General features: G+C 53.5%; 3 protein-coding genes across 12 annotated transcripts; 2 read left to right on the top strand and 1 right to left on the bottom strand.

Annotated features, from left to right (window-relative positions):
• The first annotated feature begins 1,756 nt into the window (after positions 1-1,756).
• Positions 1,757-10,212, top strand: MYL9 (myosin light chain 9). 2 transcript variants are annotated; one of them, XM_071572942.1, is made up of 5 exons: positions 1,757-1,898; positions 2,795-2,867; positions 7,854-8,057; positions 9,131-9,292; positions 9,485-10,212. In XM_071572942.1, exons 3-5 carry the CDS (start codon positions 7,874-7,876, stop codon positions 9,655-9,657), a joined length of 519 nt encoding a protein of 172 aa, XP_071429043.1. In that variant the 5' UTR covers positions 1,757-1,898; positions 2,795-2,867; positions 7,854-7,873; the 3' UTR covers positions 9,658-10,212. The 2 variants fall into 2 exon arrangements, with proteins under 2 accessions (XP_071429043.1, XP_071429044.1); XM_071572943.1 differs by lacking the exons at positions 1,757-1,898; positions 2,795-2,867 and adding an exon at positions 7,417-7,435.
• A 5,532-nt stretch (positions 10,213-15,744) lies between these two features.
• On the top strand, positions 15,745-21,722 carry TGIF2 (TGFB induced factor homeobox 2). Of its 2 annotated transcripts, none has more exons than XM_071572940.1 (3): positions 15,745-15,882; positions 16,637-16,872; positions 20,422-21,722. In XM_071572940.1, the coding sequence occupies exons 1-3, from the start codon at positions 15,849-15,851 to the stop codon at positions 20,971-20,973; spliced, it is 822 nt and encodes a 273-aa protein (XP_071429041.1). In that variant the 5' UTR covers positions 15,745-15,848; the 3' UTR covers positions 20,974-21,722. The 2 variants fall into 2 exon arrangements, with proteins under 2 accessions (XP_071429041.1, XP_071429042.1); XM_071572941.1 differs by lacking the exon at positions 15,745-15,882 and adding an exon at positions 16,450-16,536.
• A 5,108-nt stretch (positions 21,723-26,830) lies between these two features.
• DLGAP4 (DLG associated protein 4) lies at positions 26,831-179,362 on the bottom strand. 8 transcript variants are annotated; one of them, XM_071573096.1, is made up of 15 exons: positions 179,057-179,362; positions 155,189-155,347; positions 100,867-100,963; positions 92,413-93,454; positions 90,946-91,113; positions 85,469-85,686; positions 82,464-82,578; positions 79,731-79,781; positions 78,406-78,652; positions 36,106-36,467; positions 34,676-34,767; positions 33,836-34,242; positions 31,957-32,048; positions 29,682-29,834; positions 26,831-28,547 (listed from the first exon to the last, which is right to left on the bottom strand). In XM_071573096.1, the coding sequence occupies exons 4-15, from the start codon at positions 93,361-93,363 to the stop codon at positions 28,332-28,334; spliced, it is 3,072 nt and encodes a 1,023-aa protein (XP_071429197.1). In that variant the 5' UTR covers positions 93,364-93,454; positions 100,867-100,963; positions 155,189-155,347; positions 179,057-179,362; the 3' UTR covers positions 26,831-28,331. The 8 variants fall into 8 exon arrangements, with proteins under 8 accessions (XP_071429197.1, XP_071429196.1, XP_071429201.1 ...); XM_071573095.1 differs by having other exon boundaries at positions 100,867-100,960; XM_071573100.1 differs by lacking the exon at positions 90,946-91,113 and adding an exon at positions 91,756-91,809 and having other exon boundaries at positions 100,867-100,960; positions 179,057-179,361.
• Positions 179,363-226,771: the final 47,409 nt, after the last annotated feature.

Raw genomic sequence — 226,771 nt, 5'->3', positions numbered from 1 at the left:
TCCACATGGAACCAGCAGGAAGGGACATGCAGTGGGGGGTCATCTCTGTATCTCTGGCAGATCCTGTGCCTCTGACCCCAGACCATGCCTGTCACACATGTCCTGGCTCCGGCCTCGCTCCTGGGACACTCCTCGGCTGCCTGGGCCGTGCCGCCCGTGGTGCTCCGTGATGGACATTGAGAGCAGGGGGAGGTGGCAGCTGCTGCTCTTCCAGGCCTCAGGCTGTGTCCAGGCACGCAGGAGTGTCACTGTCCCCTCTGCACTCCTCCTCCAGGCCACTTCACAGAGGTAGACACTTTTGCACAATCATGAAACACCTGGATCAGGGAACTGATCTAAAATTCACAAGCTAAAAAAATGCCTTGTTTTACTCTATTTCCACTGCCTGATCCACTGTCCAGAGAAAAGCAAATTAAATGTGGGCTTGAAAGGGCAAGAAGGAAGCAGAAGAGGTGCCAAAGCGTCCCAAGGGTACAAACAGGCCCTAGTAAATGATGGGTGTTGACAGACACTTGGAGGTGGGGGAGGAGGATGACACTGAGAGCCCTGGACACAGGCAGGAGAAGGCAGGAAGAGCTGGATGGGGCTCAAGGGACAGCACGAGGTGGCCCAGCAGCAGCCCCTTATGTGCACACAGCTGCAGAGGCTGCAAAGCCTGTGAGGAGTTGACATATCCATGCTGCCTCTGGTCTCCGCAGGGGACTGTCCTGACACTCGCCCCTTGGTGAGGAACTGGGTCTCAGGGAGGGACAGTGGACACCCCGGAGTGGCTGGAGGTGGGTCCTGCTCCTGCCATGCTCCTAAGACAAGCTGGACCACACTGGGGCCGGGATTCTCCTCCGGCACAGAAAACCCTGGGATCAGCCACAGGGTGGCAGCTCAGGCTGGCTGACTCCTGGGGGTTTTTGTCATTTTTTTCCTCTTTCCTTACATTGTAACTCAAAAGACAAACCTTGTGGGGACCGCTTGCTCAGCTCACGGGCATGGCAAAGGTTCTGTGCTCTCCCTGGCTTGCCTCTGTCCCGGCACTGCACTCGGCAGCGTTTCCCGCCCCATTCCCGCATTTGGCCCACTGCCTGTCTTTTGGAGGGGCTACGGGCAGGTGCCTGCAGGACTGGGATGAAGTTTAGGGTTGCTGATGGGAAGGAAACGTGAGCAGAACCTGCTGCCTCAGAGAGGTGTCCCAGGGCTGGTGCCTGTCCTGCCTCGGGCGAAGGGTGTGAGCTCCCCATCCCTCCGGGCTCGGGACCCCTGCTTGCCAGTGGGGGAGGTCTCTGGCTGTTCTCTGCTCCAGGCCACTTTTTCGTGGCCCTTTGAGGGACTGTTTGACCGGGTCCTTCTGGGGTCTCGCAGCCTGGGGCAGCAGCAGAACTCAGCGCTGGTGGCCGGTCCTTCTGGCCACCGTTCCCTCTGCGTGGCCCCAGGGACCATTCGCAAAGGTTTTCGGCCTGTAAACAACCTCCGGCCTCTCCATGGAACCCCACGGCCTGCAGCAGCCCCACGCCTGCCCCATGGGTGCCCACGGCTTCTTCAGAGCGTGGCATCCCTGTGTCCCCTGGCTGGGATGCTCAGGGATGCCCACGGGGACGCACCAGTTCGCAGCCCTTCGGTGCCGCCCTCACGGCGCATTCCCCGTGGGACGGGGGGCACGCGTGGGCCGCTCCTTTCGTCTATATAAGGCTGTTCCACCGCCCCTGCCCCGTGGCCCCTGCCCCGCCGCATTCTTCTGCCTTGTATGGGCCGAGCCGGGCCGGGGCGGGCCGGGACACGCTGCCCGCCCGCCCCGCAGAGCCGCGTCCCGCAGAGCCGCGTCCCGCAGAGCCGCGTCCCGCAGAGTCGCGTCCCGCAGAGCCGCGCCGGCCGCTCCGCAGCTCCCGCAGCTCCCCGCTCCGGGACAGGTGAGGCGGCTCCGCTCCGGGACAGGAGCGAGCGGCCGCGGCGGGGAGGGCACCGTGCGGGATGGAGAGAGCGGGCGGGACGCAGTCAGGGGCAGCGCCGGGGGAGCGGGCGGGAGGGAACCGAGGAGAGCGGGGCGAGCAGAGGGAGGCAGCCCCGCCAACCCTTCCACCTCTGCGGTGCTGGAGCTGCTGCCGAGGGCAGCCCTTGGAACGGGATGACTGGCCACCAGGAGATCCCTGGGAAGCCCTGCCAGGCACCCTCTGCCCAGGCAGCCCGTTGCCAGCCCCGGCAGGGATGTCCCGCCGAGGGCAGATGAGGATCGTTCCTGAGCTGAGCTCTGGGAACTGTCCGCAATGCCTTGGGGCTAGGACATCCCAGCTTTCCCGGGATGGCACAGCTGCAGAAGCAGATCCTGCTGCCTGTGGGTTCACCCGTCTCCTGATCTGTGAGAACTGTTCCTGTCTGGAACATCTGCTTTTCCCTCAATTCCTTTTGCCGATGGCCGAAGCCAAGGTCTGGATGCATGTGTGATGCTCCAGAGATCTCCCCAGTGCCCTGAGAGCAACATCAGGCAATAGATTGCTGTAAGGCAGAAAAGCTTTATTTAGCTCATTTCCCTCAGCCTTAAATACAGAGGGATGTTGTGTTTTGTTTAGCCTTTCCCATGAAAAGTTGAGGGCCTCTTGGCTTGTCTCCTGGCATGCTCTTTTGGTACGAAGTGTTCCGACTGTGATAAAAGCCAGGGAAACTCCACAACATCGATGTGTAGGAGAGGGCAGCAGCCAGAGCAGCATTCTTTGGAGCGCAACATCCCTGAGTGTCAACAACTGCTGCTGCTGACCAAAGATGGTTGGGTTCCTTCAGCTGTGGGATTTTTTTCCTTTCTCCCTGGCAGGCTCTGTGCAGCTGTAGGAGGAGTTTGTGTTCACCTCCCCCCTGAGGCTCTGCGGACAGATTCCCCTGCTGAGGTGAGCCTTAATTCTCCTGGAAAAATATCAAGCCCTGGCCAGGGCATGTTATACTGCTAGCCCAAGGCCATGAAGACCTTCTGGCCCGTGGTCCTTTCCTCAGCCTCCTGAGCATCAGAAAGCGCTGAGTGCTGAGTCTTTGTACACTGGGGTTGGCTGTACAGGCTTCTTGTGGAGGCTGCAGAACTTGCTCTTTGGAAGGGTTTGCGTGTGCCACATGGGCATAGGGAGGTCCTTGTTCCCTAAAATTGACAGGAAGGAGCTAGTCCAGAAACCTTCTGCTGAACCCCACAGCTGAACCCCACAGCTGTGAATGGGCCTGGTCAGGTTCCCAGTGTCCAGTGGGAACAGAGAGGGCTGGGATGAACTTTGCCTCCTGAGGGTCACCGCACACTTTGCTCTGCCTCCTGGATCCTGCCCTGCTCCTTTCTCACTGTCAGTGCTGGTGGCTGTGGCTGGAATGGAGACACAGCCCAGGGCTCAGGTTCTGCTTTTCCTTCACCTCGTACCTCCCATTTCCACATCCATCTCTATCTAGTAAGGCCATAAAAGGAGCAGAACAGCAGCTGCCTCCATTCCTGCAGTGTTGAGCAGGCTGGGGACTCCTCATGCAGCTGCTGGTGCCTCTGGCTGGCAGTGTGGTTCCCTTGGCACCAGCACCCTTTATCAGTGGAGCTGAGCAATGCCACCTCTCAAGTGCATCCTGAGCAGGGCTGTCCTGGAGAAAATGGACAGTTTAACAACAAATTAGGCAGGGAGGATAAGCTGTTCCCTGCTCTTCCTCCAGTGTGATACTCCGGACTGTGTGTCCTGCTGTCTTCTCAGGGGCAGGGCATCTTCTCAGGGACAGTCCTGGTGCTCGGAGAGGTGCCTGCAGATGGCAAAGCTTTACAGGTGGAATGATGCCCTGGCTGCAGTGCTGCCCTGCAGTCTCCTGTGCCACAGTTGGATGCTGCAAGGCACCACCTCACCCCCGCTGCCCCTTGTGGGAGAGGGGGTAGCAACTGCTGCCTGTGCAGGGCTGTCAGGGGCTGAGGTGTGGCTGGCCATGTGTGGTGGAGGGCCAGTGCTTGCTCACCAGTGAACACGGCCCCAGCTGCTGGAATCACTCTGTGCCCCCCTGACTCAAAGCATCCAGCACAATATGCATCTCGTTTCCCAGTGAAGCTGACTGGAGTGGGTGGTGTCCCTGCCCGCCGTTTCAAGGATGGCAGGGCAGTCCTGCTGGGGCCACAGCCTTGTCAGCATTTTCAGAGGTGGCTCCTGCAGCTGGCAGCTTTGGAGAGGCCACTCTTGAAAAATCCTTAGCAGCATGTTGCAGGAGACCATAGCTTCTGAACACACCTGAACATGCCAGGGCCTAGGGACAGGCTGTTGCTGCAGCCCTGTCCCCTCCATGCCCAGGCACCCCTTCTTCATGCCACCCACCCTGTCACAGCCTGCTCAGCTCAGTAGTGCATTCCCCCTGGTTTATCTTCCAGCTGGGAAAGTGAGCTGGATCAGAACAGGAAGAGCTGCAGGGTATGGTAGAAGCAGGCAGAAGAGAGGAGGATGGGGATGGGATGGGACTGCCTGCCCTTGGCAGCACTGCCATGTCCCTTTGGCTTGTCCCACCTTCCCCAAGATGGCCAGGAAGTGGCACCAGGATGGAGTTGCTCATTTGGTTTTTAACAAGGAGGAACTGTGGGTATTTTCCTAATTTTTTAAAAAACTAAACTATTTACTTATTTCTGAACTCTAAGCCAGCCCTGTGGTCCCTTGGGTCTTGCTCTCAGGTAGGGAAGGCACAAGCCTGGTGGCACAGGAGTCTGGAAGATGGTCTTGCCAGGAACAGTGGCAGAAGAACAGGAAATAAGGGCAGCTGGTGATGGGGTGCGCTGGGGATCAGACCAGCACATTGGCTGTCATGGTGCCACCCCAGCACTGACCTCCTCAGCTCTGTGGCCCAAGATCTGCAACTCCTGGGCTGGAACAGCACTGGGATGGGGCTTTCAGGGGGGGTTGGCAGGAGCAGGACCAGTGTCTCTGGGTTTCCTTCTTGCTGAGGAGGAAGATGAAGGTTTGGTGGCGCATCATTTAACTGAGGTGGGTCCACCCCAGCATGCAGGGCATCAAGGCTGGGCATTCTCTGAAACACTCTGGGCACTGGGATTTGGGGAATCCCAGAAAACATGGCCTCGAGGACCAGGGCAGCATGTGTAGGGACTGCCTCAGTTGAATCAGGCCTTCTGTCTCATGCACAGGAACCTTTCCCCACACTGACCCCAAAAATTCTCTTCCCAAGTCCCAACCAGCCCAAGGAGACTGTCTAACAGTGCAGGTAGAATGACTGAGTAGGACCTGGGCACTGAGCATCTTTCCAGGGCATATTTTGGATCAAACAGCAGATCAGTGTGCTGTCAAAATTGTACTTAATCCCCTTAAGGAGCACCATTTCTCTGGAGAGGGTGCCAAGCTGATCGCAGCTGGGACAGGGTAAATATTTGGACAAGATTAATTAATGTGATGAGATCAGAACTTATGCTTTTTTCTTTAGTCTTCTGCTAATAATTCTGCTAATAATTTTGTGTGTTTTGAAAGCTGAGCCCAGTGCTGTGGGCCAGCAGCAGAGCTTTTATTGCTGGCTCTGTTGGCCTGGTGAAGTTGTGACACTGCACTGGGGTTCACCACACTGCTGCTGTGGTGTGTCACCCCGGGGCTGTCAGTGGCAGGGCACGCAGAGGGGAGACTGTCTGGCTGCAAAGAGCTGGAGGAAGCAGCAGGCAGAGATGGGCCAGGGAAGTGAGGTCTGCTGCCCGCCCTGCCGGGGGCACAGCTGGGCTCCCCAGTCCTGCTGCTCCTGGCTGGCTGGAGACAAGTGTCTCTTTCCTGATGGGCACTGGGAAAGGATGGAGGGTAAAGGAGGATGGTGAGGTGATTTGATGGCTGCTGTCAGGCTGTGGATGCAGTACAAGGGAGAGGGCTGAGGGCAGTGTGACTCCATCCCAGTGCTGTGGCCACTGGGGAATATGGGAATCAAGGGAAGAGGATTTCCTGGATGCATGAAGCATGGGGCCTGTCTCCTGCAGATCAGTGGCCCTGCTTGGGTTCAGTGGATGCTCCTGGAGTGGGATGGGAGCATTGTTGGGATGTGGGGAGAGTCCCCAGCCCTCTGGGAGCTTGGCCAGTTGCCATGGTGTGTATAACTGGAATTTGGCACTTCCTACTGCCCCTGGTATGTCCTTCCAGCACAGCCCAACTAGGGGAACCAGGAGATCACAGCAGGCTGGGAACCAGACCGGTGGCTGCACCAGCTTCTGCCTCTGCTCACCTTGAAAGAGTGAGAGCAGAGGAGAGGGAGAGAGCCGGAAAGTGGTGGTGTGGGGATGGCTGTGGGAACTGTGGGATGGCAGGGGAAGGCTATTTTTGTTCTGTCCTTATCTGCACCAGTGCTGGTTTCCTCCTGGAAGGAATGCTCCCCAAAGCTCCACAGTCCCCCCAGGTCAGCACTAAGGACCCAGCTGGGAAGCAGATCCCAGAGCAGCCCACCCAGACTTGCTCTGTCCCAGGGCAGGGCAGGCAGGAGCCCAGGTCCCTGCTGCCCACTAGGCAGAGGGCACACAGAGCACAGGACTGATACTCTGTTCTTCCCCCATGGAATTTATTCATAGTCCATTAATTTAGTATTGCCCCTGCAGCTGCTCCCCAAACCAGACACTGGCCAGAGGAGGAAACTGAGGCCCGGGGCTGATATGAGGAGAAATGGCTGCAGCAAACATGAGGGCTTGGAGCAGTGACCCTCCCTCCAGGCTGACCTCAGGGTGGCCTGGACTGCAGGACCATCCCAGCCTGTCCCACAGGATCATCCCTCTGCTAAGCTGTGTTTTGTTGGCATCCTGCTGAGTTATGCCTGGCAGAATTCCATTGTGAGAAGCCTGAGCATCCTCCTCTCAGGCAGCATTGGTGCTTGCTGGGCATGCTGAGCTCCCAAATACTGACTGCATCCCACAGCCTGGTAGTGTGGGGATATCACCAGCCCCCTGCTTGGAGACTGTGAGGACGCCTGGGTGCCATCCCGGAGTGGGAGTGGGCTCTGTGCTCCAGCCTTGTTCCTGCTGGGGGCAGGAATGCCCACCTTGGAAGGACCGGGTTTTCCTGCCTTGGTGGTGCTTTGCTCCATGGGGCACACATTGCCTCGGCCATGTTCCCAAAGGTCTGTCTGTCTCACTGCTGCCTCGCCCGGGCTCTCTCCTTCCCCTGTTAACAACAGCACCGGTGCTCAGAGTGCCGCGGTCCTGCTGCTGTGTGGCCACTCTCCCCTGCACTGCACGGGCTCTGCAGCCCCCCAGGGTGAATGGTTTCCTCTCCCCTCTGCTTCAGGGCTCTTCCCATGGGCTCCCCAGGCAGGGTGGGGGGCACCTGGGCAGGGAGGGCAGCGGCAAGTAGCCTTTGACCCGGCAGGAGATGGGATGGATGGATGGCCAGAGGGGGATGGGAAACAGCGGTATGTGAGGAATGTGCCCAGAGCCGATAACCCCTTCCTGCTTGGTGCTGGGGCTGCTTTGCTGCCACAACATGGAGAGCGTGAGGTAAACCCACCAATCTGTGAGTGGGGCTGGGGCCTGGGAGAACCCTGCCAGGGTAAGAGGAGGCTGGAGGGGCATGGCCACACTTGCCCAAAGTGCCCAGATACTCATCCCCATGGCCCCCAGAACTGGCACCCAGATGGGTGCTGGACTGGTCATCTCTCCCTGTGCCCATAAGCAGAGGGGACAGGCATCATGTGGATTTGGGGACTGCCTACAGCCCCTGGAGGACAGCCCTGAGGAAGGGGTGCCATGGGCACTGCCTGAGCTGGGACTGCCCAAGTCTTGCCTGTCCCTGCATCCAACCCTGTGACCACCTTATCTCCCTGTTGCCAGCCAGGGAAACTGGGCACAGGACTGGGGCTGCCAGGAGTCTTATGTTCTTGCCCCTGCTCCAGTCTCCTGATGCTCCTGCCCCCAGGTACCTGCCCAACTGCCAAGATGTCCAGCAAACGTGCCAAAGCCAAGACTACCAAGAAACGCCCCCAGCGTGCCACCTCCAATGTCTTCGCTATGTTTGACCAGTCACAGATCCAGGAGTTCAAGGAAGCTTTCAACATGATTGACCAGAACCGTGATGGCTTCATTGACAAGGAGGATCTGCACGACATGCTGGCATCCCTTGGTGAGGAGACCCTGCCCTCCACATGTCTCACAATCCCTCTGCCCCCAGAACCTCCCTGGGAGTAGGAACAGCTGCTGGGTGACCTAATGCTCACACCCAGCTCTGGTGAGATGCTCCAAAACCTTGAGAGGATTTCTATGCTGGCATCAGCTGAGCACAGAAAGTGCATTTGTGAGACACTCAAGGGCAGCACCTCAGTGTTCTGCTCTTACAGCCATGCTCACCAGAAGGGAAGAGACCCTTGGGGCTGGAGAAGCTCTGCCCTAGGAGCAACCACAACCTGCAGCCATGGAGTGTTTGAGTAGTCTCACCCCAGAATGTCACCTGCGGTTGTCCCCTGTGGGACAAAGTCCTCCCATTGCTCTCAGTTGGGGTGACAAAGGCTAATTCCTGTGCTGGTATCCTGTGCAAGTCTCAACCTCGACTGGTTGAGACTTGCAGATCTGTCCCCACACTCCACCTGGAGCTGGCTCACCTTTGCTGCAGACCATGGCTCCCTCCTCCTGCTCCCAGCTGCACCTCCACTGCACTTTGGGAGGTCTGTCAATAATTGACCTGGCAGCCAAACCTGTTCTGGAGGTCCTGCCTGGCCCTGGGAGGGATCTCCCTCCTCCTGGTGAGCCGGAGCTCTGGGAGCAGAGAGGGGCCGGTGCTGGGGGCACAGACTTCAACAGAGGAGGTTCCCCCATGATGGGAGTGGGGCTGGGCACATCAGCAGCACGAGTCTTGTGTGGGAACGTTGCTGCCTCTCTCCTTGGTGGGGCTGGGTGTCAGCTGCCAGGGAAGGCCAGAAAACTGTGGGTTTCATTCCTGGAAGCCCCTAAATTAAATACTGCATCTCCCCCAAGGCAGAGCTTGGTTACAGATGTGGTTAAAGCATGGAGAGAGATGCTGAGGGGGGAGCACTGGGTGCTGCAGGAACCCCCTCCCCATGTTCGTGGCGTGGGTGAACAAGAGCCAGCAAATTATTTGCAATAAAAAAGAGCCTCATCCAGCTGAGTGCATGGGCTGGCCCTGGGGGTGCGAGCTGGGGGAATGGGGCCCTGGACCCACCCCCTGCCTGTGTCCCACAGGGAAGAACCCCACTGATGAGTATTTGGAGGGCATGATGAGCGAAGCTCCGGGGCCCATCAACTTCACCATGTTCCTCACCATGTTCGGGGAGAAGCTGAATGGCACTGACCCAGAGGATGTGATCCGCAACGCCTTCGCCTGCTTCGACGAGGAGGCGTCAGGTACAGCAGGGCCCCGTGTGCACCCCTGGGCGTGCAGCCAGGGTGAGGGCTGGGGCCACAGCCTTGGGGACAGGCCCCAGGCAGCTCCAGAGCGGGACAGCTGGGCAGGGGTGTCTTTGGGAGATGAGGGCAAGATGCTACTTCTCAGCCCTCATGGTGTCCCCTGCTGACTCTCCCCTGTCCTCCCTGCAGGCTTCATCCACGAGGACCACCTGCGTGAGCTGCTGACCACCATGGGGGATCGGTTTACTGATGAGGAGGTGGATGAGATGTACCGGGAGGCACCCATTGACAAGAAGGGCAACTTCAACTATGTGGAGTTCACCCGCATCCTGAAGCACGGGGCCAAGGACAAGGACGATTAGAGCCCATGGCCACTCACCCCTTCTGCCTACTCCTGTGCACTTCCCCCACCCTTCAGCCCCTCTTGCTGCCCCACAGCAGACTCCCCCCATGGGAAACACCTCCCAGGACCAGCATTCCACGTCAGGACACACTTGGAGGGGACAGACTCCTGTCACTCTGCCACTGTGTGCCCACCCATCAGTCCTAGTGCTCTCCTCCCTCCACCTCTCCCACCCACGGGCTTGCCTGCTGAGATGCCCAGCCTGGTTGTGACACCTCCCCACCCAGCAGCCACTGACCCCCACAAAACCACCCTGCCACTGGTCCCTGAGGCCGGGGTGAGCATCCCCCACTGGCCTGTAGGGATTTGGGCTGGCTCGAGCCTGAGCGATCCCTGTTTCAGGGCCGTAGCACAGAGGGAAAGCATCTCTCCTCTCTTCTCCCACGCTCCCCTCCTTCAGGAAAGAAACCTCACTTCGCTCCTCCTCCCTGGCTGTTTTATTTCTTTAGAGCCTGATATCTGAGGGATTCAGGAAGCTGAAGTGGTGTATAAAGCCCGATGGGCGTGACAGAGATGTGCTGTGTGTGGCTTGCTCATGACCAGTGCCATGCCCTGCTGCTGCCCCTTGGGTGTCAGAGGTGGCTTTGGGCACTGCATCTCCCCACCTCACTGTCTTTGTCAGCCAGGGCCCCTTCCAGTGGGTTAGGCTGTTAGGCTGTTAGACTGTTTTCAGAGCTGAATTGCTCCCAATCTCTGTAAAATCAGCTTGAGCATCATTTTCTGCCTTTGCTGGTGGGATGAGAGTTGCTCTGCTCGGCGCCCCCAACAAGGTGGGCTGAGCGACACTTCATAAAGTGCTGGCCATGCTCCCCCCATCAGCTGATCCAGCGTTCTAGGGGCTTGGCCACTCTTCTGTGTCACCCTGAGGGGATGGGGAGGGGATGGGCAAGAGACAGAGAGGGTAAGAAACGGGGATGGGATTTGCCCCCTTGATTTGAATATTTATGACCACCCTGACAAGGGTGCTTCTACCTTCCAAAGTTGCTGTCTTAAAGTGCTGCTTGAAGTCAGCCCATCTCCCTGCCCTGGAGGGAGGGATGAGTTTCCTACAATTCTTTATTTGAAAAGGGGGGAAATATGATGAAAAACCCACAAAACCTGAAGAGGGCAAAGTGGAGGGGCTCCTGGTACTGAGAAAGTGTGGATGAAGTCTGTAGGAGCTCCATGGACAGATGCTGCTGGGATCAATGCTGGGATCAATGGGACAAATGCTGTCAGAGATCTGCCAGGCCCCAGGTGATGCTCTTACCTGTGAGACAACTCATGACTGAAAGGCTTCTGCCTGGTCTCAGTGCTTCTATTTTGCAGGCAACATTAACACCAGGAAAAAGGAACTAAACTGTCAGGAACACAGAGACACAAAGGACTGAACCTGCACTCTCCCAGGGAGCTCCCCAGGAACAGGGCTTGTGCTCTGCAGCAGCAACTCCAAACTAGCCCACCTCCAGCTTCATGGATGCCAAGCTCCTTTCCTAGTTCTGTGCTGTGCCAGGGAAAACATACCATTCTCCCACTTCTGGGGCAAATTCCCAGGCTTGAAGGCTTCTGGGCAGAAGGATGCTTTACAAAACCTCCTTCACTGAGACACCCAACAAAATGAATGTCTTACAGATGTCACTTTGGGGCAGGCAGGCTGATGATAGGGCTGTGAGCAGACTGTCTTCTGGGGGTAGCTGCATCCAGGAGGGATGTTCAGCCCCACTGATCCCAAGGGATCAATCACCTTGTGTGACCAGCCCAGGTTCTCACAGTGCTGGGAGTGGGATGGACTTGGCTGGTCGCAGCTGTGGGCACAGCTGGCCCCAGCTAGGAGCTGCCACAGGCTGCAGCGTGGGGCACTCAGAAGTTCTGTCTCAAGCAGCTGCCAAAACTGCTGAGTCTGAACAGCCCTGTCACTGGCATGGCCATGGTGACACTGTGGGACTCTTGGGACAGGGTGTCCTTTAACCCTGAGGCAGAAAAGCAAAGGAAATTTGTCAGTGGACTCTGGGGTACATATGGAAGAGTAAATAAAACTGTTCCACTGGCACAGAAGCTGTGGCTGCCCCATCCCTGGAAGTGTCCAAGGCCAGACTAGACAGGGCTTGCAGCAACCTGGGACTTGATGATTCTACAAAACCCCAAAATTATTTTGGCTCATGTGAACATGATGCAGTTCAACCAGGCCAGGTGCAAGGACCTGTACCTGGGTCAGGGCAACCTCCAGCACCAGCACTGGCCAGAGACTGGGTGGGTTTAGAGCAGCCCTGGGGAGAAGGACTTGGGGGTCCTGGTGAGCGACAAACTGGGGTGACTTGGCCAAGTGCACTGGCAGCCCAGAAAGTCAGCTGTACCCTGGGCTGCATGAGAAGTAGTGTGGGCAGCAGGTTGACCTGACCTGACTAATTTCAAAGGTATTAAATAGCACTAAACTAAAACAACATTTCACTTCAAAAGTGTTTGTTTAGGGCAGGGGTACATAAACTTAATCAAATAACCACCCTTTTTGGTCAATCTAGAAGAGCTGCCCACAGTGAAAAAGTATGTCCTGATGCTCAGAGGGCCCCTCCTGTGTGTCAGTTTGTGCCCATGGACCCTGGGCCTGCCCTTGGGCTCTGCTGAGCAGAGCCTGGCCCTGTCCTCTCCGCACCCTCCTCCAGGTATTTATCCACATGGATGAGATCCCCTGAGCCTGCTCTGCCCCAGGCTGGACAGTCCCAGCTCTGTCAGCCTCTCCCCATGGCAGAGGTGCTCCAGTCCCTCCATCACCTTCATGGCCCTGTGCTGGACTCTCTCCAGTCTGTCCCAGTGTCTTGTACTGGGCAGTCCAGCTCTGGGCCCAGTGCTCCAGGGATGGCCTCAGTTGTGCGGAGCAGAGGGGAAGGGTCCCTTCCCTCCCCTGGGTGTGACACTGTTCCCAGTGCAGCCCAGGACACCCTGACCCAGGAATGGTTTTTTTTCCAGTGCTGTGAACTCCATCTTGGTGTTCCCAGAGCACCACGACTCCTCTTCCCATGCCAAATGATGCAGGTTAGAGCAATATCAGAGAGGCAAAGGGTATGGCAGTACCTTCTGAGAGAGGGTGTGTCCCGCTCTACAGTCTCCAGGAAGGACAACAGAAATAGCAGAGCTTCCCTGTGGGAAGGGGCAGGAGGAGATGGGGGGCTGTGGTGTCCAAGCATGGGCCTCCAGTGCTGGAGCCCAGATTCCAGGGGAATCCCAGCCTGCAGGAGTCCAGTGGTCCTGAGCAGGGAGCAGGACCCACTGCTGGATGCAGTGGTCCCAAGGGCATGGCCTCAGCAAACAGCCAACACAGCCCACCACAAATAAAATTTTCCTTGCTAAAAATGAAGATTATGTATCACAGGGTGGGCAAAGGGTAGAGAGAATCCTGCCTGAGATGGAGCAGTATCCTGGGAGGCTGCCTGGGGACTCCAGCATCTCCCTGGGAGCTCCAGCTTCCCCTGGATTTCCAGCATCCCCCTGGGTTTCCCAGAATCCCCCTGGTTTTCCAGCAACCCCCTCAGGCTCCTGATGGCTGATTGTTGTTCAAATTGCTGAAGTTTAATAGTATTATCATGTCAATGGGCCTGGGCAGGGCTCAGCCTGGACAAGCCTGTAGTGGGAATGGGCAGGGAGGTGCCCCACAGCCCCTGCCCTGGCCCCTCATCCCTAGGGCTCCTAATTCCCCATCAGCTGGGATCCTCCTGGCTCCTGTGCCAGGCTGGGTTTGCCCAGGGATTTAGGTTGCCCCTAGGTTGCACTCAGGGAGGCATTTACAGCCGATCGATCTCAGAAGCTGAGCAGGGTCAGCCCTGATTAGTACTCGGATGGGAGACCTCCTGGGAATACCATACCAGGTGCTGTAGGTTCTAGTCCCGAGGACTTCACTGTCACTGTCCAGGCTCACTTGGCCGTGGCAGATGAACCTCAGGAGCGAAGGGTGGGACAGTTCTGTGCACTCTGTGCCTCACCTAAAAAATCCACTGCACAGGCTGGAAGGGCACACCCACGTGGGGAGAGCCCTTCCCAAATCTTTGTTCACGAGGCTTAGCCATACTATGCTGCACTCAGGCACCCAGTGGGATTTTTCCAAAGCTGCTTCCATATTACCATCCAGGGAGCATAGAGAGGTGAGAGGGCTGAGGATGCTCATGGCCATTTCCCAGTTAAATCAATTTGACAGAAGACTAACACAGCCTTTTCCAAAAGGTGAGAGCAAAAGCAGACTGCTTGGAAGGATAGTGCTGGTTGGACATGGTGACTGACACAGACCATTGGGGGTGTCCACGGGTGTCCAGTGGGTCTGCAGTGTCACCCAGCAGGAACTGGCTGCACAGGGAGCAGAACAGGCAGGAAGAATCCACCCTGCTAGGGGATGGCCGTGGTTCAAAGTGGGCAGGAGCCAGCCTGGTGTGAGAGGACTAGAGGGGCCAGGGGATGCTCCCTGGGGGGGGGTACTCCCAGGCCTGCCCACACCTCACCTGCGCTTCAGCAGCTCCTGCTGCATTGGTCTTAATGGAGCAAAAGCAGGTTGGGGCACAGTTTCCCTCAGGATATGAAAGATTTAGCAGCAACTAAACAAATGCTTTAAGGAATCGTCCTTTTGTTTTTCCCAATTTAATCCCTTTTTGCACCATGCAATCTGCTTTGCCTGGACTAAAAACTGTCAGTAAATGAATGTTTTTTGCAGCTTTTCTCAATACCTGAAGAGATTCCCACCTTTTACTGCACAAATATCAAAGAGGGGAGGGAAGGGAGCCAAAGCACAGCCTGCAGAGGTGTTGGAGCCTGGGAGGAGGGAGCTGTCCCAAGGCCAGTTCCTGCATCGGGGTGAGATGAAGCAGGATTGGAGACTCTTGGGGTGCTGTGCCCACCAGCACACAGGTCTCTGGGGGATACACATATGTGTGTGGGGCTTGGCTTGGCAAAGATGAGCATGGACATGCCCAAGAGGGGCAACGGACATCCCAAAAAGGGCACCTCCAAGAGGACATCCCCAAGACAGGGGTCTCTCTGTTGGCAGGCCTCTTGGCTTCCCATGGTGACAATTTCTCCATCACAGGAGCTGGGATGTGGCACTAGTACTCAGAAGATACCATTCCAGGGTGTCCACGATGTACACGTCCCCTCTGGGCTCAGCTGAGCACCTGGCAGAGGGTGATGGTGTGACCCAGCCCTGCATCACAGGAAGGCACAGAACTGTAGTGGGGAAATCCTGTGGGAGCCACATCCCAGACCAGCAGCAGGCTTGAATTTAAACAGAGTAATTTGGTCCCCCAAACTCAAAAGGTGACCTTGGGCTCTGCTGTAGTGATGGAGAGGCACAGGGAGAGCAGGAGCAGCCCAGAAGAGTTTCCAGAGATCTTGCCAAGCCCAATGGCCATGGCATGGTGAGGGTTCCACCTGGTGCTTTCTTGGTCATCATCTTTGCTTGGACACACCTTCCACTGTCATGGGAGCAGTGATGTGCTGAGCTTTTCCTCAGATTTTCCATCTGCTAAGACAGCAAACAAACCACTGGTGGTGCCTCATGGTGGTCTGAGGTCCCCAGGGCTGTCACCCACACCTGCCCCCACAGCTGTTGTCCCAAGGCCTGTCCCTGTCCCCTGCAGACACCAGTAACACCTGCTCAGTGACAGGATTCAGCCAAGGGGAAGGAGCTTGTGGGGTGTCCCAGCATGGGCAGCCCCGCGTGGGAGCCCCTGGATTGGAGTCCCCAGGTGGGTACCCCTGTGAGGGTATCCCTGTTTGGGTATCCCTGTTTGGGTGTCCCCGGGTGGGTGCAGCTCCGAGTGGGGGTTCGGCGGGGGCGGGCGGGAGCGTGGGCTGTGGGACTCCCTGTGTCCCTCTCCCCTCCCGCCGAGGGCCGTGTCCGGGAGCGGGGGCCGAGCCCCATCCCCGCCTCGGGGCCGCTCGGCCGGGGCTCGGCCGGCGCCAGGTACCGGCCGGGGCTCGGGGGCGGGGGGGCCCCGGTGCCCGGTGACAGCCGGGGGCGGGCGGGCCGGGGCCGGGGGCGGGGGGCCCGGCGAGTTCCTGCCTCCTCGGGAACAAAGGGAACTCTGTCTCGGCATCTGTCACCGCCGCCCACCCAAAACTTTCCGCCGCGCCCGCCGCCGCGGGACGGCCCCGCACCGGCCCCGGCCCCGGCCCCGAGACCCGGCGCGGCCCATGCGAGCGCCCAGGCGGCGGCGGCGGCCCGGGGGTGAGCGCGGGGAGGGATCCCGGGGGGCGCGGGGGGAGCGGGGCGGCCCCCGCCTTTGTGCGGGACGGGCCGGGCCGCGCCGCCGCCTCGCAAAGTTTTGCGGGAGCCGCGGGCGGGGGGTCCCGCCCGCCCCGCGCCGACGGGACTCGGCTGGGGGAGTTCGCCCGGCCGGGGGGACTCGGGGCCGGCGGCGGAGTGCGGGGCACGGACACTTTACGGCTCCTCCGCCCTCCCCGCTTTGTGTCGGCGGCCGCGGCCCCGCGCCGCGATACCTGTTGCGACTGGAGGGTCTGCGGAGCCCGCCCCGGCCCGCACCCCGCGCCGAGCCCCGCACCCCGCGCCGAGCCCCGCACCCCGAGCCGAGCCCCGCACCCCGAGCCGAGCCCCCGGCCCGGCCGGCCCCTGACAGCCGCCCCCGCCTCCATCCCCGCCACACAATGACCCCGCGTGGTTCCTCTCCCACTCTCCAGCTTCGGCCTCTTTCTCCTGCTGAGATTGTTTTTGTTTTTAACTTCCCCTCCTTACCGCGCCCCCCCTCTCCCACTTGATTTTTCTTTTCCCCTCTCCGGTGCCCCCCCAGTGTCCCCGAGCTGCCCCTCATCCCGGGGCTCTTCTCGGTGCCTCTGGATTACCCCCTGGCCGGGTCCAGAGCGGGTGAGAACCCTGCTAGAGGGCATGTGGGATCGGTGGGAGCCCCCTTCCCTCCCCCCCGGCCAGACACTGACTGGTACTCGCTTTGGTTCCCTCTTGCCAGGCTTCAGCCAGGAGGGACCCACGGGCAGCTCCACCATGTCGGACAGTGACCCGGGGGAGGAGGACGGGGCCAGATCCCCTGACCCCCTGCAGTCCAAGAGGAAGAGAAGAGGCAACCTGCCCAAGGAGTCCGTGAAGATACTGCGGGACTGGCTGTACGAGCACCGCTTCAACGCCTACCCCTCGGAGCAAGAGAAGCTCAGCCTCTCAGGGCAGACCAGCCTCTCTGTGCTGCAGGTAGGAACCAGCCCCCCACCTGCTGGGGACACTGCGTGGGATGGGAGAACCCCACCAAGAATCCCAAAGGATTTGGCATGCTGGGAACACTCGCCTCTGAAGGGTAGCAAGGAGGCGAGGAAAGCAAAGCCACCTGTGTGACGGGAGGCTCTTTTGGGGAGATGTCTGAGCCCTGGGGACCAGCTCGATGGCACTGCTAGAACAGAGAATTTTGGCTGGCAGGAAGACGAAGGGAGGACCGGAGTGGGGACAAGCTAAACAACACTCTGTTGTCAGTAACAGCTGCATAGGTAGGAGGGTTTTGGGGCATGCTATTTTATCCTCCCATGGACATACCCAGCAGAGGCCAGGGTGACAGTTCTCTGCACACAGAACTGGGCAGGGAACAGCCCTGAAGCTGGGCATGATCAGGAGCTGGACTTAAGGAACATCATGGGTCCCTTCCAGCTCAGTATATTCTGTGATTTTAACATCCCAGGAGGGAGGGACTGGGTTGGGCTTTGAGCCCAGGTGGGCTGTTAAGTACTGGCTGACTCACCTGGCCCCAGTTACACTGGTAACATGTGCATCCCCATTACCTTAAGGGGAGGCCAGGTGGGACTCCTGGGCAGGACTTTCTCTGTTGTGCTCCTGACTGGTGTTTTCCTTGGGGTGTCATGGTAGGTGCCCAGGCGGAAGCCCTGGACAGCCCTGGAGGTGAGCAGTGTTTGTCCTTCCTGCTCTGGTGTGTTCCCTGCTTATGGTTACAGTGTCTGGGAGGCTTGTGTTCAGCTGCCTCTTCTTGTGCTTCATGCACAGCCTTGTGTGCCCCATCCCTGTCCCTGTCCCCACTTTCTCAGCCTGGTAGGGCGAGAGATGAATGGGGGCTCGCTCAGTTCTCTGGTTCTGGGGATACAATGGGGTGTGGGGAACAGGCGAGGGCCCGTAGATTTGCAGCTGGGCTCCTCTGCTAGAGATTCCTCTGCACCTCTGGCTCCTGTCTCTGTGGCTCAGCTGCCCCACACACTGGAGTGCAGGCAGGGCTGTCTGTTTTCCCTCTGCTTGGCCAGCAAGGCAGACTTGCTTATTAATTCTAATGTATTTCTGTAAATGCTCACTGTGCCACAGATGTGTGTCCAGCAGCTGCTCCAGGGAGAGGCTGGAGCTCCTGGGAGGGTTTGAGGCAGAGTGGTGGGGGAGCAGTGATGGGTTTGCAGCTGTGGGAATCTGGGCTTGTCCTGTCCCACGTTGGCTTGGCAGTGCCTGGCACAGTGTTACCCCAGGGTTTGTGGTAGTGGAACTGGCACTGTCTGTGTCCTGAGCCTTGTGGGACCCAGGAGGGGGTTGGCACACACGTGGGCTTATGCTGAGGTGTGGCTTTGCCATGTGCTGGCTATTGTTTGCCCCCTTGGACCTCCCCAGCCAACATGTGCCCCTAAGGGGGCTGCTCTGTACCCCTGGGCAGGGGGGGGCAGCCTGGCGACATTCCCAGGGCCACCTGAGGGCTTACACTGGGATTTCTGTCCTGTCTGAAGGGATGCAGCAGGATGCCATGGAGATGCTCCATCTGCTGTTGGGTTTTGGAGGAGTGGGACACCTCACTGTGTGGCTGTGAGATCCAATTTGCTGGTGCTGATCTGACCCCTCCAAGTGCCTCTGGAGCACAGGGCTCTGCTGCAGCACTGGCCAACTCCCTGGGCTGTTTCTTTGTGCATCCCCCTTCCTGCTCCAGTGGCCTGGGGAGCTGAAGCCAGGGATTGGCAGACAGGGATCAGGGAGACTGGGAAGCCATGTGTCTCCCTTGCAGAAAATCGGGAGACAAGAAAGTGTCACCTGCTCCCACTGAGGCTTCCCAGACAGCAGCTTTCCAAGCCTGTGCCTGCTGTGGGGATGGATGGGCTTTTCCTCCCCATGGAGGGGGTGCTGCTTTCACAGTGGTGGGGGAACAGACACTGCTCTAAGGGACAGGACAGTGTTTGCTGGTGATGGGTAAAGGGATGGCCATGGTTAGAAAAACAATAAGCTGCTTCAAAGCTGGAGCATATCCCAGCTCCTGGGTGGGTGACACCACGTGGTGTCACCAGTGGTAGTGTGTGCATGTCTCTGTGCCATGTTCCCCAATGGGAATTGAATGCTGGAAGGAGCACAGTGTGTGACAGGCAGGATTTTTGGGAGTTCTCAGTGCTGTGGGCTTTGTCAGGCATTTTGTTGGCAATGCAGCCCTCCAGTTAGGTAAAAGAGTGCATGGCCACAGTATCATGTCAAGGGTACAGGGCTAAGGGTTGCATGGGTGATATTGGAAGGGAAAAGGAAGTGCAAGTGGTTTATTTTAGAGTTTTAATGCCATATATTGTCTTAAAGACAACTGAGATCTTGCTGTGATTGAAGTTGTGGCAAGTTCTCTCTCCTTGAGGGAAATATTTTCCATAGCTGTTGATTTAGGAAAGATCACACATTTTCCCCCCGATTTATTCTCTTCTGTTTTCTGGTAAGAATGCAGTTATTTAATGTAGCATTTTACAGAAAGATGCTGAAACAATTCATGGCCAAGGCTGACTCCATGGCAGCCAGGCTCCGAAGGGCTGCCAGAGGTGCAGCCTCTCCAGTGTACAGATGTTTGGAAGAACCTTTGCCGTGAGCTGTGACCCTGCTCATGGGCAGGAGGCATGGGAATGTGTCTGTGCAGTCACAGTCCCAGCCCCCTTAGGGGATGGGAGGCTGCAGCTCCATCAGATGATGGTTTCTAGGGTTGCCATCTGTGCTGCTCTCCTGCCATCCAGGGTTTCCATCTGTGCTGCTCTCCTGCCATCCATGGCTCTGGCAGCCTCAGCATTTCTGTCCAGGTTGGCGACACATTGGCACTGGCAGCAGTGTGGAAACATGGCCGGACATGCCAAGCCACAGGATGGGTCACCTGGAGAAGGGAAAACTGTACCCAGGCGGGGGGCCTGCAGGATGGGCTCTGAGCTGGCTCTGTGCAGTGCCGAGCTGTGCCTGCTTCACCTGCCTGAACCCCGGCACAGGCAGGGGTGGGACTCTGGGTCTGTGCTGTGGGGGTCAGCACTGAGCCCGTCCATCCCGGGGCAGGCAGCTCCGCTCAGGAGCCACGGCAGCTCCTGTGGCTCTGTGCAGTCATGCTGTGGCTGGCAGGGTGGCTGGGCCCCGAGGCTTCCCCGGCTGTGCTCACTCCACGTGCTGCAGTGGAGAGCTGGTGCCGTGGGGGCACAGTCCCTGCAGGGTGGGCTGGCAGGGCTGGGGGGGAGCGTTGCACTGTGGGCAGCTGGGACAGGGGTGCAGGGAGGAAGGGGCTGCCCGGGCAGGCGATGCCAGGCAGGAAGCAGCTGGTATTGGGGTTTCCGTGGGTGCCAGCAGTAGTTCTGCCTCTAGAGCCCCGCGGGAAGGAGGGGCAGAGCTGGGGGGCGGAACCTCTGGTAGCTGAAGTGTGTGGGAGCTGTTTGCTGGGTCTGGGGGAGCTGCTTCTGGCTTGACTTGGGGCTGCAGCCCCCTGGCTGGTACTGTGCCCATGTGGCAGCCCCAGGCTGACCGCACTGTGTTCCTCTTTCCTCCCAGATCTGCAACTGGTTCATCAATGCCCGGAGGCGGCTGCTCCCGGACATGCTGCGCAAGGACGGGAAGGACCCCAACCAGTTCACCATCTCCCGCCGAGGGGGCAAAGATGTGGCTGTGCCACGGGGGGCCGGCTCTGGGGTGCTGGTGGTCCCTCCCGTGGGGCCCACGGGCGCCTCCAAAGTGCTGTCAATGTCAGTGTGCCCACAGGTACTGTGCCACCCAGCCCAGGCGCTGGCTGTGGTGAGCACCCATAGCCCTGAGTGGGAGAAGCCCCCTGGCCCACGAGCGGAGCAGGACCCTGTCCCCAGAGCGCCAGTGGGTGCCACTGGCAGCACCCTGACCCTGCTGGCGCGGGCCGAGGCCGCCAGCCCCACCTCCGGACTCTTCAACACGCCACCGCCCACACCTCCCGAGCTCTTCGGGGGCGACTTCAGCAGCTTCCAGCTGCTGGTGGAGGTGGCCCTGCAGAAGGCAGCCGAGCTGGAGCGGCAGCAGCAGAGTGGGCAGCTGCCCCTGTCCCCCCACACTGAGCCCCCAGGAGCCTCCAAATAAACCCCCCTGGGCCACGTCACACAGGGCGCCCTTCCCTGGGGGTGCCTGACTCTCCCGGCCTTGTGCCCCCCTGACCAGCCCATCCCAGAAGGGGACTCCGCCCTCCTGGGGGGCTCTGGTGTCTCTCGTCAGCCAAGGTGGGGAGGAGGATTGTCCCATCCTGCCATCCTCCTGCTGGGAGATGTGCTGCCCGCCAAGGATGGTGCCCCAGGTGACAGTTGTGACCAGACCTTTGCAGCAGTGCCGACCTATCCCTGCCGCGTGCCAGAGCCATCACTGTGGAGCCCCCCTGGAAAACCTGCTGACTTCTTCCTCCCTCCTGCAAACAAGGCTCCAGCCAGCACAAGTTTTTTCAGGAAGAGAAAGAGAATACCTATTTTTTTAAATGTTGGTGTCTATTTTAAGGACTGTGGATGGAAAGCTTTTTCTCTGAAATCTCTGATCTCTTCCCCCTCACCTTTTATTCTTTTTGTTTTGGGGGGCCCTTTCTGGTTCCTGGTCCTGAGCATGAGCCCTGCCTTGCCCAGGGAGAAAGGACAAAGCAGAGATGAACTGGAAACCTGGTGTCTGTGACATTTTATCACATCGAAAAAATGGGACCCTCCTCTTCCATTTTAGGACATTCTGGATGCTGCCAGTAGAAATCTCTGTGGTGCTGTTTAGCAAGTTTTTTGTTGAAACATTTTCCCTTTATTTGTGATTTATTAATGATTATATTTTTTTTCATCTATAAGCATTTCCACAACTTCCCCGTGTTTCCCTTGAGTTCCTGCTGAATGTGTGCATGTTGTGTCCAGAGCAGCAAGTGTGTTGCTGAGCCTGCGAGGTGCTGACAGCAGGCTGGGCAAAGCTGGGACTGGGAATTTTGTACCAACCCTTTTTCTTTTCTCCCTTTTTTTTTTAACCTTTGAAAAGGGGCGTGTTGTGGGCACAGCCACTGTGTCCTGCAAGTGCAGCCCAGGGCTCCTGGGCAGCCGCAGTGCCTCATGAGCTGCACTGGGAAGGCTGAGGATGAAGTTCCTCCCTGTTCTCTCCCTCCTGTTCTCGCTCTCCGGGTGTGGCTGTGCTGGGGACATCTAGTGACAAGCTGGTGTCTGCTTGGAGCTGCTGGCACCCCCCAGCCTGGCCTGGGGTGGTTTTCAGGCTCTGGGGCAGTTCCTGGCTGGGCATGTCTTGCTGTCCCCGGATGCTGTGCTGGTCCTGGGCCCAGACATTGCTGGTTCCTTGTAAGATGGAAGTTCATAGTGCTACCTAAGCACTATTAGCAGTTATCTGTCCTGAGAAACACTAATCATCGGTAATTAGCCTGATGAGTTGCATGACGAGCTGATAAAGGCTACAGGACCTGGTGCTGGGGGAGCAGCACTGGGGGTGATGGGACTGGAAGAGAAAAGCACTGATTTGGGGGACTGGTGTTCCCACTGCCCCATTTCTTCAGAGAGAAGATGCCAGAGGAGAGGGGATCCCAAGTGCTGGTGGGGGGCTGTGGGAGGGCTTCCCAACGTGTGTTACCTTGGCCACGTGCAGTGCTGGGATGGCTCCATCCTTGGCACTGGGCAGAGGGCACCATGTCGAGTGGGTGCCCATTTTGTGCCCCTGACTGTCCCTTTTCTCACACCCAGCCTTTGCCCTCTGTCTCCTTTCTGGGACAAGCCCTGAATTTTGACTCCCTCCCTTGTTTGTGGGTCGCCCCTCTCACCCCCCTGCAGCTCTGTCCCTCCATCCAGGGAGGGGGAGGCTTTCTGGCCTCCTCCCCTCATCTTGCCCCTGTCAAACCAAAGTGGTTTCCTCTCCCCGGGGCTGTGCCTTTGCCAGGGGCTGGTGCTGCTGCTGTAGGATAGACCAGAAGGAGTGGGGAGGGCAGGGATTATTGGAATGAAATTTACAGAGGAAAAAACCAACAACCTACTGTAAATATCTTTTGTTGTTGCTGTTGTTGTCAAATAAAACGTTTTTTAGTTTTGGTTGTTGTTTTTTTTTTTTAATTATGAGCTGGTGGTGCTTTTTGCTTGTTGTGAGGGATGTGGATGGGGCATGTTCCTGGGGCGGCTGGAGCCAGGACTCAGCCAGGGCAGGGGCTGCCAGCCCAGCTGAGGGATCTGCAAAGTGGCAGAAGGTCATAGCTGGGTCAATCACAGCTGGTACCGCCCAGCCCCTCCCGTGGCCTCAAGCACCTCCTCAGGGCTCCTGAGCTGCACGGAGGTGCCTTTGCCACCCACCGGGCCCAGGGGACCCTCAGACAGGACAGACAGAGACTCTGTACCTACCACGAGCCGCAGCTGGGCTCAGGATAGGGTGCTGCAGCCGATGGGGCACAGTTGGCACAGAGCTGTGTTACTGGGGAGGGGGCACTGCTCTGACTCCCCTCACCCTCCCAACACCCCACCCCTTCCCAGGGCGGCAGCTGGGACTGGTGCTGCCAGCAGTGGCCCCGTCAGCTGGGCATCTCCTGCCCTGTCCCAGCTCTGCAGCCCCACATGCCCTGGGCTCTGCCCTGGGCACACTCAAGTGTCTCCTTTCACATTCAAACGGTTTCGGCTGGGAGGGACTTAAAAGCTCATCCAGTCCCACCCCCTGCCATGGGCAGGGACACCTTCCACTATCCCAGGTTGCTCCAAGCCCTGTCCAGCCTGGCCTTGGACACTTCCAGAGCTTGAGCAGCCACAGCTTCTCTGGGCAACCTGTGCCAGGGCCTGCCACCCCTCACAAGTGATGTTCCATCCATCCCTGCCCTCTGGCAGTGGGAAGCCATTCCCTGTGTCCTGTCCCTCCATGCCTTGTCCCAAGTCCCTCTCCAGCTCTCCTGGAGCCCCCTTCAGGCATGGGAAGCCTTCTCCCCTCCAGGTGCCCACCCCCAGCTCTCCCAGCCTTTCACGGGGCTCACAGCACTGCCAAGGCTACCCCAGAATCACCCCCCGAGTGTGGGTGGGCATTGGGCCCCTCCCTGGCAGCTGCTCCCCCATCGCGGGCCGTGCCCCGAAGCAGCAGGGACAGCGGAGCCCCCCCGGGGGTCCCTGAGCCCCCCGGGCACTGCCCATCCCGCGGCTCGGGCCGGGACCACCCAGGAGCTGTCCCGGAATGGCCCCGCGGTGCCCGAGCTCTGGTCTGTGGGGCACCGGTGGCAGCGGGGCTGGCACTGCGGGGACACCTGGATCGACAGGGAAACAGCCCCTCGGAACAGCTGCTGTGCCAGAGGCTCGTGGGCTGGGAGAGGCCAGGGAAGACCGGGCACAGACCGGGCACAAAGTGGGCACAGACCGGGCACACAGAGTGGGAGCGGGCACGGGCAGAGACACAGAGTGGGCACGGAGCGGGCACGGACGGAGCGGGCACGGACACGGAGCGGGCACGGACACGGAGCGGGCACGGACAGAGCGGGCACGGACACGGAGCGGGCACGGACATGGAGCGGGCACGGACAGAGCGGGCACGGACACAGCGGGCACAGACACGGAGCGGGCACAGACACGGATCGGGCACGGACAGAGCGGGCACGGACAGAGCGGGCACGGACATGGAGCGGGCACAGACACGGAGCGGGCACGGACACGGAGCGGGCACGGATACGGAGCGGGCACGGACACGGAGCGGGCACGGACACGGAGCGGGCACGGATACGGAGCGGGCACGGACACGGAGCGGGCACGGATACGGAGCGGGCACGGACAGAGCGGGCACGGACAGAGCGGGCACGGACATGGAGCGGGCACAGACACGGACACGGAGCGGGCACAGACACGGAGCGGGCACTGACCGGACCCCCCCACCCCCTCCCGCCCCGCCTGGCCCCGCCCCCACAGTCCCCGCCCCTTCCAGCGGCCTCACGGCGCGTGCCCGGTAACGTCTGTGCTCTGATTGGCTGGCAGGGCCACTCGCCCCGCCCACGAGCTTATCCCGGAAATGCCTCTGCCACAAGGGCACGCCCCCTACCCACTGGGGGCGGCCATTTTGTTTCACCCGCCATCTTATGACAGGGCGCAGCCATTTTGTGAAACGTCACGCCGCTCTGTGATTGGCTGGCAGCCACCTCGGCATCCACGTGACACCGGGCAGCGTCGTGATTGGCCGCGCGCGCCCCGTGGCTCAGACACGGCGTGAGGCCGCTCGGGCAGGTGTGTCTGTCACACATTTACATGTTATACACTTATATATGTATTGTGTTTATATGTGTTTTACTGTATTTATATAATTGTAATTAATACATGTCAGTGCATTTATGAAGCTGTAGAGATTAATTCTAATATATTTTGATAAAAATTACGTGACTTTAAAGTACATATCACAATATATGAACACAAAATTATGACTTATGTTTATTATTATGGAACAAATATAAATGATACTACAAGGCACAGGTGTCACAGGTGAGCAGGTGCAGCCCAGGGGTGGGGGCAGTGCCAGCCCTGCAGCCCCTGGACCCTCCCTGCCCTGCCCTGCCCTACCCCTGCCCTGCCTGCCCTGCCCTACCCCTGCCCTGCCCGCCCCTACCCCTGCCCTGCCTGCCCTGCCCTGCCCTACCCCTGCCCTGCCCGCCCCTACCCCTGCCCTGCCTGCCCTGCCCTGCCCTACCCCTGCCCTGCCCTACCCCTGCCCTGCCCACCCCTGCCCTGCCCACCCCTGCCCTGCCCTGCCCTGCCTGCCCTGCCCACCCCTACCCCTGCCCTGCCCTACCCCTGCCCTGCCTGCCCTGCCCCCACCCCTGCCCTGCCCCTGCCCTGCCTGCCCTGCCCACCCCTACCCCTGCCCTGCCCTACCCCTGCCCTGCCCTGCCCGCCTCTACCCCTGCCCTGCCCTCCCCTACCCCTGCCCTGCCTGCCCTGCCCACCCCTACCCCTGCCCTGCCCTGCCTGCCCTGCCCACCCCTACCCCTGCCCTGCCCTGCCCACCCCTACCCCTACCCCTGCCCTGCCCTGCCCACCCCTACCCTGCCCTGCCCGCCCCTCCCTGCCCTGCCCTTGTTCTGCCCTGCCCTGCGCTCCCCTCCCTGCCCTGCCTGCCCCTACCCCTGCCCTTCCCCTGCCCCTGCCCTTGTTCTGCCCTTCCCCTGCCCCTGTCCCTGCCCTCCCCTCCCCACCAGCCCCCGTGTGCCCTCCCAGCCCACAGGCCAGGGCAGCTCTGACCCCCCTGTGTTGGGAGGGTGGTTTGGGGATAAAGCCCCCACTGGAGCCCTGCTGGGAGCTGCCCTGGGAGCTGCCCTGGGAACTGCCCACCAGCCAGTCAGGTGGGCATGGAGCCCCCCGAGCCACTGCCCACCCAGCCCTGGCCGTGCCCAGCACTGAGCACCACGGGCAGCCAGGACAGGCCCTGCCAGGGGCACCTCCTGGGGCAGCTTCCACAGCAGCCTCAGACACTTTTGGAAGTGTAAATAAAACAAAAATTAAAAAAGTTAAAAGTTAAATTAAAAAAATCACAATTCGTTGCTATTCCCTAAACCTGCATTTTTACAGCCCTCACAAGGACCTGGCAGAGCCACCCAACAGTGTTTCCATTCCCACAGAAGCATTAAGGTTAGAAAAGGCCACATCACCCCATGCCCACCAGGCCCCAGTGCCACATCCAGCCCTTCTGAACAGCTGCAGGGATGGCAGGGAGGGCTGTGCCAACGCCTGACCACTTTCCCTGGAGCGATTTTCCCTAATGTCCAATCGAAACCTCCCCCGGCACAACCTGAGGCTGTTTCTCCTCGCCCTGTCCCTTGTGCTCTGCAAGAGGAGCCTGACCCCACCTCAACCCCACACTGAAGCTGAGTGCCATCATGGCCCAGCTTCAGTGGGATCCAGCCCCGCACTGCAGGTGGGGCTGTGGGCAGAAATGCCTCAGGGACAAGTGTGGACAGCACACAAGGGTCAGACATCAGTCAGGATTTCACTTTTATTTATTTTTTGCCTTCTGGATCACCAACACTCTCACTGAAACCTCTGGGATTCCACCTCCACCCCCATGACAGTAGCACACAATCTCCCAACTTGTCCAAACGTGTGAAGAAAAAAAAAATCCCCAGCAAGATCCCTCAGGATGGGACAAAAACGTTTAGTGTGAGGGGTGGCAAAGAACAGGGTAGTGGCTGCTCTGGCTCTGAGAAGCCAGAAAAGGAGACCTACAAAGGGAAAAATGGGCTAAAAAATATTTAGCAATCCTTCCTCTACCCAGAGAGCAGGGATATAAGGAAAAAATAGTCATCTGCTTACACACAGGGTATATATTTTTACACACACTTTTACACACGTCTAGATATAGTACATGTAAAAATATATGCTATACATCTGCCCACCCTCACCCAGGTGTGTCCCACCTGCATGGTGTGCATGGGCAGGTATATGTGTGTAGGAATTACTATACAGGTACTACTAAGTGTGTATGTGCATATGTACACATCATACAGGCCGGTGGCCACCCCTGCCCCTCTGTACACACACAGACCCCCGTGCCCTCCCCCGGCCCCAGCCCACTCAAACAGGTCCCCCAGTGCAGCAGCTCTTTCTCAACAAGCAATTCAAGGGAAGTAATTTGGGGAAAGGGAAGAGGAGAAAAATCAAAGTGATGTGGCTCGTGCTCTGTGGTCCTTCAGCTCCGCTCCTGTGCCTGGAGGAGGGTCCACCTCTCAGGATCAGCTCCTCACTGTCCCTTCCCCCTGTGCCAGGTTATTGCACGTTTGCTTCTGGGCTGCATTTCAACCCCTCTGTACATTCTACAGGCCCCGGCATCTTCTCTCTCCAATAAACAGAGGATACAAAGCCCTGGCCCCCTGCCCCCAGCCCTTGCCCACCCCAATATCCCATTCCAAGGAACACAAGCCCCGAGGAAGGCTGCTGGCTGGCAGAGTGCAGCAGGAGTGCACACCCACAGGTGTTCTCCACGGGGAGAGAGGTTTGGAACACGGGAACTGAAGCCATGCAAGGGGTGGGAGAAAGGGAGCAAGGGGGAGGGAAAAATAAAGGATGAAAGGGCAGAACGGATCTGAGGAGGAGGAAGAACACAGCATGGCAAGTGCTCAAGGCTTCATGTTTTCTTGTCCTCTTCTTGTAAACAAGCTAATAATTTTCAGGAGATAGAAGAAGTAAAAAGACTTAAGTTCCAGGTCGAGGGGCTGGAGTTCCCAGGAGTCTGTCCAGTCCATTCAGTGACACCACAGCCGGGGAGAAAACGAGGGGCATTTTTTTCTATTCTTTTTTTCTTTGTTTTTTTTTTTTTTTTTGTTAAAATCTTCATTACTTAAAGCTGAGAGAAAAAAGCCAACTCAGGAGCCCTTTTCAAGGATGGCTCATTGTCTCTAAACTGAATAAATCACACTAGTTTCAAGAGAAGCTTTTTTTTCCTCTTTAATGACTTATAAAACCCACCCGGCCGTGGCCGGGCGCTCAGAGGCGGGTCTGGGCCTCGGGGACGTAGATCTCGATGCTGTCGGCGCTCTCGGTGGCCGAGTTCTGCCGCACCGACGCCGCGCGCTTGGCCGCCATCAGCCGCTTCCGCGCCTCCTGCCGCTGCTTGTCCGAGTCGGAGCCTTTGTCCCGGTTCAGCTGCGCTTTGGACTTGGCCGGCTTCTTTGGCACTGGAGGGGGTGGTTTCTTTTCTTCCTTTAGGAACACAGTAAGGAAAAACCCAAATCTAAAATAAAACGTGCACAGACAGACTCCTGCCCTGACCCGGTGGGGACCTCACGGTGTGAGGGACAGAGCAGTAAGATTCAACGTCAGGGGAGAGAAGTAGGAGCAGCTTTTGAGCAAAGAACTCCTCAAAACCAGCTGCCCCTGTTTCTAAGATGTGCCATTTTGCATTTCATAGGCTCACAGAATGTCTTGAGTTAGAAGGGACCCACAAGAAACATGGGATCACAGAACAGTTTGGGTTGGAACATCATTCAGTTCTGCCCTCCTGCCATGGACAGGGACACCTTTCACTATACCAGGTTGATCCAAGCCCCGTCAAACCTGGCCTTGAACACTTTCAGGAATGGGGAGTCCAGAACCTGGAGGCTGATGACCCACAATCAGGATTGAGTCCAACCACTGCCCCTGCACAGACACCCCAACCATCCCACCCTGTCCCTCAGAGTGTTGCCCAAATGCTCCTGGAGCTCTGGCAGCCTTGGGGCCATGCCCACTGCCCTGGGGAGCCTGGTCAGTGCCCACCAGCCCCTGGGGGAAGAACCTGAGATCCAACCTAAACTTCCCCTGACACAGCTCTGTGCAGCTTCCATGGGACAGGGGCCTTCTGAAGTGGCCTGGAGTTCAGAGATTGTGTCTGATCCAGCTGTAGGTCAGAGCAGAGCACAGGCAGCATGAAGATATGATTTGATCTGGAACTGCAAAATTTTAATCTGCCACCCTGCCCTGAGCCACAGTCCTTCCTACCCTTACCTGCAGAACCAGGGACATCATCTCTTCTGCATTTTCAAAAAGTTCCAGTTGTTTTCTACACTATTCAGGCACTAACAATAGTTAAGCCCATTCACCCGCTGCTGGGAACACTAGAGGCCCCCACAGCAGCTGCTCAGCACTCCGAGCTCTTTCCATCCCAACACGTTTTCCCCTTGTACAGAACTGTTCCCACTATTAACTCAAGAGGAATGGCCTCAGTACCTTGCAAGGCTGCGAGACTGCACAAGTGCTGGATGGCAAAAGCCCTTGAGAGCATCTGTTTGCAGACAGAAATAGATGCCTGAAGTGTCTGCAAGGTGCTCTGGCCACCCTCCAGTGCCCCACACTCACCTTTCTCTCCGGTGTCTCTGCCAATTGCCAGCTATTGGCTTTCAGGTGGTACAGCTCATCAAACTTCATGCTGATGTCTTCAATGGACAACTGGAGGAGATCCCAAAATCCAGCCAAGTCCTGGGCTGTGGGTCTGGGATTGGCATTAGGGTTCTGGAAGAGAAAGCATTAAAAAAAGCCCTTTGAGAATGAATATACCCTCCTGCCAGCAGAGCAGCCTGCACACTTTACATATTCACCCCTTTTACATCTGCCTGCAACCAAAACCATCAAGGAACCAGGGAGATGCCAGTCATAGAACCACAGAATCGATTGGGTTGGAAAAGCCCTCCAAGATCATCAAGTCCAACCCTTGGTCCAACTCCAGTCCCTTTACCAGATCATGGCACTCAGTGCCACGGCCAAGCTCAGTTGAAAAACCTCCAGGGATGGGGAATCCACCCCCTCTCTGGGCAGCCCATTCCAATCCCTGAGCACTCTCTCTGCAAAGAATTCCTTTCTGATCTCCAACTTCAATTTCCCCTGGCAGAGCTTGAGCCCATCGTGCCCCCTTGTCCTATTGCTGAGTGCCTGGGAGAAGAGACCAACCCCCACCTGGCCACAACTTCCCTTCAGGCAGTTCCAGACAGTGCTGAGGTCACCTCTGAGCCTCCTCTTCTCCAGGCTAAACACCCCCAGCTCCCTCAGCCTCTCCCCACAGCACTTGTGCTCCAGTCCCTTCTCCAGCCTCGTTGCTCTTCTCAGTTGGGTTGGAAGAGACCTCCGAGATCACGAAGTCCAACCCTTGATCCAACCCCACTGTGATCACCACAGAGTGCCCTGGGCTGGTGATCACAGTAGGGTTGGATCAAAACATGTTGGATTCTCTGTCCCTGGAGGTGTCTAAGAGGACACTCAGAGCCACATCCAGTCCCTTCTCCAGCCTCGTTGCTCTTCTCTGGCCCCGCTCCAGCCCCTCAATCTTTTTCCTCAGCTGAGGGGCCCAGAACTGAACACAACACTCAAGGTGTGACCTCCCCAAGGCAGAGTCCAGGGGAAGGGTCACTGCCCCGGGCCTGCTGGCCACGCCAGCCTGGATCCAGGCCAGGATCCCACCGGCCCTCTTGGCCACCTGGGCACACTGTTGGCTCCTTTTGAGCCCCCCCCCGTCCCCCAGCCCCCCCAGGTCCCCCTGCCCTGAACAGTCCTGAACATGCAGACACACAAAGTCATCATTTACAGCCAAAACCATTTCTGCCAAGCTCAGGAAGCAGAGGTACTGACTGCACTTCTCCTGTAGCAGCCTGAAGAACAGCCCTGAAACAGACACTCTGCTGGCACCAATCCCACAGCAGGAACCTCCAAGTGAAGGTCCCCAGCATGGGAACCAGAACACTGGCTTCTTACAGAGAGATCATGATTTCTGGGTGGGAAGTAATGGAAATGGACACACCATGATAAAACACATGCCTGCAGTACTCACATGCAGATGCTCAGCACTCCAAGGAGTCACAAAGAACTTTCATGAGCCAAATTACTTTGCTCCATCCCCCCCTCAAGCACTGTGAAAGTATTGGTACTTCTCAGGCCAGGATGAAAAAATTTAAGTAGCTTAAGTTTGTTCCAGGAACAGGATTTTCCCAGTTCCCAGACAGCTGAACCACCATCATGGGCCCTGTAAGGCCTGGGATCAGACTGGAACAATTCAGCACCAAGCTCTGCTGACAGCCTGGCAGCTCCTGGGGCTGCTGCGATCAGCCAGAGATCAGCAGGCTCAACACTTCACACCCTCCTTTTAAAGTTTCTCTGGGATTATTTTACTTGTAAAGGGAAATTCACCTCCGAGGAAGCTGGTAAAGTCCATAAAGCCTGAGGGCAAAACAAACCCACAGATTCCATCGATTCCCATTAGCCCTGTTCAGCTCTCAACAAGGGCAAACCCCTGCACTCTCTGTGCAGAGATTGATTCCCACGCTGTGTGACCAGCGTGACACTCCTGCAGGGGCAGTTTTAGCAATCACATCATCTACACACAAAGGAAGCATGTTTGGTCGAGAGCAGTCTTTCCAAACAGTCCCTCCTCTTTGGTCAAACCGCAGTGGTTCACCTCAGAAAGCCCTTGAGAAGCAGCAGGTTAACCAAGCCCTCCCTCACCCTGGCACTGCCCTTAGGCTACGGCTGCATTGCCCTCGTTTTCAGTGACAGCAGCCTGTTAACACCTCATCACGCTCCTGGAGTGCTGTTGAAGCAGATACATCCCCCTCTCAGAAACCAGAAGATACAGATCCAGACTCACCAAGTTTTGTTCACAGAGACCGTGGAATTGCTGGAACTTCTGTGACATTAGTAACTGTGCACTGCCCACTGCACTCAGGACTTTTCCTAAGACTGTGGGTGAGGAAAAAAGAGAAAGTCCTCAGTTATTAATTTATTAACTGCAGCAATGAACTCTGATGTTTCTGGTGTAAAGAAATGCTCCAGTTATTAGAAAAGGAATTTCAGAAAACCTCAGGCACTAACTGCTCTCAGAGAAAGATGATGCTTTGAAACTACATTTGTCTTTATTTACCATCTATTTAACCATCTATTAGTGCTCCTTCTGGCAGGCAAAGGTAGACCAGACTGAGGACATTACAACACTTGAGATGGCAGAAAGTTCTTTAAACTGCCCTCAGCCTCTCAGGAACCATCAGCACCCACCTCAGTGAGCAGGTCTGCTGGCACCTGTTCAGGGATCACATCCTGCTCTTCCACCCCTGCACGAGGTGAAGGTGGCATAGGGCAGGAGACCTGTCTCCAAGCTCAGTGTACCAGCAGGGATTAGCACACTGAGGACAGAGCTTTTAACACACACACAGGACTTCATGCTGCTCTTAATGGGTTTTCCAAGCAGCCTCTGGGCATGGAAATGTTCCTCGGCTCATTAGTGGAAATACACTGTCTGGGCTTTTCCCTTCCAAAGGTAGGTTCAGAACCCCCACTCCCCAGGGCCTGCAGCTGCATCACCACCAGAGACCAACTGAGCCCTGCTCTCCCCTCCTGCTCTGCTGCTACACCTGAGGCAGCTCTGAGTGTTTGGAAATCTCAGTGGGACAAGTGTGTGCTGGGCTCTCTCACAGGCACCAAGGCTTTGGTTACAGGACCTACCAGCAGATTGCTCTTGTAAGTTACAGGTGTAAAGCCACACGGGTCTTGGTGTCCTTCCTTGCCAGAGCACTCCTGCCACAGGTCAAACCAGGTCACCCCAAGGCAGGGAGATCCCTGGCACGGCCTGTCCCCTTGGCAGCCAGGGCAGCACTACAGGGCAATCGGATTAGGCATTAGCTCCCCAAGCCCCAGCAGTGACAGTGAGCTAAAACTGAGCCTCACCTTTGTTTCACCTTTCTCAGGTATTAAAAACATAAAACCCAGGCTCCACACAAAGATCCTGCCCTCTGCAGCCCTGTCACCTGCTCCTGTCATTCCATATGCACCATAGGCATGAATCCCACTTCAAAAAGCCCAGCTTTTGCCAACTCACTGGAAAATAATGGAACAAGCCCAACTGGGGCCAAACCCAGTAATATCAAGTGGCCTTGTATTCTCTGTGCATGTGCTTTTGGTGTATTCAGCACAAATTCATTAAGGCTTTCTCATATGAAGAAACATCTCTGCTATGAAAACAAGTTCATCAACTGAACATCTCAAACAAGCTCAAAAGTTGTGTTCATTCTGTCCCACTGCCAGCTCATCCTTTTGCTGTTTGAATGTAATGTGTGAGGCAGGGAGAGATCCCAAAGTCCCTCTGAAAGCTTTTTCCATTTAACCTTTTTTAAGATTAAATCCATTTAAGCTTTTAGCACCTTTGAGTGGTCAGAAGCTGCATCAGCCCCTGTATGTCTTATATGCTGTATGACCTTATCCCTCCAAAGGAAAAAGCATTCCTTGTCTCATCTTCATCTCCATGTTCTGGCTCTGTGGCCTATCAGCAATTTCACAGAATCAAGGAATGGTTTGGGTTGGAAGGCACCTTGAAGACCATCTCCCTGCCATGACCAGGAACACCCTCCACTAGGCCAGGTTGCACCAACACCACCCATCCAACCTGGCCTTGATCAGTTCCAGGGAGGGGGCAGCCACAATTCAACTGCAGAAAGCTGACCCAACACTCAGTTCCAGGCGCTGCCAACACCCACCTTCCTCAGAGAGATTGTTCTCTTTGGTCTCCTGGTCCATCTGACGGCACCAGCCCTCCAAGCGCTCCGTCTCTGCCTGCAGCAGCTTCAGGAACCAGAACCCGTCCCGCCGGCAGGCCGCGGGCTGCGCCGGCTCCGACGGCGACGTGGAGGTCTCAAGCCAGGGGTCAGGAGGAGGAAGGGAAGAAGGCTCCAGGGCCGGGTCGTTGCTTTCTCCATAGGAGAGGTTTCTCTTAATCTGTGAGGGCTTGGCTGGTTGCCTGGTGGTGGCATCAACACCAACGGAGTTGTTGTGCTGGGGGCACTCAGCGAGGCTTCTCTCAGATGCTTTACAGTTGGAGTTACTGGGCTCCTGTGTGTCAGAGTCTGTGTCCTGTTTGGAGGACATGCTGCGAGAGTGGCTGTTTCTGGAGAGATTAAAAGCAAACCTTCAGTAGCAGGACTTGACCTGGCCAGCCTCCCGCACCGACAGGGAAATCCATTTGGTTTATGCCTGCAGTGGAGCCTCACCCTTCCCCTCCTCACACACAGACACACCACACACTCAGACAGACAGAATTATAAGGTTGCCTGCTTACTGCAATCGGCCGTTCAGACGAGAGGGCTGACGCACGTCTATAATTACAGCTTGTCATTTTTTATTTAATTTCAAGCTCCCATTGATTTGGCTGTTACAGAACAAGTGCTTTTTGCAGCGGGTGTGTGCTGTGGAGGAAGAGCTCTCCATGGGCCTCATTCAACACCACTTGCTGGCACAAAGCAGGGAAGAAGGTCTGAGCAGAAGTGGGGGGAAGCACAATTTAAAAGAAAGAAAACTACACAAGGCTGCGTCTCACTTACCGCCACTCGTCCTCTACCTGTACCCCGATGGACTGGAATTTGGTGGCTGGTGGAGGAGGCTCCTCTTTTGCCACTGGCTGAAGGCAGTCAACCTTATTAAACAAAAAAAATACAGACAAAAACAGACACAAGAACTTGCTGCTGGAATTCACATTAGTAGACCAGGGGTGCTGCACACACACAGAGCAATGCTGACACCACACACCAACGGGAAGGTTGTCTAAGGAGAGGCACAAGGCTACTGCTTAGCTCTGCTCCCACCTGAGGATCAGGGCCATGTCCTGCCAGGCTGTTGCCAGGTACCTGCTCTAAGGGCCCACCCACCTGTGTCTGCATGGCCAGGGCAGGGCCGTGTGTCCCTGTGCAGGTGCCACCCGACATGGGCAATGGCCAAGGGATTCAAGAGGGGACAGAGAGCTGATTGAGACTGAGAGCAAAGCCCTGCTTCCTCTCTCCCAGGAACTGACACTCTCCACAGCTCTGGGGATAAGATGGTTAGGTTTTAGGAAAGAAATCCAGGTGGCTTGGGAATCAGCTAAGAGAAGAGAAGGCAGCACTCGGCATCTCAATGTGTGGTTTCTCACCTTGCTGCCCTTTCAGCAGGTGTTCTGCCCCATCAACCCTGCAGAGAAGCCTTCACTGTCACCTGTACCTAACTGGCCAGGTAGTCTTGCTGTAAAGCTGATGGAGAACTTGTTCAGCACGTGCACACACACACAAACACACCCCACACACCGTGGCCCAAAGCTCAGATCCTGCATTTGAAGCTGCCCAAGTTCCCATCTGCAGGAAACAGGCCAGAACCTGCACCTGGGACAGAAAAAGAGCTGGCAGTCACCTGTAACTGAGAAACCTGTCCCCAGAGGAGGGTACAGCTCCAAAGGATGCAGTTTTACTGACTAAAGCACAGATTTACACTACTTGATGGGTTCTCATTTGACTACATAATCAACAGCTCATTTCCACTGATTTCCACAGAGTTAAATGCTTCCAGGAAGAGAAGCAGCAACCTGCTGGGCATGGTGGACAGGAAGGAACTGGTCCCTCTTGCCTACAGCTCTGGGATTATTTGACACTGCAGCAGCTCATCCCACATGGATATCAAGCAGAAGGACCCAATTCTCATGAAAAAACAGTCCCTAGAACCATAGTGGATGAGGAGCAGACTGATGGGAAGGAGTACAGAGTACAGGCAGACCAGTAGCAAAAGGCCTCTTCAGAGGTACTCAGTGAATATGGACCCACTGCTCTAGGAAACAATTTTTAGTAAAAGAACTTAGTCCTTTCTGGGCTGTTAGTCTGACAAGGCTGTGAGTGTCTCTTGCTGTTCTAAGTGAGCTCATATGCACACTTGGTCACAGAAAAGGCACACGCTAAATGGATAGGGTAAGGACATTCCCTGGGACAGGGGAGAACAAACAATTCCATACTTGTATTCCTATAGACGACAGCTTTCTTTTGGGGATATTCTCCACTTTAGGCTCTTCACTAGTCAGAGTCCCTTTGTCACTTTTCAAAGTTGCATTTTTCTGAGGTAACTCTGGAGTGTCTCTGGCTGGAGTCACGACGCTCCCCCTTGTCACGCTGGGTGTCCTGGTGCTGTCCAAGCTGTCTGAGGAATTGCTGAGCCCCGACTGGCTGGTCACCTCACTCTTGTGGTCCTGGCTGTCCAGGTAGGTGTCCTGGGCCGACTCAGTGCTGCTCTGCACAGTGACAGAGATGAACGGCTTTGATGTGGTCCGAGGTGGGACAGGAGGTGGAGTCTTTTTATATGCCACTAGGCATGATGAACCTGCAGTGATGGAGTTGGGAAGAATGGAGAATGCAAAAGACAGATTGGAGAGAAAGAGATACAGTGAAAGAAAAAGAAAAAGCAGGTCAGTCACAACATTCAAGAGGAGCCTCCAAGCAGCAGCTGGAGGCAGAGATGCAGAATCAGCCCACAGCCAGCAGCTCACACTGGGAACCCAAACCAAAGCATAGGGGAAGCAGAAGGCAGGGCCAGAGCTAGCTTGCAAAAGAAGTCAAAAGGAATACCATGATGTACGAAAATCTGGAAATGGAGAAGAGGGATAGAAAAGCCTCCCAGGAATGCTACAGGGTTTGGCAGGTGTAAGCCTCCACAGGGGGAAAATATTCTTTGTCTAAACTCTATGTTTTAGTGTCCTAGAACAGCCAGGGGTCTCAATTCTTTGTCCCATCAGTTGACAAGTTTCAGTGTCTGGATCAGGGTGATGGTTTTTCCTATAAAAATGGAAAGAAGTCGTAAGTTTGTTAGATGCTGATGGCAGGAACGCATTTGAAGTACCTGACAAACCTGGCTGTTATGTGCTAGAGAAAAAGACATCATCTGAATGCAACAGCCCAAGAATGGCTACTCCATGACCAGTAGAGATGTGTGCTGGAGGTGCTGGAGATGTGTGCCAGGGAGGCACAGAGCACATACATCCCTCGTGTATGGTTGGCCACATGAATCAGAGGAGCTCTTGCATGAACCTAGACACAATCACAGCCTCAGCTTGCTCCTGTCTCTGGCTCAACAGGATGGAAGTCCACTGATGAAAATACATGTAAAAGGTGGATCCTGCAGCAGGCATGTTTAGGCCCTCAGTCTGCCAGTGACGTCCAAGGCCACAGTCCCACTCCAGCTGATGTCCAGCCACGACAGGCTGCAACGGGCAGGGCATGATCAAACACACTGACCAGCCAGCTAATAACACACAACGGATCCCTTTTATCCCCTTGCCCCTGTACTCCCCACTCGTGGTCCTTCCCAAATCACTAAATGCTTTTTTTATACTACCTTTGGCATCTCCCATTAAGTCCTGTCCAATTCCAAACTGCTTTTCCCCTGCACCCCATAACACATCCCCAGCCCTTCACAGTAGCCTCCTTAGTCTGAAAGATCTGCAGTTTCTCCTCATGGCTCACAGTGACAGGCGTCACACTTGGACACTGAGGGACAACCCCAGGAGGAGCCTGGGCAGGGTGTTCAGTGCTCAGGGGTTCTTGCCTTGGGAACCCACCTGCCATCATCTGCCCCTGCTCTGGGGTTGTGCAGATAGGCCTGTGATGGCCTCTGGAATCAAACTGAGAGGAGTCCAGCAGGGCATGATTTGAGCTTCTGACATTGTCCGAGCCCTTCGTGGGTGTGCAGAGGAGCTCTGACCCATCTAACACTGTCCTGCTTCTGGGCATCACCTGAGAGGCTCCACCATGCTCTCTCCCTGTGCAGGGCAACTCAGCCAGAGCTGCACCTCCTGGGACAGCCACATTCCCAGAGTGGGAAGAGGTGCTGGTGCCAGGTTCCTCCCCAGGGGCCTGTAGGTCTTTGTGACTGTGGCATGCTGAGCCCTCTGGCCCCACTCCCCTCGCAGGGAGCTGAAGGATTCCATGGATGCAGCTTTTGGAGGAATCCCTGACTGGACAGCCCAGGGCTACCCTTCTCTTGCCTCAGTGTCTTGGTGGTGGGGCACAGCCTGGCTTTGTCCTGCAGGCTGGGCAGGAAGCTTTGCTGCTCTAGGTTGGGAACAGATCAGCTCCCATGACCACCCTGGGTCACAGAGAGCCAGGTCAGCCTGAGCTGTACCTTACACATGAAAAAGAAACGTATCCCTGCCCCTGGACATAGTGAGGCAGAACATCACTGAGGCACAGCTACAGGAAACCCTCTTTCCCACATCAGTGACAAACCACGTGTCTCTAAGTCACTGCAGAGCGATAATGTGCAAAGCAGGACTGTCACTCTCCTTGGTTCCTTGCCCCAGCCCACAGCCCTTGGTCTCCAGCAAAGGGGTTCTGTCCCTCAAATTGAACCACCACACACTATCTTGGTCCATGCAAGCCCTTTCCCAAGCCCTTGACATGCAGATGTTGTAAGGTACCAGCACAAACCCTGTCAGGTCACCCAGCACCACAGAAGGGCTGTACATACTTAAACCCAGTTTTTAAGTGCTTTCCTGGTACAGCTCTGATGGCTGCAGGGGCTGTCATTCCCTCAGATTCCCTACTTCAATCCATATTCCCTGATCTCAGTGAAGTTTTGCACCTCTAATTCCAAGCTCATACCTCCCAGTCCTATATACAGCCTCCCCAAAACATGCAGACAGTGATAATATATAGATATATATATACATACATACATATATATGCAAATACAGATAATTTTCAGTAATGAATACTCTTAATTTTACCATTTCCACCCCTGAAGTAACCACCAGCATATTAACAAATTTAGTACCACAGTAGACCAGTCCCTGGTCAGGAATCCTTTGACTATTGGGAGTGCAAGGCAGGCAGAGGTACCTGCTGCTCCCCAACAGTACCTTCCACCCCCAGACTGCTTCCTGCCCACCCTGGGAAGCTCCCAGCAGGGCCCCTGATAGATGTCTTGATGTTTCAGGACAATCAGACAATCTGTTCTGTGGATAGTTTTAGGACAGTTAACTGAGAAGAATCAAATGAACGTGATCCAAATGGATCACAGGTATGGAAAGGGATGTTTCAGGAGAAAGGAGCCGCCTGGCAGCTCCTGTTCCTGTCCAGACAGCTGCCCATGCTCACAGTGGAGCATGAACACACTTGAGGGGCATCCAGGAGGGGGATCTCAGCTGTTCCCAATGAGGCCAGAGCCAGGCTCGAGTAGCCCTGGGATCCACATTCCCTGTGTATTTTCACAACACAATATTTACCATATTAACAACTGAATAACAGTTGAAGTTCCACTTCAAAGGAGGAACCAAATGGGAGGGATTACAGGAGTGGTTCCAAAAGCAATTCTGTGCCCAAGGATGCTGAGCAGCCCTGACAGCATTGACACAGTGCTGCCTTGTGTGCTGTACCAGGGCTACAGCAGCTACTGGCCAGGGCAAGCCACAGACACTTAAATTGTTGAAAAGACACCCATGTGGCCCTTTAGTTAAGTACCTCCCCACTCCACATGGCCTCTGTCCTTCCCCAGGGACAGTACCCAGCCCACAAACTGCCCAGGGTCCCCTGCCACCCACGGCCTCTGTGACACCCTCGTGCTCAGGGCATGACTGCTGGCAGCACTGTGGTGGCTTGGGCTGGCACCTCCATTGGGAGCTCAGCTCAGGTTTCCCAGCTGCTGCTGACACCAACACCGCTGTAACTGGGGAAAGGAAATTGATGGCTATCTGACACCGAACAGCACAGTGAGGCAAAACAAAAGGGAAGGGCACACCAGCACAGAAAGGCAGGAGTGCCTGGGGAGATCAGTAATGTTCAGGGTTAGTAACTAGACCCAAATTCATTCTTCCATCCACCAACAGACAGTATGAACACTGCTGCTGTTTGCAGGGGGGGAACTGCAGCATCCCCCTCGGCGTGTTCCTGGGGATCTCCTCCTGCCATCCCGCTTGGCAGAAGGGCAGCACAGGCTCTGCTAGAAGGGAAAACCACAGTACCAACAAAACACACCCCTGCTCATATACATGTGGTCAAAGAGCTGACTGTGAGCTCCAAGTTTAAAGCTTTAAGAAACCTTGCAAATGAAAAATTCAAAAAAGATGAGGAGCTTTGAAGAACTAAGGATGCAATAATTAGTGCAATTGCAAATTAACTCCACTGAAGCCCTCTGCAATCATAAAATAGGACTTCTGAGTGACCAGCAAACCCAGAAAACAGCCCCTCCCTAAAATGCATTTCAAAAGCACAAACCAGAGCAAGAACAGTCTGCCCTTGGCCCTCACCACGACTCTGAACTAAGGTTCAGTGTTTTTTGCATGTAGGAAAAGACAAATATTGGGAAAGCCAACAGCATCCCAGTGTTTCCACAGGAGATGCAGGCAGCATGCCCTCCTGGCTTAGAGGCCAATCCCAGCAGTCAGGAGCATTCCAGTTGCTGACTTATTCCTCCAAAGGGCTCATCAGGGCATGGATCTGCTCTGGAGTTGCTGCAGGTGACAGTCTGTTATATTTTAAAATCAGCTCGTGCTGTAATGTGGAACTACAACCCCATGGGCACTGGAGCAGGCACAGACCTCTGCAGGACCATCAGATCAGCTTCCTTGGCAACATCACACCCCAAAAAGTGCAAACAACAAGAAAGGGTGGAAGTTGTGCTTAAGCTTCCAGCTTTGCAGCAATAGGCTCTTTCTGCTCGCAGGATCTTCTGAGCCTTATTACAGCAAGTTGTTAGAATTGACAACGTGCTGTGGATGATTGATTGGGGGGAGGGATGTTTTTTTGGAGTCCTCCTTCTGTAATTATTTTTAGAAAGCAGCATGTTTCCAAATTAGCACCTTCCACCTGTCCTCAGGGCCTTGGGCAATCCCCAGGCAGAGGAGCTGTGTTTACAGAGCCTTACACTGGACAGCCCTCCAGACCCTCAGGAAACAGCTGAGCATGCCAGGATCCTCTCCCTGTCCTTCCAGAGAGCCAGGTATTTGCTTCTTGGAAGATTAAATGTAGAGTCATAAAAAATATTAAATCCAGCCCTGACTTAAGAGGCCCCTGTTCACACCCCACCAGACTGTTACCTGCTCAGTACCTGGCAGCATCACCAGGATCACAAACAAGGTATTTGGGTTGAGATTTAAGTATCACAATGGCCCTCAAGTAGTGTGTCTGCATGAAGTGCTCAGTTGTTCCACTGATATTGCTGAGTCAATACAACCTGGTGACGCTTCTAATCATTCCAGGAACTTCAAGGACCTATTCAAACCATCCTCATTTTTGTTAAATCACCTCAAGGACACCCAGCCACAGTCAGCTATGCGGGCGAGTTCCACTGCCCGCAAACATCAGCAGGGTTGACTGCTATTACTGTCCTGCTCTGTGCATCTCCCTTTCTCCATGGGAAGAGCTGAAGAAATGACCTCCTTTCCTCACATATAAAGCAGAACACCCTGAAATAATCCCTCCTACAAGATAAGCTCATTTGCCTTTAAAATAAAAAACCCACAGAACCATCTTGCAGCAAATGGCACCAGTGGCGTTATCCCCTGGCAGAGTCCAGTCGCACGGCGTTGGGCTGGCCTTTGCCACAGGGTCTCCCAGCTGGAAGGAGCTGTGCTTGGAGCCAGTTTTCAATAGCAAAGAGAACTGGAACAGCTGCATTCCAAGCAGCCTGACCTCCAGTTTTCATCAGCTCCAGAAACACTTCAAGGTTGGAGCTTTAATGAACTGCAGCATGTTTTACTTGTAGAGTCCAAGCGAAAATGGGCCCCAGTCACAACTACTGCTGAAGACAATATAGACATTTATTGATTATGTGGTTCACAACAATCACTTCAGACCTGTTTTCTCTAAACAACGACATGCTTCTAGCCTTTACAGCCATGGCCACAGCACACAGGCCTTCTCAAGCCTGTACTTGGCCGGTAGAGAAGCTATTTTGAGTACTCTGCAGATTGAAGGTCAAGATACCTGCACCAGTCAGAAGCACAGATATACCCAAATTTTGTTAGTCAACACGAAAATCACAGAAGTCAGAAATCATAAGGCTTGGGTTTGAAGGGACCTAAAAGCTCATCTCATTCCACCCCCCTGCCATGGGCAGGGACATCTTTCACTGTCCCAGGTTGCTCCAAGCCCTGTCCAGTCTGGCCTTGAACACTTGCAGGGATGGGGCAGCCACAGCTGCTTCAGAAAACCTGTGCCAGGGCCTCACCACTCTTACAAGAAAGAATTTCTTTCCTAATATCTAATTTAAATCTCTCCTATTTCAATACCATTTCTCTCTGCCTTATCACTATCCATCCATGTAAAAAGTCACTCTCCCACATATCTCCATGTGAACACAATGGGAAATTCCCATGAAGATGTCATCTCTTGCTCTGACAGAATGACTGTCTTCAGAGTGCTAGAGAAGTTTTAAAAGAAGTCTTTCGGTGGTTAAACAAAACTGTTCATGGAAAGCAAAGTCAAGAAGCTGCATTTGTTCAGAGAGGCAGCTTATGGAAATGCTATAAATGCCTTCTGCCTCAGTGTTATCCCTTCATGAGTCTTAGTAGCACTGCTCTTTGAAAAAAGAAAAATCTCACCTAGATACTACAGAGGCAACAGGCACCTGATGGGGAAATGCTGCTGAGTAGGCTGAGGGAGCCAGGAAAGGGCTGTGGGCTCTCCTGCCAGACCTCACTCCATGCTGCAGTCTGACCCTCAGCAGCAGCAGAACCCTGGAGTGAGCAGCTGCCCCACATCACTAACTGCATTGTGTGCTGCCTTCACAGGGGCTGATGGTGCCCACAGAGCCCTGCAGAGCCCCTGAACTCTCAGATACCCAAAGGAACACTATTAACACTTCACCAGCTTCCACAGCCCTTGGCTTTTCTTACTGTTACTTGCTGTTTGCTTATCATGAAGCTGATACACAAGCCAGGCTCTGCTTTAAGTCAGGGGACAGAGCATTCCCCAGGGACTGCTCCCAGGCAGCAGCACCAGGGAGGTGTCCTCACCCCTGTGCACTACAACCCTGTGTAAACCAGGCAACCAAGTTACCTCCAGCAGTTCTAAAGGGGGTTGGTGGAAATATTCAACATCCCCCTTGTTATTGCCCCACCTGTCCTCAGCTTTCAGCCCCAGCACAGCTCAGCAGGCAGAGCAGCAGCACTCGGGTATGGATGGAAGTGACAACTGGGACAAGGGGACCACGGTGTGCTTGTTGCCTCTCCCACCTTACAGTTACCTTGTTTCCAGGACAGACAACCAGATCTTGGGCTCTCTGCTCCCATCCTTCCCTGCAGGCAATGGGACACGTCACATCAGCCAGTGATTAGGGGAGAAGCAAGGGCAAAGAAGCCACACTGAGGGCAGGGGGGATCTGCAGTAGGGACTAACCAGAGATGAGGGGCAGCAGGCTGGGGTCACACCCTGGCACCCCAAGGTAGGAGTGTCACTCCTACTACTGCAGCTGTTCCTACCAGCAGCTATGAAAGATGAGCAGCCCTCACTCAGGGTTGTACCTCTGCCCCTTTTCCTGATCCAAACAGCTATGGCAAGTGGCTATTTCCCCTTGAACAGCATCAGCTCACTTGCGAGATAAGCACAGAGGGGAGATGCCCTTACTAAGGAGAACCATTCCTCCCACACAGGTTCCTGTGGGAGCAGCCACATCCACCAGCCACTCCCATGTGTGCCTGACCCACACGAGGTCCCACTGGCACAGCCTGCACCAGGCTTGCACGCTGCATTTCAGCAATCTGGCATTTAGTTGCAGAAAGAAGTAACTTTTTAGCTTTAAGTAAATACCTACTTCCTTAAAGCTCCCCAGTGCAGCCAGAGAAGCTGTCACGGGAAGTCCTTTCCTGTTTGCAGGAGCACAGGATTAAATAGACCTGTGCAAATAAGTCTTCGCTTCCGAGCTGGGAAACCATTTGCAAATGCTGCTCCAGCAAGGTTACAGTTGGTAGATCTGTCACCTCGTGCTCCTGTTCAGGTCCAGCACCCACCCTGGTCACAGCACTCCTGTCCATCCCACAGACCCTGCTGGCAGGACCCATGTATCCATCTGGTATGAGGAAACAGGGGCCTGTCCTGCACTTACCCAATGACTGCCAAGTACAGCAAGCTCCTGCATATCCCTGAAATGAAATAACAAGACACATCTGCAGGAAAAGGACCTCAAACTCAAGGGGGCATCTCTCAAATGTTGCAGTCAAATGCAAATACAAAAGCAAGGGACCCTCTCTGAACATCAGCTGTGTGTTTGCAGAATAACAGTAGAGCTCTCACCCAGAAATCCATCACAGCATACTCTGTACAACCATTTGTGTTCTCTGATCACCCACGACGAGATGCCCCTAGGGAGAGCTGCAGGATCACTGTGCAGGGTGACTCCCAGGGAGTGCCCAGGGCAGGCATGAGGCACAGCTGGCAGTGCCCTGTCAGGGTTGCACAAGCCTCAGCAGCCAGTTCTGATTAGAGACCCAGTCCCTGTACCTTGGGAGAGGGAGCAGACACATCACCCAGAAGGAAAAGCTGGAAACTGTGACATCTTTACATGAGGGATCTATGGTTTTTCAATGTACCAGAGGTTTGAATATCATGGAGATGCTCCAATTTGGAATTCCTGAGCAGGGAAATGATAATAACCACTGATACATTGAGAACTATTATACAGGGAAGGCAAGTCAGCTTAGGATTTTTTTAAAAGCCTCTTGTAGAAGGTCGTAAGTTTAGAAGAGGTATGAAGCAGCAGACAACACCCTGCAAGAATGCTGGGGGTTAAAAATATATAGTACCTCACACTGCTGGCTTCTGACAGATCTGGTCACCCCCTGCTTTCAGCACAGCCTGCTGCAGAGTCAGCCTGACAGCAGGGACACAGCAGATGCTACAGGGAACGCCAGCCACAGACACTCCCAAACCCATCTGTGGCAGCTGTTACTGGGCTGGGGCTGCTGTGTTTTAGAAGGGACACTGATTTCTCCCCACTCTCCCCAAAGTCATTGTCAGCAGGGGGTTTTAAAGCCCGTTGCAGCAGTGAGAAAGAACTCCACTCTGCTCCAGCCATGCATCCTGAGGGACTCGGGTAGGTAACCAACCCAGCCAGCACAGGGCTCTAAAGGAGCATTCCCTGCCTCTCCCTGCCCAAGGGGTTAATTCATTAACAAGATCCAAGGTTCTCCAAACCATCCATCCTGCCTGAAGCAGTCACTGGAAAGAGAAAAGCCACGAACATGGTGCCAGGGGAAGCAGAACTGTATCTCTTATGGGGTGGGAGTGCCTGGATGCCAGCAGGCCCTTTGCCTCTCACCTGCCAGCTCACTGCCCATTTAGTGCTGGCACACACCACCTTCCAGAGGGGTGAAGGGGATGGTCTACCACTTCAGTGTTCCTCTGCCCTGTGCTGGGACACAGGCTGTGCTTATTCCCCCAGTACTCTCCCTAACAATGGTTGATGCTTTGGGAGCTTGACACACCAAAAGAGGTGAAGCAGCACAGCTAAAGGATCTCAAGCCCACTGGGATCTCTGATCATCAGCCATGCTCCTGCAACCTCCACCAAGCCCGGGGCCCTGCTCCAGGAATTCAGCCAAGGCAGCAGAAGAGTTCCCAGCAGCACACAGACTGTCCTGCCAGCTTGGGCATGATGAAGTCACCATGGATTCCTCCTGCTGCCACATCTTGCCTGGCCCCACCAGCAAAGCCAGGGCTGCAGAGCTGCCAAACCAGCCAAGAGCTCACCCACGGGCAGGCCAGAAGCTCAAGCTGCCCCTCTCCATGAGCATACACAAGCCTTCCCCAGGCAGATTCCTGGCCACAGAACAGTGAGCAGAGGATATCAGAGAAGTGCCAGCAGAATTCAAACCCAGAGCAGGTTTTACAGGTGTGGAAAGCTCTCGGCAACAGCAGCCCAGCTGGGCTTTAAAGCCACACTCAGACACACCATTTCTCCCTGTGCAGGGGGGTGCAGAAATGGGGTACCACAGAGCCAAGGGGCCCCAAACCATGAGACCCAGCAAGACTCACTGCATCACCCAGCAGCCTGAGCCATCAGGCATCCATCAGGCATCCCCCTGAGCCCTCTCCTTGCTTCAAGACCCCTTCACTCACAGCTTCACACTGGCTCTGACCCTGGCCTGAGGCACAGGGGAAGGAAACAAGTCGCTTGCCACAGCAGAGTGGGGATCCTGGGGGGCTGAAGCTTTTCTGTGCTCACAGCAACAATCACTGGGAACTCACACTGCTGCTTTTCCTGACCCTGCAGAAGGCAGGGAAGCTCTGCAGATACCCTGCCTACACATCTGGGCCACACAGCAGCTAGTACTCTTCAGAGGGTCATCCATAAGAGGCTGAGCTCTGAATCACCCATGCCACAGAGGATTTCTAGAGAGCAGACACTTCCACCAGGCCCTGCCATTGGAACAGATCACTGCAGTCAGTGCCAGATAAGAGAAAGTGAGACTTGACAAGCTGGATCACACACCACCTCACAGAGCCCATCCAGGGCAGTCGAGCTGGCCAGCAGCTCAGCACCCCACCATGCACAGTGCTCCAGGAGACACAAGTACCACTCCAGTACTGTAAGGACCACAGCTTAGTGACCATGTATCAGCTTGCACTGAAAGGTGCTGCCACAACAAGAGCAACAACTCTTTCTGCTAATGCACCAAAGGATCAACCACTCCATCCTCCCATTCCAGAGAACTGTGCCTGCAGCATCTCACCCAGGTGCGGCAAATAAAGCTCAGGAATACACAAGGAACTGTCCACTGCACTCAACCAGGAACAGGTTTTCAGTGCAGCAGGACACCCACACACTGCTCAGGGCAGCTCCAATACCATCAGCCAGGAGACTGGAGACGAGTGACCCAGCTAACAGAACAGGAGAGAAGAGGCAACTGAAGATATCAAGAGATTTGCATTCCAGAGAGTATTTTTCAGAATAGCACTTACTGCAGGTCCCATTCCTCCTTGCTTTTACACACATACTGTGGCAGTCCTGAAACAGTGATTCCCTCACTATGGGACTGCAGACTCTGTGGCTTGCCAGCCACACACTAAAGCTTTTTGTCTGGGCAAGTTTGGGCTCTGCAGCCCCCGGTGTCTGTATGAGAGAGGCCTTGTGCAGAGCAAGAACCACACAGGACATCCCAGACCATGGACAATAGGGGAAGGGAGCACTGGGCTGAACTGGGTGCCACACAATTCCTGTCACACGACAGTGACCAGTCTCTGTGCTCCTCTCCCTGTTTAATGTTGCCCTTTCTGCAAGGTTTGCTCAGGGTTACAGCAGCATAGACATGAACATAGGCCATAAATGAGAACCAGATGTGAATTAGTCAGTGCCCCAATATTGCAGGCTGCTCCCTCTCCCTTCCCCACCACGGGATGTTATCCTGCTGCTCTGCAAAGCAGGAAACTGCACAGAGCAGGAGAGGCCTTTGGAGGAGACACCAGCCTAAGGGATGACTGCAAATCCTCCATGTGCCCACTACTACAGCCACCTTTAAGTGCACTAAGGGTATTAACACTAATCATCAAAGTGTTTAAGAAAGCTACTGTAATTAGGCAGGTCTTGTTAGTTTTTTCTTCAAGCTAGCAGTTTCTAGAATATCCTGCAGAAGTAAGTTCCACCAGCTAATTATGTACTTCATGAAATACCCTTTCCCTTCACCATCACTTCACTTCAAGCACTGCCACATCACTCAGATGATGGCATATGTGGATGCTTTTAACTTGCTTCCCTGCCACTGCAGAAGTCCAGGAAATCTCAACACACCTCCTCAAAGTCACAGCCACTCAAAATCCATATGGCAGAAACCATCATAAACCAAGTCTGAGCTTGTCAAAGCTCAGCAGCAAAAATGTGCTATTTCAGGATATGCTGATTGCTAAAGCCCAAACCAAGTCATTCCCAAGCATCTGCTCATGTGTCAAGAGACACATCATGAAGTCTCAATGTACGGACAGTGGCTCAATCTTGAGCACAAGGTAAGTGCAATTAGCCAAGCCTTGCCCTCTCAGAAAGGCCAGTATATTTAGTCCAACATGGTACAAACAGCAGTTACTCTGTGGGAGTTCCCACCTGCCTCTTTCAGCCCAGTGACCATCCTCCCAGCCCACCAGAAACCACTTTGTCCAGGATCTTTTAGCAGATGAAGGACACAAATTGCTCCTGTACAGTAAAATCACACCTAAAGGTTGTGGGCAACCAAGCCCACAGACATTGCTGTAGTTCATGAAGGTTTTATAAAAACTGCCCAGTTGCTGAGGCAATATTAGCATGTTCCCACAAAGGGACAGTCCTGAAAGCAGTGTGGATGGGTTACCATCATTTTAAGTGTGCCACTAAACACTGTTCACAGCAGAGCTAGCCAAGAGGGTGCTGAAAACACTGATGGCAGCCAGCAGCTTGTCGACACAGAGTGTGATAACAGGACCAGGCCTGCACTGTTGTCAGACACTGAGGTCCCCCTAGAACAAATGGGGCTCTTAGGGGATGGCTCCATCCCCAAGAACAGAAGCAGCCAGCAATTCTCTAGCCTGCCTAAAAGATCCAGAGATTGCCACCATTGCTGCAAACAAGACCTCAAGGCAAGAAAAATAATTTCTCCATCGCTTTCTTCAGCATCAGGATTTGCATCACAGATTTCAGTTACTGTATCCCAAATTTTACCTGATGCAGGAAACCTGCTATTATCCCTTGCTCACAGGAAGACATTCCAGCTGTTTTAGGCAAGGGAAGCATTCAGTGATGCCACCAGGAGCAACAGAGGTGGTTTTTCCAGAACATTATGAAAAACCCTCCCCACACCCAGATGACTGGGAATTCTCTGTAAGCTGAAAACAAACCACACCCTGTACCCACAGGGCCAGGGAAAGCACATGTGTCAGCAGCTGAGGACACAGCAAAGAGCACAGCCCCTGCACCAGGGAGATGGGAAGGCATCAGGCTGGACTCATGTTCTCATGAAAAAATTCCAGTCCTTAGTCAACATTCCTTCCACTTGGACATTGGCTGTCGGGCAGCACCCCAGATTTACATCTTCAAAGCTACAACCATCAAGAGGTTTTAACAGGCAGTTTCAATTGAAGCTATTTCCTCCTTTAAGTAGGTACAAACTAAGATGTGGCAACATTATGTTAATACTGAAGAATCAAAGTCAAAATTGCTGGGAAACTTCTGTTGGCTGAGGTACAAGACAAATTTTGCATGTTAGAGAAAGCTACTCCATATTCTAATTCACTGCTTAACATGACATTAGTTATGATATTAAAAAAATCACATGAACAAATACACAAAGGGCTGTAGCAGGCAGCTCCCTCTCCATTAGCATTAAATTTGACAGTGGTTCAGCTGTTGCACCACATTCTGGTCTGATCTGCAGAGGAAGGGAAGTTCTCAGAGTCAGAGCAGGCAATTAAGCAAATATTCCAACCTTCTAATCCTTTAGGGTTGGGTGCTTTGGAGCTTTGGAAAGCACAGCTGTGATCATTCCTAGGATTTCTGAATGCTCCCACATGAGCTAAGCCACAGATACCATGGAGCCCAGCTGATTCTGCTCCCCAGCCAAGCAGAGGGACAGAGGAACAGTGCCATGTGTGCCCAGTGTCACTGCTCACACTATTCTCCCAGAGGCCAAGAGTCCCCAGCTTTGATTCCTTAAGAATTCCAACTATCACAGGCACTCCCAGAACAATGGATACCCCAAGGGACAGGGTATCCAGAGTACACCCGGCACTTTCTGGAGCACTTCATTTCAGGAATTCAGCAGGCCATTTGACAAAGGAGCCACTGTGCAGGCTCCAGCTCTGAAATGAAAGAGCACACAGCCCAGGCATGGACACAGAGCCTTCTCCAAGCACATCTGAGTATCTGTCACCTACACAGATTCCAGTCACCACCAAGTCTTCATCTTCACAGCTCAGTTTGCTTTTACTGGAGGCTGCAAACCACCACATTCCTGGTTCACAGGCCTGAAGAGTCCCCATAAGCTTTCAGGTTCAGAGCCCAGACCACTTTCCAGCCACAAATATGGGTATCAAGGTCTGGATTCATGGGTGCAGTACCTGTTCACCCACGCTCACCTGGTCCCTCCAGTCTGCAGAACCTGCCACGAAGGTATTCTGAGGATCTGAGACTGTAACTGGAAAAGGGACACAAGGGAGAGGTGAGTGCAGAGCCACATCCAGGGAACAGATTCAGTTTTAGGCAACAAAGCTGAAAGCACTGCCTTAGTCCTGCTGTTCCCATGCCACTGTGTGCCATGACACTCAGGCCCTACTCCCTTCTGTCCTGATAGCTGGAATTCAGTATGTGATATTGACTCTCTGGCCTTCCAAGGAGGGTTAACAGTAAATCCCAACCTCCAGCAAAACCATTAAATGTTGCCAGAGCAACCCCTGTTGCTTTCAGGAACCTGCTCACCATAGAACAGACCACCTTCCTGCCTTGAAAGCTGTGCCAAAAGACTCCTTGGCTTAATTTCCCATCTTGCTTGTATTTATTCCTGTGTCCAGAAGAGTGATTCCATCCCTCCACTCCTTTCAATTCACCAGTTGTAAAGCCCCATCTACAAAATAAACACCATCCACACCAAATGGAGAGATCTCAGAGCGTTCTGCAGGATATTTCAAAAAGCTTCCCCCCAGGACTTCACCTGTAAACACCAAGTACTAAGTACAGCAAGTATGAAGCAGATGAAGCAGAGCTTTCAGCACTGGCATTTTTGCTTTTCCTCACCTGCCTAGTGACACTACATGGCAGGGGGTCATTGGCAGGGCAGGAAGCAGGTAATGAATGACAGAGTGGCTTGAAGAGGGTGATGAGAATGATCCAGTCAGACTGTTCTGAAGGTATTCTTGCATGAGACAGTTTACCAAAAGTGTTTTCGGAGGAAGCCACTCCTTGCTGAATCACAGCTATCTGATCTTCCTGAAAAACAGTGTTTTTTTGTCTCCCAGAGTCAGAAGGGCCTCCAGAGCCTGCTAGAAGACACAGCACAGGAGCCTTGAAAGAAGTCTATTCACAATGCACCCTTTTCCTGCTCATTTTCAGTTCTCCCTCCAAGCACATACAACAGTTCCACAGGGCTCTCGGGCACCTGTTCTCATGGCAAGCACCACGAAGAGCAGTGGGGTTTTTATGAATGAAAAGCCTCTGCTCCAAACAAGCACAGAACCCTTTGGTTGGTCTGTAAGTAGCCTAACCAGGAACTACAGTGGGGCCACGGCAAAAATACAGGATCTTCCGGACACAAAAATACAGGATCTGACAGTAAACATCAGTCCAGCTGAAGTTCCAGACAGGAACTTATGGGGCTCTTGCTACAGGTCTTCAGAGTCACAACCCTGCCCCAGAGCTGTGCCACCAGCCTGTGGAGAACACACTCTGGAGGTTCAGCAAGCTGGTGGCTTGGGCTGTTGCTAACCATGTCCATACCCATCTCTTCCCCTCTCCCCCAGCCCTGTTACAGCACAGAACTAAGGACAGCTCTAAAGCAAACAGGCCATGCTATTCCTGCAAGGGCAGGATGGAACAAGCAAACCAAACTGCTCCTTTGCAGACACCTCCTCACCCAACCAAGGACAAAGTGGTTTTGGATAAAACCAGCTTGGAGTTTCTAAACAGCTCCTGGCAGTCAGAACTGCCCTTGCTCCCACAATACACCAAGGTGGGCATGTTGCCATCTACTCTCTGAAAAATTCCACCCCTACATTTCCTTGAAAATCTCAGTCAAACAAGACACACTGAAGACTGACCAAGGCTGGAGTTATTCCTCCACTTGGACATCTCCCCACACTTGGTCTGGGAACAATTTTAGGGTTGGAACGCATTACTGCATTAAGCAGCCACTCCTTGTCATGCCAGTTGTCCAAACCTCAGAAGGGCTGTAGGATGAAACTCCTACAACAGCAAAATGCCAATCTCTGGATGCAGTGCTTTCCAGGGCAGTCACCAGCCTGGCCTCTGCCTCATTCGGTTCACAGGGATTGCTGAGAACAACCACACCACCCTACTGATCATGCCAGCTATTCAGGGTTAGTCCAGCACAGGCTTTCACCTGAAGTGGCCTTGTGAAACATGAACCACCAGCCAAAAATAACCCAACTGTGATCACAGACCCACAGCAGATGGGACATGGGGGCACAGCAAGGAGGCAGCCAAGGAGCATGTCTCCAACTATCTGACCAAGTGATTTGTTTGCCAGGAGGACCCTCCACCAGTCAGAGTATGGCAAGATACACCAGGACATGATGTCTCTGAGAGGAACAGGACAGGAGGAACAGTGCTCTGCCCTTGTCACTCCAGTGTGAAGCACAGAACACACCCAAGCTCAGACCCTCAGAACACACACTGGTCCCAGCATCACCTGTAAGGGGACCATGCACTTGTGTGCTCAGTCACTCCTGATGTCTGTGGTACCACACTGGCAAACAAACCTACCCAATCCCTGCTTCTACATTTTCCTGGAAAGCACTTTGAAGAAAACATTCTGGTTGTTTATGTACCAGAGACACAGTTTCAGAGGAAACACTGCCCAGTCATGTTTCTTGGATCTGGGATGTGTCAGAAGACTTAAGACAGAGACACTGGATGGTGACTGAAGATGAAGGTCAGTGGAACAGGATGACTCTACCAGAGTGTGGCAGCCAGGCAGGAGGAACACTGTGAACGTGCTGTCAGCAACACTGATACAGCAGAGAGAAGGGCTGTCATGGTGCTGTACAGAGACTGCTGCAACTCCCACTGCAGCCCAGTTTAACAGAGACCAAAAGCACATGCTGCTCAATACACCTACATTTCCTCCTCAATAGACCTACAGACTGTTCTCAGCTCCTTTAGCCCCCAAAAGCCTTTCCAAAGCCCAAACCAACCACAAATGCTTTTGAAGATAAATTAATGGTCTGTGGGACACTGGGGTGGGACAACACCAAATAAGGGTCTTTAACTTTCATCTCTGATTTCTATTGTCTTCCAACAGCACAAAACTGGTGAGGAGCTGGCAGCTCTCCTGTGTCTGAACCTCAGTCCAAGGGGGCTGGTTCACCCCCAGAAACATGTGAAGCCCAAGGGGCTCCCTGCTCTGCAGCCACCTCCGCAGAGCCCCCACACTGCCTGCAGGGCAGGGCCTCCACTGCTCCAGCAGCATCCCAGCACCTGCTGGAGGTGCCAGCTGCACCAGCATCAGCCTCTTGTGGCCTTCCAGGGAGGCAGTGACTCGGACAGCCCTTCCCACACAGTGCCCATGCTCCAGACACTGGGGCTGGTATCTCCAGCACCATCATCACACCAAGAATGAATCCAATCCTCAGGGATGTTTCTATTCCTGTCCCAGACATCTAGCAGACACAGATGCCTATGAGATGAGAACAGGCAAGCTTCATACCTATGAGCTGAAGATCCGAGATCGTGAAAACAACTTTGTATTAAGAGCAGCTGCAGGAAAAAACATTCAACTCCCTTTCAGCAACAGATTCAGTTCTATTTCTTTAGCTGTAACCATGACACAGCACAGCTGAGGAAACAAAACAGTAACATGTTATTTTGGATACTGCTTTGTAAACAGATGTGTGGCCAGTTATTTAATTGTGGGAACATTAATGTGAGTAGGCTTGGAGCAGCAGAGCACTTGCAGGGTTATTTCACTCAGAGCATCTTGCATCATCTCCATCAGAAATTTCCATGGAGTGCAATGTCAGCAGCTTGTGCTGCAATACACCTGGGACTATCTGTGAGGAGCCATTTCCCTTGGGTACAAGACTGTCCCCTCCTACTCCAGCCACTAACAGACACAACGAGGAAGACAGTCACAAGAGGTATTTCTTCAGGTAATTGTTAATTACATTAATTGACAAGAGATCTGACTCAGCTGCTATAGAGCCTGGTGGAAGCTGGGCCTCCTACTCCCTGTAACAGGAATGCCTTATCTATGGGGAAAGGGTGTAAGAACAGCAGTGAGTTACCTTCCAGACACAGCAGGCCACCACTTGGACAGGATTTAAGTCAGGACAGCCTACTGAGTGCAGTATGACCTGTCTGCCCTGGCAGCCTTATAGCAGGCAGTCATTACTGGGAGTGCTTTGAAAAGCTGCATACTGCTCACTGTCACCATGGAGTATGGCACAAAAACAAGGAGCAACATTAAAGGCAGGTCTTCTGCACAAGTTAGTATAGCCAGCATTATTATGATGAGATCCAGGGACAGAAGACCACAATCAATACCAGTGAGATCAAAGGGGAGGCTGGAAGAGAAGCCCATGATTAGATGGGTGGCACAAGACAGGCTATCCAACCAGTCACATGGTGCTCAGTCTCTCCACTGCCACGTGAGTGTCACAGCTACAGATCTGAAATACAGAATATGCCCCCAAAGCCCCTGTCTGGCAGCACATGTGCCTGGCACAGCAGTGTGTCCCCTCAGTACTTTTCAGTCTGAGAGTTTCAGTTTCCCTGTTCAGAATTCAGGGACAGAGTTCAAGGCTATGGCAGTGCAGAAGCAAATGCTTTGACACAACTACTTTGAGAGTTTGGGATAAGTAGTGAGAAGTGAAGAATGCATTAGGAAGCTGAGCATCTGCATCCAAAGCAAAGCCACCCTGCAATTTATTGTCTCAAGGACTCCAGTCTGAGTTTTCTCTTTGCTCAATTCTTCAGTGATCTTAAAGTATGAACATGATTTAAAGGAAATTTTAACAGAGTATGAATTCACACAATCAGTGGAAGCCTCTCCTTACCAGAATGCCTTTTCTTCCATCAGTTACATTCCAGGATGCCTGTCCTTTGCCTATCCAGGCAGACAGCAGCAGTGGCCCTCCTTATTACCACCTGTAACACTCAACAGAGAAAAGCACAACAGCACTTCTTAAAGCTGGAGATGGTCTCTCCTGAGCAAATGATCCTGCAGTTCCTTGTCCTGGATGTTATCAGAGAATGCTCTCAGGCATCTGACTAAGAAGAGAACTGCTTTATGGTTTAATTCAGTGGCCCCTGCCAGAACAAACATGCCTAAGGCTTTGTTTCCTGCACATCAGATGGCAGGAGTTTCAAAACACTGAAACTACTTGACACTTGCTTTAGATTTCCCATACATAATGTATGTCCTCTGTGCATGAGGATCAGAACAGGCCGTAGTTCAAGTGTGTGTGTGAGAGAGCAGTAAAGTGCAAAGAGCACTACAATGGATTAATAATTGCTTCTAAAGTTGGAAAGCTCTTAGTCTGACTGTGGTAGGTGTAAGTCTGACTCCATCCTGCCATGCCCCACTGGCACTGTGATTGTGCAGCTCCAGACAAAGGGGGATCTTAACCTGTTGGGTCCCTGAAGGTGCCAGGGAATAAGGTGGCAAAATGAACAAACCAGAAGGCACAATCTGAAACTCTGGAGGGAGACCACACTTCAAAAATTCCCAAGCCATTAAGTGTAAGTTTCCCTACATTAAGATGACCCAGATGTCCCCCCTTTAGCAACACAACTTCACCATAAAGCCAGCTAAAAAATGCACTAATAAATCACACCTGTAAAAAGGAACTCTACCTTTAGTTTTCAGACACTGGACATACAGAAAGACCAAAGTTCCCATATGCACAAGTTCTACTGCAGAACATGCAGAGTTCCCCCTTCAACAGACACTGATGGACTATTTCCCTGCCACACTTCTGACTGTAGCTATGTGAAAACCCCAACTCTGATCTTCACCACCAACAGAGATGCAGGAAAGCAGCAACCAAAGGATTTGGTCATGGAATTCAGAGCTGCAGTCCTGCTTCCAGCAAGAGAGACTTCACTGGCAACCTTCCAAGCCTGTTCACTGGAGCTTGACGTGTCACACAAGGCAAACTCCAAATCTAGGCAGCCATAAGCACCACACTCCAAGAGCAGGGCCACCTTTGGCAGGAATCAGCTGTGGCACAGGAGGACAGGTCTGGAGAACCTCAGTACAAACAGCCAATTGAGCAGCAGCCACTGGACCTTCAAATAAGAAAGGCTGTTGGCAGCCTGAAGCCAACTGCATGGACAGAACATGCAGAATATGGAACCATAGATGTGCCCATTTCACAGCACAGCACACACTGTTATTTCTTACAGCAGCACAGACCCCCTTCCTCCTGAAAACATTCACTCTCCATGAAAACTTCAAAGGACTTTGAAAACTTGGTCATGGGCTTAAGTTACAGATTCTGGGGACACAGTGCCAGAGGTTACTCAGAATCCCATAATGGTTTGGTTTGGAAGGCACCTTAAATACCACCCAGTTTCAACTCCTGCCACGGGCAGGGACACCTCCCACCAGCCCAGGCTGCCCTGCCTCTGGGAGGAGCCATACAATCCTGTGAACAGGATTAAGCACCAGCCAACCTTAACACAGTTAAATTGTCAGCTCCTCTTTCAGGAGCACAGACCAAGCAATGTCTGACAGCATTACCAGCTGTGCTTCCCTCCAAGCTTCAAAGTTTCTCACAGTGTTGCACAACCCACAGCGTACCAAGTCTGCCTAAAATATGCAAATACCACTGACACAGAAGTGATTCACAGACCCAGAGTGTGTCACTGGCTAGACAAGGAGATCTTTCAAGACTGAGAGCAGCAAAGTGCCACCCTTGTCCACTCTGTGCTTGCCCCACATGTGGCACCACATCAGAACACAGTGCTCAGAGTGGGTGCAAAGAGCCCAGGCAGACCTTGGCTCACTCAGGTATTTTCCTTCTGCTGAAGGGTTAGAAAAGCACAGACAAGACCAAGAAATGCATTTCTCTTCAAAACAACAGGAACAACTGTGGTCTTCTCCCATTCTCTGACCAGCAGATACAAAGAGATGAAGAGACACCAAGAAAGTGTCCTGCTCTGTCATTTTGAAGCATGGCAGCTTAGCCAGGTGGGAACCTAAGGCTTCCAGACATTAATTTCACCTTTAGTCATCTGCTTAAGAGCACCTGCCAGCTCTGCAGCATCTCTTCTCTACACATGTGCTTTGAGCACAGATCTGTATTTGCTGACCTCCCTCTCTGGGTGAAGCTTGCAGGAGCTGTTACCTGTACACAGAACACACACAGCCATGGCTGCAACAGGATCAGGCAGCTCTGGTTTCACAGCCTTTATCAGAGATCACACTGAACAACAACATGATTTTCTCTCCATGTCCTGGCTTACAGCAGGCAATCTGCTGACTTAAAATCTGAACAAGCACTCTGTCACAACCCTGAACCAGCTCTTGCTGCAAGAATGCCCCTTCCCTCTCAAATATATCTTGCAGAATTATTCTACAATTGTCAGTGCCCACTCGCTCTTCCCTTAAAGTCTGGACACTCCTCACCATCCCAGGTGGATGGGTGACCACCTTGTACAAAGACAGCTTTTAAAGCCTGAATTTCAGAGAACTCAGCAGAACACCACAATAACTTGCAGAGAGTATTAGGTTTTAGATTTCTGTTCCCACCCTCAAACACTCATCCTACCTTGGTTAGCACCTCAGCTTTTCCTTCTCTTCCTTTTTCAGAGGGCAGCTGAGCCCACCTGAGGGGTTCAAGAGACCTGAGGGAAGGGGTTTGGCAGAGGGAAAAAGCACATTACACAGTTAAAGCACCTGCACTGCAGTCCAAGGTGGTCAGTGCAAACAATTAAGTGGCTGCAGACCAGGAGCCAGGAAAACTGGTGCACTGGCACTTGCACAGCTGTGGCAGAGGAGGGGTCTCTGCCTCTCCTGCTCCCCAAAGCAACACAACACTGACCTTGTTTTCCTTTGGCTTTGTAGCAGCAACCATGAAAGATCCAAAGAGAAAGCTGCCACTCGTGCAGCCCATTCCAGGGCTGGATAACCCCACTTCTCACCTGCTAGAAGAAACAGGGAAAGGAGAGGAGCTTCCAGGCTCCCCCAGAGAGCACCATTAACTCAGTCAGGTTCTTCACATCTTTGGAAGATGGGTACAAAAACAGTCTAAGCAGCACCTGCTGCAGACTCTCGTGTACACTGGCTCATACAGAGCCCAGCAGGGGAGATGGGAGAGGGGTCAGGTTACCTGATGGACACCTGGCATTGCCAAAAGTCATTACTGGCCTAAAACCAGAGCGACTGAGGCTGTCTGATCACAGACTCATCCCCTGAATTCTTCCCAGTTAAGCTCCTAGGGCACAAATTTGGGAGATAAGGAACCCTAAACAGTCTTATTCTGAAAGAACAAACCACTCCACAGTGACTTGCTCATGTATTAAAGGAATTTGATTGGGCTGTTTAGACAAGCCCATGAGTAAGGACAGAACTAGTTTCCTTCCAGGAAGAAATCTATTCATAGCCTTTAATGGAAATCTCCAAATACTTGGGAACCAGCTGTTTTGCTGCATTAAGGGAAACTTCATCTTACCCTTCCCATAGATGAGACAGTTTTCTACATACTCTGAAAAAATGGAAAGCATGCTAAAATATAGCTAAGCTTACAAACCATGCACAGTTTGTGGATGAGCTTTTAACTCCTTTGCTGAACAGCATCTGTCTCCTCACTGCAGGTGTAAACCATGTCTATCTCAGACCTTCCTGCTCCTCTACAGTCACAGGTGCTGGAAGTCAGATTCAAGTAGCCTCAGAATGGGCTGCTCCACAGCCCTTGTAGCCACCAGGACAGATGTGACCAGTGTCAGAAAGAATGAAAACAAATTCCTACCCTCCATGGTTCTTAACTAATATTGGTTAAAAAATAGGTTTTAGCTACTGTTGGCTAGAGATATAATTTCAGAACAGCAGCACTAAAAATTCAAGTATTCAAATGTAATTGGCCTTTCAGTCAGATTTTTTCCCTAAACAGGACACATGTCAAACATTCCAAGGCAACAGACAAGGTGAAAAAACTTTCATGCTGTGAGCTATTCTAGCCTTTCCTTGTAAAGACCCTGCAATTCAGAAGATAAATTACAAAAACAAAAATTTAGTCTTGTCAGCAGGTCTGCTGGAAGTTGTGATCCTTTCAGGAAAACAGCCAAAGGTTTTTCTCACACTGAAAAAGTCAACTTGTTTCAGCTTCCACATTACATGAAGGTTTGTCCTTTAGTCTGAGTACAAGGTTGCCTAAAACACAGACAAGGGAGATGATGCACTGCTGTGCTTGCCAAGCGAGTGCCAGCCCCGAGAGATGGTAACTCAGAGCACTCCAAGCCAAACTGCACAGGTGCCATGCCCAGGGTCTGTGCTGAGCAGGGGGGACCAGCACCCAGCAGCCTGAGAGCACCCCAATCTCCACCAGACACCCCCCCAGGGGAAATCTGCGTGTCCCTTCCCCAACACCAAGTATCACACACAGAATAGTTACAGATAACACGCTCCCGTGACAGGGAGGACAAGACAAATACCTGGAACACGTTACCTGCTTGCTAGGCCAGGCCCTGACACCACCCTGCCTCCCATTAATCACAAAAAGATTAGTTAATATTTGAGTAGATTGGCACAGCTTAGGACAGAGGATCACTGTGCCATGCTATCAACCAGATCCCTTGCAAAAAATGGATAAAGCTGAAGACAAATGCAAAAATGCAAGAAAAAGACTGCAGAGAGCAGGACACACCTCCTCATAGTCCTCTGGTGACAAGTCATGGCATTTCAGGAAATAGGAAGTTCCCATCATTCTGGCAAGAAGCAGAATTAAGCCATGAAATAAGCCCAATTCTCTGCTACATCACCATCTCCCCTGAACTCCCACAAACCATGTTGGCTCTCAGCAGCCCAGCTAATCCCACTGGGTGCTGAAGTATTCCCACAGGGGAAACAGCTGTCTCAGAAATACTGGAAAGGTAAGGGACCCCAGAAGTTCCTCCAAGTGTCACTCTGATGATTAATCAGCTGTTCTGACTGATGTCAGAGCTGGCAAATCCACCTCACTGTACCTGTTCCCCAGTCCAGGCAGCACCAGGCCCAGCACAGTGCCCGGGATGTGACCTAGTGGGTCCCTGGGTTTTTAGCACTACACGTTTGCCAACAGGGCAAACAGTGGAGCAGCACAGCAATAGCTGGAGATTTGGGACTTCCTTACATTTATTTGTGTAAGCTCAACAACAAACATGGTGATGAAGACAGTTTTGAGAAGGTGGGGATACAACATCTTTTCTGCCATCACTAGTGGAGTAACAGCCTTAAATTCACAGCTGTAATTCAGGCTCATTTAAAAGCTTCAAATGTTCACTGAAACCCACCAAGTTGCTCTGTTTTCTGCTCCCAGCTATTGATTACTGGGGTGGGTGGGATGAGGGGAGTACGAGGAACTGCCTCCCAGCCACTTTTCAGTGATACCACAGCTCCTGACATCACAACTGTCTCCATGGTGACACAGCAACACAACTGAATTGAAACAGGAGGCCAATTAGAACAAGAAAGCTCTTTTGTGGTTGGAACCATAGTAATTAACAGAAATAAGAGAAGCTGTTATAGAAAGCACATAGTTCCAACAATAAAAGCCTTGCTTTTAACTTGCTTAGGTGAACCCAAACCATGGCCAAGTTCCTTCTGGACTGAAAACCCCATGATATAATTAGCTGCACTCCCAACTCTACAGAATGCTGAGCACAGCCTGGATCTGAGAGATCATTTTTCACCTTCCCTCACATCAAGTTCTCCTCTCCACTGGAGCCTGACGACATGCTCAGCCCATCACAGTCAAGAAAAGCCCCCAAAGTGAAGTGCCTTTCAGCCTGCTACAACTGGCACACACAAAGGAAACCAATCCCAGACCAATCCAGAATGATTCATGCCAGTTAAGTCTCCACCTTCAAGGATGAAGCACACTCAGGGTTTGGAATAGATGATATGGACAAGACCTGGACCCTCTAAGTTTGTACACTGTTTTGTTTTCAATCTCCAAATCAGAGACTCAGGAGCAATCTCAGCTAGTGTCAGTCAGGCTGTGACAGTCCAGTTAAGCCAAATGTGACTCTGGCTGATCTCCACGCTCCATCCTACAGTGCATGTTCATCAGGAAGCACTTGCTGCAGTGCCAGAGATAAGGCAGCTGCTCTATTGCTCCAGAGTGGCCAGGAACAACACACAGCTCATAGGAATTTCTCAGGGAGAGCTCACACAGTTAGGAGCATACCACAGTACAAGTCTCAGCCTTAGGCACCTCCACTAGATTCAGCCCAATAAACACCAGCTACACTCCATACATTTATGACATTTTTCTTTACCCAAGGAAGCCTAAAAGCTGCAGCACACCAGGAACAAGCTGAGTGTCAACTTTCCTAGAAAACAAGCTTGAAAGTGTAAGGCACACCACCAAGTCAGGGCACCTGGAGCAAGGAGAGCTGCACCCAACACAGAAGCTCAGGCACAGTGATACAGCACATGCTCTGGATGGAGATTAAACCTTCACAGGGAATGCTGCTTCCCACAGCTCCTGTGAGCAGAGCTGCTGTGCTCCTGACCTGCAGTTACGTGGCAAAGGGGGGCATTCACTCCTGGCAGGGCAGAGAGCACACAGGTCCCTACTACTGGCACACTCCTGGCATCTGGAAACTGGGAAACAATCTGCTTAACAGCTGCTTTGTGATAAGAGGCACAGCTGGCTAGAACTGAATCACCTTAAAAAAGGATGCTGAAAAGCATCACATCGTAGGAATTCAGATAAAAGTTTTAACAGGTATCTTCACAACTGCAGCAGAAACAGTTCTCCCTCATAATTCACTCAAGTGGGTCTTTGCACAGAACACTTCTGTCAGCCCCTGCATGTCACACACAGAAGCAAAACTTGAGGTAAGGCATGACCAGTGACTGGGGCTCCTGTTGGGATTCACCCTGCCATTAGAAACAGGCCACCCTCTGGCACACATGTGAGAAATGGGACAACGGGACCTCCTCAGGCCTCTGTCACCAGAGAACACAGTTGGTCTGAACTTCTGCAGTTTCTGCCAGGCACCACCCGAGTGGCTCCAGCTTTCACAGGCTGCAGCTCAACCCTTCAAAAGGCTTTAGTTCATGTCAGTTAATTCTGGCCTCTGTGTTCCTGGTTTACCAGCTCGTTCACCCAGAACTGCAATCACATGCACCTGCTGCATGAACACACCACCACCCACACCCAGGCCACGTCTGCTAACAGAGCAAGAACTAGAACAGAGCAGAAAACATGATTTTTCTATAAGAACTAGGCCTTGCAGCAATAGAAAAAGCCATTAGCTACAGAAGGGAAAGAAACTGGGCAGAGGCAGAAATAACCAGCCTCTAAAGTTATTCTTAGAGCTGCCTCCCCCAACACCAGAGATATTCAGAGATGTTGAAAAAAATCAAAGGCAGGTGCACAAACAGCAGTGCCAGAAGAAAGCAGACAGTGCTTTAAAGCTACTGCCACCACCAGCACAGCAGCTGCGATGGCTGGCCCAGTTCTGTCCTTGGATTTGGGGCAGCCTCGATACCCTGGGCTCTGCTCAGGGGAGCTGTGCCACCTGTGCAGGGACACAGCGGGACGGTGCCAGCCGGGCAGGCACTGCCGAGGGACGGGCTAAGCACAGCCTGGGCAGGGAAGGGGCAGGCAGCACTTCCAACTCCTTTGTACAGGGGCTGTTATCAGGAATCGGGGAGGCTGAAAAGGCCTCCGAGTCCAATCTATGATCAAACATCGCCCTGTCAACCAAAGCACGGCACTGAGGGCCACGCTGCCTTTCTGAGACACTTCCATAGCTGGGGACTCCACCACCTCCCTGGGCAGCCCATCCCAGTGTCTGATCACTCTTTCTGTGAAGAAATTCCTTCTAATGTCCAGCCTGAGGCCGTGCCCTCTCCTCCTCTTCCCTGGAGCAGAGCCCGACCCCTCCCAGCTTCCCGCTCCTGGCAGGGATTGCAGAGGGTCCCCCCGAGCCTCCTTTTCTCCAGGCTGAGCCCCCACAGCTGCTCCTCGTCAGACTCGTGCTCCAGACCTTTCCCCAGCTCCGCTCCCTTCCCCGGACGGCCGGGATGATAGGGAGGGAACTGTCCCCGCACACCGACAGCGCACCGGGCGCTCTCCCCGCGCAGAAGCCGGAGCTGCCCCGGCACAGCGCGGCCCGGCCCGGCCCGGCCCGGCCCGGGACAGGCCCGGCAGCTCCGCGGGGCGGCCCGGCCGCGCTCACCTCGCCCTACGGCCCTGCTGCAAAGCGCCGCGGCCGCAAAGCGCTCCTGGGGCCGGGCCGGGGCCGGGGCCGGGCCAGGGCCGGCATTGCGGGGCCCGCCCGGGCAGCGACAGGGCCAGGGCCAGGGAGGGCATTGCGGGGCCCGCCCGGGCAGCGACAGGGCCAGGGAGGGCATTGCGGGGCCCGCCCGGGCAGCGACAGGGCCAGGGAGGGCATTGCGGGGCCCGCCCGGGCAGCGACAGGGTCAGGGCCAGGGAGGGCATTGCGGGGCCCGCCCGGGCAGCGACAGGGTCAGGGCCAGGGAGGGCATTGCGGGGCCCGCCCGGGCAGCGACAGGGCCAGGGCCAGGGAGGGCATTGCGGGGCCCGCCCGGACTGGGCAATCCCTGCCACGCTTGTGCAGCCACGGGAAATCCACTGGGCATGTCCCAGCTCCAGCCCACGACTGCTGGGGTCCGGCTCCTGCTGTCCCGGAATCTGGTTGGAAAAGCCCTCTGAGATCATCCAGTTACACTTGTGACTGAACACCACCTTGTCAACTAGACCAGCACACCGAGTGCCACATCCAGTCTTTGCTCGGACACCCTGATACCCCCAGGGACAGTGACTCCACCACCTCCCTGCACAGCCCCCTCCAGTCACCCTTTCTGTGAAGAAATTTCTTCTGGTGTCCAACAAGAACTGACACCGGCAGAGCTTAACTCTGTCCTCTGGTCCTGTTGCTGGTTGCCTGGGAGCAGAGGCCAGTCCTCGCTCCCTCCTGCCCTGAGGAGGCCACTTGAGATGCTCTGCATCCCTTCTGATCTCCCAGCCCTGCAGATTTCTTCAGTCCTGATGTCGACTTTGTCCCACTGAAGCACCACACAGAGGAACAGCCAGAAGCCAAGGACCCAGTGGGTCAGATGGAACATCAGAGCAGAGTGTTCACCAAACCCACACCACTGTGCACGGCTGACAGGGAACAGCATTCCCAGCAGCAGCCACAGGCAAGGCGACTGCAGACACATTTCCAGCCAAGCCTTTTGTTTCCCTTCCTCAAAGCCCCGATTCCCCCCAGTCCGCCTGAGTTAGCGTTTGAACAGCTCCCGTGAGAGAGCAGGGCACTCAGACCTGTTCTGGCAGTCTCCCCTTGCCAGCCCGGGACACCGCAGCACTCATCTCCAGCAAGGACCTTCCCAGGGCAGCGATAACCGCTAATGAGCGGCTAACAGAGCCCTGTTCGCAGCAGGGCCTCGGCCGGCCCGGGAGATCGCGGGGTGACAGCGAGCCGCAGACAAGGAGCCGGGTGCCAAGCGCAGAGGCCAACGGCAGCAGTGCCCTGGCCAGGACAGCAGCTGCTGGAGTGCACGGCTCTGCTGCCCAGCATCCAAGATGCCCCACGCAAGGCTTGAGGGTCACTGAAAAATCAGTACTTTGGAAATAAAGTAACTACTTTGTCCAGGACCAGAGCTCAGGAGGTGCAAGCGCTGTCCAATACCTTTTTACTTCCAAGGGAGCAGCTTTTCAGGCATTGGGAAAAGTTCTGCAGCTCTGTTCGACCAGCACTCGTCTCCTCAAACCCACCTGGCAGGTTCCAGTCCACATTGTCCAAGGCTGGGCATTACAGCAGCCCAGGGGGCTTGCTCTCCTCAGAGCAGCAGTGCTAAGAGGGCAGATTTCCAGCCCAGGGCCTGCTGCTGGAGTGGCAGGTCAGACGAGACAGTGCTGGCAGCTGTTCAACAGAGCACACCAAAACCTGGAAGAGTTCCTGGACAGAAATGCCATGACTAGGGATCCCGTGTTTGGGCCAAGCTGAGAAACTGAAAAGCCTCAGAGGTGAAACAAGGAAAAGGAGGCTTCCCAACACAACAGCTACTCAAGTGACCCCACAGCTCTGCAACACCGTGCTGGCTCCTGACCTGTCCCCACACACTCCGCTCTCCACAAGAGCGGCACTGACTGGTCTGGCAGCCAAGCAGGCAGGACAAGGCAGAACAGGGGCCTTCAGGAGAGGATCTGGGGACTCCCTTGGGGACAATTCCACGGCAGCCTTTGGGACATTTTCTCTAGCTTCAGAAAGAGACAGTCTTTCCTATGTGTAAGGCCTAAGAGGGATTAACATCCATGGTTTTAATGTACCAATTTTAACACATCTGTAGACATGCCCTCTCTGGGTCAGAAGTTTAGGTTTGGCATTCCCTCCTGAATACAGCAAATACCCAGCTGGGCTCTGTTCAGTTAGATCTCAACCACCCCCAGAATAGAAAAAAACCATGACAAAAAATACTTAGAAGTTTGACTAATCTTATGACAACAACTTACAATAAAAATTCCCTTTTATCAACTTTTAAATACTTTTCAGCTTTCATCAAATGTCACTTCATGCCATGACAGCATATCAGTAAAAAGGCATAAGCAACTTCTGATCTTCACTTTAATTCCAGCTCTGACAGACCTGCAGCACAGGTAAGAATTCACCTTTGAAACATTCACCACTCAACTTTCTCAGTCGACTTCAAACTGGAGCGACCAAACAGTAGCTCAAGCTTTGATCTCAGAATGAGGTTCAGAAAAGATCACGTCAGTGAAACCTGGATGTCTTAAGAAGATCCCTAAACAGGATACACAAGACTGATTGTCAACACATCCTTGATGTAAATACGAGTGCTAAGGTTTAAAATTAATGCACCTTCACATTGTTCCCCTTTTGAGCAGTGCTGTTGCAGCAGGCTACAGCTGGCTCAGGTGAGTCCCTTTGGAGACTGGGTTCATTTTCTTGGTGTTGCAAGAGGAGCTGACAAACTTCATTCCCCTGAAACTCCACAGAGCAGTGGGGATAACCCAGCTCCTGCATGCACTGTCTGCCCAGGTGACACTGCAGCACCTGTACAGGCACTGGGCACCCTGCCTGCATCCCAGCAGGGGCAAGCAGCTAAATATTAAAATGTACAGAAATCTGTGAAGAGGCCTGGCAGGGCATAGCCCACAGCCCTGTCCTCTACAGAAATACAACAGTCTCCAGTCCTGGAGGACCATTAATTCCCCCAGGACTGTCACTTGTCCTTGACAGCAGACTAGCACTTACCTCTCTCTTTCTAGTGGAAATCACAAATGCTTTTGCAATGGTGCCTTTTGGATTTGTAAGCCAGACTCTGGCAGAGCAGAAGTGAAGCTCAGGGCTGAGAACCAGGTCAGGGCTTCAACCGTGTTCCTCTTGCCCCTGGCTTCTCTGTGGGACAGAAGGTTGACTTACTGCACCCACCTGCACCAAAGGGCCAGCAATAATTTAATTCTGCAAGAAAAATGGAATTGGACAGAATTTCCACTCTCTCCTAAGTACTTCCTCCTCTTCTAAACTAGCCCATCTGCAAATACTTTAACTTCCACTTGTTTAAAGACAGCTTCTGTCACACCCTGGTGCCATTCTGTACCCTACTTCTCCCTCTCTCTGGGTGGCAGGCTGGCAGGGAGACTGAGAGAAGGGAAGGATAAACTCCATCTTTCATCAGCTGTACTAGAGAGACCCGAATTCACCATTCTCATCCCCAAGTGCAACTCACAGAACTTTATCCGACAGCCTGAACTCTAATCGCCTTTCCCAGTGAACAGCAATCATGCTTAGCATTGCTCCCCTCCCTTTTAAATCTGCTCTGATAGGAAACACACTGATAACTTTTCACTGCAGAAATTAAAGTGGATTTTTCTTGAACAAGGCCACCCGCCTGCACAGCCTTAATCCTTCCAGCTCACATATGTCCCTGTAACTTGCACTGCTCTGAATCCAATTATGCCTCCTCAATCCATTAAAAAATATTTGAGGCTGTAGTTGCAGGTTGCACAGAGCAAGAACATCAGCTGAAGAGGCACAACCAAGCCCTGCCTGATGCCTTCCCCCTGCAGGCATGGGTGGAGTGGGTTATTAGAAAAATTAAGTGTCATGGACTGACTTTCACAGGGTCCAGTGACTAGCCCCAAACCACAGAAGTCTAGGTTCAAACAACAGAAAAAACCCACACAGGAGACAAGACCTGACACTTGTTTGTAAGTGCCTGACAGTTACTAGTTATCCATTACAAGCTTTTAAAGTTCTCTTACTCTGGCAGCACCCACAGCTAGGAACGAGCCCACAGAGCAGCAGGTCTCCCATGCATTAGGCTGGAACAGCAGAATAACCCTGAGCCAAGTAGGCTGAAGTGTCCACAAATCTAAACCGCAAGCACAGATCAAGCACCCGAGTATCCAAGGGCTGACTCACGCACAGCTGAGTGAAACACGAGCTGACAGTGCACGCTGGAACACCAGCCACAGTTCCACACCAGCTTGTCCCCCAGTGCCCTGTGCTTTGCCAAATTCCATCGTATTCTCCAGACAGACAATTCACATATCACAGAAATCAAGTTCTTCCATTATCCCCAGGGTCTGCACAGGGTCTCCTCATCCTTCCAAGGTGGGACAACGCCCAGCAGTTACACCCAGCACTTCCAGGGCAATGCTAAAGATCCCAAGTGTCCTCAGCTATACCACAAACGTGCTGCCACTACACAAGTTAGACAGAAGTAGCAAGCTGGATGCAAAAATAGCAGATGGCAGTATGGCACTTGCACCTTAAAGGTGAGTTTTCCCATAACTGCAACATGTCAAATTCTGCAGGTAACCCTCTCTTGAATACCTAGGTATGTACACATGAATACTTTATCTGAAAGCCAAGCAGACTGAATTTGATCACTAGTTAAACTTCCTTTTCTCCACACGTTCAAGAACATGTAACTTCAGAGCACCAAATTCCTGTTGGAAGAGGAATTACCAGCAAAGTAATTTGGTCCCTCTGGAGTCAAATCTGCCAACTTACACGACTTGGCAATCTGGCTTGTTAACATCCCACATGATTGGAATTTATTTTAGGATCCAAAGCCACATGCTATGGTTTTATTTTTTCCCCTTTTCTTTTTTCCTTCTCCAAATGACAAGATACAGCCCAGGATTCAGAGGTCCTAATTCCATTGCTGTCTCTAACACACATTTCCTACAGACTCTGGAGTCAAGGTCCTTTGCAGAGTAAGTAATGTTAGTCCTGTCAACACCATCCTGCAAATAATCCTCCTTTTTCAGCCTCTCAATGAAGACTAGAGTAGAAATTAAGGGCTACCTTTACTTAACTGCTCACAACCAAACCTAACACACCCACCCTCCTGCACGGCACCAACGCCGAGCTGCACCTGCAGTTACATCTAGAGGGATTCAGCCTCAGCTTCTAGACAGGTCGGACAGTCTGAGGTTGGGGTGCCACACCAGGTACCTTCAACCAAGACTTGTTCTCCCACGCTGAAGAAAGCCCTCCCAGAGCCAGCTCTAGCCGGGAGCTGCCAGCTCGCTGCGCTGCGAAATGCCAGCCTTCAGCTTCGTGCCTCGCCCAGACAATTCCCTTTTCTTTTCCAGGGGAGGAAGAATCCGACCGCCGCCCGAAAGAAAGAGCCCGTGTGCCCCGACAGAGAACACGCTCAGGGAAGCGCCGCTTCCTTCCCTCCGCACCCAGAGTCTCCTCAAGGGTCTGAAGCCCCGGACTGAGCACCCGCCTGACCCTGCACGGCCCCGGCGGGTCGGGGACAGCGGGCTCGGGGCTTGCAGCGAGGGCGGCGCCCACCCCCGGCATGCGGGGGAGGATGGAGCGGCCCCCGCACGGCGGAGCCGAGCGGGGCGGCAGCGGAACCCCCCGGGCGGGTCCCACGGGCCGCGCGTGGGAAGCGGAAGGGGCGGCGGGCGCGGCAAGCGGCGGAGCAGCAGCACGAGCGAGGGAGGGAGGCGGCCCCCCGCCCGCAGCCATGCAGGGCCCGGCCCGGCCCGGCCCCCCGCCCGCGCGGTCACTCACATTGCCTGAGGAGCTCCAGACACAAAGCCATGGGAGACACAAAGAGGGGCGGAGGGGACCGGAGAGACGCGGGGGGCGCGGGCTCTCGGCCCGGCCTGGGTCCCGCGGAGGGGAGGAAGAGGAGGACGGGCCGCGGCTGCTCGCGCGGCCGCCGCTGGAGGAGGGAGGAGACGCGGAGCCGCCGCCGCACTCGCCGCACTCACCGCGCCCGCCGCTCCGGCCGCGCGCCCGGGCGGGGCCGCGCATTAAACCCCCGCCCGCGGCCCCGCCCCGCGCCGCTCCCCCCGCCCCGCCGGCCCCGCGGGGCCCCCGCGACCCACGGGCCGCGCTCGCTGCCGAGGGCAGGGGGGGCCGGGGCCGCTCCCGCACCGGCGCTGCCGCAGGGGAGCCGAGCGGTGCCGAACAAAGCGGACGCCGCTCCCGCTCCACACGGAAGCTTTGTTGTCGCCATGACATCTTCCCCGGCGCGGCCCCGGCTCCACCCACGCGCGAGCGTGGGCTTGGCTGAAGGAGCCCCCGTGTCCCCCCTGCAGCCGCCCCTGCCCCGGCAGCGTGCGCGGTGCGACCCGCGTGGGCGGTGCGCGTGTTCCCACCTGCCACGCACCTGCTGCAGGACCGCCGGGAGGAGCCCCCTGGTGCAGAGGGAAATACATGGAAAGGAAACAGCGGCACGGGCAGGTTTTCCTTGTGGGCGTTTTTCCCTGGTCCCTGAGATTTGCTGGTGGAGTTCTGCCCCAATGGGGACGGGGTGTGGGGAAGTGGAGCCTCACTGGATGCGGGTGCTGTGCCTGGGGCTGTGCCTTGTCCCTCCCCTTGGGCTGCCTGAGCAGGGCTGGTGGAGGATGGGGGTGTGGAGGGGAGCAGGGCTGGCACAGCGTGAAGGCTGCGGGAAGAACCTGCCTGGGCAGAGCCACTCCGGTCGGCACCCTGGGCACAGCCGTGCTGGGTGCTGGAGCACTGTCCAGCTCCATCCCTCCGATCCTGTTCTGAGACTTACGGAGTTGAGCACAGAGCTTGCCTGGACATGAGGCTGGTGTTACCTCTGCGAGGGCAGAGCCACACCGTGCGCTGTCTGACTGCGACGGCCAGTGGGCGCCCACCAGCCCACCATGGTGTGGGCACTGCCCAGTGGTGCTGCCCGCGGTGCCAGCCCCGGGCAGGGTTCTGGCTGTGTGGGCAGTGGCGCTGCCACGTGGCTCCCACCAGCAGCACCTGCGTGGCTGCTCGATGTTACCAGCACCCCTTGGATACTGTGATTTATTGATGACTCGCTCGGTTCCCAGCACTCCAAGAAGGGCTGGGCTGCAGCAAGGAGCGATCAAAGCGCCCTGGGAAACACTACACTGAGCTCACACGCTGAGCCGTCGCCACCATCGGCGTTCAGAACCTGAATCGCTGCAGATTTGCTGCTTCTGCTCTTGGAAGCATCAGCACAATGAGACTGAAGGAGGATCTGGTCAGAGTCAGCCCTGAGCCTTGGGACCAACAGCCCAGGGCTTCCCTCCTCCACTGCCTACAAAGGAAAGCAAGGAAACTTGTTTTCAATTCAGGGGCTCCCAGGTGAGAAGTGGGGAGCAGCTCTGGACTGAGAGCTCCTCAGCCACATGGACTGCAAAGCCCTGAGCCAATCTCCTCTTCAGTCCTCAGGAACACCCACATCATGGCTCAGTAGATGGAAAAAGTAATAGAAGAGCATGAAGGAGAGGAAAGGCAACCCCAAACAAGAGAAACACATACAAAGAAACCCTCATTTGCCTGTGCTGTCTGACATCCTGCAAATGCTTCGGGCTGTTTGCATGGCCTCATTCAACCCCACCCAGCCCAGCTCTGCTGGCACATGTGTGTATGCCTCAGCTAAGACCACTGGTTGCTGCTGGACTGCCCCAGGGTTGGCACGGGCCCCATGGCCACAGGGAGCTGCAGAGAGGGGCTGAGCATTGCTGACAGCAGGGACACAAAACAGCACCTCTCTGGTGTCAACAGAGTTCTGTGCTCACTTGTTTCACATGGATGGCCAGTGTGTGGGGATGGCACCAGGCCCCTTGGCCTGAGGAGAGACCTCAGGTGTCAGTGTACTTGGCACACTGCCCCCCACCCAGCTCTCCTCATGGGCAGAGCACTGCAATGTGCATGGATTCCTGCTGCTGTCCTTCCAGAGGCCCCAAACGAGCCAAGGCACCCCTTGGTCCTTTGGTTTCTCTTCTCCCACAAGGTCAACACTACTGACTCCCTTTACTGCTATCAAGGCTGATAAAAGCAAGCAACAAGAAGGACTTGGCATTCTGACCGTATCAGCAAAGGAAAATGCTGGCAGCTGCCTTTGTTTCTACTCCTTTGTAGATGGTTCCTCCTGGGAGAAGGCAGGCTTGGCCAGGACCTTGGAGCTGTGCTCCCCTCCTCTGCATCTGTTTGTGCCAGCACAGCATCATGTGTGGCTGCAGCTCCTCCCTTCCTGGGGACCTAGACCCACCATTTCTGTGGGACTCAATCCCATTATAGCTGGTTTTGGGTGCCAGACGTGCCTGCAGCAGGCAGTGAGCTTGCTGCCTGTGGGAGAGCTGAAATCTGGCAGGGAAGAGCACCAAGCACGGAAAGACAGAGATGGTTTGGGTTTGGGGGTGGAGCTGAGAGCGAGGTTGTAGCCACAATACAGCTTCCTGGGGAAAAGAGAGCGCTGGCTGGGCACAGGGCGGTGGTGGAGTTTCCATAGTAACAAGGAAAAGATCAGAGGTGAAAAATAAACTGGCAAATGTGGAGAGAAACAGCTGTCATAAATCTCTTTGTGTCCCAAACACACATGAATACATCACGGACATGCGTACGTGCCCTTTTTTCCTTTGCAAACACTGACAGCATGGAACAGAAATCTTTCCCTGGCGCATGCGCACACGTTCACGCTCTCCTTCTAATCCCTTTCCTGCTTGTATGTCAGAGAAAGCGATTTCTGCAACACGAAATCTAGGTCAAAAAGGAGAAAATCTGAAGGGAATAATAACAGTCTCTCCCAAAGGCCGTGTGGGGTCAGTGTGGGCCAGTGTGATTAGTAAAGACCCTCAGCCATGGATGCTCATGCGCAGACTGAGCAACGGTTCCCTTTGCCTTCTGCTTCTTGCCTGCTGCTTCTTCCCTACACAGAAGAGAAAGCCATGACAGCCAAGGAGAGAGGAAGAGCAATCACCTTCCTACACAGAAACCAGGTTCACTGTGCAGAGGAGGAGAAGGAGGAGGAAGAACTACAAAACTTATCCAGAAACCACACAGCTTTCTCAGAAGCTGTAGAAACTCATCGCACAGTGAGCCAGCCCTTGGGGACTGGGCCAGCACAATGCTGTGACACTGCACAGACAAGTGCAGGCCCTTTGTCCTTCTTCCATTAAACACAGCCCCGCTGCCCCTGCAAGAGCATCAGTGCCAGGGGACCAAGCTGGCACCTGCCTTCTCAAGGGGCAGGGCAGGGTTCCCAGCACAGCCATGGGCCTGGGAGCCAGCTCTCTAATTTAGTGATAAAAAGGGAAACAAAGGCAACACAAAGAAGACAGGAAGCAGCTGGGAGGCAGAAGGCAGCTGTTCTGTCCAGACCTTGGAAGTATCTCTCACGGGTAGTGATCTCATGCCCAGCCTAGGCTTGGCAAAGTTCTGGCATATGGATGGGCCAGAAGGTGAGTGCAGCCCTGGCCTCCCTGGAAGAGATCTGGACACAGCACAGGGAGCTGGGCTTTCTGTGAACAGGCTGCTGAATTCCAGGGCAGGATGCTGTGAGCAAGGGTGGTGTTACCAAATGGCACAGGCGGGACTGGGAAGAGCTCAAGTAGGAACTGGCTTGGCGTGAGCTTTCCCTCCTGTCTTTGCTTTACTCACCTCTGCTTTCCTCTTTCCCCTGGATATCAAGTCTTCCACTCTGCATTGCAAGTAGTCTATTAAACAAGCAATTCCCCAAGCTGCCTCTAATAAGCAGGAGCCGGGGCTGGGGAACCCTTTTTGATGCTCCGGAGCCAGCACGGCTGTCACTGCGTGCCTGGCAATTAGAGGAATAGGTTCCACTGGGGCTTTTGAGTCTCCTGCTGTGCAAGGCACAAGGCTTTGTTTAAGGCTGATCAAGGGCAACTCATCATCTGTCTCCCAGGCTGCCAAATGGGAGCTAATTGCTTTGTACGTGCTGCTGACACAGGCATTAGTGGGAGGAGCTGTGGCAGAGTTGTGACAGCTGTCATGGCTTTCCCTGGGCCGTGTTTCCCACAGAGACCCCGGGACTGGCACCCTCCTGAAATGCTCACTGCCTCTCCTGTACCATCCTGCCTTCGAATGGTGCCTAAATCTCTTTGCTTCATGATCCAACCCCCACACTACCCTCAAGGAACGAGAAGCCTGTGTCAGTTCCAGCACTGCTGTTGCTGGTGCCTCTTAAGGATATGTCCCTACAGAGACAAAAGTCAAGCCCCCTCTCTGGGGACTGGTTCCCTGGTGGTGCCTCTTCCTCCAGGCTGGTGCACAGATTCTCAGTGCAGGAGGCTGGGATGTAAACAGGTGAGGGCTCAGTTGTTTCACCCCAGAGCCCTGCATGGAGCAGAGGCCATGAGCACCTGCAGATGATGGTGCCCCCACTTCCTCCTGTGAGTCCAAATTGATGCTGCCAAGCTGAGGCATACCAACCTGGTGCCTGGGAGGCCCCTGTCCTACACCACTAACCACTTGGATGAGCAGATGCATGGCAAAGGACCTGGGGGTGCTGGTCGACAGCAGCTAAGCATGAGCCAGCATGTGCCCAGGTGAGAGAGAAGGCCAGTGACATCCTGGCTTATACCAGCCATAGTGTGGCCAGCAGGACCACAGCAGTGACCATCTCCCTCCACTGTGGCCCTGCCTTCAGTCCGGGGGTCACTTTCAGGCCCTTCATGGCAAGAAAGACATTTGGGGAACTGGAGCATGTCCAGAGAAAGGAATAGAGCTGGGGAAGGGTCAGGCTAGAGAAAAGGAGGCTCAGGGGGGACCTTTTAACTCTCTACAACTTCCTGACAGCAGGGTGGAGCCAGCTGGGGGTTGGTCTCTGTTCCCAGGGAACAAGTGACAGGATGACAGGAAATGGCCTCAAATTGCACTGGGGAGGTTTAGATTGGATATTAGGGAAAATTGCTTCATGGAACAGGCTGGCAGAGGCAGTGGTGGAGTCACTATCCCTAGAAGTGTGGGTTTTTTCCAATTCAGAATATTCTGTGAACTCTGTAAATTCTGTGAGCAAGCGTTCAAAAAACGTATTGATGCGGCACTCAGGGACATGGTTTAGGGATGGGCTTGGCAGTGCTGGGTTAACAGTTGGACTCTGATATTAAAGGGCTTTTCTAATCAAAATGATTCCATAATTTGCAGGAGAACTGAGCCCAGGTGGCTGGTGAGAGGCATGACTGCTGTCCAGATAGGTCTCCTGTCTCCCCTGTCCTGCACACACACAACCACAGGTGCTCCTCTCTGCTCCCCACCCCTCCACCAAAATCATTTCCCTCCCCAAGCCCCAGCAGCCAACTTAAAGGGCTGGAGGGTGTTTTGTGAATCAGCAGATATCTGCTGGGTCACATCAGAGAGAGGTGGCACCCACGTGTTTTGGAAGCATCTGCTACTGCTACCTAGTGTTAGCCTGGATCTGCAGCGGCACAGAGCTCAGCAACACTGTACTGTCAGCGAGGAGAGCGGTGGTCTGTGCGAGTGGGGTGAGGCAGGTGGGAAGAGCATAGGACAGAAGCAGAGCAGAGAGGGTGGCAGGAAGGAGGGACAGGGCTGAACAAGCAGCCCATCTCTCCCAGGGGATCTGTTCCAGTTCCTGCCTCATCCTTTGGACTTTAGCTGTGATGACCCTGCAGTGCAGACCATGGAAGGGAGATGTAAGGGTGTGGGCATATCTCTGGGTGGGAGGGCCTGGAACCAGGCAGGAAGGCTGCTGGTGCCCCCTTCCCACTCCTCTTCTGCCCAGTGCTGGGAAGGGGCTCCAGCCTGGCTCCCACCAACAGCCCACACTGGTGGTCTGGCAGCTTTGCCCCCAGCAGGTGTGCTGAGGCTGCTCTGAACACCCATTGTTCGGTGGATCAGTGCCAGGGCTTGTGCCAAGAGCCACCATCTCCTCTGGACTTGACCCTGGTGTCCCTGTGGGGCAGGGCTTGGTGCCTCCACACTGCCAGTTGCACAGTACAGCTCTGAGGAGATGCTGGATTCCTCCTACCTGCTCTGGCATCTGCCTGGCACAATGTCCAGGGCACCGCAGTGTTCACAAACACCAAGGTACCACCTTTTCTGACCAGTTCCCAAAACTGTTCCTGGGAGGGGATCCCTCAGTGCCTCACACCTTGGGGTACATCTGAGCCTCACCCGGAGCACCACAGGTGGTTGGAGCTGAGAAGTTCACAGACTGCCTTGCAGAAAATGATGCAAAGTGATGCAGATCAAGCAACTTGAAGCGTCATGGAAAGCTAATAGGGCCTGGCAACTTCTTTGAACATCTCTCCAGAGACTGCTGAAATGCTGCAGAGAGAACAGAGTGGCTCCTACACTGCAGGTCTCACAGCTGCACCTGTTGGCTCTGCCCAGCCCTTGAGGAGCCATGTGCAGTGGCAGCATCTCCATGTGCCACGTAGGCACATATTTTCCAGGAGAGAGGCACGGACCCAGAACTGAAGCCACTGCCACAGATCCTCTTTGACACAGGATGGGTCAAACATGTCCTGGACCAGGGCAATGCTGGTCCCTGAAGCAGGAGCCAGTGCCAGCTCATTTTTGGACGACACAGAAACCCAGCTCTGCATCTCTTTACTTCTAGGCTTTCCCAGCACTGTGGGGTCTGAGCAGCCCTTGCCATTTCTTTCTGTCTTGAGCCAGTGACCTCAGCATCCTGGCAAAATTACATCCTGGGGCAAAGTAGTTGTCTTCCTTGCTTCCCACCTGCATGCTGAGTGCCTGGGGCAGCACTGCTGGAGAGCAGAGTGGTCCTTACAGGGAGTGCAGGCAGCCCCCAGGTGCTGGGTGCTCTGCCCGTGTGGGAAGGGGAGGGGTTGCCCTGCAGGACAGCCAGCTCTGCCCAAGCTTTTGGGGAAGAGCCCTGTGCTGGTGTGGAGCTGGGAGAAGCCTCATGGGAGAGATGGCAGGGTGGTAGAGAAACCAGCAGGACAGGGCAATAATAGCATTCCCATAATAGGGTCAAAATTACTGTGAAAATACAAGTCCAGCCTCACCCCGACCCTGGAGCATGGAGTCAGTCCTGAATAACACTGGAGGAAAAGGTCAGTATAGTAATTCCTAATCAAGAGTTGGGATGAATAATGCTGGCCTTTAATGCCCAGCAGGTGTCTGCAGCCAGGGATAACTCTTCATTGATGCAGCATAGGGTTGCTGAGCTCTGAGGCTCCTTAGTGGCTTGAAACTCAGCAGAAGGCCTGTTCTTACAACACAGCCAGGGATGTTAGGGTCTCAATATGTGTCATCATAGAGTCACAGAATGGTTTGGGTTGGAAGGGACCTTAAAGCTCATCCAGTTCCAAACCCCTGCCATGGGCAGGGACACCTTCCACTAGAGCAGGTTGTTTCAAGCCCTGTCCAGCCTGGCCTTGGACACTTCCAGGGATGGGGCAGCCACAGCTTCTCCAGGCAACCTGTTCTAGTGCCCCACTAACCTCTGAGTAAAGAACTTCCTAACATCCAATCTAAATCTCTTTTAGTTTAAAACGTTTTCCTCTTGTCCTATCAGTATCTGCCTGTGAAGAAAGTCCCTCTATCTCTTCTTTAATAAGCCCCTTAGATACTGGAAGGCTGCAATGGAGTCTTCATCAACGGTGAGGACAAAATAGGAGTTGATTTGGCTGGGTGCACTGGGGTGATGCTGTTTGCCTGTCACCTCTGTCACCCTGCCTGCAGGGGAAGGGACTGGACATCAAACAGCCCAGCACTGCTCCTCCTCCTTGGTGTGGAGCTGGAGTGTCACCTGGATGGCACAGGAGCCTCACGATTGGCTCAGATTCAGGCTGTCCAGGCTTCTGGGCTGGGTCAGACCTGCCTGTGGGCTCTGATGGGAAAAATCACAAATCCTGTCTATCTATTTGTCTTTTTCCAAGGTCTTATTAGCAAGACTTGTTTCCAGGGGTCCTGCCTGTGCAAGAACCTGTAAAGAAGTTCATGGCGAAGTCCAAACCGTTGTCACACCTCCATCGCTGAGGGACGGAGGCAGATGTGTCCTGCCCTCCCTCTTCCCATCAGAGACTGGCTACGCTCAGACCATGGGGAAGCCGGTGCAATCCCTGATGGAGTTTTGTTCCCAAGAGTTTGAGAGAGAAGTCAAACCCAGCAACAGCAGCCTGGATTGGGTAACGAGATGCACTGTGGTAAGGAGGAGGATAGAAGGTAAGCCTAGTGCAGGGCAGCAGGGCTGCGGCCTGTGCTGCAGGTTTGCCTGCACCACAAGCCTGCAGGGGTTTGGGCACAGAGGGAGGCCAGTGCTTCTGGGCAAGGTGGGGGGCCCAGGGTGGTCCACTCAGGCTTGGGTTTGGCTTGACCAAACAAACGGTTAGACATGGAGCTCTCCGGGACATCTACAGGCTGTGCCAGCCATGCCAGACAAATCCCAGCATGGAGTCATAGAATGGTTTGGGTTGGAAGGGACCTTAGAGACCATTCAGTCCCATCCTCCTGCCATGGGCAGGGACACCTGCCACTAGCCCAGGTTGCTCCAAGCCCCGCCCAACCCAGCACTGGACACTTCCAAGGACGAGGCAGCCACAGCTTCTCTGGGCCTCACCACCCCCACATTGTGAAATTTTTTCCCAGTATCCCATCTAACCATGCTCTCTGGCAGTGGGAAGCCATTTCCCCTTGTCCTGTCACTCCAGACGCTTGTCCAAAGTCCCTCTCCAATGCTCTTGGAGCCCCTTTAGGCACTGGAAGGGGCTCTCAGGTCTCTCTGGAGCATTCACATCTCCAGGCTGGACACCCCCAGATCAACCAGCCTGTCCCCAGAGCAGAGAGGCTCCAGCCCTGGAGCATCTCTGTGGCCTCGCCTGGACTTGCTCCAACAGCTCTGTGTTTTAATTGTGTCAAGGGCCCCAGAGCTGGAGGCAGCTCTGCTTGTGGGGTCTCATGAGAGCAGAGTAGAGGGGGGAAAACTTCCCTTGTCCTGCTGCCTACAGTATTGATGCAGCAGCCAGAGCCTGTCCATCATTCCAGAACCTGCATCTGGCTGTTGGCCACCCTTTCCATCACAGAGCAAGCTCCCATAAGCCCATAAAAGTCACGGACAGCCATGGCTGGAGATGGAGGAACCTGAGCACAGTGCCTCGCATGCTCGACAGCTCCCAGGTGGCTGCCAGCAGCGTCCCCTGCCCCGCTGGCCGCCGCCCCCTCCCCTGCCCCTCCACGCGGTGGGCACTCACTGCTGTTGGTGGGCAGGGTCCTGCTGCCGCTGAGGCTGCCCGTCTGTGGCGGGGAGATGGAGCGGACGGAGCCCGTGTCCTCCTCCTGCGAGCAGCCTGCCTGGATGGCGCGGAGGTAGCTGTGGCTCCGGGATCGGAAGTAGCTGGGCAGAGGCAGGTCCAGCACCTCCGCAGCCGCCGACTCGGCCTCGCTGTAGGTCGAGTCGCAGACCGCCTCGTACTGCTCCCCCAGCTCCGGTTCGGGTGCCTGCACAGAAGAAGGGCAGCCCCATCAGCCTCTGCCTGTGGCAGCCCTTTCTTTCCCTTCCCTCCCCTTCCCTTCTCTCTTACTCCTCGCCCTGTCGCCACTCCCGCGTGGTCCTGCTCACAGCAGGTGACACGGGAGGTGCAGGGGGCGGTGCTGCGGGGGCACGGGCTGCGAGGCTCTCTGCTCAAGAGGGAAGAGGGGACCCTCCTTGGAGGCGAGAGGGTCCCTACTTGTGGAATAGGAGAGACTTACCATGGCAATGCCTGTGAAACAACCCCCAGCCCCTGATGGTGAGGCTGAAAGCATGTGAGGCTAAAATCCTAGTCCAGCCTCTGCCAGGCCCCCCTGTCCCAGCACCGGTGGGAGACCCCAGTTTCAGTGAGAGCCCACCAGGGCAGGTGAGCTCCTGAGGAGGGGAGATGGGGAGAGAGAAAGGGAGAGCTGTGGGCTGGGGACAGCCTGCCTGGGCTGGGTCTGGGTGGCACCTCAGAATCTGTCCCAGCCCCATCTGCACTGAGGGCCAGGAGGGAGCTCGGCAGACGACTGCAGTGTGAGCTTGGCAGGGGCATTTCTGCCACTCCCTCCACCTCCCTCCCCCCTTTCCCTCAGCCCTGACCTCCTCTCCCATGGCAGCAGCTGGGCAAACTTGGGCTTAGGAGAGGCTCAGCCACATCAAACCAGAGCCAGCCCAGAGCAGACCATTCTGAAATATAGGTGAGATGCTGAGACTGGCCTTGTTGCCCACTTCTATCTCTCCTGGTTCCTTTCTTTCTCCTGACACTCAAGGACATTGTTCCTGCCCAGCTTTGGCATCTGAGTTCCACAAGATTTGGCTCAAGAAGTTCATCTACTTTCCTCCTAAAAGTGATGGTCCCTAAGCCCCTGCCAGGTCCAGGACCAAGCTCTCCATCTGCCCTACAGTGCCTGGGTCAGGAGCGCTGCCTCCTTCTCCTCCCCTTTTGCTCTTCCTCCTGCTGCTGGTGTGGGCAGGGCCTGCCTCACACCTTGTTTTGGGTGTCCAGGCTGACCCGAGAAAGCTCCGTGAGGAAGGATGAGGGAAATGCCAGTGGGACAATACCTGCTCTCCATGGGTAAATATCTGAGGGATAAGTGAGGGGGGTCCAAAGATCTGGAAGAAAGAGTTGGAGAAGGTTAATGGCCAAGAACAGGGGGGCCCCTCACACAGACAGTCACTGCACAGGGACCGAGGACAAGGGGAGTGGGTGGTCCATCCCCTGAGGCCACCACTGCTGACACTTCAGAACAAACTTCAGAGCTCCTAAGATGCCAAGTGAGGTGTCGCACAGGCCCCTCAAACAGCGGCACTGACACAGCACAGCAAAGCTCCACAGGACACCTCAGCCATGGGAGAAGCTGCTGACACTTTCAGCCTGTTGTGCACACCATATACTCATGTATATACACAGGGGACACACAGTGGTGGGATATCCTTTGGCACATACAGACAGCTGGACAAAACTGGTGTGGCTCCCAGTGAGCACCTCTGGGAAGTATCGAGCATTGGCCAGCACCCCACAGCATGGCGAGGAGCAGCAATGGGCCTCTGCAGCCCACAGAGCCAGGGGGGTGGGCAGTCTGAGTGCTCCATGCTGAGGAAACTGTTCTTCACGCTGGCTGGGATGTCCACCTCGCTGCTGTCTCTGCTGTCCCTGAGCCAGCAAAAGCCACAGAGAAGCCATATTGCCTTCCCACCACAGCAAAGCCACGGCACACACTTGGCATGCGGACAGACCCTGGAGAGGCAGTGTGCTGCCCCTGCAGAGGAATGACACTTCCTCCTCCTCTGCTGCCCCAGTCTGCAGAGCACATCCACCTTCTGGGCTCTGCCCTGCATAACCCCCCTGCTCATGCCCAAGGTGACCCATCCCGGGAAGAATCCACATTCAAATTGTACCTGAGGGAAGAGGCTTGGCTCTGGGAGATGGTCTGCACGGGGCTCACAGTGGAGCTTGGCAGTGCTGGGGTCACCAGCTGTTTCTCCCTGGCCACCTTGGTGTGACAGGGGGATGCTGACATGCACACCTGGTGAACCCCAAATTGCCAGAAGTCTGCAAGGTGGAGCTGAGTAGGGACAAAACCAAGCAGAGGGGACTTGTCTGTCAGAGCAGGGGATGCTTCTGTGTGGGAGAACACTGGGGACTGGTTGGACACACAAGAAAGGTGTTGGAGGTACAGAAAGGTGAAGGCAGGGGAGGAACTGCCTCTGGCACTGACAGTAGTGGCTGAACCAGCTCCATCCTGGATCAACACACATGCAGTTTGTCAGAGGTCTCAATCACAACCAGCTGCAGCTGAACTCTCTAGGATTTGGAAGACAGCGTCAGAGAGCATGTGAGGGCAGCAGCCCCACATCTGAGCAAGTGCTGTGGCAGTTAGTGTGCCCCCAGCATCCCAGTGCCACCAGTCTGGCTCTGGGGTGGCTGCCTGGGCATCTCCTGGCATGTCATGGGCTCCTCAGACCCTTCAGCTCCAAGCTCCTTCTGATGACTCCACAGGGATGCTGCACTCAGCTGCTGAATGGAAGCTTTAGACATGGACAGAGCATAGACCCATTGTCTACTGCAGAGACCTGGTTTCAGGCATGGACTGACAGGCAAAGGACAAGGACACAATGGTCCAGATGCCCTCTGTGCACTGAGACACCCAGCAATTGCTGCTGCTGCACAAGGGACGAGACTGACCACAGAGAACACGTTTGCCCAGTAATGCCCTGTGCTCCTCCTGAGCTCTCCTTCAGTGGCTCTGACCAATATGGGACAGCAGGAGGTACCAGCCATGGGGTCAGAGGGACTGGGCCGGGCCAGAGGAGAGCTCAGAGCTCCACACACCCAGAGGGGAACACTTGCAGGGCATACACTGCTCTCCCCCCTCATCTCTGGGTTCCTGGTGACCACCCCACAGCTGTAACCACTCCTTGTGCTGCCACCCGTGGTCACTACACAGAGACACAGCCCTGTGTGGACACATGTTCCCATGCAGACATGCATGAACAGAGACGTGACATGACAGAGGCCCAGGGCGATAGTGGACCTGCTGCGTGAAGCCTGTGGAGCCACTGCTGCCCTGGAAACCTTCACCTGCACAGTGAAAGGGCAGAGATAAGCACACAGGAACTCATCCTGGCACAAGTTGCCTCCTGGCCTGTGAGGCAGCTGGCTTAGAGTCACCCAAGCCCCAAAGAACACCAGAGTAATCCCAAGACCATTGTGTAGGGAGCTAAACCCAGTTTGGATCAACTGCATCCCAGACACCGGGGTCAGAGCATGAGCCCACACTGTGGCAAGGGGTTTGCTACCCACCATCAGCACCTCACAGGCGTCCTAGGCTGGTGACCCAGTGCTGCAGCATCCCAGGCTGGACACCAGCAGGTGAGGTTGGCAAAGGCTCTGTATCCACCCTGGGCATAGGGAGTTTGCAACAGGGTTGAACAGCTTTGCAGGTGGCCTCTGGGGGGGTGACATGGTGGGACCCTGCACCTGGAGCAGCCCTGACCTTCACCCAGTGATGTGGAGCACCACTGTGGGCTACAGAACAACTGTGGCAGAACAACCGTGGCTGCACCAGCAGTGTGAGAGGCAAAGCTGGAGGAAGAAGGTCTAATATGAATCATTATTAAGGAGCTGGCCTTAACTCTTTGGTAAAGCTGCCAGGGAACAGTCTGTGCAGTTCCTGGAATGCAGCCAGTGCCTTGTTTTGAGGGAGGAGGAAGATGATGCTCCCTTTGCCCTGAGCTGGCCTCCTCTCTTGCCAGGCTGTGCTGGCAGAGCTGGTGAGCACTTCAGCACCTCACCTGGTTGATGCAGCTGGAGTCATTGACGCTGTCAGAGATCTGGTTGTATTCTTCCTCCCAGGTTGGGAACTTCGGAGGCAGAAGGATCTCGACAGAGTCTAGGCGGTCCAGGCTCCTGCAAGCGGAGAGGGGAGGATGTGAGAGCTGTCCCTGCAATGGGGGCAGTGCTGGGGCTGTGCTGGAGCAGAGCCAGACCACCCCTGCCCATGGCCCCTCTGCCAGGCATGGGCACTGTGCAGCATGGAGACAATGCCAGGCACTGCGTCCACTGCTTGGCCCCTGGAGTAGAAGGAAGCACTTCCTCACCTTGTCAGCCCCTGGAATAGCCTGGCACACAGATGAAGGGTTGTTGGGTGCAGCAGAAGGATAGGGGTCAAGATTTCGGGCCCCACTGCCCCCAGGAATGCACTGCAGGTGCCAGGTTAGTCCAGCTGAACTCCAAGGAGCACATGGGATCTGTGCCAGCCTCCAGAGACACAGCACTGCCTGGACTGGTGGGAAGAGGGTAAGAGGTGGGGTGAGAAATGACTTTTGAATGGTATTTTATGGATTTTGCAATTGGAAACATCTGCAAGATATGTATATACACATATATCTATATAGATACACAGATATATAAAAATTTGTGTAGAGGAACCCAAGAGATTATCTGGAAGAAGTCCAAGGGGACCCAGCCTGTAATGACAGTGCTGCAGGAGCAGCAGGGCAATATTTCTAGAGCAGTTTTGTTGCAGGCTCTGGGAGAAACTGTCCCCATACCCTGGGGCTCCGTGCAGGAGAAGAACAGGGCTGTCACTGAGCCCAACCTAATGCAGACCTCAGCTATGGCCTCAGCTGAGATCCAGGCACACAGGGGCTGGAGGAATGTGGAAGGATGGAGGGATGTGGGAGGAAGAGGAGGGATGTGGGAAGGATGGGCTCCTCTGTTCTTCTATTCCACCGAGACATCCTGTGTGGGTGAAGACTGTGTAGGACATGGTCAGCCACAGTAACTGGGGCGAGCTGTGGGGACTATCCTGCTGGGATCGCCTGGAAAAGCCTGTGGTCCTGACAGAGGCCCTGGGTGCTCCTTCCCCCACATCTGTCAGGGCTGTGGGTGCAGAGGTTTGTCTGAAACCTGCCTGGGGGACAGCAGAGCTGAGGGCAGGGCAGAGCCCTGTGCAGCATCTGGGTCTCACGCAGCACCTCTGGAGTCTCCATCCTGGGGTGGGATGAAAGCAGAGAGTTGCCTCTTCTGCCAAGGGAGATGGAGGAGACATCCAGCCCTCAGTGACCCCCTAAGTGGCCAAAAGGCCATGTGAAGCCCCAAGCCTTGTGCTCTCTGCTGACGGACAGGTTTTCCTCGTGCTGACAGCGTTCTGTCAGTGAGCTCACACCGTAAGCCAGCCATGTCCCAGGGCAGGCAGCGGCCCCTCCCTCTGCCATCCCACTGCCCTTCACCCTGCCCCGCCCTTGCCGCCTGCCCGAGGGGAACCTGAGTCACGGAGAGTGGCCAACAGACGTTGGAGGGGCAGAGGCTCTCGCAGAGAGACGGACGGTGCCCCTTGCTCTGTATCTCGCCCTAGCTCCGGCTGTCCCTGCGGCCCCTCCTGCCCCGGCCACATCCCGGCGTCCCCCAGCCCGGAGCTCCCCGACGGGCGGCGACGGGCGGTCACCAGGTGGCGGCCGCGCTCCGCTCCAGCCCCGGCTGCAGCCGCGGTTCCGTCCCGGGCAGGGCCACGCTGCAGAGCCCCCTTCGCCCCGCAGGGTCCTGCCCCGCCAGGGCTCCAACCGGGACAAGCCCTGATCGGAGCCCCCTGTTTCCCGCAGTCGCCCCAACCTCTGCGGCCCCAACCCCGTCCCCGCTTCCCAGACCTCTCCCAGCACTGTCCTGTGCTCCGGCTGAGCCCAGCGCTCAACGCAGCTCAGATCCCGATGGTCGGAGTCTGGATGGGCAATGCCCAGGGCAGGAGACACCCCAGCCTCCTTACGTAGGTATTTCCCACCAGGGACCCCACGATCCCTCTCTGCTCCCCGGAGGTGGGTTCGAAGGCTGGAAATAGGGATGGATGCATAGCAGGCATTTCCAGGGCTCCCCACAGCTGATTTTGTCACCATCTCTCAGAAGAAAACAGCATCTGATCTCAATCTGAAGCCTCTGGGAGGGATCCCCACGCTGCCTGCATCCTGCTTCCCTCTGCCTGCTGACCCTCAGCAGTTCATCCACGATGGCTCCTGCTTCCTCCTGCCCTTCTGTACCACTCACACCCTCCCAAGCTGCAGCATCCAAAACACTGACAGTCCCCATGTGCCTTGTCCTGGGAAATGGAGCAGCTGTCAAGGACAGTCATTGTCTGTCTCGGGTCACACCCCCGTCATGCAGGACCAGCCTCTGGCCCAGCAAATTTGCTGTGCTCCTCTGGCTCTCCTGTCGGGCTGGCTCAAACCACTGTGAGTTTTCCTCCCTCCACACCTGGAGTAAAACCTCTCAGCTCCTCTCTCCTGGCCTGAGGATATTACCTAGCCCAGTCTGCCAACTTTCTGGCTGGTCACAGGGTCCCTGGGACACCTGTGAAGCAAAGCAGCTGTGACAGTCCCAGCAGGCCTTTGGCTGTGTGCCAAGTGTCCTGAGCTGTGCTGGGTCAGCAGCTTCCACATCCAAGTGGGGGTCATGGGGCTGGGATCTCTGCACTCCCCCAGAGGAGATGCTTGGAGAGGAAATCCCCACAGCTCCATCAGAAGAGTGTTCTCCCCATCACTGAGGGGACAGGGACCTGGAGCAGCTCCTAACGCCAGATCTATCTGAAATCACCAGAATGGGGAGCTCTCTCTATTCTTCTGCCACATCTCCTGTATGACTTGTCTCCTCATATTTCTGCCCCATGGGCAGCCTGAGCTGGGATGCAGGAGCCCTCCTGGGCTGTGATCCCCACTTGGGGCCTCTGTGGGGTGCTGCTGCTGGTCAGACCCCAAGGGCTGCTCGAGGGGTGGCCCTGGGGACCTGTGCAGAGCTCCTCCAGCATTACCTTTGCGTGGTGCTCTGCTCACTTAGGGACTGTTGAGTGGCCTTGAGGTAACTCTGCCTCCGAGCTGCAGTTTTCGGGGATGGTTTGGGGCTGGTTTCTGAGTCTTCACTATCATCATCCCCCATGGCTTTGATGTAACTCCCACTCCGCATGCGCCGGCATGGGATCTCGCTGTCCTTGTCCCTGGACAGCGTGTTGTTCCACTCCCCCTGAGGCACCTACAAGAAGAAGGAGAGCCTGAGCAGATGTGAGAGATGGCATCTCTGGGACCAACAGGATCATTGAGACTTGGGGGGATTGCTGGAGCTTCCACTGGAGTGCAGTGGGAATGGGCAATACAATTTCTTTACAACCCTCCCTCACCAGTTCATGCCTGGGTTTGGTGGTCTCTGTTTCAGCACATCACAGCCAGTCCCCCCACCACGGCAGACCACCTCCACCCCAGACATGCTCACACAGCCAATACAAGCTGCACAATGCCAGACATTGACATGGGAGGGAGGAGGGAGTGTCCCCAGGCCTGTGTGGGTCACTGGGAGAGGACTAGATGGGTGTTCATCACACAGACCATGTCATTGAGCAGAAAGGGCTGTTGTAGAGCAGGACTTGTGAGTCAGAGCCCAGATAAAATCTAACATCCTTTAAGGTTTCTGAGTTGAATGTGACTCTGAATGGCTGAAAGTCATTTCTGAACCCTAGTCAGGCTCTCACAAGTCCCTCTGGAGCAACTTGGGCACACAGACCTTGTGCTGGCCTTTCTGTACAAAGATGTGCAGCACCTTTGCAAAGAGAATCACCTCTAACTCTACTAAGATGACAACTTCACAATTAATTTAAGGCAGACATGGTCTCTTGGTCCCTCACTAGAGGTGGGTGAGCTGATGGTCCCACTGGAGGCTTGAAGCAACCATAGCAGCCAACACCCCACCTGCCTATCCTGCCAAGGATTTGTGTGGGGGACTGGAGGCAGAACCAAGGTGCCCAGAACTGCTCAGGACAAGAGCCACACATGGTGTGGGACAGGTCAGGAGAGAGATGGGAAGACCAGGTTGCCAACTGGCTCACTCAGATTGCAGCTGGCCTTTGTTCTGTCTTTGAGATATGTAGCCAAGGAGAAGCAAAGACAGATGTGAGGATGCAGCAATGTCCACACCATGCTGACACCAGAGTGGCCTGAGGCCACCCTGTCTGCCCTGGGGAGCAGTAGGTGGGTGGGTGCCACGGGGAGCAGCAATGGGTCTTGTGCTGAGCTCAGCTCATGCTGCTGAGAGCACTCACATTGGCTGTGCTGGATAGAGCTGCTGGATCTGCCCAGATCCCCAGGGAGCTGTGGGATTAACCAGCCAGTGTTCATACAGTGCTCTGGGGATGCAGAGCTGTGCTGCAGCTGCAATGAGCTAAATACTGCATGGTGCCTTTTCCCACCCCTGTTCACAGCAGATATGTTCTGTGGGAACCAGAGCCAGCATCAGGTAGTGGCTGCTTGTGGTCCTGAGAGGGCCCAGGTTGTGTCCAGGTGCAGGCTCAATCCACACACAACAGCTCAGCTCACCCTGAGGACTTTCTTCTGCCCAAAGAAGCAGGGATTCAGCCTGTGTCCTGCTGCCTCACCCATGTGTCTGGGAGAAGGCAAGGGGTGACTCCAATGCTATGTGGAACAAACCCCATCATGTGGGTGATGGGGCTTCTGTCAGGAGTGTGCCCACAACCCAGCATTACTGGGGGACATGAAATACAAAGCCAGGACTGATAGAGGTGTGTGAGATCCAGGTGGGGACTAATGGGGAGTGAGTCTTCCACGTGAGACACATACCTGGCCAGGCCTCCCTGACCCCACTTGCTGCTGGTGTGGGTTTTCCCAGCTCTTTCCACCCTGCCTCCTGCAATCTTTGTGCTTGGTCATGGCTCCCAGGCTGGCTGCTTGCAGGACTGTCCAGCTCAGGGGCTGCAGGTGTTTCCATCAGTTTCTTACAAATATAAGAGCTGAGAGCTCTTTCCCTGCTGGATGTGAGCACTGCCTCTTGCCCCAGCCTCTGTCCATACTCGTGGCCTTGAGGCCAGCTAGAAGGGACCCCACTGGCTCCAGCTGAGTCCTGCCACGGGAGGGAACCCATAGGTCCCTGGGATGTCTGGCTCTATTTCCAAAGGAGATAAGTGCCCTGAGAAGCACTTTTATACCCAACCCCTTGGTGTCAGTTCTGACTAGAGACTGCATTTTCCTGCTTGTCTTCTCCTCAGGGGCAGCTGCAGCTCCTGCCTGTGAAGGTTGCAGGCCACCACGGGGCAGGTGAGGGGCAAGCAGGGCTGGGAACGAGGCAGGCAGTGCTGGCTGCAGCCCCTGCCTGAGGAGGGCAGAGTCTGCCAGCAGCCAGGTTGCCCAGCAGTCCAGGGACTGCATGGCCATGCCCTGTGCAGGGGCAAACGCTGGATGCTGTGGGGCAGTGAGGGGTGCTGGGCTTAGCCCAGGACAGTGGGGGCATTAAGACTGCTGCGGCTGCTCTAGTGCCACTGCTCGAGGGCAGGGGCTGGGGGCTGCCTGGACTGGTGCATTTGCCTCCTGGCCTCGGGCTCTCTCAGCTCTGGGCAAAGCTGCTCAGAGTTTCAGTGTGTCTCTGCTGGTGCAGGCTGTGAGCCAGGCAGTCCCCAACACTGCCTGCCCTGTACAGACCCTGCCCCTCTCCTAGGGCCAGCCTCCCCATGGCATCAGGACAGCCTGCTCGTCCTCATCGAGCTGCCTTATTTCTCCTTTCCCTGCCTCTCCTCTGCTTTTCACTTTGGCAAGACAGCAAGATGCAGCTCTCAAGGTGCTCCACATTCCAGTTCAGCAGTCAAGGGGAAGAAAGATGCCTGGCAGGACACCCTCTGAATCCACTGCCCCAGTTTGGATTATGTTCCACCTCTGCCTGCACACAGAGTCCGTGGGGAGCTCTCACTGCTGTGGGATAGAGGGCAGGATAAGTGTTTCACGTTACACCTGAAAAGACAAGCAGGTGCCCTTGGGGACCTTCAAAAGCAGTACAGGTACTTGGGGTGCTGTTCAGGGACATCAGGCCCCCAAGGATGTGAGGAGCCTGTCCCACAGTCCAAAGCTCTGTGATGGGGGTGATAAGCCCAGAGCAGCTCCTGTGGTCAAGGACAGACCTTGACAGCAGCCAGTGAGGCACCTCGACAGCAGCAGCATTCCTGGCAGGTGAGACCCTGGACCCTGAGCACAGGCCACATGTCACAGGCAGGACCACGTGGACCCAAGGGCACTCAGGCCTGGCACAGAGCAGATCCAGAGGCCCCTCACTGGCAGTAAGACTCTGCTGCCATTCTTGCTGCTTTCCCAGGTATGGGCTTGGTTCTGCCTATGGTGTTCTGGTTGGTGTGGAAAGGGTGGGAGGGAGAGGACCCCCAGGCTGAGAGTGTTTGTGGGGCTTGGGGATACACACGCCCTGAGGCTGCATGGAGGTGAGGAGTGGGCAGCAGAGATGGACTTCCAGTCTGCAGGATGTGGATCTTCCTTCTGCCCAGTCCTGGTCCATGTTGTGCCATGCGGTGCAGGGGGGTGGGATTCAGGCATGTGTCCACCCCTGGAGCTCGAGTCCACTGCTGCCACAATGCTGCATGTCACAAACCAGTAGCAATGCCTGGCTCTGCTGCTCTCCTGCCATGAGCAAGGCATGGAGGGAGAAGGGAAGGGGCCACACAGAGATTTCCCTAGAGGCATCCCCCAGTTCCCCAGTGCACTAACAGAGGGGGCAGTGGAGGGAAGGGGAAAGCTCCACTCCTGGGCTCTGGACGGGGGTGCAGGACCTGCACCACTCCCACAGCTTTGGGGAGGTCTGGAGGAAGAAACTCGCAGAACAAACAGGTTTCCATTCGCACATGCGCCAGCTCTGACATGCAGCCCAGCCCCAGCACACATGGACATGCACACACAGGAATGCCCCGCAGAGCCTCCGTGGGACCAGATGCAGCAGGCAGGGATGCACGTGCCATGCACAGGCTCCATGATGCGGGCACACTGCTGCTCTCTCATGGTCAGCCGTGGGCTCAGCCATGTCCCTGAGAAAGCAAACTGGAGCCCAGGCTGCCCATGGGCCCTGGCTGTCCTTCTGGTAGGGCACCCTGTAGGAAGGACCTGGGCTGGATTCCTGCTCCATGGCAGCTCAGTGGGGTTGGTGTGAGGCAGTGAGCATCCACTGAGTGGTTGACACTGAACAGGTCACTCAGTCTGGATTATGAACTATTTTGGGGGGTCCTGAGGGTTACAGAAGTTCTGGTGTGGTCTGACTGTAAGTGGGGTTGGGGAGGCTAATCTGCATGAGGTTAATGGTGACTGTCCCCTGGGAACTCCCATGCTTCCCATCCCTTCATTATGGTCCATGGATCCATGGCTCCTGCTCACCCCTGCCTGGAGCACCTCCCACTCCAAGGACCTTCCTAGCCATAGGGATCCTGACCCCTCAACCTCTTTCCTTTTGCTCCCGGCTGCATGTGGAGCTCATGGGGATGGGGGAACAGGATATGTGGAGCACAATGTCCCTCCTTGGGGACTCTGCTCTAAAGATGGAGCTGTGTCACCTTGGGGACTGTTCCCAAGAAACCCCTGATGCTGATGGGACAGGGCTGGACCTGGAACTGGGTGATTACCAGCTCCAACATCTGGGTATGGGGATGGGCCTGGAAACATCACGTGGACCCCCAATAGTCCTCAGTGAATCCCAAGACTACTGAGAGTCTGCAAATGGAGCGGGAGAGGTGAATAGCCTGAGGGCCTTGCCCAACCTGGAGGCTGGGTTGTCCTGTTTGTTCCCATCCCACTTCTCCTGCCCTCCCTCATGTCCCTTCACTTCTTGGACCCACTGGGCATTTCTGCCTGGCAGCAGCCCCACCCATAGCAGAACAGGGCCCCTGTGCCCCCCAGGCACTGGGCAAGCAGATCCCTGCGGTTCCTCCCCATGGCACACGCACGGAGTGGGCTCATCCTGTCCCCAGGTGGTGTGTGTGACAGGGGATACATGACCTTGCAAAAGCACATTTCCCACACACCAGCTCCAGAAAGGACTTCTCCATTACCAGTGTAGTCCCTTTCCTGTGCTGAGGAGGGGTCTGGATACAATCAGCCCATCCTATCATGAGGTTCCTGAGCCCTGTGCCCTGATCTCCAGGACTCACATGGGTACAAGGTCAGCCTGAGCACCTGTGACCTGTCGGCTTGTGGGGGCACAGAACACTGTTTTCTGGGTGATGGGGGTCTCGGCTTTGCTGGTGAGATGTTGTTGGCTGCAAGGGCTGCCCCAGACACTTGGGATGTTGGTTGCACCCTGGTGTTCCCCAGTGCCCCTCCAGCCATGCCAGCTGTGGCTGTCAGCTGCTCCCTACCCGCTCCAAGTCTGGTGGTGCAGGCTACTGCCCCTGTCCGATGGTCCCAGCAGGGTCAGGGTGAGAGGGAGCTGGGCAAAAGCTTCCCCTCGATACAAGATCCCTACCTGGGCGCTGCCTGCGTCGGTCGGCCCGGGGCTGAGGGGCTGGTCCCACCTCCGCGGGGGCTCGCTCGGCTGCAGCGGGGCACCTGTTTCCTCCCAGCTGAGTGGTGGGTCTGCCCAGCTGCTGGCCGGGCTCGTGCCACCCAGCTGTGCCCACAGCCCTGCGTCAGGCTGTCGAGAAATGGAGGCTCATTACATGGGGGGGGAATGATGGCTGGGCCAGACCCTGAGAGGTGAGGGGCTGTCACAGCTGCCTGATGGGCTCTGTGTTGCAGCCAGAGGGGAACAGGCCCTGTGGAGAATTTGGCTGCAGCTCTTTAACCTCAAACACTTAACTGGAAGGAGGGGGACAAAGAAAAAGAAACCAAGCCAAGACCATTTTTCCTGATGATCCTGATGAGTTCAGTCCCTTGGAAGTTTGATTTGCAGCTGCAGCCAGAGAGCTATTGGAAACAGAGTGCACTTCAATAACTCAATGCTCTTTAAAGCCTCTAAGCTTGCTGGACACAATCAGGGGAGCCCATGGCACCTCTGCATTAAAGGGATGCTGGAGATTTATGTACAGAGTGGTCCCCTCCTCCCCCCAGTCAGGCCTGGCTTATTGTCTTCATTCCTCTGTCTAGGGCACAACCAGGTTCATGTCGCTCAAGCACCACTTTTGGAATCTGCCACAGTGACCTGGAGCTGTTGGGAATGGGAGTTTCAAACCAGCGTTAGCCATGCAGGCCATGGCCATGCAAGCCAGGGGCTGGCACTGCCCCTCTGCCCCCAGCCCTGCTCTGCGTGGGTAAGGGAGGCAGCTGCCAGTCCTACCAGCACTCCGGGGAAGCTGGGCAGAGTGGGGCTCACTGGGCACGCCGACACATCCTTGTTATGCATGGATATAAGGGGTAAGTGTTAGTTATTGCTGGGGACCTTCAGCCCATGGGGTGGTGGAGTGGGGATCTTCATGAGACCAGGGCTAGAGCCTGGGGAGCTGTGTATGGGTGAGATGTGACATGGCCCTTCAGCATGTCCAGCTGCATGGGCACCCACTGGAGAACACCCACATGTGGGCAGCTCCAGACCCACCTGCCTGAGTGTCCCACCAGCATCTGCAGGGTCTGGGCAGGCAGTGGGGGCATGTGTGGGGCCTGCATCAAATGGGGATCACAGCACAGCGTGTGGCATGGCACATCCCCTCCTCCCCATGCTGCCATGGTCCAGTGCAGGGGCTAGGGGATGCTGGAACAATGCTGCAGATGTGGAAGATGGACCCTATCCCCACCAGTGTCCTTGCAGGAGAAGTGGCAGTCTGTCCCTGTGGCCCCTCCTGGCCCTCTCCTAGCTATGTGACCTTAAGTGGCAGCTGAACTATCTGAAGATGTTTGATAAGGTCACATGGGCAATAGGCTGCCCAGGGAGAGGATGTCCCCTGAACTCCCGTGCTCTCCCTGTGTGGAGCATGCCATGCCCCACCATGGCACCCACCTGCAGGTAGTGGTAGGCCAAGTCCTGGTGGCAGGACTTGGATTTAAGCAAGGCTTTGTCTATGGTGGCAGAGGCCTTCTGGCACACCTCCCGGGCATGGCTGAGTGTCAGTGTGGACCAGGAGCCCCGCTTGATGTAGTTGGAGTCGTTGTTGATGGGGATATTGGTGCAAGGGGTGACTTTGAGGTCGTTATTGCTCTTGGAGGATTTCAGCATGTGCTCACTGATGGTGTTGTAGGCATGCATGAAGTACTTGGGCTGGCTGTGGTCAGGCTGCCGGCCCAGTGTCATGAGCCCCATGGGGTTGCGGTAGCTGCAGGTGTCGCTGTCCAGGTTGTCATCAGAGCTCCACCAGCCAGAGATGTTGGACCTGGTCCTGCGCTTGGGCTCAGAGGTCTTCGCTCGGTCCTTGCTCTTGCTCCTCCGGTTTTGCTTGGCGTCATCTGCCCCTTTCTTGCCGTTCACGTTGCCCTTGGTGGGGCCCTCCAGAGACTGGGACTTGGCAAAGAGCTTCTGCACAGAGTGAACAAGGTGCCGGATGCGCCCAGGGCTCTCGCTCCGGTGCTTCGCATCACTCCGCTGGAACTGGAGGGTGCTGAAGCCGTCCCTGTGGATGGGCAGCTGCTTCTCAAACTGGTCAAGGAGGTTTGCAGGCAGGCGGTTGATCTTTGTGGCTTGGGCATGGCTTGGAAAAGGGTTGTCATCCGGGACCTCGAAGTGGGAGTTGTAATGGATACGTGGGAAAGTGCTGCTGTTGGAGATCTGGTTGTTGAGTGGAAGGAGACAGTCACCATGGAGGGTGTTCTGGGCTGGGAATCGGGGATCCATGGTGAAGGAGTCAGTGGGGCTGAGGAGATAAGGGTTCCTGTCCTGGGGGGCATAAAGAGAGTCTTGAGGGGAGTCCAGGTTATCAGAGAGGTGACGGCTTCTGTTATCTCCTAAGCTCTTCATGGTCCCAATGCTTCCTAGACCATCACTCAGAGATGGTGCGGCAGAGCCCTCACAGGAGCACTGGCCCTGCTCCCCGCAGACTTCCCTGCACCTGGAGGAAGAGGACAGATGCTGAGAGCCAGCTAGGAACCCTTCTGGCAGCCCAGTGGAGGCTGTTCCACCTCTGAAAGCAAATACCACCATGGTTATAGGAAAAAGGAGAGGAGCAGGATGTGAAAGGGAGGGCTGACATGGCAGGAGGGGAGGAGAAGGGGTGTGAGACCAGGGGCTGGAGGGACCACAGCACAGCAGAGGAGGAGGGGCAGGATTCACTCTCTCTTCAGTGCTCAACCACAGGCTGCTTAACAACGCTGCTGCTGGTGATCTGATGCTGTGCATGGTTATTTAACCAAGTCCCCTCCCCAGCAGTGTGACAAGGGCTGGCAGGACACTGCCAGTAGTTCACTGCTCTGACCCATTTGCTCAGGGGTCTGGAGAAAAACCTGCTGTCAGACACTGCACAAGCCCTCCCTGAGCCCAGATAGCCCTGAGCCGAGCACCCTGTCCTCTGCCTGGTGTTTCTGTGGTGACGGAATCTCAGGGCTGGCAGCCTGTGCTTGTGCAGCTGCACTAATGGGACACGATGGCAAACGCCTCCTCTCCAGCCAGTGCCAGGCTTGTGGCATGTTTTACCCTGGAGCACAGTGTGTCAGTAGCAATGTGAGAGCAGAGGTGTTTCTGAGCATGCAGTGCCTGACCCGAGAAGCTGTTTGCTGCTCAGATGATGATTCCTGCAGTGCTGTATTGCTTCTGGGGAGATGTGTCACCTCCAAGACTGCCCAGCACTTGAGTTGAGTTGTCAATCAATGCATACTGAAAACCTACCTGAAATCATAAATGAACTCTTGTTTTCTGTTACCTTTTAGTTTACTTTCCTAGTTCCTTTTCGGTTTAGTTTGAGGGGGAAAGTGACTTTTAACATGGCCAGATAGGGGGAACAGTTTTAAACTAAAACAGCAGAGATTTAGATTAGATATTAGGAAGAAATTCTTCCCTGTGAGGGTGGTGAGGATCAGGTCACAGGGTGCCCAGAGAAGCTGTGGCTGCCCCATCCCTGGAAGTGACCAAGGCCAGGTCGGACAAGACTTGGAGCAACCTGGGCTAGTGGAAGGAAATAGAGAAATGAAATAAAAGAAATGTAAATGAGTGCCATGCAATGAAGGCCTGGTGTGCACGGGAGGAGGAGTGTGGCCAAGGGCCAGGCTGGCTTTGGGTCCTCGAGGCAGAGAGGCAGGGAGGAAAGACTAAGGAGCTGGGGATGAGTGGGAAAGGAGGGAAAGAAAAGCTTTTGGAGGGCAGGAGCAAAAAGGATGAGAATGTGGGAGCAGGTGAGGGTAGGGAGCTCCTTCTCTCCCAGGTTGGTGTGCCCTTGCCAAGGGTAGACACTTGCTTCTACGTGGCAGAGTTCATTGCTCCCTTCTCCTCCTGCGGACTCCTACAGGGCTGCTACAGGTCCTGGTCCTCCTGCCTGTCCTTCCTGCTTTGGCATCTCTTCCCTTGCTGGCCAGGGAGGTGCCTGCTGCTGAGCATGTGTTGGCACAAGGCTAGGGGCCCCCAGCTCCAGGTGCCCACCATGCTGCATTTACTGCCTCCTCTGTCAGCTGATTTCCCTTTAAGACAGATTAAATTGTTTTCTTACATTTCAATTACTTTCTGCAATCCTTGGCACTGTTTTGAGACATGGGGTCAGGGAAGGGAAAAGTCCAATTAGCTTCTTCCCCTCCATTTTTTTAATTTGGAAGGATGAAAAAGCTTGAAGCTAAATCTCCCAAATCCATGATCTTTCAGCTCACAGACTGGGCAAGGGCTGTCTTCCAGTGTCCCCACTGTGTCCCCCAGCCCCGAGCCAGGCACCCAGCAGAAGGTTGGCCTGTCCCCCACCACAGAGAGGACATCACAAGACAAGACGTGACTAGCAGATAGACACAGCAGGGGCTGCCAGGGTGAGAACAGGACCCCTGAGACTATGGAAAGGGGCTGGTCTTGCCCCATTACCTCCTTTCCCCTCAGAATGTTTTCTAAGGGCTGCCTTTCCTCTTCCCAGTGACTTTGCTGATGATCTGAGGTCTCTGAGGCAAAGCAGGAGAACTGACCCAACTTGATTATGGCACTTTTGTGTCGCAAACCCCAGCTGGAGGCAGTGTCCTCTTGGGCGTGGTTCACAGCAGCAGCTCTGGAGCTGCCTGCCTGCAGGCTTGGATGGGCTGCACCCAATTCACCTCCAGCAGCACCTCCAGCAGCTCCAGACACTGGGCAGAGGATGGAATCACATCAGAGATTCATGGAATGGTTTGGATTGGAAGGGAGCTTAAAGCTCCTCTCCTTCCAAACCCCTGCCATGGGTAGGGGCACCTTCCACTAGCACAGGCTGGTCCAAGCCTCATCCAATCTGGCCTTGGACACTTCCAGGCATGGGCCTCCAACCATGTTAGGGACCATCAGCTGTGATCAGCTTCTGTGCTGGGACTCTGCATGACTTGGACAAACCTATGCCACTGCCCACTGTGCCCCCTTCATTTGAACTTTTGGGGTGGACATGGGTTTTAGGAGATGCTGCTCTTTTTCTATTGTCTTAAATTCTGCAAAGACACCTTAAAATGGCTTATCCTGAGGGCATGGAGAAGACAGGGCAGAGGACAAGGCACACTGTCTCAGCAAGGACATGCAGCCCCTTACCCTGCCAGCCTCACCACTCCTCGCTGCTCTCTACTTCTGTCCATTTCCAGGATCCCACTTTGCATTTGGCTGGTGTTTGCCAGCCTAATGTGTAGCAGAGGGGTCCTGGGGTACTGTGGGTCACCAGGCGGGGCTGCTCCCTCTCAGCAAGCCTCCTTGTCCTCTCCCTGGCTGCCCTCCTCTGCTGACACAGCCATGGCTGCTGCAGCTAAGGGATGCCTTGGCACAGAAATGGGCACTGGAAGAGCTCTTCAGGTGGTTGCTGAGGCCCTGGCACAGCTGGCCCAGAGAAGCTGTGGCTGCCCTGTCTCTGGAATTGTCCAAGGCCAGGTTGGGCAGGGCTTGGAGCAACCTGGACTAGTGAAAGATGTCCTTGCCCATGTAGGGAGGGTGGAACCAGATGAACTTCAAGGTCCTTTCCAACCCAAACCAGTCTCTGACTGATTCTTCTTTCTTCCCCAAACCACAGCAGAAAGCATAATATCCCCTCTCCTTTCTTCCCTCTTGTCTCTGCCTCCCCCTCACAGCTCAGCCATAGATCTCCCACTATTCCCACCAGCAGAGCTTTCCAACAGCTTTTAAGTTTATTCCCTGTGGAAACACTGAAGCTGCTGCCCCCACACTGCATCCACACTAAACGGAATGAGGGATTTATCATCCCTTGGGAGAGCTGACCTTTTACATCCCAATCTGTCATATCCCATCTAAAGGACATAACGCACCACAAAATCACTGCACCTGTGCACAACACCAGGCACCAGACACAGCTAGATCTGGGGCCAGGTGGTGCCAGCAGGAAGCCAGAGCCCCTCTTGCCAGGCTCCTTGGCTGGCATTGATACAACAACCAATGACCTGTGTGGGCTGGGAGCATTTCTTCAGCTCACAGCCCCCAGAGCAGGACTCATTTGGACAGAACTGGTTGGGGAGGGACATGTGTGAAAAGGGCATGTATGACAAGACATGTCTGAACAGGACAGGAGAGGGATTGGTGAAAGTCAGCTGTATCCTGGGCTCATCCCACAGTGTGGGCAGCCAGTGAGGGGGAATTCTGCCCCTCTGCTCCGCTCAGGTGAGACCCCACCTGCAGAGCTGCCTTCAGCTCTGGGGCCTCAACATCAGAAGGACGTGGAACTGTTGGAGTGAGTCCAGAGGAGCTCACAGAGATGCTCCAGAGCTGGAGCCCCTCTGCTCTAGAGCCAGGCTGGGAGAGCTGAGGGTGTTCACCTGGAGAAGAGGAAGCTCCGGGGAGACATGAGAGCCCCTTCCAGTCCCTAAAGGGGCTCCAGGAAAGCTGGAGAAGGACTTTAAACAAGGGTTTGGAGTGACAGGACAAGGAGGAAAGGCTTCCCACTGCCAGAGGGTGGGGTTAGATGGGATATTGGGAAGAAATATCACAATGTGAGAGTGGTGAAGTCCTGGCACAGGCTGCCCAGAAAAGCTGTGGCTGCCTCATCCCTGGAAGTGTCCAAGGGCAGATTGGACAGGGCTTGGAGCAACCTGGTCTAGTGGAAGGTGTCCCTGCCCATGGCAGGGGGCTGGAACGAGATGGTTTCTAAGGTCCCTTCCAACCCAAACTGTTTGATAATTCCCTGGATCTCTGATTCTATGCACTCCTGTGGCAGGGCTGGCCATGAAGGACCAGGGGCCATTTGGGTGTTCCTCAGGAGAGACAGGCAGAAGCGTCAGGAGAAGCAGCAGCCTGTAAAATGGGACTGCTCAGGGCACACGTCCTCCAGAAGACATCCCTGACTAATGGGGTTACAGGCACCCTTTGGAGTCAGCTAGTCCTGCCCTCTGCCAATCAGCTCTTTCAGGGCTCCACATACCACAATCCCCCCATCCAAGCTGGCTGCAAACACAGAGGTGGCTTTTATATATAGAAACCACCAGCATGCTAATAACTGGCTGGAGAAGGAATAGAGGATTTGCAACCTGTAGGAGAGAAATGCCTCCCCTCACCCTGCTGCAAGAAGCTTAAAAGATTGTATCCTGAGGTGTAGGTGACGTGGGTCTGCCCACATGCATGCAGTGAAACATTCCCTGAATTAGCAGGAACACTTGATGTGGCATCGGCAAGGGGGGCCGCCGGCTGCCAGAGCCCTGCATTAATGATGATTCAGAATTCAGAATCTAATCGAGGGGGATAAAAATATCCAGCTTCTGCTTAGAACAATTCATTACACAACAGACCTTCCTCCAGCCTCCTCCTGCCACTCACTGCTCCCTGGGATGTTTGCCACTGCTGCCTGGGGAGCTCTGTCCCGGGGCAGTGAGAATACCAGGGCTGAGCAGCAGCACGGCCCATCCCGGGATGCAGCCAGAGGCTCCTGAGGAGGAGTTAATGTCATGTGGATGTTCCCACTGTGACAGTATCACAGAACCAGGCACTCTTGGCACAGCAATGGAGGGGAGACAGTGGCTTCCAGCAAGCCATGTGTCACACCTATTAGCGATCCCTTCTTGGGAGATGGGGAATTGCTTTAGAGGACTAGTCTGCCCATTTCCTGAAGGTGTCCCAGGGGCTCACCCACCCCATCCTCAATTCCCTGCCAGGCAGCTCTCACCAGGTGGAGCAAACCCCACTGTTGGCTGTGTTGGCACATGAGCTTGATGGAGTGTGTGGCACTGATCGCTCAGCACTGCTGTGTCCCAGTGGAAGGATCTCCTCACATCTCACCTCACTTGTGAGTAAATGGCTTGTGCCTTTTGAATGTGGGATCTGCTCACAGCTCCTGAGGCTTCACAGTTTCTGAATATTATCCTATTGCCCCCCACACCTACAGTCTCCTGCTTGCTCCTCAGGCCAAGGGGTATCTCTGCTGGGACTGCCCACTGGTGCACACTGAGATGACAAGGAGGGATGGGATCTGACTGGCACCATCCCAAAACAGATCAAGAATAATTTATCTTCCTTAAATGCCCTAAATACCTTCCCCTCCCGCCCCCCCCCCTTTTTTTTTAATTTTGGTATCAATACAACCAAAGGTTGTGAAAGTCAAAGGTGTATGAAAGAGCTTTTTGACTTCTGGTGTTGTCTAAGCTGGAGGAGCAGATGAACTCCTGAGAGAAACAGAGAACTTCTTTCCATGGTGATGTCACTTGTAATATAATCAACTCTTGATGGAGCAAAACCCCAGAAACTGCAATCTATTTGTCTGTCTGTAAATAGAAGTTTCTCAAAGTTCTCCATGACATGGGATCTGCTCTGAAGCAAGAAATGCAAAGCATTAAGTAGGTCAAATGAGATAAATGAGACAGATAAGAAAGGGAGTTTTCTGGAAGAGAGCAGGAGAGCTGATGAGGTGGATGGAATGGATGGGCCAGGGCAGCAAACCTGTGTTGTCTGTGAAGTCCACCTGCAGCCTTTGCTCCCTTATGGGGCACTGAGGGCACGTGCTGGTGACCACAAGGGGCACATTCATGCTCATGTGGAAAAGCAGCTAATGAGAACGCTGGGGACCAAACCCAACCTGTTCTGGTCAGTGCTGTTCAAGGTGGCTGGAGGGGGTGGGGGAATGTTTGCAAAGACCCCTGCTGGAGCAAACACGGGATGCAAAGCTCTTACCACAGCTACCCTTGACCTTGTCTGTGCCATGACTCCCAGGGAGTCCACATTTGGACAGAAAACTTGTGACACAGAGGAAGGCAGAGGCTGCTTGGCCTTTTGTGCTACCACCCTGCCTGAGCCCCATCTTAATCTTCCTGCCTCACTGTGCTGCCAGAGCAAGCAGCAGTCCTAGGACTGGCGGCACCAAGGACCACACTGAGAAGGAGAAGGTCCAGTCTGGAGAAGGGGAGGCTGAGGTCAGACCTTATAAGGGTCTGCAGCTTCCTCGTGAGGGGAAGCACAGGGGCAGCACCAATCTCTGCTCTCTGTGACCAGTGACAGGATCCAAGGGCATGGCTGGAGCTGTGTCAGAGGAGGGTTAGGCTGGATTTTAGGAAAGGGTTCTTCCCCCAGAGCATGGCTGGGCACTGAACAGGCTCCTCAGGGCAGAGGTATCAGCCCCAAGGCTGCCAGAGCTCAGAGCATTTGGACAACGCTCTCAGGGACAGGGTGGAATTGTTGGGGTGTCCTGCACAGGGCCACGAGTTGGATGACCCTTGTGGGTCCCTTCCCACTCAGGATATTCCATGATTCTATGATTCTGTATCTCCTTGCCCTTGATGTTTGTGGCAGAGTAGTTACAGGATGCTCCAAATGACAAGGGCTGTCACTGCTGCATCACCAGGTCTCTGCTGCTATGCAAGGATGTTGCTTTGCTCCAGAACAGATGTTCCCAATGCCTAAATGTCCAGATGAAGCTAGGCAGGGTCCTCCCTGCATTTGTGATGCAGGATGGAGATGCTCTTTGGCAACGGATTTTCTCAGTGTCTTAAGCAAAGCAGATCCTGTTGCCTGAGGATCCTGGGGTAAAGAGGAGCAGGAGGGAAAAGCCAGCAGCTCCCTCTGCCATTCCTACAGAGCACAGCCTGGGACCATCCACAGCCTCCGGCGTGCTTGGAGCTCGGGAACACTTCCTTTGTCTCAAAGTGGGTCAGCGCGGAGGCGTGACGTTACTATGGCAATCGGGATGAGATTTCATAACTTTATTTTGTGAGGGGGGTGTTGCAGGATTCGCTACTGGATGGATGGAGAGTTGTCACTGAACCACCCTCCCAGCTCCCCTTCCCCAGTCTCCTCCTCCCTCCTGTTCCGCTGCCCTTGTCCACAAGCACACTGCTGGGTCTGTCCCCCCCATCCCTGTTTCTGTAGTCCCAAAGTCACCCCTGGGCCATACTGTACCTCTCACAGCTGGCTGGGCTGGAGGACTAGGCCAGATTCAGCATCCTTTGCACCGTGTGTCCCTCTGGGCTCCAGGGCTGTCTCTCATGAAGACCTGCTGGGCAGAGAGAAAAGGGAAAATGTCCTCAGGTCACAGAGATCAGAGAGGCGTCTTCCTGATGACTATCCCAGGCCACAATCACGATCCTGTAAACACAGGACAGCTCTGCCTGACACTGAGGTTGTGCTGGTTCAGTCCCAGCAAAAGCACAGGGCAAATGGGAGACAGCACCCTATGTGAGGAAGCAGAGGCAATGCCCATGGGAGCAGGGGAAGATGTGGAAGTGGGTCCCATGTCCCTCTGTGGGTCACGTGGACTGATAGGATGGACTGGAAATTAGCCAAGTGGGGAGGAGAACATTGAAAATGCTCCTTGTCTGGGCTCAGGGCTGGGGTGAGCTCTTCTATGGGAAAGTGCTCTTTCCTGCACTTGTCCTTGTTTATTTGTCATGAAATAACCCCCTAAGGACCCCCTTTGTAGTCTGTGGCCATGCCAGGAGCCCACTGCCCTGGGCAGGGGGGATCCTGAGACCCTCTGTGCATCATCCTCAGGGCTGTCCCCTTTAAGCTGAACCCTGGGAGAGAGAGAGACTGGAGAGGCAGGAAGGACAATCTGGGGTATGAACACCTGCCTGGGGTGGCAGATGGCAGCCTTTGGTGTTCCCTTCAGTGTGTCCCAGCTACAAACCTGCCAAAACCTGCATCTGACTTTCACCTACAAATGCTGCTCACTGAACCCCTGCTTGAGCAGCTCACACTGGAAACCCTGGAAACCTCTCCCATCTGGTCACTAGGTGCTACTGTGCTGCAGCTAAAGCCTTGGGCTGCTTTCTTCCCTGCCATTCGCCATCAGCCACATTGCAAACAACGGAAAAAATACTCTCTGTAGGAAAAGTCACGTAAATAAATGTAGCAAAACCCCCCAATGATTCTTAATGTCCTTAAAATCCTACGTGCCACACAGTGAACACAGCCTGAGTTACTTAATCAGTGAGGTTAAATAGTATTTGGGATTTACATCCACAAATATTCAAGGTTGGCTTGTGTGCACACACAGCCTTTCTATCCCACACTGTGAGGTTCTGGGGCAAACTGTGGAACTCAGCCTCTTGCTTCTGGGAAGCAAGAGATGGGAATGGCATGGAACTCAAAAGAGCAGTCAGCCTTCCCAGGACAGCTTTTTCATTCCTAATTGAACAGAGGAGGCCATCTGGGTTTGAGAAGGCCTGCCTAGAGCTCAAGGGGGGATTAGAATAGGTGAACCTGTTTCTGGGCTGAGAGGATGGATGCACAGCTGAGACAAGGATATGAACCATGGCAATTTTTCTAGAAAAGCTGGATCTGACTGCTGGGCTTGACTGCCTCTCTGATTATGCAGAAGATTACCAAACTGGTGCCCTAGTGCCAGAGATGAGACAGTAGCTCTTTGTACTCTGAACAGGGAGATGGGCACTGCAGTGCCCATGAGACCCCGCTCTGTCACCTGCCACCACCCAGCAACAGGGGTTTTATCTCTAGGTTAACTTATTCCAGGAGGCATTACAGACATCCCATTTATGCCTGGGTTATGGCAGAGACACCATGTTTCCTTCAAACATGCTCAACAGCCCTCCTTAGAATGTGTCCCAAGGAAGCAAAGACTAGATAGATGGATTGCTACAGCGCAAGTACAGAATAAGAGGACTTTGTGTCCACTCATAGGCTCTCATGGTGCATATCCCAAGAGACAGAAGAATTGAAAGCCTGGGAAGATCAGAAGACCACCCTCCTAAATCTGTTACAAAGCCTCATCACCTTCCCACTAGCTCCATACCCCTTGAACCCCAACACTCTAGAGAGAATGGTTAAAGGAAAGGCACATGCCCTGGGACAGCCAAGCAGGAGGCAAGGCAGTCACATCTGTCCCCAGAGCTCATCTGTCTTCTACCTCAAAACACCTGTTTCTTGTGTTTCCTGCTGCTGGGTCTGGGCTGTGAAAGCAGAGACAGACACTAATTCAGAAAGTGCAGCTCATGTGCCTCCTCCTAATAACCTGGAGGCCTCTGTTGTGGAGCCATCAGGTCTTGAAGGCAAGGAACAGCTCCCCACCCCAAACCCAGACATTCCTGAGCTCAGGGATGTCAGAGTGGTGGCAGATTGCTGCCAACAGCCCACTGCTCCCAGCACTGTGTGGATGCAGCACTGTGTGACTGTGACAGTACTAGGTGTGACAAGTCCAGGTCCCACAGACAGCCATCAACAGTCACTGCACTGACACCACCCAGTCCATTTATAGCTGTCTCTGCGGGAAAAGTGAATTCCAGCTACTAGTGAGCTGTGTTAGGTTTGAGCCAGTGATGTAGACGTGTAGAGCCTGTGAAAGCCACCAGCACAGCCAGTATCCATGGCAGGTGCTGCCTCGAGCCACCCAGAGTATTAGCACCACCAATTGCTGTCACCTGCTATCACTGTCTTGCCCTAATGCTGTGATGGAGGGTAGCACTATGTTCTTGCACTGAGAAAGTGGCACTATAATTGCTTTTAATTAATATCAGCATCAGTGCCCCAAGGAAATGCAAATGAATAATCGTGCCACCAGCAGAACTATGTTACATTACTGACCAGACATCCACCTCCATCATCCCTCTTTCTCCCTCCATCATCCCTCTTCCATTCTCAGAGGGGAATGCTCAAGGCTGCTGTGTGATGGGGTGGGATTGAAGACAATGTATGGAAGGACATGGCAATTGCTGTAAGCTCAGACAAGCAGAATGCAGAGCAAGGGAATGGTGGAGAGCAGAGGGCAAGCTGTGGTCACTGAGTTTCCAGGCAGTGAAGGCACAGGATGATGGAGGAAGCAGCCAAGAATCCATCCAGCATTGTGTGGCCACTCCCATGCTGTTGTTTGCTCACGGTTTTTCTGCTGATGAACTGATGGCCCCTCCCCATGTGATTCAAGACAGTTTTGGTGAACTGGGGTCTCAGATACTCTGCAGCAAAGCCTCACTGGAGAATCAGCTCATGATTATTGTCCCTCTGAGCCTTGGTCGAGGAGAGGAGGGCCACAGCCTGCCCTGCTGTAGCCTGTGGGATTCTGCTGGACTTGAGGTGTGGCTGGAGAGGACCTTGAAGTGACTAATTTGGCATTCCTGATTCTTGCTATGACCACCTCAGAGATGGCCGCAGCTCAGTGATGCAAAGTGAAGGATCCAGTTGCCTGCTGGGTCTTCCAGAGGAAGTCACCAAGGTTTCAGCCATAACTGAGCAGTGGGAAGGATGACCTGCTCGCACAATAGCATAACGAGAAGCACGGGGTGATCCTTCCCCTCCAGCCACTCCAGGGTCATGCTGGTGTGGCCACAATCAGAGCAGAGCAAACATGGTCGGTGTTCCTGGGAAGGTGCAGGTGGTGCTGGGATCTAATTTTAGTGAAAGTACCATGAAATGTTACAGGCTCAAAAAGCAGCATTTTGGAGGGCTCTGTGTGGGAAGGAGGGTCCCTCCCTGGCTGTGCCCTCACCTCCTGCTGCTTTCTGCTTCTCTTCTAGGCTTGGAAGAGCCTCTGCAAACTGCCCATGGCTGCTGCAGTAAACCTGAGAAGAGGTGAAGTCCTCGTGTCAGGGAACAAGCAAAGTGACTTGGCAGCCAGCCCGATGTTGGATCCAGAGCTCTGGTACAGGAAAAGGCTTTGAGTCCCCATGGAGGTCCCTCGAGCAAGGCAGGGATGTCGCAGGGACAGGGGGTGAGCAGGTCTGGCTCAGGGGAACTGAAAAAATGGGTGAAGAGGAGAGCACAGCCCTCCATGCAGATGCCCAGTGATGGCCAGGGCTACTGAATGCAGTGCTCCTCTCTCCTACTATCAGCCACTTCTGCCATCATCCCTAGCCCGAGTTCCCTCTAACATTTAGATTTACAGACTCTAAGATCAGGTATAGACATTGCAAACCATTCTGAAACAGGCCATAGCATCACTGTGTGCAAATCCAGCAACAGAACTAATGAAAAATAAACATGTGTGCTCTTCCACCTCTAACCTCCTCACCATTTCTCTGGATAAAACAAATGCATTTAGCTCATTTGGGCCTCCCAGAAAGAATCAGACTTTGTATGAAGGATGTCTGGGGGATGAGCTGGGACCATCGCTGCCTCACATCGAGGAAAGGGCAAGAGGATGCTGTGAAGAGAGTGGAGAGCACAGGTGAGATACGGCTTGCATAAGTGAAGAGATTTGTAGGCAGGATTAAGATTCTTCAGAGGAAGCATGAAAGGAAAAATACATCTGTGAAAACACCAGAGGGAACAATTGAGCAAAGGTGGGAAGAGTGGAAAGTCCTGCTGAGCTGTGAGGAAGGCGGTCCAACTCTCAGAGCCCAGAAGGTTCTCGGACAGATGCCTTGACAGCAGAGTCGTTGTCTGGGCCATGGGTGCAGGGAAATAAGGTTTGCAGCACATGGCAGGGCTGTGCCTCTTCTTGCTCTCTGGCAGGAAGGTGCCCTGAACACAAGGACAACGTGCACTTATCCTAACTAAGACTTATGGAAGCTGGAGTCAGCAAGAGGCTGAGTCAAAAGATTCACCCTCATGACTCCCAGAAGTGTAGAATGACCCCAATTCTACATCACTGTCAACTAAGAGGAACTTCAGGGACAGAGTGGGCACTTGACAGTGATGCTTCTTTAATTCTATACACAGGGGAAACTGGCCAGACCTCCTGGGCAGAAGCCTTGGAGATTTCTCCTAAAGTAGAAAGACTTTAGAGAGAATGAATTTGAGTGACTGAAATGTTTCACTGGAAAGAAGTATCACCCTCCCTTCTGATAAGATCTTATATTAAATTTGGTTAAATCAATGTACTAAATAAACACACAGACAATGAGGGTCTGTTTTCCCTGACTGATTCAGATTACATTATCAGAAAAAGTTTTTCACTGAAAAAGTGGTCAGGCATGGGAATAAGTTTCCCAGGGAGGTGGTAGAGTCACCATCTCTGGAAGTGTTCAAGAGGTGTCTTGATGTGGCACTTGGGGACGTGGTTTAGGGGTAATTATGGTGGTTCTGAGGTCATAGTGGGACTCAATGATATTGATGGTCTCTTCCAGCCTTGATGATTCTGTGTCTGAGATGGGAGTGTGGGCAGGCCAGCAGTGCTGGACCCCAGAGGAGGGGACTCAACTCCCCATGGGTACAGGTTACCAGTTCCTGGCAGGGGGTAGCAGCAAACAGCTCTGAGGTTCCCAGTGGTGGAATGGGGAAAGGAGCTGGGGCAGCAGAGCAGAGCCCCTCCATTCAGCAGTGAGATAACTGTGCCCACTGTGCTCTCTGTCAGGGGCGAGGGATGTTCCCACCCAGGGATCCCAGTGGGGTGGCACATCCCCTTCCCAGGGCTCATCAGGAGTGTCCATCAGGCTGGGCAGCCTGGAATTGCTGAGGAGGGATTCTGCACTAATGCCACACTCCATGGACAGGACGTCCCAGGCATGTGGAGGGCAATGAGAGGCAGGGCACCTCTGAGGCTCTTCTGGGGTAGGGACCCATGAGATGCTGATCATGATGTAAGACCTTCCTCTGAGTGCATGGGGATGTGGGACAGTCCCAGCAGAACATGAACGAGTGAAGGAGAAGGGCAAGTAGGAAGGACTGTGGAGCCTTCATCAGCATGACATCATGATGTTGAGAATACTACTGGTGCAGACAGCAAGGGACTTAAGAGAAGAAATTCTTTAAGTGCTTCCATGCCGATGCCAGGGAGCCTGGATAACACACCCTGCTCACACATGGACACAGATTTACCTCATTGTGGTACCAAAATCTGGCTGTGAGTGCTAAAACCAGCCAATGCTAAAATCAACAACTTTTGGGAAGAATGAGGGTGCAAAGGGACATCAGATGTCATGGCAGGCAAGGTCAGCATTTTGGCTCATACCCATCTGCCAAGCTCATAGATCTGTGTCCTTGCAGAGGAAGCAGGAGGTGAAAAATATATAGGGCCTGCACCAACCCACCAGCTCATCCCAGAGAGCCTGACAGACTGCTCTGCCAGCAGCTTTGTAACCACAGGAAAAAGAGGTTCCGTTGTTGTGAAGAACTTGAGAGACTTGTGCTGAGAACTGCATTCCAGTGTGACCCCAAGATGGACATGAGGAACGTGGTGGGTCACCAGCTGGACACATCTGTACAGAATGATGGTTAGAGTGAGACCCTGCCTTGGTCTAAAGGAAATAGCAGTAGGAGCAGGGCCTGTGTGTGGCACTGACAGTGTCTTACTAGAAAAGAGGGTCCATTTCTGTCAGCTTGGTATCTGGGAGGATGTTCATAAAATGATGGAACCATTAAAGTTGGAAAAGCCCTTTAAGACCATCAAGTTTAACCATTAACCCAGCACTGCCAAGCCCACCACTAAACCATGTCCACAAGTGCTACATCCACATGTTTTCTCAACACTTTCAGGGATGGTGACTCTACCACTGCCCTGGGCAGCCTGTTTCAATGCCTGACCGCCCTTTCTGCAAAGAAATTTTTCCTAATATCCATTCTAATATGAATGACTGTGGAAAAAGATGGAGGCACATTGACCCAAAGCCAAAGAAAGGATATTTCCACTCCTACAGCTGCACTTACCTTGTGCTCAGGGATACATGGACTTACATGGACTGGTTCATTCTCACTGTCTCTGCTGGCTCTTATTCTAACCCTTGGCTGATTAGCAAAGCCAGAGCACACAGGGCTGGATTGCAGAGGTGGGATAGCCAGCCAGAGCCAGAATGTGGCTGTGGAGTAAAGAGAAGGCCAGAGGTGCTGGCTCGCAGCTGCCTCCTGTGCTGCCCAGCCTGGCAGCCTGCAGCTCAGCACAATCTGTTCTTGCTGCTCTCCTCACTCAGGGGACCCAGGATTCTGCTCCTGCCTGGTGTTTGGAGCATGGTGGGCTGCAAAGTGCCATGTCCTGACCACACGGAGAACCAACCTGCTCTCTTGTGGCAGAACACCTGAAGGATCTCTCCATGCCACTGCTCCTTGCTCCCACTCCCTAACACTGCCTGTCTGCTCAGGCTGACAAGGGACAAAGTGTAATAACTCTCACTGAGACTGTGCACAACCTGACATGGCCATCTAAAATCTCAGCAAAAATTTCCTAAACCAGGTCTCTCACACCACCACTCATGTCAGAAAGACCCATGCTGGCATAGTCCTGCTAAGAAGCCCTTCGCCTTGCCCCTTCCCTGGCTCCAGGAACCCTCTGTGCTAGTGAGTGCTGCAAAGCTCCTGGCATGACACCTGGGATAACCTGCATCACCCACAGGATGCCATGGAGGCAGGAACATTTGGACCTCCCTGGAGCAGGTCCCTACTCTGTGCTGATCACAACTACATCTTGGCAAGGGATGAAAAGGATGAAACACATGGAGAAGCCATCTGTGGCAGACCCCGAGCAGAGCAGACCCCACTAAGTGGTGCTGACCTGTGTTGTGTTGCTGTGTTGCTCTGCTCTGCCTGCTGTCACACTGACTGTACCTGCCTTGCAGTGGATCAACTCATGGCAGCTCCTTGGGATGAGTGGGGCTGATGGCTGTGGGGCTGGGCTGGTGGCCACAGGGTTGTGCTGATGGCCACAGGATTGGGCTGGTGGTCACAGGGTTGGGCTGGTGTCTACAGGGCTGTGCTGGAGGAGAGGCCCTGCCATGCCAGTTGGGCTGCTCCACGCTCCTGTCGTGGCTGAGCAGCCGTGTCACCACGATGGAGTGGAGGATGCTGGTGCTGCGATAGCATGGAGAGCTCTGCAGGTGCTGCCTTTAATGAATACTAATTCCCTTCCAGTCCTTTAATCAGTCACTTTTAATTAGTGTGCCAATTGTTTTTCCTTAGCAAACAGCTCTTTCAAGAAGGGTTTTTGCTGCATCTGCTGAGTTGGGAAAACACTGTTCTCTGATGGGGCTGTGTGTTAGTTGTTCAGCAGGAGGCTCCTCCTGTGGAGGCTGTAGGACTGGGCACACGTGTGGAGCACAGCACAGGTCCTGCTTGTCCTTGGCCCACACCCAGCAGTGAAGACCCCTGGTGCTGAGATGGAGGCATTCCTGCAGGTGCCTCAGGCTGGTGGCACCCTGGACATTGCATTTTCCAGATGACCCAAAGACTGGCCTTCCCCTCTTGTAGGCAGGGACATCCTTCCTACCCACATCCCTTTCAGCCTTTTTAACTTCTCCTTTGAAACTTCCTTAGCCTTATGATTCTGATATCTCAGAGCAGTGAGTTTCACAGGTGAGTTTTGCCTGTGGAAAGGGATCCCATCTTGATCCCTTTCTGGATGCTTTGTCCCTGTATTAGGGAACAGTCACCAAAGCAACTATTCCCTGTGTTGGGGCAGGTTCAGCTTCTCAGATCCCAGCCCATGTAGCCCCTCTCACAGACACAGGTATCGTCAGCTGTAGAGGCCCATTTATGGTGCAGGTGTATCTCCAGTGCTCTGGACAACAGATAGGTGTCCAGCCTAGGCACTGATGGTTGTAGGTCACCCAGACCCAGATTCAAAGCAAATACCCAGGTGCTCCTTTCCTACCTCATCTCTGTGTTGCTGAACGTCTCCTCAGATGATCCTACATCCATATATCAATATTGGGCCAAAAGGCTACCTTTCATCTTCCTTTGAATAATGTCAGCCTACACTTCCTTTTGTGGGTTTTCCCTCTCCCTGGATGGGCTTTTCACTTTCCCCAGAGGCCTTTGCCTACTGCCCCCAGAGGACCACTGTCCCTTGCTCCTTTCCTCTCCTGCCCACGGTGGAATGTCCAGGCTGGTCTGGCTTCCCATGAGTCACGAGCAAATCCCAGTTTCCTTCTGCAGGGCCCTGGCACCAGAGCCCTAATTACAGGGCAAAACTAGCAGGAACAAGATTATTATTTACAAGGCTAATGAAAATTAATCATGCCTCCCCCTCCCTTTCCTGGGGGAACAATCATGTCCAAGAAAGAGATTATAAAAGCATTACGGGTGACTGCTGTGCTGGGCTTTGGCACTACCCGGGGCCTATGTGCAGACTGTGGGCTGTGCTTGCAGGTCACCTGGAACTCAAGGATTAAAGGTACCCAAAAGTAAAGTGCTGCCTGTTCTCCTCTCTCTGCTGCTGGCAGAGGCAGGGCACAGATGGTGCTTGGAGCCTGCACAGAGCCAGGCAGGCTGGAGAGCCTTTCTGTGCTTTCCTGGGCAACTGCTGCTTCTCCCTGAGCCTGGAGCCCTCTGGCATCATCTGTCTCCTTGCAAAGAGAGAAGAGGGGGTCCTAGCCCAGGGACTCCCAGATCACCCAGCCCAGGGGAGTTCCTCAGGGTGGCACAGCACAGTCCAGTTGGATCCAGGCAGGCAGAAGCCAGTGGCTCCAGGCTGCTGCACAATGAAGGGATGGAAAGCAAGTCTGTGCACGTGGCCAGATGGAGGAAAACACACCAAGGACTAGTTCAGGTTGCACAAGTGCGGCAAATCCTGTACCCACCGGAGACTTCTGCAGTACAGAGATGAACCCTGGTAAGTGCAAAAACCATCTCCCTTGTTCAAACTAACACCTTCACTCAGGGGAAACTGAGGTAAAGGATGAGGCAGGTCAGCTATAGAGAAAAGGATGGACCTTCAGCCTGTTGAAATCTGCCCAGTGCTGACTCACGTGGTCCCCACTGTGGAAGGAGTTCCCAGGGATGTGTCCCACATCCTGAGTTCAGAGCTGAGCCCAGAGCTGCCCAATCTGCCTGTCCACCACTCCCCCCTGCTGACCACATCCCTGCTTTTCCAGGCTTAAAGATCTCCACATCCATGATCAGCTTCTCTCTCCCTGAGGCTGCACAGGCTGGGAGAGGGAAAAGGTCAAGGAAGTGGCAGATTGCCTGGGTCAGGATCTGGGGTGAGAAGAGATAAGGACCAGGCTCCAGCAGATCAGGATCTGGGATGGATGGAGGGAGATGAGGACCAGGCTCCAGAGCCAGGCTGGAGAGCTGTTCCCAGGCCTGTCAGGGGAGTGCTGCTGAGGGAGCCCATCCCATGGCTTCCGCTGCCTGCCACAATAATTAACTGTTGCTGTGGAGAAGACAGCAAAGGAGCAGGAGGTCAATTTTCCATTTCCCAGTTGTGTATAACCAGTTCCTAGCAGGCAGCCTGAAAATAAATCTCCATCAGTCCCATTACCTCTTAATTAACATCACCAGCTACAACACATACTCTCCAGTCCAGACACAGTTGGGTGCAGCGACTATTGATGTACAATGAGATGGAGCCAGGGCTGGGGTGGGAATTCTCCAGCTGGAAATTCCAGCCATGCTGTCCAACATGCTGGACTTGCCCTGCTCAGACAGGGAAGCTCTGCCTCAGCTTCCCTCATAGTGCTCCAGGATTGGGAGAGCTGCTGAGATCTTGCCCAGAACCAGGTGCCTTTGGGGCAACGGGAACAAATGACAGAAAGAAATTGTATGAAACTAATGGAGTTTGTTTTCATTTTGCATTTTTTGGAATAAAGAAGAAAATAAGGTCCTGCGGGTGAAATATTAAAGGGATAGAACACCTGTCCCATGAGGAAAGGCTGAGAGAGCTGGAGCATGTTCAGCCCGGAGAAGAGAAAGTTCCAGGAAGACAAGAGCCCTTCCAGTCCCTAAAGGGGCTCTAAGAAAGCTGGGGAGGGACTTTGAACAAGAGCATGGAGTGACAGGACAAGGAGAAAAGGCTTCCCACTGCCAGAGGACAGGGCTGGATGGGTACTGGGAAGAAATATCAGAATGTGAGGGTGGTGAGGCCCTGGCACAGGTTGCCCAGAGAAGCTGTGGCTGCCCCATCCCAGCAAGGCCAGGCTGGATGGGGCTCTGAGCAACCTGGTCTAGTGAAAGGTGCCCCTGCCCATGGCAGGGGTAAAATGAGATGATCTTTCAGGTCCCTTCCAATCCAAACCATTCCATGATTCTACTGTCCTCTGTTTTTTTATTTCCCCCCCATTAGTGATTTTTCTCCCTGTGGTTTGCACCCAGAGGTGACTTGGCATAGGATGGACATGCTGGCTGCCAGCGTCAGCCCATGTGAGGAAAGGAAGGAGATGGGATGAAGGAATCCAGTTCTACTCCTACCATCATCCCACTTGGCACTTATCTTCATAGCTCTGTGCAAACATTAGCTAATTAATCCTCCGAACACTCCTGGGAGGAAGAGATGCATTGACATGGCTCCTATTCCAAATGCCTGATAAACACATAGGATGGTTGGGCCAAGACACAGCGGACAAGCAAAACTGGCCAGTCACAGCAGTTCCTCTGCTCTTCCTGCTGCACATGGCAGTGCTGGGGAGGCAGGGGATGTGCTGGGATCAGCTGTGTGCTGCAGGATGGAGGGGGGACAGCCATGGAGGAGGTGGAGTGGAGAGCATAGCAGGAACTGGGGCAGGAAACCAAAGAATGGGAGGAAGGTTATGAACCCTGTTGTCCTCACAGAGAGACAGACTGCTTCCAGTTCCAGCACTGATGGACTTTTAGAAGTATCATGAAATTATATAAAATGGAAGGAACTCTGACGCTGCTGCTGAGGCATCCTGGAGGGAAGTATTGAAAGAAAGCATTTTGACTTAAAAAAACATGGATGTGACTTGCTCAGTTTGGCAAGTGAATTCCCCTGAAGATATAAAAAAATCACAACGTGAGTTTCCAGTCTGAACATCCCCAAACACTGCACCAGTTCTGATGTCCTCCAGCTGAGCTCTTTCTTCTCCACCCTCATGTTTACCCAGTAGCTGCTGCATTCCCTTTCTTTCAAACAAGCCAGGCATCCTTGGGATTTGCAGGCTGACAATGCTCCCTTAGGATTGGCCTCACTGGGATCCTGCATTTAATGTTGCCTTAGTTTCACCTCTAAATGCTTTTGGAGCTCATTACATACCAGGATCCCACTCCCTGGTTCCATAAGGTGTGCCCAGCATTCCTTGCAGCCAGTTGTGGCTGCAGGGAAACCCCTGTGCCAAGGGATGCAGATCCATCCAGGGAACCTGTGCATGTTTGCCACTGGAGCTGGCTGGGGACCTGTGTCCCTTCTGTTTTCAGCCTCTGACCTCCTGGGCTTCTCCAGCCTGGCTATTCCAGAGGATCCCCAGGGGCGTGGGATCTCAAAAGTCCAGCTAAAGTCCTGCTGTTTTCTCAGGAGTGGAATTCAACTGGACTGCTCCAATAGCTTCATGGACTCACCTACTGTGCCTGAAATTAGAGCTGCTAAATTTTTAAACACAGCAGCATCTGAAGAGACCAGAGGCTCTTCCCAGTCAACTGTCTGTAGGTCTGGAGAGGCACAGTCCATCTGCCTAAACTCTCACCATCACTTGATGGGGCTTTTTCTAGAGATGGCTACACCTCAACTGGATAAGCCTGGCAAAAACCTAACGTGGAGCCACCTGGACTTTTGAGGTGGACCTGGACCCACCTCATACAGACACAGAAGTGCTTGGTAGAAGGATATATCTTTTGTTCTGGTCCCCCTGCACCCTCAGAGGCAGATTCCAGGATAACTGGTTCCTGTTCTTCCAAGGGGGACCATATCAACCAGGCACAGTGGAAAAGCTCCTTTTGGACTGGAAGTTTTCCAGTCAGCTGTTACTGCCCAGGGACACTTGTTCCAGAGAATCACAGAAGGTTTTGTTTTGCTTTTTTTTCCCTACAAGGTTACTGGTCTGGTGCAGCACAGGAGAGTCTCAGGTGATACTAACAGGGGACAGGGAAGTGTAGGGATGGCAGGACAGCCCTTTGCCCAGGCAGCCGGGTCACAGGTTGTAATGCTGAGCCCTACAAGTTCCTCACCAAATCAGGAGGATGAAAGCCAAAAACCTGTGTGCAAAATAAAACCCAACCAAGGACATCTCACCCTGACTGCCGGCAAAGAGGCTCCAGGTGCCTGAGGTCCCTCCAAGGGAGCTGTGAGCTCTCCTTTCCATGTAACAGGCCATCTTTTAGCAGCTTGATCCCATTCTTGCCATTTCCCAATCTGAAGCACACCCATCTCCAGCTACCACCATCCCCAGCTGCCATCCAAACCCATGGCAGCCCCTGTGTGTCCCCAGAGCAAGGCTCAGCCCTGGGACAGGATGTCTGCAGCAGGAACAGTGCTGGCACTTCCCTCTGCCCCAGCACCAGCTGAGTCCATTTGGAATGGGGATGCAGGAAAATAAACGCATTTCCCAGTGTGGGTCAGAGGCCTCCACTGAGAACTTTAGGTGCTAAAATCATCCATTTACTCTTACACAACTTGCCTAGAGAAGCTGTGGCTACCCCATCCGTGGAAATGTTCAAGGCCAGGTAGGATGTGACTTGGAGCAACCTGGTCTAGTGGGAGGTGTCCCTACCCATGGCAGGGCAGTGGGACTGGGTGGTCTTTAAGATCCCTTCCCACCCAAACCACTCTGTGATCTACTCTGCTCCGCCCCTGCTCTGGGTGCCCATGTGGCAGCAATGCCTCATGCCAACAGCTGCGAACAGCTGTCCCCTCATCACACGGGGGAAACTGAGGCACAGCAGCACTCCCTGACCGGCTCTGCAGGGCTGCAGCCAGGTGTGCAGCTTCCCAGCTCCTTCACTGCCCCTTTCCAGTTGAGTAATTCACCTCTCAGCCCAGGACTCCAGAAAGCTCTTCTTCAGTCTCCTATATGGAAAGAAACAGGAAAATACGCCTACCAAAATGCTGACCCCGATATGCAGCTGTGAGGTCCACCAACACTGGATAGTGCTGTGTGTCTCAGTTCATGGTGAAGCAGAGCTGAAATTAAATTTGAGAGGCTGAGGTTCTGCAGCTGAAAAGGATCTGTGAGGATCTACACTGGGAGGGTGACCTGGAGAGGGGACAGTAATCACAGATCACAGAATAATAAAATCATTAAGATTGGAAAAGCCCTCTGAGGTCATCAAGTCCAATCACTAATCCAGCACTGCCAGGTCTACCACTAACCTCTGTCTCCCAGTGCCATATTCACAGATCTTTTGAACATCTCCAGAGAGGATGACTCCACCACTGTCCTAGGAAGCCTGTTCCAATGACAACCCTTTCAGTGAAGAAATTTTCCCTGATACTCAACCTAAACCCCCTCTGGCACAACTTGAGGCCATTTCCTCTTGTCCTAAAATATATCCAGGGTTACCAGTAGCATCTATGGACTGTGGACTCCTTTGTGCTTTGGAAACATCCCACTCTGGGACCAGCACTGGTCACCAGTCCCAGCATGGCAGCCTCTTGGTCCTGAGCTGGGGGTGCCCCGATGCCCCCAGCCCAGCAACCTGCTTGGGTTTGGGAACCAGAGTACAGCCACCCCCCAGCTCCAGCTAGAGCAGCTCCTGTGCTAAGACCATCACTGCAGACTGCCAATGTCACAAATCCTCCAGCAGGACCACAGCTGACATGGTCGCCCTTGAGCTTCACACATGTCCTGGGTCATGTTTCTGAGACATAAAGTGGACAGGAGAGGTGGGCAGCCGTGCCAGGCTCCGTGCCCTGCAGACATCTGAGTAGGGGCAGTGCAGCTCCACTGCTGACTGTCTGCATGAGCATCACAGCCCCATCAGCAGCAACAGCGCCCTGGGGTTAAACTCTGCCAGAGCCACAAGCTGGTGGGAACAGCAGCCTGGGCAGGCTGATGCCAGGCACTGGTTGGCACCCAGCAGCCTGAATACAGACTGGGTGAAGTCACCACTGGGCAAAGGAGATCTGGCTGAACAGAACATGGAAGGACAGGGTGTGGGATGCAGGAGGGGTGTGCTGCTCTCACTACACACACAGCTCCATAAATAAGGAGGGATAGATATAACCATTCATCCCCAGACTGTCGCAGAAGCTGGGTGAGATTCTTCTCTCTGGGTGCTCGGGCACAGTCCTGGCAGAACAACTCTGAATACTGGGATTGGCTGAGGACCATATCTGGGGCTGGTGGCAGAAGGGCTCCTTGGCACTGCTGCTGCCCTGGGTGCCTGTGAACATCCTGTGCCCAGCCCCAGCATTCAGGGCCTCAGGAGCCCCCTGTGGAACCACCTCTTGTCAGGCAAATCCACACCAGTTTCTGAGGGCTCAGGCTCTGTCCCACCAGAGAGCACTGCTGGGCTCTCCTTCCTCGGACATAGGACAGCTGCTTCTGAGCATGAAACACCTGCCTATAGACCTGGCAACGTCTGTCCTGAGGCGGGAAATCAGGTATGTGTTAGGTGAGGCCCTGAGCTAAGACATGGAGCAGCTCCAGACAGAAAAGAGTGATCGGAAACATCCCCGGGCTCACTCCAGAAAGGGCAGGGACAGCACCCATGGACCAAGCACACACGGACTCAAGACACAGACTGCTCACAAAGAGGTTAAAATAACCAAAGCCCATTTACCAAGAATTTATAGTAGATGTGTCTCAAATCCCCTCAACACTGTCTCAGGATGAGGACTCACAGCCACATCTGCACTCAGCAACTCCTCTGGTCTTCCTCTCCCACTGTTGCTAAAGCACCTTCTGTATGGCCTTCAGAAAAAAGGAAAAAACCAGCAGGAAAATAACCTTTTTTGCTTGCAAATGTTGGTTTGCAAAGCCAAGCTGGCTGCTGCTCCACAGGTGAGGGAGTACCTGGCCTATGACTTGGGACTGTAGGTCCTTGAGACCCATCCAACCTGGTCAGGCTCCCCCCACCTGGAAGGGGGTGAAGCAGTGAGGGGGCTGTTCTGTCACACAGCAATTCAGACCCAAGGCCCCAAGGCTGCAGGAGCCCATCTGGGGGGACCCAGCATCACCCACATACCCGCTGAGCACATCCAGAAGGGAAGGGTACAGCATCCCCCAAACACACCCTGACCCAGCCAGGAGCCCCTCCTTGGAGGCCCAAGCATCCTTCACACACCCGGATGCTAACCAGGACCCTCTTTCTGGCCAAGACTCTGTATGCTGCAGTGTCACTTTATTCTTCCATAGGAAATTCTCAAAACTTTTTCTGCAGGTCAGAGCTCAGTAGTGAGTTTATTCCTCCCCAAACCCCCTCAGAAGCTGCCAGGGCTTGAATTTCTTGGCTCACACTTGGTGTGAGGTCTCCACAACCCAGCTTCTGGAGCTGTGAGGACACCCCAGTTTGTTCTCCTGTATTTAACCAGCAAAGCTCTGGCCTTCTGATCACAGTATTCCGATGGTGTGCCAAACAGCTTTCAACATCAGAAGGCAGCAAATAAACCTCAGCATGTGGAGTTTACAAATTCGTTAATCTTGGGCTTTCTAGAAAACCAGACATGACAACTGAGCACCCAGCATTGATTGTACTGCTCTCCCAGTTTTGGGGACACTGAGATGTTTCCAAAACCACCTCAGGGCCCCTCTGCAGAACTCCTCCCAAGGTGCCACAGAGCGCAGTAAATGCGGGGCCATGGCTGGTCTGTGCCAGGGCGGATAGAGGAGGTGAGGGCCATCACAGTCCCCTCATGGTTGGTCCCTGGCGGGACACAGGCTCCCAGCTGTGCTGCAGGACCCCACTCTTTCTAGGTATGCCTCCCACTACTGAAGATGGAGGGAGCCATGGGCAAGATAGGTGGGTCAACCCTGATCTGAATGTACCCAGGGATGGATCCTGTCAGTGGTGCACAGCTCCTGCTGGGAGCACTGTGGGGACATGGCCACCTGAGAGCTGGTCAGCACCTGCCATCGGACCCCTCCTCCAGCTCTGCCCCTCTCTTATACCCACCACAGCCCCCTGCCTCCCAGGCACTCTGCTCAAGCCCCTGGTCTCTCCCAAAGCCCAGTCTCTCACAGAAGGAGTGCATGGAAGAGGTGATGCTGGTTATCTGGGTTACAGGATTGCTTCCCCCCATCCCTGCACTCACATGCCTGCACACATGTGCTGACACTCACACACATGCACCAGGCACGTGCTGACACAGTACCTCAGGCTGTGACAACAATCCAAGCCACCACAAGCATTCAAGAGAAGGGGCAGCAAAGGAGCAGGAAACAAACCCCTTGGGAAGACCCCAGGGGTCCTCAGGTGACAACAGCAGGCTGGGGACACACAGGATGACAAAGTCCCTGACGGACAGACTCCCTGGGATCTCCTGACTCCCTCTTCGTGGCTCTCTTTGCACATGCCAGTGGGCTCTGGAGCTGGTATGGGGCGGATGGACTGTGGCCCTGAACCCACTCATGCCAGCAGGTCAGTTGCTTTCTTAACTTTGGCATCAGCACCACCAGTGCCCCGTGTGTCAGTCCCTGTATCTCCGTGCACTGGCTCGGGGGAGGGGAGAGCTGAGTGGAGCAGGAGGAGACACAAGTTCCTGCATAGGCACTGTCCCGAGGGCTGCCTGCACCCAACCAGCCTTGTGGCATGGAGGAGCTGGTGGCACATGGAGGTTTTGGGGTTACATGGGGGAGCTGGGGGCACACGGAGGAGCTTGAGGCATAGGGAGGAGTTTTGGGCACATGGAGCAGGGTTGGCAACAGGAATGCTTGCCCAAGGCTGCTGGCACCTCTTGTTTGTTCCACCTGGCATTTTTGATGAGGTGGGCACGGAGAGGTCACACCTTTTTCCAGGCATGCTTCTGCACCTGGGCTCTGGAGTGCTCCTCTCCAAATCCCTCTTAAGTCACTTAAACCTTTGGTGCCTCAATTCCTCATTGGTAAAGTGAGGCTTATCCTATTTCATCTGCCTGGCTTACTGGGAGAGCTCATAAGCCATGCAGGACTTGAAGATTCTCTGTACATGGATTTCTGGCTGGCTGGCACAGTGGAGCCTGGGCTCATTAGGGACTAACGTGATCACTGTGCTGTGTCTGGCAACCAGAAGCCTGATGCTGTGTGTTCCTGTGCTCAGAGCTGGAAGTGTAGCAGGGATTACACAACATATGCTTCCAAGGCTGCCTTGTCATTCCTCATCCATTCCCATGGAAGGATCATGGTGGGCTCAGCTCAGGCATCCGCAGACGCCAATTTACCTTGTGCTGTTCTTTGACAACAAACCACTTGCTAAGGGGTCAAGATGTGTGACAAACACCCTTCAAAGACAGAGTGGCTGCAGTGTTGGTTCATTGACACATAATTACACTGTAGACAAGCACAACACCTCAAATGAGAGGGATGGTCACCTAAAAACACCCTCCTCTCACACTTCCCCTGATGTGTCCCTGTTCCTGTCCTTCAGGGGCAGCTGCATAAGGATGATGTGAACAAACAGAGTGTTCAGAGGAAAGTAGGTGCTGGACACAGATGACCCTCAGACACCCCTAAACCACTACCCTCAGACTCTAAAAACCCTAAACCACCATCGCTGAACATTCACCCCTTTGCTGCTCCCCACCATGGGGATTCAGTAGCAGAAACTCTCAAAAAATGTGTGCAGAGTAATGGGGCTGCTGCACAAAGCGTCTCCTGGGGAAATCTGGTGATTGCACCAGGGAATTTGGGGATTGCACAATACTTGTTATAAGATGGTCAGAGGTGGGGAAAGGAAGAGATCTGGGTAGAACAGCAAGAAACAAGCATGCAGTCTGTCCTGCCTTCTTGTTTTCTTGTGAGCGTGTGTGATCCAGGCCTGGTAGTAAAGCTGAGTGTAGCCTGTGAGTGCATCAGGAAGTGCTTGGAGTCAGATCCTGGAGAGATTGAGGGTCTGGGAGGTGGATTCCAAGGAGACTCACAGAGGACTTTTCTCTGAACCATGAGACTTGGGAGAAGGTGGCCTGTTCCTTCTGCCTGTACCTCCCCTCCTGCCCTTGCTGTGCTGCCAGTGCTCGCTGTGTCCTGGGATGTGTGCCCAGTGTGGAACTGGCCACAGTGGTGGAAAGCAGTTCTTTACCTCAACCAGAACCCTGGGACCTTCAGCTCACAGCACTGAACTATGAACAGTCACAACCAAGGACTCACTCAGAAATAACACCTAGGGCAGGAGAGGCTGAGAACCGCATTAATGCCAGGTTGGTAGAGAGTTTGTGAGTCCTGCACCTGAACATGTGCAGCTCAAGAGTGTCTGAGCTGTGGCTGGGACACAGGTCTGGCACAACAGCCCTGCGAGCACACCAGAAAAACTGCTGCTTGGCATCTGAAGTGATGTGTTAATGCAAGATGGGAATATATTGACTCCTAGTTAGTCCTGGCTTTGGAACCATTTATCATCAGGGCACCTCGTGCTGTTGGCTGGAAGTGCAATGTGCTGCCAGGCATGGTGAGCTGACATTGTCAGGAACACCTCTGGAGTCAAGACAACACTGGGATGCCACAAAGCACCAGCTGGAAATGGCTTCTGACCATGTTCTCCTTGTCCCTCTGCACACACAGAGATGATCAGAGACACCACGTCCTTGTGGGAGCTGATGTGGCCATTTCACTGCACCCCATTATTGAGGATCTTTCCTTCCCAGCTCTCCCATGGGGCAGAATGCTCCACTCCTGCTTTGCAAAGGTTTTGCTTTAAGTGCCTTGTTCAGGATTCTGCAAGAACCATGCAATGGACTTGGGAGGGCAAATTCATACCCTCACACCCAGGTCCAGCCTTTCATCTGGCTTTGGGTCTGCCTTATCCCAGGGCCAGTGCCCTCTGGGGGCTGGAGGGGCCAGGAGGGTGGAAACTGCCACACTGATGTGTATGCTCTCAGCAGTCCTGGGGATCTGTGCCTGCCAGTTGGCATCTTCCAGAAAACAGGATTGACAGCCAACCTTTGAACAGCTCCGTGTCCGTAGGCACCAGAAACCAGAACATCACATGCACAGGCAATGGTGAGATGAGGAGGTGATGCTGGTGGTGTAGGGTTCCCACTGACAGCCAGTGCCCAGCGGGGCTGGGAGAAGGAGCCCTGGGCTGGAGTTGGCACGGCAGGCCATGACTCACCCTCAGAGGGTCAGGAGAGGGGCTTGTGCCTGAGGATGGAGCAACAGAGCAAAGGTGAAAGGACATGCACACTGTATGTCTGTTTGGCAGGAGCCAACCCAACTATCCTTTCCTCCTTTTCCCTTTCCTCTTGTGATCCACAGACCTCAAAGTGCTTCTGAGGCCTTCCAAGGAAGGGTCAGCAGGACATGATGATCTGCTCTTTCCAGACCTGCTGCAGTTTGAACTTCTGCTGAACACTCTCGTGGCCCACTGGGGACTGGGGCTGGTGGGACACGTTGGCAAAGGCTGTGGCACTTGTTAATGCAGCTCCTCTGTGGAAACGTGGTCAGCAGTGACTGATCAGCAAAACCACATGGAACAAATCCTCTGCATGAGGACTGAGTACAGAGCCACGCCCCTTACACCACTTGGGGACATGCATGTTCCATCTCCAGGACATGGGACAGGCCATGCCATGCTCCTATTGTTCACCCTGCCCCACTACATCCCACTGAAAAAGCTGCCTGACTCACTGGAATGTAAGTTTGGAAGCATTATTTTTCCACCAAGAGTATGAAATATTTTTTTGGCAGGGGGGCCACGTGCTCACCAGAGCTGCCTGGACTTCTCTACCTTGGTGGGATGGAGAGCAGAACCAAGGGAAAGAGAAACACTTGAGCAGAGGCAGGATGTCTGTGTTGGCAGCTGCCTCAGCTTCCCGGCCATCTGGGGTTATGCAAGAACAGCTGCCAGTGTCATGCACAGCCAAAGGCAGTCAGAAGCATGAGGAGGAGTGGAGACAGTGAAGGGACAGGGCTGGGGAAGTTGAGCCCAGTGGAAGACCATGAACATCATTCCTAGAGACGGAGCACTGCATCCCTCAGTCCAGCTCTGCGTGACTGATGTGGTCCTGCCACAGGCTCAGCACAGGCCAGAGCCTTCACAGTCCCTGCTCAGGACTCCACCCTAGAAAAACACTGGTGCCATATTTAAGGTAGCAAGCTGTGATCTAGGCAAACAGCTTGCTCTGGGCTTGGTGTCAGCCATGACCCAGGAGCTACTGGAACTCCGGTTCATACATTAAACTCTCCCATGGTTTGAGGTCTCTGCAGGGTGCAGCAGTGGGGCAGCAGCAACTGCGTGCTTGGAGCTCTAGTGCCCGCCAAGCCTCTGCCTTCATGGGGAGCTGAAGGGGCTCAGCATCCTCTGGGATGTTCCTTGAGACTCATCACCCCTCAGGAAGTGCCTGGAGGCTCAGCATCCCTCAAGTTGTGCCTTGAGGCTCAGCATCCCTCAAGCATCCCGTGAGGCATTTTCTGCAGTTAAGCAATTGCCCAGACTGAGAGCAGGGTGTGCAAACACAATTCTGGCCTCTGCAGTAGCGTTTCCTTAGGACAGGACATCGAGGGTGGCACTACTTTTTGTGCCTGTGCTGCACCAGAAGAAGGCATAGGACAGTAAACACCATCCCCTCTCCAAATAATGACAGACCTCAAAAGCTCTGCTGATTTCAGAGGACAACCCATGAGGAATCCCAGCTTAAACAGGGTTTAATTTGCTGTTGACAATCCAGATAGTGATTACATCACCTGGTTAGTACTTGGCTTGTCATTAGGGCCCCTGCAGATGGTACTTTGCTGGGACTGACATAGACATGCTCATCTGTCCCAGTCCAAGCAGCACATGCACTCCTGGACCTGTCCCTGACACCACACCGGGACCCTCCACGAGGTGATGCTCACTGTAAACAAGTCCTGTAAACAAGTTTAGCTCTGCCATTATTCCCAGCACTGCCATCATCCCTGTCCCTGCAATCATCTCTGTCCCTGTCATCATTCCCAGGACTGTCATCATCTCCAGCACTGCCATCATCCCTGGCCCTACTGTCAGCCCGTCCTTCCATCAGCCCCAGCATTGCTTCCAGCCTCTCCAGCATAGGCAAGTGGCCTAGGCAGGGAATTTTGCTTCCTGCAGACAAAGTCTGGCACCTCTGGGCTATTTTGTATGTGACTTGGGGAGCTGGGCTGAGGCAGGTCAAGGACCCCTGCCAGTGTCAGCAATGGCTCTTGTCTCTGTGCCCAGCCAGCCTCATATCACCCATCAATGCCCTCCTCCCTTCCAGGGCTGGGGATATGGCCCAGTCCATGGTGTTCCTGTCACTGCAGACTGAGTGAGCCCAGTCTGAACAGAAGCATGTGGGGAAAAGCCAGAGCTTGTCCTGTTCCTGGGGTACCTCACTGTTGCACAGGGTGGGCTCCAGTCCACCAGCACCACTGTGGTCAGCAGATAGGTGAGTGATTCAGGTGATCCCTGGGCTCATTTGAGAAGGAACTAACAACTCAAAGAACACAAGGAACAGGCAGGGATGGTGCCAGGGTCTGCTTCTGCCTTTGCAGCATGGGATCTCCCTGGGTCTGTTGGGAGTCAGCAGGATGAGAGGGATGGAAACAGGTCAGCTGGTACCAGGGCTGGGGAGGATGGGCAACCCCAGTCCCAGCACTGAGCCGACTCCTGGAGCTCTCTGCCTGGTTTGTACAGGAATGCACAGAGCAGATTTGTTGCATTGCCAGTGCTCAATAATCTTCACTCTTAATTTGCTTATAAAAGTCTCTTCCTGTAGAAAATACTGTTCTAGTACCAAATGTCCCTGGATCCCTTTTAAGATGCCCAACCACTGGAGAGGAGCAGCACAGATGGGCATGTCATGGCCCAGAGAAAGCTCCAGAAGCTCTCCAGACTGGGAGGCCAGCTTGGAATTCCAGAGGGCAGTCAGGTCCCAGGTGACAGCTCTCTGTCTGGGATGCATCACCTGAATGAAGTGGTATTTCTTCTGACATCATTTAACCTGTGGTTAGGGAGGAGGTTGTGTAGGGGAGGGCAGACTCACCAGCGATGAGTCGGCCCAGTGTGTTGTGTGCTGCGTGGCATGGGAGAGGAGGGCAGAGCTCCCTGGACATGCAGCTTTATTCAGTCCCTCAGCAGCCATTCATGAGCTCACAGGTGTGATGAGAACATGTGAAGCTGAAGCTCTGTGGTACCCTGCTGCATCCTGTGAGCCCTGCTCCCTCCTTGCTGCACTCTGCCAAGACTTGGACCCTCATTCCAGTGCTGCCAAACCACTATCTGGGCTTGCAGGACCTGCCATTGGGAACATACAGGGTATGATCTCCCTCTCCAAATAGCACTGCACTGATTCTGCATTTCTGCCCTGATCCTGCCCTCCAGCACTGATCCTGCCCTCCAGCACTGATCCTGCATTCCTGCACCAATCCTGCTCTCCTAACCCTGCTCTCCCTTGGAGCAGTGCTCAGCCCAGTGTCTGAACTGGGACGTCTGGCATTCCGAGGTGCCATGGGCTCTGTGCTGGTTTGACAGATAGGGCTGTTCTGCCACCACAGACTGCCAGGAAGCCCTGTCCTGACACCACCACTGCTGCACCGCTGTCCCCCTGGGAGTGGTACTCACTGTGCTACACAGAAATGGGAACAGCCCCTCCAGGCCCCTCAGACCTAATGCCCTGCTGAGGGTATGGGTTTGAGCTGTTGTGGTTTTAGCCACAAATTCTCCCAAAGTTGATAATTCCTTTCAAGTCCTGAGGATCAGCTTCTCCTCATAATCTCTGATTTGCTTCATCACCATGTGTAATGAGTCCAAACTAAGAGTACTGAGCTCCCTGTAAAGCTCAACTGGCCCTGCTGCTTGTGGACCAGAAATGAGGCTGCCTTCCAGATGTGCAACACCCAGTTCTCCTGCAGCTTCTTCTATGCTCTCCTGCCTCACCTCTTCTCATCTCTGGCTACTTTATCATGATGCCTCCAATCTCATGGTAGCTGGAGGTGTTCTTTGGCCTTCAGCTTCAGAAAACTGAGCTGTCAGGCTCACAGATGTGCATGGTTTTCCAGACATTATGCCTGTGACCTGGGTGGTGAGACCCTGGCCAAGTTGCCCAGAGAAGCTGAGGCTGCCCCATCCCTGACCATCCAAGGCTAGCCTGAACAGGGGTTGGAGCAACCTGGTCTAATGGAAGGTGTCCCTGCCAGGCAGAGAGTGGAATGAAATGGTCTTTAAGGTCCCTTCCAACCCAAACCATTCTGTGATTCTATGCATACCACCGAAGTGGAGATTTCAGCATCCTGGAAGGAGCCAGTCATCTGAAGCTGGCACCGTGACACGCTCACTGAATTGAGGTCACTTTGTCAATGCCATTGCACCTCACGCAGAGTTTTACTTGGGACTGCAGCTCCCCATTAACTCTCAGCAGTAGCACATGAGGCAGGAGGGGTTGAGCCCATGTGTGTGAACTGCAGCAGATCACATCCTTGGGTACCATGAGAGCTGCAAAACACAAAAACACACTCACTGGCTTTCCACGAGGCAGCCAACAATGCTTTCCCCTGCCCCATCATCCTATTCAAGGAGGGGGCACAGTCAGGGTCTAGCAGGGGTCCTGGCTCTGCTGGCTCAGGGACCAGACTCCCCTCCCAGCATGTGTTGTGAGGCAGCTGGACATGTCTGCCCTGGCTCTGGGGTCTGTGCTGCTTCAGACCCAGGCACATATCTGGAAAAAGCAGGGATCTTTAAGGGGCCTTCTGAGACTAAAAGCCATTGACACATCCCCATGGCCCCCCAGGACCAGCCTGCTGCTGAGCACCAGCCAGGGTCTGCAGTGTGGAAGTCAGTGACACTGCCCTGTCACCAGCAGCTTGACTCATCACAGCAGCTTCATTTATCAAAGGTGTTCTCACAAATATGGTTTATGCCTTGTATCTCCCTGAAATCCATCCCTGGCTGGTCAAAAGGAGCCCATGCTGCTGGCAGGATGGGGCAGGGTCAGGTCCCCACTGCTGGCAGTGGGACCAGATTCATCCTGTGCTTGCAGCCACACGACACAGCTGGTCTGGGTTTTATTCCTGAGTCTCAGCACTTGGGCAGTCAGCTGAAGTCAGGACTCCCCAGGGCAGAACTTGCCACATGCCACCAGCAGCCTGACGGGAGGCTGGGGAATCATCTCCCCACAGAGAGCCCTGCCCCAGGAGTCTCCAGAAGCTGCAGCACTGGTGACTGCTCCCTGGATGGCTGAGGGGCTCCCTCCTGAGGCACCCAGGCCCTACAGACCTTGTTAGCTCCATCTCACTGCTTGGCTGCATTTGGGACCATGTCCAGTTGCATGCCTGAGGGGGTCCTGCCTGCTGAGCCCCCTGAATGCCACATTGCTCCTGCCAGCTAAATGGGCCACAGCATTTTCAATGTCACCTTCCTGAGCTCTACTGGGAGCAGACTGAGCTGGCAAGGCACAGATTGTGCAGCTCTGGGGGTGAGAGGTGCCGGAGGCTCCCAAACCTCTGATCCTGCACCAGCGACAGCTCTGGAGACATCTGCTGACATTCAGAGCCATGGGCTCAGATGCACGAAGTCCACATTTGCACAGTTTTGCAGCAGGGAGATCAGAGCTGTCTATTTATTTTTACAAATGGGAAGAAAACCCCACATTTAGCTGTAGTCATTCCTCATTCCCAGTGGTGACCAACCAGCCAACCTTCTCCTTGGCTGTGAATGTGCCTGTTCCCAGTGTCTCACCTGGCTGGCCCAGGTGTACCCCTGGTTGTTCCATCAGGAGGCTCCCTCCCTGCCCATTCCAGCATGAGGAGAAGAGGCTGTACTGGTGGGTTCCAATTGTGTGGCATGACATGGGGGTCAGCAAGCTGAGAGTGGGTTCTGTTGAGCCAGGGCCACTGGCTCAGCCACTGCCCAGCCTGGAGCGGGGCCTCCTTTGTCCTGCCAGCCCAGACAGTGCTTCTCTGGGTAGTGGAGTAGCATGGGGGTGTGACAGCAGCAACGCCACAGATTTAAAAATAGCCTCTCCAGTCCCACAGTGCACCCAATGACACTTCCACCTGGTGCCAGACCTGCTAATTGCTCCAACGACTGCAGACAGCAAAGTAAACACCCAGGGATGGAGCTTGGGCAGCTCTGGCAGAGCTCTGTGCTGTCCTAGTTGTGAAGAAAAACCATAGAGCTCCCTTGCAAGGCTCAATCTCCACAATGTGCTGCTGATCAGCATTTGGCAGTGGTCATGCTGACAGCCAGCAAGACACCCAGGTGTCCCCAGAGCAGCCTGAGAATGCCATCAGCATCCCTGCTCACCTGGGCAATCCTTCCTGCATGGCAGATGGAGTGCTGCTCAGGCAGTGGGTTGACCTCCCTCTTAAGAGCCCCAGCTGATGGCAACTGTCCCCTGGGCTTTCTGCATTTCTTTGGGCTCTCTGCCATAAACCCCAACGAACCATGGAAAGTAATCCTGTAGGAGAGTCCTTTGTCAAGCCTTGCCTTGTACTCACGGCTCGCCAAGAGCCAGCTGTTAGAGAAGCCAGCCCATCCTGTGGCACCCACGCTCTGCCTCAGCTCTCTGGGTGGCCAAAGGCAGGCACAGAAATCTGTCGAGGGTCCCAGGTCAGGTTCACAGCCCACACACTTTGCTGAAGGGATTTACTGCTTTTGCATCAGGACAACACTCTGTGTGATCAACGCAATAAATGGGATCAGTGGGATATGCCATCACTGCCAATTACTAAATAATGTTACCTTCCACAGTTCATCAACTCCCGTTCCAAACACTCCGAAAATGCAGTTTTGCCTTCTGTCAATGGGCAGGAATTTCATTCCAGATGATTTCTCCCAGGGACTTAACTTTCTCAGGTCTTCTTCACAAATCCACCAAGCAATCACATCAGGACTCAGAGGTTGTTCTGGCCATAGATCCTTCAGCAAATGGCCACTAAACCTCTGCCCTTGGCTGTATGTGCATCAGCTGCAGCAGGGAAATGTTTAATGAGGGCAAAAGAGATACTGTAGCTTGTGATTTCTTACAGTGTTTCACCCCAAAAGAGATGAAGGACAAGAACATTGTCTGAAAGCTCTGGGGGAGACATTCAACTGGTAAACAGCAAAGGAAAGGATTACCTATGGCCTTCACAACACTTGACTCAGCAGTTTCTTGTCACACTTGAGCTAATTTTTCCCTTTTGGCCATTGTAAAATGTACATATGAACCAAGCAGTGGCAGAAATGGGTAAACCATTGCTCAATTCACCACTGCCCTGGGCAGCCCGTTTCAATGCCTGACCATCCTTTCTGTGAAAAAATTTTCCCTAATATCCAACCTGAACCTCCCCATGTACAGCTTGAGGCTGTTTCTTCTTATTCTGTCAGTTGTCCCCTGGGAGCAGAGCCTGACCCCCACCTGGCTCCACCATCCTGTCAGAGAGTTGTAGACTTAGAAGGTTCCCCCTGAGCCTCCTTTCCTCCAGGCAGAGCCCTCCCCCACCCCAACCCCATCAGCAGCTCCTATCAGATTTGTGCCCCTAAGGACAACACCAGTGGCTCCCTCCCTGCCCTGGGAGTACTGGCAGCTTTTGGACCCACTAGAGGTGCCAGATAAGGACTGACATCTCTCTTGAAGAGGTCCCACTCCTCTATGTGTTTCCAGAGGAGCACAGACTGAATCATAGAACAACACACTATCATCAGTTGGAAGGGACACACAAGGATCATCGAGGCCAACACCTGGCCCTGCACAGACACCCCAACAATCCCACTCTGTGCCTGAGAGTGTTGTTCAAGCACTCCTTGAGCTCTGGCAGCCTTGAGGCCATGACCACTGCCCTGGGGAGCCTGTTCCAGTGCCTGACCACACTCTGGGGGTGTTCCAGTGCCTGACCACACTCAGAGCTCCCAAAATCCTGAGATCTGTTGGGCTGGAAGCAGCTCAGAGCTGGCAAAAGGGCATTCCAAATTATCTGGTGGTCAGACACTCTCTTAACCACCCTCCTGTGCTCCCAGACCACTGATGTGACTCATGCTACTATATATAGCTACACATATAAATTTGGAATCAAGTCATTAAAAACCTGCTTTTCTTGCATGGCTCCAGGTCTGCCGGTGCTCCCACTGCTCTCATGTGTGCAGGGGTAGTTGATGTGTTCTCCCAGCCCTGCTCTGCCAGCACAGAAGGAGCAACAGGGGGATTTCCAAGGAGAATGATAGATTTGTGAGAACCTCTGATAGCCTGGAGATGGCATGGCACTGAGGGCCACACCAGGGGTGACCACTGCAGGTGACAGGGATGAGATGAAAGGAGCAGAGCAAAAAAGTGAAAGGCTCCCAAAGCAGTCCCTGTGTTTGGGGGCTTTATCTGGGGCTCTCATAGCCCACTGAACTTCTCATGCCTAGAGAGGAGCCTTCAGGGTCACAGCCCTGCCCCCTGAGACCAGACCTGGCTTTTGACGCCCTTTATTCTCCTCTGGACATGCCACTCAACTTGCCAAGCACATCCCAGGAGGTCCTGAGGCCCCACCTTCATGGCACACAGGGACCCAGGGTCCTTCCTTCAGAGGTAAAATTTTACTCCTTTGCCTGAGACAAAAAAATGTAGAAGCCTCCAACCTTTTCCCTTCTAATTGGGTCTCCCATTCCAGCTCCAGAAATACCAGTAGCCTCTTTGTTCCTGTAAGATCTCAGAGGGACTTTTTAAGGTGAGAGGTAAATTGTACCTAAAATGACCTCAGGATCAGGTGAAACAGGTGTTTCTGACTCTTAAAAACATCCTCCCAACATAAAAGAAGCGCTGAGCATCTGTATATCTTTCCACTGGGTTCATATCCCCAGGATATCTGTCATCTGTGCCCCCTGAAAGGAGCAATATATTCTATTTTATCACCTTGTGTTGAAATTGAAACACTTTGGCTGGGATTCCTGTTTCACTCATACTAATTTCTATAGCCCCTTGGATAATTTTTCAATGAAAGCCCTGTGAGTGCCTTCCTTAGTCCTCTTTGTGGGAAATGAGGATTTCTGGACAGATGAACATGCAAAAGTAGGAAAATAAAGAGAAAGAAATAAAAAGAAAGACGAAATCTCTCACCACAGGAACCCTGTGTTCAGGTTATACATAATACATTGTTATTCCATATGGATTCATCTCTGACACAGGCTATTGCAGTAGGTGTCTTGTGGATAAATAGGGAAACATGGAATTAGGGGAAGGCTGAGCTCCTGCAGGTCACCACTGCTGCCAGAGCTGTTCATGTTTTGTTCCTGGACCTGCTGCAGGACCTTGCAAGGACTCTTCTTTTTACCACATCCTGCAGAAAGGTTCTGCAACTACTCCTGCTCCGCATCCTACTGGGATGTGACATTCTGGCCTCTTGGGAAGCAGCCCCTTTCACCCCAGCACACAGGACACTGTGTATGTGTCTTGCTTTAAGCAAGTGCTGTTGTATGGGGGTTTTAGCAGACACCTGAGGTCGTGCACCTGTGTAAGAGCTTTGCTGAAGGTGACCCACAGAAGGAAGAGGCTAAACATGGAATAGTGGGTGGAGGAGGCATGGGAGAGAAATGGGACAGCAATGGGGTCACCATGTCAGTGATGTTGCTCTCAGCAGTCTAACCGAACTGAAATCCCAACTAAATCACAGAACCACAGACTAGTTTGGCTTGGAGGGACCTTAAATCTCATCTCATTCCAAGCCCCTGTCATGGGCAGGGACATCTCCCACTAAACCAAGTTTCTCCAAGCTCCATCCAGCCTGGTCTTGGACACTTTCAGGGAAAAACTCCAAGAGCAAATATTCTGCAAAACTTCTGCAACTAAACGGAGCTCCCTGTGACCCTTGTGCTTGGCAGACTGTGTCCATGTGGCCCCCTCCAGCAGATGGAAGAGGGCCTGGTCTCTCTGGGATGAGGCTGCATAAACATCCCGCTCCCCTCATCTCTCTCCACACCCAACATGGTGCACACCGGCAGCGCTGGAATGTTGTGCTGTTTGCTTCCATTGAATCATGGTGCAGAGGCTGCTTTCCAGCCTCCACAGGGTGACTGCAGGCAGTCTGGGATGAGATGGTCACAGAAGGACCCTGGCTCCTCTCCAGAAAGCTCTTCCACAAGGATCTGGGGAGCACTGTTCCCAGCACTGTGCTCTGTGGATGTGTGGCTCGGCTCCGGTGCTGCTGGAGCCTGGCGTCACGAGGGCTGTTTGTTTCCCAGCATGATATTCACTGATTTTGCTCTCTAGCCAAGGGAGTTTTGCAAATGATAATCAAAAAGGATGGTTAACCAGGACTGTCAAAGATGGACTAGCACCTGCACTGCTGGCAGCACAAACACCTGGCAAGCAACAGGCTGTATCCCACATTCCTCCCTCCACTGGCGGGGGCTGCCCTTAATCACTGAGTCAGAGAGTGGTTTAGGTTGAAAGGAAACTTACACACCACCTCATTCTACCCCCTGCCACGGGCAGGGACTCCTTCCACTAGACCAGGTTGCTCCAAGCTCTGTCCAACTTGACCTTGAACACTTTAAGGGAAGACAGCTTCTCTGGGCAACCTGTACCATTGTCCCATCACCCTTAGTACACCACTGACCCTCCCCACCATCAAATAGCTCAGCAAAGTTGGTTCTCACAAACAGTCTCTCCTCTCGTGTTGTTATATTCAGCTTTTTGCTCTCCTAACAGCAGGAACTCTTAGATTTATCTGTGGTCTTGAAACACCTATTCACAACAGTTGGGATTTGATGCTGTTATAAATGTTTTGGACTATAAAAAACAGGCCCTGTCTTTCACTAGCATATGGTTCTCCCTGTACAACAACAGACACCAGAACTTTCAATTAAGTTTCTGGAAGCGGTGCTGAAGCACACATGACTCATTTCACAAGTGCACTAACAAGTGAAATGATCTTCTTTTTTTTGCCAGATCTTCACTCATCAGGAAACAAACAGTATCTGATGTCTTTCTTTCTTTCTTTCTACGCTGATGAAAATAACACCCTTTTCTGTCACTGATGAACTTAGGTAGAAATCGTCCAGCTAAATATTCTAATATTTGATAACAGCCCTGCCAGCATGGAGCTGACTCATTCCATGGCATGTGCTGCTCCCTGAGGATTGCTTTCAGCACAGAGAACAATTAGCTGGTTCATTCATCCCAGCTTGAGAATGGCAGACAGTTACAGGACCACAGGCATGCTCCTGATGGGAGGGATTTATCAACACTCGTAGTTGTTGTTCCTGTAATTAATCTCATGCTCTTTCCACACACACTCACCCTCTGCTCACACTCACACTCCCAACTCCCAGTCACTGCTTTTTATGCTCAGAAAGGCACAGAAGTAATTTTGATTTCTGCTGTGGTATGGAATTGATCAGCCAAGATCAAGATGTCATTTGGGGGCTCTGGTCCCCAGCATTCTTAAGTTCTGCCTGTGGCTCTGGTGGGGCAGAGCAGAGGGGTGCAGCTCCAGCAGGGCAGAGAGATCTGATCCCAGCCCCAGCTCCAGCCCGTGATGCCCATGGGCCATTAGAACCATGTGACAATACCACACACATGCAACCAGCTGGTGCCCACAAGCCTGTTCCCACACTTGCCCAGAGACACATGTCTGCTCCATCCCAAGGGAGCTGCTGGATCATTGCTGGTGTGCCCACAGGCAGCCCCACGCCCCAGAGCAGAGACCTGGTGCCTCCACCTCTGGGCCTTGGATACAAACAGGGGAGCATCCTCACCCTTGGCCCAGGCTGGGGACACAGGGAAGATTGTTTGTCCAGTGTCATGTGGTGAGCCTAAGAGCTGTGGGATTTGGTGGGAGCAGGGATTCCTGGCATGAAGCTTTAAGAGCTGGAACTGGAAGAAGTCACTAACCTCACCTCCAGCACACCTTTCTGCCCCTCCATTGCTGACCCTCTGCTGGAGTCTGGGTCCTTTTGCAGGTGGCTCTGGCTCATGGTCCATCCCTGGTTGCACAGGCAGATCCCCATGATATCCACACTCCTCCTCACCAGCCCATGCTGGTCAGTAAGGGCAGCTGTCCCAGTAACTTCCCAGCCGTGTGGCTCAACCATCCCAGCTTCCAGCAGAGGCTCATGAGGGAACAAGGGCCTGGGCAGACACCAACCATTTGTGCTTTCCCACTTTCCAGAGTGCCACAGCCCTTGGGGCACAGACTGACATGCTGTGGCATTGATGCCATGGCCTCAGTGCCCAGTACGTTCCATCAGTCCCTGGTTCTCCCAGTGGCTTCCAGACCCCATCCCAACAGTGGCTCTACACTGGCTAGGCATGGGCATTTGGGGTGGTGGGCATGGACATGGGGTGGTGAGCACCTTGCTTTGGGATTGCTGGGGTATTTTTCCAGTTATTGCTGTTGCCTTCACCTGTACCAGTGACTTGATCCCGACAAATGAGTCAAGACAGTTCACGGTTTGCAGGAGGTGGGGATATTCTTCATGGAAAGACAGACACTGGCACAGGTTGCTCAAGGCAGAGGTGGAGCCACTGGCCCTGGAGGGATTTGAAAGACGTGTAGATATGGCACCTGGGACATGGTTTTATGGTGGGCCTGGCAGTGCTGGGGTAATGGTTGAACTTGGTCTTAGAGGGATTTTCCAACCTTAATGATTCCATGATTCTATGGAATTTCCTTGTATGAGCTGCTCAGTCATGTCTGCATTCAGTCTTCAGTTCCCTCCTCCCAGAGCCAATGCAAACACCCTTGGAACTCAGGAGTTGGGACAAGGACCTTCTGCCTGACCCACTGGCTGCACTCCTCTCTCTCAGTCCCCCAGTATTTCTCCAAGTGTCTCCAGGAAGGTGCCACTGCCATGGTAAAGGCAAGGTATGCCCTGACCAAGGGAGAGCATCTAGTGTGGAGCTGCTGAATCTGGCTTCCATTAAATACCAGGGGAAGAGCTTTGCACAAAAATTGGGGAGGGGTGGCTCAATTTGAAAAGGGTTTTGTTGACTTAAAATGACTGCTGCTTTGGAGGGTGTTCTGGACTGGCCAATCTTCTGCTCTTCAACATTAAACATGCTGGTCTGAAAGCATGAGGTTTTGGGTTTAACACTGAAACCTCACAAATGAAAAGAAAATGAGAATCAGCAGGAGGATCAGAGAATGCCCAAGGGCACGAGGGTCTTCAGGTTCTACTGGATGAAAAACTTCAGAGTGGAAATTTTGGGTTTTATTTCATTTAGAAGGGTCACTGAGGTCCAAACCAAACCAGCTCCCTCTGTGCCTCTCAGTACTGTCCCAGGTAATCTGCTCCCATATGGGAAGGAAAAAGCAGAATCACAGAATCATAAAATCACAGAATCATGGTACTCGAGTGGAAGAGACCTGCAAGGATCATCGAGTCCAGCTCCTGGTCCTGCACAAGACACCCCCAAGGCTCACATGAAATGATTCACCCAGTAAGAGTTCACCTGGGCCAGGGCAAGGACCTGAAACTTGATGCTTGGCTGAAGCAGAGCAAAGTGAAGCCCCACCATACTCCTGCTCAGACTCCCCCTGGCAAACCTGCAGCAAATCCTCACTCACCTCTCCCTGCACATGAAAACCAGGGACTGGATGAATGGGAAAGAATTGAAATCAGCTCGGACACAATCCTGAAGCCAGAAGAGAGGCAAAATTAACCAGCTTGTTATTTTTATTTAATGCCCATATTCTGCACACAGATGAATAATTGGTGTGTGGGACTCCATGTGCAGGGTTGTTACAAAGTTTAATTCATTAGTGCTTGTAAAGTGCCTCGAACTTCACAAGTTCATGCTTGAGATAAAAGGTGTCCTCTGTGTGCCAAGAGCTGTTACAGCTCCAGCACTGTGGATCTTTAATAAGGATATTGAATGACTCCTCTGAGCCAGCACATTGCTTTTTAACTTCTTTATGGCTGTTTTTACAAGTGGTATCCTAGAGAGCCAAAAAAGTAAAAAAAGTTGAAAGAAAAAGCCCTATCAGAGCACACAGCTGGCTCTGCACAGTCATGGACATGGGGGACGGCTCTGCCACCCTCAGCTGTCTGCTTGTGGGGACCAGTCTGAGGGGTGTGTCACCTCTACGGTGACTGAGAGCTGTGACAGCTCTGAGAATGTCACTGGGTGGACACTGAGAAGGGCAGGTGGGGATAGAGGAAGGTCTGGTGGAAGCTGGGGACTGCTGGTTGGGTCTCTGGTTTGCCTGCATAGTCACAGCCCAGCGGCCTGACTTGTCTCCATGCCATGAGTTTGAGTGACGTGTGGGGAGGTGCCTTCCAACCATCCCTGCCATCTGCCCATTCCTGCCATCTGACATTCCTGCCATCCATTCGCCACCCCTGGCAGCTGCTCTCACCTCCCCTGGCACAGCCTGACAATGGGGTGATTGGAAGGCTACTGGTTTGCATGGAATCACTGAACTCCAGAATGGTTTGGGTTGAAAGGGACCTTAAAGATCACTCAGTTCCACCTCTTGCCATGAGCAGGGGCACCTTCCACTAGACCAAGTTTCTCTGAGCCCTGTCCAACCTGGCCTTGAACACTTCCAGGAATGGAGCAGCCACAACTTCTTGAGGCAACTCATGCCAGGGCCTCACCACCCTCACAGGGAATAATTCCTTCACAATATCCCATCCAACTCTGCCCTCTGGCAATGGGAAGCCATTGCTCCTTCTCCTGTCACTGCAGACCCTTGCCCAAAGTCCCTCTCCAGCTCCCTTGGAGCCCCTTTAGGCACTGGAAGGGGCTCTGAGGTCTCCTGGGAGCCTTTTCTTCTCCACGTGAACAACTCCAACTCTACCAGAGGCTTCTCACGATGTCTCCTGATGGCATGACAAAACCATTACACCTGGCCAAGTTCCATGAAGCCCAGGCACATGGACTCTTTGAACACTTGCTTCTTCCACATTCATCTTCCTGCAGCTATTGCTGCTCACCTTTCTGGTAAGGAACCTTGACTATGAATCCACAGAAAACCTTTCCATGCCTTAGCCAGGCAGGAAGAGCTTTCACCATCCAAAGTCCCACCTATGGCATCTCCAATTCCTTTTGCATTTCCAACCAACTGTCAGGGGCTTTGAAAAAAAATGTTTTAAAATGTCCCACTCTGAGGAGCGTGGTAAGTGCTGATCAAGAATGAGGGACATGGCAAAACTTCAAATGGCCAGGAAAGTGGCAACTTATTCCATTGAAGGAAAAATGGACCCTTCAATGGAAAGCCATGACCTCCTCATCTGCCTTCCATTTGTCCTTGTTCAAATGTTGCTGCAACCAGCAAAACTCAGAGGCTGAGTTGCCAGGTGGCTCCATAAAGTAAGCATCTCCCTGCCTTGGCATGCTGGGAATGCAAGAGCCTCGTCTCTGCTCAAAGCGACGAATCCGTTGCCTTAATTATCCCAAACTCTCTTTACTTGGAGGAAAATAAAATATTTATCAGGGACTTGTGGCTCTGGTGAAGGAGATTATTCTAAAATTAAATTTTTAGATGCCTGCAAAATTTAATTGGTTTTAGTGTGGGGCAGTTTCTGTCTCTCAGAATGAGAAGGCTTCCCCTGACCAGCACTAGCCTGGCCTCTGGAGGGATGTCTTCCAGCATCTCCGGTGCTGCCCAGGGACCAACCCAGGCTCATGTCCTTGCGCCACCAGCTCCATCCCAGTCTGACAGCACTGACTGCCTTCTGTCCAGCCATGCCACTGGTAGCCACTGCCATTCACTGCGCCCCATTCTCATGAGCACGTGGCAGCTGTGGCATGGATGGGCACCAGAGAGGCTGATTCACGCGGGAGAGGACAGAGCTGGGCAGCACTGTTGGGTCATGCCTGTCCTCAGTGGGGCTGGAGCTCAGCCCAGTTCCACAGCCCAACCCCAGCTCCACTCACGTCACCTGATGGATGTGGCAGTTCCTCACAGATGCTCCACACAAGGCCTCTGAGCCTTTGGCTCTCTCCTAGTCCCCATTCCCTACTAAAATCCATCTCATGTCCAAGCCTGAGCCCAGCTTGCCCCTGCCCTGGCAGTGTCCTTCTTGACCACGGTGCCTGGGACAATGTCCCTCCGGGCAGAGGAGCTTCCTCCAGACACCTGGAAAACTGCATGCCCTGGGATGGAATGGTGTGGTGCCAACATGGGCACCCATGGACACTGTCCCCACTAGGGAGGAGCTGGGGGCCACAAATCAGATTGTAATGACTAAACGGCTAATTATCCTGTGCTAGCCTTGCAGAAAACCTGCTCCTCCTCTCCCCTGCTTGTAGATCGACGTGTTCCAGTTCTCTGTCTCCTGGAAGTGATGGTTTATGTCTGAACAGAAGCCAAGGATAGTGAAACCGTGCTGTCAAAGGGATGGAGAACCACTGTCCTCCTTGGGATGTTCCCATCAGGCAGCTTTTCCAGGCTGTGCCCCACAGAGCCGGGACTCGCTGTGTGCTGCCAGTTTGAGCCCTGGTTTAGCTGGGAATCCAGATCTCCAGACTCCTGCTTCTTAGCCTCATGCTCTGCTTTTCCCATTGAGGCTGACAGCTTTGCCAGAGCTTGTGAAATAGGATTTCATTTTGCTCTTACCCCTGGAGCAGAAACACACAAGTGGCAGGGAAAGAAATCTGGAGAGGCTGAACCACAACTTGGAAATCCATAAGGATTCAGGTCTAGCATGACAAGGATCAGCCAGCAGCCTCACTGCCAAGTGAAATCCTACACTGAGATCACAATCTACCCCAGGAGTCTGGAAACACATCCTGTCCCCTCCATACTGTTCTTGGGCTCTAAGACCCTCTTGTGCTCCCCCAGTTCCCTGTGCTCCCCAGATGTGCTGCCTTCCTAGTAATTTAATGGTTTCCTTTTCCAGCCAGCCCTGTCCATGCAGATATTTCACTTCAGGATTAACGTCCCCAACTCCAAAGGCTTTCCAAAGGCTTACATGGATATCAAGGAGGTAACCCTTCCATTTCCAGCAGGCAGAAACCTCCCCAGCATCAGTAATGGATTTAAACAGAGACATCAAAGGACCTGCTGGAGCTGATGTGAGCAGGGGAAGGCAGAGATATTCTGAGGCCCAGCAGAGTGTCTCAGCTTTCAAGAGGTCAAATCCTGCTGAGATTTCTCCTTCAAGGGAAAGAGGATGGAAGCATGGGAGGTTCAGAGTCCCCCAAGGGTGAGACTGCGCAGATGCAAGGCAGGGCTGACGGTGACAGGCACTCACTGAGTCCCCCATGGATACCCCAGATCCACATCACTGACCATTACACAAAAAGCACAGCTCGTGTGCTGCAGCCTTCCCCCGTCCTTACTGAGGTTTGCACAGTCTCTGCAGAGACAGGCCTCAATCAGAAGAACCCAGAGGCCTGGAGAGTCACAGATCCCATTTTCAGTGCTCCAGGATGGAGTTGGGGGCAGCAGCAGTGACCACTGTCGGAACTGTCTCTAAGAGATCTGTGAAGGCTGAGGGCCCCGTTGTGGCAGCAGACCAGGCTGGTTCCCACCATGCACAGTGTGCTGTTCTCACAGGTTCCCGAGAGCAAGGTCTTCCCTCACTTGCTGCCCCCAGCCTGGGTGCAGCAATGGGGCCCTGTGGAGCTGGGAGGAGTGGCGGGAGGCAGTTGGTGCTGGGGCAGAGCAGTGGCGTTGAGAAAGCAGGGGGTGCAGAAGAGCTCCCAGAGCTTGGAACATCCTGTCTCATTCCCCTCCACCACCATCTTGATGAAGAGGTCAAAGCCGTGGTGCAAGAGGGTCCTGTTGCCCAGGAAGCAGTCCTGGGGCGGTATCAGCACTCAGCTGTGTGCCTGCATGCCCCGGCCCCCCTGCAGCCCTTGGGGACCCTGCACTCACGGGAAGTTTGGTGGGTCAAAGGCCGATTTCATGTTACCCGCATAGATGGCAAGGATGGAGAGGATGACACAGCCCGGGAAGACCAGGGCAAACTTGTTGATGTACTTGATGTCCATGAACATGACTGTGGCCATGCAGATCAGCACACAGATGCTGTACATGCTGGTCAGGAGGGTTTATGCCAAGCCTACGCTGGGCTCAGCTGTACCCCACAAACATAAGCAGGCAGCAGCACGCTCCCTTGGGTCACGCAAGAGCAACCAGGACACTCTTCTGCTCTTGGAAAGGGGGTTTGCTACAACGAGTTGGTGATGCTGAGGTTGAGGGCTCTCTGCCCCTGGACATGCTCCAGCAGGGCCTCGAGGATGTCCTGGGACAGGCCATTACTACTGGCCATGGAGGACATGTGGCCCCCTCCCATGCACATGCTGCACTACCACTCAGCTCAACACAACCCTTGGACTCTGAACACACTCAATCACCTTCTGAAATCCAGCCTTGCTCCCACTAGATCCATGAGCCCACAGACTGAATATGCAACACAAGGCTGCAGAGGATCCATGGAGAGACTGCCTGGTGGAGAGAGAGAACTTAGTGAATAAAAGTCAAGGCAGGCTCTGGGACATAAGGCTGTTGTGACAGAAACATTTCAGAGTATCTTGGTTAATTAGTACTTAATTGGCTTCAACACCTTGAATAACTGCCCAAGCCCAACAAGTTGGTCTGTGTGTCCCTGTTTGGGCAGCTTGGCCTCGCCTGTTCCGGCTCCAAGGAAGGCTGCACAGGGAGCTGCATGGTTAACTCAACTCCTGCAATCCTCTCTTCATCCCTTGTGGTAAGTTCTTAATACCCACCCTTTCCAAGTGAAACAAATGGAGATGCTAGGGATGAAAGAGAGGTAGCGACACAGTGGCATTTCAGGTCACTCTGAACACTTAAGATCCTCAAGGGCTCATAGAAGGTGGAATGGGGAGGAATGATATGGGAGCTCAGGCCACACCAGGATGGGTTGGGGGGGGGGGGCATGGGTATAGCTGTGGGAGCCCAGGGGAACACAGGATAGGATGGGGAGATGAGTGGGATGGCTATGAGAGCCCAGAACATCACAGGGTGGGATGGAGGGAATGGGGGGATGGCTATGGGAGCTCAGGGCACCACTCAGTGCTGGGGTGGTGGGTACCAGTCCCTTCCTTTGGGCTGGTGGTGGGTCCAGGGCTGTCCCTGCCAGGCTGGGTAGGCACGAGCAGGATCATGGATCTTGGAGATGGGCACCTTGAGCCTTGCCAGAGCCCATTGCTCTGGGGGTGTGATGGAGACTGAACTCTGGTGAGCCATCCTTGCCTGCTGGGAGCTGGGGGACCCTCAGAACAAAGGGTGCTCCCAACCACGGCTTGGCAGTACCGGGCTGGGACTCATCAGGCCCCCACAGCACTGGCTGAATGCAACATCCTCTTCTTGCCTGGTTGCTTGGGCAGTACCCGTGGCTTGTCCTGTCTGTGTGAGCCATGTCCAGTCCCACATGGCCAGAGATGAGCGATGCAGCTTGTGGAGGTCGGCGATTGGTCTCAATAAGCAATGGAGGTGAAGGGAGCATGAAGGGGTCCCAGAGAATCCTCCCCAGTCCTGATCCCCCGTAAGAACTGTGGGTGAACGAAGGATGAAGGATGCTAAAGGATGGAGTGATACTCCCCAGTCCTCATGCAGACCTCAGACACCCTGCAGGCAACAACCAAGAGACACCCAAGCTGGCACACAGAGAGAGAAAAAATCAAGAAGACATTGTGGGAGAACAGAATCCTTCAAGGGGAGGGACTGGGCCACGGCAGGTGCAAAGCCCCCAGCTGGAAGCATGGCACAGCTCACCCCCTTCTCCGCAACAGCTCCCCAAGCTCCAAAACAGGAGCTCCCAAGAGCAGGTCTGGATGAACACACAGCCTGACACAATAAACAGACAAACACCAGGAATTATCAGTGCAGGAATTACAGAAACTTTTTTTGTTGATGGGAACTCCCAAATTTCTCCCAGGAGTTCACTGCAGCCACCACAGCAGCTGGGGAGCAGTGGTGGGAGTTGGGATCTCTGCTGGGCAGGGAACCCCACCAGCATTGCCCCAAGGACCCCACGAGCACCCTGCACTCATCTCCACATTGAACGGAAAACAGCAGCAAGCTCTGGAGATGAATCCAATTTTCTGGGGAAAATATGAATAAAATGGAATGTAGTTGGGCGAATGAGTTTATCCCCTGCTGAGCTCTGTGGGGCTCTCTCTTACTCTCACATTGCAAAGGTGAGTGCTGTTCATGTGTTTTCCTCCCTGTCACAGCCAAGGGTCCACAACTGGCACTGGGCACTGCCGGTGTGGTGGGGGACTGGGACAGGGAGTGCAGGTATTTAATCCCAGTCATTCTAGGGATGGTTTATGGACTGGCGAAGGGCACACCAATGCACTGTTGGCCTCTCTGTTAGAAGTCCTGTCAGCTACAAGGTCTTCTTCCCTTCACCAAGTGCTTCCAAGCAAACGGCTCATCCACAGTTGTGGCTCCAGGGATGAGCCTCACACCATCCCCTGGGCAACCCAAATCACCCCTAGGTCTCCAGCCTTGGGTGTCTGGCAGAATGGAGAAGCCTCCACTGTGCCCATGGTGGGATGTTCACAGGGCATGAGGACACTGGTCTCACACACTGGTGACAGGTCAGGTGATGGGCACCCAGGGGCACAGGAAGGGCATCTCAGGAGATCCAGGTAGGAATTCCCAATGGGTGCACACCAGGAGTGGCAGTCAGTGTTCACACCAAGCCAGGAAGGAGGACAGGTCCCGCATCCAGGTCCCATATATTCCCCTGCTGTGTCCTTTAACTCTGCTCCATAGAGGTGGCAGGACGTTAGCAAGGAGATGAAGTTCCTGCAGAAGCTGCAAGACCCCAACTCCAAGGAGTAACAAGGTCTCATCTATGAGAGCACATGGTTTGGGTGAGCCTGACCCACAAGTGTAGGGTGGAGGGGGGTCAGGACCCATAGGTGGGAGTTTGGGGTATGTTTAGACACATAGATGGGTGTTTGGCTCCTATAAATGAGGTTTTGGGAGGTGTTTGAGTCCATAGATGGGGTCAGGGAGTGTTGGGACCCATAAATGCAGGACTGGGGGGTGTTTAGATCCATAAATGGGGATTTGGACCCCATAGATGAGGGTCAGCAGGTCACTGGAACTACATGTAGACTAAGGGGTGTTGGGCCCCATTGATGGAGGTGAGGGGGGCGTTGGACCCTATAGATTGGATTTAGAGCTTGTTTGGACCCATAGCTGCAAGGTTAAGGGGAACAGGACACATAGATGGGCGTCAGGGGGGCATTGGGCTCCATAGATGTGGATTTGAGGGGTACAGGGACCCACAGAGGAGGGTTTAAGGGACACCATCATGCACAGATGGGGCTCGAGGGGACATTGGGGCCTACAAATGTGGGGTAGAGGAATTTTGTGACCACATATAGGGCCCAGGGTACACTTGGAGGGCAGGAGACCAACAGGCAAGTTTGGGGGCAGTTCTGGAGTGGGGAAAAATGTTCAGCAAGGCCTCTTGTGGGGCAGGGGCCACCCCATGGCTGACGTGTGGGGCTCCATGGTGGCACTTGAGGCAGATGTGGAGCAGTCACTGACTTTTCCCTCTCCAGCTGGTCATGGAGCATTGTCTGGGCTCAGATTCAAAGGATGAGTGACAGCACCATGGGCAGAGCTGTTGGTCACAGCCATGGGGCAGAGTTGTGGGGCATGCCACACATTTCCTCCAGTGTACAAGAAGCTGCTGCAGGAGGTGAAGGTTGTGGCCATGGAGGATTGGCTCTGAAGCAGTGATGGACTGGAGAGCTGGAAGCATTTGTATGGGAAGATGGCACAGAGCTGCCTTCAGTGGGAAGGTTTGCAGGTAGGAGCCCAGAACAATTCTTCCTTGAACAAAACAACTCCTAATCCTATTTTTACACTGTGGTAGTAATGTGCCCTACAATTCCCAGGGTGGCTTTTATAGGAAGAGACACACTGCTCATGGAAAAGGAAAAACCCATCCTGAGCCCTGCAGACGAAGGGATGTAGGGCTGGAGACAATGAGTTATGGGCAGAGACTGAGGGAATTTAATTTGCATGGCCTAGAAAGCTGGTGCCAGAGAGGGAACAGGACCATAACAGGGCAGTTGTGTGAAGAAGGGTAAAACAGTGACGCATGTGGGAGGGACATGATGGCCCTGAGCTGGGAATGGCTTTCTGAGTGAGCAGCGGGCTCTTACAGCCTGGTGGGCAGGGAGCAAGGAACATGCCAGAGCCTGCACAGGGCTCCCAGCGCAGGAGAGGGAAGGATCAGCCTGGCATGAGCAGTTCATGGCCCTGACATGGGCTGGGGTGGCACAGTCCCCAGCAGTGACCAGCCCACTAGTGCTGCAGTGGCACTGGATGCTGCCGGAGCAAAGAGCTGTGGCACAGTTCTGGGTGGGCTGGCAGAGTCTGACCTCCCCCTTCCCTTTGCCATCACAGCTTCCCAAAGGATAGAACAATTAAGGTTGGTAAAGCCTTACACCATTAATGTATGCCCCCAACTCCCACAGCCACATTTTTTGAACACTTCCAGAGATGATGACTCCACCATTGCCCTGGGAAGCCTGTTCCAATGCCAACTCTTTCTGTGAAGAAGTTTTCCCTACTTTCCAATCCAGACCTACACTGATACAACCTGAGGACCAAGGCACTAAAAACCTAAACCCTTCCTAGCACAGAAATTCCCTGCAGAATTCCAGCCTCAAGATGAGCTGCTTCCCCTTGGCCATGAGGAACTTGGCCAGGCAGTCCAGGTTGGGGCTGTTTTGGGTGTCCTTGGAGCACAACATCCCTGGGCTGGGCTGTGTGGGAAGACCCCAACACTGTGGTGGTGCCAGAAAGAAGTAAAATCCATTTCTATCCATGTTACTGACCTCTCTCCCTGCTCTTCCCTGCAAATCCAACCTGCTTTTTATGATTGTATTTGCTTCTGCTTCTTCTTCTTCAAAAATAAAAAAAGGTTTTTCTCTCTGTTGTTGCCATGTGCAAACCCACACAAACACCAGGAAAAAACAGTTCTGTCTCTGCAGAGCCCATGCCCGCAGAGCCTCTGTCACACTGGCAGAGCCAGAAAACAGAGAAAAATAGATTTTCCCTTCAGCCCTTTCAGACACATGACTGAGACTTATTATAGCAATAACAGGCACAAGGGTTTTGAAGAGGCTGGTCCCTGTGTGTCCCTCCCTTCACTGATGAACCCCCTCACCAGTGTAAGTGGGGCAGGTTCTGCTGCCAGCTGCCCCTAAAGCCCAACAATGCTTGGGAATGAACCTCCACTGTAAGGAATCCCTCAGACTGGGGTTTTACTGGGAGGGAAGCCCACACTGCTGGGAAGAATGTGGGGGGATGGTTCTCAGGGACTCTGGGCAAGGGCCTGGAGTGACAGGACAAGGGGTAATAGCTTTCCACTGACAGTGATCGTGGCCAGGTTGGACAGAGCTTGGAGCAACATGGTCTAGTGGAAGGTGTCCCTGCCCATGGCAGGGGTGTGGAATGAGATGGTCTTTAAGGTCCCTTCCAAATCAAACCATTTTGTGATTCAGGGATTTATCTGGGATTTACATCTGATTTACCTTGCTCTGAGCCCAGTGGATCTTCCTGACCCACCAGTTTACCAACAACACAGCAGAAAACACAGAAGTCACGAGTGCTGGTGCCAGCAGCTCTCCTCCTCCCTTTTCTTCTCCCCCTGTTCTCCTCCTCCTCCTCCATCCTCATCCACCACCCCAAGACCAGAGGACCATGGCCACACACTGCGGGAGTCAGGAGCCCCATCAGATCAGCCTTTGGGATGATTATCCTTTTATTCACTTATCTCCAAAGGGTTTAAAGCATGAGTACGTTTGAATATTTCCAAGTGCATCTGTAATTACCCAGGTCACCGGGAGGAGGGGAATCAGTGCTGCTGACACTCCATGTGTCCTGTAATTTCTGCCCAGCCAGCTGTGGGTTGTCATGGAGACCACATCTGTTACCCACTTCTTCCCAGTCCTGTTAAATAACCCAGGTCAGCCAGCCTTGCCCCCTTTGGGTATGTGTCCACTCCAGATTTTTCTCTCCCCTCTCTCTGATGACAGCATACCCTCAGACAGCAGCCATGGGCTGGCTCCATTTCTAGCAGGCAGGGAAGGAGGGAGGATCCCAACGTCTGGGCACAGCAGCCAACTTGCAGCATGATGCCAAAGAGAACAGTGACAAAAAAGAGACACAGGGCAGGTGTCACTCTTCCTTTAATCCTGATGGATCCATTCTAGTGGAGTGGTGGATAATGCAGCTGGGAATATGTGTCTGCATCCATGTCTGTGTCCAGGGGCTCTCCTCAGACCCTGACTCAGAGCTTTGCACCACACTGCCTTTGCTTCCCAGCCTGAGCTGGGCTCCTGGGGACAGAGCCAGGGCAGTTGGGCACCAGAGAATCACTAGATCCCAGAATGGTTGGGCAGGGACACCTTCCTCTAGACCAGGTTCCTCCAAGCCCTGTCCAACCTGGCCTTGAGGAATTCCAGGGATAGGGCAGCCACAGCTGCAGTTGGGCATCAGCTCCTCCCCCTGCTCAATGCACCCAAACTGGCTCAGCAGGCAGAGCCCTTTGGTGTGTCTGGCAGAGGCCAGCACAATTCTCACCTCAGCCAAGGAAATCCCAAACTGGCCACGATCAGAATCCTCCCTCTTCAGGCATACAGCTGCAACCTTAGGCCTGAAAGAGCCTTTCCTCCCACCTCCCTGGATCCTCTGCCCAGAGCACCCCAGGGTGCTGGCCGGGGGGTTCTGGTCTCAGTGAGCCCTCCCCAGGGCTCATCACAGGGTGCTTCTGGGGTCATGGGGACTGGGATGGGCACTACTTAGACCTGGTACTGCTTCTGGGCCAGTGCACCCCACAGTTCATGTCACTGCAGAGCAATGAGAAAGAAACAAGCTCCAAGAGAGAGATCCAGGGACCAAACTCCCTGTCTGCCTGCCCTGGTCCACTGGAGCAAGCTTTATGGAGTTGCAGGTCTGAGGTGGTCCAGGATGGCTGCAAAGGCTGTGCTGAGCAGCTAGTATGGATTAGGACTGGGGAAGAAGCTCCAGCTGTTCTTTGAATGAGGGATCCAGCCTTTGTTACCCCCAGTATTCCTCTGTCTCAGTCACAGCTCCCATCCACACCAGGAAGATTGTTCCTGATCCAGTACATTGCTCATCCCAGTGGCCACCAGGCACTGCATAGGGGTGAACAGCCTGACCTCTGGTAAGTCTCTGCACCCCCAGTGGATGCTCAGCCTGGGCAGGGGAGACATCAGCTCCCACCTCCTTCCTAGGGCCAAGAGGGATCTGTTCTTTTCCTACCTTAGTTTCCTTCCCTGGCTGCCTCCATGGCCTCAGGACCCTCTGCCATCCAGACACTATCATGATATTCCCAGCCTCCCTCTCCTAAAGCCCAGGCCCTGCTGTTTCAGGGGCAGGGAGGAGAATGGTGAGTGTGGGCAGGCGCTCACAGAGCTCTGGCCAGGAGGAGCTGTTTGAACATCTAATTAGATCCCAGCAAATCTCCTGGATGGTGAAGCTCCAGCTCTGCCACCCCCTAAAGAAATCGTCCATGCCTGGATTGCTGTCTGATTCCCATCTACATAATTCACCATAATCCTCAGAAGTGACTCCAGCACGGAGGCTCCGCACACGGCTCACTGGGTTTGATCCCCACTCAGCAGCGTTAACAAGGCTGATGGCACGGAGCAGGAGCACACGGATGGCTCAAAGGCAGGGATACAGCATTAATCCCACCATCTGCTTTCAACCCACTCCACTCTTCCACCATCACCCCAAAATACAGCACAGGGGGAGACCAAAACGCAAGGGAGAAAGAGGAGGGCAGAAAGATCGTACCCTTGGGTGGGTGGGCTCACACCATGTGCCCGTCTCAGGTCTGAGCTGTGGGCAGGGCAGGGTTTGGCGGGACTGGGGGCCCCAAGGGGAGCTGGATTCTGTGGGAGGGGAGGGGACAGCTCCAGAGATGTGGCACCTGATCTCATTTACAGGAATAGCCCACCTACCCAGACTCAACACATGGCGACAGGCAGACATGACATCAGACCCTATGTGTGCAGCATCCCACCAACACCCCTCCCAACATCTCATGTGCCTGAAGCTGTCTCTTGCTGTCACACACAGGATGGGGACAGTTCTGCCAGTCTGCCCAGGTACCCTACGTGTGCTCCCACAAGGCAGGTCCAAGCAGCACCCCTTTTCTTGCCCATGTCCACTGGTGGGCAGCTGGAGCTGGGGTTCATTCTGCCTGTGCAGAGCACCTAGTACAGTGTGGGGCATTCTCACATCACTCTCACTTCACTGGGCATCGCCCCAGCCTTCCAGCTGTGTGATGGGAGAGGGGAGGTGGGAGGGACGGACCCTAAATGCCCCCCAGTTTCCCCACCACAGCCTGTCAGCCCTGGGCACTGGCAGGAGGAGGCAGGATGGGTTTCAGAGAGGTTTATGAGGAGTCCAGAGCTCAGAGGAGGATGTCTCTTGCTGTCAGGATGAGCCCAGGCATCTACAGCTCCTTCTGCCTCCATGCTGGGAAAAGAGTGGCTCAGAAGAGGAGGCACACAGCTACCACCCATGCATGAACAGCCTCCTCAGCTTTAGGGGTTGTTAGAAAGGGCTTGAGACACCAGTCAGGAAGTGACTCTCTCGTGCCCTCCAGCCCTCAAAGCCTGGTGGTGCGTGCACCATCCTGGCCGTGGGAAGCAAACCCTGCCATGGCTTGGAATCTGTGAGCAGGGAAAGGTGCTCTGCAGAGGCAGTCAGAGCCCAAATTAGCTGCACTGGGCTCAATCTGAGATTTTGACAGTGGATGCCAAATTTATTTCCAAACGCACTCTGGAAATGTCAGCGTGCTGGTCGGAAGGAATCGGGTACATGCTCCCTTTTAAATAGCACCAAGCATATGGGAGGAGGATGATTACATTGCTTCCAAGCTGCCAAATTTCTTTTCTGCAGCTAAAAATCTTCCCCAGAATGTCCCAGCCCACAGTGTTTCTCACCACTGAAGGCTGTGCTGAGACTTTGCCATTGACAGTTGTGCTCTGAGCAAGAAAACACATCCCTCTGGTGCAGTCCCAGGGGGTCCCAGCTCTCGACAGCTGGGGGGTCTCCTGACTCCTGTTGGAAACTGGAGCAGCAACTCCTTCCCTCCTGCTGCCCTACCCTGGAGTGGAGGCAGAGCTCTCTTCATAGAATCCCAGAACGATCTGGGTTGGAAGGGACCTTAAAGCCATGGGACCTTAAAGCCACAGTCCAGGTTGCTCCAGCACACCAGCAGCCCAGCAGCTGTTTACAAACCTGAAGGGAAGCAGTGAAAGCCACTTTAACTTCTGGGAGATAAAGCCCCAGGCTTCCATGCTGTGCTCCCACCAGCTGGGATCCCAGTGCTTCCAGCAGTGGATCCCTTACAGGTCTTGCTCTGACTCTTCCAGGTGATAGTGCAGGTGATAGCTCCAGAAGGAGCAGCATTCCCTCTGCTCCCACTGTCAAGAGTTGGGGTTCAGGCCCCACATTCAGCTGGCAGGAACAAGGGTAGGAGAAGATGGGATTGTGCTCTGGGCTGCTTAGTCAGCACTGCAGAAGGGACACATGTCCCGTCTGGGTCAGGGCACCCAGAATCCAGCAATTCCATCACAGACCTGCCCCCATTTTGGGGGAAAGAAATGGAAGCCACCACAGTTCACTTTTCCCAGGGGCAGCAGCCCTAAGTGTAAAGCAGCAGCGCTGGTGATGTCCCTCATCCCAGCATCAGTGAAGGGGTGACCTTGGGATCATCCAAACCTTCCCTGCCCTACCAAGGGACTGAGGAGGGCACAAAGAGCTGTTCTGTGCCTGGCAGGGGGTTCCTTCTCTCCTTAGGTGACACTAAAGCTTCTACAGGGAGCAGAGCATGGGAGCCTTTCCAGGGGAGGATGTGGCCAGCATAGGTTTCCAAATCCAGGAATACTGCCCACTCCCACCCAGCCTGTGGGAATTCCTGCCAGTCCTGTGCAGGGGACAGTCAGGACCAGGGACACACTGTCCCTGCAAAACTAGGCTCCACCAGCCACCCTCACTCTCCCGCAAGACCTGAGAGGGCCAGCAGCCATGTTCTCCCTCTGGTGTGGGACTGACCTATGACACCTCGGGATCCCACTTTTGGCCCTCTCTCTGGTGCCCCAGTGCCAAACATCCATCTGTGGATCACATGTGGATTTGCTGGATCAGAGACACTGAAATCTCACTGTCCTACACCTTCATCTACCTACCTTTCCATAGTGCTCTCCATGCCCTGAATTTGTAAGAAGGCACAAAGTGACACCAGCAGTCACAAATATGCTGAGTTGGAAAGGACCCACAAGGATCATCAAGTCCAAGCCTCAGCCCTGCACTCATTCAAGAGTCACACCATGTGTTTGAGAGTACCTTCCTGAGATCCATCCTAACCCTGCCCTGATACAACTCCAGGCCATTCCCTGGATACTGACCCAGGACACCACAGAGCAGAGATCAGTGCCTGCCTCTCCTCTGCCCCTGCTGAGGAAGTTGGAACTGCAGTGAGGTCTCCCCTCAGTCTCCTCTTCTCCAGCTGAACACACCAAGTGCTCTCAGCTGCTCCTCACATGCTTCCCCTCCAGGCCCTTCCCCATTTTCACTGCCCTCCTTTGGACACTCTCTAATGGCTCAATATCCTCCTTACACTGTGGTGCCCCAAATTTCCCCAATATTGCAGGTGAGGCTGCCCAAGAGCAGGACAATCCCCTCCCTCGCCCATCAGGCAATGCTGGGCCTGATGCCCCCCAGGACAGGGATGTCCCTCCTGGCTGCCAGGACACTGCTGACTTGTGGCTAACTGGCCACTGACCATGACCCCCAGGGCCCTTTTCTGGCTCTGCTTTCCAGCATCTCATTCCCTACTCTGTCCGTACATCTGGGGTTGCCCCATTCCAGGTGCAGAATCTGGCTCTTGCCCTTGTTGCCCTTCCTATGGTTGGTGATTCTCAGCCCTCTGATCTGTCGACGTCTCCCTGCAGGGCCTCCCTGCCTTCAAAGGAGATAACAGCTCCTCCTGTTTTGGCCCACCTGCAAACTTGCTCAGTGCCCCTTGCAGTGCTGCATCCAAATCATTCCTAAGGGTGTTGAAGAGCACAGGGCCTGAGATGGAGCTGTGTGGAACCCCACTGGTGACAGGTCCCCGGTCTGATGTCACCCCAGTCACTATAACTCTTTCTGCTCAACCCATGAGCCAACTGCTCACCCACCACGTGATGTGTTTATCCAGCTGTGGGCTGGGCAGCTTGTCCAGAAGGATCCTGGGAGAGCCAGTATAAGAAGCTTTACTGAAATCCAATCAGCTGGCTTCCCCTGATCAGCCAGGTGGGTTACCTTGTCATAGAAGGAAATCAGGTTGGATAAGCAGGACTCTCTCCTGAAGCTATGTTGGCTGTGATCAATGACTGCATTGTCTTTCATGTGTTTTTCAATATCTCCCAGAATAATCTTCTCCCCAACTTTAGCTGGCACTGAAGTGAGACTGACAGGCCTGTAATTTCCAGGGTTCTCCTTCTTGCCCTTCTTGAAAATTGGGACAACATTTACCAGTTTCCAGTCAGCTGGGACCTCTCCAGATTCCCAACACCAGTCAAAAATCATGGAGAGAGGTTTTGTATGACACCAGCACCTTTTTGAGGATTCTGGGATGAATCCCATCAGGCCCCAGGGTTTGTAGCAGATCCCACACAATTTCAAGGTCAGCTGGGATTTGATCATTCTTGCAGTCATGGTCCTCCAGTTCAGGACACTGAGACCCACTTGGTCCACAATCCATTTGAAGACAGAGACAAAGAAAGTGATAAACACCTTTGCCTTGTCTCTGTCCCTGTTTGGGAGGTGACCATCCTCATCCCAGAGTGGGCCAAGGATATTTCTATACAGCCTAATGCCATTAAAGTATTTGAAAAAACTCTTTTTGTTGTTCCACACATTTCTGGAAGCTTCAGCTCCAGCTGAGTTTTGGCTGCACAGATTTTCTCCCTACAGCGGCAAGCAGAATCTCTGTATTCTTCCATGTTACTCGACCTTGCTTCCATGGGGCAGACACCTTCTTTTTTTGCCTTATTTCCAAGAGAAAGTCCCTGCTCAGCCAAGCCAACCTTTCTGCCTGTCCTTGCTCAGCATAGTGGGAAAATACAGCATGTTGGAAGGAGGCAGCAAGCCTCAAATCAGCGGGGAGCTGAGCATCACCTCCTCTGTGGTCCCTGGGCAGAGCTCTGTCCTCAGGTCACACTGTCAAGTGTTGCCACAAGGGGTGCCACAAGCCCACTTGGCAGGGTCAGGGTCCTGGAGCCAGGAACTGGACCAGAATGTGCGGTCAGGGCAGGAGCAGGAGGAGTGTGGAGCTCAGGCAGTGGGAACGAGGTGGCACAGCTGCTCCCAGCTCTGCTCCCAGCCCACACGCTGCTGCATGGCGGGTGGGAGGTTTTTCTCTGCATTGCAAATCCCTTCTTGTTTGAGTGCTGCAGTGCTGCTTGGAAGGAAAACAACCCATCTGGAGCAAGCCAAGGGGTCCAGAGCAGCACCAGCACCTTCTCCTGCCCCAGGCAGGTCCTGGCACTGTCCACGGGGTGCCTGGCTCTGTAGATAAAGCAAAAGCTTCCCTGGCAGGCAGCCTGGCTGGGAGCAGGACCAGCCATTCCCTGTGGTTGCCTCCAGCACAGACAGCCCCATCTAAGCTCTCCTTTCAGACCTGGGAAGCAAGAAGAGGAGAAGGCAGAGGAAAGAAGGCTTGCCTGCCTGTGGGGACTGGCTGGTAGTAGGACAAGGGCTGTGGAAAATGAGGGGGGCACCTCTGAGACTGTGGGCCAGGTATTGTTGTGGGAGTGTCCATGCCATGGGGATTTGGATGCAGCCAAAGGACCAAGGCTGGGGAAAAACTGGACTGAGGATGGGGGAAATTTGTTTCATTTTGGCATCCAGTACTGGGCAAGCTGCTCACCTCTGCCTGGTCCATGCAGGGTCTCTGCACTGAGCCCCAGGAACAGGGCTGGCCCTTTCCCAGAGCTGTAATTCCATTGTTACTAGATTTATTATCCAGGTTATTGCCAATCCCAGCAGGTGCACATTACCAGCACCTACTTCACACACCTACAGCTCTTTCTTCTGCCAGGTACACAGCACTGTTGGGTGTGAGGGTCTGAGAATCCACATGCATAAGTTCCCCCACCACCAGGGTTTTGGGAGCCACCTTAATGCTGGGCACCACTACCCAGGGAGAGAGAGGCTGGGTTGGTGGTCCTCAGGGACTCAGAGATGGGGGAGTCCAGAGACTGTCTGCAGGGTCATTTCCAGGTGACAAGCTTTCAGGGGTGTTCAGCCCTGGGTGATGAAGCAGGCAGGAGCACCAGGGAGCCCAGATTCGGTACATGTCCAGGGAGCCTCTCAGGAGAACATCTGCCTCTAAAACCCATGACTCACTCTAAGCCCTGGGACACCAAGCAAAGGGAGTGCAGAGAGGGAGATAAGCTCTCAAGGGGCTCTCACAAGGGGCAAAACATGCCTGTATGCTTGGCCCAGTCCTAGTGGGACTGTTCATGTTAATGAGAGCTAAGGAGGAGAAAAAATAAAACCAGAAACCCTGAAAACAAGGGTCAGCATTCCCCAGCAGCAGAGCCATGTTTGGGGCAGGGAACTGGAGGTGGATTTCAGGCACCAAAAGCTTCTGAGAATCAGCACTGGGGCACATGTGGTGTTGGAAGGTGCCAGATCAACCTACTCTTGGTCAAGTTGCTCGGCAGGTCTGGTTCTGCCCCATTGTTCCTAGCACAGCATTCACCACCTTACCTCTCTGAATTCAGGCAGCTCAACTCTTTTAGAATGAACATCCATCCTTCCATCAGTCCCTCCTTTCCTCCCTCCCTCCCTTTCTCCCTCATTTCACCTGGTCATCTCCCCATCTGTGGTTTCCTCTTTCATCTCCATGCAACCAAAATCCACTGCTGGACTGGACTGCTGTTTATCAAGGTGACTCTAAGGATCTCCAGTATGTGTCTGGGGGATCCTCCACAGGGAAGAAGGTACAACCTACTTTGGTGCCAGCCTGAAGATGAATCTGCAGAACTCTGCCTTGACAGACATTGCTTTGAAAACATGTGGCCCACGGCAAGAGACATCAACCCTTTACATTCATCCTTGGCTTTATCCAGTCTCCAAACTAGCAAATGTCACCACCGTGCCTGTGCAGGGGGTACCTCCTAGCAGCACAAGTAGGGCAGAAACACTTCCCATGCACACATCCTTGGCCTGACCCTCGAGCCCCATAGGCACACAAGCAAAGACCTCTCCAGGGCTTTTCCCCCTCTCACATCCCAGTTGGAGAGGAAGAACCAGATCTGTTTGTGCCCCCATGGCACAGTTTCCCCAGTGTGCTGGGTAGGGGCTGGGGCCACCAGGCAGGTCACCACAAGGAGGACCATGGCTGCCTAGGCACAGGGGCCAGGCTGCAAGTCCCCCACCTCAAGCACAGACCAACTGGCTCTTGTCTCCCAGCATCACCCACAGCAGTAGTGTGGGGCTGGGCTTGGCACCAGCACCTCAAATTCCAAAGAGCTATGGCATGCCAACAGACTGCCAGGGAGGAGTAATTCTCTCATCACCACCCCCCTGACCAGGAACAACAGGAGGGGTTGGGGGCACAGAGGAGAGAGGCTGGGCATGCACATACTGGAGTTACACGTGATTTTTTTTTCTCACCCTTTGCTTGTAGAATAGAGAAGGGGGGAAAAAGATGGGGAAAATAGCAAAATAAAGCAAACCCAACAACTCCAATTTCTGTCTTAATGAATAAATGAAACGCATCCCAAGAGGCAATTAAGTGCTTTGAACCAAACATGTGTCACCTACATAAAAAAAAAAAAAGAACTCATCGAGAAATTCAGCAGCTGCAACGAAGGGAAAGAGCCAGATGGGTGACTGCTGGGGAGCAGTGGACCAGAGCTGATGCTCCCACTGTAGTGTGTGAGTCCCTTGGGAGGCTGGAGAATCACCATTGTGTGGGTCCCAAAGGCCCAGGTGTATTTCCAGGGGCTTCTCCTATGCTAAGGACACAGCCCTCTGCCCTGTGCAACCATCCACCTTTGTGCCCCTTGGGGACTGGGACCATTTGCTCCTCCAGGGAACACTCAAGCCCACCTGATCTCCTTTCTTTTGTCCCTGTTGCTGTCCTTGGAGCACGGCTGTGACTCAGCCATCACCAAACATGTGCCTAGTTGACATTGGTGGGCTTTGCTGCTGGTGTCTGCACTGGGGGAGGGTTTCTTTGCAGTGCAGAGGGGCAGAGGGTTGTGACTGGGTTGGGCACGATCTCAATCCTCATCCTAACACAGGAGGCACCCCAGTGCACAGCCCATGCCCATGGATGTATGCCTGACCTCCATCCTCATCCCCAAAATTCCTTCAGACACCTGCACCACTGCCAGAGCCTTGATGTTGAGGAGACATTCAGTATGAGAACCACGTGTCTCTTCTTCTTCAGTGTCCCCCAACTCTTTTTTTACTTGCCCAAAGCAGGGCCAAAAAGATCAATGTGGTTAAAAAACACCATGGATTTTTCTGTTCACAGCAGTGGCTGCAATGAGGAAGCCCCATAACGTGAGGACCCTCAGCTCCCAACACTGAGCATTTTCAAGAAGCTATGTGTTACTTCTGAGTGGTGCCACGGCCAGGACAGGGCACCCACACCAGCCCCTGTGACCCCTCGCACCCCTCCGGGTCCCACAGTTGTTGGGTAGGGACAGGCTGTGAAGGAAAAGACTGTGGTACGCTCTTGATCTTCAGTGGGTTTTAGGACCATCTTCTCCTTTTGGGAGGCCAAATCCAGACTCTCTGAATGTTTGGGTTTGGCTGGGCTGAAAGGCTTCTGTCACATTCTGGAACACAGCAGGAAACCTTTCCTGATGTGGGGAAGGCATGGGATTTATTCCTCTGTAGGTCTGACCTGCCTACTCACCATGCCTGCTGCTTTCAGAACGAGTTCATTCCCCTTGGACCATTTCAACTGAGACAACCCTGCCTAAATCCAGAGCACTGCCCTTTGCACAGCTTGTCTCTCTTCTTGGGGGAGGAATACAGGCTTCCCATGGGCTGGAGAGGGCTGAGATATTCCCTGCAGGATTCTCTGGATTGTTGGAGGCAGTCAAGCCTCTCCATCCTGCTCATGCCCATCCTGCCCACAGCAAGCCCAGGACCCTGGGACCACTTCAAGTGCTAATGATGGAGAGCAGAGATCAAATCACGGCAAGGGGCAGCCCTATGGATCCCATGGACCCTGTGGCCAGGGAATGCAGGTGCTCCTGGGTCTGCTCACCACTTGTCTCATGGCTGCCCAGTGCCCATGGGCAATGCCCCTGGATGTCCCCGTGCTCTGGCACTACTCCAGCCACTGCCCACCATTGCAACTATCACCTGAAAGACACAGTCACAGTTCTCACTGCACCCAGAGACACCCATAAGAGTGTTCTCCAGTCATGCCCTGGCCCTGGCACCATGCCAGCACCAGCTCACCCTGAACAGCACTCGTGCCCCCTGCCCTGCCAGCAGTGCCTCTCCCGTTCACTGCCATGCAGTGCTCGGCCTCTTCTCACCTCGCAGAACAACAGCACCCTGACAGAGCAGAATCCAGAGCTTCCCAGCACCCACAGCCTTCTTCAGCCTCTCATCCCAAGGAACCCCCTGGAGCTGGACTGTGTCCCCATGAGGATCCTGCCCCAGACCGGCCCAGCCCGCAGTGCTCGAGCACTCACAGTCTGGACGTGGCTTTCCAAGGTGACACAGCTCTCTGAGGCGATGCTGCTGCAGGACGCTGCCGTCATCCGTGGGCTGGGGGACGTGGGTGGTCCATGCACAGCGGGGTGGGCAGAGCTGGGGGCAGCTCTGTGACCACACTCACCGGGCACCTTGGCCTGAGGAGGGAAAGCACAAGTATTAGTCCAACAAGAGGTAGAGTAAAGGAACTCAAGAGGGATGCAAGTCCATCCCTGGTTTCTCCAAGTGTGGCCATGGACTCATCAGCTCATCAGGAGCAACCAGTCCAGCAAATGTGTGGCAGTCACACCGCTGAGGTCAAGTCCTCAGTGTCACCTAAAACCCTGCTGTGGTCCTGTCCAAATTGACAGCACCATTCCCCTGACTCCAGGGCCTCCATGGCTGTCAGAGACCAAGGACTGGGCTCCAGCTTGTTGAAGGTGTTCAGGAATGCTAACAGTCTCCAGCCATGCAAAACACTTGCCTTAGAACTGTTCATGCACTTAGAATCATGGAATCATTAAGGCTGGAAAAAAGCTTCTAAAATTGAGTGCAACCATTAATCCAGCACTGCCAAGGCCACCAGTAAATCATGTCTCCAGGTGCCACATCCACATGTCTTTAGAACACTTCCAGGGACAGTGACTCCACCACTACCCCAGGCAGCCTGTTACAATGCCTGACCACACTTTGCATGAAGAAATTTTCCCTAATATTCAATCTATACCTCCCTGAGCCTGTTCCACCAAGGCAGGGCACCTTTCTGCTGTTCTCTGCCAGCCTGGCTCACACACCAGTGACACACACATCTGTCTTCCATGTGCACTTCCAAAAGAGCAGCTTACACCCTCCCTGATCAGATTAGAGGAAGAAGATTGCATTGCAATAAATGAAGGGAGAGAACTGGCTTCTGGGCCTTTAATTGAAGATAAGAGTATTAAGTGGGGATGAAGATACCTTGGTGCAGGGATGGTCTGAGCTGGTCCACCCTCTGGGATGCAGCAGAACGGGGTTGGCTGTGCCATGTCCTGGCACCTGGGAGCAGCTCAGCATGTCCCATCAGATATGACCTGATGTCTCTCCATGCCTGTAGGAGAGTGGGGAGCTCCAAGAAGGGCAGGACACAGGACACAGAATATTGCTCCAAAAGTTCCTATCTCATATCAGGAGCTTGAAATTCCAAGTGGGAAGAAGGACAGCACAGTCCTCATTGGGAGACCTTAAAGTAAGGTAGGATCTGTCCCACAGTCTCTCTTTCCAGTGAAGGGATCTGGCACCTCCCAGCTCTGACTGCACTTCATCTCCAGGCAGACACTGGATTCCCTTCTCTGGGAAGTCTTCTACCTCTAGATTGTGGGCCAACAGGCAAGGTGCACTCTGCAGGGCTCTGCTTCTCCCTCAGAGCCTCAGATTCGCTGAGAGCCATCCCCACCTGGGTGACCTTCAGCCTCAGTCCACGCACCAGGGATGGGATAGGAGCTGCTGCAGCAAGGCAGGCACAAGCTACTTGCTCTTGAACTTGCTCCTTTGGAAAGGCCAGGCACTTTTCCTTCCCCTTGTTCCTGTAGAGATAATCCCCACAGCAGCACCAGAGCAGAGGGAGGAAATGTGTCCACCTGGGATGAAGGCTGAGGAGAGTGGTGTGGTGTCAGATGGGCAGAAGCCACCTGCAATGTGATCAGTGGTGAGAGCTGAGGGGGAAGCCTCCCCTCCTGCCAGGGCAAGCAGTTTGGCACCAGGGGGCCCTGATGCAGGGGCAGCAGCAGGTGTGGGCCCTTCTGAGCTATGCCAGCTCAGCCCTGGCTCAACCAGAGATGGATAGAGACAGCCCATGCAGTCTGCTGTAAGAAATTAAGGGAAGAATATTTGTAAGGCAGGAAACAGCTGGATTAAAAATGTGAAGCCCAAAAAGCACATGAAAAGAGAACCACTGATGATGGATGGGGAAAGCAGTACCTGAGTCCAGCTTTTCCCTGGATATGCTGGTGAACAGCAGCAAGGCAAGAAGATCTGGGATCAAACCACTGAAAGAACTTGGGCAGCCACAGGGGCTTAAAATCATAGAATCCCTGAGGTTGAAAAGGCCCTCTGAGATCATCAACTCCAACACTTAATTCAGCACTGCCAAACCCACCACTAAACTAAGTGCCACATCCACATACGTTTTGAACACTTCCAGGGATGGTGACTTCACCATTGCCCTGGGCAGCCTGTTCCAATGCCTGATCACCCTTTCCACGAAGAAATGTTCCCTAATATCCAACTTGAACCTTCCCTGATGCAGCTTGAGGCTGTTCCCTCTCATCCCGTGCCTTGTTCCCTGGGAGCAGAGCCTGACCGCCACCTGGTTCCACCCTCCTGTCAGAGAGTTGCAGACAATGAGAAGGTTCTCCCGGAGTCTCCTTTTCCCCAGACTGAGACCCCCCAGCTCCATCAGCTGCTCCTGGTGCTTCAGTCCCTTCCCCAGCTCCACTGCCCTTCTCTGGCCACAGAGGCTGTGTACCAGGTATGCCCAGGTGACACTGCTGCCCTGCACAGCCTTGCCAGTGCCTCTTTCTCTGCACTGCCAGGCCCCTGCCCTGCCTCTGGTGAGCAGAGCTCCCTAAACATCTGGCATGGGCCCCTTCAGGGCACCCATAGACCGTTCAGACACACTAGAAAGGTCATTACTGCATTTTGCTTTGCTAATTGCTGCTGATCAGATGTTTTCTTGGCAAGTGGGGAAAGACATTTGGGTTGAAAAAAAGTATATTGAGTTCATAAGACGGAAGAACTCCGAACTCCTCTGTTTGCACCAGGGGCTGAGCAGACACAGTCCCCTGTAAAGGCTGTGCCAAGGCCAGGCAGCCTGGTCAGAGCCTTGGGATAGGTCCCATCCAAGATGAGGAGAGAGTGGATGAGCCAAGACGAGCCACTGCTCATGACTGAAGAGTCACCCTTGCTCCACCATGGGGAAGACAGAGTGGGAGGTCACAATCCTATCACTCCAACATCCCCCTTTGTGAGTTTACTCATCTTCACCTCACTGCTGCAGCCATTGGACCCCAAGCCCATCACAAGGCACAAACTGCTGTGCCACCCTCCCTACCTGGCATCAGGTCACCACCACACCATCTCCATCTGGCAGGCTCCAGTTCCTGTTCCCTCAGTCCCAAACACCAACCAGAGCCTCCCTGTCCCAGCTCCCTCCCAAGCCATTCCCTGCTGGCTCTGAAACTCAGCTGGGCCTGGGGAGCATACGTGACTGCCTGGTCCCAGCAGGTCACTGCTACACAGCACTGCCCTTCCTGGTTTTCTTTACACAGTTTGCTCCAGTGCCCTGGACAACCCATGTACTCAGAAAACACTGAAACAAGCACTGAAGCATTTGCCAGGAGGTTTCCCAGACTAAGAACCAGAAGCAGATTCATCCCAGCCCCATAACTTCCCAGTGGGCTGGGGACAGCGGCATGAGGCTGGCCCAGGGCTGTCTCCAAGCATGTCGATCCTTCTCTGAATGTCCCACCTCACTGGAGATCCCAACCACAGCACGACACCAGCAGAAAGACCTTCCCCAGTATGTCCAGTGAGCCCTACATGTCTCTTGCAACTGGGTATTATGGGACAGCTCCCAACCTAAGGGGCAGAATGACTCCAAAACTGGAGGAGCAGTCAGCGATGTATGGAATTGCCCAGCAGAGACAGACCAGAGGCACCTCCATCCAGAGACACAGCTTCCCTTCTGCTGGCCAAAGCCTCAGGTGCAGAGTCTCTGCCTTAGGGTTGGACAGATAGGTGGGCATCAGGAAACTTTGGGGAGGGCTCTCAGTGCCACCAACCTGAAGGATGCAGATTCCTCCAGGGAAGGAGAGGAGCAGGACTTGAGGGTCAGAGGGGTGTAGAGTCCCCAGGGAGAGGGTGTGCTGGTACCCTTGTGGGCCAGGCTGGATTTAGTTGTGGACAAGCTGCAAAGGACAGCAGGGATGTCCAAACTTCAGAGATACCTCAGTATCCCAGCAAAGCAAATTACCCTTAAAACAGCCACCAAGAGTTGTATGGCAGTTCAGGGGATCATTGGCTGTTTCCAGTGCTCCTTGGTGGTGAGGAATAATCTCACACTCCTGGGGTCTGTGATGGGAACACACAGCAAACGTTGGGCCCCAGGAAATGCTACTGGGGGTGAGGGCTTAGGATCCCCATCCAAGGCTGCTGGAGGCAGTGGAAGCAGCTCCTGGGCTTGTAGACAGGCAGTTCAGGGGAAGGTGAAGGAAACCCAGACCTCAGCCATGGCACCTGGCTGGGAATGCCAGAGGAAAATCCATGTGGCTGCATCAGGCATGGATCCAGCCCCCTCCTACACCTCATCACTCACAGCTTCCCCCCCACATCCGCTGTCTTCTCCATGCAGCACCATAGACAGGAACAAATGGACCCTGGTGTGGGGAAGGGGCATCTGGGGCTGATGGGCAGCAGCTGCTGCAGGTGCTTCCTGCAGGGTACTGTCATCTCTGAGGGACACTGCCATCACCATGGGCACTGCCATTGCCATGCAGCACTGCCATCGCCGTGGGGCACTGCCATCACTGAGAGGCACTGCCATTGCTGCAGGGCACTGCCATCACCGCACAACTCGCCAGATTGTGACCTCCATCTGCTGAGCTCAGAGCAGTTATTTCATGTTTCCCAGTTGGATCAGACTGACTTTTCCCCTTTAACACACTGAGTATGCTGAGCTGGAACAAACCTGGTCTCTGCGTGGAGGCTGGGCAGGGTGCTGGGGGCACTGGGGGGCCCCATGGAGAGCCACAATGAGGACAGGTCTTGCAGGTGGCACAGCCCCAGCTCCCACCTTGTGTCTCACACATGCCCACATGCATCTCTCCACTGCTCCAGGGCTGAAGACCTGACCATGGAGAGGTAACTCTGGAGTGAAGAGCTTCCTCCTCAGATCCCAATCCAGGCACAGGTCTGCTCTTTCCCTCCTTTTCTTGTCCATTTCCCATGTTGCTTGACCGTCTTTCCAGCTAATTACCCTACCATCCTGCAGGCAAAGAGCCACGTGGCAGCTGGCATCTGCACTGGCTCCCAGAAACAACCTTGGCAGCTCAGAGGACAGCAGGAGCCTTTCTGCCTTCCAGGCTTCCCCCGAGGTAGACAAGGATCCTCCAGTGGGAGGACAATGTGCCCTTTCAGCCCCACGGTTGCTGCTCTCCAGTGCAAGCTCACTTCTGCCAGCTCCAGAGGCACTGAGCCCATGGCTCCCATGCTGGGACTGTCACCTTCACTGAGACCTCCAGCACCATTTCCCTGAAGAAACTCCCTGGCTAGATTTACCACCAGTCTCAGGCTTGGAAATCTTTCTGTTTTCCATCCCTAGTTTCATGGCAGTACAGCCCAGAGACTAGTCCAGCTGCATGTTCGTAGGAGGTGTGCTGTGGAAAGGGGACTCAGCCACGCTGTGGAGGAGCAAGAGCTGGATGTGGGGTCCTTTAGGAAGCAACTTGGGTTGGTGGCATCACTGCCACTATCCCAACCTACTTCTTCCCTGATGCGAGGTGAGGTGGAGCAGAGAGAAAGAAGATCAGCAGCTCTCTGGGATGACAGATGTTGGAAACACCCAACCTTGATCAGACAGAACACCCCTAGAGCCCCACTGCCCTGAGATGCCCAGGGTGGAGGGTCAGCAGGCACACAGCTGCTGGGTAGCAACCTGGGGTCTGGAGGCAGGACGGGCTGGAACAGCCATGCTGCCCAGCTGGCCCCAGAGAGGACAATATCACGCAGAGTCAGGGTCCAGCTGCAGTCACAGGCAGTGCTGGGACATGTGTAGCAATGCACTGGGCACTCCCTCACCTGGGCAGAGGAGGGTACACGGCGATGCCCTTGGCAGCTCACACCCTCCCCTGCTGGGAGGGAGAGCAGGCGGCACGAGCATCAGGCAGGGTTGAGGGGAGGACATGCTGAGGGATTCCACACAATGAGGGTCCCATTGAGCTGCCCATTCTAGGAACCAGGCCAGAGTCAGGTCAGTGTCCAGACAACTTTGTTTCACACCTCCACTTGGCCCAAGCTTGTTTTGACCTGGGGGCCAAAGGCTCATCTGCTTCCCAAGCTTTGGTGGCCCTTTGAGAAATGGCCCCTATTCTCAGGTGCTTGGCCTGCACGGTGGTGAGGTGCTGGACCCCTCAGAAACTGAGCAGGTGGCACAGGTGTCCCCATTCCAAGGAGCTCAGCACCCTCCTGGCTCTGAAGTGCTGGCTTTACCTTGAGCCTCACTGCGGTCCAGTTGTCTGTGCAGATGAGTTTCATTCAGTCGCCTCCTCAAACAACCCTCTCAGTCCTCTCCAGGCATCACATTTGCAGATTCCTTTTGCTTAACATAATAACCAACCCCCACCGTGAGGGGCTCGCTGCTGCCCTGCTGTAATAAAGAGGGAAGATGAAAAGACTGGGGGAAAAATTGCTTCTGCAGTGCCTCACAGTGACTCCAGCTCTATGCTCTCTGTCCTTATTCTTCATTCTCCTTTCCAGGAGCTGCCTGTAACTCTTGGATAACACCCTTCCAAAATCCAGGTGTCCCCTCCTGTCTGTGCCGCCAGTGACACGTCACACGCCCCTTTGATGTCAGGATAATGTACAGATGCAGCACTGTGTGCATGTGTGACAAATACAAACAGCCAGTTCTGTCCCAGATTTTGTAATTCAGGGAGAAAAGGGGAAAACTGGCGGGGGGGGATCATAAAATTAGTTCTCCCTGTCCAACACATGCACATGGAACTGCTCTGGGCAGTCAGGGACCCCCAAAATGCCAGTGCCAGGGCTAAGCTAAGGACACGTAGGGCCCTACAGACTCTGGGGGTCCAGTGTATCCCTCTGCCCTGCTGAGCCCTGGGGACAGCTCTGACAAATCTCTGTGCCCAGAGGTGACACTCTGCAGCCCAGTGACAGTGTGAGGCAGCTGCCAACTACCTCCTTACAGCAAAATAAGCAGCTCCAACCCCAGGGTTTGGCCAAAAGCAGTTTGAAAATAAAATTGCAGGAACACCTTACCCATGGGCAGCACAGCTACCAGAGCTGCCCTGCTGAGCCTGACACCTCCAACAGCTGAGCCTGACACCTCCAACAGCCCATGTCCCTGTGGGGCTGCTGCTTGCAGCCCTGGAGTCTCTACTCCAGGATAGCAGGTGCCTGTGGAACCCTCAGAAATCTCCCACTGTTCCCTCTGAACAGTCCCTCTGGCTGAGGAGGGGTTTCTCTGATCCACATGATCTGGGACCTTCCTGGTTTGGATGGAGGATGAGCCCCTTCCCTGCACTGCCAGTGTGGGTCAGCCCTCTGGTTCTGGCCCAGGCCCAGTCTTGGTAAACCTTCCCAGCCCTGGGGATGAAGCCCTGACTCCAGTCCCACATGGTTTGGGATGAGCACAGGCAGAAACTCTCCCAAGAGGTGGCTCAGATGCATCCAGCATCCAAAGAAGATGAATGGGCGCAAGGGAAGTCTGTTCTTAGACCCTGGGGTCGTCCCTTGGCTCTTGACCTCGTTGCCAGCAGGGACACATCCAGCTGTAGACACGGCATGGTCTGACCATGCAGGATGAATAGAGCAGACCCCACAGACCCAGCGCCTCTCAGTTCCCCAGGCCCCATGGGAAGAAGCACTAGTGGGAAAGCAGGTAGAGTTCAATGTCCTCCATGGGTACCCTCCCCCTCCCTCATGCTCCAGCATCCTTTCCATTTCCAACTTCACATCATGCTCCTGCAGTGGCTTCACAACCAGCCTGACATATCCTTGAGCCCATACAGCCTCCCAGGTCCTTCTGCAGGAGTCAGACCTGCATGTGCTGCCAGCACATGGAGGGAGAGGGATTGGATCCCACCGACCCCTCGGTTCATCTAAACCAGTGCCAATGCTGGTGTCAAAACTCCCACTGCACATGGAGTGCCTGGATTCAGATCCACTCCAGAAGGGGAAGATCTATGGTGGGTTGACCCCTGGTTGCCTAAACCAGCCAGTGAATGCCTGGGACCACCAAAAGCTCCGTGGGGAGTGTGACAAATGTGGCAGCCTGGAAGGCAAAGCCCATGACAGTGATGACAAACACCTTGTGACTATCTCAGGCTCTTGCTCACCCCAGCTCCATGACTCACTGCCCAGGCAGCACACAGAGGGCTGGGTGGGCACAGGAGGCACTCACCCCCAGCAGGGGCATCAGGCTGGGACCTCCTGCCATCAGCAGATACTGGACGGCAGGTCCCACTGGGGGCAAAACCAAGGCAGCGAGCTGGGCATGCTGGCAGGACAGGCTCCCAGAGAGCTGGAGCCTATTCCTCTCTGGATCCAGGCTCTGACATGCATAAGAGTCCTGCTCCATTGTGACTCTGCTCCACACAGTGACCCTGCTCCTTAAGGTGATCCTGCTCCTCATGGTGACAATGCTCCATGGTGACTCTGCTCCTGTGCTTTGTTCACTCCAAAACTGATTGCTAAAATGAGCTCCAAAACTGGAGCATGTGGCTCCTGAAGCCTCCACAGGTGTGACTTTGCATCTTTCCTGCAAAATTGCTTCCTTTCTCCTTCTCTCTCCAGGTCTGGTGCAGAACCTCAGCACTGGGGGAGCTGTGGGGAGCTGGGCCTGGGAGGAGCATGGACACAATGATGTCCTCCTTGTCCGTGCTGCTCGCCTGCCCTCTATGAATGTTCCAGACTCCCCCTATTAATGGGAATCTGAGAGAGAGGTTGGGTTTATCTAAGCCAGAGTCACTAGGAGCCCCAGAACCCTGCTCTGTCATTAGTGGTGAGTAAAGCACAGTGAGTCACCACTGCCATTATCAACACTCTTCTAAAGGCTGGGGAAATGCAGCAGGAAAATGCTGTTCCTTGAAGTCACCGTTTGTAGCTGTTTCCTTCGATCAAGATCTCTGCTCTGTGACCTGAGGGTGATTCTGACCCCTCAGCCAGGCCCACAGGCACCTGCCTGACTGGGCCAGACTCTTCACGTCGGGATTGACAATATGAGCCGTATCTGCCCCACTCCCACAACCCCTCTGTGCTTCATGGCTGCTCCTCACATTAAGCCATTTATAAAGGTTAATGCACGCAAAACAGCTATGCTTTTCCAAGCCAATTGATGCTAAAGACACCACCATGAAGGAGCTGCTCAGTGCCACCCATACCGTGGTGAGGGCAGGGTGACCCTGTCCCACACACTGCTGCTCCTCAGTGCCCTGGTCTGCACAGCACCAATCACGCCCGTCACTCCTCTTCATAAACCTGGAGCTTCCTGTGACTCAAGCATATCTGGTCACGCCCCTGCTGGTTATCCTTCTCCCAGCTCAGTCGCATCCACACCATGGCCACTGTCCTGCCTGCTGCTCTCACATATGCAGGGAAGCTGCTCTGACTCCCCTGTGAGCCCCCACCTCTATCCCCACCTCTGCCTTGCTCCTGTGCTATGTATGAGGGCCACACAGAGACACTGGCACATGGAATAGGCTGTGGCCATCACACAAAATTCTATCCCACATGCAGCTCAAGAGGGCCCCAGTTCAGTCCATCTCTGTGCTGGCCTCCTTTCCCTGCCCATCCAACCTGGGTTTGCTCCTGCTCACCATCCTGTCCTCATGCCCTCATCCCCTCTTCCTTTACACCCTATTTTTCAGCTTCTTGGTGTTTTTTTCACCCTTTTTGCTCCCAGGTCTCATTTTATTACCAGTGCTGAAAAGCAAAACACTTACCAACACACCTAAGACCAGACTTGTGCTGAGATGAGCTTGCCCTGGAGGACTTCCCTAACCCCAATCCCTCTCAACCCTGCCATGTCTGTGCCCAGTGGTGCAAAGGGCTCTGGTGACCAGGCACACTGCCTGGCTACCACCACCTCCTTGGGGATAGCAGGAGCTGACCTATGAAAGAACTGTGTGCTGGTTGGCCTACACTTGGTACCACAAAGAGAAATGAAAACACCAAAACTCAGGAGATGGAAGAGGAGGATTTGGATCTAAGGCACAGGAGAAAGCAATTCTTGCAGAGACCAAGAGGACCCTGCACACAGCCCTCATCCCTGCCCAGATGCTGTACTGGCCGGGAGAGTTCTGCTGAGTGCTGCCATCACCGTGTCCTGCCCAGGCTCCAGGGCTAGACACTCAGATCTTCCTATTCAAACGGATTACAAATTACTGTCTGATCCACTAATTAGGACAGGAAGATGAGTATGCTTCTGACAGTGCTATTTAGCAGCCATTTAGAAATTGCTCTGAAGGCAGCAAGGTGCCATGAGCACATTACAGCAAGGAGCCACATCTGCTCCAGCCAGGACCACCCCACCAGCCTTACCGCCAGCAGCTCTGCCCACAGTGAGTTCTGCCCTGCTGCAGAGCCCATCCAGCTCTCAAGGATGTTCCCAGTCCATCTGGCTCCCAGCTCTGCTGCCATTACTTCGTATTTATTTAACAAAATTAAAACCTTCTTAGTGAGGCCAATGAAGGCAGGGGAGACAATTGGATCTGCCTGGTGCTGCCAGGGAAGGGCAGCCTGGCGCCAGGCTGGGGCCACCTGCACTGTCTCAGGGGGACATGGACCCTCCTTTCCATGACTGGGAAGTCACATCAGGGACTGGGTAGCAGCACAGCAAGCACCCCCACTTCTTGGGTTTCCCCTTGCCTCCTGTATGGCCACTGGTGGCAGGGAGGTGGATCTGGCTTGGGAAGGACTCCAAGAGGAAAGGTCCATGTTGAGATGGGACTCCCCAAGAGCCATGGGTGATGGGGTCCTTGCACATGCTAACAGGTATGGCCAGACATCCAAGAGGATCCCCCAGCCCTGTGTCCACCAGCCTGGCACATGGGCAGCAGCCCTTTGCCTTTGTGTTTTGGATGATGGCAAGTGTGTGGAGTCTGCTCTGGATCCCTCCCACGGAGTGTCCAAGGACAGGACACTGCCCCTGCCCAGGAGCAGCAAGCAGCAAGGCTGCCACAGTCCTTTCCAAGCTCTTGGTGTCCCATGTACTTCCTTACAGGACCTGGCTTCTCTCTCCTGATGAGAAGCTTGCTCCAGATCAGGCAGGAGAACAAGGGGGTCCAAGACTACTTCAGGAATGGCTCTACAACTTTGGTCTTCCCAAAAGCCATCCTAGTGCTGATCCCTATCCCACAGCACCACACCCCTTCCAAATCCCAACCCAATGATGGGCACAAAGCCAGGCAGTCAGCTCCCTTGCAAAATGCTCCAAGACTTTCCATAGGAGATAGCACAGAGCTAGCACTCAGAAACACAAGCTTCATCCTCAGGGCACCTGGGTAGGGATCCCCCTGGTAGGACCCACCTCTGCACAGCCCTGGGTGCTCCCTGCTGCTCCTGGGCACTTAGCCAGCCCTTGGGCAGAGCCCTGATGCTGCATCACCTACCAAAGGGATGCAAATTCACTGGGAGGAGAGACAGAAAGGTTCAGGCACCTACAGAGGAGCAGCTTCATTACAGAGCCAGGCACAGTCACTACCAGAAGAGTTACAGTAGCATTGAGTGCTTTCAGTAATCTACCATAAAAGCTCTTCATGCCCACGAACATGTGATCTGAGAGAGAACACGACTTGCAGCCCATTTCTATGGCATATGAGTGTGTTTTTTGCAGACACCTATTTCTCAGCGATGCCAGCACAGCAGCTGGAGGAAGAGCACCCACTGCCCAAACCACAGCCCCCAAGCACACCAGTTACATGTGGAGTATCATGGACTGCCAGGGGAGGAAAGATTCCAGGTTCCCATTACGATAAAAATTAGAAAAACAGTGAATTTCAATGGAAAAACAGATATGGTCTTTTCTCTGTTGGGGAGGAGATGGTGCTGGCAGAACAAGGTGCTCTGGGAGGCGATGACAAGCTCCTGCCCAGCAAAGACCCCAGGCCCCATCCTGAGAGGAGGGTCCATTCTGCCAGCCAGGCTCTCACAGGAAGGGCCATGCTGGGGCTGTCTCCAGCCCCCCACCAGGTTCCTGTCTGCTTTCCCAGCAGAGGATCATTTTTCCAATGCCTCCCATTATTCTTGGAGCAAGGTACAGGTGCCCTGGCTTTGATTCTCTGGCTCCTTCTCAGTTTCACCTTTCCCACCACTGGAGAAAACAGGAGAGTTGGAGCCTGCTTCAGACCATGGATGACCTCAAATCCACAGGGTTGAATTTGTTCTTCCCTCCTCCCTGTGAATCCTGTGTAATTCCCCTTCCCAAGCAATGCCAGGCAAGGTCCTGGAGCTGGAGGCCCCCAAGACTTTCTGGGGGGCAGCACCATGCCCACACTGGTCCTTTGTGCCTGCAGGAGAGGAGAAATGGAGCCACCCTACATGGAAATGTCCAGCTGATGAGAAAGCCATGCCATCCCATCTGCAGAGAGAGGAAGGTGCAGGAATGGCCCTGGAAGTTAAAACACGTAAAGGGACAAGCAAGTCTTTCCTCTTGCAAGGCAGGCTGGGCTTTGAGGGCTCTGTGCTGGGCAGCAGCTGCTCCAGTCTTCGGGAAAGGCAGAGGAGGGTTGACCTGAGGGTCTCCCAGGCCACACAGCTGCTGGGGTACTATGGGGTCCTGGGGACCCCCTTTGAGAGGTACCTGGGCTGGATCCAAGGCAGACCCGAGTTCTCACCAGCTACAGTGATGGCTTGGTCTCCACCATTTTGGCTTTCCAACCAAAAATGCCTCTTCATACTCCCTCAGCATTCCCAAAGGCAGGAGATGCCAAGTACCCTACCCCCATTATCACCCAGCTCTGCTCCCACCCCTGCTCCTCTGGCCCTGTTGCCAAGCAGCTCTGTCACAGCCTGGTGAGTCTTGGGAAAACCTGGAGGTTCCTAAAGCCCCTCCTACACTGGGTCCTCACCACAGGTTACTACAGGGACTCCCAAACAGGTTCCTGTGCTATCACTGGGGCAGGACAGTCTCACCTGTACCCCCTTGCACTCCACAGGTCAAGGCACTGTCCAGGGCAGGTATCAAGGGTGGGCCAGGCCTCCTCACACCAAGTTCCTCAAGGACCACAATGTGCTGTGACTTCTCATGGAAAAGGTTCTGATGTACCCCAACTGTCTCAGGCATGCCGTTGCGGGGGTCACTCCCTGACCAGTGTTGAGGATGGCAAAGCAGTTGTCCTTCTCCCTTCTCACTCCTGGAAGAACAGCCCCAAGACTTGAGCCCTGAGCCTGAGGTGCATGAACATCCCTTCACACCCCTCCAAGATAGGGAGGTTATAGCAGCCTTCCAGCTCCAGTGGAAACCAGTAGATCAATGTAAACAGGCACTTCTGAAATTAAAATTACTTTTCTCTTTTTCTGAAATTTGTCCACAGAGCCTCGGTTGTTCCTGCAGTGGTCCATGGGATGGTCATGGAGCACACACTGCACAGAGCACCCAGATCCACCCTGGACTGAGATGGGAACCTGGCAGAGGAATCTGGATGGAACTGGTGGGTGGTTGGTCTGAGCCCATCCCTGTGGAGGAATTAGAAGTGGCTGGAAGGAGTGTGGATACCAAACACATTCCTGGCTGCTTGCAGGGGCAAAAATGGCTGGATTTGATGGTTTTGATGTCAAAACCCCTAAACAGGAGTCCCTACAGAACCATTTCCCTGGGAAGCCTGTTCCAGTGCCTGAGCATGCTCTGGGTGAGGAATATAAAGGGTATATAAAGACTTCCTGGGGAGTGTGATCCATGCTCAGCTCCTGCAAGCATCACCTTCCTGACCCTCTATCATAGGGTCCCCCAAATCCACCAATCCCACAGCAGAGGGGAGGAGACATGGTCATCTAACAAGGAGACCAGGCACTGCAAGGGAGAGACCCAGCCAGTCAGGGCACCCTGCCTGAAGTGGCTCACCTTCGCTGGGACAAGCAGTGCCACCAAAGTAGGGCTGCTGGGCTCCCGGGGCCGCGGCAGCACAGAAGCTGCCTTGGCACAGAACAGGGTGTCTCTTCTAATTATATCGGCTGTGTCCCACAAAGAGCAGCTGCAAACTGGGGTGCCCTATTTACACAGCCCTTCTCTGGGCCCGGCAGCTGCAGTGCTGGCGACCAGCCTGTCCCCAGGCCTGGTACTGGGACGGCCCCACAGCCCTCAGCCTCAATGGCTGCAGGAGGGGAGCAGCAGTTACGTCTCTGCACCCAGTCAGGATGGCCTGGCACAGCCCGGATGGAAGTTTGCTTCTGGGAGGCACGTGGTTGCCGCATGGATATGGGTCAGTGTGTGATGAATTGGTGGTCTCTCTTCATTCCACGCTTCAGCACCTGCACTGGCCCATACTGGGCTCCTTGAGGGCTGATCCCACACTGCCAGCAAGGTCTGAGCACCAGAGCAGCACACTGGGGCCTACAGAGTCCTCCCACAGGACACTGGAGCTTGTGGCCCTGACAGGGTGTCCCCACTCACCATGTCCCACAAGCACCCATGCTGGAGCCATGGAGGGGTCTGCAGGACAGAGACTCCAGCAACCTCTGAATGCGTGCCATGGGCACCCCAAATGCAACAGTGTCCTCACAGCTCCATGTCCCTCTCCCTGCTCAGCACTTGCCTTCCTTCTCAGCTCAGCCCGTGCCCCAGAAGGTCCCATCACCTGCTCTGCAAGGTTGTAGTAGAATCCCAGAATGGTTTGGGTTGGAAGGAATTTTAAAGCCCATCTCATTTCACCCCATGCCATGGACAGGGACACCTCCTGCTATACCAGGCTGCTCCAAGCCCTACCCAAGCTGGTCTTGACAACTTCCAGGAATGGGGCATGCCAAGAGCCACTGAAGGTGACTGGAACCATCAGGAGGTAACTGCCACCTCAGGCAGCACCCAGGCTCTGCCATGAGCAAACCACTCCTATCCATGATGGGATGACAGGAATAAACACACTGGTGCTGGCGTTATTCTCCAGCTTGGAGAGTGCCAGGCAAGGAACTGGGCAGGAGCCAAGGGTGCTCAGAGGTGGTGCCATACTAGGACACAGAGGAGGGGGTGACAAGGGGTTGGTAGGCCCCATCCAAAGTTCTCTGTGCTCACTTCCAAAAAGCTTCACTGTACTCTGGAGGTCTGGCACAGTCCTCCTTCTCCTCATGCAGGACATCTGGATGCTCCAGTCAGCAGCCTGCTCAAACAGTGCTGGAGACCCAGCCATTCTGTATAAGCTTGAAGATGCTCCTTGGAACATCCCTGGAGCTGGTCCCCTCCTGCCCTGCACCTCAGCTCAGCTATGGCCTCAGAGCCACTGCTGTTTGGGCGCTGGTGGCAGGTACAATCCCACTCCAGGGAACTGGTAGGAGAAGGCCCCCCTATCCCCACCCAAGGAAGCCCAGGGGCTGGGGAGCAGCTGGGGGCTGCCTGGCCCCTGCCACCCAGGGGGATGATGGTTTAATCCCCCTACGTTTTTTTGGTTGCTAGGTGATCAAATTATCCATCTGCTTGTGACAGCACGGGAGAGCGCTGTGAGTCAGCCCCTTCCACAGCCAGCAAAGGGGTTCACTCCAGCCCACCTCCAGCCTGTCCTGGGTTCCTCTGTGCCCACAGGGTGCTCTGATGGCAGAGCCTGCCATGGACAGGGCAAGAAGATCCTGCCCAGGGAAGTCAGGCTGCCATGGGGCTGTGGCATCTTCCCACATGCTTCTGGAGAACAGGACCCTCACAGCATCCCGAAGAGCATGGTCGAGCTGTGTCCTCACCACACCACTGGGCAGGAGGGATTTGCTCTGTTGAACTGGATTGAATGTTAGGAAGATGAGGCACTGGCATGGGTTGCCCGGACAAGCTGTGGCTGTCTCATGCCTGGGAGTGTTCAAGGACAGGTTGGACAGGGATTGGTCTAGTGAAAGGTGTCCCTGCCCATGGCAAGGGGTAGAACGAGTTGGTCTTCTAGGCACCTGTTGTAAGGTGCCTTCCAACACAAATCGTTCTGTGATTCTGTGATTCATTCCAAAACAGCTCTGAGGGATCAGATGAGCCCCACTAGAAGCACAGGCAGGTTTGCTGTTACTCCCTGGGACAGCTCAGCACTGTCAGCACGGCCACCTGAGCACTTTTCCCCTTCCTTGGAGGCATCCCTATCCCTGCACACTATGAGCCCAGGGAAAGCCATCAGACTGCTCAAGAAAGCAAGGCAGAAAAGAAACACTCTGAGAGAAATTAACATTTTCATAAAGTGTTTGAAGTCATTTGGAGGAGGAAAGTGGGAAGGAAGAGAAATAAGAGTCTCTGTGTGTCTGTGATGCGTGTGAATGTGAGAGAGTGACAACAGGAGCCTCCCTCCCTGCAGAGGAGAAACCATTTCAGTTTCTCAGGTTTGGAAGAATGTTGAGACACCGGGAAATTAAAGCAATGCCCACAGAACGTGTTTGGAAAGTCCAGTTTCCTTAAGTGGAGGTGCCACACAGAGCCTTCTGCTGCCAGTGTGGCGCTGGGAAACAGCTGCTGGGTGGAGAGGCTGGGGGCTGCCCAGGACCACCATCACCTGTCACATGCAGCCCACAGGATCTAAAGCTCACCACTGCCAGTGGAAATCTCCTGTGAGATCCATGGGCCTTTGAGGAAGCATCAGTGGCCATGTGGAACTTTGCTGCAGGGACAGAGCAGGGTGACCACCCCGGGGTTTGCCCATGCCAAAGGAGAAGCCCTGCAGCAGGGTGAGGAACACCATGAAGGGCAGAAACAGGACAAAACCACATCAGAGCAGCTGGGAGCTACCCCACACTGCCTTCTCTGCCTTCTGCCACTGCACATGGGCAAAAGATCCCCTGCCTGTCCCCTCCATCTCACCCCACACACCCTGTGCCATGCCAGGGTCTGAGCCAGTGCCAAGGAATCCACACAGCATCCCAAACCCAGTGCCACGAACCCCAAATCCTGGGGGCTGGGCTGGTGGCTTCCCTGCTCTCCACAGCCCTCACGGGTCCCCCAGCAGTTATCACGACTTCTCAGTGCAAAGAGACTCATTAATGAAGTGGAAAAGGAGGAGGAGGAGCAGGCTGAATGGTCTGTCCTAAGGGACAGTGCAGCAAGGAGGAGGAGAAGAGCGCTCAGCATTTATTTCAGGATAAGCAGCCACCAGAGAGAGAGCAACAACTGCCCGGAAAATAACTGGGGGTGGAAAGGACAAGGGGTGCAGGGGGCTGGGCAGCCAGCCTGGGAGGCAGAAGTCATGGAGGTGTGGGCAGGACGGGCACAGCACAGGGATGCTGTCGCCAGAGCTACACAGTCCCACCAACAGCACCCACCACCAAAGGCAGGAGGCAAAGGGGAGCCTGCAGAGCCATGGGCAGGAAGGCTGGGTCCTGGGGCATACCCGTGATATCCCTCCCACTGTTCACCCCAGCTGCACTCCTTGCCCTGGACCTCAGGTCTCTCCATCCCACAGGGCACTATCCCTCTGCCAGTGTCTGGCACTCTGGCATGGCCATGAGCCTGCAGCTCCCCAGCAGCAGCACTGGAGGAGGTAGGAGGACAGGCTTGGCTGTGTGGAAATGACATTTTGCTCCAGCTCAGTGGTTCCGTTTCCAAACTGTCTGTGCAAGGGCCTGGCTGTCATGCTTGTGGGCAGCACTGCCTGGGGCTAGGGGGAACCACTGACCCCTGGCCACCAGCCCCTGCTGGCTTGCCTTGGGGCAGAGGGCACAGAGCTCCTGGAACAGGTTTCTCCAACCCACTGGTTGGCAGCACTGGAGGCTGCCAGGGAGCGATGGGAGGGGGAGGTTTCCATCCCCACGTCACAGCTCCAAGCAGAGAGAAGCCATCAAAGGGGAAGGGGCCACATGGTCAGCAGCTCCACAGCAGCTGCTCCTGCAGCTGTATGGCCTTGCACTGTTCCTTGGGTTCTCAAACCTAGGGAGCCCTGGTCTGCAGCAGCTTCCCATCTCCAGGTCACACAGGGTCACACAGAGGGCTTGGCTCCCCATGGCTCTGAGACATCACCTTGGCCTGCACTGCTCCTGCAGGGCAGCAGGAGGGCTGCTCTCCTCTCCTCACAGCACATGAACAGACCAGAGTGCTGGGGAGAGGAATCCCATGCCCCGCCAGCCCCAAGAAAGGACTGAGGAGCTCACAGGGAGCTTGGTTGCTCCACTCCTGGCCAGCCCTCCTGCCCCATTGCCAGGGTACACACCTTCCATGAGCATCACCCCTCAGGAGCATCACCCCCTTGGGGATCATCACCCCCCACACTGAGCAGGGGGGATGACACAGCCATGGTGCTGTGCTGGTTCTGCCTATCCATGCCCTCCACATACCCAGCATGCTGCCTAGAAAGCACAACCCAAACCTTGGCCTACCACGAAATAGTTTTTCCCACCCCAAAGGCTCTTCCCCGCAGCAAGCAGAGGCAGGCAGGGAATGGTACAAGTGGTTACGAGCTGACAGCTGAGAAATTGTCCACATTCCAGCCAGTTGAAACACCTCCTAAGACATCACTGGACTTTGAACTCTTCCCAAAGCAGCAGCAGTGCCCAGCTGAGACAGAAGGAAGGTGGGTTATCAAGAAAATGCCAAACTAGCCCTTTCTGATTGTTCAGAAAATCATCTTGCTGTTCAGAACACGAAAATCACTGGATAAAGGACTTTACTAACTGTGCCTGCTCAGCTCCAACACCAGCCCCGAGCCCTGGCTGCCCTCGCAACTCTGCCCTGGGAAGAAGGTGGTCCCTGGGGCCTGGGCTGCTCCCCAGAGGATGAGGGGAAGTGTTCCCTCACAATTTGGGTCAGTTGAGGATGGGAGCAGGGCAGGAGGTCCCTGTCCCACAGGTGCCAGGCACGTGGCTAATCTCAAGGACTTGCCCAAGCCCATGATGCCCCAGACGAACCATCAGAGCAGACACCCCCTCACAACTCTCCACCATGGGAAGGATTAATTGGACAGGGAAAACGGTGAGGGAGCATCAGCTTCATTCCTGCAGTGAAAACTGTGCCATTAAAATCCTTTCTCCTATGACACACACTGAGCCTATTTCCGTAATAGTTTGGAAGGGGAATGACATTACCAAGCCTATAAATACATCATGGGGTGCTGCTCTACTGACAGAGCAGCAGGAAGTGGCCCTTGCCCACCCCGTGCTGGCCTTGCAGCCTCCTTGGAAGCCACCACCACCATGGGAAAACTGAGGGTGATGGACAGGAGAACATGGGAGGGCTGTCCCAGTCCTGGGGGACAGTGATGGGCCGGGGGAGCACTGCAGTTGATGAGAACAGGGAAAGAGCTGTGCAGGCGCCAGAGACACTAGAGGGGACAGAGCTGAGCCAAGGGAGCACAGGAGTAAAGCACTGGCACTCTGATGATGCTCCCAAAGCAATCCGTGAAGATCCCTGCAGCTGCAGCAGAGGACTTCTTTCTGACCCAAACTAGGCTGACACAAAACCAACTCATCTCTGTCTTCCCCATGGGGACCCCAGGCACAGAGGAGGGTCTCACACCAGAGAAGGGAGTAAAAGAAGCATCTCAGGCCACAGGTTGATGTTCTAAAACACCCCAGGGACACTTGCCACATGTTCTTCCCAGCTCCCCCATCACAGAGAGAAGCTGCTCTCTGCGGATCCCTGCCTGGGATCAGCTGAGCCATCCCAGACACCCAACATCAGGAGTCAGCAAACATCTCCAGCCTGCCAGCCCCACTGCAGGCTGCACAGGAAGGGAAATGGCTGGAGGTGTGGTGCTGTCATCCCTTTGTCACCTGCCAAGGGAAATGGTGTGGGTGGTCCCTGTCCTGCAGAGACACACTAAGACAAATGAGGCATTTGGATACTAAACATTTGACGCAAGGGGACATTCATGACACTCATCATGGGTCTTACCACTCCTCCTGAGCACAAGTGCCAACACCAGTCCCTCCTGCAGAGCACTCAGCTCCTCCAAGTCCTCACCATCTGCCCTATGGACAGCACAGGAGATACCAGGGGATGCTAGACCCAAAGACAGCTGCTAGAGGCATGAGGGAATGGGGTCCTTCCATGTAAGACTCAACAAAGGGATGCACAGAAGGGTCTACACTCCGTAGAGACTGCAGAAGCCAGACCCAGGGGACATCTAAACCATCCCACAGCAGAATGTAGGTTTGGGGCTGCTTGTCACCTTGTCCCCTCATGCCACCTACAACCAGAGGGCATAAACTCACCAAGGTCACAGAATCACAGAAAAACAGACAGGTTTGGGTTGTAAGGGACCTTAAATATCATCTAGTTTTAACCCTCTGCTATGAGATCACCATAACAGCTCTGGAAGTTGTGCTGCACTTCCTTCAAGCAGCTTGAAAGCTCTTAGAAAAGACAATTTTCCTGAAAGTCCATAGTCCAGACCCATCAGCTAGTCACGAGAAAGGCTGATGTCCATAGGAGCCTGCCTGAGTGCAGCAAGAGCTGGCATGGGAGAGCTCAGCCTGGTGGAAAACTTCTCTCTGTGACATCTCTGCAGCAAGGGGCTAAGGATCTTCTCCTGCACACCCGAAACTATAACACGAGGTCACACACAGAGCCCACAGGAACCTCTGCAAGTAGTTGCATGGTTGGGGTAGCCGAAGTCACTGCCCATGGAGGAACCCAACTGATCTCTGAAACCAGACATGTAAACATGTACAAAGTGTGGAATACAGACATCTGCAAAACCCTGTCATGTTTATGCCATGGAGAGCCGGACACACCAAGCCCAGGCTGCAGGAGATTGGTGCAAATCCCAGGAGTGTTGTTTCAGCAAAGCTCTCCTGTACACAACCAGCTTTTGCCAAGACATGGAACCTCGAACAGCAGCTTGAGCCAAGTGCTTCCCTCACAGATCTAGGCAGAACTTACACATCCATTTATTCTGCATAAAGCTAAAAACACCCCCAAAAAGAAAAATAATCAACCAGACTCCCTATTGAAAACAACTCTCCCTGACCACCCCAGCAATGGCCTGCAGACCCTTCCCTTTCAGTGAGTCTGACCAGAGTCCCCTCTCTCCTCATGGAAGGTGGGGTGATGCTCAGCTTGTCTGGGGTGACCCAGGTCACCCCAACTGTGCTCCTGGGGACCAGACATGTTGCCTCAGGGTGTGAAGCTGCAGCAAGGGGCTGTACTCTGCCCCTTGCCCTGACATGGCTGGTCAGAGGGCCCAACAGCTGCGGCTCAGCCCTGGATCCAGGCTGGACGACAGTGAGAAGAAAAAGCCTGCCAAGCTCCGAATCAGCTCCTTGAACCCCATCCAAAAGCAAATGGGAGTCAGCCCAGCTTCTGACAGCCCAGCACAGCCTTGCCTGGGGCTGACGGCACTCGGCATGAGCTGATGGCCGGCCTGAGCCCAGCGGTGAAACTAGGGACACAGGTGGCTGCCGGGGCACAGGGCTCTCCCTGGGACACATCCCCGCAGGCTGCTCCCCTCCTCGGTGGATGGCAAGGGGATGATACGGCCAGCGAGGAAGGCAGCTGCCATCTGGATCCAGTGCTATCCATCTCTGCGGCAGCAGTGGCGGCTCAGTGCTGGGAGAAGCCTGATTGTGGGAAGATTAGAGGGGACACAGTGTGTTCATCCCCACCCTGCTGTGCTGCTGCTACCCAAGCTGGAAATAAAGTCTCGTTTTTCATGCAAAGATGCACAATGGTTAACAGAGAAAAGCTTGCCTGGGAGGCATGCACGTAGCAAACCAATTTCCAAACGGGTCTCCAATTACTACTGATGGTTATTCGATTTACATTTTTTTCTGGCTTGCCAGATGTTGATTCTCCAAGGGTGAAATTCCACCCAGAACGAGGGTGCAGAAGTCTCCTGCTGCAGAGTGGCACGTTTCCGTGGAGCTGCTCTGTTCCTCACCACTTGCAGCCATGCTTCCAACTGTACCATGCGTCATGGACATGGAGAGGAGTGAGGAAGCCGAGCTGCTGCAGAGACCACAGCTCACATCTGCCAATCCAGCCGAAAAAGCCCCATTTTCCTGCTGGCATTAAGCAGTGGCTCTATGTCCTGGAGAAGGACTGGTGGCTCCCATCGGGCAACAACTTCCTGCAGGGAAGCCCCTGAGCTGACTCTGTGTTCAGCTTCCTTGGAGAAGAAGCAGTTGGAGGTGGATTAGCAGGGCTCTGAGAGTCAATTTTGCAGGAAGTGCTCCATTGATGCCCAGGTCCTGCAGAATGCCAGCTCTACACATCTGCACAGATGCCTCTGCTCATGGTGCTGCAGGTGTCTGCTCCACACCAGGGTGGGGGCACAGTGGCAGGAAGGTCACCGGGGCTATAATTCTCAAAAGCCAAAACTCCAATGGAAATTATGGCAACAAGACTCTAAATCCCACTCTTGCCTGGGCCTTATCTCGCACCAGAGCTTCCTAAGTGTGTCATGGCAAAGGCCCAAAGAAGACTTTGTTACGTAGCATCTCTCTCCTGGAGGGGACTGGCATGTGGAGGGGACATTCATCTGCTCCTTCAAAAGACTAATGCAAATGCAAGACCTGACCACCACCCCAGGGCCAATCCACTCCCTTGTTGCATCCAGGGGGGCACTGGAGTGGAACACAGGGAGCATGTCAGCCACATCCACAGGGACAGAGGTCACTGCCCTGCTAGGCACAGCTGCTCACTGCCAGGTGGCTCCATTCCCTGCTGCTTCCATTCCCCACAGCCCCGCTGGCTCTGGGCAACCCAGACTATCTTTACATGGAGAGGCAGCAGGAAGAGGACTGAGGGTTGGGAAGGTCTGCCCACAGGCACCACCTGCACACTGCAAAGCATCCCGGCCCAGGAAAAGGAGATGGTACATCCAGGGTATGGTGAACACAGGCCAGGGCCATCCTTGGTGCCAGTGACTGCTCATGGGATGGGGAAAATTGCCCAGAGATGGACAGGGGGTGCAGCCAGAATGGGGCCCACGGGGAGCAGGCAGCCTGGGCAAATGTGTGTTCACAGCAGCCCGCATCTCTGCACATGTGCCTGCTCCCTCCAACACCCCAGTGTGTTCCCTGGCACACACCACCAGCCCCCTACGCTCTCTCACTGCACGCACACCCGCAGGTAACACATCATCACCGTCCGGAGCACTCGCGTGCATGCACCATGCACCTCCCAGCAGCACACACGCACATCCAAGCACAGCACACACATCACCAAATGGAGCACACGCACATCCAAGCAGAGCACACGCACCCCCGCGCCGAGCACAGGCAGACGCGGGACGCGCACACCCGCACACTCGGACTGGGGCCGCTCCTCCGCAGAGGCTCGATGCTGTCGGCACGCCCGGGGAAACGCTCCGCCCCGCAACAGACACCGGCCGCGCACGGTGGGTCTCGCACGCGGCACCGCCGCGCACACGGGCTCCGCAGCGGGTCCCACACACGCACGGGGCCAGGGGTTCCCGCACACGGACATATATGTGTTGTTGGTAACAGGGAAGAAGCGGCGGCGCCGGGCTCTGCCGTGGCTCCCACACCCCTGCGCAGCCGCGGCCCCGCCACGCCGCAGCCCGCACCGACACCCGTCCGCCCGCGGCCCCGCATGAACACCCGTGGGGTGGAATGGACCACGCCACCCGGGGGTGCGGGATCTCTCTCTCTCTCTCTCTCTCTCTCTCTCTCTCTCACACACACACACACACACACACACACGCACACGCACACCCGTGCTCTCTGAGCCCGGTTGCTCCGCAGCCACTTAACTCCTTCTTGCCCGTTCCCACCAGCCAGCGCAGCCCTTCTTCGCACCGTCCAGCCATCTAATCCACACCGTCCAGCCCCTTCCAAGCACCGTCCGGACCGTCGCCCCGCACCGTCCATCCCTCCATTCCGCATCATCCAACCGTTTCCCACATCGTCTGTACCTTCGCCCCGCACCGTCCATCCCCACACTGCCCAGCCCGCACCCGACCCCGCACCGCCCTCCCGGCGGCGGCTGCGCCTCCCGCCCCGCGCCCCCGGCCCCGCCGCAGCCCGCTCCTTACCTGGCCCGGCTGTGGGGGTCCCGCGCCGGGGCAGCGCCCGCTCCTCGCAGCGCCTCGGAGGGCTGGGCGGGGGGCCCGGCTTGGCTCGGCCCGGCCCGGCCCTGGCCCCGGCCCCGGCCGCTGGCCGGCCCCGCTGCCCCCCTGCCCGCGGCGCGGTGCGGCCGCCTCGCCCCTATGCGGAGGCTCCAGCGGCACCGAGGCGATGCCCATTCATTCAGCTTGGCCCCCGCAGCCCTCCCCTTCCGCCCCGCGCCCCAGCCGCCTGCATGGAGGAGGCTGGCGATGCTGCAGCGGTACCCAGAGCCCCCGGAGAGCACAGTGCGGAGAGGAGGGAGGGAGAGGAGGAGGAAGGAGAGCAGAAGGAGGGAAGAGGAAAGAGGGAGAGGGAGATGGCTGCCCCCAAAACCAGAGCTGGATCTGGAGTAGACTCTGGGATTTCCGCAAGGAAATCAGGGCAGGGAGTGGAGCGGGGCCGACGCAGCATCCCCCCACCCAGCCCGGCACAGCACCTCCAGCCCGGTACCCAGGGATGCTGCCGGGGTGGCAAGGGCATGCCAAAGGCTGGAGACTGTGGGTGGTGGGCACGGCCCCACACAGGGCCGAGGCAGGGGCAGGAGCTGTGCTCGAGGATCGGAAATGTGCTCCTCTAAGTCAAGGCTGACCCAGCCGGGAGGCACTGGCCACCCCAGACAGAAGCTTGGCTTTAAGGAAAGCTCGGGGGGCACCTTTTGATGGATTTGCCAACCTGGTACACAGGGTCTGCACATTTGGCCCCTCATCTGCCCTTGCACCCTCCCAGCTTTGCTCCAGTAGGGCTCCTCCACCCCCCGCATTGCCTCGACCCCCTCTAATGCACTCGGATTCCAGTGTCCTGAGACCCAGAATAACTTCGTGCACGCCACATCAAAATTTCTCAGCTTTTCCTAATCTGGGTCTTGCTTAACCCTCTGGAAAATAATCCACTGACCATCTGCCACAGTGAAATTCATTTACAGCCTTGCACAAATTAGGCTCAACTGTTCACTTCCTGCTCCTTTTCTGCTCAGGGTTTTTGGTCAGTCTGGTGCACATACGTCTTCCTTCCTATGGGCTGGGGGTGACCTTGTCCTGGGCTGGGATGACCTTGCCATGGGCTGGAGGTGACCTTGCAAGCACTAGCCTGCAGAGCAGTGCTTGCTCCTCACACATTCTCAGATCTCAGGATGCTTTGCTCCTGGCTGGATGGCAGGCATTCCCTGTGCCCAGCCTGCCTGCCCTGTAGCCTTCTCCCAGGGAGAACTGAGGAACCTGTCTAGGGGAACAGCCCCTCTATTTGGATGCCCTTCGAGGTGTGTGCAGGGCAGGTTATGAGCTTTCAGGTACACTGAGCAGATGGATCCATGCAAGAGCTCTTGTACTTCCCTCTCCCAAGGGTTCCCAGCCTGGCTTTGAGCGATCCCACCCCTTTGCCCTGGGGACTTTGCAAATGGGAGCTGGCTTTCTGGGGAAGAGGCTTCATTCTCTTAAGAAAATGGAAATATACAGATTTTTTTTCCTTCCTGTAGCAGATTCAGCAAAAGTGCAGCTGCCTTCCCAGTCCTGAATACAGAATTGACCATTCAGTTCATCCCTAAGGGAAAATGACCTAGCAGAGAGGAACAACGAGCCCCACAGTGCTCTCTGCACCCTCCAAAGTCTTTTTCAACCCTGGCATTTTCCTTTCCCAAGTTCCAGGGGTGCCTGGCTCCCTTTGCAGAGCAGTGAATGCTTCCCGCATGATCCAAACCCCCTTTCTGAAAGTCTATCAGCTTCAAAATGTTTTTTTTTTCTTCTTAAATTGCAATTTGGCAGGTCAGTGATGGAGCCTGGGACAAAGAGAGCAGGAGCTGGGTGAGTGGCTGCCTGAAAAGCACCTGGGTGCCACAGTGGGAAAGGACATTCCAGCTCTGCCAAAGGCATGGAGGGTCTGGATCCCGGGGTGAAATCAGGCAGCCTTAAATCTTTTGGCTGTGAGGAGCAATACCTTTTTCATCACCCTACCTATTCCACAGCCCTCCCGAGCCTTATCTCAGCCCCAAAGGACTGATAGGACATGAAGATGAGGCATGAGTGATGTTACTTGCTGTTGATTTTACCGTGAGTGTTTGGGTGCTCCTCAGAAAAGCTCCTCAGTGCCCTAACAAGCCCAGAGTCAGGTGCTGTGCCAGGGGAACGCAGACCAGCCCTGGCAGGCTGGCATACTCCCCTGCTGTGGTTCAGTTAGCAACCCAGCAAAGTCCACGTGGAGGAAAAAGATGATGAGATAAGGAGGGATACTTGGAATTTAGGAGGAAATTCAGGAAGAAATTTTTTTATAATATTTAGAAAGAAATTCTTCCGTGTGAAGCTGGGGAGACCCTGGCACAGGTTGCCCAGAGAAGCTGTGGCTGCCCCTTCCCTGGACGTGTTCAAGGCCAAGCTGGATGGGGCCTGGAGCAATGTGGTCTAGTGGAAGGTGCCCTGCCCCATGGCAGGGGTGTGGAACTGAATGATCCTTAAGGTCTCTTCCAACCCAAACCATTCTGGGATTCCATGATTCTATGAATAAAGGGCAGCTGGGAAGACTTGTCTGCAAAAGACCTCAAAGCCTCACTTCTGACATGTACAGGAGTCAAGAGGGGGCTTGGACACCTGCAGGAAAGCTGCAGTCAACTACAGACACTTTCCCAAGTGAAATAAATGCTTCTCATTCCTGGTGATCAAGGAGGGACAATCATGGGGGCATAGGAAGAGGTGACACATTCAAGGCAAAGGGGAAATTATCTTTCCAGAACCGGTGTGATGAGCATTGGTTAACACAGCTGCTGCTGCTAGACCAGAGAACAGAGTGTAGCAAGAATCAAATGGCAAGGTACCTGAGTCCAGATGAGTATTTTAGACTGAGGAACTGATATAAAGGATTTACCTGGAAGCAGTGATGGAGGGAAAATGTGGGACTCAGGCATAACTGGCAGGAGGAAGCTGAGCTCGAGGTGGTGCAGAGCAGTGGAGCACAGAGGGCTTGTCTGCGTGGGAGGGATGGGGGTAGGCTTTGGAGAAAGGTGTGGAACTCTGCTCTCAGTGTGCTAAAACTGGGTGAAGGCTTACTCTCCACCAGTAAATGTCAGCCAGGCTGGCTGGTTCTTTTGAAAGAAAGAGACAAGTCTGGCACAGCATGGTGGATCTGAGGGTCACCATAGTGATAGCAGCTGGAACTGGTGGGTGGTGAAGATTAGCCAGCTACAGTCTGTGAAAGGGGAACAGAGAGGGCTGGGGAACAAGATACATCTGTCAGGAGAAGGAGGTGGGGGTAAGGGAAAAGCAGGGAAGCAGAGATGACAAGGGCAGGTAGAAAACCAGGGAAGGGCATCAGAGAAGCCATCTAAGCCTTTCTAAGCTTTGTAAGTGTGGCTGATTGTGTGAAGATCAGGAGAAAGATCAGAGATGAAGACTGAGCAGACCTTTGAAACCTTTGGGAGAAACCTGGACACAGGACTCTGCTGAGCAGGTGGGACAGAAGGCAAGGACAGTGTGAGTTCAGATGTGGAGGAGGAGAAGACCTGGTACATGGGGGTAGCAGTCCGAGGGGATTTCTCCAGGCTTAGAGATATTTCTGCTGTCAACTTGAGGGGCCCCAGCACTGGCTGGAGAGAGAGCAGGGCAGAGCAGAGAGAGGGTGTGAGGGGTCTGTTCCCATGGGAGGGAGGTGATGGTGTTGTCAGGAGAAATAGAGGAATGCTGAGAGTCCCACCAAGGTGGCAGGGAAGAACAGAAAAGGGTGAGGGTTGACAAGTCGGGATCTCTTACATGCCTTGTGAAGTTGGTGGCAGGATGCAGTGTAGGAGGCCAACTACCTGAGAAGAGCAGGGTCATTTAGGGAGGAGAAGGCAGAAACAAATCCCAGAGGAACTGTTTTGAGTTGAGTTGGCTTGAGATGGGTACTTGTACTATGGCACTGTGTGATCCCAGTGCACTCAGAGCATGTGACCACACAGGTCACAGCAAGGCCCTACTATTTAGAGTTTTATCATCCTGGGGATTTAGCTGGTCATGGCTTTGCAGCCCACTGGACAGGCTGTGAGTGTTGTTTGCACCTTTCAGCTGTTAAGCAGGAACAAATCCTCTGGCATTGGATTGCTGCTGTCTCCAAAGGTGACATAGTGTGTCAAAGATGCTACTGACCATTTCAGTCATAATGAGACCACCATTCACTACCAATCTGTCTGGCTCTGCATAGAAAGCAAGGCTGGGGATGGATGGGAGGACAACGTGTGGAGGCTGGAGGAGAAGCAGCAAGCGGTGAGGCAATGCTGAGGGATGGACGCAGTGCTGAGCATGCACAGAGCAATATTGGGGCTGCTGAGTCTACAGGACCCTGAGACAAACAACCATGACTGACTCAGGACCTGGAGGGATAAGGAGACAAGTGAGTGCAGGTGAGGGCATTGCACATGCATGGCGTCCAAACTGCAGTGGTCTCAGCCACGTGGAGGGGCAGGAAAGGGGATCTGCCCTGAGCACTTGGCATCCCTCAGGCTCATCAAGCTCTGAGCTGATGTGGCTCTTCCTCAGAAGTCGTACAACCCTCTGTATTATCGAGGTGCTGCAGATACCTCTGAAGACCACTGATAGGTGAAAGGTCAGAAAATTCATGGTGGACTGTAAGAGATGAGAGATGCATGCCTAGGGGGTGCAGACCTTTCCCTGCTACCCACCAAGCAGAGGACAGGCCTGGTTTGCTTCGTTCTTCTGTCCACAAATCTCTCAGAAGTCAACTCTTCTTCTTTCTGAAGTCAAACGCAGCTGAGTTACTGTTAGTGGAGCCTCATGCTCAAAACCTTTGTCTCCCTCTGCCCCTGCCTTGCTGTGAAGTTACAGCTCCCACAAAGCCTGTCTCATCATGAAGGAACAGCTATCACACCAACCTCTGCTATCCTTTGTCACAAAATTTCTCCTAACCAGGTAGTGTTTAATTTCAGGTAATGTGGCTTTTCTGGAAGTTTGAAGTCTATGTTCTCTCTGAGGAGAGATGAGGGGATTATTCCGTGGGCAGCTACAGGCAGATGAGAGGTTTCTTTCCCTGCCTGGAGACCATTGGTACAACTGAGGGGAGATGTGCCCCACATGCATCATCTACAGTTGGTGAGATCTTGGAATCAAACTGTCCTGTGCTCCACCTCAGAGTGCATGTAAAATAGGGCACAGCAAGTACTGAATACCCTAAAGGGTGAGATAAGTAGACTAAAGTCAGTCTGACTCTGACTATCACATATGAAATGTTCAGTTCGAAAAATGATGCGCCAAGAAATGAGTATGGGAGGGTTGGGAGTATAAGGCCATCTCTAGTTACCTGCAAGGATGCCAGGGAGGGAGGAAGGCTGAGAAGTAATGGGATAAAACCGAAGGAAAGAGCTTAGCAAGATTTAGAAAGATTAGGCACTTAGGGAGCAGAGGAGCATTTGCAGCCACATTAGGCCAGAGGAGGAAGCAAAGGAGGGACTGCAGGTCTCCTGCTGCAGCCCAAGTGCTGCCAGCTGGGACCTGGACTGCAGCGTTAGTATCCTAGAACAGTAGAATATCCTAAGCTGCAAGGGACACACAAGGATCATTGAGTCCAACTCCTGGCCCTGCACAGGACAGCCCAGCAATCCCATCATGTGTCTGAGAGCATTGTCCAAATGCTCCATGAGCTCTGGCAGGGTTGGGGCCGTGACCACTGCCCTGGGGAGCCTCGTCAGTGCCCAAACACCCTCCAGGTGAGGAGCATTAAGGGTGCATAAGGAATTCCTTGGGAGTGTTTGCCACTGTTGGGCATACAATATTAGACTAGACAGGCCACCGATATGAGGTTTTCATGTTTTTACAGCAGGAAGCCATGGCTTGGGTATGAGAACACAGTTAGGACACTGTCCAGCTGCTCAAGAGATGCCAGTGCATTTAACATCTGCACAGCTCTGGGTGATATTCCATGGAAAATGTGCCAAAAAAGAGAAAGGAGTTTAATAAGGTTGCTCCAACCTTCCTTCCACAACTCAGGAGCTCATGGTGCTACCACACTTGGAGTGCAGCCTGTGGGTGGATAAGTAGCTTCACCACTGAGCTCAAACCCCTTCCCCTGTCAGAGCAGGGCTGGGGAGCCCAGGGGCACTAGGGCAGGGCAGAGGGGAGTGTCCTGTACCCCTCAGCACCTCTGACCTGCAGGATGGCCCTGAGGTGCCAGAGCTTTGCAGGACTTTGTTCATGAAGAGTGGCTCTTGCTGCTCTCTGCTGCCAGCACAGCTGGAGAGCTCAAGAGAGGTACAACAAGTAGAGAAGGACAGAACATTGCTCTGCCAAGAGTGCAGTGAGTCAGTCTGCTAATTTGAGGCAGGAATCTCTTCTGAAAAGGGATGACAAGGAAGCGACTTGCTCTGTAGGGATGAGACTGGGGGAGCTGTATGGCAGTGAGGCTCCCTGTGCTCCCTGACGCCTGCTCTGTGTGTGAAAATGGGCTCCAGGCTGCGACTACAGGACTCCACAAGCTCCTGTCTGCCCTCAGAAGGGGGGGCCAAATCCTCAGGCTGTGAGAAGTCCTGAGCTTGACCCGCAGGGTTCCTTCAGCCTGGGATCAGAGCATACCACTGGCTTTAACACCAAGTTTCATTTCCACATCAATGTACATTGAGTTCCTGGCGATCCAGCAGTGTTGGGGGTGGTGGAGCCCTGGGTCACCCACTCTGCCTTGGGTCCCATCCAGCTTCACTACCAAGTTCCCTATGGATGAGTGTCTGCGCAGGAATGGCAGGGTGGCCCTTCCTGAGGCTGTAAACACAGCAAGAAGGACAGATGACGGATACCTACATATCACAACTGAGATCAGTTTCTAGATGCTTGTTGCTTGGCAGCCAAAGTCTTAGAAATGTCAATTTCTAATTAAAACTCTGCACCCAAAATCTACACACCCTCCCCAAAACCCAGTATTTTTATACCCTGTTCTCAGCTATGGTGGGCATGGCAATAGCTCCCAGTGCACCAGCACTCAGAACAAGCCACGTTCTTGCCAGGGAGTATGCAGGTGAGATACAAGCAACAGCCAAGCAGAAGGGCATCCAATTAAAAAACCAGAGATATCAGCTTATAAAAAGGGAGATGGAAGATGTGATCCAGAAATAGAAATGAGGAAGGCTCCACTGGAGTATATGGCGGCAAAGCCAGGGTGCCAACCACAGAAACGATGGCACTGTAGTCAGTATCCCATGGGAGATGGAAGTGCTGGGGCCTGGGCCTGGGGCCACAGAGGAGCAGGCATTCCTCCTCCCCTGGGCAGTGCCAGCACCCAGGGCCATCCAGGCAGCTTTTCTCTCCTTTGGGAACCCATGTCTTCTCCTGGGCTAGAAGCCTGTGCTGGTCAGTGCTGACTGAAAATCATAGAATTACAGAACAGTTTCAGTTGGGAGAGACCTTAAAGCTCATCTCTTTCCAGCTCCCTACCATGGGCAGGGACACCTTCCACTATCCCAGGTTGCTCCATCTCGGGACCAGGGTTGGGAGTCGCTCCCAAGATAAATCACACACACACAGTTTGGGGGGACATATTGAAAGCGATTTATTTCTGGCTGTGTTCTGTTTATAAAGGTCCCGATAGGGGTGGAGTGTGGAGGGGATGGGACAGCACATCTGGGGGCAGGGTTAGGAAGGCAGGGATGGCATGGCAGGAAAGGGGTGTAGAGGGGGAAGGAGCATGGAGGCTGAGCCCGACAGCTCCAAGCCATGTCCAACCTGGCCTTGTACACTATCAGGGATGGGGCAGCCACAGCTTCTCTGGGCAACCCATGCCAGGGTCTCACCACCATCATAGGGGAAAATTTCCTCTCAATATCCAATCTAACCCTGCCCAGTTGGGTTTCTTTATGGGAACTGGTGTTTGCAGCACTGGCAGCAGGATCTCAGGGTGAGCTGACATGTCCCAGGCAGTGTGGCTCACACCCAGCCCAGTCCCTGGTTCTGCTTTGAGCAGGGACACTGTAAGTGCAGACTCTGTAGCACCCATCCCTGCTGGAAGCAGGACTTCCATGGTAAAGCCTAAGCATGAAAAAACTCAGCCTCACTAAAGAGTGCAATGAGATAAAGTAGTATTTTTAAATCCAAGTCAATGGATTACAGATTTGGAGAGGTTGAAAATAAGAATTATTGGCAGTTGCATTGCCTTCTTGGTATCTAAACCTTTAGAGTTTGTATTTCTAAGCTCTTGCTCTATGAGAATAATGACAAGAAGGTGGGGAAAAGTCACTAGAAGTAGATCCCAGTAGAGCCACCCTGCCACCATACCATGGCCAGCACTGGGGCTCTGAGAAGCAAACAGCCTTACTGGAGAAGTTATTTTATTTTTTGAAGTTTGCAGAGCCTCTTTTTAGCATTTTCTCACAGAATAATTCTGGGTTTCTGCTTCCAAGTGACATTCAATTTCCACATCTGAGCTAGGGATAAAATGAATATTTTTACAACCTGACAATTCAAACCAAAATGTTCAGAAATGATGAAACTGTCATCCATGGAGCCAAGCAGTGGTGGGCAGGCAGCTACAGCTGGGTTATGGTTGGGTTATGGGGAGTTTGATTTGCCCAGTTCAGACTGGAGAAATCTTTAGTTTGTCCAGATATGGCTGCCCAGTGCAGCCAATTGACTGCCCAGCACAGCCCACCTCTCCCAGTGCCTAGTTGGGAATACCCAGTGGGGACAGGCTCTGGACCAGCCTCAGTGCACACCCTGGGCAGGGGATCTGACCATTTTGGGGGTGTTTTACCCAGCAAATCAGCCTTGGCACCAGGCTCATTTCTGCCATCATGATGACTCTCTTCATCTGTATTCAGCTGATCTCAGAAGACATTTGATTGGCAGGTCATACCCAACACATTTGCTTTTAAGTTTTTCCAGTTCCCTTATAAAAGACATTCTTATAAAAAGGACTTTAATGCCTGGGGTGGGGCACAAAGCCCTGGGGCCAGTGGAAGATGTGTCATTGAGCAACCTGGTCCAGGGAGCAGAACGAGGTGAGCTTTAAGGTCCCTTCCAACCCAAACCACTTTGTTGTTCTATGATAGATATACCAAGAACAACAATTATTTTTAAGGGTCTAATGTCTAATGCTGTAAAATCATCCTCTAACTAGTGAAGTCACTGTTCCATAGTTAACAGAGGGGCTTTTTTTCCTTCATGTACATAATGGTCACAGACAATTAGTTAGGTTTAGATTTTCTCCACTCTCATTCTTCAGCATCTTTTGGCCTTTCTAAAATCTCCAAATCCCATTCCTGGCTAAAACAAAGCTAAAACAGATTTTGCTCCCTGTTCTGCAGGATTCTTTGGGAAAAGGCAGCTGGGGAAAGAAACAACTCTTAGCTGGAGAGAAGAGAAATGCAGTTTCCAAGTAAGCATCAGGTTGGAGTTCCTTCCAGAAAAGTCAGACTGGGAAGCAGCAAATACATGGAATCACTGAGCTAACCTGGAGCAATTAGCATTGTACCAGTGTGAGAGGAACTTTAGGAGCATTGTGCCTGGGTGTTTTGTTAGCTGGATGCAGGGGTGTCCCCTGGCAGAGGAACTGAGGATAAGGTGGGGGATATGGCTGGATGGGAGGTGCAGCATCAGCATCCTGTAGGCAAGGGCCTACAGTTAATTATCGAAAAAAGCCAACTATAAGCTTAATAAAAGCCTATAAAAGCTTTATAAAAACCTATTAGAAATAGAAATAGCTGTGCTTTGTTTTTAAAATTACTTGCAACACGGATCTTTATTAGTCTAATTATCTCCCTGCAGCATGTAGATTTCACTTTTTTTTTCTTTGTCTTTTTCAGACACAGAAATCGTATAAAACACATTTTGGAGATGGAATAGAAAGGTAATTGTAGAAGGCAGGAAGGGCTGTGCTGTCGCAATGCCCAAGGCTGACTCATGCCCCAAGTGCTCAGTTCAATGCTGTCCTTCCAACTCCAGATTCTAGACCCAACAGCAAGGAGGTTCAACCCAAGGTGAGGTGCTGGTCTGAGGGGAGCAGGGCAGAGCTGTGGTACCCCTTGCACAGGATGCTGATGGTGCCATGAATGAACAGGAACAGAGGGAGACCAGAAAACTGCTTGAAAGAGAAATTCATGAGGGTTCAACAAGTGTGAAAAGTAAACAAATGAAAATAAATGAAATCCATGGGCAGGTTATTAAATATCCAGAAACTAGGTCTGTGTTGTGAAGCCTGAAGACTCTGAACAGTCTGTGAGCTGAAGACTCTGAACATGCACCATGAACCTGAGGACTGGCTGCTGAGGGTGGTTTGGAGAGGGCAAGCCAATGAGTCTCCAGCACATGTGGCAGGTACTGGAGGCAGGTGAGAACACACTCAGGCCCCAGTCCTGCCTGGGCCACCACAGGGTGATCCAGGGACATTGCCTTGTCCTAAGCTGCAGAGGGACAGCCTTGCTGTGGCCAGAGACATGTGGGACAGGCTCACAGCATGGACACTTCATCCCAGGCATACACTTGGACACTGGTGCTCCCTTTTATACCAAATCCTTCATTTGGAATCTTTAAAATGTGCAGAAACCCTTAGATTTGGATGTGTTCAAATACCAGGTTGGATGGAGCTTGGGGCAACGGGTCTAGCAGGTGTCTCTGACCATGGCAGGTAGATGGAATGAAATGAACTTTTAAGGTCCCTTCCAACCCAAGCCTTCCATGATCCTATAGTTCTATGAAATCCACATTCTGTGTTCAAGGCATTGACACCAATGAGAGACTAAAGCCAAGGGATGAAAAGATTTTTCTAAATTATCTTGCCATTATTAGTGACAGATATACTTTTTCCCTGGCAGTAACTTATTCTCCTTTACTGATAATCTGTCCATTTCCTGGTGGCTGCAGCCACCTGGGCGAGGCTGGGGGTATGGATGGCAGCAGCTCCAGCACAGCACAGAGTCCCTCCTGAGCAACTCATGGAGAAGCAGAGACTGGCCCAAAGCCCATGGATGTTTGCAGATGTGCCAGTGGAGTGTGGGGCCTCCAGGTGAGCAGTGAGACAGGAGTGACTTGGGGAGCAGCTAAGCTAAATAGCACTTTGCGCTTGGGCACCCAAGCAGGCACCATCCATGGTGCTTCAGGCACAGCCAAAGGTCTTCTCCATCCTTCAAGAGCACCAGAAGGACACACAGGACTTCCCTGGAGCTGAGACCACACAGCTGGGATGTAGTCACTCTGACTTGACAGTGTGCCTGGAGCTTGCCCGCTGCAGCCCTTCTGTCTCCACCTGCTGCAGATGGAGCCAGAGGTGACCCTGCAGGTGTTACTCCATTGGCACAGGACCCCACAGACACTCTTGCCAAGATGGAAATGGGCGCTTCATTATTTTAACATTACTTCAAATGCCACAATCCGAGGTGGCTGTTCAGAGTACCCCTATGCCCCGTGAGACCAGCCAAGCCTCCATACAGTGCCCTCACCTGTCTCTGCAGGAGCTCCCTGCCCTCTGCCAGGTGGAGGTGGGTGGTGCAAGGTGCTCTGGTCTGGCATCTCTGGGTGCAGATGCCTGCTGGGATCTGCGGGAGAGAGGGATGCAGAGGTAGTGCCATCAGCCTGGCATCCACTGTGTGGAGGGCAGAGAAGGAACTGGCTGGGCACATGTCCAGGAGGTGCAGCGCTGCCTCCCTGTGAACATGATCTGGACATCAGGTGACAGATTTGCAGCATCTTGGCACTTTCTCAGCTTCAGGTACTACTAGCGGGTTCTGGCACAACCCTGAAAATGGATGGATCCCAGCTGCATGAGGATGGATGGGTTCTGTCCATCTGCCAGGATCACCTGCTTAGCATATATATGGAAAATGCAGTGGAATAAAAAATTCTAGGCTTGCCTCCTGGCCAGGGATACTGGGCAGCAGGACAGCCCTGGGACAGTGTAGTGCAGAATCCACCAGCAAGATGCCTCTCCTACCACTTTTGCAGGTGTTGGAACAGGAACCAGTGGCCATGGCATTGCTTGGGATGGGGAGAGTGACAAAGCTGCAGCTTGAGGGGAAACAAGTGCTCAGTGATGCTGTGATTCTGTATCCTGGGAATCCCAGAATTCCAAATGGTTTGTGTTTGAAGGGACCTGAAAGACCATCTCATTCCACCCTGCTGCCACAGGCAGGGACATATTCCACTAGATCAGGTTTCTCCAACCCCCATCCAATGTGGCCTTGAACACTTCCAGGGATGGGGCAGCCCCAGCTGTTCTGAAAGGAGATTTCCTGGATCTCCATGAGCCACCAGAGCAGCGAGGGCTGAGTTAATGCTACACAGTGCACCTCAGCTGCCTCCTGCTCCTCCAAAGCAAGTGGAGTGGGAAGCAGGTCCTCTGACTAGTGGTGTGAGAGTGATGGATGCACGACTCAGCTCTGTTCCCAGGGAGCTCTGGGTGCACTCGGAATAACACTGCAGCTTCTTGACAGAGCTGGGCCTGGTGTCTGTGAGTGAATGAGGAACAGAATTAGGGCCCAAAGGGAAGGTCAGAGGCTGGACATGACTCCCTGAGATGCTGTTTTCCTTAGCAATAGGTGGGCCCATGGAGAATCCCAGCACTCCCAACAGCTCCAGCTCCAGCACTGGGACGGTACCTGCCCCATCCCTATGTCCCTGCCACCCTTGCAAAGAGTGAGAGCCTGGAAGAAGAGAAAGGACTCCCACCTTCAGCCACTCTGGGGCAGTGGCAGGCCATGTGATGGCAGCCAGGCACAGTCACAGGTACAGGTGTCACAGCGGTGTCACTGCACAGGAATGCTGACAGGAAGGAACATTCCTGACTCCTCTTACCACCAGCAGGCAAGGGACAGGAAGGGACAGCAAGAGGGGTGGGGCATCCATCTGTACCTACCAGTGGTTGGGACTTGAAAACTGCATTTAATAAGAAACTGTCACATTTTAAAACCTGCATCAATCCTAGATCAGGGAAAAAATTGTCCAATCAAAAGAGCATTTCCAGAATAAACATAATTTGGAAAAGTGTAAGTTGTGTTTTAAAATAAAATGCTCAAAGTGTAAAATAAAATACTCATTCCATTGCTTTGCCAGGTATACAAATCATATTTCTTTACATTTCTATCCCCCAGCAGCACTGTGCATCACACTCCAGGCACGTGGTGGGACAGATGATTCTGGCTCTTCCATTACTGTATTTGTTTTACAACATCCTGAACAGCTTTTACTTAGTGTTGATTAAAACATCTCATTTTCCAGATCAAAATGTTGCTCTCTGTTTTAATGAAATACTTTGACACAATAGCTTTTAGTTAGTTGAAAATCATTATAGAGTATATTGAAGGCTCCTGGCCCTGTCATTAGCATTCTGTGTGCTTGTCTTCCCATCTTGTTCAAAGTGTCAAAACATTTCACTACAGAACAATTTCTTTAGGATATATCAGTGGTGGTTGTACATATGGTGATGTGGCTTTGGATGTGATGTGTATGCTGGACCAGTATCAAAATTATAACAAACCGTGAAAATTAAAGGCTTGAAATTACAGTTAATGTTGAGTGTAATTGTTGGTTCCCCATTGAAAACTTTTTACATACACTTCGCCCAAATTCCACTTTATTTCTCTCCTTTTCTGTCCCTTGTTTTCCTGTCCATTCACAAAGTGCTCTATTTCTATGGATTTTTTCCTCTGCTTGCCTTTACAGCTGTCTATGTTCCTTTATTTCCACTCAAAGTGTGACCAACATGTGCAGTGAAGCAGGGAACTAATTGCTCTTTGTCAGGGTCCTCATCCCTCATTATGGATGCAACAATCATCCTGTTTTCACAACAGATTCGCAAAATACTACAAGTATTTTCACTAAAAATGGCCAGTTTCTCTAATCCCTGGAAAAAGTATAAAAGAGAAATTGAAAACTTTAGATGTGATTTGAATTGTTCTCAGCCTGGAGATATCCATTTTGTGACTCTTGGAGAAAAGGTTCGATTTTAAGAACAAAAGTCTCAGAAGTGGAAGAACAGGAGCAGAATTTCTGGCTGGGCAGAGCTGAGCCTTTCCCTGGGCACCTGAGCTCACAGTTCAATGCCACTTGCTTTGGCAGTGCAGAGGAAAAAAGGCTTTGAGTGGATTAATCAGGGACCACATAGTACCCCCGTATAGGTGTTGCCCAGTGTCTTCCTCAGCTCCTACAAATGGAGATGTGCTCTTTGTGCTCTGTGAGAGTCTTATTTATCGCTCTGCAGCTGAACCATGAAAGGCTTTTTAATGCTTTTCCACCTCCTGCTCAGCTCCTGCACCTCTGCTTATCCAGCCATGTGCTCCCTGGCAGTTCCCTGCTTGGGTCTGTCTGGCTGGTGATTCACTTTCCGTCACATTCCCGGAGCTGCTCCTCTTGCAGCTGTTGCCGGTGGAGTCACATGGGATCACTGTGCTCTGTGTGAGCATGTGCCTGAGAAACAGGTAATGGAGAAACCCAATTCCATTATCCATCTTTTTTTTGACTGCTATCGTATTGCAGGACGAGGCAACTGCTGCAGGAAGACAACTGGAAATGGCTCTGAAAAGCTGTAAATTGGCTGTGGGGAGGATGGAGCTGTTCCTCAGTCCAGGCTCCTGTTGCATACAGCTCACTTCACTTCAGCCAGTTTGGAAGGGTTTTGTCCAGTCAGCTGCCATGTAATCCAGGGCTGGACTTCCCAGAGTCAAAGCAGAAGCAGACCATGAGAGAAGGGGCTGGGGGGCACAGAGAGGTGGACAGGGAAGGACTGGGCATGACCCCAGCACCTCCCATGGGAAGCCATCCTGTGCTTCCCAGTGTGGGCATGAACCAGACCATGGACCATCCCATGCTTTTGTGTATCTTCACAGATCCAGTAACACAAAAGGTTTTGTTATGGCAATAAAATAATGGAAGGGAACTGTCCCATCAGAAAAGTCACAGGCTGTTGGTGGCTGGGACCTGCTCCTGTGGGGTTCCTGGGACACAAGTTGTTCAGTCTGTCACAGGAGCTAATCCAGCAGAGATGCTGCCACACAGAGGGTTTAAAACATGCAAAAGGGAGGATCTATCCCATACAAATATGAGAGGGAATTGTGGAGAATTAAAAGAATTCAGGATGAGGGATAAGTCAAACATCCAAGTTGATGATCTTGCGAAATCTCAGCAGTCTCTGGACAAGCAGTGCCACCTCAACAAGGCAGCTGGAGAAGGAGGTTTGGTTTGTTGTCTTCCCAACACCTCCCCAAACATCCTCTGCTGACCACAGACTCTTCTGGCAGCAAAGTCTTGAACTTTTAAGTTCCTTTCCTCAATACCTCTAACACAGGTATTCCTACCTCCACTCCTCAGAATGGTACCTGCTCTTTCTGTAACAAGTGTATCATAGAAGCAGAGTCACAGGATGGTTTGGGTTGGGAGAGACCTAAAGCTCATCTCTTTCCAATCCCCTGCCATGGGCAGGGACACCTTCCACTACAGCAGATTGCTTCAAGTCCCATCCAGCCTGGCCTTAAACAAGTCACTGGTGATGACACAGGTCCAAAGCCAAGCTGGGCAGGTGAGTCAGGGAGCCAGGGCCACGATCACCCAGGTGTGGTGCGGGTAACCAGGATCAGGCACAGCCCAGTGCCCACCAAGCAAACCCACAGGAGGGTATGAGGTCAGGGCTGGAGCCAGACAGGTCAGGGCAGGGAACTGTGTCTGTGCAGGCACAGCTGAGATGGGATCAGCCCTCACTGTGCTCTAGGACCACTCCAAAGCCCAAAGGACGAGGACATCCTCCAGCCTTGCCAGACAAGCCTTTGTGCAGGGGATGCTCCAGGGACCCACTGATGTGGGTGCCAGGATGGCAGAACACAAGCACTAGAGAAGGTGTCACTGGCACTTGCAACTGGAAGCACGTCCCTCAGCTCAGGGGTCAGACAGCCTTTTGGAAGCCTTAGTGTGATGGAATGAATCTTTCCACCCCCCACACATCAACAAGCCCAGCAAACAGACCTCCCAAGAGTCTCATAGGAAAAACCAAGAAATGGCACTCTGGTCCACACAGGTAACACCCAGGGACTGGCACAGAACAGGGATGTGTCAGGAAGATGCTAAAGGCAATGGGAGGGGCACCTCCTTTCACCAATACCCAGCCAGTTACAGGCGCTTTTGAGGTCTCACCAGGCAGAGCTGGGGCTCCGCAGCCCACCCAGGGTCAGGAACCAGCAAACCTGCAAGGAGGAGGTGCATTGGCTTGTTTAATTCCCACAGAGGACAAATATTTCCCTAATGCTTGTGAGCATTTTGCTTCTGATTAACTGCTGCCCAGGAAGTGTGTTGGGGATAAAAGCAACACTGGAGGAGCACATGTGGAGAAGCTGAGTGGGAGGCAGCTGGGACAGGCCAGCTGCGGTGCAAATTGTGATGCATCTCCCAAATCCCAGAGCTGGGTTTAGCTTGGAGTGGGAACTAGTGTCCTCAAAGTCCATCCAGCACTGTCCCTTGGGAGAGGGTGCCCTTGCTGTTACTGCTCTCCTCCCCTCCCATGAACTGATTCTCATACCTCTGTGTGACAATGTGTAGGTCATGGATGAGTCTGAGGACTCTTCCAGCACAGGACCCTGGTCTTCCTGACAGCATGAGAAGAAGTAAAAACAGTTGGTTTGTCTTCCTTCAGAGTGTTCAGGAAACTTAATGTCAAGCTGTGCTGGTAGTACTTTTGCCTGTGGGAGACCAAAGTTTGGATATAAAGGAGATAAACACTCAAATGAACTGGAAACCATCTTAGCATTAAACTGGTGGAGGAGACACACCCGGGTGTCCTTGTTCAGCAGGTGGGACCAGTTTATCACTGTGTGGGTGTGACCAAAGCTGTGTATTCTACACCATCTACGTAATTTCTCACGACCTGTTAACAATGGACCATTTGCAGCAGCTGCCCAGGGCACACCTGACCCCTCAGGCTACAAGCTGGGTGTTAAAGAACTCTGAGGAGGTAGGAGCTGTCCCCTCCTAGCACCTTAACACCCAGCCTGAGGAGTCATGTTTGCTAATGGGCCATCAACAATTCCAAAAATACCCCATGACTCACAGAGTTAGAGCACCCATTGTGGAACTCCCCACCCTGGGGGAGGTACTGGGCATTCCTATCTGAACCTGAGCATCAATAATCTTGGGGTTTGGGAACTTCTGGGACCACTCACTGGATCCAGAGGAGGAACAGAACCTCGACAGGAGGAGACCACCACTCTCAACCAGACTGTGACCACTACTCTCGACCAGACTGTGAACATCATCTGCACCAACAGTTTTTTTTTCCCTTCTACTTTGGACTCGGGGGAACCAGGTGGGTCTCAGCACAGGGGCTAAAGAACACCATTCTGTTTGTGCCTGAGGGGGCTGGGTTATACTTCTGGGTTTTGTGGGTTAAAATCAATTTCTCTTTGTGTCATTGCATTTATTGTAATATTTTTATGAAATTGCCACTCTGACTTATAATCTCTTTCATGTTGGATTCATTTCTCCTGCCGGTTTACCTTGAAACCAGCACAACAGGGCAGTAGGATCCTGAGCGAGGACATCAGGAGCAGGTCAGCAGAACCTTCCGCAGCCCGGGAGGGGAGGACAGAGTCTCCTGCAGCACCAAGTCCTATCAACAGCCATACAGGCAGGACAAGTGGACATTGCACAGACTCCTACAGAAACCTGATACTGCCCATGTCCCCCCAGGCCTCACCGCCCCCTTCTGCCCACTGCATTTTTGAGGCAGTTATATTGCCCGTTCTCCCCTCTCAGACAGCAGCGGCTGCTGGCAGAGCACATGACCACCCTGCTGCCAGGTGGCCTGGAGAGCCAACAGGTCCTTCTGAAACTGCCTCAGCAAAGTGACAATCCTGGCAGGGACTGCCTCCAGCTCTGGCGCCCTGAAAGAGTGGCTGTGAGGGTTGCAGGGCACCACCTTGGGCAGTGAGTGACATGTGTTGGTAATACACAGAGCTCAGGGTTCATGTCCCAGCTCCATCCTGCTCTCTCTGACTCCTTTGCTGCCTCTTAATCCAGCTCTCAGTCAAGCACCAGCCAGGAGAAGTCCAGGACACACAGGGGACGTCCCTCAAGTAGTCCACCCTCACAGCCCGGGGGTGAACCTGCCTCACTCTGCCAGTGGCCCCAGTGCCCCAGGAAGCCCTTCAGGAGCAGCAGCAGAGCACAGCCCCCCTGGCACAGTATGATTTGGGGGTCCTGGTGGTCTGGATGACATCAGGCAAGTCCCTCATTGTTATGGGTTTAGCCAGGTGTAGGCCTAAATTTAGGCTTTAGATTTCAGAGTAGGCCTGAAATTGTCAGCTGACTTGAGCTGGGCTGGGCCAGCTGACGGCTGACTGCTACTAGCCAGTGGTATTCCAGACCATATTCTGACATCATCCCAAAATATAAAAGCTGGAGTAGGAGGTGTTCTTTCAGTTGCCATCATGGCTACAGTCCTGAGAGGACATGCTGCTTTTATGGTGCTGTGCTGGGCCCTGCTGCTGCCGCCGCTGCTTCGCATTTTGTTTTAGTTCAGGGAAGTACAAACATTTTATTGTTTTTCTTTTGCTTTGCTGGGTGTCTTTTGAAGTGCTTTATGAATCCAGAGTAATGAAATCTGTTTTCGGTGGGAGGTAGAAAATTGTTGTTATATTTAACTTGTGTAAATGTGTGTTATATTGTAGTTTTCTTTTAATTTTTCTGTATAAATATATATAGTTAGTTTAAGTTTAAACCTGTTTGAGGTTTTTTTCTTTCTTCCCTTTTCTCAGCAGGGTAGAGAGGCCGACACTCTGTACTGGGCAGTTGGCATTTTGCCAGCTCCAACCCAAGACAGGGGTGGGGTAACTTCATTTAAACTTTAGTAGCCTACAGTCAATTTCTATCAGACTTACACATAGGCCAGATGGGGTTGTTGAAGGGTGAGTGGGTCTTGCTGACTACTTCTCGACTCTCTAACTCTTGGATTAACTTATGGATGGGAATCACAGAGTCTCTGCTTGTTTGGTATTGCTGTCAATGCACAGTTTGGGTGGCAATTGACACTTGTTGGTCTTTGACTCTCAACAATCTCAAAACAGAAGGATTTTCTCTAAGTCTAGGCAGGGCAGACTTACTGCTGGGAAAACAGGAACATCCAGGGGAAATTATACAGGAGAGCATAGGATCCAGATCACTGATCCCAGCAGAAATTTGGGACATACAGAAGGAATACAGTTGCCTGCCTGGTGAACGAGTTCTTACCTGGCTGCTCTGATGCCAAGAGAGAGGAGCTGGGGGTTACATGTTGAATGGTCAAGAAACACAACACCTGGGCACTATTGCCAGAGATGATAAAATTGAAAAGGAGATTGTGAAGGAACAAGGCCAGTGCAATCTTTGGATGTGACTTTTTGGAGATGTGGCTGAAGCATATCCATATAGGGAGTCTCTGCAGAGTTTCCCAAGAAAGTGGACAACTGTAGATGAAGCCATCCAATACCTATGAGACCACGGACCCCAAACTGTGGGTGAACTGTGAGCTTGGTTATGGACAATAGAAGATACATCCCAACAATTCAAATTATAGGCACAGCTCGAAGCCTTGTGACCAGCAAGTCACTGAGAGAGAGATCCTGCGAGGACTCTGACAGAGACAAAGCAGAAGAAAGGCCACAGTCTCGGTCTCATTCTCGATCTCAGGCCCGTTCGTGGTCACCTCATACTGCACACAGGAGAAAGGAAAGCCCCAAGAGTAAACCACATAGTGAACATAATTGGGTATGTTCCATTCCACGTGAACTGGGAGAAGAAATGAAGAAGTGGGATAGAAAACCCGCCGCGAAGCTCAAAGCCCGGCTACGAGAATTAGGACAAAATTAGCTGGTATAAGAGCTGTCCACACAGCTTAGGCAAAGACTCTGGAAAAGAAACATCAATCCCTGAGACACAAAAGGAGTAACTCCCTCAATTCTGATGGAGGAGCCTCTGATAGAGCATCACTGAGGTCAGATGGTGAATACTCTGACCAGGAGCAGCAATAAAGGGTAACCCTCCTGCAGCCCCTCTGGCTTAATAGCTGATGCAGTTGGTGTTTTCCAGTGATTGCCCAGAGCCAAGTCCAGCACCTCACTGTATCCATCACCATCTCAGATGTTATTTACAGAGGACATCCTTTGCATTACTTCAAGTCATCAGTCCTCTCTTCCCCAAAATTCTTACAGGCTGATCATGGTCTTTCATGGTTTCCTTTAGATCAGAGGTAATCAATGGAGACCCTGAGCCCTGCTGTGCTCTCCTGAATGGACTGTTTCCTGTGAAGCACCTCAGAGTTGATGACAGTGTAGGAGGACACTGGAGAAACCTCCTCTTGTTGAAGATTCTGAATCCTCAAAAACAGACTCAGCTTTCCCTGAGAGCATCTCTCAGATGCTGTAGGTACAACCTGAGCAGGAATTGATTTGTGGGAGCAGCACAAATGGAGGCAACACAACATGTTTTATTGCAAAATTATGGTATTCCTTCAGCTCTCCTTGACCCCACCAGTGACCAGGGGAGAGACACTGTCAGTCTCTCACCCCTCTGTTTTCAGAAACATTTCTCAGCCCTCTGCGCTTCAGTGTTAAGTTGCCCCTCCAGAGCCCTCCTGCAAATGAAGGATAATGCACCTCCTTACTTCCCACCCTGGCAGACCCTTCCCAGTCATTTCCCACCCATCAGTCTGATTCCAGCCCCTGCAGATCTCTGTGCTGCTGTTTGCAAACTCCAAGCTTGTATTCTCTCCTGGAATGAACAGGTCCTCTGTCAGGTCAAGGGCCCTCTGTCGGGGCAACTCATGGTCCATGAGCCAGTTTTTGTGTTTGCCTTTGGGGAGTGAATTCTGATTAGTTTCAGGTTCATTCTGGTGTCCTGGTGGCTTTCTGAGCTTTTCCCCTGTTTCTGAATTGCTAAAAGACCTCTATCAGGAACCCATTAGCCCTGGCAATGTTGCCTCTTCAGATTCACAAGAGCCATGAATTCTCCATGCTGATTTCTGCACTCATTGAAAGGTGCCACTCAGCTCCTCAGGCTTTGAAGGGCACAGAAATCCTCAATTTTCCATAATTCCCTGTGATCATCATCTTCCTCTGCCTGGGTTCATTGAGAATATCACAAACATCCTGGTGCCCTGGTGAGAGGGACCAAAGCAGTTGATGGGCAGAGCACATGGCAGTCATCCTGTGTAGACTATGGAGGACTGAAGGAGCTCTCAGAGCCACTGCTCTTTGCAGCTCCACAGCCTTGCCCAGCACTGGCTCTCCCAGCCCTGCTCAGCAAGGGCATCCATTGTACAAGGCCTGACAGCAGCTCTGAGCTACCATAGGTGAGACTGAACCCTGCAAGCCTCCTCTGCCCATGGGTTGTTCACAGAGAATCACAAACACTCCAAGGTGCACACCCACCTTTTCCTTATGCAATGTCACCAAAATGACTGAAATTCACTAAATATTGTGACTCGCTGTGATTAGTGGTCCTACAATGCATGTAATGCCCATCACACTTCCACTCTTCCTTGCCACAAGAACGGCAAGGGACCATGCACAGTCTGCAGAATACCTCCTGCTCCTCCACCTCTTTTGCCTCCTCCTCTCAGCACTGCTGAGGAAGACAGGTGAGGTCCTGGCAAGGCACAGCACTTGCCTCATTCTGCCATTAAACATCACATCAGGGCAGTGATGAGCTGCTGTTTGTGCTGAGCGGTGGCACTGGGTCGGTGTGAGAGCAGAGCTGGTGCAGAGGGCACTGCATGTGCCTCCACACCGAGGACACAAGGGATGAGGGAATGCACAGCGCCTGACAAGAGGTGCAAAGGGCCCAGGTGGCCTGGGGATTTGGAGCTGTGCTGCTTCCCCATACGTTGTCTGCTAGAGAAGAGACTTGTGGATCCCAGTTCTGTCAGGGCCATTTTCAGGCTTCACTAGAGAGAGACGGGAGCACCACTGTCAGCAGGATCAGGGCCACTGGGCAGGTGGAGGGGGGAGTGGTGGTCTCCAGGGGGGACAGTGTAAGCCTTGAATGCCCAGCTCAGAGTACTAATCCTCAGAACAGCCACTCTCTCTCAATGTGCTTTAGTGTCACTGCAATAAAAGCAAAGCTAGTACTCCCCTCTGCTGCATCCCCTTGTGCAGCCAATGCTGAGAGCACCTGAGGGGCTACACCTGCAGCTGGGTCTGGATGTGAGCTGTGGCAGGTATGCATCTGGGAGGAGAAGACCTCTCAGGACATGGTCAGAAATTATTCGCCTTCTGACCTTTACACTCAGAGCAAGAAAAAGATGATCTTGATCTAAATTGGAGCCTTAAGGAGTGGAGCCTTTAACTGGTCTCTGAAAGCTTTTTCTTTAAAGAACACCTAAGAAAGTTTCTGTCTTTATAGAACACCAGCCACTGACAGGAATTGGAAAGGAATGAGCCCAGTGATCAGAAAGGTCGGGAACAACAACACTGGCTGCAGGAGGCCAAATGCATCCCTGGGGCAGGGCTCCAGAGAGGACTGCACATCTTGTGTGCTGCTGGTCATGGACACAGTCTGTTCTTGGCACACAACAGGCACAACATTCATCTGCTCCTTCCTGTTAAGGCAGTCCTTGCTCCCTGATGGAACAGGGACAGGTAGAGATGGGACTCTGGGGCCTATGCTGCCCTTGGTCCCCATTTGCCTTGGAAGGGAGAATGCTTTGAGTTTCTATTAAATTTTTACACAAATCATGGAATTCTGTCCAGGATTTTTTCCCTTGGTCTCAGGTTTGGGACAGTGCTGCTGGTGCCCTGTGTCTGGAGCAGTGATGGCAGGTTGGTTCATTTGACACTGCCCACCCTTGCCAGATCCCTGCACGTGCAGTGACTTGTGGGGGCACAGCACTGTGGCTCAGTTGTGCCTCTGGAGGGAGCTCAGCCAGGGATCTCTGGCTTGAATTGAGCTCTTGTGCCCCTGCCCTTCATCCCAGCAATCTTGGGATGGCAGAGCAAAGTGAGGGGCGGATGTTTGTGCCCCAGGGCTGGTAGCTGCTGTGCCTGATGCATGTAGGCTGGAAGCAGTAGTGGCTGTGCTACACTGCCAGCCCAGTCTCTCAAAGGATTTGAGAGGCTGGAGCACTGCCACTGGGTTCAGGACAGACCCGAGCTGCACTACACCTACCAGTATCTCCAGCCACCTTCTGATGGCCAGGATCTTGCTCATCCCTCCCTCTTCCCCCATTGCATATAGTGTGCCACAGCACAGCACCAGCTGCCCCTGCAGCATTCCCAGCTCAGGCCTTTGAAGTTTTTCCAGCCTGGACAAGGCTGCAGAGAAGAGAATGAATCAGTCCAGGGACTTGTCCTGCTGCTCACTTTGCTGCAGCCACCCAAGGGAGATAGGTGGGAGGTGATGTAGGTCCGCAGAGAAGGGGTAATGTGTGTGTCACCATGCCCAGCAGCCCAGGACATGGCACACCACAGTGCTCCCAATGGCTTGGCAGCAATGGCATCAGGTGGCTTGAATCAACCAGCTCAGGGAGGGCACTGAGCCTCTGAGGCAGACATCCTGAGTAATACAGGGGCAGACAGGCAAACCCAGCGAGATCCAATTGGCAGATTGGGTTAGTGAGGAGAGATAAGCCAATCCACTTAGGGGCTTTGTTGATCTGCGTGTGGCTAAACCAGATTAGGGGCAGATGTTTGGGCTGTGGATGGTGGGACAGTGCTGGGGGGCCAGGACACAGCACCAGGGCTTTTCTCCCAGTAATCTCTGCAGTCTCTAGGGACACAGTGCTAGTGGAAGAGCTGTAAAGTGGCATTGCTACAGAGGGATGGATTAAATGAGAGGCTTGGGGGTAGCATTAGGCATGAATTTCTGCTTTGGCTTATGCTGGGCATCTAACACCAGCGCTTCTCCAGAGAAGGGTAATGCACCAGATGCTTGGCCCCTCTGCCAAATGCTGCCTCTGACTTTGATGGGGCCCCTTTGGCAGTGACATTTGCTTGGGGTTGTTCATCACAGAAACTGGTTTGGGTTTGGAAGAGACCTTAAAGGTCATCCAGTTCCACCCTTGTGCCATGGGCAGGGACACCTTTCACTAGACCACGCTGCTCCAAGCCCCACCCAACCTGGCCTTGAATACTTCGAGGAACAGGACAGCCACAGTTCCTCTGGGCAACTTGTGCCAGGGCCTTACCATCCTCACAGGGAAGAATTGCTTCCCAATATCCTGACTAACTGCCCTCCATCACTGTGAAGACATTCCTCTGGTCCTGTCCCTCCAGATCCTTGTCCAAAGTCCCTCTTCACCTCTCTTGGAGCTCCTTTAGGCACTGGAAGGGGCTCTAAGGTCTTCCCAGAGCCTTCTCTTCTCCAGGCCAAACATCTCCAGCTCTCCCAGCCTGTCTCCACAGCAGAGGTGCTCCAAACCTCAGAGCTGTGGCTGCCCCATCTCTAGAAGAGTCCAAGGCCAGGCTGGATGGGGCTTGGAGCAATCTGGTCTAGAGCAAAGTGTCCCTGCCCTCGGCAGGGGATTGGAAGGAGATGAGCTTTAACATCCCTTCTGACACACACCATTCTGGGATTCTTTGATTCTGTGATCCATCCTTCCTCCTCTTGATTCTTGTGATTCTCCCTGCTCCTTCCCTTTCTCTTCAGCCGCATCCAAAGCCTACGGTGCCAGAGAACCTGTACTTACCTCCTACTGCTGCTGGTGGGCACTGCCAGCACTGGGCATGCAGCAGCAAGGCTGGAGGGTGCAGGCTCCAGGTGGCACCTGAGCCAGGTACAAGACTTCTCCCCAAACCAGCCCTTGGCAAGTGCTGCAGCCACAGCCGCTTGCTCGGAGCAGGGTTTGCTCCAGTGAATGAACGAGGCAGCTGATGAATATTCAGGATTGGCAAAGCAGATCACTTTCAGCTAAATTTGATCACAATACAGGATAAATTAAGCCCCCAGATGAATGCATCTGAAATGAAGATTAAAAGAACTCACTGTACAAAGTCAGGAAAGTAGGTTTAGCCAAAACCTGACAATGTACACAAACAGATAAAAGTAAAGTTCCTTTCACTGAGCAAATAATGAGGTCAGGATCAGCCTCTCTCCAAGTTCCTATGGAAACATGGCATTTTTTCTTTTTAATTTAAAAATAAAGGGGGTGGGGGAAGAATGCCTGGGAAACGAAGGATGCTCAAAAGGTCCACGAATAGAGGGAGGGACCCAACACGAGTGATATCTAGTGGGAAAATGGCCTCACATGAGAGGAGGCCCAGGGAGGGCAGATGGGGGACTGCCAGTCCTCAGCTCCCCCCCCACTTAGGGAGTTGCAAGGCCAGCCCCAGCATTGGGACAGATGATGCCAAGCACAATTCCAGCTTGCTGAGTCTTGGATCGGGGCACTGGACTCTTTTGGCAGCTGGGAGACAAGTGAAGAGGAAGAAGCATTTGGCTTTGTCATGGGAGCACAGAACTGGAGAGCTTGTAGGAGACTACAGAGAGGAGTGGGGGCTCACATCACATCTGCTCACAGTTTTAGAAAGATCCAGATTATTATGGACCCCTAAAGCAAAGCCAGGGACAACACAACTGGGGAAACTGAGGCAAAGCAACCTGCCTGCAGGCTGCCAGGGCACAGCTACTACTGCCAAGATGGGTACCTGCTTCCAGGCATGGGTAGGGTTTCCATCACCTCTCACTGGTGGTAAGTCAGGCAATGGCGTCACCTCCAAGGGTCCCTGCAGCATTCCTATCCCAAGGGACCTATTTCTCCATCTTCTCCTGTGTGTATTGGGCAGGCAGCACAGCTGGCAGCTCCACTCCTGAGTGAGTAGCATCCATTTGGGGTTGGTTTCCTGCTCTACCAGTCTGGGAGCAGGAGGGAAGAGATCCCACAGGAGCTGAAGGACCTTGCTGAGCTCACTGTAGCCTGTTCCTGCTTTCCCTGACGCCAGCTGGGGACAGCCCCAATGTCTCACTGGGTACAGACTGGGCACAGCAGCACAGGGCAGAGGCTGTTTGCCTCAAACCATTCAAACCCAGACACCCACCTCCCAGGGATCCCAGAATTTTGGAAAGTCGCCAGACGATTATGTGCCCCTGGCAGGTGCCTCACTCTTGCAGACACACAGTGTGCAGAGGCCTGTCATCAGGCTGACACTAAGACAATTAGCAGCCCCTGGCAGGTGAGAGGAAAGCATTAGCATATGGAAAACGGGGGAGGAAAGGATCATGTCTGGGACTGCTATGATTGAGCAGACAGGTGAAGCAGGGGAGGTTCTAAATACCCGTGCCCCCCCCTTCCCCTCCCCCCATCCCAGCCACACTTCTGAGGAGGTTCAAATGGCCTCGGATACTGGGAGCTGGTCCCTGGGGCTGGGGAGGGCAGTGGGGTCCCAGGCAGTGTGACAGGGACCATGGAGCAGGGCACCAGCTTCCTGAGGAGCACCCTGCACCCATCACCACAGCACTGGGAATTGGAGCCCCATTCATCTGCAGTGCTGGGGCTAGGACCAGAAACAGCCACGGCAGAAGGAATGGGGTGATGCCTTTCCTCTCCCACTTGGCTGAGGAACCTAATGCCCACAGGCACTGCAATTCCCTCTCTGTCTCCCTCCTATCCCCATGTCGGGGGCGGGGGGGGGGGGGGAAGGGGTGGTGTTGCTGAACCCTCTCTGCCCTTTGTCATGAAAAAGTCACCAGTGCTGGAGCCAGCATGAGGCAGGGCATGAGTGACCCCAGGGGACAGAGGCAAGGCAGGTGACCACAGGAACAGGCAAAGGCCAGGATTTCCAAATGCATGGAATCAAGCATATTACAGCCAGGATTTTGAGAGAGGAACTTACAGATGGAGATGGACACTTGCCTGGCAGCTGGAGGAGGGCTGTGGGGCACAACTGCTCAGAAAGGTGTGTGGACAGTAGGTGCCAACCCAACATGGGCAAGATAGAACCTGATGCCTACAGCAAGGGGTGCAGAGCTGGAGGATTGCAGCCCTCAGCACTGCTGGAGGATTGCAGCCCTGCTTGGAGCATCCCTACTTCCCTCTCACCATTGAACCATTGCCAGCCTGCAATTCAGTTGTAGCTTCTGTGCCTGACCCCAGGGTACCCCAGGGGGACTCCACCCACCACCTGAGGTAGCTCTGCACATCACACCAGTGCCAGCCAGAGAGGAACTGCTTTGTTGAGGGATCACTGCAGGATGGGCCAGACAAGGCAGAACAAGGCTTTGGTCCAGCAAATGACTGTTCACCACAGTGTCCAGATTTATCCCTGGAATAAACAGTAATTTGCCCTCCCAGGACCACAGCCATTGGGCAAACAAGCCTGCCTTGGGCTGAGGTTATCCCTGAGGACAAGGGATAGAGCAAAGTCTGGTGGGAGTGCAGAGCCACATCCCACTCCAACACCAGCATCCCACCCCAGCCCATGAGCCTCAGCAACCAGTTGGTGGTTTTATACAAAGCAACAACCCAGCCCTATTCCCCTTTCTAGCAGGAGCAGCACTGATCATGTTTCCTCACCAGGAGCCACCTCTATGCACACAGGCTGGTGAGCCTTCAGCATGACCTACACACCCCATGGCAAAATTTAGTCATGTGCTGCCTTTTCTGGAAACCACTGCTGCATCAGGAATATTATTTATCTATTTTTTATTTAAAGCTCAGGTTGGGTGTTAAAGGTTCAAACACAGGAAGGTGGGGTTGGGAGGAGTCCCTCAGAGAATTTTTCTCACCTTACCAACACAAAAGTTTGGGCTTGAAGTGCCAGCACTGAGGCCAAAAGATGGCTGATGACCTTCAGATTCCAGCTGAATGGTGGGATGGAGGTGAGAAAACAGAACCCCAGCACCTGGGGGTGGGGAGAGGTTTTTCCCCTGTGTGCTGGCTTGACTTTGGGGCTTTTCTTTGGGCAGCTGCAGGAAAAGAGCCACGGCTTGCTGGTGAGAGCTCCTTTTCTGGCTCTGCTCTTTGGTTTTCCCCCTCCATCTCTGGGCACCCTGAGCTTCAGAGAGAGACAGAGAAGAAAGGAGAGTCATGGCTACTTTAGGACACTCTGCAGACCTTTTTTTTTCTTCCTGGGGACTGACTTAGACTGCAAGGAGATTCCTGGGAATTATCACCATTCCTCCACTCCCAGCTTTTCCTTCTGGAACAAAGGGCAAGGAGAGAGAGAGAGTGAGTCCACGTGAGTGTTCACCCCTTGTCTGTACCTCGCTGGGAACAGACTGAGAATTCACCTCGCAACCAGCCAAGGTGTGACACTGACACTGTCCATAATGTAACTGCTCCAGGAGGAACCTACAGCTTTTGGGGGTTGTTCTCTTTTGTTTCTACTTTTGGTGCTGGGGGAGTAGTTTGCTCTGGTCTGTTTACAGTTATATCTATATCTATCTATATATATAGTAGTTAAGAACAGTTATCCTTCTTATATCCATTTTCTAATTAAAGTTCCTTTTTCTTAATTTTAACAAGGAGTGATGTGATTATTGTGGAGGAATTCTCTCCTCTGCTTTTTGGTAAACATTTTGGTTTTCCCTCAAACTAAGACATTGGGAAAACATGATAATCATGATTTTCCTTTTTGAGGAGCTTTCCAGAGGCAAGGAGAGAGACAGGAGCCAGAGGGAGTGAAAGGAAGGCCCGGCTGCAAGAGACCCTCCTCCTGCTTCCCAGGCTCTTCCCCGTTTCTCCAGGTTCCTTGATGATCCCACTGTGCTCAGAGAGTCTCATCCCTGGTTTCCTCTGCCCTAAAGGAGAACTTGTTTGTCTACCTGAAATGCTAAATCTCTCTCAGCTCCCCCCCATGGGCATTTGTTTCACATCCCAGGATTCTGGCCCACAGTCCCTAGGTGGGGAGGAACTCAGAGAAGTGGGAGACTCAAACTGGTGTCAGGGCCATAGATGGGCTGTGGGTAAAATGTGCTTGTAGAAATAACCACGGGCTGCCTTCTAGCAGTGCCAATGCCCTACAGCATGGAATGACCTTCCCATGGCATCTGAAGAGCTGGACCACGGAGCAGTCCTGCTGTCCCTCCATGGCAGGGGAGGCAGTCTGGAGGGGGGAACCTCTGTATGATCCCTCACTGTTAGAAAGGAGCATCACCCAGTGTCACCTTGGGAGCAGGAAAATCCAGGCATTCTGCTCCCCATTTCTCACTCCTTGGCCTGAGAAGCCCCATGTCACCTGCAGAGATGCAGTGACACACAGATGCTGAGCTTTTGCAATTAGTGGCACATTAAAGTAAACGCTACATTAATTATTGATGGGTGGCAGCTTAACCTCCAGGTCTGTCACTTGGCAAAACTCACACTTGAGTTGGCTCCCACTCTGGGAATTTCCTGAAGCCCTGGAGTTCAGTGGGGATGTGTGGCAGCATGGGCACTGTTCCAGGTGTGCTCCCTCCTCCTTGCTGGAGGCTGGAGAAGGACTAAAAATAGACACCCTGCCTGAGGGTACCAACCACTTCAGCCACCTGCCAGAGGCCACAAGGGGCCAGACAGCTTCTCTTTTTCAGATGCCCCTGCCCCTCTTCCTGCCCCTCACCAAATCCTGGGAGAGAGCCCAGGATATCACAGCTCTGACAGGAAATGAGGCCATGAAACATGGAGCACATGGTGTGGGGGAATTGTCCTACAGGGACCTGCAGGGGGGATAGGACAAGCATGACGATGGGGAATGCCAAACTACCATGCTCTCCCAAAACTAGGGAGGCATCGGAAAGCAGGGAGTGGTATCAGGATGGAGCAGCTGCAGAACTCCCTTCACTGAGGCTGTCAGGACCATGGTGGTCATGGACAGCCTGTGCCAGGTGTCCCTACCTGTGCCCATCTGCTCTCCTCCCAAGCTGAAGTTAAGCCCATCCAGCTCCTCTGCGACTCCACTGGTTTGGGTTCACTGTGTTCCCACCTGTGCCATAGTGGTCTGGTGCCATACAGCTCTGCAGCCCTGACCATGGGCTGGGCTGTCTGGATGCAAACCCCTCCTGCCCAAGGAGTAGTGAGGACATCCCTGTGTTCACTTATTTTGCACAAGGCTAATGGTTTTTAGGAATGGCAGCTTTTAGCTCTTTCTCCAAGAAAGCGTGTAGGGCTGGCAGTGCCAGTGGAAGCTGCAAAACCAAGAGAGGAGTTGGGACAAATCCCTCTCATCTCTTAACCCCTTCAAGAAGCCAGAATACAGCCCATGGCTGGCCTGTGTGACAGAAACTCTGTTCTGCTGCAAGTTTTGGTCTTTCTCCTTTCACTGAATGACACACAATGAGGAGGGACTGACTGATTCTTTCAGTGTTGCCCACAGGATCTGAATTCCAGCAGGCTGCAGCCAATGTCTGCCATGAACTTGTCCCTATTTCCAGCTGTTGCTGTGAGCAGTAGAGTGACCTGGACAGCAAATATCCTTTAGACTCTTTACATTCATTCCCATCCTCACAGGTACAGGAACAAAAGATCAGAGATTCAAAGATCATAGAATCATTGAAATGGAATGGTTTGGGTTGGAAGGGACCCTAAAGACCATCCAGTTCCACCTGCTGCCATGGGCAGGGACACCTTCCACTCAACCAGATTGCTCCAAACCCCATTCAACCCGGCCTTGAACACTTCCAGGGATAAGGCAGCCACAGCTTCTCTGACCAACCTGTGCTGGTGCCTCACCATTCTCATAACCAAAAATTTCTTCCCAATATCCCATCTAACCCTGCCCCCTGGCAGTGGGAAGCCATTCTCCCTGTCTTGTCACTCCGGGCCCTTGTCCAAAGTCCCTCTCCAACTCTCTTGGAGCTCCTTTAGGCACTTGAAAGGGCTCTCCATGGAGCCTTCTCTTCTCCAGGCTGAACACCCCCAGCACTCCTAGCCTGGCTCCAGAGCAGAGGGGCTCCAGCCCTTGGAGCATCTCTGTGGCCTCTGGACTTGCTTCAGTATATTTCCTCTAACAAGCAGCTACTTTTTATAATTTCTGCCTCAAAATCAGGTACATGTTTAAGATAGTGGTTTTGATAGAATCATCAGAGGTGCACTACAGGTCACCTCCCATCCTGAACTCATCCTGCTACAGTTTCAGTGAACTCCTTCCCAGTTGCCCAGCCTGGCATGCATTTCTTCCACATTTTTCTCAAATGTTAAAAAACTCTGCCCAAGCCTTACTTAAAAGCCACATGAAATTTTCATGTTGTCCATCCGTAGGGACGCGTTTAATGATGTTTAATAAAGGCTGATGCTTCCTGAACTTCACAGCAGAGTTCCTTCACATACTCTCTGGTGGAGCGGGTGCTCATCTCCACTGTCTTTTTCACTGGACTTGTCAGCATGAGGAACAAGCTCTTGTGAGCCACATGGCAACTGTGCTCATGAGACAGCAGAGACATCGTCGTGTAGTTGTGGATAATTTGTGTAAATGAGTTGGCACAGTCACAATATGTGTTCTAGGTTTTAAACCCCAATACTATTGGGTTTTGTGCTGATCCAAGACAGACTGGGTCAGTTATCCAGCAAAATGCTTTTCCTCCTGATCAAGAGGTGTCTGCAGGCAGGTGATATGAGAAGATGTGGGTAAAGCAAAGAGCACTGGAAAGGACACAGCCCAGCATAATCCTGTAACAGGCTCTGTCAGTGCTCACCTGAGACTCAAACAGCTTGTGAGGAGCAAACTTTACAGAGAAGTTGCTTGAGGAGGAAAAAATTAGTTTTCACTCAAGAAAACTTTGCTGCCATGAGAAACCAAGTGTGAGAGAAGATTCTTTCCCATGGATAGCTTTGTGTGTGTCTCTCCCTGCCTGTTGGGGAGGCTGACTCCCTTTACAAGAAGAGATAAAGTTTACACAGACATGCCTGAGGTTGCAGCTGGGGATGGAGACAATAAAGAGGAGACCAAAATGGCACTTTGATGTCATGCATGTGTGAAAGGTGTTGGCATAAAAGGCACCCAGAGAAGAGGCTCTGTGTGCTTTTTTGCCTGGTGTGAATTAACTCTGTATTTTAGTGTTTTCAACTTTAAGAAATAAACTTTCCCTTTATACCTTGGATGTGGCTTGGTATCTGGGGGACCTGTGTGCATGTCAATTCTGACACAGCTGCACCTGCAGTACAGGTGTGTTCAGCACCCCGGGACTGCCTGAGCAGAGCCTCCAGCACAGTGACAGTGGGACCCCAGCCTGGACCTGTAGAAACCTTTTTACACCAGCTCTGGGTCAAGCACCAGACTATCCACATATAACACTCCAGAATCACCCGAGGGTTGCTCCCAGCATATCCAGAATGCTTCTGGACACTGCCCCAAAATATCAGTCTGAATGGCCGGACTGTGGTTTTGACTAATGCATGGCAGACTCCTGGTTTGGTGGGGAGGAGCCTTCCTGGGCACCTCACATTTGAGATCTGAGACCCACCAGTCTGAAATCTGGGATCTAAATGGGATTTCAGACCTTGTCTCTTTAGGAGATTGTAAGTCAGTGGGATAACAAACACCACCCAGGGCTCAGATATGATGCCAATCTTGGTATTTTCAAATTCTCATTGATCAAGACAGACAGCAGGAGGGTGGGGAAGGGCTGAGGCAATCATTTTGCTTCCATAGATGGAATCACAGCCCAAGCTGGGGGACAAACTATGGCCAAGGCTTCACCCATCAGGATGCAAATGAACTGGAGTCAGCCTTGTGCACTGCCAAGGGACCAAACAGCAATTGTTTATGGCACATTTTTCTGTGGGCTTATCTCCTTGGAGGAAAAGTGGAAGGATGCAAACAGAATATCCCAAAGGAGTTATAGATCTTGAATCCAAAGTTCTTGGCTTTGAAAGATGGCTATAGTGAATGCCTCTGGGTTGCAAGACCTGAGAACAGCTTGGAGGCAAAGCAGATAGACATATCTTAGTCAAGGGCAGTTACCCCAGGACTGTGCCATCACCTCCCAGATAGTTTGGGAGCATCTCCCAGTCTCAGCCAGAGGCAGAGAAGGAGGTCCCTGCTGTAGAACAATCAACCAAGGTTTCAGCTGATTCCACTTGGAGGTGCAGGTCCATGACAGGGATACCCACACTGGGTGTGTAGAGCCAGTGCTTCTGTTACAGCACAGCAGACTGGCATGTGCATGGGGGATCATCCCCAGGTGTGCAGTGCCATCAGCACATACAGGCTGCTGGTGTCCACCTCCTTTTCCCTGAGCTCTGGGAAGAGAGGGCACTGCACCAGGATCTGCTGCACCAGGATCTGCTGCACCAGTGGCTCCAACCCTCAGAAATCAGAGCATCATCTCAGCCCAGAGAGCAAAAAGATCATTGGTTGTGCTGCTGTGGCAGAACAGCTCCTTGGCTCCCAGGGGCCAAGCTCACCCCTGGGGCAGCACCAGTGTGGCACTTGCTGGTGGGGCTGCAGACCCGTGTGGCATTTGTGGTCCTCTGGTTCCTCTGAGGGGCAGGAACTGAAGAATCAGCCCAGGTCTTGCACTTCTGTTCAGAGATCTGAAAGGAGGCCTTCAGACACTGCCAAAGACCAGTGGGAGCCACAGGTCCCCCCTGTCCTACATTCGGAGGCACAGCACCATCTGGTTATTTTGGGCTGACCACCTGCCTCCTCCTCCTCTCTTCAGCAACAGCAGCACTTCGCCAAGAGATTGTGATAGAAGGGCTGCAGGTAAAAGGCTCCTTGCCAGCCCCTCAGTGGAGCAGTGCTGCCTTTGGCCTCCTGTCTCTTCACCTCTGGTTCAGTCCCACCTGCATGCTGAAGCATCCTTGAGAACAGGATGGTCCCCAGGCTTTGGGCAGCAGCTTGTCCTCTCCTGGGGGCACCAGGAGCTCCAGCCAGAGAGCAGATCCTGGCAGCACACAGCAGCCAAAGGGACAGAACAGTCAGCAGCAGCTTGAACAGCCCTGGGCGCTGTACGGACACCGTGCTGGCCAGGACATCAGGATTATTTTGTCCATTAACTAAAAGCACTGTGGGAGTGCTGGCATCCACCTGGAAAGCCATTAAGGACAGGCATGAGGAAACTTCTCATCAAGAAGAGCTACTGCTGTTCAGCACTTGCTCCTGTGAGGCTTTGCCCTAGAACCCTGGTTCTCCTTGAAATAACAAGCCTTTTGTAGTCAATATCTTTATGCTTGGAAGGAGAGCAGAGGACTTCCAGTCTTCCCAAAGAACTTCATTTGCACACTTAGCTTGATCAGGCAGTACAGTCAGATCACAGAGGGTTCAGTTTCTCAGACCATGGTCTCTTGTGGCAACGAGGCGCAGAAATGTACAATAAAATGGACTCAGGCTACCATGACCTACATGACCCCTTCCAGACAGCACCCTTGAGCCCCACTCTGGCACCTGCCAAGGACATTTGACTGTGTCCACCCAACACTGCATAAACTCAACAAACCCTTGCTGGGCTGCTGATGTGTTGGTCCCTTTGTCAGCTCAGACTGTGAAGAACAAAGCTGACAGCAGCCCTGGCAGTGCCCAGTGGCAAGCCCTGTGCTGAACAGGAGGTACATTTCCTGCTCATGGGAAAATAAAGTTCCCTTTGCAGCAGCTCGTGCTGGGTCAGGAGTGACTACAAACCCACCCACCTGAGTACCACAGCCCTGGAGAACACCTTGGAAGAAGTGGGCATCTCTTAGAACCTCTTCCAATGCCTAAAGGGGGCTTATAAAAAGAAAGAAAGCAACTTTTTACATGGGCAGATAGTGGCAGGACAAGGGGGGAATAGCTTTAAACTAAAAGAGCAGAGATTTAGATTAGATATTAGGAAGAAATTCCTCTCTCTGAAGGTGGTAAGGCTCTGGCACATGTTTTCCAGAGGAACTATGTGTTCCCCATCCCTGGAAGTGTTTGTGGCCAGGTTGGACAGGGCTTAGAGCAACCTGGGCTAGTGGAAGGTGTCCCTGCCCATGGCAGGAGGTAGAACTGGATGATCTTTAAGGCCCCTTCCAACCCAAATCAGCCTGTGGTTCTGTGATTCCATGAGCTTGCCCCCTTGCTACTGCAGGCCCCACCCAGAGACACCCACAGCATCCCACGGCATCCTGTCCTGGTGGGCATCTGCAGGCACTGCCTCTGCAGAGCTGCTGACACCACACACCGCACACGGGCTGTGCCGGCTGCATGGGGAGGGAAGGGTGACCTTGTCCTATATTTTAAAGGCCACTTTTCATCTACAAAAACAGCCAAATGAGGGCAGCAGCAGGGAGGAGAAGGCATGAGCAATGCAATGCAGCACAAGGCACAGCCAATGCTTCTGCACTCCACAGCCTCTTTTCCCTCTCTGGCACAGTGGGTGCTCAAGGTCCTGCTGCCCACCCCCTACTCCCTGTCCTGCCACAGCAAGGGATGTGTGTGGAGCTGTGGAGTGCAGGGAGGGCAGCAGGGCTGGGCAGGAGGGTTTGAGCATGCACCCACAGCTCTGAGTTGGGGTTGCTGAGTCACTTCCACCAGGGATCAAAGCAGCACATCTGGCACTCCCTGGCAGCAGCCACAGCCCCTCCAGTCCTATGCCAGCCTTGTACTGTGCCTCAGACACCCAGGGAGTTCCAAACCCCACCAGGAATGTGAACCAGCACCTGAGCACATCCCACACATATACTGAACATGGCAGTCCTTAATTTCTCAATAAAAGGTAAGAATTCTCTGCAAGGGAACCAAGTTGCCCACGCCAAATAAGTTTCCTACCCTGGTTCAAAACTTCAGGACATAATTGGAGAAACCCAAGCGCATGGTCAGCTTTGGAGGGAAACACAAACCTGTCTGCAACACACAGACACCTCCTGACTCACTTCCCCAGAGTTCTTTGGGGATGTGTCCTGTCCCAGTTAGCAACACGATGCCTAAGGAAGGGGCTGGACTTTGGTCCAGGCTGTCCAGGGCTGGGAGAGATGTCCCGGCCTTCCCATCTGCTGGCATAGAGCTGGGGAAGGAGAATTCCTCCAAGCATCTGGTGGGGCTCAGCCTTGCACTGTAGCTATGAACCTTCACTCCAGGCTCTGGAAAGCACCTCAAAGATATTCATAAGCACTTTGCTGCTTCAGAGCTTTAATGACAGTGAAGGACTTGGTTGGCCTGAGCCAGAGCTCTAGCCAATGCACTAGGAACCAAGCATTAGCAGAAGAAAGGGAAGGTGCATTAGGGGTCGATGGTCTCCATTCAGTCTCCCATTTCCTGGGAGGAAAGATTGCTCAAGGGCCGGCATTACAGAAGAAAGGAGGTCCTGCTTTCCAACCCTATCAACTGGAAGGCTTACTCAGGTTTAAACAATTCAAGACTTACTAGAAAAAAGGCCAAGGTGACTGCAGAGGAAAGGACAGAGAAGGTCAGAGCAAGGGTGCCAGAGGATCACAACTGCTGCACCTTTAATCCAGAGGCAAAACATTGCTCTGCACACAAGGCCCTGCTAAAGCTCAGCCCCAGGCACTGCAGGGCCCTCTCCCGTGCCTTCCTGCCCGATGTGCAGGTATGTAAATGTTAGTATTTTGGAAGTGGCATTGAAGTGAGGGCAGACTGGAAAGCAGCTGGTGCATTATCCTTTCCTCAATCCCTCCCTCCCATTCACTCCTTCCACACTTCCGACCTTTTCTAAACTTTGATGATGCCACTACTTGTGACATTTTCTCCCAGGCTGCTGGGAGACCATGTCACTGGGGATGAAAGAGCCAGAACTGGGGGAATGTTTCTAAAACACTGGGGTGCTGCTCAACAGGCACAGGTGGGGTGGTCAGCCTATGAGGCTGCGGCTGTTCAAAGGGCCAGGGTCCCTGGAGATGCCCTCAGCAAAGTTCTCAGATGCATTAACCTCCAGAATTGGTCTCAATTTGAAGCAAAAAAGGAGTTTGCATTCTTCTCCCAGGTAACAAGTAACAGAACAAGAGGAAATGGCATTAAGTTGTGCCATGGGATGTTTAGATTAAATATTAGGGAAAATTTCTCACAAGAAATAGTGGTCAGGCATTGGAACAGGCTGCCCAGAGCAGTGGTGGAGTCACCATCCCTGGATGTGTCACTTGGTGACATGGTTTAGTGGTGAACATGGCAGATCTGGGTTAATGGTTGGACTTGTTGATCTTAGAGATCTTTTCCAACCTTAATGATTCCAGGATTCTATAATAATTTCCAAAAGAGTATTGTGTCCTTGGTGGCATAGCCACTGGCTCTGGAGTCAGACTTGGGCTCCATTTCCATGGGATCAACTCCTTTAGGAGAGATGCAGGGCAGCAATCCATGAAGATAAGAATGGAGCCGAACATAGGAATGGAGGTTCTTTACAGGAGACACTAACCTACCCTTAGTGCCAGAACACTGACATGTACACCATGCTATGCCAGCTGGGCCAGTCTGAACAGTGATTGGACGGTAATTTACAGCACCAGGGTGGAAAAGAGACATCTGAATAAGCTGGGCCCAAGACAGAGAAAAAAAGAATCAAAAGAAATTTAGTCACAAAGCCACTTCTGTGAAAATTTACTGTATGTCTGGAAGGAAAGGTGAGGTAAGGAGTCCTGTGGCTATGCTGAGCTGCAGAGGCATAGGACAAGCTCCTGCAGGACCCTGGGGAGCAGCAAGGGGCTGTCCAGAGCTGCCTTCCATCCTCTCACCTGGCAGCAAGATGGGAGCTGAGGACCCCAGCAAAGCCAGTGATGAAATGAGCCCTCCAGGCAGCCACAGGAGCAGTTGTGTTCCTGATTGGTTTTACAAGGGGTTAGTTAGGTTGGTCATTAATATTAATGCCTGGGTAAATTATGCACACTGTGGATTTGCACAAAGCATCCCCCAGCAATGTTCCTTGTGCTGACAGCTCCCACCAACCAGCAGGACCAGCAGCCTGCTCACAGAGCTGCTTGTCCAAACTCTTTATTGTACTAAGAAAACAAAACTCAAAGCAAATATGAAAACAGCCTGGCCTGGGGAGCTGACTCCTTCTGCCAATGGACAGCAGAGTCTAACAGGAGGGACAAACAGCACCATCACCCCCCTCCAGGTGTGACAGAGAAGCCAAAGGGAGGGTCCCTCCACCACAGAACCATGGAATCCCAGAATGGTTTGGGTTGGAAGGGACCTTAAAGCCCATCTTGCTCCGCCCCCTGCCACGGGCAGGGACACCTTCCATGAGACCAGATTGCTCCAAGCCCTGTCCAGCCTGGCCTTGAACATTGCCAGGGGCAGTTTCTCTGGGCAACCTGTGTTGGGGGCCCCAGAGCTGGACACAGTAGTGGGCTTTGAAAAGGGCAGGGTAGATCAGACAGATGGTAAAGGACAGGGCCACCTTCTGATCACCCATCCTCTGTCCAGGATGGATTGATCCGTAGTCCTGACCCAGAGGAAATAATTCTATTGCAACCTAGATCTAGTCTTCCCTCCTTCCCACATCTGTCTTTATTTTTTTCTCACAGTATGCTTGGGTCCTTGAATTCTGCTCCTGTCTCTTGTTACTGCTCATATGAGCCCAAATCACATCATCATGTCATTACCAAACCATGTGCCTGATTTTCTGGTACACTGTGTCCTCATCAGGAGGCAGCTCTGTGCAGCCCAGCATTCCATTCAGTAGTAGCCAGAAAAATGTGTTGCCATGAGCAAGGCAACATTCCTATCTGTCATCTTGTACATGCTGCCAGCACCCTGCACAGCACCACGGACTGGGTATGGATGGCCACTGTGAGTCCCCACTCTCAAGCCACAGACACAGATTTCCTGTGGGGCAGAGCTCTGAATACTGCTCCTCTGCTCCATGTCAAACACCCCATGGTACAGCCTCGTGTGAAATACCAGGGCTCTGCTGCCAAGCAGCAGGAGCTGCAAAAGGAGCTCTGCTCCTCCTTCCTGTCATGGCTGTGATCATGTCCCTGAGGGCACATGTGAGGGACCACAGAACCATTTAGGTTGGAAAAGGCCGCTAAGATTGAGCCCAATCATTAACTCAGCACTGCCAATGCCACCATTGCATCATGTCCACAAGTGCCACATCCACACCTTTTTTGAACACTTCCAGAGGTGGTGCCTCCACCACTGCCCTGGGCAGCCTGTTCAATGCCTTACCACCCTATTTGTAAAGAAATTTTCTCTAATATACAATCTAAATATCCTCTGCCACAACTTGAGGCTACCAGAACCAAGATACTCTATATAGAGAGCAAAGCACCACTAGAGCACCCCACTGTCCCCCTGACCACACGTGGCCATGCTTGTCACCCTGCCAGCTGGTCAGGGTGCCACATCAGGGCTCTGGAGCTCCCTCCTTGCCTGACCTGTGACAAGGATGGAGGCACAGATAGGAAGGAGTTCATGGCTGAGGAACTTCACGGTGTCAGTGCTGAGTGAGGAGAGACCATGGCAGGAGCCACAGCCTGTTTACCCACTCACCTGAGACTCCTGGCATGGTGCCAAGTGCCCCACTTGGAGCACAAGATCTTTAGCCAAGAGACAGTCTTCAGTCTCAGCACCAAGGGTGCAGATGCTCCACACAGGTGTCTGTTGTTAAGGATATTGGCATGAATAAGAAGGAGAATATACAAAGTGGAGAGACAATACCCTTGTGTGGGATGGAGGCATCAAGAAAAACCTGCTTAGTCCCCAGTGGACAAGCCACCTGCCAGAATAGCCCTCCTGTTCCTCCAGATGCCCTGAGCACATCAAGCAGGGAGGGACAAGGACTCACTGCTGCCACCTCCAAGCCCACAGATCCCTCTCCCTCAGGGCCCACAGCATGAGAACAAGGCACACGTTGCACTCCCTTGGCCAGCCACATACTGGGGGTTTTCTCTGCCAAAGGTTGCATATATTTGCCCATTTCTCTTTCATAGTTCTGGTCTTTACAACACTGTGTGATAAGCCGCTTCACAAGCAAACTGGATGCTGGTGGAAGGATGCTTCAAGGTCATCAGGTGCTTCCCAATAGCTTGATGGAAGCTCTCCCGGGTCCCACCTCTCCTTCACATCTCTGGTTTTTCAGAGAGGCTATTCAGCAGTTCCTGTTGTACCTAAGACACAGGCACATTCCCACTATGCACAAATATCATCCCGTCACCCCCCACAGTCCCATCTGCCACTGTAGAGCAGGTGCAAGGACACTTACACACACTGGGTCCCCTGGGATCACAAGACTTGTGGGCTAAGGAGGAGGCAGACAGACCGACAGCACTGATGGACAGGGAAGCTTTGGCAGGGCCAGGTGAGTTACCTGACCAGGTGTAGTCATGAGAGATCCTGGAGGATCACAGTCATCCAGAGCTGAAATCTGAGGTCCCTTGTAAGCCCCATCACCTGTCCCAGCAGCCCAGGGCAAGGACAAGAGGACAGACAGCCCTGGTCCTGCCCATGGTGGACAGGACAGCAGAGACACTCCCACAGCTGGTGACAGCCCTGCCCACAGTCTCCGGAAAAGAGAAATGAGTCAGTGCACAAATGCCACTCATGCATCATGTGGGTGGAGCAGAGCTGCAATTTCTTCCCCAAGAGATTATACTTCATTGTAAAGTCCTTTTTATTTATTTCTTCTTATAGAGCACAGCAAATACTGGCTCCTCAACTCCTCTGCAGCTGGGGCTGCTACACGAGTAGAAGCCACTCACTGCTCCTTTCACTGTGCCATGCAGGCAGCACAGTGCTCAGCCAGAGCCAGAACTCCTCCCAGGACCAATGTGGCATCAAGGAATCAGGGTTACACCACCAGCCTCTAAGCTACAAGCCATCTGCACCCCCAAAGTCCTGAGCAGGACATGAAGCATAGGGGCAGACAGTGGGTACTGGTGGTGCCCAACAGCCAGATGGAACTTGGCTGGGACATTGGTGGGGGAGAAGCAGAAGAAGTTGGGAGGATGTTTGAAGAAGCCTTTGGCCTGCTCCTGCCTATATCATACTCTCGCTGTGCCAGCTGATACGTCACCCAGTTTCCCAAGTGAAATGCAAGAATAACTCACTGCCAGCTCCAGACAAACAGAGCTTTTAGTGCTTGGGACACTCCACAACACTTCCCAGGGACACCTGTGAACTCCACCCACAGAATGGGCCCCCCCCCTCAAGTCAGCTCACAGCCTGTGACAGGAGCAGTCCTTATCTGTCTCTGCAGGACCCCAGTCCTACTCCTGCAGGGGTGGTCACTGCCTCCTCCTGCACTGCCAGGGACAGGCTAAGAAATTAATGTGCTGTGAAGGCAGTTGCTGCAGGGCTGTCAGAAACAGCACTGGTCACAAGTTGTGCTGTCCTTAGGGAAGGGGACAGGGCTGAGGACAGCACCCAGCTGACACCACACTCAAATATTAGGCTTTCATCAGCATCACAGGAGAATGCAGGGCTCCTCCATGAGCAGCTTCAGGCACTGCTGCAGGAGAACAGAAAATCAAACAGATGTTGTTCAGACAGGATCAGAAAGAAAGCAGAACCACACCAGGAAAAATGACCTCAAGGAAAAGTTCTTCCCATTGTTCTCTGCATGAGCTGTCCTTGCTTGGAATGACACAAGGAGGATTATTTCCTGGTGTCTTCATAGTACATGGCAGCTGCATGGGGACTGACAAGCAGAGCAATGCTCTGTGATTTCACTGCCCACCAAAAGGGTGACATAGCCTCAGAAGGGCTTGGGGTCACACCGACTCCTCGTATGCTGCCAGGAGATGCCCCCTCCCAGGGCAGCCTGCATCCCTCAGCTCCAGCACAGCCAGCAGTCTGCAGGACAGATGGACTGTTCCTGCTTTCCATACATCTCCCCCACAGCATACCCTAGAGTTCAGGCCAATATCAAGGTATCTCTTGGGCAGGTCGCTCCTTACACGGTTACCCTCCAGCTCAGGAGCACATCCAGCAATGAGGACTGGAAGAGAGGATGTCCCTGCACCTCTGTCTCACAGCCCCCTCACCCTGCTGTGCTTTGAGGGAAATCCTGCCACTTCAAGTCATCTTCCCACCAGCACATTTCCTTCACTGTGGAACTGGGACCACCCACAGACACCCGCATGGGTCTGTCCCCACTGTGAGCTGCAGAGATCTTTCCCTGGCACTGGCCACTTTCAGCCACAGGATTGAGCTCTTCACTGCCTGAAGCCCTGTCACAGCACATCACAGGGAAGAAGAGCTGTGGAGGTAGAGATCGTCTTCCTCCCTCCCATCTCCCCAACCAGCAGCTCAGATTTTGCTATCGTTCCTCACACTAGACACAACTTCACTTCCTCCAAGTCAGACAGTCAGCTGCCCATCCTACCGCAGGACCGCTCACCAAAAAACATCTCCAAAACTACATCCTTTGTGTCTTCCTGTTAAACCCAAGAGGCACTCACATTCCCTCTCCTAAAACCCTTACTGATCCATCTCTCAAAGACACAGGGTAAAACCTTCAGAGCAAACCACTGGTCTCCTCCCTAGATCTGTACAAGTTCAACCAGCACAGTGCTGTCCTGGAGATCCCACTGTGTATTTTCCTGGGTGCTGGTGCTACACAGGGTTTCAAAGATGGGAGGGAGTGGAATACTTCCAACACCTTCTTAGCCCAGCCCACGGCCCTCCAGTCCTCAGCTCCACACACGTCAGCATCTCTGCACCTTCTGCACATCTCTGATGGGCTAGACCTAATCAGTGCCCTCATCCCTCATCCCAGGCAGTCTCCATCCCTGGATCTGACTCTACTGGTTCTCCAGCGCAAAGATCTCTTCTGCTGATACTGTGTCAGTGTAGGACCAACCACATCACTCTGGCACTTTGCTTATACTCATATATCTCATCTGTACTGGGTCTGGCTGAGCCCGCATTTATTTTCCCATAGCAGCCCTTGCAGTGCTGTGCTCTGCACTGCCAGTGAGAGAAGTGTTGATAACAACTCTGTTATGTCTACTGCTGAGGGCAGCGCTGTAACGTTCTTCCTTCAGTCAGGGCCGAGATCCTGGGAGGGGAGTTAGGAAGGCCAGCTGACCCACAGTGACCAAGGAGATATTCCATACCATATGATGTCAACCCAGATATCAAACTGAGGCAAGCAGCCGGAAGGAGGCACTGAAACACAGGCACAGATTCATGGTATGGGTGAACAGCAGTCATGCAGCAGTTGAACAGGAATCGTGTTCCTTGGTGCTTCCCTCCCCTTCACTATTTGCAGGACAAGCGTAGCTCCTGATGGCTTCACTTCATGGCCACAAGCCTTTGCCATGAGCACCACAGTCAGGGCTGTGAGGTTCCTGTCCCAGCAGCCAGGCTGGATGCAGCAAGCCCTGTTCATACACCAAACCCACTTCATTGCCTTGCAACAGTGCTCTGATTTCTGAGACATTCTCAGAACATCCAGCCTCGCCACAATTGCTCCATCCTTCACGGAGCACTTTACACCTGCTTTACAACAGTGCCCACTCAGCACTCTGGTGGAGGACCAAGGGCGGGCTGCAGATGCAGAGCCCCTTCCTAGGGATGCCTCTTGCCAGCATCTCCCCTCCTGCCTGCAAGAGCAGAAACCACACAGCCTTGAGTCCCCCCATCACCAACTGTGACAAGAGGGAGGGAGAAGGTTCTGAGGAGCACTAGGAGGCTCCAGGGGAAGAAGCAGAGCCCAAACCCACCCAGCTGCTGAGTACCTTCAGTTGTATGATGCACACACTGGCAGCTCACCTTTGTGAGCCTCCACACACCCAAGGCTGCACAGACATGCCAGTCAGCTCTGAGGGACCTTCCTGGGGACACTGGTAAAGCCACTAAAAGATGTTTTTACTGAGTAGTCTCATGAGACAAACATGGAAAAAACCCTGTTTTACTGCCGGCATGAGAGAAAACTTGCTGTCTGCTTTCAGTCCTGAAGCATGGGAATACTGAGGGAGTTAATTCTCATTAGAGTTGGATTAAGATCTCTGGCACAATCAGAAGAGTTGTCTGGTCTTTTGAACTAGCAATAAATGTTTGGTCACTGAAGAAGCAAAGGAAGAGGGAGAAAAAATGGAAATCAAATGTAATGTTTTTTGGAGGAGTTTAGAAGAATCTTTGCAGAGAATGGTGGATAATAAGGAAGGTGGAACATCTTTTTGCTAATGCAGGAGAGCTCCTGACCTACCCTATTCTGCTGAGGAATGAAAAGAGTGAGAGTCCCAGAAGGAACATTAGTTCACACTGGTTACTGGTCTTGTTAAGAAAATAAGTCCATTAAATGAACACACTTGGGCAGTGTGGAGTTTCAGCAGCGATGAACATGCATAGCCCTCTCCAGTGAGCTCATTCTAAAGAAATAAAGCCATTAGAGGCCCCAAGTGACCACTCAGCACAGCTGGGTGATGTGTTTAACCAGTCCCTGCTGCACTGACTGCACATGGAAGGTCTCTCAGAAGTCTGTGAAGCTCAGCAGATTCTCAAGTGATGCTTTTTAAATCCTGAAGTGGCTGTTTGACAAACAAAACAAAAATACCCTGACAAAAGGCTGTGCTTCGCACAAATGGAAGAACTGAGCCCAAGAGGCCATCCAGCACTCCTGTCTGACTCCTCTCCCCAGCTGCTCCAAGGTTTGCCAGCTCATTACCCTCCATTGCCTCCTGCCCAGGTGCCAGGTATTCACTTCAGCAATATTTGTGGATCTCAGAGAGAGGGTCAGGTAGTCCTGTGGCAGGACCCCATGCCACTGTACTCCACTCTGTCACTACTCTGCTCTGGAGCCTCTGGTCTCCCTGGAGAGAGCAAACCCCAAGGGATCCCATCAGGGTCCCCTGAGCACAAGGGTGGGCCATTGTTTGTGTCTGAGCAGCTCACATCAGCCTGGAGGGCATAAGAACTTGAGCAGAGGATTAGGCAGTGCTGAGTGAATACATATTAATATGGCCATGTAAAATCCTTTATCAAACCTTAGTAAAGAACAATTCCCTTCCTGTTACTGGGAACAGTCAACCTCTGCTTGAAGGGAACAATCACCCCTGAAATGCAGGTTGTTGCAGAACTACATGATGCAAAGCCTGCTCTGTTGCTCCAGAGTAGGCAATGCTGGGTGCTGGAGCAGCCAGTCCCTTTCAGACCGTGAGGAATCAGGTCCTCAGCACGTGTGAGCATCAGGTTCCAGCTGGGATGTGCAGTACACCTTGGGATATCTCACACTGTTCAGTGATGAGGCAGCACTCCCAGGAATAACCACATGCTATAAAAATTCCTTGGACTGACTGGAGTAGGACTCTCTCCAGCCAGGCACAAGTACTCACTGCCACTGAGTACTTAAAACATACAGATGGATCAGGAACACAAAGCTGTTGATGTAGCACAGATGCAGAAATTCCAACATCTGATGCCAAACCTGTGAGGATGGAGCCACCCAGAGGTCCCTTTCCTGCTCTGAATCCCCTGCTCTGCACAGGAGCAGCTTGGGCCATCCAACCAAATGTTAACAGTCAAGTTTGTGTTGAAGCACCTGCTGATGGCTGTGCTCCTGCCAGTGATGCTCCTTGCACAACCTCACCAGGAAGGCAGAGTAAGTGGTTTCTCCCTCCCAGAACACAAGTAAAGGTATTTTTGGGGAAGCAGCAAAAACTGCCACCATTAATAGGATTGGTCCTGGAACATTAGATCACGAGCTTCTTACCAGGCCAGAGAAGTTAGGAGCAACTTGCACAGTAAGGGCAGAGTCCCACACATAACTCATGTCTCTGCTGACCTTCCTCTTGCAGAATTGTCTTGGGGCACCTGACTCTTGAAAAGCAATTAACAGGAAGTCCCACTGTTTAGAATCACAGAATGGTTTGAGCTGAAAGGGACCATAGAGACCATCTTGTTTCATCCCCCTGCCATGGGCAGGGTCACCTTCCACTAGACCAGGTTGTTCCAAGTTCTGTCCAACCTGGCCTTGAATGTTTCCAAGAATGGGACAGCCAGAGCTTCTCTGGGCAACCTGTGCCAGGGCCTCCCCACCCTCATAGCCAAGAATTTCTTCCCAATATCCCATCTAACCCTGCCCTCTGTCAGCTTAAGGCCATCACCCCTTGGCCTGTCACTACATGCCTTTGTTTAAACAAAGTTAATTTCATTAAAAATAAGAGAAAAAAAAGGAGAAAAAAGAAGGAAAAAAAAGGGGTGAGGGGAGAGAAAAAAGTGCCACAGGATGAAATAGGTCACATTCTCAAGGAAATTCCTGTTCACTGGAGATCCTTTCCCAACAGACATGGCCTCTGCTTTGCTTGCTTCAGTGCAAAGAAGAATCCTAAATTCTGTCCAGTCAAAATAAACAGGTCTTGTTTCATGCAACATCCAATACCTTCATGACAAGGACAAACCCATGTCTTCTTCACTGTTGGAATGGGATGCCTTTTCCAAGCACAGCTTTTTCAATAATAACATTCTTGATGTCCCTCTTTTCCAAACCTCAGCAGCCTCCTGTGAGTGCACAGCCACCTCTGGATTAAGCCTTCCTGGACACTGTGGGCTTTTCCTCACACTTCAGCTGCTCCCCAGCCAGGGAACGTATTGGGGATTTTTGAACATAAACCAATGACAACTTCCTTTTATTTATTTATTCGAGGTTTTTGGCATTTATTTATTTATAAATACCTTTAAGGTTGAAACTTGCCATCCATATTAAGGTTTATATTTACTGTAATTTATAAAAATCACAGAAGTTCCCTTTATGCTGCCCTCCCCCTTAGGAGTGCAAGCACAGCTATCAGAGCTGGGGAGGAGAAGAAACTTTTGCTTTTAAAAATCAACTTCTTCCTAAATAAATGTGGCTAAACCTGCCTTTGGGGGCAAAAAAGATTTAAAACAGTGAAACTTGCACCCCATGCCCCTGGCAATCATGCCCCTGGCACTCACTGGCTCCCAACCTCCAGCCCAGGGCGTTTGAGGAGCTCCAGGCCCCTGCCCCTCATCTCCCCTCTCCCTGCTCAATGCCTGCACTCTTCACCATTCCTCCTTTACAAATACCAGCTTATTTCCTGAGTTATTTAATTAAATGACTGTGAGATGTAATTTTTACAGGCAGAGACAGTAAGGAAGTTGGAGAGGGGCAATGCAAGAGTACTCCTAACTGCTGGTACCTTCCTCTTACCAGGTCACCTGAGAGAGTGACTGACCTGCAACTCCCTCACAGAGGGAAAAGACATTGCAGTGCTTTGGCTTCAGGGACCCGAAGTCTGGGCAACTTCTCAGCACTTCAGTTAAACATCTGTTTGATCCATGCAGGACACAGGAGTTACCACCTGCAGCCAGGCCACCGAGGCCCCGGAGGTGGAGGCATGAGAGAACTCTCTTCTTGTCTCCTTGTCCCTCCTGCATCTTGCCTGCCCAAAGCTGAGACCTGGCAAGGGCTGTAGCTCAGCCTTCTGGTTTCAAATCTGTGGAGTCCCTCAAGCTGCAGTGGCCATGTGCTGCTGAAGCCTGAGCTCAGCTCTGCAGGAAGGGGACAAGGTGCCACTCTGGCACCTCTCTGGCCAGGCTGCATCTGCAGGACACATTTCTGCTGCAACTTGTTCCTCATGAACACACACAGACCCACCAAAGGAAGGCAGGAGCTGGACCAGCACACCCAAAGCAGTGGATCTGAGAGCCTACTATATGGATTTTTCCTCCTATTGATTAACCCATTTGGAGTTTATTTGCATTGAGGCTGCACCGCATCTCATTTGTGCTTTCCTAATGAGGCCTCTGCACAATCAATGTCTCCTGTGCATTAATTACAGGCTCCAGCACAGCCAATGCTCTATGGACCAACCCCCAGTTCCTGCTCCAGCTCAACTCTGGGCTTTGTACATCACTTGGGACAGACTGGCACTCCCAAATCCCAGCCTGCCCAGCCCACAGCAGGTCAGGAGGTGCACATTTTCGGAGGGGAGCAGAACTGGCTGTGGAATAG

The sequence above is a fragment of the Pithys albifrons genome, chromosome 18, assembly GCF_047495875.1.
Source record: "Pithys albifrons albifrons isolate INPA30051 chromosome 18, PitAlb_v1, whole genome shotgun sequence".
NCBI lineage: Eukaryota > Metazoa > Chordata > Aves > Passeriformes > Thamnophilidae > Pithys > Pithys albifrons.
This window is presented reverse-complemented; position numbering and strand designations above follow the sequence as displayed.

Coding starts and splice junctions, on each gene's coding strand:
- DLGAP4 (XM_071573096.1), bottom strand. CDS start 93,363: ATGAAGAGCTTAGGAGATAACAGAAGCCGTCACCTCTCTGATAACCTG. Junction 91,114..92,412: donor TGGCCTACCACTACCTGCAG/GTGGGTGCCATG, acceptor ATTTCTCGACAG/CCTGACGCAGGGCTGTGGGC. Junction 34,768..36,105: donor TGTCGTCTATAGGAATACAA/GTATGGAATTGT, acceptor TTGTTTAATAAG/GTTGACTGCCTTCAGCCAGT.
- MYL9 (XM_071572942.1), top strand. CDS start 7,874: ATGTCCAGCAAACGTGCCAAAGCCAAGACTACCAAGAAACGCCCCCAG. Junction 8,058..9,130: donor CGACATGCTGGCATCCCTTG/GTGAGGAGACCC, acceptor TGTGTCCCACAG/GGAAGAACCCCACTGATGAG. Junction 9,293..9,484: donor CTTCGACGAGGAGGCGTCAG/GTACAGCAGGGC, acceptor TCCTCCCTGCAG/GCTTCATCCACGAGGACCAC.
- TGIF2 (XM_071572940.1), top strand. CDS start 15,849: ATGCGAGCGCCCAGGCGGCGGCGGCGGCCCGGGG. Junction 15,883..16,636: donor GCGGCGGCGGCGGCCCGGGG/GTGAGCGCGGGG, acceptor CCCTCTTGCCAG/GCTTCAGCCAGGAGGGACCC. Junction 16,873..20,421: donor CCAGCCTCTCTGTGCTGCAG/GTAGGAACCAGC, acceptor CTTTCCTCCCAG/ATCTGCAACTGGTTCATCAA.